Below are 287,405 nucleotides of genomic sequence, written 5' to 3' on the forward strand. Positions count from 1 at the left end.
TCCCTGGATTTTTATCTCCTTTATAAGGAATATAGATGGAACTGTCAGCTGTAATGTTATTGGAGGCCATTTGTTTTGATTAATCAAAGAGCGGTTTAGCTTCAACACTGCTTAGAAATTCAGCTTGGGGAGCTCAATATTCAAGGAATGAAGGTAGTCTCATTTCTCATTTTAGTGACAGCAATATTGTGATAAATGCCTGAGAGCAGAGTGGATTAACTTATGAGACTGAAGAAGGCTGATTGGCATGGAATTATTCATGGAACAGCAGGGTATCTTCTTCTATACCTCGCTGATTTAGTTTAATTTTATTTTAAGCCTATGCCATATAGGTGACTCTGAATCTAATGATAAACGAACAAACCATAATAGGAAAGGTCTTTGAAAGTTGTTTAACATGGCCAATGGTTCTTCTAATTAACAAAGAAAAAACTAAACTGTGTCATGATCTCTAGATTAGACTTTAAACTCTTGAGGTCTAGGCAAGTCCTTCTGGGTGTACCATTTCAACTTTGGAAAACCATGGGCCTTACTTCATGGGAAAGTGTAATGCAACAGCATACAAAGATATTCAGGACTGGATGCTTCTAAGTTTCTGGTAACAGTGTAAGAAGGCCCACATTGTCAGGAATATTTTGACCATTTAGTGTATATCAATAAATTCTCTGATAACGCTTTTCCATTTTGTAACTATGCATTCCTCAATGAAATCATGCAATTATTTGCATCACATGGTCAATAATGTTTTTTATGTCTTGATGTACACACAGCCTGTGGACAGGCAGTGACTAACAGTTTTTTTTTCTAAGCACCTTAAATCCTGAATCTATAAGAGCAATACATGCATAAATTTAAGCTTATTTAATGTCTCAGTAAAGGCAAAAAATAAAATCTTTCATTAGTAATTCACACAGACAACAATGTATATATTTAGTGATTAACACACAAGAACAACATCAACAGGGAACTTGTGTTAGTAATTATAGTATTAGATTACCAAACCCAATGCTCGGCCCAGCAGAGGTTCAGAGCAACGATTTTCTTCATTTGTTTTTTTATCAAGACAGCAAATTTAAGGCTCAGTGGGAATTCAGCCATTAGGTAGTAAACATGTTCAATACATCTACAGAGTGATGGGCTTCATTAACAACAAAGCCACCATTAACCTGCGACAACTAACTCCAGAATTATTGGCACCCTCTGAGAAAATGGGCAAACAATGGATTTTAGATAGAACCTTTAGCAAAACAATGACAAGATAATTAACTTGAATGTCTATTTAAATCAACACCTAAATAGTTCCTGGACACAAAATCAATTTCCAGCAGCTCTTGATTTAAGCCTGAATTTAAACAGTTTGAGCTTAAAAATATAAGTCTCCCCTATCTTGCAAGGCATTAGCAGAAATAAAGCCTAAATCTGACCAGTGTGAAGGGGTTACTGGGCTCTTGTTGTTCATTCTTATTAAAGGAATTCACTTTCAGTGGAATACATCAATCAAAAATTTAAATGAAAAGCTAATGACAATTTATTTTTATTTTATCTAAATAGAAGGACTTAGTTTATTAGTTACTTTTGGTGGAAATGAATGTTTGCATATTCACCTAATTTTAACTACAGTAGGAATGCATACTTATGCATTTCTAAAACAAATCATTAATGAACATTAATAAAGGACCATTTCAAAACATAAAAAATCGTCATCAAGCCAGGTGTACTGTGTGCTGTTCTGCTGCTTCATTAACTGAAGCATCTGGCAATGTTTATTAACATGACATTTTAAAGTACATTTGAAAAACTGTTTAAAACTGCTTTAGTGTGTTCAAGGATTAACGTATGTATTTATTGCTTTGTGGGACAAATAAAGACCCTTAAAAAAGAAAAAGAAAAATTGTTAAATATGTATATTGTAGATAGGAAAATTGTATGATGGCCCAAAAGGGCAAACACAACACACAGAACATATATAAACAAACAAACAAATAAATAAATGAATGAATAAATAAATGAATGAATAAGAAGCATGATGGCATTAACCAAAAAAAAAAAGCTTACAGTACTCAATGGCATCACAGCTGTCTGGATATACAACTACATACTATGAACTATGAGGACAAAAAAACTAATTGGGATATATAGTTATTCTAGTGAAAGATCAATGCAAATGGTTCTTACACTCATATGTATTAACACAAAAAAATTATATTATATCAAAAATAATGTGAATGAATTTGTATCTCATGTATCTCAGATTGGGTTATGCTGTATCCAATCAGCAATGGGTATGTGATGTTCAAAATCCTGCTCATTTCTAGTATTAATTAACAATTGATTGGTAATAATTACCAGTTGGAAAGTTTCTCATGAATGAAGGTATAATATAGCTTCCCATTGAAGACTTAAGGCACAGAGCGGTCATGGGTCTTTTAGCTGCAGTAAAACTTTTAAATGGTCCAACCATTTTACTAGTGATAACACTGGGATAATTGCATTAGTGTAGCAGGGGGTTATATAGAGAAATAAATGTTTGTTTTCCTCTCATAACTGTTATTCTGAAAAATTAAAAGTCCTGGCTCAATTTGAAGACCTGTTGTACAGTAGATTACTATAAAACTCTCAAAAGATGAAGGCCTTATATACATGCACACACAAAAACAAACATAAAACAGTCTGCCACATTCCAAATCCATCATGCCTTCTTTTCAACTTCTTTCCAACTGCAATTTTTTGTCAGATGTGTCATTTTTTTTATATCTTAGGTGGTAAGAAAGGCCAAAAGCTGACAAACAGAGGGCAAATCGGGGTCTTTAAGATTGGCTGTTCTTTCAAAGGCTTCTCAAGAGCTATGACATGTCAAAACAATGTCAGAAATATCATGGGTAAGCTTATGTCTAGTAAACAAACGGGTTAGGAAGTATAAACATTTTCAGCAAAGAATTACCCAAAATGACACTGATAATACAATAATTACCCCTTCAATCAATAGCCTATTTATATTTTACTTGGTATATTTTCACAAATGCAATAAAAAAAATTACAGAAATTTCAGGGCAAAAAATACATTAAAAATGAAAATGACATTTTATTCACAGTGGCGTAATATCAATCATCAACACCCCACTGGGATGAAGGAGAAAGCATGAAACTGGATGGATGGAAGGACTCTAATCCTGTTATGACTGTATGCTGACCAATGCTAATAAGGTTTGGAGTGTATACAGGAGTGGCTTTTTTTCACATATTGAATTAAAACGACTTGTCAGAAGGGTAATAATATGCTGTATCTTTGTGTTGGTTTATTTATACATTGTAATAAATTATTTCTTTAATTAATTCTGAAAACATTCCATTAGGAATTGATAACATTCAACAAAATAGTCCAATATGTTGCTATAATATTTTCATGCTATTTCAAACAGATGGTAGTAGACCTAAAAATTGTTCATAAAACAAAAGACAATTCCATTAGGCAATTTCACAAGACTACAGCATTTTGCAGGAAGGACTGAGGAACCTGATTTGTTAAACAGAGAAAAAAGAGAGATTTTGGTGAACATTTGCAGATAATTACATACTGTAATATCGCAATAAGCATTTCACTGTTATGTCAGATAAAGTAATTAGTTCATTTCAAAGCCAGAGCCTCATTTTCCTATTTACTGAGTACATCACACTCACAGGAACACACATAAAGTCAGTAAGGTATATTTCTATTCAGGCTCCATAAATCATTCAAAATAAAAAAATAAAAATAAATTTGTCCGTAGTTTTTTTTCACATTGTTCACAAATTCACACAGTTATACAAACATATACACACAGACAATAGCCTAACCTTAGCCCAGATAAAAAAAAATAATAATTATTATCATTGAACCCACTAGCAAACCTCAGTACTCTTCTCCACACAAATTCAATGGTACCTGCAGCCTTAGAACACAATAATCCACACAACATTTCATCATTGGAGAAAAAACAGAGGTGTTGTGCCATAAGTACCTCTTCAATGTAGACACAGAAATTTGCTGGGCAAGGTAGAGCAGGTGGCTCTCTAAAGCTATGTGATTTTTGATCAGGGGGTACAATGGAAAAATAACAAGCCCAGGTCTTTTTAACAAATAACTGGGATCTGTTCAATTTGATAGATGAATCTGGAAAGGAACCAACAATAAAGGTTTTTCAAATCATATGAAATATATTTTTTATTGTCTCCATTCTTAACTCAATTGATTTTTCTACACACCTTGTCCACTAGGAGGGTCAATCAATTGCACTACTGACAGTGCAGAGGAAGAACAAAAGCTTAATGAGCATTCCGTATGGAATTACACATTTTCTGTCTGCACTGACATTCCTAACATTTAACAAATGTTAATCTTGTCAGGACTCAACTTCAACAACATGACAACTGCATTTATTTCGAACTCCTGAAATACTACTGAAATACTAATCACCTCTTTTGAGTAACCAATGATTTAAAAAACTATAATTATTTTAGTTATTTGTCAATGTATCTTACGGCACATTGAAATTTTCTTCTTCCTTACCCCCCTCGCATCCCAGTTAGGAATCTGGAGTTAGAGCGCATGGTCAGCCAGTATGGAACACCTTTAGAACAGGTTGGGTTAAGAGCCTTGGTCAAGGGCTCAACAGCAACTTGGCCATGCTGGGGTTTGAACTACCAACCTTTCTAACCAGTATCCCAGTAACCCACAGCCCTAACCATTGAGCCACACTGCCCACCTATCACTAGATTTCTAAATGTTAAATGTTGAACTGCAGGGCAGCGCAGACCTTGACAAGTTATTGCATCTAGTGGTCAAAATAGGAGCTACCTATGCTATCTATGTATTGGTATGTGATTTGTAAAAATGTCATTTAAAACTGTATTTTAATGCTTTTACATTTAGCTGCTAGACTGTGTACTGGATAAGTGTAGGTGGCATGTCTACTACATGTTTATCATATTAATACATATCTTTGTTATTTTGTTGTAATAAAATTTTATATAATTTTGTTTGAGTATTTAGATTTATTAATTCTGACTGGCCCCACCAAATGCCATGGTCATGAACTGCTACTGTAAAATAGTTTGTAATATTCTCTGGAAGGCGACATTTATTTGTAATTTTCGAAAAATAGTATCTGTTGTCAGTTTTTCTAGCAGTCTGTTACTTTATTGATTTATCTGTTTGTTTGTTTGTTTGTTTGTTTATTTGTTTGTTCATTGATACTGCTTTGAGAGAATATTTAGGATGGGGAACTTTGTGCTTTGCATTTTCTCAAAAATAATCAGCAATTTTATTTAATTTTTCGGACTAGCTACCTTTAAAAGATAGAAAAGAGGGTGTTGGTAGGTCCGTGGTACACTTCTTGACTGCCCTGCAGAAAGACCGGATTTGTTTCTTAGTCATTGACATTGCAGGATATCCTTAGTTTAATAAAAATGGACGGGTTGCATCTGCCAAGGGCTGCATCTACATTCATTTGCATGTGCCCAAATCAAAGTTACAACTCCCGATTGACCCGCTGTGGCAATGGCTTAAAAGTTAAAAGATAAACAACAACCTTCAAGAATGAGGAAATTAAGAGGCTGGAGAGCAAGTGAAATTATGTAAGTGATATAGATATATCAGAATTGCTGCACCACTTTGAGAGGAAACAAACATTAACCATTTGTTAATTATTTTCATATAAAAGCACATCATGTTTTATTTCTTACTTATTGTTCTTCAAAAGCATAATAAAATACCGTTCTTCCTTCTTTCCTAAAAATATTAGCCATCGTCTTCAATGACACTGAGACAGTGAGTTTCTAGACAAGAGTAAAATTTAATGGCAGTATTAAATTCTCCTCCCCAGGCTTCTGTGAGTGTTTACCAAACAGTAGGCTGCAAGGCAGGTTGAGAGACTGAATAATAACAATGTTCTGCTGCACTTCAATCATACAAGATTGTTACACAGTCAGTGTTAGCAGCTGCCCATAAACAAAAAATCACTGGCTGAGCTTTTGCTGTCATTAGATGTCATCAGATGACTGCATAAGGAGTTTGGGCATTGAGCCCAGCCTATCCATCTTCACACAGCATAGACAGATGAGAGCCATTACCAGGTCAAAGGAGAACCATTATATCGCAGCTCTCCTGTAGCACTCGTTGTTGAGATGGTATTTATTTCTTTGACTTACTGGTAATACTGTGGTACCTCAATGAACATCACCAGAGTTTTGCCTCATCTATTTTCCTCAACCAGATTAAACAGTGCCCTCTTATGGCACATTAACAGCACAGTACTTTTTCACCTAACTAGGGTCAGGCCTCATTTTCTTCACACTGAAAGAGCATGAACTTGTCTTTTATTTGTGACCCCCTCCACTTCTTAGCTCTTTAATGATTTTCATACAGAAACGCAATTGAATCATTACACTGAATAAAAGACTTTGAGCGTGACCTTAAATAATTTTCCTCAGACCTCAAATCAAAGAGAAACCTGAAATGAATCCTGAGCCCGAGAGACTGAGAAACCCACTAAACAGCAAGTGCCATCAGACATATCTGAAAGGTGAAAGAAAATTGGTCCCAGGCTGACATCGAAGCTGCAGTGCAGTAATCACGACGCAGGAGGTCTAAAGAGCAGGCAAGAATAGACCATTGATCTAAGAGAAAAGTCTTCACACACACAACTGAACACAGCAGGAATATGATTCTGCTACACTCAGCACTGCTGCTTATTATCCTCAAGAACATGAAAAATCCTATGCAAATTAAATAGACTGTGTCATATAGAAGTGTTGGAAGCTATAGGCAGGTCCTATCCATGAACACTTCAAGGAAGAAAAATGCCAACTGCTCTGCTCTCTCAGCTGCCCCTTTCAGGGCATTTTCTAAATCATTTCCATTACCTTTATCAACCCAGATTTTGTAGTGTCCAATAAATAAAATAAAGAACATCCCAAATCCTACAGCTCCCTTTGTAAAGCAAAATGCAGTATTTGAAGTTAACGATAACTATTGTTGTTACATTGCAGAGTTGAACTATATTATGAAAAAACAAAATGATTTATTGCAAGCAATCAAAAACAATCCTGTATTTACTGATGGTAATAATGTTTACTATGTGTCAAATGTAACTGTCAACACTGGTCCAAAAGTAATTTCTCATTTCTGTGTGTACTGTAAAGTCATTAGCAAAAAATGAAATAATAAAGGTAACGTGGAAATCAAATCTGATCATTACCAATGCTTTAAAAATTGCCCCAGGGTTTTTGTGTTGGTGTTGTTGTTTCGAAGTATTGAACATGATATATAATGCATCTGTTTAATGTTAGCTTGAGGGGTGCATAGTGTACAGGCTGGTTTATCGTCATCTGGAATATATTCAGGGAATAGCCCAGTGTTTTCAAAATAAATAGATGGAAAATTAATATTTGTTTGAATCAAGGGTGATTCAGAACTGTCACTTTTGTGAGGGAATGTTTTAATGTTTTAACATATTGCTGGGGATCTAATGACAGGAAAACCTGAGTAGATTGAACTAATGAGGACATTTGATTGATCCCCAAGAGGGGAAAAATGCATTTTTAAGGGGTTAAGATAAACAACATACCTTTAGAATCACCTACTGTATGAGCAGGAATATATTATAGGTTTAAAAAAGTAATAAAACATGTTGCTGTTATAGGAAACCACTGATAGCAAAATATGAATGTTAATGATAGTATCTTCTGCTACAAAAGATATTTTATGCCTGAAAGCAAATAAATAAAATGTTATTTAATCAATAAAGCAACTTGATTTTCTTTCTGAAATTCTTTTGCCTATCCAAGGTATGTCTGTGCTTCAGACCCGAATGATCTGTTGCAGTCCCAACCTGCAAAAAGTATTTACTGAAAAATTATAATTTATGAACGAATTTACACCTTTTGGGAGAATAATAATTTAAAGTTGACAATTTAAAGTTGACAATTAGCCTACAATGCACATGTTTGTATTGGGGAAACACAATGACAAGGTGTCAGGAGGAAACCCACAAAACGCTGGGAGAGCATTCAAACGCCACCTGCCCAGACCTGGGGCAGGATTTGAGCACACAAACCTGTGAAAGTGTGGTGTAAAAGTGATAAATGTTGGTTCATAACACAATTAAGATAAATAACATATTTATTGTGTATATATGCATGGGGCACTAATGTGGAATTAAGAATTCTGGGGCTACTATGTGGATGATGCTCACATGTACCAGACATCTGTTAGTACATTAAACAGCTGAAGCAAAGCATTCACAAGACAGCAGCTTTATTTACCATTTTGCAACCTCTGTAGTCAAGGACGGAATGTATTCTTGCAAGTCTAAATAAATCTATTATTACAAACAAACATTCAGTGATAAATTAAAGCAAATTAACACAATGAGTGCATCATATTCAGTGTCTTGAGCCTTGAGTGTAACACATGCAATCTTGGGTATGTTTTCTACTGTAACTGTAACAGGTTCAGATAAACACTTACTGTAAACTGTGATATAAGGTTGAGAAGTTAGTGTTATCATTCAACGGCAACACATTTTTAAAAAGTCATTAAATACAGTTCAGTTTAGCCAAATTTTTCACTATAGTAGTTCATTTATATGATAAGAAAGGAAGACTTTCTGTCAAAATAATAGCTGTTAAAATATTGCAAAATGTTTTTACTGCACAATGTTAACGATAAGGGTAGAATCTGTGAATCACTTTGATCCCAAGCTTTACAGTTGTAAAAAGTCTGCTTGTGTTTATTTCAAAATCAGTTTGTAATTTACAGTGTCCTATTTTGGCAGATAATTCCAACTACCCTTTCAGCCGGGCCTGAGAAGCAAAAAAAAAATAATCTCTATTTTGTGGGTGATGTATTAAATTGTGTGCACTTTTTTAAGGTCAATTGATGTCATTAAAGGTAATCATAAGTGAACCAAAAGTTGGGCGCATGTCTATTCATTTGAGAAAACAAAAAAAACGTAATGAAGAGCATAATTTACCCTTAATCAGTTAAAGAACTAGAGTACATTCAGTAACCTACAAGTGCCAGTAGCAGTACCACCAGAAAAAAAAACTCATTAATTAAGAGCAACCATATATGGCACAAAAGGCCATGCGAGTGCAGGCTGGCATTCCAAACAAATAGTCTATTGAAACCCAAGGACAACTAATTAAACAGGTGTGGCTTCTGCATTGTTTGAATGAAGGCATGAACCCTTATGACCCTTTCTGGATCCAGTTTGACACTCTTGATATATGGTAACACTGAACTTGATTTGCCACATAAAAATGAGAATAATAAGCATTTTTGAAGAAAAAACAAGTCTTGGGTATGTGTGTGTGTGTGTGTGTGGGGGGGGGGGGGGGGGGGTCTTAAATTGTTCTGAGTTTTTTAATAAGTGTCAAATAAATGGTTAAGTTATAAATGTTTATAAGTCATACAGTTAATTGACCTCTTTTTTCCTCTTATTGACATATAACACTCAGTTATGTACACAATATTCTATATATGCGAAAAAATTATATTTGTTTATTTTCTATAACTTACTTGTTTCAGGGATTTTCTTTTAAGAAAAAGAGGCATAGTACATCGCCGTGACATCCATCTACTGCCATATTTTAAGAATTCTACCAAAATACTAAAAAAACCTAGTGAGAAAGCTAGGCCAAAAAAAAATAATGCCATTTCTAGAATATGTGGTACCATTATCAATATAAACAATAACCGTCAAATATAAAATAACATACTGTAGGTGCCTAAAGAAAAATAAGGTGTGACCAATTACTGGGAATTTTGAGTCAAGCAGTGACGCAATGATTCTTCCCTTTTTTTTTTCTTTAAATAAAATAAATGTTTCAGGCTTCTTACGGAGCAGCGGGTAAGCTTATCACTAAATCTTGTATTCTTGGGTTGTGTTATGTAGATATGTACATTAATTATTAAATTCAACCAAAACTGATGATTTAAACCTTGCTGTCTGTTTCAGAAGCAGTGTGTATGGCTGAGCAGCAGTCAGATAAGGACAATCGTTTAATCTCTGATGGACTATTTAGGATGAAATGCAATAACTTCAGTGTGTGCTGGAGTATGAAGAAAATGTGAAAACTTGGTCATGGTGACTAAATCATTTTATTCCAATACAAACTGGCAGTAGCCTTGGGTTTTAGTGAATGCATCACTACCTCTGGGCTTGTTTGAACCATATATGGGTAAATGCACAACAAATAGGTATGAGTCTACTCTCAGATGAAAACAGCCACACAAAGAGGAGCTTTCACTTAATTTAAATATAATAATATGGTTGGGCATGCAGATATAGTAACACATTTTCTCATTCTTTTGAACAGAGAATGAGAAAATATTTTAGCAAATTTTACAAGCCCAAACCAATTTTGCGCAAAAGTTTGTATACCTTAGGACATCAAATCACAAACTTAAAAATATTGGCAGCTTATCTTAAATGTTTTATCAAACTTACATGGAAGAAATCATTGCACTCATTTCTGCCTCCCAATTATTTTTTTTGTTAGAGGTACTCTACTTTCCAATCACAACCTTGATGTGCAGTATCTACATATTCCGATATTGACAGTTTGGCACCCTTGCGTACAGACTACACACAAAATATATATTTTTTTTATGCAGTAATTTGACTCATGGCTTTTATAACAATATTTTATTAATTTTATGGTTTCAAAATTTACTTAATTCTATCACAGAATACCATCATGGATCAGTGGTATACTGGCATGGGTAAAAAAATTTCATTACATTCTGAGAGTCTGAGTGACAGTGCTTACTTTGACCTTTCTATTTTTGATACAGTGGGGCATTGGGCAAAATGTACTTTGAATATAAACTTAAGTCTGACTAAAGCCCATTATAATTGTTTTAAAAAATTCACCAAAAATGTATGCATAGCTCTGTACTAATATATTGATTAATGTAGTGTGCCATTTACTCCTTTTTTCTTTTTCCTTTTTTTTTTTGGTCCCACAGTAAGTCATAATTTCTTTCATGGAAACATTCAATGCACTGTCTGTCTATTTATTCCATTGAGTGTTATGTAGAGATCATTAGTTGTTGGTAGTTTAGGCATGATGGGGATCTGTGCAGATTCCAAAGTTGGTGTTGACAATGGATCCTCCAATGGACCAGTCACCTTCACATTTAAGTCCATCCTCACAAATGCAGTAGTAGTATGTACCATATAAGCTCTATAGGAAAGGGGAAAAAACACTTTAATTAAGTATTAGAACTTCTGTGTAACATCCACAATACCCAACATATAGTAAATTACACACTTGCACTATGAAAAAGACAGATACCTTAACTAGATCATTAACAGTTTTATGAATTGTAGGGTAGGATAGTATATGCTTTTCTCTCAGTGTGAGGAAAGTCTGCTGCAAAAAGCTTATATAAATGTACAGAAGCCAGAAGGCCCTTCTTCATCAATCTCAAACTTCAGGCCATGGTGTCAATCAGCTAGATCACCTGAACTTTTTTAAATTCAGCTGTAAGCTCCACATTTGCACTATGAAGCTTTACAAAGCACTTTCATCACAGTCACTGTGTGGGCAGTAAACAGGAGAAACCCTATTTAAACTACATTTATGAAAAAAAGCACAGTTTCCTTATATAGAAAATGGGAAAACTGCAGCAAAAGAGATAACCCAGCAAATATTGGTCTGATAGAGACGTTGTGTCCCTGGCCAAAAGCAGTCGCAGTAGGACAGCATTAAATGGTAAAAATATGTAACACAGAACATTTTCTAAAAATGCAATCAGATATGTTTGCACATGTCTACAGTTGTCTAGGGTTGCATGTATAGCTTTTAGCTAAATGTTGTTCAATATGTATACCCTCCCAGCAAAAATTTGGACGAAAATCAGATAAAGTCAAACATGTCCGTTCAACTTTCATTTTGGAACTATTTTTCAACCTTGACGAGACGTCATTTTAACAGTCATCAAACTTCCAAATGTTTGCTGGGAAGTGCCATCGTAAGGCTTTGTGTTTTTTAAGACCAAACTCTGAATTGCTAACAGTCCTAATTAGACCAGCATATCTTAGATTTAATTAAATGAATAAAAGTATTTAAAAGAATTTTACATTATATAAATATTATACATTTGTTACACTAACAAGATATTGCTCCCTACAGGTAGGTGGTCACTCCAAGATTCTATCTTTGTCGTGATCACTGCATTACCTATGGAGGGAGTGTTGTCTTCAGCCAGGGCCAGCCAATGGCGTAGGAAACACAGGATAGCAGTTGGCTAGGGCATCAAATGCCTGTGAGAGGGCTTTTTTCCTGTAAAGTGAATGTTTTAAAGTAGTACTGCTGCACTGCTGTTATGATACCTATTTATTTAGCCGAGCATTTTTGTAAATCGATTTGCCTTAGGTAAAGAAGCAGATCTGGGGGACTCATGGACCTAGAGTATTATGGTGAACTGGTATGTTTAGATGCTGTATTCCCCACTCTCACTGATCAGTCAGGCTTGTTGACGGTGAGGTGATTTTGCTTTCATTTCTATTTTAATCTCAGGGAGCCCTCATGTCTGTGTTTCCTTCTGGCTCTCCCTTTTAGTTATGCTGTTATAGTTAGTCCTGCCAAAGTCCCTGCTTGCACTCTAAATATACATTTAACTCATACATTATGTGACTGTGACCCATACCTAACTGAGTCCCTCTGCCCTCCCAGACCTACCAGACTCCCTCTGCCCTCCAGACCTGTCCGACTCATCCTGGTGCCCCGCTTCTGGTTTGAGATCTCGTCACATGGATGCCTTGTGTGTCTTTTTGGGATGCGTCTGGTGTCTGGACGGTTTCACTCTACCATGACGACAGTTCTGGCCTCGACTGGTGTTGACAGCTGTTTCTCTGAGGACTTGACTTGGCTGCAGTTGCTCGATAGTTCAGGACTGGAATTTCCTACAAGTCTACCTGAGCCTCCAATAACTACCTGGACTCCATATTAACATCAATTAACATTAACTGTTAAGCTGAACTGCCTGCCACAGTATAAATGTAGATAATTTCCTGCTTTCTGTTTCCCCCAGATGAGGATGGGTTCCCTGTTGAGTTTGGTTCCTCTCAAGGTTTCTTCCTATTGCCATCTCAAGGAGTTTTCCTTGCCACTGTTGCCCTCAGCCCATTTGGCCATTTTGATTCATACACATTCACATTCCATACAAACTTAACTAATTCTTTAGATTGTGTAAAGCTGCTTTGCAACAATGACAATCGTTGAAAGCGTTTTACAAATAAAATTTAACTGAATTATGATATACGCCATACGTACTGTGCATGCACAGCATGTGAATGATTTATTTTGGTTATGAATAATATTTAATGATGGGGTTTTTTCATTTTTTTAGATAAAAAAAGATTCTGCAAAGTTTTATCAAACACCCTTTTTAGTGTTGTTCTTTTATCCTAAATGTGTAACATTTTCTGTCTGACGCATGATTTTGCTGAGTTGCTTCACAAATTAAATCAGAAATCAGAAATAAACTAATACTACTGGCATGGCTCAGTCCCGAACTGGATTAAAACTACTTTTAAATTCAGTAGCATTTTTATTATCCTAATTTGATTAATTTGATTTGTTTTTCTTTTGTTCTAAACACAGGACATGATACTGGGCTTTGTAATCATTCTTTAGCATTTCTGTTTAACAAGATATTTTCCTAAAATTAAAATGTACATCATGTCGGCTTATAAAGAGATTCTGCATAGTTTAGGAAAATTATTATTATTTAAAAGGCATAACGTTGTATGAATAAATAGTTTGTATTAAAACCCAGTTCAGTTCAAAAAGCAAGTTCCAGCAGTGATCTACCCCTTTTTTTGCTTGGGTCAGAATTAAGGGGCACCCCATGCGACAACTTGCCTAGGGCACCAACAGATACAAGGATGACCCTATCCACAGCATTTACTGTAAAACATTGTTAGAGTATCGTGCTTAACTTTGCCTTCTTTGTGTACATACAAATAAATAAGTAAGTGACAGTGGATAACACTACTGTATGTTTGGAGTTTGTTTGTTTGTTTGTTCACTTTGAAAATGTTGCTAATAAATATTCAGTGACTTTAAATGACTAAAGAATTTGATATCGTACTTTAGGTTGGCCTAAGTTACTTGTCTTAGCCATGATCTTTACCTTCTTAGAGCATATTTCGTTGTCTGCAGCCCGTGGGGCACAGCGAGGCAGGTAATCATCTGAATGATGGCAGCAGGAGCTCTTACACTGCACGCTGTTAACACACAGCTCTCCATTATTCTACAGAACAGACATTTCAACATGAATTACTTATTGGCAAACACATACATACATTGTAATGTACAAGCTCATTTATTCCAAGTAAGAGAATATAGAACAGTTTATATTTTTATGTTCCATGGAATCCAAAAAACATATTAAAAGACATGATAAGAAACAGACTACATTAATAATCCAGCTAAGCTGCTTGCTCTCAGTTTTCCAGCCTCTTACCAGGTTGAAAAAAAGGCCTTTTTCTTCAGAAGTTTCAGGAGTAGTGGCCAGAGCCAGAGCCACCAGGCACATTGCAATCACTAGCACAGTCCTCATCATGTTGTGGCTAATTTCATTTCACTCAGGTTCTGCATGTTTTCCTATATATCAGACCTCCCTGCTGCACCATGAACAGAGTTAACAAAGGTCATCTTTCTCAAATACAGATAAAGTACATCTGTGACTAAGCTCTAGAATCTTGACAACTGTACAAACACAGCTATTTTCCCATTACACCATGCTAATAACAGAAGGTTTATTCCCAACAAGCTCTATAATCACTCACTCTTACTCATCATCTATACCGCTTAATCCTGTATTCAGGGTCGCCGGGACCTGGAGCCTATCCCAGGAGACTTAGGGCAGGAGGCGGGGTAATCCATCACAGAAGCTCTATAATGAGCTGTGTAATATTTAAGCTATATATTTCTGTTTCAAACAGGCCACTAAATCAGACCTGTGCAAAATAGTTAAAAACAAAACATTCAGTGGAATTTAGTTTATTTAAGAGTGGCTTCCTGCCGGACCCAGTCTTTCTCTCTGGGTTTCCTCTCGGTATGTGATAGTTTCCTAAACATGCTGATAGCTGACTTGGCTACACTAAAGTGCCCCTAGATGTAAGTGTGTGTGTGTGTGTGTGTGAGTTTTTGTGTGTTTTTGTGTGTGTATGGACTGGCATCCCATTCAGGGTGTTTTCCTTTCATAGGTTCACAGGTTCAAGATCTATCACAACCTTGACCAGGATAATGAAAATTAATAAATAAAAAATCATAAATGTGGGGAGTGTTTGGTAATATTGTAAATTAGTATGTACGTTAATCAGCCACAACATTAACACCACTGCCAGGTGAATCGAATAATATTATTAATTATATAACAGTAAACTGGTGAGACGATCATGGGCACCCAAGGCTCATCTATACCTGTGGGGATCAAAGACCAGCTCATCTGGTCCGATCTCTCAGAAAAAGACTATGAAGTACAAATCGCTGAAAAAGACAAATTCTGGCCACAATAGACAGGTATCAGAACACTCTGTGCACCACAGCCTATGGTGTAAGGCGCTTAGCAGGCAAAGAGGTCAATGATGTTGTTCCAGCCTCCCAAATTCCTCAGAACTTATTCTGATTGAGCATCCATGGAATATGAAAGACCAACAGTACCAAAGATAGAGATGAATCCAATTTTTGTGCAGTGTTTCCTCTCTGTCCAGTGGAGTAATGTTTTGGCATGGGCTACAGAGGTTTTAAAAGTGATTGTTTTAAATCTATGGTTTCGAAACACAGTTTAAAGTTTCTAACATCAAACAAATAGCAGAGAAGAAGTGTTTTCATGTCTCTACTCTGCACTTCCCATTTCGATTTTTTTAACCCTGAACCAAAACATCATACCTAAAATGCTAAAGAAAAAACAATAATAATAAAAAAAAATTATATGATAAAATATCTGTGTATCTCCCAAAGTGTTTTTTCCTCTAAGTACGTATACAATTTTTTCAAGCATGTGTAAAATTATGCTGGATTGGGAAGGTTTTCAATCAATTATTAGTTCAACATCTGAAACAGTTTCATCAGTTATGGTACTTTATCTTTTACAGACATCAGCTAATCTCTGATTTTTTAAAAATGTTACACACATCAGAGTGTTCATAAAATATCGAAACTGATGTTAAATATGATTCCAAACAGGAACCCTGTCATGTCCTCTTTATGACATTCAGAAATTAGCTGTACACTTATACCAAGGCTTGTTGCATATCTGGTTACTCTGGTCAACCGTTTCTTCACCTTATTCTGATCACATTACCATTTAAAATTTATACCCCATGACACCTCTGTTGGCTAGGATGTTGTTCCCGACACAAAAGAACATGTATTGATGCTTCATTGGTCACTTTTTGAAGATACAGCACTGTATCAGTGAACTAACTACAGAAGCATAAATCTTCTGAGAGTGATCGACCTGGTACAGTTGGTAGATTATTATTATTATTATTATTATTATTTTTTGGAGAGCAGTTTTGGTAAGATAAAGGATTTGCTAAAGTAATGTTAGCTAGTTAAACCTGTTTTAGGTCTTGCATCTTTTTAAACACCTCTAAATCAGTTTCAAGATGGAGAAAATGCTTCCTGCCACAGAGGCGGTCAAAATCTACCAGACAAATTATGTGAGAAACGTCAGAGCCATTGGTGTCTTGTGGGCAATTTTAACCATTTGCTTTACCATCATCACAATGGTGGTGTTTATTCAGCCCTACTGGATTGGCGACAGTGTGAACACTCCACAGTCTGGGTACTTTGGGCTCTTCTACTACTGCATAGGCAACCCCATCACCTCAGAGCTTGTCTGCAAGGGCAGTGTGCTCGACTTTAACTCCATTCCATCTGGGGCATTTAAGACTGCAATGTTCTTTGTGGGAACCGCAATGCTGCTTAATGTTGGCACCATGGTCTCCTTCAGTCTCTTCTTCTTTTGCAGTGCAGCCAGTGTGTACAAGATATGTGCATGGATGCAAACCGCATCAGGTAAAAACATTGTGATTCAAAGTTAATTTACTTTGTTTATTTTGATATTTTTTTAGATTTAAAGTTAATAGTGAATAGTAAACATCTCTGGTTTGTGAACACAGACTTTTCATTCTTAAAAGAATCAGTTAAATAGTTAATTCTTTTGATAAGTCAATTTTTGCTTCCAGATATCTAGCTTTAAAATATTTGTTTTTTACAGTAAACTGATTATTAATTGTAAATATCTAATGCTACCCAGCGCACGTAACAAAAAAGTGATAATGTCTACCATGTTTGCATTCATTAAAAAAAACTGCAAAGTATTACAAAACGTAGCTGTTGTAGGAAATTAATTGACACCTTCTGACCAATCAATCTCAAGAATTTAACGGCATAAAAATGCTGTAAAAACAAGCTTTGGCTATTTTAATCTTGCCAAGGTTCCATGTTGTCCTGCCAAAATCTACAAGAAAGAATATTTAATCACATTTCAAACAGCATGTGGACAACCACAACATAAAAAAACTGTGCCAAGATTGACCTTGGGTGAAATGTTCCTAACTTATCTGTCCAATGGTGTGTATGGGTAAAAATGCATTAAGACAATATTCCTACACATCTCTACACTTACTTTTCAATATATTGTCTATAATGGTCAGCCTTCTGAAAATTAAAATTCATCATATTTAACAATACTCACTTAGGAAGGTTTGTCTTCTTTATCTAACCTATTGCAATGATTTAAAGTGCACATATAATTAAATTTTTAGTTATGACAGTGCTGTGCTCAGTAAATTAAGTTTTAGACACTGAGCATGGTGACGTTATCCTAATAAAGCTGCTGATTCTAAAGGGATGTCATTTTTATGTCTATTATTTTTATTATCATTTATTACTATTACATTAAAAGGTATATGTGATACTATTGGAGATTCATTACCTATTTAGGATGATTTAAGGAACTGTCTTTATTACCTAATCATTTGCGTTATGTTAGCAAGGAACATTAAGCTAGATAAGAAAATTAATTGTTAGTCTAAATAACTGCAAGAGGTAGAAGTATGATAACCATAGGCTCTAAATACAGCACTTGTGTTGTCCACTAGGATTAGAGCTCACCTTAAAATAATTGTATGCCTTTATTGCCATTTTGCCCTCAAGAAAAATGGAGTCTACTAGCTTACAGTAACTAGTGACATGTGGAACTTTAAAAGAACTAATTTTTGGATGTTAAAAAAAGAATGTGATGTTTACCACTACAAGTTATAAATATCCACTGAGTTCCTTTTTATGTAGAAAGCCTGTGCTTGCCAGATCTTAACCTACCATACCAACTAACATTGCCTACTTCCTGGAAAGAAAGCAGATATGCTGCACCACACACACACGACCTCAGCTTTAGAAGTATTTAATTTCCTGATTTGCTTTTTGCACACCTTTTGTTTTCATGGAAGCCCAAGCACTAAGATGAAGCTTGAAAAAGCAAAAGGATTCATGGCGATAAGTACAATTATTTTATTATTTTTTAATAGGCTTTTGTACCAATAATTTAATATATTATAAGAGATAAGGGGTCAAAATGGGGGGGGGGGGGGTGATGTCATCTTCTCATGACAAAAATAACACAAAAGATTTATGCTATTCAAGTAGCTCTTACTCACTCACTTATCTATACAGTATGTCCCCTACATAAAAACATTCAAGTTATGAACTTTCGAAGATACGCATGTTTAATTGTGGAGGCTAGATCACATGTCCGACATACATGTGTGCAGCATGCATCCTTTGCAACTGCAGTACAAGCCCAGGATGTCTGGAAGCAAGCGTCAAAGCATCAAACAATAAACAATGAGGACAAAAGTAACTGTAATTGAGACAATGGAGCAGGGTGAAAAGACATTGCTCATTCTTTTAACATGAATCGTTAAACAATCAGCATGATTCTAAAGAACACAGTACTGTAATATACTGTGTATAGCCAATTGTATTGGTATCCTAGTACCTGTTTAATGTTTGTTGGACTTAGGAATGAACTCTTGGAATGGAACTTATTCACTTATCCTGTACACAAGGTAACAGGAGGCCTGAGGCCTATCCTAGGGCACTTGGCTTAAACAAGGGCAGGCTAGACCCTGAACAGGGTGGCAATCCAGAATACAGGAAATTTGGGAAAGCCAGCTAGCTTATTCTGCACGTCTTTGGACTGTAGGAGGAAACTAGAGTACCAGGAGGAAACCCACCAAGCACTGGGAGATCATACAAACCTGGGGGGAAGGGGTCACGATGCCACCAATGCTGCAGTTTTATTATTGCTTACCATTTTCCCAATATTTTCTTCTTGCAGTGTCATAAGGTTTGCGATTCAAATAATAGCTAATTTGCGTTAGGTGTTAAGGTTATCATTAGTATTTCTCATTTTATCAAATTTAACAGTGATGATGGACTATACTTGCATTTCCTACATTTTTATTGAGTGAATATATTTTGTCCACGGTACCTAAACTGCAGACAGAGTAAACCATCTTATATTGCATGTCTCATTTGTTATTTATACTGACATGAAATAAGCAAAATTCCAGAGCAAAAACTTTGTATGTAGAGGAGAATCATTATACGTTTTAATTTTATTAAATGTTTGAAAAAAAACTTGTCATTTAACAAACATAAGCTGTTGTTCTGTTATTTTGTCACACTGCTAGATGCTGTACAGAGTGCGCATCTGCCCCTCTTCTAGAGTTCGAAATCTGATCATTACATCTAGTGGTCAAAAATGGAAACTGCAACAAATCCATATGAGCATTTTCTTTTCTGCCCATGCTTGTTCTATGAATATTTTTCAGGGGAGAAGCACAGGCCACTGTGTTCATTGACAAGGTAGTCATATTGGGAAAGAATTAAAACTCTGCATCCCCACTATCATCTAATGGAAGTGCAGTGTCTATAATGTACAGATGTATATTTTAGATCTTGTTTATTGCCTTGATTAGGAGAGGGTTAGTGAGAACACTGTACCGTATATTGTCTATACATCAGAAATACTTGTGAGGCTAAATGAAAGAAGAATTGTTTCTATTTTTCAATGCCCAAATGCTGGGTTACTGATCAGAAGGTCGGGGTTCAAGCCCCAGCACCACCGAGCTCCCACTGTTGAGCAAGACAAGGTCAAAGTCAAGGTCAAGGGTTCAGGCTCAGCACTGCCAAGCTGCCACAGTTAAGCAAGGACCTTTACTCTCTGCTCCAGGCTACCATATGATGGCTGGTCTGTGTGCTAACCATAGCTTCTCAACAAGCTGGGATAAATAAGGAAAAGAATTTCACAGTGCTATAAATGTGTACCAAGTAACGGCTTCTTCTATTTGTTTATGATACAGTATTTGAGACAGTTGGAAATACACCCAAACCTTCTTATAATGCACTGCTACCCTGGATACTGAGTGACTGCTTGTTGTTGGGGCACCTACCTAAATATAATAAAAAACCCTCAAAGGCAGGCTAAAGCATAAATCAATTTAGAGATCTCAAGCTTTCCTGGGATAAAAACTCTCAACACACCAAGGGTTCTAAATAGCCTTACAGGCCCCTGGCTCAGTGCTGACCTTGGGGGAATGAATGTATTCCAGTATGGAATTTGTGTGCAAATTCAGTGCATATTTTCTTATTCTTTTGATTTCTCTCACCTCCTTAAGACATGCCAGTAGGTAGATTGGTTAAGATACATTACTCCTAAATGTGAACATGTGCATGCATGGTGCCCTGGAATGAACAGGCGTTCCATTTGAGGGCATTACTGACAGAGTAGCATTGTAAGCAAAAGCTCAGTGTTTTGTTTCTACTAAACACACAAAAATAAAAAGTCATACTTGGTGAAAGTTTTACTCAATGTGTTCTGCATCCTGTAGCTGTGCTCTTGGTGATGGGCTGTATGATTTACCCTGACGGATGGGACTCCGCTGAGGTAAAGCGAATGTGTGGTGAGCGGACGAGTAAATACACGCTGGGAAACTGCACAGTGCGCTGGGCCTACATTCTGGCTATCATCTGCATCCTGGACGCACTCATGCTCGCACTTGTGGCCTTCACACTGGGAAACCGACAGGAAAATCTGCTACCTGATGAATTTGAAGTAGAGTCAGGGGAAGGTAAATATACAACCATTTAAAAAGAATTTGCGGTGAGCCGAAGCATTTGATTTAAATTGTGTTTCAATGTTAAAGTTAGAGACTAGATTATAAAATTTGAGCCAGAGCATTAGAATTTAAGTGATTAGATTGCATAAGCAATGCTAAAATTCTAAAACACACTAAAACCAAATATGACAAACTTGTATGAACACATTTTGACTTTGAAAGCATAATGACATCATTCTTTGTCACTACAGGAAAATCCTGAATCCAGAAGTTGTTCTGCCAACTGCGAAGAACCATAATGAACCAGAATATTATAAGAAAATTTCACCCATCTCCCAAATATTTTATTAAAACATTACTGTCCAGCTAAATAATCTTAGTTAACAATAGTAGGTTTTCTTTAAAAACTGTACATGGCTGTAATATACAGATCAAGGCAAACTCTTTGGTACACATATATACACAGACAAGACAAACATACACACGCGCACACTTTTCACAACCATCTTCTGGGTGGTGTTTAACAGCAACTCATTTTCTGGAAGCATAGAAAGCGAGAAAGCAACCCTCCAAATGTACTCAGATTTGACCAAAAACACCACATATAAAAAGGAAACAACTGACACTTTTTGAGACAAAAATATTACACAGTGGTATGGCATTTCCTGAAATAAACTACAAATGATTGAATTGCTTTTTCTACAGTTATGATGTAAACCCAATGGTTCATTTTCTATCTCTGATGTGAGTGCTCCCAAAACTAGGAAACATGTAACCCACATTATGTGCCCTTACATCAACTCCATGTTCAGTAAAAGCCTAGCAAAATACAGAAATTTGACCTTTTAGCATGTAGCACACAGCCTGAATAATACAAGAGATGTTCCCTAAAACTGTTGTGCAAATTTAGAGGGAAAAGAAAAGTTTGAGGACAAACACTGCCTCAGGAAATAAGTCATAGGTGATAAAATCACCAGGAAAAAAAATTCCCCAGGAGATTCAAACAGGAAACCACAGACAAACAAAGTACAAGTACTAAAAGGTAAGCACTCAAACTGGAAAGTGATACGTTGCAGTCTTGTGTGGAAGTGGAGGACAATACGTCTGCAGTGGCTTACAGGAGCCACTAGAGGGCAAGCCAGGGGTGGCGCAGACATTCGGCCGCTGTGGCTCGTTTCTCAGGGATGAGTTCAAGCATGGGGAGCAGGAAATCTGCAAAGGTCTCTGCATCCTCGCGGGACCACTCATACTTGTCCAACAACACCTCTAACAGACCCCACGGCTTCAACTTGGTGATGTGCTTCAGTTCACCTGCACAGAGAACGCATTTAGCCCCTGCAAAACACCATCTCCTCACACCTCACACACTCAACACACAATATGGATTAACCTGTAAAGCAGACATGCATGACTGGGGCCTCTATGGTGATCACAAATGATAAAGGGTTGCATATTTTGGAAAAAAAATAAAAATAAATAAACTACCACAAAATACAAACTGGCAAACTGACGATTATGCTACACTTTTACAATTAAATTTTTACCTTCCACAGACTAACCCGAACGACAGTAACTAACATGTAAGGATATCTTTAAAAACATTATTCTCTCATTTACATGCAGGGTTGTCACAGCAAACGTGTGCAGGTTACAAGGATAAAAGAGAAAAATGTTTGCTATTCGATAAACATTTACATTTTTGATACCTCATCATTTACTCTAGTCTAGCATGATGTAAACATGTTAAAACAAGCATCCATTAAATATTTCATTCTTTAGATTTAACAGAACAGTCTTAATTTGTTTTCTATTGTAGATTAGCATTTTTCATTTAAGGAGAAAAAAGTTTTGTTTATAATAGCAATAAGTCACAAATGGGATATTTAAAAGGATTCTTTTAATAATCATTAACACTTATTACTATAGCTGGAACTATTATTTTGCACAGCTTTCTCAACTGTGAAGAAATGGGACCATGTATTTTGTAACATGAAATGCACACATTTCAGAAATAAAGTGAAACTTTCTAAATGAATTACACTGTATTCACAGGTATTGGCTTTAGATTAATCAACACAGATTTGATTGTTAACAGTTTGTTAAATCTAAAATAAATTGTACAGTTTACACACAAAGTTGTTTTTTAGGTAAATTCAGTCGAACAGTTTAGATTAAATATATTCAACTTGGTCTCTTTTTTTTTTTACATCACAAAAAAGTTTAACTAGGGTTAGACTTTCTATATCCGATGTATATGTAGAAACATTACTCACGTAAGTTAGCTGCTCTGCTTATTGCTAATTAAATGACAAGCAAGGTCTTGTGTCCCACTTCTGTCAAATGAAATAATTCCAACCATAGCATTAGCGCTTAGGCTTATATCTTAAATAAACTTGATCCGTTTACCTGACTGTTTAAACCTGGATTAATTCCAAATCTCTGAAGTGAAATGTAAACATTTGAGTCTAAGCTCAAGACTTTTTTTTTCTTTGGTCTATCTAGGAGTGCAATTTTTGAAGAAAGTGTATCACGGTAGATATTTATTTATGTAAAATTGTTTTTCTTTCTATTACTTTCAAATTTTAAACCCCATCAAAGAATGTTTCAGTTTTTAAATATTCACATACAAGAACATGCAAAATTGTAAAAAAAAAAAAAATATGTCTCCAAACACGTACACAATTAATAGTCAGGGGTAGGGGGAGGGCCAGGGGTAGCTCAGTGGTTAAAGCATTGGACTACTGTTCGGAAGATCTCAGGTTCAAACTGTGGGGCCCTTGAGCAAGGCCCTTAACCCTCAACTGCTCAGATGTGTACTAAAATAAAAATGTAAGTCGCTCTGGATAAGAGCGTCTGCCAAATGCCTAAATGCAAATGTAAATAGGTCAGCTTACTTGAATTAAGCCTTACATCAAATGGATTTTCTTACAATAATGATTTTTGTTTGAGATGAACAAATTTAATATGTACCGACCTAGCAGTGTAATGCATACACATACTTGTAGTTTTTTTTAAGTGTGCCTTCCTATGACGAAGCTTATTGAGAAAACAGTGCTGTTATTTGTCCAGTATGACTCCACGAATGCAACATATGTCCTAGAAAAGCTGCAGTAAAATCATTTAGGTGTGTGTGTGTGTGTGTGTGTGTGTGTGTATATATATATATATATATATATATATATATATATATAAATAAAACACACAAATGCACCATGTTCCAAATTATTACGCAAATGATATCTTTCCCTGATTTTCATAATTAGTCATTGCAAATGACAGTCAATATAATTTTCAAGTCATCAACCATATGATAGGGTATGATATGGAACAGGGCATGTTACATCTTAACATAGGACCCCTTCTTTGATATCACCTTCACAATTCTGGCATCCATTGAACTTTTTTGCACAGTTTCTGCTTGAATTTCTTGCAGGATGTTATAATAGCCTCCCAGAGCTGCTGTTTTAATGCGAACCACCTCCCACCCTCAGATCTTTTGCTTGAGGATGCTCCAAAGGTTTAAAATGGGGTTGAGGTCACGGAAGGATGGTGGCCACACCATGAGTTTCTCATCTTTTATTCCCATAGCAGCCAATGACACAGAGGTATACTTTGCAGCATGAGATGGTGCATTGTCGTGCATGAAGATGATTTTGCTATGGAAGGCACGATTCTTTTTTTACCATGGAAGAAAGTGGTCAGTCAATATACTTTGTAGAGGTCATTTTTACACCTTCAGGGACTCTAAAAGGGCCTAAAACATGACTCCGGCACCTCCTTGTTGACGTCGCAGCCTTGTTGGTACATGGTGGCCATCCATCAACCATCCATCCATCTGGACCAGGGTTGCACGACCTCAGTAAACAAGACTGTTTAAAAACTTGTCTTCATGTATGCCAGAGTCCACTGCAACCATTTCTGCTTGTGAGCATTGATTAGGGGTGGCCGAATAGTGGGTTTATGCACAACTGCAATGCACAAGGATCCTACACCTTGAGGTTCGCGGGACTCCAGAGGCACCAGCAGCTTCAAATACCCGTTTGCTGCTTTGTAATGGCATTTCAGCAGCCGCTCTCTTAATACAATGAATTTGTCTTGCAGAAACCTTCCTCATTCTCCCTCTATCTGCAAGAACCTGCCTGTGCTCTGAATCAGCCACAAATGTCTTCACAGTATGGTGATCACGCTTAAGTTTTCATGAAAAATATAATGTTTTTATACCTTGTCCAAGGCATCGCAATATTTGACGCTTTTCGGCAGTAGAGCGAGCCTTTTTCTTTCCCAAATTGCTTGAAACCTATGGCTTGCTTAATAACCTTCTTCAGCACTTTTCCTTTAATTGGGATAATCTGGCAAACTAATTATCACAAATGTCTGAGATTCATTTCAGTGATCCAAAGAGTCCTGAGACACAATACCATCAACAAGTTAAATTTAAAAACTAAACATTTAAAGTTTGAAACTTAAATCAAATTTGCATAATAATTTGGAACGTGGTGTGTGTGTGTGTGTGTGTGTGTGTGTGTGTATATATACACATACATATACATATATAAATACATTTTTTAAAAAAGCAGTCAGGGATGTCTAGCTGTGCACAAGCATGCACAAGTAACTGTGGAACACCAACACAAAACTAACCTAAATGAACAGCGATAGTTTAGTGCATTTTTTTTTTTACTTTATCTGTTTCGGTTCCATCTTATAGTGTTCTGTTATCTCAGTACAGAGCTTATCAAAACTACGGGAGGCTTAATCACTTGGTGTACAAAGATAAGCAAATCCTTAGACATTTATTAAGTACATATCCTTCTTCTCACTATTGACATATTATATAGTTTGTATGTTAAATCATTAGGATTTTTCAAAACAGAGAATTTACAAAACAGTATTACCTTTCTTGGTGAAAAAGTCCTTGGAGTATTTTCCTGCTATTATGAGTTTGCGTGGGACCATCCCCAGCAGCTCAATGATCAAAGCAATATGATCTGCCATTTTGCATGGCAACAAAAATAAGTTGTTGTGAATGTTGAGGGGAGGGGAGGAGGGAGGGGAAAAAAAAGAAAAAAAAAAAAAAAAAACATCGATCAAACATGGTTAATAGTCATTTATCCACACTGGGACAAGGGTGAAGCTGAGAGGAAGCGTGCAGCTCAAATTTGACAGCACAGAGACAGTCGTCAGTATTGTGAATTCTGAATGGTTGCATTACTCTATTTTCTGCTCCGAATCGCTTAACATCAACCTTAAAAGATCATTCTAAAGTAAAGTTTCTGTGATGGCTGTTATTGAGAGCCCTGGATGTCCACATTCCTTTTAAAAGCATTCCATTAATACCCCAGCAGAGTGCAAAGTTCTTTAATTGCACAGATGAATAAATTAACGATTCGCTAAATGCAGTTTGTTTGTTTTATTTTTCTGGAAGCACCACTCAGACAAGCAAGAAGTTCATCAACACAACTTGTATCTTGAAGGAGCTAAAAACTTTTAGAATCTGCTTTAGGGGCCGTATTCATGAAAATTCCTGAAAAAACTTGTTTTTACTGAAAAAATTCCAAGAAAATTCTTTTGGCATTTTCCCAATACTAGTTAAAATTAAAGAGTGTAGATCCTAGGAAAGGCAAAAGTTAATCTTGAAGCATAGTGACCCTTAAACAAGTTTCTAAGGTGACAAAATTACCATGATAAATAAACTGAAAATAAAATAAAGCAAATAAATCGCAAAGGCTTAGGATTGTGTCTCATACCACAAGGACTCCTTGTAGTGATGCGCGAGGCATGCATTTTTATTTTTTTATTTTTACCCGCAACTGTCCCAACAAGAGGGCCAATCCAACCTACCTGACCTGCTCTAAGATGCTCCAATCTAATACCTGATAAATAGGACAGAGAAGCACACTGACGGCAGGCAGTGAGGAAGAACTTAATTCTTTGTCCCCTACTCTTAGAAGAGAAGTATTTTAAAAAAGGAAGAAGGATTAAAAATATATATAATAATGAAAAATTTAAAGAACAAACGAAAGAGTTTTCATGATGGTGGTATAAGCACAGTGTAAACAAAAGCTACGGACATCATTTAGGAGGAAAACTGAGCCACTCACAATAAGTCTACCTGCGTGTGTGATGTATTTGTGTGAAATTACAAAGAAAGTAATATACAAAGGGGAAAAAAATCTAAATGTAATTTTATTTTCTGTATGTTTATTAATAATTTATTCTGACTTGGACGGTGAAACTTGGACTCGCCACAAGCACACCGCAACATTTTGTCTGAGCATAATCCAAACCCTTGTATGTTTGCGGGTCTCGCTTTTTTTTCTTTCTTTTTTTTTTGTGACAACCAATCACAGTCTTCAGGAGCATGCATCATTTCGAGATTGGTCCATCTAAAGAATCTAAACAAAAAAACAGTTTTAAGATAGGACTCCTAGCTAGATGTTTTTAATCCAAGTTTGCTCTCTGAGAGGACTTTGAGAACCTTCATGAATACAGCCCTCTCTGATGTCTGTCTTTAAGGCATTGGACTACGGTTCGAAAGATCCCAGGTTCAAACCCCACAACCACCAAGTTGCCACTGTTGGGCCCTTGAGTAAGGCCCTTAACCCCCAACTGCTCAGATATAATGAGGTAAAAATGTAAGTCGCTCTGGATAAGAGCATCTGCCAAATGCCTAAATGTAAATGTAAATGTAAAATGCACTGTCAAAAGAAGCTGCAAAAACTCGCTCAGACTTGCCCTTGAGGCCCAGTGTGGAAGTCTTACTGTCATGCGTACCTCTCCGACTGAAGTATTCCTGAGAGACTTTCCCACACAGAGCATAGTGTCGGGGAATTCTACCCAACAGTTCAATGATCAAAGCAAGGTGGTCTGGAGGAAAATCAAGAGTAGGACAGGAGAGAGAGAGAGAGAGCGAGAGAAAAAGAAAGAAAATGACAGTAGCAAGGACAAAAGCAAGATGAGCGGTAATAAGCATGATCCGAAAGGAGTTTAATGTTTTACAAGTGTTAACAGCCAGTCACATAGCAATGATGGCACACACAAAGCATGTTACTTGCACATCAAAACAAAGAGGTTATTGTAGATGCAAAAAGTAAATGGCGTCTAGGATTCTTCAACCCAACATTTAGAACCTTGCTGTGCATACGGCCACATTCTTTCAGTCTAAATCAGGAGCAGGTGATACCAGAACATATCAAGTGCATTAAATCTGGTTCAAAAACTGAACTGAATTGTGTCAGTTACATAACATTTAGCTAATGCAAAAAACATGCAGGTGTTTTACAACAGCATTTCCTGTCTTGTAGATTGTAATGCCTATATTTGCATTTTTAATCAATGCTATTCCTATTCTACTATTATTTATATGCCATGTATGGGTAAAAATAAAAAGGACACAAAAATGACTTTTGCTAGTGACATACTAAAACCTGCAGTAACACGTGTGAAGGAACACAAGCACCACTACACCAAAAGCTCTCTGCACTCAATTTACAGACATGCCAAATAAGACAAAAGGTGAAAGAGATCTCTTTTTAGTTTTGATGTGGAATGTAAAAAGCATCACAAAAGCACCAGGTAAAGTGAAAGCATGAGAGACATAAGATGTTGAGGCAATTATAAATTTGGGTAATTTTAAATCCCTTGACTTGAAAATAAGGCTTTGGGCAGGTCATCTACATCCTTTTAAGGGTGTCATTTAAAAAGGCAGCAGGTATTAGTGCAACCATAACGTAGAAAGATGGCAGAAAAAGGAGGCAAGAACTGAATGAGAAGGGAGGGAAAATTAACTAGTAGAGAAGGTAAAGAAATTGGTTCAGATTTTTATAGCTCTGTTAGATGGGGAAAGAGGCACAGGAATACAGTCAGTTATATTATCTTTTGTAACAAGTCACGAGTTGTGCTGGAAACAAAAAAGCTGAATACTCAATACAGTACCTACAGCCTGGCTCACAAGTACAGAGTATGTGACCTGATCACAATTTGTTAGTTTATCTTATTCTATTTATGCCTACAGAAAAATATCAAGCAAAATATAACCTATTTTTAATCTTTGATCATTAATCAATAAAATGAAACAAACAAAAAAAGGGACAGTAAGCACATATGCAGTGGATGTCTAAGGAATGCTACTTTAGTCCCACATGTAAAACGCACTGCCAAAAGTACATGTGACAGTACTGAGACTATGCTTAACCTCTAGGTAAAACTAGCCACTCATAGGACAGCATTATACATTAGCGTGACAGCACTTAGCAAAGTAAAGGCTAAAAAATAACTAGCATCAGCACAGAAGAATTAGCATTATATTTCAACTGGTAAAGAAAGTCAAACGCAAACAAGGTGGAGACAGGAACTAACTGCTTTACCTTCATCTCTGGAGTAATCTTCACCAGAGTGCGGTTCAAACAAGTAGTCCCCAGTGGCCAGTTCAAACGCCTGTAATGAGAGAGATTAGACACAGAGGAAGAGAGATTCTATTTTAAGAAGGAAAACTAAAAACTGCTGCCAATGAATAGTTAGGTAAAAAAAAAAAAAATTTAAATCCTTATTTTGTAACTCCCAAGTTTTTACAAATAATTGGACAATAATAGCACTGGATAACCTTAAGTAATTGTAAAGATATTTGAATAAGGTAATGTTAAAACTACACATTTGTCCAGTATTTGACATTATACTGCATTGTTATCCCTCACCATACAAGCGGTGCTCCATATATCAGCTGGTGTACTGTAACCTGCTCCTATCAGCACCTCCAGGGAGCGATACTGCCTCGTCTGAATGTCCTCGGTGAAGTGTTTGTGCTGCAGGAAAACATCACTTTAATTAATGGGTTCAGTCTCGTCATATGTGCATTTAATTTTAGGTTCCAGAAAAAAGCAGATAAATAATCCAATAACTTGCATTGTTTCTTACAGATCTTAAACATGCATGGATTGGGGGCATGTCCTCAGTACTCTCTCACTGTAAACAGGACCTCATAATTCTTTCTAATACACTCAGCAAAAGCCTGCAACTGCCAAGACAGCTACAGATGATTTCATTTTGTTTGATCAAGTAGATGAAAAATTTGGGATAACGTAATGAGGGAAAAGTTATGGAATAACCTTGCCATTTGCATTTCTAAAACAAACTCTTGCACAAGTCTAAAAATGCAAATTAGTCTGCAGTTTAAAAAGAAAAACTAAAAAATTGTTTTGTTTAAAGAACAAAATAAGTTGTAACCTTGGCTAACTCAAAAGACATGGCCCCAACAACAGAAGCTGTGAATTAAACAAAGTTAAAATAAATAAATGAATCAGATTCTTTAAGTTAGAAACACAAAACAGAGTGTGGCAAAAGATGTTAGTTGTCCACCATCATCTATGACGGCGCAGGTATTAAAGTGAGAAAAATTAGTAAAAGGAAAACACAAGAGTAATCCATCAAAGACATCAAGGTATCAGGACAGAAAAGGCAAAGCAATATGCCTTGCAAATAGTAAAAAAGGCCCCAAAAAAAAGCAGCATTAACCTAAACAGAAAAGTTACAATCAAATAAAGAGAGGCAACCACAGAGTATGGATGATTGGGTGAAACTGACGAGTCACAAATCTGCATTGGCCAAGAAAATGGTGTTGAAACTTTGTATGGAACCATTCTAAAGCAACATTTATAAACAACTAACTAGAGAAAATTCAATTTCCCCACTAATTCCTGATAAGGATTTGAATATCAGGTACAAATTGTTAGGTCGAATATTTATGATTTGCTGCTTTGTTATGAAATAAGAAAAAAAAAACTTGGCTAAAATTCCACACATTTATTAAACTTCCAAACCTCTACAAAAATTCCTGAAAAATAAGACTGACATTACTGAAAATTGTCCCAGAATAGCATAATCAAAGATATTTGTAAATCTTAAGCCACTAATATTGCTTTGTTTATTTATTCTTAATTATTGGTTCTGTTAAGAGCTACAGCATGTGATCTTATAATAATGATTCTCATTTAAAAAAAATGCTGAAACCCAAAAAATAAATAAATAAATAACCAACCAAATAAAAGTAAACTAAATAGATAAATAAAAATTAAGTGATGTTTTTTGCCATTTTCTATTGCATGCGATTCTTCGGTAAAACACATTTGTCATAGGTAGTGGAAGTCATACGGCAAACATCAAACTGAGACTTTTCATTCTGCAAAATTATTAGTCTTATCACCATATTGTGAAGTCTTAAATCTTCCTTAAATGTCAATTGCTCTTATGTCTTCATTCACGAGAGATTTTATCACAAGTCCCGGTTAGAATTGAACCCCTCATATTTCGTATACTTAATTTGTCGTTAGAACAAATGTGTCCCAAATACATTTTTAATATTATGAACTGAATAGCAAACTAATTCCCATTATTTAATTAAAAGTGTGAACGAGTCGTGATTAAAAGAATCATCTCACTCAAAACTTGCTGGTGAGTGCCTTTACCAAAAGCAATTTTTCCACTTACAAATTGCATATCAGCAAAAGAACAAATATTGCGAGACTAATTTATCAACCCATTAATAATGCTGGTTTAAGTTTGATTTTGTGAGAACATGTTTTGATGTTGCTGATGTTGGGATTTTCATATTATTATAGTAAATAAATTTTTGTAACAAACCAGGTAATTTATAGGAAAAAGTTTTTTTTTTCCCCCCTCAATGAGCTACAGCACGTGATCTTACGCCCTCACACCTGGAGAACAAATGCGGCGGCAATTTACAATGAAGATATACAGTCATTCATCTGACACAAACATCTACTAGGAAAAAAAAAAAGAAGAAAAAAAAATGGTTACCATCATGGAGTAACTGATTGATTTATTTCCCATGCCCTCATGTCTGTATTTCCTTATTGCTCTCCCTTTTAGTTATGCTGTCATAGTTAGTACTGCCAGAGTCTCCGCTTGCACTTTACACTAAATATACATTCAACTTATACATTTTGTAACTGTGACAATACCTAACTGTTATCTCTCTCAATCTCTTCTCTCTCTCTACCATAAAGACGATCCTGGGCTCGGCTGATGCAGACAGCTGTTCTCTGAAGCCATGTGACTGCTGTTGCTCAATAGTTCAGGACTGGAATTTTCTACAGTTTTGTACCTAAACCTTTAATAACGAACTGGACTCCATAATAACTTAAGCACATCTTCTGTTATTTAACCTTCCAGCTGCCTAACACACAGTATGGCTGCAAAACAATCCCTTCTACCTGTCATCACCCAAATGAGGATGGGTTTTCTGTTGAGTCTGCTTCCTCTCCAGGATTCTTTCTATTGAGATCTCAGGGAGTTTATTTTTGCCACCGTTGACAATAACCTGCTTATCAGTAACAAGCTGATCATTTTGGTTGATATATTGACATATTTTCTTACATTTGAGCACATTTCCTTAATTTACTTTTGATTCTGTAAAGCTGATTTGTAACAATGACCATTGCTAAGTGATGTACAGAAAACCTTGAATTGAGAGTAACTTGGTTTAAAAGTGTTTTGTAAAACAAAAAATACTATTTTAACTTGATAAACGCAATATGAGCTTGGTCTTGCAATATGAATAGTGTGTTTACGCTGTCTGTCGAGCTTCACGTGATCACAACTGAGCCAATAGTTCTTTCATCTCTCTTGCTGCGGGATTGTGGGTAATCTTCTCCCATGCTTGCTCTCAGTATGCGAACCTCACTTGTATAGTTAACATCCATGCGTATGTATACTGTTTACTATAGCATCGCAACCATGTGTGTGCGCGTGTAAAGCATTTTTTATTGTGTCCAAGTGTAGTGACTGTTCTTTAGTAACTGTACTGCAACAACAGCCACCGTGAAGAGAAAGGTTAAAAGTCTGTGGCAGTGTGAGCGATGAATCTGTTTAACAACATTGTAATGTCACATTTCTACGAAGTCCTCAAAAGGTAGCAAAATCAATTGTCATTGGATAGGTTCCTTGTTAAAGTCACACGAAAAAAAAAAAGATTACAGCAAACCAACAGATAAGAGTAATTTCATTAATGATGGATAAAGTCATCCTACACAATATCATTTTATATCAATAAATTGTGTTGTGAAACAAATCATCAGAGTTTACGTTATTGCTTATGGGGAAATTCTACGATATATGAGTGCTTTGGATTACAAGCACATTTTCAGAACAAATTATGCTTGCAATCCAAGGTTTTACTGTACAAATAAAAATATAATTAATCTGATCTGTTACACAAATACATAAAGAAATTCATAAATATTAATTTTTGTTTCTTGCAAACTTGGCCTAAGCAGCATTGATAAAAGGCATCGTTCCCAAACATGAACAAACACAATTAATGTATGACAAACAAACATTTTAGTAAAATAAATACATTTTAGACAGTGGATCATGTTTGAATTAACTCCAGAATCAAATTCTGGTTATATGATGGTCACTCACTCATCGTCTATACCACTTTATCCTATATTTAGGGTTGCGGGAGACCTTAAGCCTATCCCAAAAAACTTGGGTACACCTTAGATGGGGTGCCAATCCATCAAAGTGCACACAAACGTGTACACACACACACCCACGGACAATTTGGGAACAGCAATTAGTCTATTCTGCATGTCTTTGAGCTGTGGGAGGAAACCCACCAAGCACAGGGAGAAAATGCAAACTCTCTAGGCTAACCACTAATCCACTATGCCATCGTTTATATGATGATTTAAATAATAATTTAATATAAATTATACAAGAGCTCTCTCACAAACAAAAATTAGACTCACAATGACCACAAAAACTCTCGCTCCTCCACCTACTGGCGGAGACATAAAAACAAAGCCGGAATTGGAGATTGTATGTTTTGCGATCCATAAAAGGTCAATAGAATGATAAAGCCTCTTACCACCCAGCATGCATTGCCCAAGTCTGCAATCTTGACCTTGATCTTGTCTGAATTTAGTGGTTCCAAGGGATTGACTAAAAGACACCCTGCTGGGAGTTTGGCTGAAAGTGGATAAGAGAGAGATAGGCAAATAATTACACAATACATGTGGGAGAAAGAAAGATATATATATATATATATATATATATATATATAATTTTTTTTTTACTGTATTCATAAGTTTGGTGATTAAACTAAAATAAGACCAGAAAGAAGCAATTATCATATGTGCAGCTGTCTGACCATTCTCTGGTGTGGACTGCTTTTCTCTGGCAGGCACTGGCCTTCCTTGCAATTTGTCATCTCCCTCCTCCCTCATGTCACGACTATTGTGGCTCTGATCAGGTTCAGAAGAGTACAGCCCATTACAGTACTCATAAGGGCTCTGGGAAATGTCAATTGAAGGTTTTGCATTAACATGGTGCTGGTCCTCCTTCTTTAGCTGCATTTGTTGCTTGACTTCATCTAGTTCTTCCTCGGGTAGGGTTTGGCTGGCAGACAGGTAGCCATTACAGTTGAGCTCATCTGAAGCACCCGAGATCAGACACTCTTTAGGGTTACCTGGTTAAAGAGGGAAAAGGAATAAAAATTTAATCTGAATGGATATAAAATGCTGAGCAAATTCTAATAAAATTCATCTAATTTATATGAAGACAATCAGATATTTTTTTCAAAATATTGTTACTTATTTAAGCTAAATCTGAAATTATTAATTAAAAATAATATAAAATAATAAAAAACATGAAAGCTTGCATCTTTGGTCCTAGTTTGCATTTTTTAGTTTCAACAGTTAGTGGTGAAAAACCTTTGACATGTAATGTAACAGAAATGAATTTGGATAACAAATTAAAAGTTCTGATAACAACAGAAGCTAAATACACATTATATGAAAAATACAATGGAAACATGGATTACGAGCATAATTCGTTTGTGTGCGCAGGCACTGTGCATGTGTGTGCAACTAAAGTAAGCTCCCCTTTCCTTCTTCTCGTGTAGAGCAGAGAGAAAGAGTGTGTGTGTATATACAGTTGTGGCCAAAAGTTTACATAAACTTGTAAAGAACATAATATCATGGCTCTCTTGAGTTCCCCGTTATTTCTACAACTCACAAAAAACATGCATGATGTTTGGTTCTTTTATGACTTTATTATGGGTTAACAGAAAAAAGTGATCACATCTGCTGGGTCAAAAATATACATACAGCAAAATGAATAAGCAATTTTAGTGACTTTAGTGTCAGTGAAATGAGCTTCATAGCATGGCCTCTTAACTTCTTGTGAGTGATTATGAGTGACTTCAGCTGGTGACTACTTTGAGGCCATTTAAATAGGGCTCATTGGATACAAACGCCCGCTAACGCTACAATGGGAAAGTCAAAGGAGTTTAGCATGGATCTAAAAAAAAAGAAACAAATTATTGACTTGAACAAGTCAGGAAAGTCACTTGAAGCCATTTCAAAGCAGCTGCAGGTCCCAAGAGCAACAGTGCAATTGTTTGTAAGTATAAAGTGAATGGCAATGTTTTGTCACTGCCACGATTAGGAAGAAAACGCAAGCTATCACCTGCTGCTGAATGAAAATTGGTCAGGAGGGTGAAGAGTCAACCGAGAACTACCAAAAAGCCTATCTGCCAAGAATTAGAGGCTGCTGGAACACAGGTGTCATTGTCCACAGTAAAGCGTGTTTTGCATCTCCATGGACTGAGAGGCTGCCGTGCAAGAAGGAAGCCCTTGCTCCAAAAGCGGCACCTTAAGGCTCGACTGAATTTTGCTGCTGATCACATGGACAAAAGATAAGAACTTCTGGAGGACGGTTCTGTGGTCAGACGAAACAAAAATCTTTTGCTTTTTGGCCACAATGCCCAGCAATATGTTTGGAGAAGAAAAGGTGAGGCCTTTAACCCTAAGAACGCCATGCCTACCATCAAGCACGGTGGTGGTAGTATTATGCTGTGGGGCTGTTTTGCTGCCCATGGAACTGGTGCTTTACAGAAAGTAAATAGGATAATGAAGAAGGAGGATTACCTTCAAATTCTTCAACATAACCTAAAATCATCAGCCCGAAGGTTGGGTCTTTTGGCACAGTTGGGTGTTCCAACAGGAATGGCTAAATCAGACTAGAATAAGGGTTTTACAATGGCCTTCCCAAAGTCCTGACTTAAACCCCATTTAGAACATGTGGACAATGCTAAAGAAACAAGTCCATGTCAGAAAGCCATCAAATTTAACTGAACTGCACCAATTCTGTCAAAAGGAATGGTCAAAGATTCAACCAGAAGCTTGCCAAAAGCTTGTGGATGGCTACCAAAAGCATCTAATTAAGGTGAAAACGGCTAAGGGACATGTAACCAATTGGCACTGCTGTATGTATATTTTTGACCTAGCAGATGTGATTACTTTTTTCTGTTAACCAATAATAAAGTCATAAAAGAACCAAACTTCATGAAAGTTCTTTGTCACAAAAACAATCTGTTCCAATCACTCTATCAGAGAAAAATCTAAGTTGTGGAAATAACGGGGAACTCAAGAGAGCCATGATATTATGTTTTTTACAAGTGTATGTAAACTTTTGACCACAACTGTATCTGTGGCGAAAGTTGGAGAGGTCTCTCCACGTATGTGTGGGGCGCGGTTTCCAATGGCATGTGTGCACACCGACACAAAGCAGGCTGAGCTTTGAGCAGAGAAAGAAAATGGATTTTTAACCTCTCTAATGAGACTTGCTTTTGCTTTACACGCGCGCACACACGTGTGTTATAATAAACAGTACACGCACGCTGTACACACACATACAGACAAAACACTGTAATGTTTTATGTGCACCTACATAATCACAGTGTTCTAGTAAACAGTACACGCGTGCACGGATGTTGATTATACCAGTAAGAGACGCGCACTAAGACCCAGCAGGGGAGACGATTACCCACAATTCGAAGCGCAAAAGAGAGAAAAACCATTGGCTCAGTTGTGATCATGTGACACTCGGCATCAAAACAAGAAGTGCATGCGTGATACATGATACTCAGTACTTGTAAACCAAGACTTGTTCGTTTTTCCAAGTCAAAATTTATAAAAAAAAATCGGAAAACGCAAACAGCGTTACTCGCAATCTGAGGTTTCACTGTATAATTATTTTGTTCATTCAAATGTATTTTTAGCTATCTAGTTATATTTACAAGTAAGGCTACTACTATTTGACTTGAAAATGCACCAAGCAGCAGGGTAAGCGTGTAAATTTATGATGCAGTCTTAAATAAAATTACAGAAAAGCAAGCCTTTCACCCTCCAACCAGAGCTAATATGCTAGCAAGCAAACAGAGATTTTATTACAAAAATACAGGTGTAGGTCATAATATGTCTAAGACTTTCAATAATTTTATCATATGCACGCTACAGATTTGATTCAGTATGTGGCAAAGCAGCAGACAGATCAACAGGCAAGGTGATCTAAATTCATCTAAAATACATCCAAATGTTTTCAACTTTTGCTCCATGGCCACTTCTGCAGCCTATCTGAATAATGGATCTGTACAGAATTGTAGCCACCTAAGTGGCAAGTGCAAAACATACGAAAACCATATAAAACCACCTTAACCCAATAAAAACTGACCTATTACTTCCTCTTCACCAATATCCTGCATAGAGGCTTGTCTAAGAGGTGCATAAATAGGTGACTTGGGTGATTGTGGGTCGTCATCCTCCTCTTCTGCACCCTCTGGGCCATTTTCCATTTCTTCTAGGTCCTGAATACATTTCTCCAGCAGCTCTGCTTGTCGCTTCTGCTTCTTCTTCAACTTCTTCTTTTTGTTCTTAGACATTTTGGATGCCTAAGTTGATACAAAAAGTGATATATATTAACTAGAGTAATGCTCAGTAGGCTAAAAGGGGCATCATAAGGGAAACTAGGGTGACACTGTACAGATGAGGAAAAGAAACATGTTGAGGGATTTTCTCCAGGTTACGCTCATATATTCTTTATAGTTACAGAACAAATATTATAACAAGTGTATATATTTGTTTTGAGCAGTTTGACCATTTCTGAAACCACATGCATGCTTACTTGTTTAGGTACTGGTGCTGTACTCACTGAAACAGAAAGAGAAACATTACAGAAAAAATAAACAGCTGTGGGTGTTAAAACACATCCTAGTCTTTCATAGTCACACAGCAGCAATGTTGCAGGACTAAAGAAACCAAACCAATCAGACTGGCTGTACAAGTGAGTACAGGAGACCATTCAAACATCAAATAGGATACTGGAAATAAGACGTCAAACAGAATGAGTTCACGGGCAAACAAAAACAAGCAAGTTCATTCATGCCTGTAATATGGCATAAAAACACTTTAAGGAGAGTTTGATACACTGTGGAAATCAATTAACACACTAGCTGTGTGTGAATGTGAAAGTGAATTTAATAATGCATAAAAAAAAGAAAGAAAAAAAAAGGGAGAAATCAGCAAGAGACCTGCTGATCCAGAGGGAGGAGGCGCGCCAGCTTTCTGCCACTCTGTGGCTTCAGCTGCAAGTCTTCTTACATATGACTCATTCACACTCATCAGTATGTTCTCTGGCTTTATGTCTGTGTGGATAATCTTACACTTTGTGTGCAAGTAATCGAGGCCCTGCAAAACCTAAAAAAGCATGAAAAAATGTATTACAATTAAATCCAGCTACACAGCATCAATCATCGTGACATGCAACAGTAAATGCATCAGTGCACTTTCTTGAACATGGGACAAACACCCTTGTTCTTATTTTAATTTACTAATAACAAACCACTGACAATGCGCATAAAGTAAATAAATGTTTGCCTGCTATTAGTGCATTGACGTTTTACTGACAATTATTTATCACATATACTTGGAAAGTATGGGTGTGGTTACCTGCCGAATGATGCTTTTGACGCAAGGGAGGGGTAAACCTTGATAGTTAGACTTGATAATCCACTTGAGTAAATGGTGTCCTAACACCTCAAATACCATGCACACATCTTAGACATGAAGTTAAGAAGTGATTTTTCCAACTAATCAGGACACCAACATCACTACATGAAATTATTGCTGCCAATACATTAACCACATCAGCAATATAGCATCTTTGACTGAACACTTAATACACAGTGCCAATTCTGCTTTAAGTTTTACCATAACAGATTATTCAAAAAGGAACTTCTTGAGCTTTAACAACTGTCTAGATTTTAATTATGAGATCACAATTCACGAAAATGCTGATGTCAGCCAGGTCTGCAGCAACTGTGTATGCATCAGCATTCTTAAACAATAGAAACATCAGGCTACACACATATATCAGGTCCTTTATGGGAAGGATACGAGTTCCATTCACCCCAGAGATTTTAAAATCATCCAACAGCTGAACCGCCATCTCCCTGTTTGGATCATCAGGGTCAGTGTTCCTTACCTAAACATAAAACAGCACGAGTAGCGCATAATAAAACTTGCGCATCTAATCTTTAGGGTGATTTTTTAACAGACCTGTTGTAGATACAGTGTATGAAAGGGGGAGTACTCACAGATCTGAGCAGCTTTATCTCATCCAGGGCTGTCTCTGTATAGTGCTCTGCACTCTTTACCACTTTCATTGCCACAAACCGCTTCCCTCTGAATAGACCGAAAGAAAGCACACAAGGAATGGGTGTTTGTGGCGAGTGAGTGTGTAATTTCTGATATTCCTGTGTAATGAAAGCAGAACTTACTGAATGTCCCAAGCAAGCCACACTGTGGAAAAATGGCCCCAGCCTAGCTTACGAATTACATGATACTTCCCATTATACAGGTCTCCTATTTTTACAGGGTGGTAGCCACCTAGACAAACAAAAGCAGCTGATTTGAAACCTGTTTTTTTCATTGTTTTCCCTTATTGATGCAAGGATTGCTTCTCTCTCTTATAAACAAGTGACAGACAACAGGAGACATTGTACTTAAAGATCACAACTATCATTTAAACATACAATATCATGCAGGTTACCTTTGCAGTAGTCACTGGGATCTTCCTGCTCCTCATCGTCAGAGCCCAGAATCTCCTCTTCAGGCTCCTGCTGCTGAGGTTCTGCAGGGAGCTGCTGCTGCTGCTGTTGTTGCTGCTGCGGTTGCTGCTGCTGAGATGCCCCCCTCGGTTGATGAGCTGGTCTGAAAGAACATGATCAGTTTAGAATGATGCTAGTCCTATGCTCCATGGACTTCTGTCTGGAGCTATCATGGAGTATTATATCTCCTAGTGATAAAACCATAAATTAGGCACGTAAAAAGTATGCTGTGTTGTCTAATTAAGAGTATTTTTTTCAAGCAGAATTCCTAGGACAGGATAGCATTAACTGTGGTTATTTTGACTATTTGTTCAATCTGATTAGCAATTGCAACTTAACTGTTTATATTGATACTGTTCTGATAAGATGTGCATTTACAGGCTCAAAAGCATTTTATCAGATCATATCTTTCTTTTATAAGCACAAAGTGGTTTTACCCTCTGCAAAGCAGTTAACCTATAACAGAAATATAACAGAAGGTGGTTTTCTTCCAATTTCGAGAAACTTTAATTAATTTGACAGAAAATAGATAACCAAAAAGAGGGAACAATATTTGGGTTTCTGCTCTCCAATTAAGCAGCAATCTCAAAAGCAAATACTGCTTCTGCAATGTCTAAATGAGAGTGCAAGAGGACCATTACAGCTTAGCGAGTCCCCATGTATGGAACAAAAATTGCACAAAGAATATATTTATTTCAACAAGTGATAAATTATCAGATTATCAGAAGTGCTTAAATGGCTAATATTTTATCACTGAAAGGATTGTCTTTTTACACCAACTCTCTAATTCTGATCAAAAATTCATTACGAATTCATCATGAATATTGGGGCTTGTGTAAACATTTATTGGCATACTGGCCAAACACCATAAAATGATCACAACCTTTTTTGACCACAGAATTTCAAGAATAAATCATCATGCCAAATCAAAAATAGAGTTTACATCCATGACAAGGCAAGTTAAGCCTTATTTGTCCCAACTGGGAATCAGTTTTGCAAAGTGCACATGGCATGCTAGTGGCCCACAAATTTATCCATAGTGTGTGTATTTATGGCAGTGCAGAGGAGCTGCATGGAATGCATTTGCCAGTAAGGGCCATAAAGAGACCTCCATTTTTAGTGTCCAGACACAAACCACTTCAGACTTCAGCAAGTAATGAGACATTACCCTAAAGCAGCAAATAACCTGCTGTCCTTCAAGTGAATTTACTCAGCACTGTAACCATCATGCTGTCATGTTTATATGCATAACGTCAAGTTCACAAAGCAAAGACAAACCTCTCTTTCCCAGTTGTGCCAAAGACTAAACAAAAACATGTAAATAAAGAGTAAACTTACTTCTTGGTTGTTTTCTTGGCTTTTCCCCTTTTCTTCCTGGCCTGGAGGGCAAGAACTGTTAGGGGGGTAGAGGGGAAAGACTAATTTAGAACACAACAGCTATGTAGTTAGCTCAAACACACCCACCAGCAACACTTCTGCAAACTATAGACTGACACTGCACAACCAGAGTGTGCATCAGACAAAGACGGGCTTTTCCCCTTCGTCTGAATGATGTACTGCTGTTTAATCCCAGAACGTGATAACTACCTAAAAAACAGGAAACTCATCAGTCATTATCGTTAGCCTAAGCTAGCTGTATATTTAAAATTATTTCCTTAAAATGTACATGCTTTTAGAAAAAATAATTTGACCACAGAATCAGGATGCAAAATCTCACAACTCACGCGGCTGTGGCTGTATTAGTAGGCCGGGGGCTAAACCATAAGATTCCTGAAGTTTCCATCAAGACTGTATGAGGTACTTTAGCCTTACACAGAGATTTTTTGCTATACTGCTATACAAACACTGCGCTTCTTCACGGTCGTATATATATTTACAACATGGGGAAATATAACGTTCAGGAACTGTAATGTTATAACATTAAAAGATAAACGAGGGAGCTGTGATAACCCCTGGATGACTACACTAAGGGCTTGATACATCGGCTCGCGACGTTAACGTTAGGTGCCCCACTAAAGCTAAAGCTAACCGCTGTGTGACATTAGCGTCCTATCGACGCGACGTGTCCGCGAAGAAAATGAGATTTCAACGGTTAAATATTACAATAACATGTCGACATTCGACCGCACGTCGTTTAGTATACCAAACACAGCAGTGACACGAAGCAGAGACGTTTAAAACATTAATAGGTAATGCTAAAACACATTACCTTTTCTCTCCATGTTGGCCGGGTAGATGGTGGCTCGAGGCTCCACGCGCCTGCGCAGCTTCTCGAGCGCACGCGGGTGTGTGTGTGTGCGCGCGAGCCTGGAGCCGAAAGCGCATACTACACGTACTACAAGTGTGGAAAAATAATCTGCGAATCATAGGAGTACTCTTACGTACTAATAGGCACGGTTTTGTGGGTTGTGTCTGGTTCTTGAAAACCATCACGACGATTGTGTAGAAACAAAGGAATACATTAACAAGAGCAATATAATTACAATAAAACGCTGGTATGAACATAAAAACACATTTCTTTCACATGACCGAAAATTGAGAGGCACACGTTTGGCGTGCAATAATATTTATAGCACGGTTTATAGTATGTATAGGCTGTGGTATCTGGAATCAGGACGTTAGCAGCATATTCTTTAAATCCTGTAAGCTGTGAGGTGGAACATCCCTGGATCAGACTTGTTTGTACAACACATCCCATAGCTGCTCAGTCGGATCGAGACCTCAAGTCAACCCTAAGCACTGTCATGTTCTATCTTCACCCCATAGTGCATCCTGGTCCCATCTGTTCCGTGGTGAGGTGAGGCGGTAATGCACATGTGCCCAGCTGTCCATTTGAGTAAAATAAAAAACATTATCCAACCAGGGCACCTTCTTCCATTATTCCATGGTCTTACGCTGATGCTCACATGTTCATTGTGGGTGCTTTTGGAGGTGGACACAGATCAGAATGGACACTCTCACCAGTCCACTGCTAAGAAGCAAACTATACTACACGATGTGTTTGGACATTTTTTTATTATTATTATAAAAGATTCATAGTTGCCCATCAACATTTTCAGCAATAGGTTGTAACAGCTCTTCTTTAGGATCAGGCTAGACTTAGCACCTCACAAACACCAGGGAGTTTTGTATGAATATGACCCTTTTGCCAGTTCACTGCTTGTCTTTTCTTGGATCACTTTCAATAACTGCATACTGGCAACAACCCACAATTGGAGATGCACAGTACCAGTCCCTATCAAAGTTGCTCAGATGTTTGCTTGCCCATTTTCCTGCTTTCAAAACATCACCTTCAAGAACTGATTGTTCACTTTGTGCCTTATATATCTCATTCATTGACAGGTTCCATTATCATCAGATAATCAATGTCACTTCATCTGACAGCAGTTTAATTGTTATAGCCAATTAGTGCATGTGACCTTTTTAATACATTTGTGCTGCACGTTGTGCATGGGTTTGTGTTTGACATAATAGTCAATTTCCTTGAATAATTTGTTATAATTACTGTTATGTGACAACTGAAAAAAGGTATCACTTTTACATTATGCAAACCATAAACAACTTAGTAGTAAGACTTGTGTTCCCCCTCCTTAACTATATTTGTCATTTGCACTCAGAAGACACTGATTTTCTGTAAAGGGTACATCTTGCACAATAGCTTCGTTTCCTATGGTCTAAAATGTGTGAAGCATTCCTGTGGGTATAAACCAAATTAAAACAACTATTCAACAGCACCCATCCAACCTCCCCCCCCCCCCCCACACACACACACACAAACATGACAAATTAAATCCCACATCTCTGAAAAATATCTGCCTTTATTTTCTTTAATAAACAATGCTTATTGATTATTTTCTCTACAGTCTGGTGTAGGAAATAAAGCAGACAGAAGCAGTCACTCCAGTTAAGATCACCTCTGCAGTATATAAATATCTCACACTGGTACAATATTGACATTCATTTCAGAATTTCCTAAATGACAGCTCAAAAACACAAGAAAACCCATTCACATCATGCAGTCACATTCTCTCTACCTTTCTCTCTTACAGTCTTGCACACGGACAGCTTAGAAGAGTGAACATATAAAATATATAACAGAAGATGAAATAGATTACAAGAATAAACTCATCACTGGTGCCAATAAAGTCTTCCATATAATGGCAGAGTCACTCAAGCTTCTTTGAATTTATCTAAATGGCACACATCAAAATATTTTTTAGCTAAATTTTGGAAGAATTATACAGGGGTCTCCACTGGATTGCCAAAAAACTCTAACAAAGCCACAGACTGTAAGTTAATGCATATGCACTGAACTGTCCAACAAAACATGAGCTCAGCTACATGTGTCACAGATCTCAGTACCTTGTTATAAAATAAAATCCTAGTAGCAGAGAATTTTTTTTAAATATATTTTATATCTAAAACTACAAGGGGTCAAAATCAGTCGAGGGTCTAGTTTTATTCCCAGCAAGTTATTCAGGAAATGTCAAATAAGACATTGATGGCAGGAGTGTTTGTTCCCTTCTATTTAGGTACTAACACTATAAATAGCAGTAGCAATGAACTAATTAATTAGAAAAATATTGAAGCAGATTTCAATTATATCCTATTATGATACTAATACTGCGTTGTCTTTGGATAAAATTCCATCTTACAAATATGAACAAAATTTTTCCAGTGTTAAAGGGTTTGTAATGGGACATAATGTAATTAAGAATAAATAATTTATTTTCCTTGGTTTCCAGGTGAGATGTTTTTTTGTTGTTTTATCAAAGTGTGTGTGAACATAAAATGTTAGCATGTCCTTCCATTTACCTGACAAATAAATGAAAAAAATGTCAGATTTGTAAGGACAAATGCTCCCAAATTCTATTGAAGGTTTCTTTTACAACTCTCATGAAATGTGCCACTTTTTTTTTTCGCCTTAAATGTGTTTTGCTCCCTAATTCAGTAGATGCCATGTTTTATATACAAAACATTTTTAAAAGACTACAACAAAGAAAATAAAGTGGCAGGCACTTAAAAATCATACTGTCGGTCTGATTAGAGAACAGTACAGTGCTAACAAACATAGCTGAAAGTCTGCTGAAGTTCCCGTCCTGTACGTTCTCATGACTCCATTTCATCCACATCAAAGGCAGGTGGCTCGAAATTGATGACTTCCTCATAAGTCAGACCTGTGCAAGGATGAAGAATCAAGTGTTATAGCCTATTTTCATATGCATTTCTTCATAACCAGCTACACAAATGACACACATTCATAAAAATAATGTTGTAATAAATTTGTTGAACTGTTTCTAACGCACAACAATGTGGAGGCAAAATACCAACTGTAACAGTTTGACTACATTTCAGCACCGAGTTAAATACAGACACACCTACAATTAACCACACATAAATGTAGGCTTCACTTTTTAAAGGTTCTCAAGAAAAGGACTTGTTCTGCAAGTGGTGTGGGAAAAAAAAAATCCTGAGGCAGAGACTTGGTGTGCCATTTTTTTGTGCGTTCTTAAAAGAATTCTATGAACTTAAACAAATCCATATCGTAACACCTTACTCTTTGACTGTTATGTAAAACCCAATATAGGCTAATTTTTTTTCTAAAACGTGCATGTAGGCAAAATTCATTATTGACTGATCATGGCTAGGCACAGGTACACCTAATTCTCAAAGACAAAATAAATAAATACATTTTTTCAATGTGTCTTTCAATGAAGATGCGTGTCACCTGCCCACTAAACATGCTAGATTTGTTTAATGCTGTACAGGGAGAAAGTGATGTTTTCTGTGCTTTCTGTGTTTTGTGAAAGTTGTTCGAATTCCTAATTCCGAGTTGCAATTAAAAGAACAGTATGTCCACGAAGGTCAATGCTGATGCCAAAAACGAGAGACAATGGATAGTGGATCCCTATGTGTCGCCTATGCTTCACAGGCACTTCAAAACTGGTCCCTTAAACCCACTTCCACGATTTTTGCTATGAACTACAACAGCAGACTCCAAAACACTCAAAAATGTCAATAAGGCGGTAAACTGTCATGCTATTTTAAGGCATGGAAAAGTCCAGGATTTTGTACTGTAAGGCCACGATTAATGGTGCTTACTTAAAAATAGTTCTGTGAGGCATTGTGAGTAATACAGTGAAACCTCGGATTGCAAGTAATGCAGTTTGCGAGTGTTCCGCAGGACAAGAAAAGATTTTTAATAAATTTTGCCTTAAAAAAAGAACAAGTCTTGGTTTATGAGTACCGAGTATCATGCATCACGCATGCGCTTCTTGTTTTGACGCTGAGCATGACGTAATACACAACTTGCGCTGCGGAATTTTGGGTAATTGTCTCCCCTCCTGGGTCTTAGTGCGCATCTCTTACTGGTATAATCAACATCCGTGCACGCATGTACTGTTTACTATAACACTGTGACCACGTGCGTGTGCTTAAAAAAACATTTTATTTTGTGTGTATAGCACGCGTGTACTGTTTCTTATAACACACGTGTGTGCACGTGTAAAGCAAAAGAAAGTCTCATTATAGAGGTTAAAAATCCATTTTCTCCCTCTCTGTTTCAGCGTTTCATGTGTGCCCGTGCAAATTTGACCCTTTACACACACACACACACACACACACACACACACACACACACACACACACCCTCTCTGCTAAGTGCAGGTTAATTTGTTTGTTTTACTTTACAGCAGTGATTCCGTTAGTATGCACTCACGCGAGTGTCATTAGCGAGGTTCCATGCAAATTTTTTCTTTCCATTAATGTGTGTGAGAAATTCAAATAAGAGAAGAAAAAGGTTTACTGTGTAAGATGAGAAGGGGGAGACAGGAGGGGCAGAAAGTAAGAATCTCATCTTACCCTAGATTCACACACGCACACAAACACACATACGCACACAAACACACACACAAACACAGCACCTGCACATACTTTAATGCCATTGCGCGCATAAATGGAAACACTTATCTGTCGGGATTGATTTAGACTTTTTTTTTTTTTTTTTTTTAAAGGTAAAGTGCAGGTTAATTTGTTTTATTTTTACTTTATATTTTGTATTAATTATTTTTATGTATTTGTGGGCTGTAGAATGAATAATTAGATTTTCTATATTTCTTATGAGAAAATTTGCTATGATTTATGAGTGTTTTGGAAATCGAGCCAGCTTCCAAAACAAATTATGCTCGTAATCCAAGGTTCCACTGTATATAAATATATTTTACAAAATGCTAATTTAAAATTACTAATCCCACTGTTCGTCAAATTGCAGCTTATACATATGAATGGAACTGATTTTACTGCGCACAACATATTTTTTAGCAATCAACAAACATGACAAAACAAACTGATAACATCCTAGCACTTTAAACTTCTTGCCTTCACTTTAAACAAATCACACTATAGCTGCCTATGACTGACTACAGAAAGCAATGAATGAGGAGAGACAGGCTTGAAAAATATACAGTGGACCTACAAGTCAAAACAGTGGCAGCTTCGCCACTAGTATAGAGATCCATAGGCCCTAGAGCATGTTAGACCTATTTTTAAGCAGGAGTTGATGTTATCGGCCACATTCTTGCTCTCACGATTTGTGAATTAATAGTGGTACATAGCAAAAATCGTGAAAGTGGAAACTGGGTTTTCTCTTAAAGGTATGAAATCCAAAATCCTCCAAATCATTAATACAGTGACTACCAGTCTTTAATGCCATTGTTTGTACTGCTGCGGAGGGAAGCTTTTTAGTTTTGTTCTACTAGTAATATCTTGGCATGTATGCATGCATCTGTGTCAAAGTTTGTATGCTTGCCAAGATATTAAAGACATTGGTAAATTAGCATGCTGATTTAAAAATGAAAGTATACATGTTTTTTTTTTTTTTTGCACATTCATGTTTAGCAGCAGATTCTGTATACATCTTAGCACAAACCTTGCTTAAAACCCTTAGATTAATTACTGCACTTTGCAGTCACGACTTACGTTTCCACTCATCAATCTCTAGTTCCCGACTCTCAAAGCTCTGGTCATAAGGCTCTGCTTCTGGTTCATCATCTGGGTCATGATACTGAGAAAAGTATGTATGAGCCAAAGCTTCAGCTGCAGTTATTCGTTTATCTGTATCCAAAACCAGCATCTTCTCGAGGAGGTCCACAGCTGCGATAGTACAGAGACTCCAATCAACAACCAGTATATAGCATTGTAGGAAATCTGCTCGTCTTTTCAAGTACCACATGAAATAAATAACTTGTGTTGTGCAGTACACACAGCAAGTAATGTGTTCATACAAGCCATTACAAAAACTAAAATATACATACAAAGAATGTGCATTAATCTTATAGGACATGTGTTTTAGCATCACTGTTAAAATTTGTAAAAAATTATGTATTCTGACATAAAAAAAAAGAATACTGTTTAAATAAAATAATGAAGGATATTTTCAAAATTATGTACTTCATAGTGACTAATCCATACTGGCAAGTGGTTTCCCTTACCCAGTGGATTGGCCCCAATAAATACATCAGCAAAATTCCTTTTAGGCATCTGTGGCAGAGAATTAATATAATTCCTGGCCTGGAAAAAAGGAAAGGGGGTTAACTGTTATTTTAGGGTAAGCATTAGAAGCATAATCATATAATCAAGAGGATCCTGTTTAAGCTATTTAAACTTGCAAGTCAAACGTCCTCCATCAATCAGATTAGGGGACAAAAAGCTGTATTAAATGCAAGAAAATCAAAGATGGAAAAAAGCAAGGAAAGGCCTAGGACAGCTAATTTTAGGGCCAACATGCTTCCAAACAATTGACTTATGATTTACATCATCTACTTTAAGACTTTATAAGATGATTTTTATGATCTTAAACAAAATGATTTAAATGCATATTAGAATGCAGTACCTTTTTCATCTCAATCTTCATACAGTATCTTAATAATTTCTTTCCCCAAACAGGAGGGGTGTTCAAGTCAAATCAGGACTTGCAAGCAAATGCATTAAAACTAATTGACATCTACAGAAGACTTCAAGCACAGTGATGAGCCTTTTGGTAACAAAAAACTTTTAGAGAAGCCTAGATGGCTCAGTGCCCACCCCAGTCGTTCCCGTTAACATTTAACGAGTGGAACTAAAAATGGATGGATAACTTGTCCCCAACTTGAGGATGATCATTTTCGAACACTGCTTGTTCTTTACCGGAACTCAGAGCTGGGAGTTATTGCCAGATACCACGTACAGGCCTAACCTCGCTCCAAGCCATTTTCACATTTTTGGGCCATTAATGGAGTTCCTGGTTGGCAAGCATTTCAAACATGAGGTAGTCCCATTATGGCTTTAAAACACTGATAAGTACATTCGTGTAGAAGGGGATTTTTTTATAAAGAATTAAAGGTAATTTTTACTCTCATAAGTGTGTTCTAAATCAAAATTTCCAGTTTGACTTGAATGCCTCTAGTACAATTAAATGCAGGCTGTAAAATTGTATATTAGCATACAAAATTCTGCTTAAAATGCAGCAAGCTTTGGGCTGACACATTCATGGGTTGTTTTTCAATGCACATCCGTTAATACACACTAAAGAACTTAGTCACAACAAGAGTGTGTGAATAAGCACAACACATGCTGTTTGAAATTTATTGGATGGGTTGGGGGAAAAATCAAGAATCATCTAAATGTGGAGTAAACTGATAATGAAATTCAATATACTCCCACTTTCACAGCAAATGACTTTAAGTTTAAATTGAAAGTGATTTTCTCCATCAACAACCACTGCCAATGCAATTACCCTATGAAGAAATAGAAATACAGCCTTATGAGCATGAGCAGGCCTGTGCACCTTAAAAATATGAATTATGAATACATAACGTGTGGGGCAGGGGCCATAGAGCGCTCACCTCATGGCTAGGCATCCTGCTTATTAGAGAGGCAGGGGGAGTTCCTGTCAGTCGCATAATCTGCTGTAGTTGGTTTATATCTATGACAGCCAGGTCAAGGGCTTATAGCAGATATATTTTACAGATTACCTGCTTTTGTTTGTCTCCTGTTATGGAGAGAAGTGTGGAAAGAAAAGAGACAGAGAAAGCAACACAGAAGATTGACATGCACATATTGGACAAAATGATGCGAAGAACCACAATTCAGACTTGATGCATTATGGTCATTCCCAGAGAAAACACAGCCAGCACCAGCAAAGCTAAGATCAAAAATTTGTTAATTAATTCATGAAAGTTACAGTCAAGCCTATAACCCAGTTTAAAAATCACCACAGTCTACACATTACAAATTAGTAAAGCATGTAGCACAATGCAACTGGTATACATTAAGCTCTATACTTAGCCTTCTCTATCTTCCAGATTAAGATACATTAAAACAGCCATTACAAAATGCATTTGCTTTAGTTTTGCACAAGAATTACCATAATCAACAAAAAACTGAAAGACTTTTTTTTTGCATTGGAAAATATGGAAGGCTGTGTGTAGAAGCTCTGCAACAAATTATGCAAGAAATGTCAAAGCATGCTGCAGGAAAAGACCTTGTTGGTGAAGTCCGAAAATCAGTGCACAGTTCAGAAACACACCAAATTAGCTCCATGTGGCAAAAGCACAAACTGTAGCATCCTCCACAAATTACACTCACAGAGTCTGAGGACATTTTCATCAACAGCTCAGGTCCTGGAGTTCCAACGAGCAGCATTATAAGTTTCAGCTGGTCAATGTCTACATTGGAACATAAAGGAAAAACAGAGGCAAAGCAGAGACAATGCTGCCACATAGCCTCATAGCCATGAACATGCAGCTGTCGTTGCTGGCATTTCCATAAACAGGATTTGACAGGCTCTGTAATGTAGCTGCTAGAAAAAAAGAAAAAAAATACAGTTTTGTACCAAACTTTAAACTTTTGGCATAAGTAATGGAAGCAAAAGCCGGAGAACACCCTGGAAAACTCTGGAATTTTAGGAATTGCGCTGTTAAAAGACCATTTTGGCATAATACAATTTAATGCGAGTGCTGTGAATATGGACAGATAACTAAAAACACAAATTTAAATAAACATTAGTGAAAACACTACATTCTGTCATGCAGGTTGTCAAAATTATAGAACTAGTAAAGGCATGCAAAATAGAGTTTTTGTTTATGATCAAAAAACTCATGTATTATGCCAGCCAAACATATAAGGAAAGAGAAAGAGGGAGAGAAAGAGAGAGAGAGAGAGAGAGAGAGAGAGAGAGAGAGCACGAGAGAGAGATAGACAGATAGATAGACAGATAGATAAATGTGTATTTCAGACAGAGCCATATTTGGGGATCGCACTGCATGACATAATCATTAAAAATAGCAAAGGATTGCCCAGAGCAAAAAACAAGCCCAGGTGTGATCAGCCTTCCACAAAGCTAACCTAATAAAAGGTTCGGTCATTGTGGTGTTAAGTAGAACCAAGTAGTCAAGACATGTAAATCTACATTACAAAAAGGTGGTGCTGTAACTGAAAAAAACAAGAGCATAAATCATTACACTGTCACCAAAGAAAGAGAAGAGTATGTGGGGTGGCAGGAGCAGGAGAGAAAGAGAGGCATGGCATTCCTTGCAAGGCTGCTCGTTGCTTTCTTAGAAGTGTGTATCACATTTCCTTATTAGCAATCCTTTCACTGAACAGCCACAAGGCGAGGCTAAAAAAAGAATACAAAGACTGCATAATCACCTGGGGAAAGATTTAAAACTAAGAACTAATCAAACAAGCAAAACCAATTGCTTGTGTTTAGTGTTTAGGTGAAGGATACGGTCGGTGCCAGGGAACAGCGTTCTCCCTGTCAGCAGCTCGGCCATGATGCAGCCAACAGACCAAATATCCACTGGAAAAATAAAGCCAGGCAAAAGCGCATCAGCAAACCATTAAACTTTTGTTCCACTATCCTATTCAGATCTTAAAGCTCTTTTGACATAAAAGATTGATCTGAAACTTCAGAAAATAGTATGGAATTATAATTTTATGGAATTATATTTGCATGGCTTATACTTCTGTGTCTGCATATTAATAGTTATTAAAGAAAAAGTACTTCAGACATTAGATGCTTGCTGTAACTTTAACCCTGTTCAATTCCAAAATATAATAAGTTTACCTTTTGGTTACAATCATGATTTCATATAAAGCAGGACTGTATGTTTTAGGTCCAACCCAGAAATTACAGAAAACACAAAAACTAGCCTCAAAAAGCCACTTATCTTTTCAAGAGCGAGGGAACAGGTGACATAAAAAAGATATAAAAATAGCAGACAAGCACGTTTACAATAACCATAATAATTTTATTGGCCAAAAAGGTTGTACTACACATGTAGGATTGTACGCTCCACCTGTCATGTTGTAGTGCATCCAGTTGAGCATGATTTCCGGAGCACGGTACCACCTGGTGGCCACATATCCGGTCATTTCATCATCAGTATGCCGTGCCAGGCCAAAATCAAGGATCTGCATGAGCAAGACAAAAGGACTATAGAATTATATTTCAGTATTACAGTGGACCACTCCCTGCCATTCTTGTCGCCACCAGAGAATTGGTAAAATAAACCTGGGGCAAAAAATACAAGTACTGCTAATTGGACATTGAAAGGTTATTGGTACAAAAAATATTATTGAAGTGCTCTGGAAAGTCATCTCTGTTGTGTAAAAACCTTTACAATGCATACCTGGGAATAATATAAAAGCTCATGACCTACCTTAAGTTCACAATCTTCATTCACAGCCAAATTACTAGGCTTTAGGTCCTGACGAAAAAAAAATTATATTAACAAAAGAACAATTAATTCTGTTGGTTCTAATTAATTACAAACCATTATAATACGCAATAAGTTTAAAGGTTTGAAGGTGCTATAGTACATAATTTAAACTATACGCCATTAAATAATAGAAAAGCCAGCAAAGCCACATGGAACAAATGAGTCAATATTCTGGAACAGACCTTACACTGCATTTACAGCATTTGGCAGATGCCCTTATGCAGAGTGACATACATTTTATTGTATTATAAATTTTGATTATTTTATTAACCTGAGCAGGTAAGGGCCCTATTCAAGAGCCAAGCAATGGTACCTTGGTGGTGCTGGGAATTGAACCTGTGATCTTTCAAATGGTAGGCCAAGATTTTAACCAATGAGCTACCCCTATATGTACACACTACCAGCCAAACATTTAGACACACCTTCTAACTCCATAGTCTTTCCTGATTTTAATTTCTTTCAACATTTTACAACAATGCTGAAGGTATTTAAAATATGCAATAAACTTTAAACAGGTGGTATAAAGATGTTTATGCTAATTCTTCATAATGGTTCTAAGGTGTTGTAAATTGATGATTTTTTTTTAGGCTGGTAACTCTTAATGCATTTCACCTCTGCAGCAGAGATGAGTTTTGATCTTGCGTTACTAGGGTAGTCTTCATGCGAGTCAGGTTCATCATGGTGCTTAATAGATTTTGCAAATGCATGTGACAATACTGTTCTTGCAAGAATTGTTCCATAACAGCCGACTTTCATGTCTTAAAATAACAAATGTCTGTTGTTGTCACTTAATTACCTAATGCTATACAGTGAAACCTCGGACTGTTCCACAAAAAGAGAAAAGATCTTTAATAAATTTTTACTTGGAAAAAAGAACAAGTCTTGGTTTACTAATACCGAGTATCATGTATCACACATGCGCTTCTTGTTTTGACGCCAAGTGTCACGTGATCACAACTGAGCAAACGGTTTTGCTCTCTTTTGCGCTGCAGAATTGTGGGTTATCGTCTCCCCTGCTGGGTCTTAGTGCGCGTCTCTCACTGGTATAATCAACATCTGTGCACACGTGTACCGTTTACTATAGCACTGTGACCACGTGTGTGCGCGTAAAACATATTTTATTTTGTGTCTATACGCGTGTGTGTACAGTGCACGTGTAAAATAAAAGCAAGTCTCATTAGAGAGGTTAAATATCTATTTTCTCTCTCTTTGTATTAGCCTGCTTTGTGTCTGTGCACGCACGGACTACACACACACATAGAGACCCCTCCTACTTTTGCCTTCACAAACACACACACTCTTTCTCTCTGCTCTACACAGAAACACTGCTGTGTCGAGATTCTTTTCAAAGGTAAAGTGCAGGTTAATTTGTTCTATTTTTACTTTACAGCAGTAATTCCATTAGAGTGTCGCTCAATCAAGTGTCATTAGAGAGATTTCTTGTTTATTTAGTGTTTCCATTGTGTGCGTGCATGTGTGTGTAAAAACAGTGGAGGAAGGGTAACTGTGCAAGACGAGAAGAGGGGAGCTTACCTTAGATTCACACACACACACACAGCCCAACCCCCCCTCCAAGAAATATTTCAATAATTAAATTTGGTTTGTAAGTGTTTTGGAATACAAGCTTGCTTCTGTAATGAATTATGCTCATAATCCAAGGTTCCACTGTATTTGTTATTTCATAGTTTTGAAAAAAATGCAGTATTGGTCTAGAATGTAGAAAATAAATCCAAACTTGTGTCCAAACTTTTGACTGGTACTGTAAATACATACATGTATGCAAGTAAACAGTATGTATTAACATTAGAATATTTATAGAATCACATACTCCATGTCCTTTCCCTGTATGTCTAGAAATAAAAAATACTCACTCTATGAATAATGTCTGCTGAATGAATGTACTGCAGCATAGAAGACAAAAAAAACACATAGCAATACTTATTGATTTTGTTTTAAGTGATTCTAACCCAATAAAAAGAAATTAAATACATTTCAACATGCTATTGAACACAAATTTAAGTGCTCATAACCACAATACCTCACCTTAAGCCCTCGAAGAATCTGGTAGATAAGAAACTGCACATGGTCATCTGTGAGCTTCTGGCATTTTACAATATTGTTTAGGTCCGCACCCATCAGATGAGTCACCAGGTACCTGTCATTCACAGCAGAGCATGCAGTCATCCTTTGGACTTTAGCCAAGTAACTAATAAAAGAAAACTCCCACACATAATGTAACCTCTGATTTTTAAGGTGTGCAAGTTGAAAATTTGGCAAGAAAACTGGAAACAGTCAGATCATAATTATATGCACAGGGGATTAAATAAGATTATTATCAGTCACCAAACTTACGTCTAATACATGCTTGAGAATGGATGAATCAAACAACACTGAAATTCATGGTGATATAATAAAATTATATAAGAAAATAAAACGCAAGTGCTGCAAAAGCATGAGTCAGCAGCTAGTATTGTCATGGCTTTGCCATTAACTCCCACACATGGAGGCCCTACACTGAAGTCAACACTGCCTATGCAGACTTAATTAGGGTGCAGTGCAGAATTAAACGCTTGCTTAAGTAATTGCCTCCTGGTAACTCAACTCTGTTTCCTTTGCTCACTGAGCTAATGCTAACAGAGACACAATCTCCTAACAAATGATTCATAGTGTTCAACAGATAATTTAACCCTAACAGATGACACCCGCAGAGTCACTGGCATTATATGAAATAGAATCTTCCTGGCACTACACAGAAAGGCTTAAAATAAATTGTGCTTAAACCCTCAGAGATATTTTCCACACCCTTTACACACACAGTATCTGCAACAATAAACAAAAAAAACTGCCCTCTGTCACGCAGCAACACAGACACAAAAGCATCTGAGATAAAAATGCACACTCCACCCACAAACACACAAATCTAATCTTTTACAACCACCTTACAAATAATGCATGTACACATGCATCCACAAACACTTTACAGTTTATGCACTTTACTGGTCATGTACAAAAAATTAGTGGAATTAATAAGAAAAGTCACTGCTTTTTTTTAATCCCTGAATTGCAAATCTCGCTTTTTCGCTGGATGAAAAGTGGTGCACGTGTGTGCCCCTCATTCAGTGAGGTAAATCCAGCATTTATATTTATGGTAACAACAGACACCACGGCAAGTCAAGCAGTCCTGTAGCAACACCCTGGTCCTTTCTTGAACTGCCGTCCCCAGGAAACATGCATGGCCCAACTACCTGATCATTTGATTTATTTTTTGTGGCACATCCTCACACCCTATTTTCGGGAACTAATGTCCTAATAAGAACTGGCAGCACTGTTTTGCAAGTTTACTAATTCCGATTTTATATTTAACCCAACCTACAATATTTGTTCTAAACCTTCCAGGCCATGAACTATACTCTATACTTGGTCTTGACATAAAACATATCAAAAACCAAGATCTATGGAAGAGCATACTTGAATGAGCTACTTTGTGTGGCGCTGACTGGTTATTAAGTATGTCGACACTTGACCAGACCCACATGTACAGTTCTTCCCCAAACCATCACTGCAAAGGCAGAAGCGCACAGTTGTCTAGAATCTCTTTGTATGCTGTAGCGTTACAATTTTCCATCACCGGAACTAAGAGTCCCAAACCTACTCCAGCATTACACAGCTGCTGTGCACTAAGCAAACTCCATGAAGCAAATCCATGGAGAGGTTTTTCCAATTTGCTGAGGTTGGAGTAGGAGAACTTGCACAGAATCATGACCTCAACTCCACTGAAAACTGGCCAGGGGTAGCTCAGTGGTTAAGGCATTGGATTACGGTTCGGAAGATCCCAGGTTCAAACCCCACAACCACCAAGTTGCCACTGTTGGGCCCTTGAGCAAGGCCCTTAATCCTCAACTGCTCAGATGTATAATGAGATAAAAATGTAAGTCGCTCTGGATAAGAGCATCTGCCAAATGCCTAAATGTAAATGTAAATGAAATGAACTGGAACACCGACAGCCTCCTCACCAAACACTTTTGCTTCATCTCACTAATGTTCTTGTAGGCATGAAAGAAAGTAGGCTGATACAATCTGGATTTGGGTACTGTACTTTAAAAAGACTCAGTGGTGGATTCTGCAGTACTGGAAAGAGGGGAGACCAGGTGCCTGACAAAACCCACATTTAAAACAAGTCAGAGTAGCACAAGGCTAATGTTATCGTAAAAAACACTTGGTCTCCGTAAGAAATTGCTTTGTACACTACCGTTACTAAGTTTAGGGTCACTTTTTAACGCCATGACCGTTCCTGATTTTTATTTTTAAGGAATGCTGAAGGCGTTCAAAAAATGCAGTACTCTCCCTTGAACAGTTTTTGGTGAGATGTGTCTGCTACTTATGCTCTGTAAAGACTTTATAACGCCTCTAATCTAAGGTGCTGTTATTTGGTCATTTTTCAGGCTGATAACTCTAAATGAACTTCTCGTCTGCGGCAGAGGTAGGTTTTGGTGTCGCCCTCCTGGGATGGCCTTCATAAGAGCCAGTTTCATTATGGTGCTTGACAGATTTCGAAAATGCACTTGACATTACTGTTCTTGCAAGAACTATTACAGAAAGCTGACCTGAGCTCTGTGTCTTAAAATAACAACTAACTGTTGTTTTTGTTGTTGTTACGTAATTACATAATTCCATGTGTGTTATTTTATAATATTGAAATCCCCAGTATTGTTGTAAAATGTAAAAAATAAATCACTAAACAAAAACAAAGAAATTTGCAAGTGACCCCAAACTTTTTAACGGTAGTGTAAGTCGTTCTAAATTGCCTAAGTTAACGCGAGCTACGACACAAACTAGCTTCTAAAGCAAGGCTGAATCCGAAATCCCTCTCTAACACCTGAACCAGTGACCATCCGAATGATATCACAATAACTAGATGCTGATTTAATAAGTATAACGATTATAAGTATCACAATTTTATAAATATCGAAATTCAATATTACATTTATTCCTGATTTTGTTATCATTTTGAAGCTAAACTAAAAAAAGTTTAATGATGGATTAAATGTAGCCCAATTCTTACAACATTACTTTAAAACCAAAGGCCGCCCTTTAAACAAAAACTAACAACAAAAACACTTAACTTCAAATTAAAGTAAGCAAAAAAAGCTACATTTTTACTGAGCAACACACATTTTTGTCATCCACCATAGCTCTTTTCTCAAAAACAAACTTAGCAAACGATTCACTCCAACCACATGAAATTAAAATGCGTAAATAGGTTAGAGTGCACTACCTATAGGATTATATTCTTATATTTAAAATTTACATTTACATTTACATTTGGGCATTTGGCAGACGCTCTTATCCAGAGCGACTTACATTTTTATCTCATTATACTTCTGAGCAATTGAGGGTTAAGGGCCTTGCTCAAGGGCCCAACAGTGGCAACTTGGTGGTTGTGGGGTTTGAACCTGGGACCTTCCGAACCGTAGTCCAATGTCTTAACCACTGAGCTACCCCTGCCTTTGAAAGTCTCAAAACTCAACTTGACAGAGACCACACTGATTGAATGGCTACAAGAATGCTACCACTAACCCACATCATTTTTGATTAATTAGCGCTTACAGTGTTTTAAAACTTACATAAGTTTTTTACCCCCTCACAAAGTTTGAAGAAAAAGACAGATCAGAGCCTTTTAATGCAATTTTTGATAACGCGTTAAAACCCTTCCAGAAGATCAGAGGGTTGTATAATAGAAAACAGGGAACTAAAACTTGAATGGGATATTTAAAAAAAAAAAAACATTTATTTTGGCCATATAGTACATTCTAAAATATTAATTTATTTAATATATCCATAAACACAGAATAAGAAAAGAATCCAAATACTGATGTTTAAAAAATAAATAAAAATTTAAAAAAACATCATAACATCACTTTTGTCCTATGATGTCTTGAAATCTTGTCACGATTATCAACTAGGCTCAAGGAGTGAAAGCATAATCCCTTGTGCTTTGAGACATTAATGTCTTTTTGCACCAAAACCAGTAGTACCATACGCTTTGAGCGGATAACTAATCTTCATTTATACTTTAGCTACATAACTTAAAGTCACCAAGCAACAACCAAAAATGTTTAAGCCATAACATATTTTCTACACTACAAATATATTTTGTCAAATGAATGCAAAAATGTAAATGTTTTATTTTACACAACCATCCTGTAAAGATCACATTAAGTGGAAAACAAACTTGTTTTAAAAAATAAATACATAAAAAAAAAAAAAAAACAGCTGTAGCCTATGAATAAATGTAAAGGTATTTTATGGTCAGATTAAACACTTTATTACACACGTTTTAAAATCCTTGTCATAAGAGAATGCAAAAGAGGATCGTAATTCAGTTCAGAACGATCTGTACTGAAACTCTACCTCACTCAATACCAAACAAGGTCATTCTGTGAACTATTTCTTGATACAGACAAACATTAGTGTCTGCAAACAAAAGTATGCGACATCTATTATTATTCATGGCTAAGAAGAAAGAATTTGAGCGCTACTTACACGTCGTTGAACTCCTCCAAACTGGTGGAAGGTGTGAATACATCCAGCAGGCCTATTACCTGTAAAACATTAGGCATTATTGTGATGCAGTATTGCTCAGTTTCTATGTCCACCAGTTCTCATACAAACACTGCACATTGAAAAATTACATGCTCACACTGCTCGGTTTACACAAAATGATGTGGATGCTCAGAATATTCACAAAAAATGAGCCCCTACAGTAATGCTTATGAGAAAAAAAAATTTCTTCCCTTGCCATTTCATGGATCTGTCAGAGTATATGAGGAGTGTGAGAGAGCATTACACACACTTCTCAGGTTATAAGGACATTGTCCAGCCAACATTTTTGTTCATCATATTAGAGTTGATGAATTATCTCACACACACAGAGTGCAAAAGTGACTTAAAACGTAGTAAATTGAAATTATTCTATAATAATACAAATAATAATGTTCTATAAAACTAATGTTACACAATTAATTACACAAAAAATCTAAATTGAAATATGGACCTGTCCTGTGCAATTATTTAATCTTAAAAGGCTGCGATTTACTACCAGCAATATACGCATAGGCGTATCCCAAGTCTCCTGGGATAGGCTAAAGGCCCCCACGACCCTGTATGCTCACTCAATCATCGTTATAGACAATGAGTGAGTGAGCAAGCGTACAAATAGTTCTCTGCCAGACAAAATATTTATTTAAAATAAAAAGATATGTGCACAATACTCCATGCTGCAGCTCAACCAACAGGGCCTTAATATGTTCTGTGCAAACATTTTCTCGTGTTATTACGGACATGCACAGACCCACAATAATAATTTTATAAATTTAAGGAAAAACAAGTTAAACTGCTCATGCTGCAACACAGCCAAGCAGAACCTCTAGCAGCTTGATAGGGGCATAGACAGTTAATCAAGCATCGCTGACATGTCTATAATGCACATGAAACAATGACTGCAACGGAAATTCAAGCGGATTCTGAAAACCAGAAATAGAAAACTGAAAATTGGGGTGAACTCATATGCTAGTTTTCAGCATAAGGCATGTACAGAACAATATTACAAGCAAAACAGGAAGCATCAAAGGTTCACTTCCCATCCTAAAACTGGTGTGAGTAAAATGCGCGTCACTACTGTATCATCCGCAAAACATTATTTTTTTAAGCTATGACTATTTAAAAATTTAAATGGCTTTTGGTCATTGTTTGCTCTAGCTCAAACCACAACCATGCCTGCTTCCTTAAAAACTTTCACAACATAGAAGCATAATGAAGAAGGAAAGGACATATGGGAACTAGAAACAAAGTGACGGGCTAGCACAAAACTTTCAGAGGAACTCCATGACTAGCAAAATCTAGTAAATCTAGCGGAATGGGGACCGTTTTTTTTTTTTTTTAAATTTAAAAACTTTTACCATGCACGCCTGCACCAACAACATGTTTTCAATTTAAAAAGGGGGGAACTCAGATTACTTTTCACTAGTAGTCTACTGCCAAAAAACATTAAAAAAAAGAATGCCTCTAAATAAACCAATCTTAATAAAATACACTCAGACATCCAATTGTTTGTTACAGTAGTTGTTTAGTCCCACAGTGGAGAAATTTAAATGTTACAGCAGCAAAGAAAAAATGTGCAAATATCAAGTAGGTTACACTTTCAAACAAATTGCATTAGGTAATTTTGCACAGTTTAAAATAGTGTTACTGCAGAGTTGTTATTGCTCAAAAATCTTTAGTTATTGTAATATTAAGTTAGGTGATATTAAAAAGAATTGATTAAATAATTAATAAAATAATTGATAAAATAATTGATTGGATGATTTTTTTTGATTATTAAAAATTATTATTATACTTTTGAAGTATGCAGAAATCATATTCTTTTTTAATCAACACACACTTACATTCTCATGTTTCATGTGCTTGAGAAGCCGCAACTCTCTGTAGGTTCTTTTGGCATGGATAATGGACTGGAATGGCCTTGAGAGTTTTTTCACAGCAACTTTCAATCCTGTCTTCTCATCAACTGCTGAGCTGGAAAAGACAGAACCATAACTTTGACATAATCAACAATAATTGTCTTCCTTTTAATACATTTATGGTAACAAATTGGTGATGGTAATATGACTGTCATGATAATCCTTTAACATTATGTTAAAAGCAATAACCGCTTAAACTGTGAAGTCAGATTCACAAGTGCACAAAAACAGCTGGAAGGTCAACTGCTTCTTTCTAAGGTCATTACTATTCATACCAGTGAGCCTTGAGGTGGTGACAGGAGTCAGAGGTACAAGCAACTACACATTTCAAGTATTACTCCAATCTTTCTCATCTAAAGTTTGACAAGGTGCTGATGTGATACCTAATAGTAACATCTTTATATCTGCTCAAGAAAATGCCTAGTTGATCGGAGAAGAATGGTCATGTACTTATAGTGACAAGAATGCAATGATAGACACTTTTTAAAACCATCATGAACAGAAAAGAATCCCAAGTACATGTCACGTCAAACCTGGAGGCTACAACAACTGGGGACCACACCAGTTCCACTCCTATTAGTCAAGTGCAGAAATCTGACGCTACAACAGGCACTGAATCTTCAGCAGACCTTGATTTGAAAAAAATTATCAGGTGATGTGATTAGTTAATTAAAAACTACACAAATGATCAAGTTTTTATTAAAGTGGCCAGTGAGTAATTGTGTGTGTGTAACCATTAAATAGGGATGTACAGATGAATTAGCCGCCATTCAGAATAAGGTGTAAATCACTTTTTTTTTTACACTGATTGGTGGTCTCTCAACTGGCTGATCACACAAACCGACATGCTGTTGCAGGTCTGCGAATATTACAAATACTCTTACAAAAATCTAAATTTGCACAATGTAATGCTTTTTCTAAAGCAAAACCACCGTGGGGGAACAATGTCAAAAGTAGATGCCCTTAAAAAGGCTAAATACCTTACCACTCCATGCATGCAGGCTGACAGTAAGTGACTATTCAGCGTGGACACATACATTCTGGATGATAAGAGGAATAGACTGTCTTTTAAAAATGCAGACATCCTGAGGTTTCTAAGGAAATGCCTGCCCTCACTGCTTAGTAGACAAAATGACTGATGTCTGCGTTTATTTGAAAATGTTCACCACAGAGTTTCAGAGTGCAGAGTGCATTGGTTTTAATATTTTCAGTTTCTTGTCAAATTCATATATTGTAATATATGCTGCATATCATTTAAAAAATTGTTAGTAATATAACATTTTATTCTGTTAGTGATATAATATTTGTATTAAGTACATTGACTTCTGTGAGGTGCATTACAATTACAATATCGTCCTCAACTTTGCCATCAAAAGGCAAAAAAGGTCTTACCCTGATCATCGTACATGTGGTAATTCTTCAAAGAAACACTTAATTAAATAGTGCTATGTGCACTGTGCTGAATGAAGTGGCACACTTTTATCCAGTTGAATTTCAAACGAGAACTCAATGGGAGATACTCATAAGCAGATGCTAACAGCATGTCTTGCTATACTACATTGGCAGATTGTTAAATGAAAGAAATGCAGTTAATATTATTCACAGATTTATACAGTAAATGTCACTGATTTTTTTTTGTGTACACATTTTTTATTTTTTCCTATATAAAATGAGTTGGTGAGTATGGTGCCCTACACAGCCGCTAGACTTTTTTATTTTTTATGTGCAAACGAATATTTTTATGAGAAAATGCTTAAATAAAAGGTTAAAAGTATAAATGACAGTTGTAGTAACTATTTACTGGCAAGGTAATAAAACCCTTGATCATCAAATCAGAAAATTATTGCTGGATTAACCATGAAAATTAAAAGATTAGATAAAAAAATAATTAATCGATGAGTCAATAAAAAAAATTATAATAATAATAATGTGTTCGGTGGAGCCCTAGTAAACATTAATTTAGTCTATGTTTCTAATAAACAAAACCTCATGGACTATACGTGGAAAAAGCAAGCAACTTTGACCCAACCCTATCTGTTCAGAGCTCCAGTTACATAAGGTTAATGGTGGGTGATGTAAAGGCCCATGAAATATAACCCAGGTGACTCTGTTGCCTAGCAATAAGCTCCCAACCTCCTTCTTTGGCACAGTGAAAACACACTGTCTACCTGGGGAGCAGAGTTATCTAGCAAATGAGTTGCAGTGTTCAAACAAGTACATGTCCTTTTTCATTAAAGACACTTATCAGTAAACAGAAAAGTGATGTCACGGTCAATAAGTAATAATGCAGCATGGTCTTTTTAGCACAAAACCAATGTAATATATACACATATACACACACACACACACACAAAGTCCTATAGTTTTCTATACCAAAACAATGCTGAAGGCACCCATAATATACAATATCCTCTTTTGAACAGTTGATATTGAGATGCACCTCTACTTATGCCTTCATAAAGCCTTCATAATTGCTCTAATCTGAGGTGCTGTTGAGGCTGTTAACTCTAAATAAACAACTTCTCTGCTGCAGAGGTAAGTTTTGGTCTTGCCTTCCTGGAATGGTCTTCATGAGAGCCAGTTTCATCATGGTATTTGATAGATTTTGCAAATGCACAAATTGCAAGAACCATTCCAGGACAGCTGAACTTCATGACTGTTATCTAATTACCCAATGCAATATGTGTTATTTTCATTTTTGAAAAAAATCCAGGATTGCTCTTAAAAGTAGAAAATAAATCCAAACGTTTGATTGGTACTGTACACCAAGTATCAGACAATGTAAATGTTATTTAAATGGTGATCCTGAGACTCTACAACCAAAGAGAAAAAAACATGAGTAAGAATTCAGTTTTCTTCAGTCCCTGCATGGACAATTAGTCATTCAGATATCCAACTTCAGATCAAGGTACAGCCTGTGCAATGTACTCGCAATCATTTCTATTTAAAAAAAATGCTCAAATACAACTAACCCTGGGTGAAAAGAGCAGGTATAAAGCCTAACAGCAATCACAAGACTCAACAGGATGAAATCATTCAAACGGATCAGGTGATGGCGTCAAGATGATACAAGGAAGTGAGATTATAACAGAATTTCGTACATTGGCTACATGTTACTACATGCCATGTTAACCTTACAACATGCATGTTTCCATTGCACTTGGTGGTTGACTAGTTAGTTAGATAGTAATAGGGCAAAACGTGTAGTCAACAAATTAGCCTTCTAAAACAAGAGTCCCAGAACTGAACTCTAGCCTTTGCCAGCACTAAAGCACACTTGTCTGTCCGACTGTTAGCCAAGTTAGCTAGCAAAGCAGCTACACGCGAAGGCCTGCAGGAATGAATGGAGCACTCTTCGTGAGGAGATAATAAAATAAAATACACATTTACCACACAGATCCGTATGCACCCGAGCCAACTGGAGAGAGGTTCTGGTAGCGTGTCGGGACTTCCCAAACGGTTTTATTAACCTCCTGAAGATAAAACTTGGTTCTTTCTTTCTGCGACATTCCTGCAGAGCTGAAGCCGCGGGCAGGCGCAAACTTCTGCTTTAACTCCGCAGCCGCCTCGGTTTCTTGTGCAACCGAAATGGAGCTAGTGTGAAAAAACAAGTGCACGATCAGCCGAGCACGATGTGCTGCAGCAACCTTTCGCCTCCTACACGTTTTTGTTTTCGTACTAACAGCGCCAAAACGTCCCGAAATATAGCAGCCCTTCAGGAGTTAGTCTCCTGTTCCGGGTAACTTTAGGACTCTCCCGTGTGCCTGTCCTGGCACTAGTCACTTCCCTGCTGCTCCCTCCCTTCGCGCGCTAACCCCGCCACAAACTCTGAAATCTCGCGAGAATACAAACTGCAGCAAAACGCTTCCTTCAGCGAGGCATGTAAGAGGACCGCAAAACAGCACGTTTTTCCTTGATTTAATACGTCCTAGACATTCATGGACAGAGTTCGGTGTCTTAAGATCTATATTAATCCATAATATATCACCTCTGCCCTGCTAAAAAATACAATTTAGTCTTACTGACTAGGGCACTGGATGCCAAAGCATCAGGCATAATGGCCTTGCAAGGGGGCTCAACAGGGGCAACTTGGCAGTGCTGGGGCTTGAATCTGGGAATTTCCCATCAACGTAACCACTGAGCTACGCTACTCTTAGTTACTACTGGTTTAAAATGGTCTACTAACCAAACATATCCAGCCATTAGGAGTTCTATTGTGTGGGCACTAACTGAAGACAAGAGTATAATTTGAACAAATGGCATGGTTTTGCCAGCTAAGCAACTGTTCTACAGTTGCTCATTAGCAATGATAGGTGAAAAAGGGATAAACAAATTGTGCACAACAAAAGACCATAATTGTATAACAAACAAAGAGCATCTACATGGTAGATTTACATGATAAATAGAGCAATGGGCATATTGGAGATAAAGAGACAATCCACACTTTTATAATAACTAAAAACACATAATTGGGACAAATACTTTTATAACTCACATTCTGTACAGGCAACCATAAAGACAATTAAAATGGCTTCACATTACAAGCTGGAGATATTGTGGGAAACAATACAGACTTACAAGGTTATACTTAAAAATGAATACAAACAGAAGTAAATGTTTCTCAGGAGAGTCACTGTATCTGCTAACCTTCACTGAACATAAACTAACAGATCTAACATGTTGTAAACTGAACTACTGGGCACTTTTTCCTCAAAGGACTGTCTGTGATTAAAAAAAAATATATATATATATATATATATATATATATATATATAGAATGCCTATGCTTTATGTTCTTTATATTGACATACAAATCCCAAAGACTCGAACAAGATGCTTGTAGTCGATACAAAAAATTAAATAACATTAGTCTAAATCGTGGTGGATCGTTTCTTGTGAGATATGGATCTCTCCTGTCTCTCCTGATGGTTCTTTCCTATTATTTACATATAGGACACCATAAGAAGCAAGCGGTGAGGATTTGCTAGATCAGTTAGCACTGTCCATCGGCAGGGTTTAAAGGTCTAGGTCATCTCCATCTCCATGTCTGTAGGATGATTTCAAAGGAACAGAGTCAAAGCCATCTGATGTTCTCTGAAAAAGAACAAGGCATCTAAATTATCATATACACTATATTATCCAGTAGATTACTTTTACATTTTAACATCTGAGCATTTTCATAGACTATTGTCTATTTGCCAAATGTCAGTTGTGAATTTTTATTTTTTTTAAAAAGTCAAATTCTAATTACCTGACTAAAATGAGTATAATTAGTGTTGTGAGTCTATAACATTAAGTATGACTTACTCATTTAATGCAAATTTTCCTTAAATATCTACAAGGGCCTTATTCAGTCTGTACCACAATGCCTATAGAAGATCAGTTTACCTCTCTGGTGAAGGACTTAATTTTGGTAAAAAAAGATTTTTTGCTTTGGTAGATGAGATCATCTTCTGCATCCTCTCCCTCCATAATAGCACAACTGTCAGCAGCAGGAAGGTCACAGTCTTTCGACTCTGCATTAAGAAGCTTTGAATACTTATATTCCAGCCTGTGAAGTAGATATATATTAGCACATACAGTATATATTAAATTACATATTATATATAATATTACATTTATATTAGCACTATATGCAAAATGCATTAAACGAAATGCTAGTTAGATTCTATTTACATTCAGCATTCAATAAAACCATATATCATTTTGATGTGTTGTGTGCACATAATCTTTTATTTTTGCAATTTAAGAACTGTTGAGTTGAAAGAAAACGAATAGAACTATATTATTCTGCTAACAACCAAATAAATAAATAAATGTACACTATATGGTCAAAAGTATGTGAACATCTAAACATCACACTCATATTATCCATTCCAAAACCATTGACCTTTTCATTCTGCCACTATGGCATTTGGTCAGGAGCATTAGTGGTCAGACACTGATGTCGTGAGAGAAAGCCTGATGACCAGTCAGTGTTCTAGTTCGTCTCAAAGTGTTGTGTCAAAGAGTTTAGTTTGCTGGCCTTTGTGTAATTCTTTTACATGAACTTTGAGAAACTACCAACAAGGTAGCGTCTTTTGTAGCCATTATAGAACAGATCTATGGTGGGTGGAAAACTGACACAATATGAGAAGAAGTTGTGGGATTAAAACATGGTCAGATGCGAGCACTCACTTGCGTGTCCGTTTCCAGAAGTAGCAGCTGATGGTGATGAGCAGTATTGCTGTCACAGTTCCGAGAGAAACCCCAAATTTGAGCCAGAAGTCTAAAGTGACACAAGCACTAATCTGTGGATCTGGCAGAGGTACTCCACCTGTACATCGCAGAGACTGCTGCCACAAATAGGTGGTCCTCTAAACACACACACACACACACACACACACACACACACACACAAATTACATGATTCTCAAACATTTTCAATTCATGGGCACAAAAAAAAGAATAATTAGAATCTATTTTAAATTTTTTTAATGATAAATTTTATCATGTAGCTGTTTAAAACTAAGGCATACTAGACAAATTACAATCTCCATCATTGTCATGTTTTAAATTGCGCCAAACCTGTATATGTCATGATGTTGATTTTATGGATATCTGGATAGTCGATAAAAAATTAGTTCCCATAAAACCTTTTTTGATTTTAAATAAATAACAATAAATTAGTTTGTATAGAATTATTCAGCATGGAAATGAAATGAATAGCAATACAGGCAACGGGTCAATCAATATCCATTGATTGTACGTAGTGTTCTTTCCTACTCAAGCAGAAAAGAACAGACTTAAAGCCCCAGTATGCTGAAGAACAATATACCTTGAATGCAGATGTGCTAAATATGAACCACAATAAAAAGTGTCTACAACAGGCACCGCTGCTTTAAAAACATATAAAAGTACATGAACAATAAAAGTCTTTAGCACAGTTAATATTGCAGCTAACATTGCACCTAACATATAGATTAACATTAGCATTAAATATGCAGACATTAGCTAGCTAATATAAATACACTGTGCCTAATGCATATTGGACATACTAAACTTTCCTGTAATTTCCTGTAAGTGTATTTTTAAATTATGAAGTATTTCACAATGAAAATACAGGGTCAAAACGAAACATCTTCAAATGTAAAAAAAATGATTTCTATTTTGTATCTTAGAGAACACATTGAGAAACTAAACATAGTTTAAAGCATATACTATATGATTATAATGACATTTAAATAGAAACTAAATGTTTGTCCCTGCTGAATTTATTACCCTTCATTAGTTATTTAAGAGATAAAGCAATAGCATAATAAGACATGCTCATATTTAAATCTTACTTCCTTTGTAATTGTCTCATAATTTAAACTTTTCAAATTTAAACTCAATCTCAATTTGGCATTAATTCAGGTGGATATTTTCTCTTTTTGCACCAGCATTAAAGAATCACCTGTTCCATCTATGACTAATAGATAATGCCTTTGACATCTGGATATAAAAACTACATGCCTGCCGTCGAAAGTGTCTTTTGGATTCAGAGTTTAAGCTCAAATTGAAGGCTAAGACTGACATAATCAAAATACATGTCCAACTTAATGTCAATAAGCAGGGAGATTTAGATACCTTTAAAAGAAAACAAGAAGATGATCACGGAGCAAACTGCAGAAGGTCTAAAGCAATTAAGGAATTAAGGAATTGTTATCATCAGGCTGTTGACTCACATCAGGCATTTGTTCTCATTCCGTTCAGAGTTGTTCACAATCTTGATTGTTCCAAAGTTAAAGTGGCTAAATTGAAAAAATTCTGGACCCTTAATGTAAAGGTTATCAGTCACATTATCTCATATGTTTTGGACTTGAAGTTAACTATATTATGGATTTTGTTCTTCAACACAAAATATGGGGGAAATCAGTTGCTTTATCACTGTATATTTCATTGTCTGGTGTCCGCTATTTACTTCTAACATATGGTCACTGGATTAGAGATGTTATGCAGTATATACACTCCCTCATTCACCGTCTATAATTAATTCAATCTGTTTACGGGGCCATGGGGGAGGGGCTCAGGCTGGGGGACACAAGGCGGGGTACACCCTGGACAAGGTGTCATCCATCGAAGGGTACACAGACACAATTTGGCAATTTTGGAACACCAATTAGCCTAATTATTATTATTATTATTATTATTATTATAATATATTATTTGCCAGAGTCAGACATTTTACTGAATATAACTTTATATACTAAAGTATGGAAAAATTGTGATATACAAAATTTTCTAGCTCTGATCCTGGTCTTGTTTATAATAAAATAAAATAAAAAAACATGAAAAATTAAAAAGTAATAAAAATACTATGATTTAAAAAATGTGAGCTGTAATGTCAAGACTTTTTTCTCAAAACAGCTCCTCACTCCTCTTATATTGCTTAACTTGATATGTTGAAAATGCTAAACTTTGATAAATTACCGACCGCTGGAAATTCCTGGACCTCACTCTAAGAGCCATGGGGCATCAAATATTATTGCTATGCCTTATGATCATTAAAATTCTAGGAAATTAAACCTACCTGAATTCCATTGATACAGGCACTCACTATCTCTTTATAGTTCCTCTCAGAACAGAGAGGACAAGCAAACCGAGAACGCCACAGGAAATGGAAGGAGCAGCCATCACATGTTCCTTCTGTACAGTTACTGCAGAAAGAGGGAAATGAAAACAACACTTAAGAAGTATTAGACGCACAGTTCCATGCTTTGACCAGAAGGTGTTGCTATACACCAAAAAACAGCAATGATTACACTACATTTGTGGACTACAGAGAATTGCACACAATGGGATTTCTTTTTTTAGTTCTTGTGCTTGTGGCAGTTGGTCTGTTGACTATTACTGCCTTCATTTTATAGGTCTACAGTGTACCTTCATTTCATAAGTCTACAGTGTACCTTGGTAAGGTAATCTGATCCATTGCTGTCACTTTGGGATCACACCTGAGTCTGATGGAGGTTGATCTCCCATTTTTGCATGCCTGTGTTGTTTCACTTGCCCTAAAGATACAAAATGAATGACAGCTACACGTATAATGTCAACTCTTAAGCACAGTTTCAAACTGTTATTCAACTGGTGCTTATGTTAAATTTATCCCTTATCTTACCGGTAGTAAAATATGACATCAGGGAGATCAGATTGTGTAGGAAAAGTACTCCCAAAAGATGAGATGTGGTCAAGTGTTGAATCAGTGGTTACCCCTATGGTTGAAAATAAACAAAACATGAAATGGAAAGAGCAGGTCACTATATGAAGCTGTTCTGCCTTACCTGTTTGGTTGTAAGATCACTTATAACTCACCAATCAATGTGCTTCCAATACTAAAAGGTTGTGAGGACACAACCCTTTGACCCCTGACATCAGTAGGCACTATGATTGACTGGCAGACATAACCATTCACCTCCTTCCTGCTCTCTGTAACATTGTCAACACAGGATGCCAGAACACGGTCCTAAGAGCATACAGATAATGGTTGAAAATGCTCAGTTGCATCTGGATGGCTGATTCTAATAATAAACATTTTTGTCACATTTCCAAAGGTCATATTTGTCACATTTAAGCATCTTAGCCCTTTGAAAAAAATATTTATGAATGTTTACATTACATCAAGAGTACTTTACTTATATCATACATCCATATAGATATCATCTTACAGTACATAAGAGCTGACAACTGTAACATCACCCATCTTCAGCAAGTTCATCATTTAACATCCTGAATTTACCTCTGTGCCACATAGCCCCACACTAAACTGATGTACATAACGAAGACCTTTGTTGGTAAAGCGAGGGCTGCTCTGAAAGTGAGTGAGATTGGCCAGGGGAGAAAAATCATACTGCAGAGTTTCCTCTTTATATGGCATAGCCAGAGTGCAGTCACTCACGCAGGCTGAGCGGGCCTGAGAATAAAATGAGACATTAGAAGAGTTGAGAATATCAAAATATCAGTAAGTTTGTGAACACTGTGTATAATAATTGTACTACCTTACACATATAGGCGATATATTATGCATTTTCCTTATCAATCATTTTACCCAATTTCGCTACCAAGACCCCTTGTGATACAAAAAGATTATGAAAACAGAAAAAGATTAAGCAGTGCTTACTTTGTTGCTCTTAGTATTAGGTCCACATGAGATGCAGGCTTCTATTCCCAGAGGCTGCTCAGGCCTTATGAAGGTGTTCGATGGACAGCTCCTGCATACTCCAGTGCCATGTAGCATGTAGTGACCAGGAGGACAGGAGACGCAGGCTGAGTTTGTCTGAGAGGAGTCGAGTGCACATTGTCGACACTGAGAGGCCACTCCTCCAATCACATTAGTAATGTGAACAGAGTAGATCTTAGCAAAGTCTGAGCTGTATTGCCTTTCCTGTAAACCCAAGAAACAAATATTTAAATGGCATTTAAATGTTTAAAATGGCATTCCTTTATATTAAGGGTCACATAATTGGCATTATTAGATAAACAAACAATGCACTTCAGCATTATATACTTTGTATGACAATTCTGAATTCGTAAATCTGATAGGTAGAAGATGTTAGCGGATTTATGGACAATTTAGTGATGATATTATAGCGTTGCAAGACGAATCATAGATTTATATTATTGCACTCCAATATGTTAACATTCTGTAGTAACAACCTATTCACAAGAACTTATGTGCACATAATCTACTAATAATATTTGTTGGTGTTGTTGTAGTTGTTTAACAGTAACACAGAGAAGTTAATTTAACATTTATGGAAACAGAAGTTTTCAGGTATGTTAAAGTCTTCAGGGTGAAGGACTTTGAGGTTTCTTTGTAATTTGCATAGTTAGTTGTTTTTTTTTTTTTTTTTTTATTAACTTTTTACCCTGTTTTGTGCCTTGAGGGGACTCAAGATGGGGTATGCCCTGGACAGAGTGCCAATCTATTGCAGGGAACAAGCGCACATACAGACTCACTCGCACACTACGGGGAATTTGGGAACGCCAGTTAGCTTACCCTGCATGTCTTTGGACTGTGGGAGGAGTTCCCGAAAGAAACCAACCAAGATCAGGGAGAACATGCAAACTCCATGCACACAGACCAAAGGCAGGAATCTAATCCTTTACTCGTAAAGTGTGAGGCCACAGTGCTACCCACTATGCCACTGTGCTGCCTGAACATATTTATAAAATTGTAAATAAATAAATAAAATAAATAAAATATGTTTTAAAGCTTATTTCATTGTTTCTTATTTTAAACATTTAGTACATTGCTATTATTCTACTATTAGGTTCTTATGGGAAAATTACCAACTTTAGCATATTAGCATATATTCAACATCATATTAGCTGATTCATTAAAAAAATAGATATAGATATTCTTTTCTTTTAAAGCTCTCTGTTCAATATGAACCATAAGATATACAAGACTATACCAAAAGCAAAGCAAGTGTGGGCATAACTTTTGCCTTAACTGGCATTGGTCACTGAAATTGCACATGTCCTTTATAGTAACAATTCTTCCTGTTCTTCTGTAAGTAAGTTCTTGAAAAAGAAGGGGTGCAGGCTGTCTGACATCGACAAAATGTGCAATGTGCACAGATGGATGCAATTTGAACAACCCATGTCAGATAATAAAACATTTAATTCAGTTTTGTATTACTTTTGGTACAGCTCTTGTATATGAAAACATGTATTTAAATAGAAATTGTACTCTTTTCCTGTTCTTACCATACTGTAGGTGTCAGTGCGCTGAAAGCCCCAGGTAAAGCTCACAGTGTGATTGCTCTTAATAAGGTAAGAATAGGACTGCTTCCCGATGGTGCCTCTCCAGGTTTCCACCACATGATCATTTCTCTCGCTTAAGCCCTGTGACCACACACACACACACACACACACACACACACATCGCAATTCAAGTGGAATGAAACTAGTGCATTTCTATTTACTTTGCTTAACAAGAAAAGTGTGAGCAAATTTGTTATGGTCACTGAATTTCAAAATAGAAAGGATATTAGAGGATAGGTAAGTAAAACATGTTGATATGTGACATATTTTAAAAATCATTATGCATATGTGTTATTACAGTACTTTGTATGTAATGTGTAAAAACTTAAATCCTTACTGTCGTGAAGTAAAGTGCGCAGTTAGCCATACACTTGGTCTCAAAGACAAATGTGATTCTAGAAAGTTCTGGACTCTCTTTATCTTTATCCAAGGAGTAAGGCAAACTGAGCAAGACAAAGATATGAAAAATAAAAAGATAAGAAATTTTCACCTTTAAAGACGGAAAAAACATCAAGCATAGACGGCTAAAACTACTAATATCCATAGATATTAGATATACATGTTTGTTTCCCGCATGTTGAACATTAGCTAAATGTTTGTATTTGTCATTTCTTACCTATAACCAGGTACAGTAAGTGTTAGCAACATGTAGTCTGAGTCCAAATCTCCAGGTGTGGTGTAAACATATTCGCCAGCTACCTCCCATCCTGTAACAAAGCAGGGTTTTCATGGTGAAATACAAAATACATGCTTCCCCAAACTGGAACTCGAGCACACACTGTAATTTTTAATCTTTTTAAGTTTTATTATTCTGAATTAATTATTAGTCTCTAAATAATTAGCTGTCCATTCATTTGTTCACCTTACTATGAACAAATAAATGTTTCAATTTTCAACAAATTTTCAAATTTTCACCCTGCATTGTTTAATATCTGCCTGACTAAAGCTACAAGACTTTGCTAATAAACCTTTATAGTATCCACTTCACAGACAGTGAGGGTCAATGAATTGCAAACAGCATGTGTTTGGTTGAGACGCCCACCATAAGGCGTTGTTTACCTGTGCTCCTCTGAGTACCACTATACTCTCGTCTGTAGACTGAACTATTCATGTTGCTGGGCATCCTATTCCACCACTTGTACTCGAAACCCATTACTGGCTCCGTTCCAGCAGGACACTCGGAACATGCTGTAAACACAACACCAATCTTAATCTGTGTGCTTTCTCTTTAATTTTTTTATTTATTCTAGCAGTTTACAAGTTTAAATTGTATATTATAATAATATATCCACATGGTGTACTGCACCTGTTCCATTGGAGTAAAAGCCTTGTGGACAGGGTTGGCACGCTGACGAGTTGTTAGTGAAGTATCCAGGATTACATGGAGGACAGGTTTGCATCTCCCCTGAGGCTGGAAGTTTCACGGCTCCCTCTGCATTCTCATTACAGATCTTTGGTTCAATCCATTTATACATCAGCTGTGTCTATAATCAAAAAGAAAACAAAAGAAATGTGCATGAAATAAATAAAGGCAACAAGACTATGTGGTACAGGTAATCTAATCTACCTAGAAGGGGTTGCTAATAAAATCTGTAGACAACCTTAGTCAAAGCAAAGTACACTTTGTATTACAAATATTTTCAAATCTTCTGTGGTACATTGCAAATATACTAACAAAAAAGTGTTTCATCAGTTTTATTCAGTATACGGTATATACAATATACAGTATATTTCAATAATGATGCCTGCCTTTGTTCAGACAACAGTTTGTATTTTTGACTGTGTGTTTGTGAGACAAATTTTGAAAAGTTTTGTTGAAGACAAATTAACTATAGAACTGTTTTTTTGTAACCTTGTGCAAATTAAATCTGTTGAATTTAACAGAATATGTTAAAATTAATCTCATGAATAAAATCTGCCTTGTTTATGTATTGCCCTATTTATGTTGTATTACTCTTTGTATTTGTAACACAGTGATAATTGCTGTACTTACAATGCTACTTAAATTTACTTCATTTTACTATTTACTTAACTGTACTTAAATTTCATTAATTACAGTCAGGCATTAGTACATACACAGCCATATACTTTAGGTGTACTAAGTATACTTAAAGTTGTTCCACTTAGCACACAAAAGTATACTTAACACACTTAAAATTGCACTTTTGTAAACATTTAATTACAACTTAGTACAAGATTAGTTGTTCCAAAATAGCAAACCTGAAGTGTACTAGTCATTAGTCTGGCTGCCAGTACACTTAAGTATGCTTTGGCATGCTAGAAGTTAATATACTTAACATACTTTTTTTTCACTTGGGAAGAGCATGAGGAAAAAGACAAAAAAAGTATATTTTATATCATCAGGACATGTAAAATATGATAGATTTGTATGTTTATGTATTAAATTGTCAGTCTGAAAGTTTGTTCCCTGCTTTTGGCAAGTAATCATAAGAGACTCTTTGTGTATCTTTTTCCATTCCTTTTGGTATATTTGGGTGTGATACACTGTGAGACATTAACTGTGAATCAGTCTTAAAATCAGAGAAAGTGAATAATAATAAGGCAGTAGTTTTTCCTCTTGGTCACTTGATTTAGACTGTGGTGTCACTACAAGATGCAATTACTGTTCCTTTTTATTATTTAAACAACATTGTGATGAAAATGTGATGAAAAATGTGATTGATCGAATGTAGATTACTAATTAGCTAATGTAAAAAATACTTAATAATTTAATTTGTTATAAGAATAGTTTATTTTTATGGCTCTCAAAAGTACCTGTCCTTTGGAATCACAAGGAGTGTGAGTGTAAAAGTAGTCACTGGTCATGCAGGGTGGTCTCTGCCGACACGCTCCTGACCCGAGCTCTGTACACATAGAAAAAAGTCATTACACATACGTACACACAAACACACACACATTTAGATCCAGTGATAGCACAGACACAGCAGCAAATGAGCAAACTCTAGAGCTGCTTTGCTTTCAGTACACAACTTTTTTTTCCACACCAATTACACAGGGGTGAGTACATTCAAGTTATCCCGGGTGTCATAATAACACAAAGACATTGTTCTCTGTCTATTCAGAATATGATCGCACAAAAGAAAACAACAAAAGAATTTGTGTTCTTAAATAAAAATTGCTAGTCAGGGTAAAATTACTTGTGTTGAACATATGAACTTACACATACCTGAATATTTGTCTTCCTCACACTGCTGGCATTCAGTAGCTCCCTTATTAGAGTAGGTATTGACCGGACAGGGGGAGCAGTGGGCAGCCCCAGCTTCGGCACTGTAGGTGCCAGGCTTACAATGGAAACATTCAGATGTGTATGCAACCCCTACGGAGGGTGAAACAAGAGTTTTAAAATCTTTTTAAGAGACAAATATGTCATTATCTCTCTCTCTCTCTTGTTTATTTTGATGATGATGACATATAGAACACAAACCTGAGATAGCAATGTTCTTCAGCAAAACCGGTTTAAGCACACTGCCAGACAAAGAGAACCCAGTGGTTCTCCAGTATAGAACATTGTTCCCACTACTTAGTGGCACCTAGTTAAAAACCACAGGACAAAGTTACTATAAGCCTTAAAATAAAAGGCTTTTAAGACATTCCCTGCTCAACAGGCATGCACAAATCATTTCAACGAAAAAACACAAATGAGCCTGTGAACTTGCTTACATAGTGATACTCCCAGTCATTCTTAGAAATCTTCATCCAACGACTCTGAGAATCAGTTGACTGGCACTGGTCATTCTGAACCTGACAACCAAGACAAATAGGAGATGGATAAACAGGGCATTAAACACTACAGTATATGGCTAGAACAGGATATGAGAGCCACAAGTGCATTAGTGAGGTCAAGCACTAATGTTGGACAAGCAGGCCTGGCATGCATTTGGTGCTCCAGTTAATTCCAAAGGTGTTCAGTGGGGTTAAAGTCAGGCCAAGTTCTTCCATACCATTCTAAGTAAACTAAGTCTTTATGGAGATTGCTTTGTACACAGTAGCAATGTTATGTTGGAACAGGTTTTAGCCTCTTATTTCTAGTGAAGGAAAACCTAAACACTAGAACATACAAAGACATTCTAACTAATGCTGTGCTACCAAATTTGTGGCAACAGTTTGGTGAATACACACCAAATGAATGTGAGTCAGGGGTTTACATACTTTTAGCAAAAGAGGAACGATTTTTTATTTTTATTTATTTGTTTATTATTCTAGCAACAATGCCCCTCTCTATTGAAAAAAAAAACTCAAATCTGTTAATTAGCTGCTGCTCTGGTTTCTTTGCTTTGTTTCAATGGTATTTAAAAGCGGAAGGATTTTCAACACAAACATAAAGGAAATCCACAGTCAAAGTAGTACGAGTACTCACATAGAATTCGAAAAAGATGCTGTTATCAGGATAGATGTACTGGAAAGTGACTGAGCCAGGCTGTTTCAAATTCACAGCATACGACAGTGTAGAGCTGCATTCGTCTGTGTTAGAAGATATGTAGTCCCCCTTAGGAGTCCAAGTGGAACTGAATCAAATAAAAACAGAAACACGTACACCCACAAAGGAAAAAAAAAGCATGGATAAGTTTTATTGAAATTTGTCCAGATTTATGGTTACAACACATTAATGTTATTAAGTACTATTTGTTTGCATTTATACCACAACATGACTGTTATTTTTTTTAAGTACATAACAGCTCTGTCTGTAATTCACATTATCAAAATGCATTAAATAAATGCACTCATTGTAATAAGTCATCCTTTACACAGTAAAATCTAATTCACATTGTGGATGCTTCATTTAACAAATTAAAGGACACATGTTATTTAACACAGAAATGAATGTAATTTATTACAATATTATTATTGATGTTTGTTTAATGATAATGGAAGTAGTCGCAGGTGTCTGTGCTTTCTAAAGGTCAGTAAACTATCCACCACTGGAGAGTCCTTGAAAGTGTAGAGAGTATCTTGGTTTCCTTTTGTTTTTCACAAGAAAAAAAAAGCTGGTGATGGAAGGACTGTTTATGGTTTTAAAGTGATAACAGGAACTAACTTGTGTCAAAGATATTCCACAGCATTAACTGTGCTTTGTAAAGCAAGCACAATATATTGTTGTTAATAAAAGAAAAATTACAGTTGTTGAAAATTGCTGTGGCAAAAGAGGAATGAAACACTTCAAGACATGCTGTTACAGAAACATATTGTGCATTGTGAATAACTGCCCTATAACAGGACACACCATAGCAGTGTAATCCATTTTTGTTGACATATGACTCAAAGTTAAAAAAACATACACCCACATATCACACATACACCCAGATACAGTACAATTGAAAACAGCGTACAAATTGAACATACAGTCATAACAGCTATAAATTATTGCACCAAAAAAATAAGTCATTATAAGCCAATAAGAGACACAATTTGATGAAATTTTCAGTTCAGCTACTCACTTAGAACAGTTAGTGTAGCTGTTGCCAATATCCATATTGATGCCATGGCTGATAAAGCCAGCAGGTAGGGTGTCCCACTCATCAAAAGCCACCCCAGTACCCAATGAATAGGTTCCTGCAGCACATTTCTGACACTCCTGTGTCTTCATATCCAGGTATTCACCTTCCTTACAGGAAAATGCTATCAATCATTAAAAACAGTTAGTTCAGCTCTCAATCTTTTTAATAAAGTTCACAGAAAATTCATTTTTTGTTGCATTCTATGTAAAAGGATGCACAGCACAAATATGACATTGTGCAAACATTTTAAAGCCTAACTGTTCATAGATTAGCATAAGGCCTAATGAATTAGATCAATGGAGCCATTTGTCTTCGAAACTTTGTTTTTACATTCTTCAAGCAAGAGACCATTAAGAGTTTTTAGAATAGTTATGCAGCCTTAGTTCCTTTTGGGGCCCTTCATAATTGAAAGCCAATCTCCTTTACGAGGAGGGATAACTAAAGTACCAATAAGGGTGATAATGTAGCATAAGACATGATTTTGTACTTTACATTTTTACATTTGGATCCCTAATACTAAAACATATAGTTGCAGGGTTTTACATAGAACACATAAGACATAAGGGTTCTAGATTAAACTGTATAGATTGTTATCTGCCTCAGGTAAAGCCTTGATACTTACTGCATTGTGTCCCTTTCACCGGGTCAGGGAGGCCTGTGCATGTGTCAGGTTTGTTGGGTATCGCCACTCTCCATCTGGACCCCAGAACATCACAGTCTGTGTACTCAAAGTGGTAATCTGACTGAGATCATAACACAGATATACACACATTTATGTCATTAGAACATGATTTGAAAAGATATATATGCATGCGGTTGAAAAGAAGCAAGGAGGGTTACATTAGTGTAATATATGAAAAGAACCTTTCTATGACACTGTTAAATTTATTTCTTGGTGTGAAAATCTACATATGATTATATACAGATGATAGCTAGTAAACCCATGTCTTTGGCAGTCTGATACATCTCTGTACGTTTAATCATTTAACCTCCTTTTTAAATACAGTGTCAGATCAATATTTACACAAGCATCCACCACACCCTTTAACAACCACCTTCAACTAGGATGTTTAATTCCCAGTCCCCACAAGCTGCTTAACATGAATTATTTACTTTACCTAGGGAGAGACAGATAAAGCAGATTCCTAAACAAACATGCTTCTCTATTCCACATAAACACAAATATTTGCAAACACTATTTACCACCTTTTTTAACTTTTTTTTTTTTCATTTTATTAGAGTGGTTCATTAGATTTTGCATGTTGCCCATTCTTCAAAACATTTACACAAGGTTTTGAGTAACAGTAGGGCAACTAATCAACATGCACCTATCTAGACGTGCCACCTGGGGTAAGATTAGTCCTAAGTATTTAACAAAGTGCACTCAAACACCCAATGTGAAGCAGAACTCGATTAATAGTTAACAAACTAGAATGCCACAGAAAAAAAGGTTCCACCTGGAAACTCTTTCCTATTAGTGAAGCTACATTAGGTCTGTGCATGATGACACAGAAGAAAACATAAGTATTAATGAGAAGATATAAAGAGTATACAGTGAAAATGAGTAATTAATTTTATCAGTCAGGCGTAATGGCAGTGCTAGTACTAATCCAGACATTAATATTATTTTGATAATTCCAAGGCAACAGGACATAGTGACCCATGTTTCTATGGTGTCTCAGCCTACATAGTCATTATTCCGGGGCCAAATGCAAGGTCTTTTAACCTTCGTCAGAGAACAGTGTGAATAGCAAAATAAATGTTGAGATCTACACTGCACCAGACAAAAATAAAAAAGATACAAGCCTAGTATCTCAGAATTTCTCGTAATGACGTCAAATCATGATGTAACTGTTTCTCAATCATCAAATGTCCACTTCACACAGGTTTCAATGAAATATGCATTCTTATCATCTTCTGATAAGATTGTTAGCCTGCAAGTTTTCACACACTACTCAGTTAACTCAGTTTAACTTAATTATGGCTGCTTACATGTATGAGGAAGTTTAAATTGAAATGAGTTTTACATGTCCTTATGAGGTTTTCAGGAGTCACCTGTGCATCTATCTGGGGCTATCTTGGATAACCCATATAGATATAAATGCATAATTGATACAAATTCAGATAAAATTTTGAACATTTATCTCACAACTCTTTAAACCCTATTCTTTATCATTTCTTCCAGCCTTTATAATAGCCACTTTCTCTTCGGTTTAATGTGTGATCATATAATCAACTGAGTTTAAGTAAACACCAGCTGAAGTAACAACAGTAACAAGTAATGATAGAAAAATGAAAAATGACTAATCTGATTCAGTTCCCATGATGACATGTCATTATTATTTTATTCATGTCCAGGTTACACAGTATTTAGGAACAAAATTGTAGTTTAATTATATATACTATGCCTGTACAGTTTTATGTTTATTTTTATGATAAAATGTCATACAGTAAGCACAGAATGCTAAAGGCACATCAGTTTTTGTTTACAAACATATGTGAGTCCACATCCTCAACTCGTAATGTGCTTTACGATCCATAATCATGACTTCTGCCAGAGCAATGATCCTTCAATTATACATGTAATTGGCAAACAAGAAAATGGCATGTTGAATATCTAGTACGGTTGCAGCTGTTGCAAAAGACTAGTGGATTTTTTGAGCGTACATATAATCAGGTTGTCAGAATAAAAGCTTTTGCTACCAAACAGCACTTTAATTGGATGCATAGAACAGATGTGACATTGTTTAGAATTATATTTTTAAGTTCTCCTGACATTCTACAAAAAACATCTACAAGCAGCCAATACATTACCAGGACACCTAATGAATTAAACAGTTAGCACCAAAAAAGGATAGCTAAATAGGGTAAAGTAAAAAAACAGGGATCAAGTATAACTTAGTGGCTAAGGCATTGGACTATGGATTGAAAGGTCCCAGGATCAAACCCCAACACTACTAAGGGCTACTGTTGGGCCCTTGAGCAAGGCCCTTAACTCTCAGTAAATATTGTCAAAAAGAAACTTTGGTTCAGTTACTTACAGAAGTAATATATTAGGTTGTGGGCAATAGCAGTAGTTTAAATAAGGTTTACTCGAGGAAAACTAGTGAGAAAAGTCTTGTGATCTTTAAAGGTTTACCTGTAGGGATCTGTTGTTTTTTCGTAAAAGTGCAAGTTAGACATGCTGTTGTTCATTCAATGCCATACATAGTGAATTCTTGCAACAACAAAAGGCCTTGAAAGACTGCAACATTTCAAGTTTTTTTTTTTTTTTTTAACGTTCAAATTGTGTCAGGAGGAATAAGATGATCCTTAGAGATAGGGGAAGGGAGACAAGTCTTAATCCCAAACCCATCAATGACACAGTTATAATACATCACAATTTCCCTTTAGTTTTATTATTTATAAAATGTAAGGATTGCGAAAATGAGAAGCGGTGCATTTGATCAGGAAAGTTGTTTGCGATTACAAAACTTTAGTTCCTGTAGACTATACAAATTTTAGAATATAACATAAAACTATTATTCACATCAATATTATAATAGCGGATCCTACAGTAGCTTTGTGATTTGAAGCGAAAATCCAGACGAAGGAGCCACACGATAAGGGGTAAGTGTTTAAAAAATAAAAATACCGCGATATTTCGTCTTCTGAGCGATACTCCTGGAACACATGGTCGTCTGTATGCCAAGTTAGTAACTGAGTAGTAGTTCATTAGAAGATAGTTTAAACCTCACTATGTGGCTTTGAGTCGCCCTGTAGCGCTCTTACCTCTTTGCAGCTCGGCAAATCCCTCGCCTTCAGCGCGTCTAATAAAACAAGTGCCAGAAATACTCTCCAAGCGGACCAGCTGCACCAAGAAATAACTGTAACGTGTACACGTTTTAGTAACATCTTTTCGAAAATGTGTATACTTAATAAAGTGTGTGAGAAAGTGAGTAAGTAGGGAGCGTCTTGACTGAGTGACAGCTGGTACTGCTGCCGCGCGCGCGCTTTATTGTGTGACAGGCTGCTACTGCGCTCACTCACTCTACATCCTAAACCCCCAAAACACACACACACACACACCGACTTCATGTTGCAGAACTGAAAAACCTGGAACGTTATCGGATTAGATAGCAAACACGTAGATATTCGGGCAGTTTTTATACTGTATTTGTGTTATCTCGCTTCACGGCTCCTGTTTTCCTGCTAAAGTTAATAAACCTGAACCAAACACAAAGTGTCTGGAAAGTCTTGGAACTGCTTCGTTTTATGAGAAAACGCGTAGGGCTCCATCCTTTTAATGACACACACTTACCGACACTTTAATAGACACCCACGTACCCTTGCTCATTAATGAATGTAATTATCCTATCAGCCAATCATGCGGCAGCAGCTCAATGCAGTCAATCATACAGATACAGGTTCACATTAAGCTTCAGAATAAAGGGAAATGTGATTTCAGTCAGATTGAATGAGTCTTGTTTGAAATACAGGAGTCAGGGAGTTGGTGATGGGCTCCATTATCAGCCAAATAAGGATTGAATCTGGTCCCTCTCAAGGTTTCTTCCCATTGGCATCTCAGGGAGTTTTTCCTACCATCACTTCACACATTTTATACTCACTCACTCATTATCTATACTATACGCTTTATACTGTATACAAGGATGCAGGGAGCCTGGAGCATATGCCAAGTAAACCCTGGACAGGGTCCCAATTCAATGCAGGGCACACACTCACACATTTATTAACACACTATGGGCAATTTGGGAACACCCATTAGCCCACCAAAGCACCAAAGGAAACCTAAGCACCTGCAGGAAACCCACCAAGGAGAACTCCACGCACACAGAGGCAGGAATCGTAGCTGGCAGGAATCGAACCAGGACTCTGGAGGTGCAAGTAGACAGTGCTAACCACTAAGCCACCATGCCGCCATGTTTCATACTAATTTCCCTAATTGTATTTTGATTCTTTAAACCTGCGTGTGACAATGACCATTGCTTAAAGCACTACATGAAAACATTTTAATTAAATTGCTGTGACAAAGCCCCACTATTTACATCATCCATTCAACAATTGTTCATCATATAGTTCTTATTAGGACCCAAGCACTATGACATCGGCACAATGACGACATGACTATGATCTCATGGCCCAAAAAAAAAAAAAAAAAAAACATGGATAAAATTGGCACACATGTTACAAACCACTGCCATTATGACTCCTGCGAGTCTGGGCTACGCTCAGGGCCTTCACAGGAGATTTTGCTGCACAGCTCATAAACACTTGCACATATGCATGTCAATCTCAGTACTATTCATGTCATGCATTCAAAACAACATGAAGTCAGATATTTTGGGTCATTTGAAAAAAATGCACACAAAGGACACACACTACAATACACACACATGCTACACACATACTACACACACATAAATACCACACATACACACACACACACAAACTGCACACACACTATGCATCCTACACAAACATTTGTGTGGTGCACCCAGGTGGCATTGTCTTTTTGGAGGTCTTAACATTAAAGCTTAAAAGACACAGATTGTGTGGTGCGCCTGGGTGGAGATGGCGCAGGCGCTTGAGCCTGCTCATTGTTGCTTGCAAATATATTTTACAACTTAAAGTCCCCTAAAATGCTAGTAACTCTTTTTAAATGACCAGTGATTTTGCAGGTGCTGGTATTCGTTTGATAAGTCGAACTTATCTCCCTGACTTGACCACCTTTAAAGATGTGTAATTGTAGGACAGCATACACAGCACCCTCAGAGCACCTAGTGATGAAATTGTGCTAATAAGCATAATAATGGCAATTCCTTTCATGCTGAGCCAGTGCCACTGTTAAAGCCAACTGAAAGTGATGAGAATGAGACCCACTAAATTTAATTTTATTCCTAAGGAGACTTCAAACTTCCAGGTTCATCATAAAACCAGACACACGTGGCAACCTGGAGCAGAGACAAAGGTTTACCCCACAAGATTAAAAGGTATATTAAAACAGTTTATTATTTGCCGATACAAAGCAACATCTTTAATAAATTTACTACACCTATACTTTTAGCCAAATATACTTCAACTACATTCAGGCATTTGACAGATGCACTTATTCATTTTTTTTCTCATTACACATCTGAGGGTTAAGTGCCTGGGTCAAGAGCCCAACAGGGACAATTTGGTGCTTGAGGGATATGAACCTGGGATCTTCTGAACCAAAGTCCAATACTTGAACCACTGAGCTACCCCTGACCTATACAGTATATGGCGGCACAATGGCTTAGTGGTTAGCACTAGGTTCCCTTGCACCTCCAGGCTCCGGTTTTAATTCCCACCCCAGGGTCCATCTGTGTGCATGGAGTTTTCATGTTCTCGCTGTGCTTGGGTGTTTTTCCGGACATTCCGGTTTCCTTTCACAGTCCAAAGACATGCAGGTTAAGGTAACTGATGTTCCCAAATTGCCCATGGTATTTGATAATGATCGGGTGTCTAGCTGGAAAATTGACCCTGTAAGTAACTGCCTTAAAAATGACGAAATATATTGCCAGGGTGGGGAGTAATTGTTGCCTGATGTGGCAGATAACAAATTTTTACGTTTTTGGGCTGTTGGATCAGGAAAGACATCCATAAATATAATAGAGTGTTTCTCCTGTTTAATCTTGCTTACAAAAACCCCAAAACATTGGGAAGCACCCTGCCCATGCATCCACCACATGGTTTGACATTTTTTGCATTGGGAAAGTAAGTTTGTACAGATGGATTTTATGAATTACATAGCCTTCCTATCAGCTCAATCGATCTTCTGATCCTCTTCTGACATATCACTTCTGCACAGGTGTTTCTGTCCACAGAAGTCCCGCTTGCTGTATATTTCCCAGCCTGTGGGGTCAACAACAATGCCCAGGGCCTAATAAACTTACAATTTGAAACAATAATCAACATTTTATTGCTGTATACTGTACCTCAGGATGTAGTGTTAAAAAATAATGTATATAATGTTCGTTACATAACCTTTCTAGAAAACCACCCTGATTACCCACATTGGTTTTAACAGAGGTAAAGCTCAGATCAGTACAATATAGGTTGAATATTATATCAATACTATATATATATTAAATACTATGAAAATACACAATTATAGACATCTATACAAGTCTATAGCTATTTTTTTTTTTTTTATATTTAGTAACAGCAAAGTAAACCTTAAAAGTGCTTTTAAAACTATGTAATTAAAGCGGTTTACCACAGAGCGGCACTGCTGAGCAGGGTTTTTTAATTATTAGTCTCGCAGCAACAGTTGTCAAGACATCACAAAAGTTGTCAAGACAACAACGCAACAACAGTTGGCAAGACAACGATACGTTGTTGGATGAACCAGTTCAGAACAACTGCAGAAATGACGCGAGATCGAGACCCCTTTCCTTTCCCCAAATATGAGAATGATGACACTTTAACCAGAAGTAAAACATGCCAGGTAACATTTTACTGACGTTGTTTTAGTGAAAATTTATTGCATTTAATACAATTTAACGCAACAAAGTCTCTTTCTGATCATGGACAGAAACAGGTCTTTACAAAACCCACCCACATTGCGCAGACTGAGGATCCGTGGAGACGCTTAAACGACAATTTGACCTTTTCCAGCATGAGGAGAAGTGTTCTGTACCATAAAGAGGTGAGCTGATCTTAGTTCCTCTTCAACAGCAGGCTTTATTTGTAGTAAAAAAAAAAAAAAGAAAAAAAAAAGGCAACCAGTCTTAATTACACTGACGTAAGTAAGAAGCAACTTTTTTTCAGACTCCAAAAGACAGCCTGGACTTCCATCTTAGCGCTGTTTACGATAATCATCTGAATTTTCTTCTGAATAAGAATGAAATCCTGTTCCAGGAAGAGACTTTAACGGGGGACCGAAGGTATGTAAAATATTGTGCAAGAATTGTGCAAACTTGCTTGAAATACACATTTTCTAATACCAGTAATAGTAATAAATATTTTTAAATGAAATTTCAGAGACAACAAGGACGATGCTCCAAAAGATGATGATCATATGAAAATAAGAATGTGGGTGAATCCTCAAAAAGTTTCCATTTACAGCATTAAGGGAGCGATCGGTAAGAAATATTTCCACTTCATCACATTTTCACCCACGAATACCAAGTCCTGCTCAAAGTTTAAAACAAATTATACAGATATATTGTGCAAAATATGGTTTATTTCAAACTATATAAATTTTGTTTATCTAGCATATTATTAAAAATTGTATTAAAAATATTTATGAATATGCAAAGTCATAACAGTTGGTACAAAGAAAGATTGCGCCCTCTTCAGGACAAGTGGCCACACATTTAGAAAGGATTTCGACACACTAGGTCACACGACGTGGAAGATCTCGAAATAAAATAGAATTTTCTACTAGTTACTGGTAAATATGCAAAGTAAAATCATAATGCACCCTCGCTTCCAAGACCGACATTAACAGTAACAATACCGTTTCTAATTGTATTAATCAGTAGGATATTAGTTTACACACGGTCTCTAGCTCGCGCGAGTTGCTGTCGCCGAGTAGCGAATAACCGGCACAAATCCGGAGTCTAGACCCGGAACGCGTTCGAATATTTAACGTCCAAATTCAAGCAAACTTCAGCGCGGTCTGTCTAGCATAGGTTTTGGGATATTGTGGCCACGTCACCAGGGAAGGACCTTTATTCACTCTTTAGATCAATGAACATATAGTAAAATACTCCGCCATCTTGGAATCAATCGCAATGTTTCCTTACAGTAGTTTTTATTGTATGCAGGTTCGTTTCCTACACCTTTGAGCGCATGTGTTTGTCTAAAAACACGACAGCAGTAGTTATGGGATTTTTTTTTTTATTTGCTGTACAAGTTGTTGCCTCATGTAATGTCGCTTGCTGTTATTTGATCTTTTTCTTTCAGAGTCTCACCACAACGCTTCTACAAACCGAGGTTACTCCAGGAAGGTGGATGGCGGGTTTTATTCAATGTAACGCTGACGCTTTGAAAAGTTACGAAAATCCCCACTCGAAAGACAAAAAAAGACAGCATTTTCAGTTGTTTTAAATATATTTTTTTTATTTCGCCCTGAAAGTAAGACACGCACGCAGTACAATCTAGGAAAGCTAGCTAAGGAATTAAAAACAAACGAGTTTAGCCACAGCTAGCTCAGAACACAGGTGATAGTAGGAGTTATGGTGAAGATCAGAATCGCCTCTATACTCACAGACCAGACAGGAAAAACTGGAGGAAAACCTCCAAAAATCCCACCGGCATTAGTATATCTGATCGAATCATCATTTCTAACCACAGTCTCCACTGCAGTGCCCTGAAGCTGCTATCCGGCTAGAAATAGCCCAAACGCGCATCGCCACAACGGGCTAACGTGTCTCTTCTTATCATTTCTGAATCCGTGCAGGGCAAAAACGCGGATCAGATCAAATAAGATCATGGTGTAGATTTTTTTTAATGAGCTGCTAACTAAACAAACACACACTCATCCACAGATTCATTCAAACAACACAAACATTCAAACACGCGCGCGCACACACACACACTCACCCAGCAACGCTCATGCAATGAGATTTCGGTTTCGGGTCAGAGGCATTTTATAGCCCTCGGTGTAACTAACCAAACAAAAAAACGAACAGTGCCTCCGTGTGGCCGGTGCAGGGTATAAACCACGATATCATGATGAATGAGAAGAGAATTTTAAGTTTAGCTTTAATAGTCGGTTCACTCACCTTCTATACCGCTGTATCCTGTATTCAGGGTCGCTGAATATGCTACTGTTCAGGTCCCAAAAAGAAAATAAATTTAAATGTAATTAATGTCGAAACCCATTTAAATGTAAAATAAAATAAAAAATAAATAAAATGGAATAGTTGAGAATTTAAAATAGAATAATGAAAAGGAAACTATATAAATATTTCTTTTTAAAAGCCTTAAATTAAATCTTAAATGCAATAGTGGACAATTAATCCCATAGAGCACCTGATTTGTAAATACATTTTTAAATGAACAGATGAAAATAAATAGATTATGTTTCTCAATGGAGTGTAATGTGTGTATGTAAGCCCTGTGATGGATTGGTGTTTGGTGGTTTACGCCCTGTGATTGGATTGTAAAGCTGCTTTGCAACAATGACCATTGTAAAAACACACAAACACACACAAACACACAATATAAATAAACGTAACTGAATATAGAAAATGAATGAATGAATGTTTCTCAATGCAGCCCTTCTCTTTCTAGTCATGGTCCTAATGCCAAGGCACCACAATGTGAGATTTCTAGAGCTATACTTTATCCTGTAAATTTGCTATTTTTAAAGCTTTATATTTTCCAAATAGAATCAGGAGTTCAGGTATGCATCTTGTTTGTTGTATGACCACACCTAACCGTTGACAGGGATTAGTTAATCTGGGATTGCATTGCAGGTTAATCCTGGGTGGTGCAGTGGAATGGCACAGAGTGGCTGCAACCCATGTTAACAGTCACTAAAAAACATCTTCTGCGTCTTTGGCTTTATAATCAGTAATGGTAAAACAAACAATTACATACATATTGTGGGGGGAATGTTGCTTATAGGGAGGGGGATCTATCAAAAAAGAAAAGTGGTGAAATGTAATGTTCAATCAGCTGTAGAAACAGAGCGTCTAATACGACAGTGATGCTTTTTGTCAATTAGCACTGCACATTTGTCAGTGTTATCACCTCTTATGTTTAAATGTGGAAAAATGTGGCTTGCCATGTTTGTTGGAGGCAATGCTATTGAGACAGATTCTTTGGTGAAGGTCATTCATGTTTGTTTTAAACGATTTTTTGTCCTTAATGTTAACCACACAAAGAAAAAAGTCTTGTTCAGTCTCCAGCTGAACAACAAGTTTCTTCATGTACACAAGTACTCATCTGTAAAATTTTTGAGGACAACAGTTTTTTCACCCCACATTTAATTAATAATATTTAAAGTTTTATCGTTTTTGTTTTTTTGTGTCATTTTGAAGGAAATGTAATGGTAATTGTTAAATAACTAATAGTTAAAATATTAAGATGGGGAATGTTTGTCATGTTGGCATTATAAGATTTGTATTAACAACTTCTATATAAAAATGTTTAAACATTGTATTAAATAAAAAAAATGATTTACAGGGGCCTCTTGTTTTTATTGTTTTATGTTACATTTATTTTATATTTAACAAATTTAGGTGTCAATTTAACTCACTGGTTGGGTCAGATGAACAACCCAGAATTCTGGGTTAAATGGTTTAACCCAGCACTTGTGTCAAAACAACCCAGTCGTGTTCTGTCCAATAGTGACCCAGCGGCTTTTTTAAAAGTGTATATTTAAACGTTAAAACTCTGAAGGGAAATAAAACTTGTACAAATTACTAGTTAACCTCCTAGTCATGTTTAATATTTGTACAAGTGTTAGTTGATTTTAGGGTTTTAACATTGCTAAATATGAAACCATTTTATTTTTATTCTTATATCTCACCCACAATTTACATGTATTTATTTAGCAGAAGCTTCTGTCCAATGTTTCTAGCAACAAGCTAATATCTACTTACTTAAAACTGCAAGTTAAAGTGAATCAACATAAAAGTTATATTTCTACTTAGTATTTTTTTATGTTTTAATCTGTTTCAATTACTGCTTTGACAGCATGATATGTTAGAGATGAAACAGTAAGCGGTTTGAAATTGGGTATAACTTTACATCCCACTCCAAAGCCCATCGTATCATCTTCAATACCACTTTATCCTGTATTTAGTGTCAAGGGGGGCCCAGAGACTATCTATCAGGACAGGAGACTTAGGGCATGAGGCAGGGTATACACTGCACAGGGTGCCAATCCATTAAAGGGCACACACATATACTCATTTACTTGGGAACACCAATTAGCCTAATCTGCAGGCCTTTGGGAAGAAACCAGAGTACCCGGAGGAAACCCACCAAGCACAGGGAGAACATGCAAACTCCATAAACACAAAGACAGGAATCGAGCCAGGCCGGGAATCAAACCCTCAACCTGGAGGTGCAAGGTGCTAACTGGCAAAGTGGTGTAGTGCCACTGTGCCACCCAACTGGAGTTGGTCCCCACCTTTACTGCTATAACACCCTTAAGTGGTCTTCGGTGAAGGCTTTCCACTAGATTTTGGGTGTAAGGAGTTTTGCTCATTCAACCACAAGAGCACAAGAATTTGGGCACTGATGTCAGAAGCGGAGGCCAGGTGTGCTCTCTGAGTTCCAGTTCATTCCACAAGTGTTCAGTGGGTTTTGTGCCTCCATGAACCTCACTTTGTTTACATGGGTCATGCTAAATTATTTTTGGGCTCCTCATTTACAGTGAAAGGAAATCTGTATGGCATTCAAAGACATTTAGAGAAGTCTTGGCAACACATCGTACATTAGTGTACATGTATGATGATTTTATAGTGTACACTATAAAAACTAGTGTTTGTTTTTATCAGTTTAATTGTGGAATTGTAAAGGTATAGAACATACCCTAATGTTTTATGTTTGTTTTTTTTGCGTTGCATGTACAGTAAGAATGTGCAAATTTCTCTCTGGTTATTTTCCCCGTCACGTAAATTCCAGAGGACTGGGGCAAAAGTCAAACATCCACCCCACCCCCACCCTCCCCCAGGGGTGCGAAAGAGGGAGATCTGACACCCCTCTTTCCTGTAATTTAACATACATCAACCAGTATTCAGACTCACGAAACAGCGCTTAAACAGAGTGCATTTGTTTGGAGTTGTGCGTGTGTGTATAGAGTACAAAAAGAATCAAGTAGTCGCAAAAAAATGCTTTCGGTGGGTTTGAGAGAAGTTTATGGACCATTAATGAAACAAACAATATGAACAAAATATTTGCTGACTGTTATGTGTTGCGCTGAAACTCACTAATTACATTTGAATACAATTCATATTATATTTTGAATTAAGCCAAAATAAAAAACACAGTGACAGTGCTGTGATTGTATGGTTAATGTCTGACTAAGTCGTTTGCCCTAGCCTTTCCCATGTTTAATTTCAGCAAACTGATTCATTTGGATCTCAGGACTAAGAATTACAAATATGTAGTCCTGTTCAAATATGTTTTGCCTTGCACCTCCAGGGTTGGGGGATCAAATCTCACCTCCGCTCTTTTGTGGGTGGAGTTTGCTGGTTCTTCCCATGTTTTTTTGTTGGTTTCCTCTACTGAGACTTAGTAGAAAATTTCTTTGGTTGTTCCCCACAGTCCAAAGGCATCCAAAGTAGACCATTTGCTTTTTCAAATTTGCCTTCAAGTGTGCATATATGCCAAACAGTGGGTTGGCATCCTCAATATTAAATCTTAATAATATAGTAAAGTATGTGTTTTATTATTTACATTTACGCATTTGGCAGACGCTCTTATCCAGAGCGACTTACATCTCATTACATATCTGAGCAGTTGAGGGTTAAGGGCCTTGCTCAAGGGCCCAACAGTGGCAACTTAGTGGTTGTGGGGTTTGAACCTGGGATCTTCCGAACTGTAGGCCAATGCCTTAACCAATATAATGCCTTAATGCCAATATAATGCCAATGCCTTAACCTTATTATAATAGTATAGTTATTCATGCATAGATTTAACCTAATAATATGAATAGATGTCATATAACAGCACACAGACATTTAGGCAATTTTTCTTCTGTGTTGCATATTATAGTGGTTTACACATTGTATTCAGTTACATTTAAAAAGGAGAAAACCTTTTGATTCTTCAAACCTCCCTTGTCCATTAATTATATAAGTAATGTAAGAAATATAAGAGTAGTTGTATTTTTTAAGTTCAGCCTTTATTTGTCACATAAAGATTACTGCACAGTGAAATTCTTTATTCCTCACTTATCCCCCCCTTTTTAGTAGGCTGTGGTCGAAGCCAGGATTAGCCAGTATAGGCACCCATGGAGCAGACAGGGTTAAGGGCCTTATTCAAGGGCCCAACAGTGAAAACCCGGCATAACTAGGGCTTGACCCGCCGACCCTTTCATAAACAAAAGAAAATTAAGCAGGGCATTTTCAAGAACATTTAGAAATCTTTAGCAATTCCATTACGAACAAACCTCAAGGCCTTAATTTCCTGTGAGAAGAATCCAGCTGATGTGGGTCTCACCATTACACTTAAGGCACAGTGCCCTCTGACACACACACACACACAGTTGTGACAATGGATTTCCTGTATCACTGTTCTAAACGACACAGCACACTACACACGGTCGGGGGCAGGGGAACTTTTCTTCGTGTTGTTGCAGTGCGTGTGTGATTTTGTCGCAAGCTGCCAATACACTCACAGGTGGGAGACGCTCTGACGCCTTTATCGATAAAGAGCTCCCTGTGGACTCCCTGCTGCTTTTCTCATGGAAATCAAGCCCTGTTTCATTAGCTGATCTTCCAATTCAGACAGAGAGAGAGCTGACCATCTGCCAGCCTGACGAAACCATAAAATTAACAAAAGGAGTAAGAAACTTTAAGCCTACCAAGAATATTATACTGAAGAGAAAGTTTTTTGTTGTTGTTGTTGTTTTTTTTTCTCCTTGGCACAAAATGCTTCAGGTTAACGCGACAATGTTTGAAGAGATGTGCTGGAAGAAGGGGCGAGACAATAAAGTTATTTCATTCTCTCATTGTGCATCCCCTTCATCAGCTCAATAGAGCTATACACCAGCTGTCTGAGGCACTCGCCTCTTGTTCGGCTCTTTTGTCTGCGCTTTCTTCCCGCTTGCTCTATTCAATCTAACAACAGAAAAGCGTGTGTATTCACGGAGAAAGGGACTCGGAGTGTGGATGAGGAGCGGGAGAGGGGACACACAATTCTTTACCCACTATACACACCAACAAATAACGTTTTATTATTTGTTTTTTTTACGTTTTTAGTAATCCAAAACGAACCAGAACTACTTAGGTAGAGTTTTTAATAATGAGGTCGTTTTTGGGTTGTACAGATCCGCGTCTTGTTCATATTAAACCCCCCTCTACCTCGAAACGGAATGGTACGGCCCAGAGGCAGCAGTCTCTTTGAGCAGGTCCAGCATCTCATCAGCATTTACACCGGCGTGCCTGCGTGTGTGTGTGTGTGTGCGCGCGTGTGTATGCGTGTGTATGCGTGTGCAGCCTGCTGAGCGTCTGTGCTAATGGATTAAAAAGTTGACAAGCTCATTTACAGACTCATCTTGAAGTGAAATTTTAAAAGGTATGACTAAAACATATTAAATATCAGTTGTTGTTGTTTTTTTTGTTTTTTTTACATCTTTGGAAACTTGGAGCTACTGTAACAATATCATCTGTCAATATTTCTAATCAGCATCTTTAATCATCTATGTTTTAATTTTTTATTACTAATGTGAACTAACTAAAACAGTTATGTCATTGTGAACTGTATAATAGCAGTAGGCCTTATGCCAGTTTGTTATTATTATTATTATTATTATTATTATAAATGCTGATGGGGTTGGCATCCAAAAACTAAAATGTAATTTACAATATTTTGCTTGGTTGGTCACTGAAACAAATATTTAGAAATGTTAACCTTGTGGATTTTATACAGCATAAAATAAAAATTGATTTTATATTTATGTTATTTTCAATTAAATGAAGAAGCTTTTTTAGTATGTGTTTACATTACACAGATCAATACAGCAGATGTTGCATTCATAAGCATAATTAGGTCCCATGTTTTCACAGCGCCTGTTGAGTTCTGGGATATCAAATTAATAAAATCATAATGACTATATAATGTAAATGACAGTTTAACTTGAACTGTCCTAAACTAATCTTATTACACTGACAATCTAAACAAGATCATTTCTAATATTGTGAATGATTATTATAATTTGTCTTGACGTAAACAAGAAGTATGATGGCTTAGAGCAATATGTAAAACATCCCTGGGTTAAGAACTTCAGTTAAACAAAGGACTTACACTTTGCATTATTTACAGCCTAAATAAGTATCATAGGAGGCTTATTTCTTGCCATATGTATGCATTTTTCTACCAAAACTGTTCTGGGCATGTCATTGGTTTTTAATACTTTAGGGATTTTCACCAGACATTGAATAAGTCATACTGTAAAGTCGTTTTGCCTTTTCCCATAACATTAGTATAGACGCACTTCAGCACCCAGTTAATTACAGGTTACGCATACATGCTGGTTCGGGTTCAAATCTCCTCTCATACTTTCCAACATCTAGCCCACTTTGGGAATTCCAAACCCTAACCACAGTGGTAATGAATATGGCATCGGATGCAATCCAAAAGATGGCAGCTCTACAAGTAAGCATAGTGGAGAAGCCAGAGAAGACAACACAGCCTACATTCCATAAACACCCATTTCCTGTGATGTCTCTTTGTTATGCTTCACTGAGATAAGAGGATGGGTGGGTCAGTACATCACAGCATTTTACTTCAGATGAGCAGATCACTGCTATGTCCTGTTTGTTCATTTAGAGCAATTAGGAGTCTAATTGGACAGACATTAAGTCATATTTTTAGGGTGGAGCGGAGTGTAGTATAAATATAGCAGGCGTTTTTTCAGAAGTTGCAGTGGTCTGAATAGTATGTTGCACTGACGGTATTTATCCCACGGTCCTAACCACATTCTCACACACACAGCTAAAAAGGGAGAATTGAGAAAATTGTGTACTGTGCATTCTTATGTTGAGACATATTCTACCAGCGAATACTGTCTTCTCAGCAAATTGCCCACACTGCTGTGTTGATAAAACAGTTCAGCAAATGCACCACATAAGATAGAAGTTGTTCTCTGCATAAATTCATTTTGTGCAAAACTGCATCTGCCTGTATGAGTTATAGCCAGAATGATCATAAAATCATAAGGGACTTTACAATGAAATGCAAGCCACTGGTGGAAGAGCCTACAATAATTTAACCTTACTTCAATTCTAGTGATTCTAGTTTGTTGCACTATTAGTTTAAACAGGATTTAGACCTTGTTTTTGTGTGACCTAGTTTTAACTGGTCATGAGACAGAGTAAGATAGTTTTCTGGAATCGTTTTTTAATTAAGATATTTTCATTCAAGGTATTAAATATTACTTTAAACTCTGTTTAAATTTTCAGTTTGATCAAAGTAGGTCAATCAAAATCATGCAGCAATAATTATGGTACAAAATTATGCCAAGGGTGTTTCTCTTTATACTTTTGACTATTTAAGGTCCACTGAAGCTTGTTTTAAGAATTATGTTCTGATCCTTGAAATAAGAGAGGCCTTCATGGAAATAATAGCACCCTCTCCCTGAGGCAGAGTCAGGCCTTGGACATTGTTCCACTTTAGAGTTGAAAAAGAAGGTTTTTAGTGTGGGGGGACGACAGGTGCAAGCTCCGAGAGGGGGAGTGCTTCTATAGCCATCTGTTTTCTTTTGGGGTGTTTAGTTTTCCAAACACATTCACCCACACACTTCATCAGCACATCAGCGCGTGCACACACACATATGCCTCCAGTGGGCCAGGTCGCCATGGTGCGGTATATAAGAATGTGCCCCGGCACATGTGCACAGTCAACTATGGGGTGTGTTTCTATTGTGTTCGAGACATTAAAGCAATGGAGGAGGTGTGGGCTTTATGTTCACTAAAGGATGGGTGAATATGCCAAAAGAGACCAGTTGCACTTTCGCTAGCCTCTTGTCAGGTATATTCTTAGGAGTCAGTGCGCTCGGCATTTGCCTAAGAAGGGTAGGCTATGCATATCACATGCCACAAATTTGGTTCACAAATAACAAGTGATTCCTAGGCTGGGAGCAATATGATAGCAAGGTGTGCAAGTTAAAAACAGGAAGTATACTTGGATTACATGCCTTGATTCTTTTTGACAGAGACTACGAAACAACTCATATCTCAAAAACAGGAATTATGGACTGTAAGGAAGAGATCAGTGACTCAGACAGTGGGATCATGCTAAATTCTGGTAAGCACTTAATACTACATTGTAGATTGGAGTAGAATGTGTATAGTAACCTACTATAGGAGGTGTATAGTATGAATAGTGTTGATGGACACAGCTGCATGAGCAGTGTGCATTTAATACTGTAGTACTGTCCACAACAGGTATCAACTAGAAACTGAAACATATGAGTGGAATCCAGATTAAGTTTCTTTGTGGAAATATACAGATATTAACAATCTTTTGGAGGACTGATTCTCCATCCAATGTAGACAGGAGTAAACCTTGTGTATTAAAATGATACTAAAAACAATGAGCGTCTACAATCTCTGCCTGTTTGTTACTTTAGCTTTACTTAGCTTAACCTCAACACAATTTTAGCACCTTACTTTTGCCCAGTTGTACCTCATATGTAAAACCAGTTGTACCATATGCAAGTGTCCATGAAAAAAAAAAGTGTCTTTATGCAATGAAAGCCTTTTGTCCTCCTAAATGCATTGTGGTCATTTTTAAAGGTCCAGACAGTCCTACATCTCCCGTGAAGGACCTCAACACTCACACACGGGCCATGAGGCTTAAGCAACAGGCTCTGGAGGACAGACTGGAGCTGTGTCTTCGGGAGCTGAAGAAACTGTGCATCAGAGAAGCAGTGAGTAATATTAATGAAATCATTCTCAATAATGGATAATGTAATTGCAGTTCATTTGTGATGCTGATGATTCTAAACCATAATAAAAGAATAAACATTTGTTGGGTTACACAATTAGTGTGAGTGAAAAATGGCCTTACAAGTGCAATAATTTAGCTGATGTGATTGATCTCTATAAAGAGTGGCTTCAAAAACATCTTAGACCAATCAAATAGGCAGGGTGTAGCACTGTGCCTATGCTTAGCTTTCTTTTGTTCTTCAATAGAGGCATTAGAGCGAGTCAGCAGTGGGCAGTTGTGAAACAGATGCTCTTTAGCAAGATGAGTGATTTTTATTCACACTGGACCAAGTTACTGTATGATTTAGTAATCATTCCCCCATAAAACCTTTTTGCACAGTGTACACTGTGCAAGTGCTCGATCACTGATAGCCAATAATCCTTAAACCACAGATTGCAGAGTTTGTTCCTTGATGTTTTTTTTTATTATTAAAGGAAAAAAGTAACATTCAATCTGTTGTTGTTGTTTCTTTTTAGGAACTTACTGGAAAGCTGTCATCTGACTATCCTTTGCTGCCGAATGAGAAACCACCACAGATCAGGCGACGCATTGGCGCGTCCTTTAAACTGGATGAAGGGTTGCTTCCCCATGGAGATGGAGAGGTACAGAAACTAAAGCTGATATTTCTCTCATCACTGGATAGATTTTGTAATAAAACAAAACCCTTTTTTTTCATGCTTAGATTTGTATTCAACTTAATTCACTCAGATAAACAGGCTATTTGTGAGAATTTTCATGTGACTACACTTTAACACACTTTTCTTGCCTTTCTTTAGGAATCAGAATTGCATTCACTTGAGGCGGATCTGGCCCTCCAGAGGCAGATATATGAAGCAGCTCGAAGGCTGTCCCTTGAGGAAAACATCAGCAAGCCGGTGAGGAAGAGTCGACTGCAGCAATGTAAGCGTGAGGAAAAGAAAATGAAAGAGCTCCAGGAAACTATGTTAAAACACAGCCTCATCCATGGATCTGTCTTACCAAAGACTTGCTGTTTCTCCAGACAGAGAGGTAAGTCTCTGTTTCTGATTTGTCAGGGCTGTTTTCTTTAACCCGGATTGCATGATTGTGCCAAAAAGTTGCTTTTCCCCCAGTATTTACTATGTCGTTGTGTTGTTGCTTTTGAAACTTCATAACATCAATGTAGATTTTTAAAGATTTTTAGATTTGTACTGAATGGACAAGGCAAGTGTAGCTAACATGTAATGAAAGTGTTTTTCACTCTAATAATTTTCAATAAATGCAAAACAAATTGTATACACATGATTTAAATAACATTGTTAGTTGTCAGTACTATAGTATTGGTAGTATTGGCAGTAACTGTACATAAATTAAGTGTGTGCATACTGACAGAAAATATCAGGTGACTGACTCCCTTCACTTTTAAGCTACTTTAGTTTTTTTAGTACATCTTAGCCTGACTGGTAACCTTTTGGTTAAATCGTAAATGCCACAAAACCATTTATTGTATTCTTTTTTATTGTATTCTATTTATTTATTTATTTATTTATTTATTTTTGAATGCACCAATAGGGAGTTTCAAAGATATTGATTCAGTAAGCTTTTAACTTCAGAATAATGATAAACATGATATAACACTGTAATGCCTAAAGCAATTCAAGTATAGTAAAATATATTTCCAGATGCATATTTTTACATAGTTTAACAACTAAATATTTTTATGATTTTCAGACCTGTGCATATCTGATGACAGCTCTTTGTCTGACGCTGCTGCCCATGATGATGGTGAGAGCCACATTCCTTTTATGCTTCTCATATGCCTAAAATTTTAATGTAAGCATTTTCAATCTAAACAAAGGCATTTTTCTGTAACAGATTTAGAGCCAGGCCCAATGTCCCCGACGGCTCTGAATTCCGTGACTGGTTTCCTGCATGTGCCAGGCCTCTCACATTGCAGTGGACCAAAACATGCAGGTTCCAACTCTAGCCTGGAATACGAGCGAACACCTGTCCAAAACATGCCATGGAGAGAATCCAGTCTAGATCAGCCATATCAGAAGCAAAAGATTCTTCCCTCTGCCAGCAGCAGCAGATCAAGGTAAAACTATATTCGCCTATTTCTTTTACCATATTACAGCTTTTTAAAGTACAGTAAGTTCCAATGTTATACTGTAAGGGTCGATCCCTGTGGCCAAAATGCTGAACACATTCCAAGCGTACATTCTGATCGTTTTAATGAAGCTGTTAAGTGACTGTTGCTCCTGAATTTAAATGGTTGCCAAGCTCAATATGGTTTCATAAAGACAAAAATCAACAGGTTAGTAAGTTTATCTTATATACTGTAGAATAAGAGTGAGAAGAGTGTGTCTGTGTGTGTCTGCAGCAGTCCATCAGGATCGTCACTAGACCAGAGACTCGATGACATCCCTCCTGCTCCCCAGTTTGTGTTCAAAAGCCTGGCAATGCGCAAAAATAACTCCAACAGCGCCCCCTCCACCCCGGAGCTGCCACTGCGCCGCCACATCTCCCAGTCCTTCAGGTAATGAAATCTGAGCAAATCCACATGATACAGATTTAGATTCAAGCACATTTAAGAGCTTTTTTTTTTTTTAACAATAATTTAAAATCAATGTTACTTATGCATTTTGCTATTTAGTTTAATCATGATTAGACGAAACTGTACTTAAACCTTAAATCTTTAGTGTCTGGGACGAACCAATGGTTAAATTGGATGGGGCAAAAAAATAGCTGAGCCCTCAGACCGTCTGCTATGCATAGCTGAGTTTATGTGGTCCAATTTAATTAAAAACACTGGCAAATAAGCAAAATGCAGTTATTTTCGCATTTATTTTGTAAAAGAAAATATTGACTTGAGGTTAGGAGCTAAGAACTGGTTACTCAATCAGTTTGTTTAATTAAGCTCGTAATACGAAATCATAAATTTCTGTATAAAATAAACTGAACATTTGCTGTTTTTAAGCTGGAATGAAATTCAAATATAGAATTCAGTATTTTGGTATTTGCTTTCAGTTCCACATTATTAGGTAGAATAATATTTAGGGAACCTAATATAAGGTATACATTACATACCATACATAAGTTATAAATAATATATTATTATTATTATTATTATATAATTGTAATTGACAGAATTATTTCAACTAAATTCAAATGTTATGATGTTTCCAACAGGTTTCCCAGGCCCAAGCCAGAAGTAAGCAAACCGAGCTTAGATCTGAGCCGTGGGAGGACGAAGCTCCCGCGTCGCCATGTCACTGATTTTGCCTTGGTTTACTCAGTGCAACGTCTGTATCAGTGCAGCTCAGAGGACAGCAGCTCAGAGCACTCCATATCCTCCTACAGCAGCTCCTCCAGCCATGAGCTAACATCTGAGTTGAGCAAAGCCTGCCCACCTCCTTACGGTTTCCAGCGCCCCGCTCAACACAAGTCCCAGGGCCAGCGATCAACCCCCAACAACCTTCCCAAAAACAACCAAACTCTGAACAAACAGTTAAACAAACAAACTGTGACCAGCCCCAGTCAAGTTAATATCCATGACAGGATGCTGCCAGAAAGAGATATAAGAAAGCTGAACCTGTCTTTGACTCCCTTAAGCACAAATAAGCAACAAATAGAATTGACTTCACCTAAGCGTGTACTTAAACCCCCTCCACCGTACCACAGGCTAACCCGCACACCTTCACTGAAGGAGTATCCCAATCATCCTAGCAGGCTGCTTCCCCGAGATGTGGTCACAAATGATCTTAGGACATGGCACTTGATCAACAATGGGGGTGAAATTAAGATTCGGCCACTGGAACGACACGGGTCTACGCGTGCTAAACGCACACCAGATCAAGAGCCGCCACCTTACCACAAGATCCAATTTCAGAGACAGGTAAAGACTTTGATTTCTGTATTTGGGACTTTGCATGTATGGAACAGATAATATAAATAGACCAAAGAATGTAGTAGAATAGTAGTATGAATTAATAAGTAATATTTGTTGATATAAATAATAATAATAAAATGAATGTGCAGAGGTATGTTACATTTTTGCTCTGGATCTCTGCAGACTACTCAGAAAGTGGTCCTACAGCGTGCTCCTGATGGAACTCCTCTGCAGTGGTACGAGGAAGATGAATGTGAGATTGTAAGCCAGGTCTAGACCAGCTGTCAGCTGAAATAAAGAAGCATCCTTTACCCTTTTTTTCTCATTAATATATACCTTTTTTCATATAATTATTGAGCCAATGGACTCTGACGCTGTCTGGTTGTGAAAAGCTGATTTTGAGTAAAAGGTGAAGATAAGCCAAATTAATGTGGTGCAGATTTTCACCAAATGTGGAGCCCTTAAACCCTGACTGAAGTCTGAGAATTACTTAACTGTAAGGCATCATGCCAAATTTTCTGTGATTTATTATTATTAATATTATTATTATTGACATGGTCCATGTCTACACTTACCATTTCTAAAAAAAATTTTTTTTTAAATGTGGTGAAAAGAACATTTTCAAATATATATTGTGTGTCTGGTACACAGTTTTTAATTCCATCTGTTTTGGAGCCCCAATTATTTAATGTTATATATTATGCATTAATATAATATTTATGTTAGATTTATCTCAGCTTTTTTTCTTACACTTTTTACAATTTCTACTTTTAAACATTGTTGTTAGACGCTGCAATACTCTGCTTCTGTTTCATATACTGCCGGCTAGATTTTTATGAATACAGATATTTTCCATATTCAGATGTGCTACAGTAGCAGTTCCTCTCTCTCTCTCTCTCTCTCTCTCTATATATATATATATATATATATATATATTTGTGTACTAACAACTTTATATGTGTTTAATGTGATTTATAATAAAATACATGCTATCAACACTGCTCATAATTTTGGCATCTCCTACCTCACACACAGCTCTTGTTAAAAGAGATGCAGGATTAATGTGACCTGTCAATTTATAGGAAATACCACAAATTAAAAATATATATACACATCTTGATCAGTAGGACATCCCTTACATATGGATAAATATTTAACATTCCCATTTGTTAATATTTAACATTACCAAGTTATATCATGCTATTAAACTGTTTAATTGAGCAAACTAGTAAATATCAGGCTATGCATTTAAATATCATGTAAGAAGTTACTTGTCCTGATATTGTTTTGCACTTGTAAATTGTACCCTATAGTGCCTGGCAATAAAAGGACATTCTGATGTGCCGTCTTTAGCTCTTTAGATTACAGCTTGCATTCACCATGGCATTGATTCGACAACCGTATTTTGTTGCATAAATTTTAGCAGCGATCTTGTATTAATGAGGAGGGAGAAATTTATGGCCGATTTATTAGTAAAAAAGATTTCGTATGCTGTCTTTGGAAAAAAAAAATCAATTAAAAATAATTAGCCCCTTCATAACCTCTCCCCATATTGTAATCTAAATAAAACCCTGCCTTTTAAACTAAAGTGGAATTTTATGTAAATCATATATGAATATAACATTAGGTTTTTTAAAATAGAATTTAGAAATAAAAGAAATAAAAGCAATAGAATAAAAACACTGGATTATTTTTCCTACGCTATGCAGGGCAACTCTTCAAGCAGACATGATGGTGTGTTTTGATTTTTTTTCAACGTACCATTTTGTTATACAGAAATATTAATCTTCTAAAAAATAACTACAAAGCACTGTATTTGGACATGTGCAGCAAACAGAGCTGGATATTGTAATGCTACTGAATGTAAAGGTGATTTCAATCCAGGTCTTGAGGACTTGAGCCATACCTGCAATATTAATTAATCTGTAAGCACATGGCAGTGAGATGAGTTTCTGATTCGCAAATCACCAAAATCAAACATCAAAAGGAAACATACACATTTAGCAAATAACTGAATGACAGTAAAAAGGCTTGTGGTAACAGAGCCAGATCATTTAAAAAGTGAATATGCCATGATGACCTTAAGACTGTTGAGCAGGCATGAATTGAGCAAGTGATACCAGAGTCCTGCAGACGTTTTTTCTGATCAAGCAGCCAGATCAAGCAGATTTTGAAAAATGAAGGACTTCATACTAAATATTGATTATTGTATAGCAACATCATAACATGAAATAACCTAATTATTCTTATCTTGATTGTCATCATTATAAAATTTTAAAATGTCAATAAAACATTAAAGTTCACTTTTGTCAATATGTTTTGTACTCATTAATATAACAGTTAGTTATGACCAAGTAATCTGATTCGACGAGAGGGGATATAGAGCATAACAGTAGTCGGATGTTTGCTACAGGGTGGGTGAAAATGAACTAGACAATATTTAATGGCTATAAAACTTGGATCATTTTGGTCTTACTGGGCGTGTATAGTTAGACAAGCATTTTCCAAGACATTGGCTGAGAAGACATGCACCTTATGAATGGACACTAAAAAGTCCAGATTTTAATCCATGTGATTTTTTCGAATGGAGGAGGTGTACAGGACAAAGACTTGCACACTGGAAGACACACTGGAGGCATGAATTCGGGAGGTTCTTAGCAATATTCCAAACGACTTCCAGAAGTTGTTTCCTCCTGCCATCCCCAGCCGTTTAAGGAAACTGGTTAACGCCACCAGTGCCTATGTTAAAATTTAAAGATTTGCTTTTATTTTCCTATGTAATAAAGTGCATGTACGATTTGTTTCAATAAATTTGTATTAGAAATCTGTACTTTATTACCAATGCCTACTTACTTTTCTCCCACACTGTATATGTATTATTCAGCATCATATCATATCATATCATATCATATCATATCATATCATATCATATCATATCATATCATATCATATCATATCCGCACTTCATCATGAAAGACATACACACAAAAAATCACTGTCACATGATGGCATCAATGATGGTGTGTCTACTGACATCTTCGAAGGAAACATAATACTACAAAAAATAGTAGAGTATATCTTACTATAGGCAGAGTAGTAGTAGTGCGTTGACGCGCTCTTGTTTGCCAGCACCAGTCAGTTGTACTGTATGTACAAGTGAGTTCTTAGCTTAATATCGGCTGTGTATTTTTGTGTAAAAATGTTATTGAAGAACATAAATTTCAAGTAGCTTACAGCTAATCAAAACCTCATCCCCTAAAAATGTAATATTATAACTAAGTTCGATATTGAACATTCATGGTGTCTCACTCTAATTAGCTAATTAACTTAAAATACCTGCAAAGAATGCCTAAACATAAGAGTCTGGTTTAAGAAGCTGGTACACAGAGTGGTGTATCCAAAAACATTGATGAAAAGTTAAATAGAAGAAAAAAGGTGCACAAGCAACATGGATTACTATAGCCTTGGGAGGATTATAAAACAAAACCTTTTCAAAAATTTGGAGGAGATTTACAAGGAGTGGATTGCATCTGGGGTGAGTGCTTCAAAAGCCACCACGCACAGTCGTATCCAGGACATGGGCTACAACTGACACATGCCTGGGCTATGGACAAACAGGACTGGATTGTTGCTCAGTGGGCCGAAGTCCTCTTTTCAGATGAAAGTAAATTTTGCATGTCATTTGGAAATTAGGGTCCCAGATTCTTGAGGATCTAAGTTGTTTGAGGTCCAGTGTAAATTAAGTTTTATTAGGTCCAAGGTCAGTGCAGCCATCTTATAGCACTTCATGCTTCCCTTTGCTGAGCAGCTTTATGAAGGTGCTGATTTCTTTTTCCAGCAGGACTTGGCACCTGTCCACACTGCCAAAAGTACTAATATCTGGTTATAACTGAGGATAAGGACTATGTTATCCCTGTGCTTGATTCCCCAGCAAACTTGCCTGACCTAAACCCCACAGGGAATCTATATCATGAAAAATAAGATGCAGGACATCAGACCCAACTTCGCAGAAGAGCTGAAAGCGGATTCAGAGCAACATGGGCTTCCATAACACCTAAGCACTGCCCCAGATCTCCTTCATGCCTCGCCACATTGCTGGAGTAATTTATGCAAAGGGAGCCCTGACCGAGTATTTTGTGCCATACATGTCCACACTTTTCAATAGTTCAACATTTCTCTGTTTAAAAGGTTTTTACTGGTCTTAAGTTGTTAGTCTTTCAGCTGCTCCTGTCAAGGGGTCCCCACGGCAGAACACTTGATTCGCACAACATCTTGCCACAGGTTTTATGCCCTTCCTGACACAACCCTGCCATTTTATCCAGGTTTGGGAGCGGCACTGTATCTAGTGGCTGGGAATTAGGCATTTGCTTGTAATCGAACCTGGGCCTTCCGCATGGCAGGTAAGAGACCTAACCCTGATTCGTCAATGCCTTTTCACTGGGCTTAAGGAATATTAATTTTTTTAAGATACTGAATTATGGGTTTTCATTAGCTGTAAGCCATAATCAATAAAATTAAAAGAAATAAACACCATAAATAATATGTGCGTCATGTTTGGATTGAATTACTGAAATAAATCAAACTTTCCAGCATTTAATCATTCATCTTTAAAAAAAATAAATAAATAAATTGACCAATTTATTATCTGTCAAGATTGTAGTCAGCTTTACGGTTATTTGTGTGTCATTTAAAGGAGAATGAGAAATAGGACTACTATGTAGAATTTAAGCATGAGCACCTCTGGCTCTGCCTCAGTAAAGTGTTTTATTATTGTGGGTTAATTACACCAAATCTTATACTGAGTCAGTGATTTTAGTTGCATTTTCATAGACATTGTTTCCTACATACACTAAATATTCTACAATATGAGAATAATGTAAAGTGAATTTTACACATTAAATGTGGCAATCCTATTTGGTGTATCCAGACTTGTATAAAAGTATGTATATTTTACTCACCACATAAGGGGATGAGTCACAGTCAAGAGATTGAGTTCTTTGCCAAAATGAAAAATAGACAGTACAGTTTAATGGCCAAAAAAGTTATCCACCTCATTTTGAACCTGAAGTTAGACATAATGAGCTTTTTTCTTATACCTGAAATACTTGTTTATATATATATATATATATATATATATATATATATATATATATATATATATGTGTATACCTGCTTATTTATACACGTATTCGACCAGCCAATTGTATGCCAGAAGCAGTGTATAAATTCAAGCGGATACAATTTAAGAGCGTCACATTAAACATCAGAATGTGGAGAAACTGACTTTTGTGACTTTTGAGTATTTCACAATCTTAAACTTACAACAATCTCTAAAGTTTACTTAGCCTGGTGTAAAAAAAACATCATGTGAGGAAGGGTATGCAGCCTAAAACACCATATTAATGAGAGACTGAAGCAGAATGACCAGACTGATCTGAGCTGGGAGGAAGACTATAGAAACTCCAATAGGCACTCTTAGATTATGTGTGATTATATGAGTTTCTGTATACTTCCAGGCAGCTCTTATAAACAAAGTGTTTCCAACCAGTGTTGCTCATTTTTGATGCCATTGTGTAAACAATGTGTGAAAATCTGCGATCTGCAGGTTTTTAACTACACAGCCTATCTAGAACCAACACCCATGGCATGATTAAAGTCACAGAGATCACATTTACCCCAATTCTTATGTTTGATGTAAAAATAAACTGTGCTCAACTAGCATTTAGCTGATTTTTCCCAACATGTCCCTAATATAGTGGACAGTGAGTTTCCTGGAAGTGTATAGTCATGGCCAAAAGCTATGAGAATGACACAAATATTGGTTTAAAAGTTTGCTTCACAAAGTTTTAAAAGTTTCACAAAGTTTGCTGCTAAATTGCTTTTAGATCTTTGTTTCAGTTGTTTCTGTAATGTACTGAAATATAATTACCAGCACTTCATATGTTTCAAAGGCTTTTATTGACAATTACATGACATTTATGCAAAGAGTCAGTATTTGCAGTGTTGGCCCTTCTTTTTCAGGACCTCTGCAATTCGACTGGGCATGCTCTCAATCAACTTCTGGGCCAAATCCTGACTGATAGCAACCCATTCTTTCATAATCACTTCTTGGAGTTTGTCAGAATTAGTGGGTTTTTGTTTGTCCACCCGCCTCTTGAGGATTGACCACAAGTTCTCAATGGGATTAAGATCTGGTGAGTTTCCCAGGCCATGGACCCAAAATTTCAACGTTTTGGTCCCCAAGCCACTTAGTTATCACTTTTGCCTTATGGCACGGTGCTCCATCGTGCTGGAAAATGCATTGTTCTTCCAACAATTTAACAACAGTTTGGTGAAGAAGTTGCTGTTGGAGGGTGTTTTGGTACCATTCTTTATTCATGGCTGTGTTTTTGGGCAAAATTGTGAGTAAGCCCACTCCCTTGGATGAGAAGCAACACCACACATGAATGGTCTCAGAATGCTTTACTGTTGGCATGATACAGGACTGATGGAAGCGCTCGCCTTTTCTTCTCCGCACAAGCCTTTTTCCAGATGCCCCAAACAATCGGAAAGAGGCTTCATCGAAGAATAGGACTTTGCCCCAGTCCTTAGCAGTCCATACTCCATACTTTCTGCAGAAGATCAATCTGTCCCTGATGGGTTTTTATTGGAGAGAAGTGGCTTCTTTGCTGCCCTTTTTGACACCAGGCCATCTTCCAAAAGTCTTCGCCTCACTGTGCCTGCAGATGCGCTCACACCTGCCTGCTGCCATTCCTGAGCAAGCTCTACACTGGTGGCACTCCGATCCCGCAGCTGAATTCTCTTTAGGAGACGATCCTGGCGCTTGCTGGACTTTATTGGACGCCCTGAAGCCTTCTTAACTAGAATTGAACCTCTTTGCTTGAAGTTCTTGATGATCCTATAAATTGTTGATTTAGGTGCAATCTTAGTAGCCACAATATCCTTGCCTGTGAAGCCATTCTTATGCAACGCAATGATGGCTGCACGCATTTCTTTGCAGATCACCATGGTTAGCAATAGAAGAACAATGATTTCAAGCATCACCCTCCTATTAACATGTCAAGTCTGCCATTCTAACCCAATCAGCCTGACATGATGATCTCCAGCCTTGTGCTCGTCAACATTCTCAAGAGTTAACAAGACGATTCCTGAAATGATTACAGCAGATCCTTTAATGACAGCAATGAAACGAAAGGTTTTTTTGGGATTGAGTTAATTTTCACGGCAAAGAAGGACTATGCAATTCATCTGATCACTCTACATAACATTCTGGAGTATATGCAAATTGCTATTATAAAAACTTAAGCAACAACTTTTTCAATTTCCAATATTTATGTAATTCTCAAAACTTTTGGCCACAACTGTACATAGTTAATTATTGTGCATGTTGTGAAAATTATGCAGATATTCTGATGGCAAAGCAAGGCCCCACTGAAGGTGAGGAGCTGCAGTCCAATATGCACAGGCATGAGTTAACATTTTCTGCTAGTTTAGTTTTGCAATAGCGCTAATCTAGCTCAACCTTTGTGTTGCTTGGCATATCAAGCTAGAATCTGAATAAATGAATGACTGAAGCACACTTGACATGTGTACCAGGTACTATAAGCATAAACTTATAAGCTTGATAAATGCTAATATTTTGATGCTACATAAACAAGTTCTTTTGGTTCGAATGGTTAATTGGAAAGATGACTACTGTACATGTCTAAAGCAAAATCATGAAAAACATGTGTTTACACCACATTTTACAGTGAAATAAAACCGAATAGGACTGCCTGTTTCACAAGTTCTCGAGTGACCTCCATGAGCCAGCTCCCATCTGAGAGATGATTTTCTTCCTCCCCCAGGTTTTTTTTTTTTTTTTTACTGTACGCTGCAGTTTCCCTCCCCAAGCGATGCTAATAGTTACAAAACCATGACTCCACAGTGCAACAAATCAAGACAAAATACAAAAAAAAGTTCTTGGATTTACTCCACATTTATTATAGAAAGGTACAGGACAGAAACTCTAATAGAGACGCTGTGGCTTTCCCATAGTGCTCTTGATGTAAAGAGCTCTGACATTCTGCCAGTTCTTCTTCAGCAGAGACACCAAGAAGTTAACAGAGAGATGAATGTTATAGACCAGCTCATCCTCAGTCATCCTTACATGTCCCACTGCCACAGCCAGACACAGCACCTAGAGTCAAGTTACAAAACTGTTAGTATACTCACATCAATTAGTTCACATTTTAATAACACTACATTTAATATTTTTACAAATAGTGTACCTTTTTCATCTGGAATTTGATTGTGGATTTGACCTCATCCACCTTGGTGTTCAGGTTCTCATTGTGGGTGAGAAGAGATGGGAACTTTCCGGCTTTGTTCAGGCCAGGACCCAGAATACGAGGGATCTGCTTAATCAGGGACTCGGAGGCCAGGAAGGCATCATATTTCTTTGCTGTGGAGTACAGGCCAGGTATAATTACTCTAACCATGAAATCTACATCTTTCTTAAGCTTCTAAAATCTCAGGTGTGCTGAAGCAGTAACACCAGGCATCAGCAGGACACTGACCATTCAATTAAATGATAGTGCAGGACAAGACATCTGTTACACACCCATGTCTTTAACATCAAAGATCAAATTCAGAGAAATTTGTGAAGTTAAATGTGGCTGTGCTGTTGCACTTAACCAATCATGGAAAATCACAATACAGAACAATACATAAAATGGGCCCAACCACATGAGCTGAGAAAGTAAAAAAAAATGCTCGTAAACACAAACTTTACAAATGGACAAATATCTTAAGACATTGCACACCCAAGGAGGTCAATAAATGCTAATGTGTGGCCAAAAAAAAAAAGGCACTGAACTTAACCATTTATTTAAACTACTTAAATATATAATTAGAAAATGTACCCAGTTTCTTGACAAGCTTCTTGTTCTTGTTGAGCTTTTTGAGTGCCTCAATGTCCATGTGTGGGATTTCAGCAGCCTTGGCTTCATCGCAATGCTGCTGGTCACCGAGTACACACACTGAGAACTTGGGACGTGGAGTGGTCTTCAGCCTGTTAAGGACAAAGTCACAAACCCACTGATACCACAAAGAGCAGCAAATACTCACGAGCCAGGTGATTTAGAACTGGAGCCTTACCCATACCATGCTGTCTGGTGTAGGGTCCGAAAGCACAGTCATAATTAAATTGTTGGCTTAGGGATGAAAGCACAAAGTGCCCAACCCAACAGCCTCCCCTCATATTTTAAGACCCAGGGTAGGGGTCCGTCTGCTTTAACAACCCCTGGGGTGTAGGCAGACTACCCAGGGCTCTTCTCCTAGCCTACCACTAAGCCTGCCTAAGTATTTTAGCTCAACTTAAAGGATGAGCATGGCTTTAAAAATGTACACAAATGTGTTCTACAACTTATTAAAGCGCTCAGGCAGGGTAAGGTGCAGGCTGAGACAAGGTTGGGTGAAACAGTAAAGGTCCGAACCTGACAGTGCCTGAGAAACGCTTGTCCTTCTGGGGATCATAGTTCTTCAAGCTGATCTGCAGCTCCACGGTTTCCAGGAACCTGAACCAGTAAGGCTGGTTAATATTCATGTAAAAAGCATAAACTCTTACAAATTATATTTATTGCATTTATAAATGTTTTTTTATTATTATATTTAAGCAATGATGCATTAAAAACATATATTTCAAAACATGCCAACAACGTTAGCATATAGCAACAAGCTAGTTGAATAGTACCAAAAGTATAACCATCAGATTCTTACTTTCTCCTTTTAGAAATGGAGCCAGCCTGGACCTCCCGAACAGCTTCGTACAACGTATCTCTTGAGACCTTGCTGGAATTAAAACAAATCTCTCACGTCAAAAATCTACATCTTGTACCGCAGGGGGGAAAACTATTTGGTTGTTTTGTCATTGGTGACTGCTAAACTACTTCATCAGACCAGTGCATGCTAATCATGCTTAAATAATGTTAAACGTAATTCTCCGCAAATCAATATAAAAACAAAATAATTGTTTAAAGTATGTAATGCAAAACTATCCTATATTGTATTCGTTGATGGTCGGATAGTAACCAGATTTCACTGGATTAAGATTCTGAGCTCAGCATCAGGGTTACGATAAGCCGGTAGTTCGCCACAAGCTTATCCTAAAAACCGAATTTTGACAATTAACTAAAACCTTTTTATCGGTACAAACAACAAAAATCATCAGAATACCATTATTCAGCCTAAACTTTAACGTTTGAAAAGTAAAGAAACCCAAATTAAACCAATTTTAACACAATTCTTACTCTACCTCATTTTAGCTCGTCTTCCCCTGCCACACAGGAACTCGAAAAAGGAAGAAGCGCAGGAAGTGACGATTAATAAAAGCGTCCGACGTTCAAAAAGGGGCTGCCGAAGCGTCCATATTTGTTGTCCAAATAAGGTCATTTATATACATATATATATATATATATATATATATATATATATATATATATATAATGTATTGTACAGATTATTCATATGTGCATTTTTTACCGTTAATAATTGATATTAATAATTAATTAATAGTTAATAATTGAGCATTTTTTAAAATACTTATATTAAATCAATTTAAGAAATCATATTTGTTGTAAATGTACAGCTTTTACCACATAGGTATTCTTTAAATTAAGTGTAAAAAATAACACTTTTTAATCGCTTGAATACACTATTTAATGAATACTGTATTTCATAGACAGAGCACATTTTAACATATAAGTAACACAAAAATTATTCACACATAATATCTTATAATCAAGTTTTACAAAGTTTAATCAAGTCATAAAGTAATTTTTAAAGTTACATTTTTAATTAGCTTTTTTCATTTAAATAAATAAATGCCTTATTTTAAATTTTAAATAATTAATAAATTTTCACATAATTAACTTCAGACATAATAGCTCAGTGCTATTATGGAGCAAAGCTACAAAGGTGGCATAAGGATGCAGTGGTTATGTTTGTCACCTCACTACTCCACGGTCTGGTCTTCTGCCAATCCATACTACTTGCCATTTTATTTATTTATATTTTCATTATTATTATTATTATTATTTGCTACTTAATGGTTTGGCGCATGCAGAGAACAAAAGGCTTGTGAATGAATATGAATATGTACTGGGAGTATAATTTGATGGGGATAATTGCCCTTCAGAATACGCTACCCCTAATTTTAACAATAATATGGCATAATGAAGTATAAAAACATGCTCCACTTAAAGTTATATTACATTTACACCTTATAGCATTTTTGATAATGAAATGCAACTTAATAATACAAAGTATCAATTCTTGCTACAGTAGCATTTAAGATAAGGCAACACAAAATGGCAGAACACTACATTTAATCTTAAGCTTATTTTATTGCCTTTTAAAAGTTTAATTGCATCCTCTCACCTTGTCCATGTGGGATTCTCCACTTGCCATTCACCTCTTTAAAGTACACTAGTAGGTGGATTAGCTAAAACAAATGATCCTTTAACATGAATGAGGCCCTTACAGAAGACTGGTGATCAGGCTCCAGATCCCCACAACCATGACCAAGATAAGGCAGTTACTAAAGGTGATTGATTGACCTACATTACCATGCAGTATATTTATAATGTAGGTACCCATATGGTACATAACTCATTGGTAGAACAGCCCATCTCATCTTTAAATAGTTTGCATATTATTAACCCTTTTCACTTGACCTTATACTGAACTAATGGCTATAGTGGCTTAGTGGTTAGCACGTTTGTGACAAATTGGGTCGGGGTTTGATTCCTGCCTTAGGTCTGTGCATGGTTTCTCCGTGCTTGGTGGGTTTCCACTGGTACTCCGATTTCCTCACACAGTCCAAAAAACTTGCAGGTTAGGCTAATTGGCATTTTTAAATTGCCACACTTCATAATGGCACTGTGGTTCCCCAAATTTTTTTTCGGGCACTTTGGTCTCCTCCTACAGTCCAAAAACAAGCAGATTAGGCTAATTGCCATTCCCAAGTTGCCCATAGTATGTGAATGATAATTGGGCATCAACCCCCTTAAGCAAAATGAATATGAAAATCTCCATGGCGATATCTCCTGATGTGCTGGATAGTGAACACATGGACTGACCAAAATACCAAAAAAAATAAAAAAAAAACTTTAAACTGCACGCATACTTTGGCCAATGCCTCCAAACCAGCCACTCTATTTGGATACATTGTAATGACCAAGCATATAAACACAAAAGTGGCTTTTCAAAACAGTTGTAATCTTTGAACACAGGATGGTCTTTATTGACAAAGAGATGGTTAAATGGTTTTCATCAGATATATAGTGTACAGAAAGAGGTTTTTAAAATCATCTGACCATTCTCATACTTCTTCCCTTATAAGGTCCATGCAATCATTCTTTTACGGATTCCCAGTGCTCACAGTCCTCCCGCACTTGCATTAGAACCTTTTTTAAGTGTTTTTTTTTTTTAATAAATGTCACACCCCACAAATGGTTTGCAAAGAGACATTTTTATAATGTATAAATTATTTCAATTACTTTATCACTTGAAATAAACAGACGTTTAGATGTAGCTAAATATTCACACCACAGTGTCATTATGAAGTATGGCTATATTGTAAAAATTACATATTAAACAAATTACAAATTACAAATTAAATATTAAATTAGACATAAAACTATACAAAAGTACAATTAATGGCAAATGCGCTTTAAAGCTGCTTGGAGGGACTTCTTCAGGAATGTCTCATTAAATGAAATACAGCAAGACAGTGTGTGCTGATATGCAGCATTCACCTAAAAGAAAAAAAAAACAGCAGAAGCAGAGAAACATTAATGTCATAATTTATAATTGTACAAAGTAATATTTCTCAAAAAAAAAAAATTGTAATAACTGAGTAATCATTCATGGTACAAAGTAATATTTCTCAAAAAAAAAAACTAATTACTGAGTAATCATTCATGTCACCATTTCTCATAATTTTTATTTAAATAAATGGAAGCAAAAATACACAGCAACATTTGTTTAACATAAAGAACAAACACAGTAATTAAAATATGTTGGTATATGACATTAAAAACAGCAAAACCTGACACCACATTTTCAGTTTAGAACACCACATTTTTAGTTTAAAGTAAATCGCTTCATTTTTATTTGACTCACATGAGACTGGAACTTTGTTAGGACAGTCAGCATCATTTTGGCAAACTTCATAGACTTGGTGAAGTGTGGAGACTGACTGCTCAGTTGATTAATGAAGAGAGAAAAAATCTCTTCATTCAGCTCAATCTTGAGAAAATGAGAAGTATCAAAGTTGGATTAAACAAATATTAAAAATTGAAAGTACTAGGCAGAAAATAAAAGACACTAACCAATCATAAAATAGTATCCAAAAAGAGTGGCTGGTAGGGAGGCATTGGCCATAGAGAGCGTGCAGTTTTTTTTGGGGGGGTGGGGGTGGGGTATTTTGGTCTGTCCATGTGTTCACTATCCAGCACATCAGGAAATATAACCATGGAGATATTTATTAATTTTACTTAAGGGGGTCAAGTTGCCAACTTGATGCCTAATTATCATTCACATACTATGGGCAACTTTGGAATGGCAATTAGCCTAACCTGCATGTTTTTGAACCGTAGGAGGGAACCAAAGTGCTCCGAATAAAAATTTGGGAACCACAGTGCCATTATGAAATGTGGCAATTTGAGAATGCCAATTAGCCTGACCTGATTGTTTTTGGACTGTGGGAGGAAATCAGAGTACCCGTGGAAACCCACCAAGCACGGAGAGGAATCCAATACCGGCAGTGGTACCATGGTAGTGGATTTAAAGTAGAAAAATCCAACCTGAATATTGGCATATCCCTATCCTTTATAATCTGTATGCATATATCCTAAACAACCATTACAGTATCACATTAGCAATAATCAGTGTTGGGGATGTTACTTTTTAAAGTAAATAATTACATTACAAAATGACTGTCATTAAAAAGTAATCAGTTACATTACAGCGTTACTTTCTGATAAAAGTAACTAGTTAAAGTACGTTTCCATTGCAGAAAATGAAAAGTCCTTTGAGATTCCTTATGCATGTTGTTTTAGTTAAGACCTTTATAACTATTCTACCATCATCAATTAGTGAAGTTTGGCCCATAATCTGTTAATTAACAGCAGGAATAACAGAGAGAGGGTGGGTTATTAGGGGCGGGGCTTGTAGAATGACTTTTACACCCACAGACACACACAAACACGAATGGAATCACTGCTGGCTCACTGATTATATAAATTGTCTAAACAACGGATAACATTTTTGAAGATATAACTAAATAACTGAGTACTTAAATGGCGGACCTAACACGTTAGATTACTCGTTATATCAAAAAAGTAATCCAAGTACACCCAACACTGGCAATAATTATTAAACTGTTAAGTAAACAGCTTGCCATGCATGGGGCCCACCAGGTAAAAAGCCCAATGCTACCCACCAAGCCACCAAACTCAAGAGATCCCAATCTGATTGAGCACTTATGCAATGTGCTTGATAACGACGACTGATTCACAAAGACTCCATTCCGCAACCCACAGCACCCAAGGAACCACAGCCCAAATCCAAGAATACTCCCAGGGGCCCACTCCCAAGGGAACAATAAGACCCTACTGCATACCTAGGTGTTTTTTAAGATTAATCCTCTTAATGTTATAGTGATTGATATATAATTAACATGTGATTTTTAATATGATATGATTTGAGTTCCAAAATAACAAATAAATATAAACATATTTAATGTGCTTCACATTGAAATTGTTCCAAAAGAAAATAAATATAGCGTACCTTTGAATCCAGCAAGTCATGGATGACTGACAACACACCCTCATTCCAGGAAGCTCTAAGTGTCATCCTAGAACGAGGTACCTTGTTATGTTATATGAGCCTATATGAAATGTTATGCAATCATCAAAAGTAAATGTCTTATGAAACCTGTTAACATCCTTGACTCACTGAAATACAAGAAGCCTGTGATGGGGTTCGAGGAAGTCTTTCACCAGCCGAGAGAGCAGTTCTGCCTGGGCACTGCCTGTGAGACAAAACCGTGATAACAAAAAAACATCATAAATTTGTGGATTTCCATCCATCAATCCGTTCGGTCCATTAGCATGAACAATGGATGGCTACAACTGCACATGACTTCATGCCATCTGTCATTATGGTAAGGCAAAGGTACTCTGCTGAGGACCTTAACCTTCTTGCAACTTCAAGCATAAACACATACATACATAAATACTTTCACTATACACTGTGGAGCAATTTGGAAACACCAATCAGGAAACAAAGCATGTTTTTTGAACTGTGAGAGAAACCAGATTACCTGGAGAAAAACCACCAAGCATGGTGAACATGCAAACTCCACACACAGATGGGAGTCAAGATTCAAACTGCAACCTTGGCACTGTGCCATCATTATATGTTTTTGGAATAAATTAAATATCCTTTTCTACAAACCCGTTTGTCCTTCTTTTAGGAGCGGTTCTATTAGAGCCTGACAGGTTGGCCTCGGGTAACGACTGCACAGAGACGTTACAGCAGTGACTAGACAGCGGGAGGGTGACTCAGTGAGGGAAAGAACCTGAGGGAGAGAGAGAGAGCACAGATTATCAAGAGATTTTTTAACATGTGGTACTGACATTATCCCTATTATCCCTAGTAATCAGTTACATTACAGCTGGAGTGACATTCACTTTGGGTCATCCGATCTCAAGTGGACAGCACATTACCAGGGCACAGTTAAAACATCTGTCATTTAAAAACTCTTAAGCAGCTTAATCCTCATTATACAGAATATAATCATATGATCTGTGTAAATCGCTTAGTATTTAAATACATTCACATTCACAGTATTACTGATGAGGTATGCATCATGGTCTTAAATAAAGAAAACCACTACAATGACATAGCATTTTATCATCAATTTTAATGTACAAGATAAATTTTCTATTCATTCTTGGATGGTAAATTGATTTTCAGTTTACCTTCACAAAGGTGATGTGTTCTATCTAAGCAAATCACAAACATCCTATTATTCAATACAAAAGCTCTCTTGGCCTCATGCAAGAGGAGATGTACTGTATAAAAATGTTTTCTTGTTTTGATCATATATACATTTTTATTACATTTTGTTTGTATGATTTATTTGTGAGATTCACCGATCTTATTTTTGCTCTTGTCTTACGAGTGGTTGAGGAAACAGGAAATTCTGCTTGTGGTTTTAAGACTGAGAACCATAAAAATGTGTCATACAGTATAATTAAATTTAAGTAATGGTATGATATAATGGGTGTATCATTTAATTCATGGGCTAAAGAGATACTAATGGTCAATTAATACAAATTAAGTTAATAAAAACCCTTGAATGTAGCAAGTGTTCTGCTTCTAAATAGCTTTAGATTGCTGTTAGATTTTAGGTCATCCAGGATTTAGGCGGAGAGCATGTTTTTAACCATCGTACAGATTTGATGAGATGCATGGATGGCTGCTGAGCTGTTCTGGATTGCCACAAGCACTAAACATAATTATATAAATTATACAGTCCCGATCAAAAGTTTAAGACCACTTGAAAAATGGCAATTTTGCATGGTTAGATCTTTACAAGGTTTCAGGTAGAATTTTTTTTTTTTTGAGCATTTAGCCAGACTGTTTTACAGCTGATCTAAATTTTAGGACCACATGCCTTTAAAAGGCCAAATCTGTGCAAAGATGTGGATTCATTATCATTTTCTGTCAGGTAGTCACACATTCTGATGGCAAAGGCAAAAAAACTCTCCCTTTTTAAACGTGGCCAGGTTGTTGAACTGCATAAGCAGGGTCTCTCACAGCGCGCCATTGCTGCTGAGGTGGGACGCAGTAAGACAGTCAATTGGAATTTCTTAAATGATCCTGAGGGTTATGGAACAAAAAGTTAGGTGGAAGACCCAAAAAAGTTTTACCAGTACTGAGCTGGAGGATCCAATTGGCTGTCCGTCAAGACACTGGACAATCCTCGACCCAAATTAAGGCCGTCACTGGTGCTGACTGCAGCCCCATAACCATCAGACGGCGTCTGAGACTGAAGAGCTTTAAAAACATAAAACGTCTTCAAAGACCTCGTCTCGTTGCACGCCACAGAACTGCTTGTTTGGACTTGCAAGAGAGCACCAAACATGGGACATTCAAAGGTGGAAGAAAGTTTTATTCTCTGATGAGAAAAAAATTTAACCTTGATGGTCCTGATGGTTTCCAACATTACTGGCATGACACCACATTTACTTTGTTAATTTCAAATCAATTTGATTTCGCTATTGCCGTGATCTCTCAAATCCCTGTGCACGATTTGCACATGGCACAACAGCTGCCCTTACATGTTGTTTAGGGGCATTCCCCATGCTAATTTCATGCTGTTGGAATATACACCTCTGATAAATCCCATTTGAGCTTACATTATTCAGCTCACATTGGTAAGAACAGATTGGGATGGTAAAAACGTTTTGTGCATCTGGCACTGACTGTTTTCTTTTAACATAAAATTAATACATAATTTAAGAGAAATTTGCTGGTATAATTATAATAGGGTAAAATTATACACAGTAATGATCTAAAAGCTGTGGTGTGATCTATTTCAAAAGTAGATTTGTTTCTACCTCCAAGTTGCTCAAATAATCACCATGGATACCACTTGTACAAACAGCTATTCAAAATCTTAAAGTAAACAAAGTAATTATGGGAATTGACTTCCTGTCTAACCAAGCACTGAATAGGCCACCTATTTTGGAAAATATGTATGGACATGCCTTCATTCTATATTTAGTATAATTTTTCATGCATGTATGTGATACAGTACATATTACACATATCTTGCTCTTATTGTTATCATATTTGGAAGTTCAAACCAAGTCCAAAGCAAGCATTGTCCAAAAATGGGTAATTATTTTTTTTAGTAAAGATTTTAAAACAAAAGATCTCATTTGTCAAGCTGAATATAAACCGATGTTTGTAAATTGTCTGTAGGAGCTTTTTACACAAAAAAAATTGCTATTCATGAAAATCACAATTTTCATATTCTACTTGCGTACTTGCAAATGTGTGTTAATTTACATATACGAGGCTTTAAATCAGATAAATCGATGATAACGATGATTAGAATGATAAACTGCATTTTTTCACACTATTTATGCTGTCCAGGTTCTGTATTTTTAGTCACACACAAATTTAATAAAACTTATGTAAAGCCCAGGCATTTCACATTAATAATGGAATTAATTTAAGAAATATTACATATGGAAATAAGTAAGAACATAAATTTATAAGTTAAGTAACATTCAGTTAAGCGGGATGGGCTCAGGAAGAGTTTAATTCCAGCCAGAATAAGTGCATAAGCATCAGTATAAGTGATAAATGACTGATAAATGATTGATCTGCTATGTCCCAAATTTATGCACATCTTTACTAAATGCATGATAAATGAGGCTCAGTGTGTATATGATGTGTGTAAAATGCACACCTTGCTGAGTAAAAGGTTCTTGATGATAACTGAGGTAGTGGAGTGGCTGAGATCTGGAGACAAAGCCAGCATGCTGCTGCAGAAATGTGGTAAACTCTGCTCAGCTGCTTCAGGCAAACACAGCATTGCACAAAACACCTCCAGCTGCACAAACACATAACTGCAATGTAATCACTATTCAATGGCACATACATTACCAGTGATTTAATCAACCAAAACCGATGGAGAAGACAGTTTCTAAACAGTTTCTATGTGTTGTGCATGTCCAGCACATCTAATAGCCCATACCTGATTTGAATCACATTCGTTCAGCACTTTAAGTGTGGTCACAGAGCTCTCATCCCACTGCAGGAAAAAAATTTAAACAATTGCCATGTTGGAATCACTAAATGGTAATATTTGACCGTAGAGAGGAATCTTTAATACCTCCATTCCAGAGTCCAACAATTCTTTTATCAAAGGAACAGCTGCCTAGAAAATAAAATCCAGAAAATGTTAATTACTTACAGTACATTACATACAGTACATTAATTACTTACAGTAACACGATATGCTTGTATGATAGTATTTAAGTAAACATAGCTATGTTAATACTAAGTTTGGAATTATAGTCAGAAATCTGTATGACTTAATATTATTGTTTTCAAACATGTCATAAGTAAAGCTACTAGTGTATCTTTTGACAACACTTCACAAGAGAATTGTCTACATTTACTGTGTAAACCAAGGCATTATTTTACATTTATACCAGTATATATAATGCTAACTTGCTGGATTCAAAACGTGGTATTGATGATAAAAAGTGTCTCACCTATGTGTAGTGTCCGTAACCTTTTAGAATTCAAATCTTTTAATAATCTTAATTGTCATTTGAAAGAAACTTGGCCAATTAAGATTTTACATGAAAAGTGTTTTATTCTTAAATGCCAATCTATTAAAAAATTGCAACATGAATTTGACATGGAGAACCACAGATTTTTTTTGGCAGAAAAATTCTTAATTTAAGCAACAATTTTTACAGGCTACAGTATATGCTTCTGAAAGCTTACACCAACTTTAGTATCAATACTAAAATAATAAAAAATATTAATAATTTGCATTTAAAATGTTTATTATTACTGTTTGAAACGAGACAGTATAACGCTGACAAATTTGTTAGGGAAGCAAGATTGGTCACTTACATATTGCATAAACTTCAGAAGTGGCTTCTTTGGCACACAATTTTTTTTATTATATGTATATTATAAAAACAATTAAATCACCACGAATAGTGTGTTTTGGCCGTAACCATTTTCACAAGCAGACAAAAGTTTCATTCCTTTTCCTTGTACTTTTTTCTGTTGAGGCTTGCAGTGGCAACTGGTTATAAAGTTCAACCCTGGCTTCTTCTCTATCCCTGTCTACAGATTCCAGCTACTCCTGGGGGATGGCCAGATGTTGCAGAGTTTAACTGAAGATGTGGCGCTGGGAAAAACTTTAAACTGAGACATTTATTAAAATATAAAATAACAGGAATTAAAAATAGAATTGTGATAAATAGAATCTGCCTTACCCCTTTTGGATCTCCCTTATTTATCTTACCAGGATGGTCACCTGCCAAGCCAGTTTGTCGTACCATATACACCAGCTTCTAACTGTGTAGGGTAAAGTCTAACAGGTGCTTACTCAATTGCTAACAAGACACGTGATGCTAGCCAAGTGCATCTTTTCAAACGGCTGCTCACGCTGCATTACAGTTCAGAATAACACAAAATTATGTCAATTACCTGACCCATATAATAATCAAATACTTTCTTTCACCAATAATCTATAAACAATAGAGATAATATTTCCAGTCCCCCATACTGGACAGCTCAGCTAACATTCTGTGCCTGTTCATGAAAACCACAAACAGGAGTAGAGACAAGACACACACTTAAACTGTGTTGTGTAAGTGAAAAGAGTGACATGCTGATCCAACACAGTAAACCTTCATTATTCCCCTGCACAAGAGGCTCTTGTATAGAATTTAGAGTTTAAACACACCGACTCTTTTACTATATTGTCCATGTTTATCAAAATACTATTTTGAAAAGTAATTTAAAAAAAATTGTTTTCAAGAAACAACTCCTTCATGGACAAAAGTGTGTACACAGTATTGCTTATAACTTTAAAACTTTATCGCTTTAATTGTAATGCTACAGTGTTCAAAACACATTCTACATAAATGTGAGGCTTCAACTTTTGTGGAAGATCCACATATAGGTGTGATGGTCAATACTCCATAAATTTTGGCAGGGTATGTCCTTGAGAAAAGTCTCAAAAGGATGCAGTTGTAAATCTAAAATAGGAAATATTTTTGATTTGCTCATTACGCTTTGCAGTAACTTCATAATTTCATGTGTTTTCTTATTATTTAAAAATAGAAAACAGAAAATAATGGAAAAAGAAAACAGATTTATGCCCAAACCCTTGACTGGTAGTATCATGTTTTCAACATGCCTTAATAATTTTTGCCCATTTCCATTTCACCTTTATATGATCTGGTAAGACACTTGAGCAATCTTCTTCTGGTGCTGGAGGTTTTACTGAAGAATCTACTTCCAGTTCTTTATCAAGCTGCATTACATCCAGGTCCTCCTGACCCACAGCCAGTCCGTCTTCAGTGTCAACTTGGGCTGCAAGGTCAGTCTTACTCCTTTTGCTATTCGGTTCATCCATCTCTCCATCCATGTGAAGGTCTGTGGTTTCACTCTTCCTCTTCTTTTGACTTGTATCTGTCTGATACTCTGTGGACAATTTATCAGTCTGATGTTCATTCAGACATACGTCCCACCCCCCTTTTTCCTGAGAACCTTTGAACCGATTACAGAGGTCTTTCAGGCTCAGTTCACATTCTCGTGTTAGGAGTGTCACTTTTTTTAAATCCTTATCCTCAATGTCTTTATAAAGCTGACTGATTAAGGCACAAACCCATGGATCTTCATCAGTGTCCTGTGACAGGCAGTGGAGCAGTGCCAGTACATGCTCTCGTGGTAAGGTGGGATGAAGATGCAGAAAACACAGCAGGTCTCGCTTGAACGTAGTGGGAAATAGGCAGACCAGTGGTTTACTGCAACATAAAAGTCACAAAGAATTTTATTCCGACAGGCTGAGAGAGAGAGAAGCAGTTTCATTCTATCCACTGACTGGTTGTTTCTACAATACCTCATACATATCACCCTGTCTTAATAGATGTTGTATTTGTTATGTTGCATCATGTTATATTTGTCTCTCATAGATTTTACTTTGATTCTCAAAAATACGGAACAAAGAATGTCCAGTATTGGTTTATACACAACAGAACAGGTCTTTTAGTTTCCAATTACAGGACTATTCCATATTTTACAAGCCTGTAGGCAACCCTAGTACTTATGCATCCACATAAAGTCATGTACCACTTGCTCGACAGTCATACAGTAAGTGATAAACTACAAGCAACACAAATAACTTTCTGCTCAGTTGTATAAACACATGATGCTCAGAAAATCTCTATTCTTTATGTTTTACAATTTGAACATGTAATTATCATACTGCTTAAAGGAATATGCTGTGATGTCATCAAGTGATTTCTGGCAACTTTAGCTACTTTTCCCTTAAACCAACTAGAAACACAGAGTATAATCAGGGGACATCAAAATGTTTTAAGGGTCTGCCCCAGGGGACAAATTCTCAGTGCACGTCGCTGCGCAATGTCGCCGCATTTAGTCGAGCTGCCTCGTCTTTTTTTCAGTCGCAGAGCTGATAGCCTCTCAGGGTCGTACCCATACACCCAAGTTTCATTGCCGGTAATGTTTCTTATTCACGGCACACAGACAGAGTTCTTGGCAGACTTTGACATGATGCTCATTCTGCTCCTGGGTCAGCAGCCTGGGGACGAACTAGGCAACAACACGACACAAGTTCAAATCACACCATGTTCCGTATAACACACCAACAATGGTACTGTAGCAATGTTGCGAATTGTTCTCTAACGAAGGTTAGAAGGTCTTCCACAATCTCTCGTTGTCTTCCAGTGATGTTCTTCCACTCTTTAAGCAGGTGTGCCACTCAAATCACCTTGAACGACTCACTGCAGCATGGCTGCAAACTTGCTCTGTTGCCAAGATATGCAGAATTTCACGTTCGCTCTTTGTGCTGTCCATGAGGAAATGATAACGCACATGGTCAGAATAGCACTAGTTGCACAGCTCCCGGTGTAAACAGGACGATGTCTTTTGGCACACTGACTTATGAAGGTCGGTGCTCCCTGTGTCTGTGTGTGCAGCCTTGTGCTGCCACCTGTAGGCGTGCTACAAAACTAGTCACAACGTTTTTTAATTCCACCTCGTATAGTCATTAATCATTAATATAAATGTTTTTTTTTTTTTTTACTGTTCGGAACTCAAACCTCATGCTGTCAGAAGTAAACGCTTACTTACGTAGTGAGTGCATGAGTGTCGTCATCCACACACGCTTCATCCTGACATAAGGCCTCCAGTAAAGCAGGTAGCGGGGAGTGTGAGTCTGCCGCTCGCTGTTTGAGGAGCGCGTGCTGAGCGCTGTGTGCTCCTCCTGCGAGTAAACACTGGACCAGCAGGCGGGAGCGGCCACCAAAACGCTGCAATAACGAGTTCATTATAAGACATACACTCCGAAGATTCTGCCTTCTTAAATGTCTAGCTCTGTGTTAATCCATTTCTATTCAGCATTCGTGAGGTATATTAGTAAGACGTGTTCAGAGCTTTAACTTTAATCCGATGTGTTACTTTGTACAGTTTTGCTTCTCTTCTTCGTCAGGTTTAGCGAGACAGTTGTAGCCCCACACTCCCCTCTAGTGTACAATATTAACTCACGTTCCACACAGCAGGTGTCAGAAGTCCCTGTCCGCAGACTGCAGATCGGGGCGGGGCTGAATCTAACTTAAACATAGATTCTCATTGGTTGTAGGTAAATTAATGACATCGACGCAACGTTCCTCCCACAACTCCTCTCATTGGTTAGTGAAATGGATTGAAATCGCTGCCACGATAAACAGGTAATGCAGTTGGAAACAATACTTATGAATTATACATTTTATACAAACGCTGAATCTTTTGCTTATTTATCCAGCGTTCAGATGCGTACAAATCTTACTTAATTTTTTTTTTAAATGTACGCTTATGACAGGTTTGTGGTTCAAAGTTACATACATTTACAAGCGAGACTTATCTTTCCGCTGTTTAATTCTCCCATTTCTGGCAATCCGTGACTATAAATCAAAATGTCAACCAATAGAGTTTATTTACAGCTTTTTTTAAAAAAATATTGTTAATAAAAGACATAAATGTGGAATATTCTAAGCAAAATTATCCACTATCCTTATGTTATTAAATTAATAAATAGAAAAGTGTTGTTAAACATCAGAATTTTCATCAGACATTTATGACTCATGAATGAATTATGACGACACATAAATGAATTTCACTGTTATTTATTTAAGATGATTCTGTTCACAGTTATTTCTGATAGAGGAGAAAGCAGGTATTTTTACATCTCTCTGTGGTCAAGCATTAATTCTCCCTCCCAGCAGTCTGGGTCTGAGTCAACAGCAGTCTGGGTCCTCTGTGACATCATGAAATCCTCTAAGGCAACCATGTTTCCCATTTCTGTGATAACCGAAACAGGTCTTAAATAACGTTTTACAAATTTTACATTCTTTCATTTCAAAAGGCACACGTAATTCAGCTCTTGATGTTTCACTTCAATTTTCCCAGTTCACAACACCTGTAGCCAAAAACACACACACAAAGCAGAACTCATCTAGGATTGTTAACTATGATAAGCTTTAAAAATACAATAAGCAAAATTACATTAAAAAAACGGACAGATTCTTACTGTCAAGCCATGCATATGCCTTCTGTTTAAACCCGGTCCTGTTCACAACTGCACTAAAGCAACTGCAAGTAAGCGAAAGATTCATGTAGGCAGCATCTCCATCCTTTAGCACTACTTCCAAGAGTATCATTTCCAAGATCTCCATGGGTAACTGGAAAGTATATGGAAAAGGTCTAACCCTTCATTTGCTTAAAATGAAACAGGACAGTATTCCAGCACTTAAAAGACTTACTGTACATCCAAAAGTTGCAACTCAGGAGTCATGATTGCCTTTTGTGCCTAAAAAGGATAGCAGAGAAGACATGTAATTCTACACATGTTAAGAGAATACGACAAAAAAGGTCATATTAAGTGTAATTAAATTACATTATTTTCAGTTTGCCTCTTAAGTCTCTTTGTTGCACGTCTTTCTTCTTTAGACCTGTAATGAAATGTAGTAAAGGAGAGGTATGTTTATATTATGTAAATAAAAGTTTTCAAAATAATAAGTGCTACGAATTTAAAATAAAAAATTGACTGATTCTTATTAAATGTACAAAAGTTAATCTTTATTAATCGTCTACATAGATTAAAAACTTAAGCGATTGTGCATATCGCAATATGTACAATTACAATACTTTAATTATTTTTATTATATTGCACAGGCCTAGTATGTATAATGTAAAAGTGACACCTTAGCAAAAAGGTGTCTCCTAATACCAGGCATGTCTGTCTGAGGGAAAAAAATACTTTCTAATTACTTTCTATTTATATGGCAAATATACATTAGAGTTTTTACTCACCTCTGTAAAATCAAAGTCCCCTGTGGTTGCAGGAATTACTGGAATTGTAAACATTACAAATACATTTGTTCTATACTGGATCAAAATCTAGTAAAAAAAAAAATCAGCTCTATAAACTTACCATCAAGACGAAGATTCAAGATTCAAAGAACTTTATTAATCCTAGAGGGAAATTGCTAATAAACAACAGACAAGCGACGAAGGTGGGATGCCACAGTTGTTGCTGAAATGTTGTTGTGGAAGGCCCCGTTAATGTAGCCATGAACACAGTTAATCTTCCTTGAAAAACTAATTATTTTAAATGCTTTTACATTTATTTATTCAAATGATGATTGGTACCATATCGTTGACACAGTATTCATACTTAAAAATCAGATATACTTAAAAATCAGACATACACAGACATACTTAAAAACTATGCACAGAGCATTACTGGCTGGTTTGGCACCATAGTAAACAAACTAAAGTGACAAAATCAAAAATGTTAAACTCACCATCATAGTGCAATGCCAACTGGAAATGGTTTTTGATGTGATAGTACACCAACTGTGGCATACTGGTGCAGAAAGGGCAATTGCTGCAGCAGTCTTTTAAATACTGCTCACACTGCCCCATGCTCAACAATGTTTTGTGCATGTTTGCAAGGGAAATGGCTCTTAAAAGAGCCCTTGGGTTATGTGAAGAAAACAAAGAGAGAATTGATGGGTAGCGTAAGGGTTAGAGAATAACAGCAAAACAAAACAAGCTAAACAAAATAGAAAATGTGGTGCACAGGGAATATTAATGGGGATGTCAACATCAAGGATCTGCAAATAGAAGTAATAAATCATTGGTTTTAGTATCAAATGATTCAAATTGTGCTTATATAGAAGTTGCATATATAGTTGTTATAATTAAGTTTTTAGTCACAGAAACAATTACTAACAATTTGCTATTTTAAAGTACAAGTTAAAATCACTACATTAAAAATGAAATCTTTTAATGAAACTTCTTAGTATCATGGCCAATACATCACATCCCCTACATGATTTTCCAGTATGCAACATGACCACCCCAAACCTGACTGAGGTTTTGCTTAAGACAGGACTGATTAGTTCATAGTTCTCCAATTAATCCCATTCAAACTGGCATCCTTAGATCTAAATGGACAAATATTATACCATACAGGATCTATACCATAAAGATGTAATACCTAACTGTATATAAGTGCCAACATTTGTATATGTTTGGAATAAAATTCAATTTTCTTATCAAGCGAGGGGGTGATTTAAGCTTTTTTTTTAAACCGCTGATTGGACGAGACATCTGTCACTCAAGATATACAGAAAGTACTGTAGTAGCGGTAGATTTGTGTGTATGAATGTGCAAACATTATTATGGTTTTAAATATGTTTTTCTTACAGTGGCCCTGAAGTCAGTTTTATTAATTTTTATGCACTTCACGGTCATCATGGTTTAAAGTGAAGCAGAACACACAAGAAACAAAGATAAAGAAACAAGTTTCTACTTTCTGTATATCTTGAGTGACAGATGTCTCGTCCAATCAGCGGTAAGCATTTCATTCGCAAACTATGCCTACCTTTTTTGGTTTGTCTCGGACTGGCAAGACAAATTAACAAAATGGAAAACAAGTTAACAAATTCAATTGAACAAATCCGAAAACAAAATAAAACCAAAAACAAAAAACTCCCCCCCCCTCCAAAAAAAAATAAAAATAAATAGTTTTGGGTTTTATTTGGTTTTTAATTTGTTTTCCGTTTTGTTAATTTGTATTGCACTTCTCAGCCAGTCAGATATATTTTTTTTGTTTTGTTAATTTGGTTTTGAATTTATTTTTTCAGTTTTAATTTGTTTTGCACTTCACAGCCACCGTTGAAAGCACTTCCAAAGAAAAAGCTGATGCTTTTTTTAAAAAAAAAGCTTAAATCACCCCCTCGCTTGATAAGAAAATTGAATTTTATTCCAAACATATACAAATGTTGGCACTTATATACAGTTAGGTATTACATCTTTATGGTATAGATCCTGTATGGTATATTATTTGTCCATTTAGATCTAAGGATGCCAGTTTGAATGGGCTTGATTGAAGAACTATGAACTAATGAGTCCTGTCTTAAGCAAAACCTCAGTCAGGTTTGGGGTGGTCATGGTGCATACTGGAAAATCATTCAAGCAAAGGAGTATGAATTTGCCTTAGAATATCCTAAAACAATTTACTAGTTGATCAGTTAACCAGCTGTCTAGATGTCATCAGCAATTCTCTTCTTTCAAAATGCTCACTAAAGGGCTGCTTTCTGTTCAGCCAGAACATGCTTTACTAGAACTCTGAAACGTTCAAAATTGTGTGGAAGGATGTCTCTTGTATTAACTAGACTGGAGGAAGTAATGTCTCAGAAATTTGTCTGTATGTCTGGCCAGCCAGCATCACAGCATCTAGTGCTTTTATACATTTTTTTTTACAAAAACTAAACCCTGCACTATAAATAAAGTGTCATGAGCCATTCTAGCCAGATTATGAACTGCAAGTTGAAAGTATATTGCACATGCATCTTAAATTGACCACTGGACAGAATTAAATGAAGCTTTTACAGTACTTTAACCTGCATTTAAACAAGACGTAATCTTAAACATAGGAAAAAAAAAAGTGTATCACGTTACAAAGAGAGTTCTGCCATACAGAAAGACATTTACATCAGCTTCCAACAGAAAATCATATTAAAGCCGATCAGCTTATTTAGCTTTAACATTTTTACAAACTATTAGGATCTGCACTTAAGGTAGTTTAAATGAATTAGAATCTAACTTTTTTGGAATTGATAAGAACCAAATCTACAAAGTGTCCTACTAACAGCAGAATCTGAGGAATCAGTAATGTAAATTAAGTGTCAAATTGCGGTCTTTATTGCACAGAATAAACCAGAACAAGCAAGGCAAGCCAAACACTTTATTATCTTATCTTTTTTTTTTTCCCCTTCAAGCAAACACTTAATAAAAAAGACATAAAATGTGATGCCAAGTCTTATACATTGTGTTGACTGGCTTTGGACAATAGGTTACATTTGTGTAATCTTAGGCTAAAGCAATGTTCAAAATAAATCAGTCAGTAGTATTTGGTTTAACAGACATGGCCCAAAAAGCAGATTTCAGGCCAGAGGGCCAACTGATCCTGATGCCCAGCACAGTTTGATTAATTTCTATTCCAATACACACTGGTAATAAGGTAGGCAAATTACCAAATTATACTGGACAAGAAATTCAAGACCAGCGTTCAGCACCCTGGCCTGATGTAAACATAAAACTGAACACTATTAAAATCTATTCAAGTAATCTACAAAAATGTGCAAATTTTACTACAAGAGTCCTTAAGGAGCCAACACCAACATGTAAACAATTAAACTCAAATAGGACAATTCAGACTTTAGAAAGTTACAGAATACTTTTGATCTGGCTTCCAAGAGAAAAGCAGAGCCACTTCGAGAATGCCCCCTTCCAAACACAAAATGTCAGTACCATCTTAAAACTCAAAAGCCAAATGAAGACAGATTTAGACAATCCAATATCTTAAGCAGTGTTTAACAGATTGGAAAGTAAGGGGTCTGAATGCATCATGTCTGAACGTGGAGCACAAAAACCAAATGACCTAGTATCCATGAAGCATTCAAAGCTTTGCCCAAAGTATCAAACCAGCTCAAATTGGATAAAATCAAAGTCCTCGTCATCCAAAAAGGTCAGGGCAATTAGATAGCTCAAAAGTCGTTGGTCCTCACTATCCATTTCCTCCAGCAACTCCAAAGCATTCTGTATGGTTGTGGGGTAGAAACAGTAAGGTTAATATTTAAGCACCTCAAGTAGCAAGCTACCAGACATCAGTAATTGCATGCAACATACTAACAAAGTATTGCAGTCAAGTACAGGTTACTAGAGTCACCTTGGGCCTAAAATATCTACGCTGGGGTCTGTGTCCAGGTGGTAGCTCATGGCTAAAGATGCACTCCGACGCAAAGGGGCAGCATCCATGACGCATGAAGAAATTGCACTTTATTTTACTATAGGATTAAAGTAGCACAGGTTATTTCCTTTAGACTAGGGGTGTTCAAATCTAGCCCTGGAAGGCCAGCACAGTTTGTAATCAATAATAACCATTTAAACATGTCCTTGGTAGCTTTTCCCTAAAGTTGACATGGCCATTTATTTATTTAAAAAAAAAAAAAAAAAAAAAAAAAAAGGCTGAAAACTGAACTTCACATTCTCAAGCTTTGATTTAAAGTTATAACTATATAGTACCTGGAATTATACATTAAGGCTAAGCAACCCTGATCACAAACATGTAGAATTTGGTAATTTGATTACAGAACTTGTTTAGGGGCTCAATCTGGTTAAGCCCCATTCAGGGTAGGCCTACCTATTTGGAACACATAATGAGCCATTAACCCCGCACATTTCTCACCATCAAGGGTACATTTTTGTACTGCAAGCCTTACCTGCTCTTTTCTTTAAATGAAGCAATCAGTGCTTCCTTCGGCTCACCTTCACAAACCCAGTACTTGCTGGGAATGTAAAAAGAGGACTTCACTCTGCACTGTGGACAGGCTCTGAATGACCAGACATTTTATTCATCAGTCCATGAAGAGAAGGGGGCAAAAAAGCCATCAATTATTAGCTCAATGTTTACATGCTTACTTGATGACCTCTTCTTGAAAGTCTTTGGTCTTTCGCCAGGTCATGATGCAGCCAAGACAGAAGGCATGACTGCAGTTAGGCAAGATTCCAAAGCGCCTTTCTCGTACTGTGCTTTTTTCATAAACCTTGTCCATGCAGATGCCACAGGAAACATCCTTGCTTTGATTGTAGGCCTCAGATTGTCCATGATCCACTGAAGCTGCTGCACCACTCTCCTGCAAATTGATTCCCTGAAGAAATTAAAGCCTTAGCCAATATGCATAGCAATCTTGCCTACACTTTAGAGAAAAGCAGCAATTTGTATTTAAAAGAAATAAACACCAGTTTCTGACTAATCACACATTTCCTGTAATAAATTGCAGTCTTCTGCAGGCAAATACTTCCAAAGGTTTAAATAGCATTTTTTATTTCTATAAGATTAATTGTGCAGCTCTATTAAATTGCAAGGCACTTCACAGTTGCTAAATGGGTCTAAAAACCTCAGAGTTGGTATGAATATTAAACATTAACTATCCTTTGTTTGCCAAAAATTTCACACACCTTCTGGTCTGTTTTAGAATTAGTTTTCTGTTGATCAGATGCAACAACCATAGAATTGTCCACACTATTGCCAGTTAAAGGTTTGGGACATGGCTCATTACTCTCCTGTGGCTGGATCCGCTCCTCTGCAGAAGAAAAAAACGAAAATAAATACATGCATTTATTGATCTCAACATTTCCCAGGACTGTCCAAACTGCATACAGATTTTAAATTAAAACTTACTTCGCTGCGGAAGTATAGACTCCGCTTCCAACACTGCATGCTCTTCCTCTTCAGCAATATCTGTAGTTGGACGTTGTGAAGTCTGCTGGAGGCTTAAACTTGTGACCACAGGTTCAGAACCTCTTCGCCTCCAGCTGTATGCACCCAGCTCGGGGAAAAGTGAAGGCTCAGAACCACGTCGAGCAGAAGACACATTACCTGGGATAGCAGAAGCATGAACTACAGGTGCCGAGCCACGCCTTGCACCAGAAGACCCACTGTCAGGACCAGCAATATGAAGATACCTGCAATTCAAGACATAGAAATGTTGCAACTCCGTTATGAAGGTATGCTGTATAAAAACCGATTCACAACTTACCGGCAGTTTTCTCCAAACCAGCAACCTCCTTTCTGGAAGTACCTGCACACTTGAACTGATGGCACAACAGGATATTCATGCAGGTAAGAGCAGTGCTGACCAAACCTGCAGGAGCCGTTTATAAACTGCCTGAAAAAAGAAAAAAAAGTTTCCAGAAAACAAAGATTTAAATAACTGATGCCAGAGAAAAAAAATTACTTTTAGTCAGTTACTTTCCATCGTCATAAGAGTGTTAAATTAAACAAGGGGAATTAGAATAACTTTGAAAAATGGGGAGGAAAATGAGCCATAGTAAATTCCCCATTTAACTAATAGAAAGGTACAGCATGCAAATCATATGACCCCATTCACATATACTACACTTTGAAGGGAAAAATGAGAAACCATGGCACAAATAGTTAATTGCACTTGAATGATAAGGCCCAGTAGTATTGGTAAGTGATGAGGGGAACCAGTAATGTATTAATGTACATTAGTATTAATGTAATATTGCATCATTACAGATCAACATTACCGGTAAACTGGGGAAACAAGTATTATAATCATGTAAAATTGTATTACAGACAGTTACTACTCACCTAGTGCAAACACTACAAAGAGGCCAGATCTGTGCTAGGCATGGAGCTTGACTCTGGATGTAGTAGCGAAGAGGAGGATTTTATCCAAAGTACAATCCATTTTGAACAATCCTTCTCACCCACTATACAGTGTCTTCTGAACAGAGGAGCAGTTTCAGCCAGAGACTGATTATCAAGTGTTCCACAGAGTGCCACAGGAGATCCTTTCTCCCAATGGCCATAAAAGTTTACAACTCTTCTCTGTAACTCGTACACACAGGTATGTGGATTTTTCACTAACTGTTACACAACAGGACATTAACACTTACCGTATTAATATTATAACTGCAATACTACTTCCCAATAAAATATGTAATACAAGATTACATACATATACTAGATTACTGTGCAATACTTACAAGTGGTCGAGTCATTTTCTGATGGTACTTACTGTTTTAGGAACTTTTATTTATACATTTTTTATTTTTTTAAGATTATTAATATTATTTATTACCTTTTCTTAGTTAACTGAGCACCTGTAACCGAGCATTAGCAATTTCCCCTCTGGGATTAATAAAGTTATTTGAATCTTGAAGATTTGTATAGCTGTGACCATTAGTAGAAAAGATCTCCTGTAGCCATCTGTAGAACACTTAGTAGTAAGCTCGCTAAACTGACTCCTCTGGTCAGTGAGCACACTGAATAGCAGGTGAGAAGGATTGTTTGATATGAGAGAATCTGTCCCTTTGCCCCAACCTTAAAGTCAAGCTCCCTGCCTAGCACAGATCCAGCCCTTTTAATAATCATGTCCAGTTTAATTCAGTTTGACACTCTTATGACAGCAAAGTTTATCAGCACATTTAAAAGCAGTTAATTTCCCTCACTTCAATTACAGGGACACATTTTACATCCTTGTGCACCTTTTATGTGAGAATAGCCACAGTCCTTTTTTGTCCCTTGCTTAAACGGTACAATGATTTTTAAGGTGACCAAGTGTTTTTAAAGGTATAGTAAACATTGACTTTACAGATAAAATACATCCTAAATGTATACATGGCTTGACATGTGCTGTACTATACTTTTCAAAGTGATGTTGGCAACGAAGGGGAGAAAATGAAATTTTAAATGTTAGATTAAATTAAATACACACTTTCAAATGTTACATTAAATGAAAAAAGTGCTATAATTTAAGCAACATAGTTTGTCCTTTTTAAAAGTTTAGCCTAAAGGTTATACAAGATCACCTTGTATAGATGTCCAACTCACGTGGCATATGGGGAAGGTAGAGAGAAGACGCAAGACAGTACATGTTTAAGTTAAAAGTGGGGGTGGGCTGTTGCAAGGAGGTAGAGAAGAGAGGAATTTCAATATTTAGGGTCATCTGCCCAAAGCAAAGGGTGATAGAGAAGTGAAGAGAGTTCAGGCGGGGTGGGATAGTTAAAGAAGAGTAGCAGGTGTGATCTGTGTTCAGAGAATGAACGTGAAGGTTTACAGGAGGTAGTGAGACCAGCAATACTGTCCCAATACTGTCCAGCAAGCGTTTACGAGAAACAACGCCCTAAGCGACCGTTAACGGAACTGCAGAGGCAGAAACACGAACAGTGGCTATGTCGCCTTTTAAAGTAAACAAACTGAAATGGACTTTGTTTTTCCACACGATGCAGACAGCTAGTTAACCCAGTCATAACCAGATGTAAATGCAAGATGGTAGCACTTTAAGTCTAAAAATATTAGCCCCTCATACAAAACTTTACTGAATACCTGCAAATCCGGCTTCTCAAGTTAAGCCCACGTTTGCCCGAACGTCTCTGCGACGCCCCACAGACAGCCATTTATATATATATATATATATATATAGCGTTAGCGCTTGTGTGTGTGTGTTTCATTAATAAGGAAAAACCACGGTAGAAGTCTATAAAGTTTATCTCCCAGATCACTCAGGAGCACCTGGTGGCCAGGGGGCGATACGTCAACCAATCGCGTTCGTGAGAAAAGTTTAACCTACTTTCTTACGAGTGGAAACACTAAAAAGCGAGCAATTTCAATAAATAACAGCTGACGAATATCAAAATGTTTACCTGAAGTCGAAATCTTACCTACAAACACCAGTACGTACACGTTGGTCTTCCGCAACCTGTGTCTTCTCCATCTGGCAAACTAATGTTCTCCCTAAACTCTCACTTAATTAATGGCATACGCACGCATATATAACGCTTGAGCGCGGCTTTAGCCAATTAAAATAACTTATAAGCAATTGGTCCAATCAATCAATAATCCCGCCCACATCTATGACGACAGCGAACCCGCCAGCTGCTGCTTCTAGGGCCTAGTACCAATACAGGTAGTGTATAGGTGCGTTCCGATCGGCCTGAAGTTTAGCCATGTTAAGTGTGATTCCAAACCACAGCGAACGAAAATGTTTAGTTCAAAGAGAACTGCGAACATTGTAGGGAACAGCTAAACAACGGGTCTTCACCTCACCTGAAAAGGGAATGGAAAATGTCCCATAAATCATTGCGTCTTTCTGGAGCGTGGAAAAAGTGAAGCTCGAAACAGGATTTATATATTTATTATTATTATAGGACACAATAAGTTACGATAATAATTTTTATTTAATCAAGAAATCTGTAGTATTATATAGGCTAGTAATCTAAATTTTTTTTACACATGTTTAAATATCATATGCCTTATAATGGTATCAGTTTTAAATATTTAAAGGTTTTAGTGTGAAATATCCACAGCAGCAGCGACAGGTATCCGAGGTATTTCTGTTACCATGGTAACGCACGGAGGAAGTGATGTCTGCGCTGCTTGTGACTTTGCAGGGTGTTTTGAATGATGAAGTTCCCTTCACCGACATTCCCTGCAAATAGGAGGGACCACCCTGTAAAGTACACTTCGGAATGGAACGCAGCTTATGACTAATTTCTCTGACATAGCATACTATCTAAGTACATATTACGGTGTGCCATTTGATTTTGAAGTCAATAATATAGAGACAAGTCTAGTAACAGAGTGGGTGTCATGTTAGTGCAGTGGGAATCTTTGCTACCTAATGCCTCCAGTTTCCTCAGTTCTGTTCTAAGATTGTTCTGTCTGTCTATGTGGATCTTCTCTGCATCTTGTACGGGTTTCCTCCCACATCCCAAAAATATGCAGGTAAGTGGATTGGCTGTGACAGTTTTTCCCTAGATGTGATAGTGTGTGCATGGCACCCTGAGCTGAATCAGCATCCCATCCTGGCCATCTTCCCCAATGCTCAGTGTTGCAGAAACAAGTTTTAGATCCACCACATTCCAATTCCAGCTCCTGAAATCAAGGATGTTTCCAGTGGAAATTATGTGCAAAGAGAAGTAATGATTGTCATTTGTTTAACAGTTTATTTTAGATGAATTACAAACAGCTCCAACTTCTCCTCCAAATGGTCAGTACCTGAATTAAAGCTTGATGACACAGTGGCAAATTTTGCTATAGATGACACTGTGAAGTTGCGCCCCCACGGTCACAGGTTAGGTTTTTTGCATGTTTGCAAGTTCTCCTCATGCTAGCTGGGTTTCCTCCGGGCGCTCAAGTTTTCTCCCACAGTCCAAAGACAGATTAGGTTAAGTGACATTCCCAAATTACCCATAGTGTGTGTGTGTGTCCTAAGTGTGCCTCCTGCCTCTTGGTATAAGCTTCAGTGAGCCTGTACACAGTATAAGAGGTATAGAAGACCCATTCATCTGTTTCTAGCACAAGAAACAGATTTATAATACATGAATTAACTAAGCAGTGGCATCTTACTGGCATTCACATCTGTAGACACCAATACTCAAATATAGTAATTTGTACAAAGGGTTATGTACAGAAAATTAGGCCCTTATCTCAGACGGATACTATTCTGAGACACAAAATCATATAATTCAAAAGTTAAGGCTTTGAACTACTGATCAGAATGTTCTTCGGAACCAGAGTTGCCAGGGGTAATGGGAAATCACAGAAATTTTTTTTTTTTTTAATTTAGTGTCAATTGGATATTGCAAATTAATACCAAACAAAATACAGACAGGCTTGAATCACCATGAAAAAACATTTTGTGTGGTGTAAGAAATCATGGCTTGAAGTGAACTACAGTAAAAAGTGTGTGTGCATTCAGCAAAGATATTAAAAAGATTCCACATACCCAGGTAAACACCCCATTGTTCATACAGGTCATTTATATTGTGCTCTTCAGTTTTTACAGCAGCAAGTGTAAATCATTTTAACACATTTAAAGACAAAAATTCAAATGCCAACAAAAAGGACATGGTTAAATTCAGGGAAAAAGATGGAATATCTTATAGACATGAAATCAGTTGTAATGTACAACCAAGTTTCATATTAATAGGGTTAATATCTAAAGGTTCTAAATAATTTTTAGAAATACTATGTTTGGGCCGATACATAAAACTCATGACATGATTAGGATTTGTTAAAAGACTAAATCATATGTGTATGTTAGGGTAACTAGATAAATGAATAAACAAACATGACTTATGCTATTAACTCTCTTAAAAAATATATATAATTGAGAATTGTCTGCTTTGTATTTGTCCATCATCTGCATCGTGTTGTTCTAAATGGGACCAAAAACTAATTATTGATTTTTAGATATGCTGCCATTATAAAAATCACTTGGTGTACTAGGTCTTTCTAAACAGTAAATCTGAAACTGCATTGTGAAAATCTTTGCACTACTAATAGGGGAACAATCAATATTTAGTTTCAAAGTACAACCTATACCTTTAAGAAACCAAATGAATCAAGACAGTTATACAATTTCCAATAAACATGTGAAACAGTACATACGAGGGGTACACAAGTCAAACCGGGATGAAATTTCTCATGAATGAATCAATTGACATTTAAAGAAGACGTCAAGCACAGTATGGTGATGAGATTCATAGCTGATGTAAAATACTTGAATGGTGCAAACGCTGTAAGGGAGTGGAGCGCTTGATCCTTGAAAGTCAACCAATGACTAGTTAGTAACTTGTGGAATAGACGGTTCTGTCTGGGGAATTGTACACCCAATCATGACATCACTGTACACACAATCACGACAACCAGTTGTTTATTACAATAACTTGGCTGCAAGTTATTGCCTCATCTCGCAGTCCTGAACTCACTCCAAGCAGTTTCCAAATGTTTGGACCACTTAAGGAGTTTCTGGGAGGCCAGCGTTTAAGACATAAAGAAGGCGGCCAACCACCAGTAAAACGGATGTGAATTTTTGTAGAGAAATAAAGCTAGTTTTTACTCTCATAGTGTTCTGTTATTCTGCACAATTAAAAGTCCCGGTTTGACTCCAATGCCCCTCATAGTGCCAGACAAATGAAATAACTCATCAAACTGTGTTCTATGTGCATATTGAATTAACTTAAAATTCAAGGTCATTGTAAATTTAACATGGCTATTTCATTTATATTACAAATGTAAAGCAAGTAACTGTAGAACAAAAAAAAGTCAGGCAGTTACTCAACACCTGAGTAAAGTGAAATAATTTCCTTATCTTTCTAAGTACTTCCTAATGCGTTGGATACTTCTGGCCTTTATTTGGCCTTTAGATTTTCTCCCATAATAGTAGCCAATTCCTACCCATCAACTAAGGCACTCTCCGATCAAGACTACAACCACCCACCAATGAGGGCAGAGGATATCACGTGTTTCCTCTGAGACACTTGATGCCAGCCCAACGTAGTTGCTCATGCACTGTAGGGGTGGTGTAACACTCCCAGGAAACAGTTGTACGCACTCCTTACGTTTGCTTGACCTCACAGATGCCCATGATTCGTTTCTGTCGCCATGAATAATGTAAGAGTGCTAGAATGCCACCCATCCCTCCTACTCCTCTGAGAGGCTACAGCATTACCAGGGATTCGAACATGCACAGCAGCTTCGAAATATGTAAAATAATATACTTAACTAATACTTAGTAAAAATTATTTTCAATTAAAGTCTAGTTAATTGGGCACAAATAGAAAAAGTATGTCTATATAACACACAAATCTTATCAAAATACTGTTATATTCTGAGTGAGATTAATGTGTTTATCAATAAAAACAGGTTGACCTTCACAAATATCTTTTGGAAAAAGCCCCGCCCCAATGGGAAAATAAGTCAGTTTTTAAACAAAGCATTTTTAAAACTCTATAATTGCAATATAAAATTCCTTGGTATCTGCAGCACCATGGACGCCTGTGTGCACCATGTCTCTTAATTCAGTTTTAAAGTCCTAGGGCATAAGACTTAATACATGTCTTTATAGATTTCTTGTAGAAGCGGATGGAGTGATGTCTCGGATTCAGTCTTCTTAATCATCTGGACCAATTGAGCGTTCTCTGTGACCAATTGCCTCAGGTCAGCCATTTTTTGTAGCAGTTTGGGAAAGAGGTGGACTGACTCAGGATGCTGAGTCTGGAGGTGCTGGTCCAGAGCTTGGAGGATGCTGTCCTGAATCTGCTCAACCTGCTTCACATTCATGAGTCCGGGGCGGTCTGTAAAAGCAAAGATGGATTATAGAAACACGAGGCTCTACAGTTTTGTGAAGTAGCAAGTACATTTAATAACATAATATTTGGACACACAGGTATACAGTCTCCATTTAAACAATGCTATGGTTAAATTATAAGGTTACAGGATGGCGCAATCAAAGCCCAGATCTAAATCTCATTAAAATGAGTTAATACATAATCTAATCCCAGTAGAGCAGTATGTCTTGTCTAATTTTAGACAAAAAAATGGACTGTATTAAAAAGTAAGCTTATTAAGCTCAATCAATTTCTAACTTTGAAAATAATCTAATACTATTACATTTCAATGAAATTAAGACAACGGATTTTAAAACAGAATAGCACGCAGCCTTAATGAACATTCCAATCTAGATTATATCCATGTGCGAACCTATTACACAATCACAAATCTGTACTGCTGTTTTTTTCAAACTCTTACCTCCACACAGTATAATGGATGCAACAAACAGGGCCAGGTCACTATCGTCCAGCTCCAGGGCATTGAACTTCACAGCAAATTCAAACTTGGGTTCCATAATTTCACTGAAGGGTTTGCGCAGACTACGCAGAAACTCTCTCGTCACAAAGCCCTTTCCATTGGCTACCAGGAGACCGTCTTTATTCATGAGTGACGGTAGCATTGCAAAAATGGCCTCATGGACGCCATATTTTAACAAAGTTACCTAAGAGAGAAGTACAGTCACAAAAAGCTCAAAGAATATATAAAGTGAATCGACATGAGTTTTTACATTAAACCACTGTCTTGAGGCTTTAATAAAAATATTAAAAAGGTTAATGATTATTATTAAATGATTACTATTAATACCTGATCATTGAGGAAGAGTTCTACAAAACCAGGGATATTTTTGGCAAACTCTGTTAGCTCTCGAACAGTTTCCACTGTAGTGCACTGGCAGCGGTAGAAGACATGCACTCCAATTTCTTTGTTTGGGGGGGAACCATTGAGCTGGTTCCATACTAAACCATTCTCTGCTTGCCACAATGAGTCCATATCATGAATCACAAAGGGCTGCAGAAAGAGATGATGTGCAAAAACTGATAAATAAGTAACAATCAGAGGAATCTAAACAATGTATCCATTACCCATTTCAATCAGACGACTTGAGCAAGTATTTTATGTTGGCTGATGAGACAATTGTCTACTTTCCTTAGATGTGATTTTGAAAATGTGTGCAATATTCGCAAAATGCATTCGATGGCCAAAAGTATGTGGACACTTTACCATGTGTAAAAACATGATTTGCAAAGGTTGGTGTGAAAGAACTTGATTGGCCTGCACTTAGCCCTGGACACCTTTGGGATGAACTGGTATACTGGCTGTGCACCAGGCCTTTTTACCCAACATCAGTGCCACAGCTCTTGAAGCTAAATGAACCCCACAACTCCACAAAACCACAAATCCAAAGATGAGACTAAATCTGGAATGGGATGTTCAAAAGGCAAAGATTGTAAACATAATTTTTCTAGGTTTTTGTACACAGCTTTATACAGTATGGGCTTTTTTTTAATAAGAAAAGTTGAAAGTACTGCATTATCAATATTTAAAACAATCTTGAAAAAAGGTTTTGATAATTTTAATAAATCAAACATTTTTGATTATTTGGTTTAGTTTAAGCTTAAAATTAAAGAGCCATATGCAAAATGAAGGAAACGTCTGCGATTAGTTGTATTTCCTTGGTGGTATGCCACAAAATAAATAGTTAGTTAATTTATACTAAATATAAACAAATAAATATAAAATGCAAATATAAAAAGGAAAGGTAAAAAAAACCACAGAAAATATTTTTTCCTTTGAACTTCTGTAGATTTTTTCTTACAATCAATTTTAAATGATTAAGAAATTTTAGAATGCTGGTCAATAATCAATGAATATGGCTAAATATTACTTGGTTATGGATAACCTTTTTTACAATTAGAAGTTTTTGGAGTGAGAATAACGTAACTGTGAAATCTATTGCAATGCGCATCATGTCTATAATTAAGTGATATCTGTGACGTTCTTAAAACAGACTGAACTACTTTCAGACTCGTCAAAAAAAAGGACAAACCGGGGTACAGTTGGTTTTTCCAGTGAGAATGCTTCGTGCTTTCTTCTTGGTCATAATGACGTTTTTCAGGTAGGCAGTGTTGACATGCTTTGCCAAAGTTTTGAGATCAGAGCCTCCAGGGCTCAGCAGACTCTTCTCTCCTGCTAGCAGTCCTGCCACCAGCTTCTTCTTCTCTGCCTCTGGCATACGGCCATATCGAATAGCTGTGGAGTTACAGGGTTTAAATGAAAGCATTGGAAGAACAACAACACACAAAAATAAAAGGCCTTATGTTTAGCTAATAATGTCTTTTACTTTTGCTCACTGTTTTGAGCCTCAGACACAATGACTGTATGTATAAATAATAAAAATAATCACTATGTAACAAAATATGCAAGGGAATTTAGTGTTTCCCACAGGGCAAATAATCATGTTAAATCAGCACTTCTTATAACAACTATTTCCAACAGCTTTAAATTTAAAACCAAAACTACATGTTCGATTTGTTGACCAAATATCCTTGGCTTTTATGATGACTGCACAAATCTCACCATCATGGGACATGCCGAGGGCCAGACACTTTTGGAATCGGCAGTACTGGCATTTATTGCGACTTTTCTTTTGGATCCGACAGGTCCGTTCACACCGCTCATACTCTAGTTTCATACGAATGGTGCGTCTAAAAAAACCCTTGAAATCAAAACAATAAACTTTAAGGAAGGGCAAAGACTAAATGTGTTTAAAAAATACCTAATATTTACACACAAATCAACCTATAAACAAAAATGCAATCTGCAGTATTACGAGGGACGCTAAAGTCAAACCAGGACTTTTGACTGTGCAGAATAACAGAAAATAATTACAGGAGTAAAAACTACCCTTATTTCTCTATATAATTCTTGCTACACTAGTGCACTTCACTAGTGCTGGGACACCATTAAGGTAGAAAGTTTTCTCAGTATTCCAGTGCCATGATTGGACTGAAATGCTGGCCTCCCATGAACTCCTTTAATGGCCCAAACACATGGAAACATCAGGACTGTGTGGGGGATGACGCAATAACTACCAGCTGAGTTCCTGTAATGTGCAAGCAGTGTTCATGAACAATTGTGTGTAGAGTTCCCACAGACAAATGTGTCTCTTGCTCAAGCTGGTGACAAGTTATCCATCAATCCATCGGGTGTTAAACTTTTGGAGTGGGCTCCGAGCCACCTCATCATCATTCACCGACCTACCTCCTTCTTTAAAATGTGTGCCCAATTAAAATGTTTTATTGTGGCTAAGAGTCTCATCACTGCACTGCACTTTAATTTTCTGTAAATTAATGTCAATTTTATGGCTTTATGCACAAGAAATTTCATCACAGTTCCTGGTTTAACTTGAACTCCCCTTCAGCTTTCGTTATATAATAAACTTTTGTTGAAAGCAAAGCAAAGAAAACACATTCAAGGAGTACCTCTAATCCTAAAACTTAAGCAGCAAAGGGACTCAAGCAGGTACCTTGCAGCCCTCGCAGGCATGTACACCATAGTGGAACCCTGAAGCTTTGTCCCCACATATCTTGCACTCCACATTTATTCCCGTACCTTCAGAGTCATCCCGGCCCAACTTTAAATGATCAGACAACGAGAGAGTGGAGCTCTGCAGCGGCTCTGAGTCACACAAGGGGAAAAAAATGTTATACATTTATATATATATATATATATATATATATATATATATATATATATATATATAAGTCTATGAGAAAAGTATTGCTCATATTTAAATATGCTGTTGTAATGTAAGTTAGGTTAACTGGGGTAGTAGTTTCATTTAACACATGAATGCTGACAATTAATTGTGGCATAACATATTTGAAAATGGCTCACCATGATCAACATTGTTTATATTAAGGTTGCTTAGTGCGTCATTTACATGAAAAATGGGCAGTATGTAACCTAAAACAAATGTTTAGAAATACACTGATAAAGTGATGGCTCTGTAATTATTTAAGGGGTTTTAATGAAAAAAGCAAAACTAAATCTTTGATTCACAATGCTATCCCCTGCGAAAAAAGAATGAACAAGCTTTGTAAAACCTAAATTAAGGCCAGATCCTTCAGTTGTAATTCCTAAACACTTTTTGTATAGATTGAAATTTTGAAACTAATTCAATCTTGTCAAAGAAAGGGAGTGTTATTAACTTGTTTGGAAACAAAACAGTTCTTTCTTTAAAACTGTTATGGTTCGCTGTTGGCTATTGGAGTTTATATGTATTTTTACCTGGACATGTGCTTGTTGTTACAGGAGCACTGTTGTTGTTCTGTAGTTCATCCTTTTTAGCTTCCTCTCCATCCTCAACACATCGATTGTCCACAGCCTCTTTAGTTTCCCCTTCCTCTCCCGATACAGAGCCGATCTCCTGCAGCTCAGAGGAGGTCGATTCTCCTTCCTGAACCATTAACCAGGTTGTGTCCTCCGTGATTTGAGGATAAGTGAGGTCAGACTGCAATGACCTTTCATCTTCATTAAGGCCATCCAAAGCTACACTCTGCACGACAGTCAGCTCTGCCAGACTGCCACTCTTCTCCACAGAAGCTTCTCGCTCGACCCCCTCCATGCCTGCCAGCTAATGTTTGCATCACTCCATCATGCAGCTAATATGGCTACACTGCTGTTGAGATAAGAGATGAAAAATAATGCTGCAAATTGGCATGTAATTTAAAAATGGTGTTTGTGGAACAAATCAAGATCTTGCTGTTGTACTGAATATCAGCAAGGCTGCAATATCTTCGCAACTCAGCCTGTGGCCTTCAGCACTGCCCTGCTGGTATTATGTACAACAAAGAGAAAGCGACTAGTTTTGAATGTGGGTTTTGGCAGGCAGCTGCTCTCCCCATTCCAGTACTGTGGACCAGAGCGTTTTCCTTTCACCCATGCTGTGAGATACATTAAACATCCCAGTATTGTTATATACCATATCACCAATCATGTAATGCCTCTCGTCCCAACAGATTACTCAGTCAGACCTGACTATTGTTTAATGTATAATAAAACATACATATTTAAGTAACAATGTTATGAGACAGTCAATGCTGCCAAATTCTTTTGCCCCACAAAATATTAAATAATAATTGCAGGCCCTAGGTTAATATACTACTGTATAAATATTATTCAATTAAACATATTACTCTATAAAACTTCATAAGTAACATATATACAGTGTCTTGCATATGACTTCACTCCCTCAACCTTTTCTACATTTTGTCTTGCTACAACCTGGAATTTAAAAGGTTAGCAAACCTACAGTAAAGACGAAAAGGTTTGAGACCATTTCCAATTTTCCACTATTTGTTTGGTTTCCCACATGCAAAAAGGATATCACTTTCCAGACCAAAAAAATCACATCAATAAAACAGCTAAATATGTGGAATAAATTTAAGAGCAGAAAGTTGCTTTATGTTTGACTGCACAAGGAATAAACCACAGACATCTTCATGTCATCATTTAAGTTTATATAACACTATAAAACTTCCTTCAAAAACTTCACCAGCGGCTTTCCCCTGGCCCGAATTCAATAAGGATGGCAATACGACTGGGAATTTAGCAGGTAGCTATTTAGACTATTTAACTGGTGAATGTAGACACTCTGCTGTTCTGCATTATGGTATATACAACATTGAACATGGACCAGAGAAAGTTAAGGAGAGACCTAAGAGAGGTTCAAGTTGAACTCCAAGGTCAAGGTGCATCCGTGCTGGATCACACCATCTGCCGCTGTTTAAGCAAAAGTGGACTTAAGTAAAACACGACCCAAGGACCCCACTATTAAAAGCAAATCATGGAATTTGCCAATGTGCATACTGACAAGCCACAATGTTTCTGAGAGAATATCCTTTCGACAGATGAGACTAAACTGTAGATTTGTGGCAAGTCACATCAGCTACATGTTCTCAGATGCAAAAATTATGCTTTCGAATGGAAGAATACCGAAACTACCGGTAGGAGGAGGCTTTGTTTTCCTCTGGGGCTCCTCTAATGCATTCGACACAGTTATCTTGAATTTGTGGGAACAGGGGACAATGAAATATACTGCAAAGTATCATAAGGCTCTGTCTTAATTGCACCCAAGAAAAAACACCCAAGAATGACTGAGAACAAAACAGTAGACTATTCTGAAGTGGCCTTTTATAAGCCAAGATCTAAATCCTCTGAAACATTTGTGGAAAATCAGAAACATGCAGTCTGGAAGGCACCTTTTCAACCTAAAAAGCTAGCAATTTGCTCAACACAATTATTATTTATTATAACTTTTTCCAGCTTCAAGTTATTTCAGTGACCATTGTGGATTTTTCATTAATGTGTGTAAGTGATGAGTCTGAATACTTGGAAATGGTTTATTTCAGTGTTTATACATTAACAAATCTCTGTTTTTTTCGGGTTTTAAGATGAGGGTGAAGCATACAGGAAAATGTGAAAAAATTAAGGGTCTGAAAACTTTCGGACTGAACCGTATTTACAGATAAAAATATATTTAAGTTCCTAAGCATTTTTATTGTTAGCAACGGTGACAATGCTTTCATCATGAGACCAAAATTGAATTTTATAATTACAACCATAAATGCTATGTTTACGGTGAAAAGTACACCATCCCCTCTGTAAAGCATGGTGGTGGATCGCTTATGTTTTGGGGCTGTGTCAGCTCCAGTGGCTCAGGGAAGTTAGTCAAAACTGGTGGCAAGATGAATGCAGCATGCTATCAGAAAATACTTGCAGACAACTTGCATTCTAAAACATGAAATCTAGCCATGGGATGCTCTTGGATGTTCCAACATGACAGTGATCCAAAGCACAAGGCTAATGGCTACAGCAAAAAAAAAAGGTGAAAGTTCTAGAGGGGCCATTACAGACTCCTGACCAGAATATTGTGCACTTCAGGCAAGACAACGAAAATATTAACAGGAAATGAAGACATTTTGCTAAGAAGAATGTACAGCTATACCACCTGAGAGAAGCAAGTACCTCATGCACGATTATTACAATTATTGTTTTCTCTTATTATAAAAAAGTACATATCTTGTAAATTCTTCCAATGTATGTAAACTTTTAAACTCAACTGTAGATCAGGATTCAGTATGTGTGATATAACTTTAAACTCATTCACCTGTTTAAAAAAAAAAAAAAAAAAAAGCTTGCCAGACTGGTTTTTCTTTCCACCCTTTCTCAAAAGACTTGTTTCAAGAAACAAACTGGGATGGCCTGACTAATCAAGATAAAGAGGAGCTAAACAATTTTGTCACACGAGAGAGATTTTTGCGCCTGATATTTCACAGGAGGAAGTGATTAGTTGTTCATTCATTCAGCATTTTTTGTGTAAATTATTGTGGCCAATTGTGTGATTCAGGTATAGCTTTAACAATTATACATTTAGTGTATATTCATTTGTTCCACAATTCCAGTTAACTGGTTTTGACCACAGCTTAAAATTTTTCCCACTTATTCTCCCATACACTTTTCCATTTACATTAAAATAAAAAATATTTTATTTGGTAATAAATACTATAAATACATATTTGTCTAAAATGTTGAAGTGTGTTTTTGGGCTGGAGGTGAAAGTGGTCTCGTGTCAAATCTTACTTAGAAAATTCTGAAATACAGTGGAACCTTAGATTGCGAGTACCTTGCCTCAGTGCGCTTGTGTCAACCGTATAGTCAACATCCGTGCGTGCATGTACTGTTTACTATAACATTGTGACCGTGTGCGTGTGTGCAAATCTTTTTCCTTCAGGAAGGAATTATGCTCGCAATCCAAGGTTTGACTGTATTATTGTTTGATTCTGAGCCAATCGCTGAAATACTTTGCTTTTTAAATAAATCAACCTCCTAAAACAGTATTGCTTTCGAGGACTAAGCAGTTAATCTGTATTTTTCTACTAAACCCTAGGAACTACACAGCCCTGCTTGCCATTCCTGTTAAAAAAAATGCACTTATTAAGATTCATGAAAACTCCTGCTCCAAACTATTAACACTTCATGTTTTACCTTAAATCAAACGAATCCAAAAACTATCTATGGAAACTGCTTATTACAATTCAAATAAACTAAAAATGTAATGACTCGCACTTGTGTTATATTATTACAACAAAATGAATTAATTTCGGGCGAAGATATCATTTTACTGTATAACATCACAGTGCCTTAAAAGTGATAAAAAAAAAAAAACAGAGTGTAGTCACGAGAAGAATGGAAGCTGAAACTAGTTTGAGATTCATGATCCACATAATCCATGAAAAATGCCAAAATGCAGATTACCAGCCCGTCATGTAAGGATGTGTGCCCCAGTAAAATAAATAAATAAATAAATAAATAACTGCCAACTTATAACCTGTAGAGCAGTACAGATGGAATGAATGTATAGTAAAAGCTTCTGTACAGACTTGTCAGTAACCTGTCAGGCTAGATCTTGGATTATCTAACTGGTCTGAACTGTGTTAACGCACCACATAATAGGGGCACATCAATCACCATTTGTAAGAGTAAAGAAAATACACTTGTACCCAGTCTTCTTATTGTGTCATTTTTAGGTAGGGCAACAGTTATTCCACCCTCAAGATTAGTATGCTTTCGATTTATTCAACTTAACTAACAATGTCATAATTATAGCAAAACTCAAATGTTGCAATGCAGAAAGTGAAATAAATATAAATATTAGTTTATTTATCAAGTGTAGCTTTTTTTCTGTGAACAAAGAGATACAAACGGCTAATAAGCAGAACATCTCACATCAGGCACAAATACACCTTTTCAACTAACCTATACATAAAAATATCTAAAATTAAGAATCTAGCACTTATTCCAGGAAGAGAGCTTGTATATTAGCGCGGGCGTTAGCTGCTTCTGATGTCATCTCATGCCTGAACATGTGGACAAGCTTTAATTATTCAGAAATATAATATGAGACAGATCCACGCAGAGTTTAGAAGAATTCTGTGTCATTGCATGTGTTATAGCTGTACTTCATCATTACTCGATATATTAGATAACATCAGGGTCCGTACTATAGACTTTATAAGACTTTACAAGTCAGAGGTCAATCTGCTATTATACTGTACAACTCAAAATCATATCGCCTAGTAAATGCATGGGATGTACAAACAGATTTTTGTACAAAATTTTTATAATACACGTTACATTTCCTTTCATCTAACAATTAGGTTGTTATACTGTAAAAATTTCTGTAGCAGATGCAGCTTTAATACTGTGTGTGTGTGTAATATTGTGTGTGTGTGTGTGTGTGTGTGTATGTATATATATATATATATATATATATATATATATATATTACTCCAGGGACTAATGAAGAAGAAGAGGGGGTGAACATAAGCATTATTGAGGCAGGTTTACAGGCTATGGCACAAATGCAAGCTGCAGGTGAACCAACAGATAAAAGCAAGCAGAGTGTAACACTTTTAGAACCTGTATGAGATAAATGGGAATATTGTGGAATCATTTTAAAATTTTAAACTGATGCCATGTTAAAAAAAAAAATTATGTGTGGAAATGAGTTATGCGCACTGTGATGATGAGAAAATTTTACATATCTAAGCGTTTCAAACTGCAGTGTACGCCAACTTTATTATAACCAATATTATAGTCTTACAAAAGTCTTACATTGCATGAAAAATAAATTACCAAATATTTTAGCATGTGTGCAAAAAACCTCTAGCGTACTCCTGCCACTGTGCCCGAAATGTTTTCTAGGGGAGCACACTGAATGACTGTGAGCAGATGAGAGACATGAGCAGATGAGAGACATGAAGAAATGCATGCTGCTTCATGCAATCATCTTAAGCTAAATAATTTATATAACCGAGTGTGACTAGACAAACTGCAGCAGAGGATCTCCTACATAAGCTGGGAAGGTTCAAGTTTTGAAAAGACATGCCGAAAACCTCCCAGATTTTTTTATATAGTGAGGTATATATTTACATATAGTACTGGGGCACTTCTGTTTTTGTTATTTAATATAATGTCTAATTATGCTGTTTGTCTGTTAATTCTACTAAAGAGGATGTATTAGGTATACTAAAAAAGAATTACTAAAAATCAGACAGCACAATCATTTAAACACCACAATTTACCACATAGCACTTGTTGCATTAGCTGGTGTTGGCAATTATAGCTTTAACACATTGACAGTAAGAAGTCATTGATTTATTCCTGCAGTGTGGTTCATATTTGGCCCATTTTTTCAAGCAAATCATCGGAAATTGTCCAAGGTAACAAGGGTCCCTCTAATGGTTAGGATCTAATCACAATTAAAACTCTAGATACAGATACATCCACTGATGATGTTGTGTCTAAATAGCGATCTACTTCCATACTCTGATACGATTAGCTTTCTCCTAATCTCCAGATCTCCTTCGAAATCTGTTGTGTTTAGCACGCAGCAATTTCATCCTTTGACCTACACAGCCTTACCTGATAAAGTAGGAAGACACGTGAGAACAATGCTCTTGAATTTTTTAAGAAATATCAATAATATTAGGCATAGCGCGAACCTTGTGTTTAATGGTGGCTCACAAACTAAGTTAGTGCATACTGCCACCTCCTTTTTTGGAGAAAAATAAACAATCGTAAAAGAGAATGGAGAGCAAACATAAGAATGTTATGTTTGCTCTCCATTCTGGCCAGTGGGGGAGTGGAGAGAGGGAGCAATCATTCCTGGGCAGAGTACAAATCAATCAAATCTAAAGTGAAAAAAAAAGGTAACCGAGTTGAAATTTTAAGTTAAGGGTGTTTTCGGTGGATTTTAATGGTTGGAGGCAGGGACATTCAAGCTGCATATTCGACTCAAAATCAATATAAAATTATCTCTAAAATTTCCCAGTACATCTATCCATTCATGTGTCTTCGGGGACATGTAATGTCTTAAGGACTGTTTGCAGAAAAGCATCTCATGATGCTTTAACCTCTGCACTACGGTTATGGTGTCCTTGAAATCATAGTGCAGCCTTTCTTTCAAAATACATGACAAATTATTGCCAGAGTCCTACAAAAATATTGTGTTAAATGTGTTTGGTTTTTTTACTTGCTGTTTGCTATATAAATGTTGTTCATGCTGCTTTAAGTAATCCTGCAACTCTCTTTTAATAACTGGCTACTTTCTTATCATCCTTTGAAAGCATATGAACTTTTGAATGGCATATCTGTCAAAGGAGGATTAGTTGTGGTTCCATGAACTATCCACCTGCATTTTATCAAAACAATCGTACAGACAGATGTTTGCTGTTGGTTTGTAGCTTTTTCATTTGTTGTTTTTAATAATATTGTCACTGAAAACTTTAGGAAGCTCTTCCATTATCATAACCATTATCTTTTGTGTGTTTGATTATAGTGCTTAAATAAATTTGTAAAGATCTATCAAATTAATTTCTTTTGTTATATACAGTAGTTGTTTTATAAATACATACAAATTAGTTGAGGATTATAAGCACAAATTCAAAAAATATATACCTTGTGTATAACTGGTGGATAAGTGAATACACAAGGTGTGTTTAAGTCAAACCAGGACTTGAGGTGAAATTTCTCGTGAAGAGTGTTAAACTGATTTATATTTACAAAAAACAAGCACAGTACAGTGATGAGACACATAGAGTATAACATTTATAGCTAGTAAATGTAGCGAGTGGAAGGCCTGATCCTTTAAAATCGGTGAATAAAAAGTCAGCTGGAAGTTATTGCCACATCTCCCCTACAGCCATAACCTCAGTCCAAGCACTTTTCACATGTTAGACGTGAAGCAGGCAGCCTCCGGCGTACTTTGAAAACTTTCATTAAAAAATTTTACCTTGATGGTATTTAAGCACTAGTGAAATGCTGGATTAGGTGCATTAGTGTAGCTGGGGAATATTTAGAAAAATAAAGATAGTTTTTAACTCGCAATTGTGTTGTGTTATTCTGGCCAATCAAAAGCTCCTGTTTAACTTAAACACCCCTCATATACAGAAAAGAAAATAACAAAACAACATTGTGAAAATGTGTTTAAATACTCCCCCCACTTACAGAATATTGATCGGCTCTACTAAAGTGTTTTTCTCTCTAAATAACTCCGTTCAGTCTACTGGGATATTTTGATGAGTCTGCGTTTGTTATCTGCCAGGTGATGACCCCTGGATTAGACCAAACATCTGTGTAAGCAATGTTGGCATGATCATACACAGCAGCAAAAAAATAAAAAATAATAATAATAATAATAATAACAATAATATGTACTTAATCCACGTCAGCATAATTAACTGTTTTAACATATACACACTTGGGTTAAACCTGTATTATGTAAACAACAAGAGATAAACTCCATTTTAGCATACAAACATACGTGTCTGTGTGTGTATATATATATATATATATATATATATATACACACACATTCACACACAGTATAGATACTGTACATACACGCGCGCGCACTGTTCTACTGTGTCTCATCCGGATTTAGTGCAAAGCTCTTTATATATACTGAAACCTGAGACATCGACATTGCCACCAACCTTTTCTACGATGTTTAAAAATAAATACTCATTAACAAGACACAAGCCAAATTGCGGCTACTCTTCTTGTTGAGAAGTTCCATTTAAACAGCAGGGTCTATTACAGGGAACAACACTACCAAAAACTAGGTGGATTTATGAGACAAACACGCCAGCTAACTTACCTTCGAACTCGTAAATGTATAACGACCAAAACTGAAAGTCATCAAACCTTAGTATTTAAGCGTGTTAACTAGCAAGCTGAAAGTCTTACTATGTTTATTGGGTAGTTTCACATTTACGTGAACATTTATTTATATAGCTCTGTGAAGAAGCCCTTTAACCCGTTTTGCGGCTATTGAAAAGCACTTAGGCTAATTTGCGCTAAATACAAAGCAGGACACGCGAACAACGCTTGTGTTATAAGGAAAACCGCAAACAAGCACAGAAAAATAACTTGGGTTAACTAGCTAGCAACTCCGCTAAGCGCTGTGTGGTCCCAAACACACTGATAGAAAACTCGAGTGTGTCAGTGATCATCAATAAAAGTATATACCGCTTGAACTAGTGATTACAGAGTCCATATTTAACGTTAGGGGTGTTTTGTGTTGTAAATTGTCAGAACAACACACAAACACACATCCATGTCGTTATTCTTCAGTATAGTCAGTCCCTACCTGCTGTGTTTGGTCTCTTTTAAGGCTCCCAGGACGGAGGATGAGTGACCAGCTCGGGCTTTCTGTAGATATCAGCTATTTCCAAGCAGCTGTCGTGTATACGTAGCGGTCGCATGACCAGAGAATAAGTCATTTAAGTCGTGTTTTCCTGGTCTGGTTAATCGTCACATTGCTCCAGTTCACAACCCCCTGTTTGTCTCTTTACATGGTAGCCTAGTGCTAGCTAGCTAAGCTAAAGCGCTTCGCCCTTTTAGAGGTACAACTGTGTTAACATATGGATAGATAATAACACACTTCCGCTGTTCTTAATTCCTTACGATTTGTTCTTCTGTTTGAGCAAGGGAGCTAAAAACCGTAAAGAAGGTATCCAAGTAAACTTTGGCTAAATCTTGCTTTGATTGCTTACAGGATTGACAGCAAAACCACACACAGTTTGCGTCAAGCGTGGCGTGACGAGACTGGGCGGGGCTTAATGACGCAGTGCCTAATAACCCATTTCTCCTTATTTTAATTATTAATAATTAGAAAACATATAGTTCGGCTCATACAAATATTCATTTATGACTATGTTCATAAAAGTTAACTTTAAAATATTACGCTGTATTTACCCTGCTGATTCACATCCATACAGACATACATACATATAAAAAGAAAAGCATTATTCATATAAATTGTGGTGTGGTACAATCGATTCGGCGGCAACTAGAAAATTATATGTTTTTAATTTTATTCATCTTATATTTTATAAAATCTTATATTTTATATGGGTCCCCTCCAGTGACATTGGGGTGAAATATCCTGTCCATGATTTAGTAATGCGTGGGAACATGATATGTACTTGTGTTGTGGCCATGACTTACTAAGGAACAAAATAGTATAATGTGTGGCTATGAGATACTATGTTGTGGCCACAACTTAGTAACGCGTGAAGACGAGATCGTTTAATGCGTGGTAATGATTTTGTTTATAACTGTTGGTATGGACGAATAGCTTTATTTACTCCCTTTTTCCTTTTATATTACTTATTTACTCACAGCCTAACTCCAAAACAACAATCATCCTGTCACTCTGGGATATGAATGGTTTCATTACCACACGTTCTTAAGTTCAATTAAATTAAATTAAATTGTATTTGTATAGCGCTAACAACTGTCATTGTTTCAAAGCAGCTTTACAAAATAAAAATAAATTATGGACGTTTGTATGAAATGTGATATTAGATAGTCCCTAATGAGCAAACCCAGGACGACAAGAGAAAACTCTGTCTTAAGACTTAAGTCATGACTTGTCGTGTCCACAACATAGTAATCGCACTGCAGTTATTGTTAGAATTATGGGTAATTGCTCTACATATCCTATGTGTGCCCTTTGTACTCATTTGTTATTGGTTATTTGTCATACTGTAATTGCAGTTTTTACCACATATAAGTGTCTGGTCTCGGTATTGACAAGGACTTGTCCGAGTCGGTTTGGGTTAAGGTGCGCTTGCCTAACAGTACACTGTACATCTAAAGTATGTAGATTGGTTGTATTGTCTTTTGCCACCGCCAGGTGTCGCCTTGGCCGTTCTGTATCTGCCATGATTTATGACACCAATTTATGTAATATGCAAAGACAGCAGAGTTGCATAAGACCCGCCTCATAAGCGGCACTTTGCACTAGTTGAATGACGCCATGCACTAGTTGAATGCAAAATTGAAGACGAAATAAAATATTTTAATTGGTTAATTTTGGGTTACCTTGCAAATGAAATGCACAGAAGAATATTATTTAAAGACCATTCCCCCCCACCCCCCCCCCCCCCCCTTCTTTTTCTTCACTTATTTACTATGATAAATCTTCTTTCCAATTGTTAGGGGCATCTAGAAAAAGAAAGTTGGTCCAAACAAAACCACACAAATTCTCTCTTAAAACTCTATGCACTGATTATGCAAGAACAGGCTACCATCAGTCAGGATGTGACAGCAGGCCAGGGCAAACCACAGAGATCTTGAAAAAGAAGAGTCAACACAAGTGTACTTATATGGAATATAAGTATGTAATCCGTTATTCATAAAACCTATGTAATCCGAGAGCCAGACAACAGTAAGTGTGTGTGCGTGTGTGTGTGCGTGTGTGAAAGTCGCCATACAAGATCCACCTCCACGCCCCCAACACCCATATAGGCTATTTTGTTTGTTGTTGGTCTTTCGGCTGCTTCCAGCAGTATAGGCTATTTGGTTTCTAAGTTCTTAAGGTATCTATTTTCAAAGCATATGTGTTTTAAAAACAGAAGTTCTTTTAAAAGCAAGATAGTTCAGTTCTGTGTTTTAAAAGCATGTGCACTGTAGTTTAAATAATTCATATATGTGTTTAAAAAGCCTATAGCTTTCATTTGAAAATGGTGTTTGTGTTTAGGTATGTGATTTAGGCCTCTATACCTGTAGTGCCATAACTTGAAGCCTCTGTGGGAATATGTACTAGGATACCCACTTTTACATTTTCCTTTATATAAGGCTATACAATAAAGGACTGTAGATGGGGCATTGTGTATTCCAGCTGTTAGTGGTTTACAGATTATGGGCCACACTTGGCTGAGTGATGATGGTAGAGTAATAATAAATGTCTTGACTAAAACAACATGCATGAGGAATCACAAAGGAGTTTTCATTTTCTGCAATGGAAATATACTCCAACTAGTTACTTTTATCAGAAGATAATGCTGTAATGTAACTTATTACTTTTTAATGACAGTAATTTTGCAATGTAATTAGTTACTTTAAAAAGTAACACTGATCAACACTGCAAATACTAACTCTTTGCACACCCTTAATGTAATTGTCAATAAAAGACTTTGACACTTATTATTCTTGTAATTATGCTTATGGTATACCATAGTAACATCTGACAAAAAGATCTTTTTAAAAGCAAGACACCTTCCTATTTTGGACAATGACTTGCTTGTTAAGATGAATGTTAAAAAGATCTTAACTTTAGAGAACTCAGCTTGTGAAACTTTTGGTTCTTCATTGCGCACACTTTTAGAAAAAGCGGTTCCTTAAGGACTTCAAACACACACACACACACACACACACACACACACACACACACACACACACACACACACACACACACACACACACACACACAGAGTCAACCATACCATTCAAAAGTTTAATTTTTTTTGTTTATTGATTTATTTTGTACTTTATACAACAATACTGGAATTTTCAAAATGATGAAATAACATTTATTCATGTAAATAGAATTATGTAATTAAGTAACATCAACAACATTTTAAGCTCTTCTGGAATAGTTCCTGCATGCAAGAACAGTATTGTCAAGTGCGTTTTAAGAAGGCTTTACAGAGCATAAGTAGCAAACCCAATTCAACATCAACAGTTGTTTCAAAACAAATTATGGAATATTTTGGATTCCTTGAGCATTGTTTTACAATGTAGAAAACAATAAAAAATTAGGAAGGACCATTGAACTGGATGGTCTGTCCAAACATAATAATATTGTATATGTATGTATATTTTACGCTGGTTTAATTACACGTTTTTATATACTTCGAAAAATATAATTAAATAAATAGGATAGAAGTCAGCACTGTCGCCTTGCACCTCCAGGGTCCAGGGTTCGATTCCCAGCCAGGCTCGATTCCCGTCTTTGTGTGCATGGAGTTTGCATGTTCTCCCTGTGCTTGGTGGGTTTCCTCCGGTTTCCTCCCACAGTCCAAAATTATGCAGGTTAAGCTAATTGGCGTTCCCTAATTGCCCGTAGTGTGTGAAGGAGTGTGTGAGTGTGTGTATGTGTGTGTCCTGTGATGGATTGGCACCCTGTCCAGGGTGTACCCTGCCTCTTGCCCTAAGCCTCCTGGGATAGGCTCCAGGTCCCCGCAACCCTGAATACAGGATAAAGCGTTATAGAAGATGAGTGCGTGATGAGTGAGGATAGAAGTCAATAATGTGGGAAGATAAAAACACAAAATAATAACTACACAAGTGAGAGAAATTAGTCTTGGGACTTTGTAAGAGGGGTAGAGAGGCTTGGCAGAATTTTGAAGTTATGTAGTGAAGAATTTATAGAGGTAAAATAATAAAAAAAACTTAAAAAATTAAGAATTCTATATAATCTATGTAAACTTTCTTGAAAGTGAATATTTGAATGATTTATAGTAAAACTTGAATAGTGGCATCTTACATTTCCTCCCTATTGGTGCGTACAAGATTAAAACCTGTACCTAAATCAAAACAAACATGAACCTTTTCAGCTGACACATCATTGATCTAAAGGTCTAAAGTTCTGAGTGCACAACTTGCCTGGGAGATTTTAAAGCAGCAGTCTAGCAAAACATATACATTAGTATTATTATAATTTTAATCCATGAAGGTTTTAAAATTCTGCATGGTCTATAAAACATGTTTGGATAAACACTACCACAAACAAATATAGTAAATAATACTGATATTAATACAACAAGATATTAAAGTTATATGCTAAAACCACAACAGTAAATAAGGTCACTGTCCGTGTTTCTGTTACGGGAAGAGGGAATCGAAATGATTTTCGGTAAATAACAGTTTCATTGATTTCTTATGCCTACAAACCTGATGCAATCAATTAATCTTTTAGACATTTTAAAAAGAGAAAACATTAATTGATTTATTATATTTTACCCAATCATACACTTTTAAGTTACCGCTCCAATAAAAAAAAAAAAAACTTTCCAAAAAGTTTTTTTCTTTTTGTCAGTATTGTTGTAAAATTTCTGATTGGTCACTGGAAAAGAAGTATTGCGAGATCAGTGATGAGGCAATTGATAAAAACAACAAACAGAGACACGGTATGCACAATAGTTAACAGCATAGGTTAGTAGCTTACCTGAAACCTTTGTGTGTGTAGTTTGAATAATAATGTTATCATTTTGATGGGAGTTATTTTTCTATTTTTACTGTATACAGCAGGTTTTGTAATTAGGATCTCTAGATGGTAAGGCAATAATGAGGACAACATTACATATTCCAGTATTCTTTGTGCTTGTGCTTCATGTCCAACAAACAGGTATGTGTATAATATAATATAATATAATATAATATAATATAATATAATTTAATATAATATAATATAATATAATATAATATAATATAATATAATATAATATAATAAATGTAAGTTGCATTCTAAAATCGAATCCTAAATTTTTTTGTTACCTGACGCAGTCTAAAACTGTATTTTTTGTTTTGTTTTGTTCAGTTGCACAGACGTTATGCCAGTGTTATGCCAATTTCAACTCAGCAGATGGGACATGCAGTAATATTTTGGGTCAAGTGTCAATTGATGACTGTTGTATGAACCCTTCATATGGCTATCAGGAAAACGGCGTTTGCAAGTCTTGCAGGTAAGTTTTGCAGAGCAAATTATGGTCTAATTCTGAAGCTCCTACGATTGTCCTGTCACCAGTTATGGACCCAGTCATTCAGTCTCAGTAATTGTATAACCATTTTTTCAAACCTTACAAGAATGGCATTTATTCTGTTATGATTATTCTATCTATTGCCCTAGGCAAAGGATTAAACTTTAGTTTTGCCAAGATGTCGTTGATGCCAGCTTGCAGCACATAAACTGCTGCTGTGCTTTGCTCTAGGTTTACACACGGTCCTTCAAAATGCTCCACTTGTGGCCTATAAGCATTCTCCCTTAAAGTAGAACTTAAGTATAAAGAATTATATATGTTGTACATTAGGGTATGTCTCCACATGATTGGTAGCTATACTAAGTTACACTATGCTCTCTGTACCTTTTGATAGACCCAAACACATTATGCCTTTGCCCCATGCTCTGTGTTCATTTCTCAGCTTTGAGTCTTAGTGCTGTATGATCAGTCATTCTTCCCTCTCTGTGTAACTACACACACTGTTCAATGTGCACGGATAAAAATAACAATCAAAACATGGTCTATAGCTACTACATTATTCACAATTGTTTTATGGTAAACCAAACTTTAAAGCCAGCTGTAGAAAAGAGCTGTGAATAGGACTATAGTCAGTTTACATTCAAATCCCACATCAGCCAATGAATATTTCTGTAAGGAAGAACAGGCAGAAATAGGAAAATGTTGTTCCCTGGATCACATACTGTATATTATTAAATAGTGGTTCTTTGCAATATACTTGCAATATAATTTACAGATTTGTTTGTGTAATATTAGGAACACTTCATAAATTGAACCAGGTGGTATGATTCATTGTTCGTAACATCATGACTTACACCGAAATTAATATAATTACACATTCTTATATTTTATTCGCAGTTTGTAGTCCTCCATAAGACCAGCAAACTTATTAAAGACGTTAACTAAAAACCCTGTAAATAATCCTGAATAGGTTTGTGTGTGTGTTTGTTTAAAGTTTTTGTTTGTTTACAGGCTTGCTTCATGGAGCACATGGTCCCACTGGGGTCCATGCTCAGTGACTTGTACTGAAGGAGTGAGGCAGAGAAAACGTGCCTGCTATGGCTTTGGGCGGTGCCAAGACTCAAAGTTGCTAGGACAAATACAAACTGAACCTTGTGAAGTCATCAGCTGCTGTCCAGGTTAGAAAATGGACAGAAGAATAAAGTAGAAAACTTTTAAGAGCCTAAGATTTGTGCACACTTTAAGATAAGATTCATATGTGCTTGTTGAAAATCCCATTCCACATTTAGTAGCCCTTTGTGGTTATAAAAACCTCGACTTTTGGGGCATGGCTTGATCACTGGATTTTTGCATTCACCTACAAGGATTTTAATGAGTAAATTTGTAATGCTACATAATAAAAATACATTCTACACAATTATGTGCTTTCTACAAAGTTCAGGAAGAGTCACATGTGGGTGTGATGGTCAGGTGTCCACAATATTTTAAACATATAGTGTATAATTAATTTTTAACAGCAACAATAAATGAGGCAGATTTTAATATCTATCTATCTATCTATCTATCTATCTATCCATCCATCCATCCATCCATCAAATTATTATTATTATTATTATTATTATTATTATTTTCTTTTAGAAAATGGAAACTGGTCAGAGTGGGGCGCATGGCAGCCATGCTCAGTTACATGTGAAGAAGGATCCAAAAGGAGGAAGAGGACCTGTTCTAACCCCTCTGCCAAGTGCGGTGGTTATTGCGAAGGCCCTGATGAGGAAGTCAAAGAATGTGACACAGGGATTACCTGCCCAAGTATAATATATTTTTTTCTCAGTAATGATTGACAAACTTATTAATTATGTAAGGAATAAAGCACAATCTGGCACTTATAGAAAAGTAATCAATGACAGGTTGATATTTTTTTAAATAACAGTATATAGCCAAATGAAATGCTTTATTCCTCCTCTACAACAGCAGTTTTCCAGTGATTGCAATCCTTTATGTAATAACAAATGCTTTAACTTTTGCAGTAAAAAGTTGACCAAAACATTTGATGACTTTTATGATAATATTTTTTTATTATAGAGGTATGTCTGTTCTGCTGAGTTTTATAACAGTATAAAGATTTTAAAAAGATATTTTAAAACAAATATTACCATTTAGTGATGGTGATTACCTAAGTGAAATTACTTTCGTCCAAATTTTAAGGAAAAGTGGAAAAAGAACTTTACACTTTAAAAACTTCAGGTCTTATGAGCTTGTGTCTGCAGATGCAGAGCACTAACACCAAATATGATTTCCGAGAGCATTGCCTTCTCATTTTTAAAACATCATAAAAACTGATATGTGTAATGTATTGCAGAATTACTTTTTTTGTTTTAGATGTATTTTTTGCAATGAGCTTGTCGATATCACATTGAAGACTGTTGGTTGGAAGCAAATTGCATATAAACCTCTGGACGTACTGTTATTGCTGCCATTGCTGTACCAAAATTAAATTAATTCTCTTATTATTATTATTGTGTTTCATCCCTAGCTCATGGAGGCTGGTCTGCATGGGGTAGCTGGGGTGCATGTGCAGGGACATGTGCACCAGAAGACGGGTTTGCACCTGAACAGCAGCGATACAGGACATGTTCAAACCCCCCACCATCTACTGTACCACGTGGCAATGACTGCCCAGGCTCAAACACAGACATTCGACACTGCACAGGACTGCCTTTTTGTGCAGGTGAAACATGTGTCAGGAGATTATCCTAAATTGGTATTATTTCAGCTAATGAAAGATGTGTTATTTTAAACAGTTAAAAAAAAATGCACTTTGGTTGACAGAGGAAATATGTCTTCACAGTTAATGGTAACTGGGGTGCATGGTCAGCGGCCTCTGTTTGCTCGGTGACGTGTGGAGTGGGAAAACAGACACAGCATCGTAGATGTGATAATCCTCCACCCAAATATGGTGGTCAGGACTGTCAAGGAGAAAATACCAAAACACAGCTCTGCATTACTCCAGAAAACTGCCCAGGTAAAATTCCTTTATAGAGAATAAAAATATAATATATAACAATATGCTTCCTACAAACTTCCTGAATTTAAATAAGAAAAAATATTTCCTTTGCCTCAGCTAATGGTCAATGGGCTGAGTGGTCTGAATGGTCTCCTTGTGACCCACCAAGTACAAGACCAATTACATGCAAGAATAAACAAGGACGGAGAAGAAGACTCAGAGACTGCGTAGGAAGGGAATATGAAGGAGCTTTCTGTGAAGGAGAGGGTATAGATTTTGAGCGCTGCTATGATATTGAAGGCTGTAAAGGTGAGTACCTATCCAACTTTGTTGTGAGTAGTCTAGCTATTATGTTTAACAAGATTTGTACTGTTTTTTTTGGTCTTTACAGTATCTCATTTCTAAATCTTATTCACAATTAGTTAAAATTTTAATAAAAGTAGTCTATTACGAACTTCCTGCATAAGGCTAAAATATCTGACAAGTTTTACTTTGGTTACAGTACTGGTCACAGTACTTCCAGTCATGATACTAAAGCTAGTTGAATTATAGAAAAAAAGATGCTCTTAAGGAAATTCAGGGGCCTTTATTTCTTTTATTTATCCGAGTGAATTTTGTGTGATTTGCAATTTGGTATCAAAAACATCTTGCTTGAATTTTACAAAAAAATATAGCAGACTCATGCTTTAAATCTTATTTTTTTTGAGTCAAACAGAAAGTAGTAACAGCAATTTAGAAGAAAAAAATGCTGAGTTTCATTACAAAGATTTTTAAAGATGATGAGAAAGAATACGAAAACAGTTTACAGCATTATCAGCCTCCTCCTCTACCAGGTTTTGTTTTATTTTGGTAGTTGACAACAGCTGCCTGTCATAATACAGGTATTAAGGTTTTCTAAGGTTTATAACATTACAGTAATAGTAAACAGAACCAGACAAAGCACACAAATCGCTTGTTCGACTTTTAAGTGTTATGACTGTATTTCTCTGCTTAATTTTCTCTCAAAATTTTTTTACCATAACTGCATCACGACTTCCAAATGCAGCAAAATGAATGTGAAAGTGAAAAGAGAAGAAAGAGGGAAAAAGATGTATCGATTGGAACTGAAACCAACCAAAGATTGCATTACAAACTACTTTGTCAAAGTGCTTATACTACAGTAGCCCAAAATAGCATTTTTAAATATTTAACATGGTGTTCGCACAACATCCATAATTTTTACAAAACATTTTTCAGACATTAAAGGGATAGTTTTTTTTTTCATGTCTGTCTTAAATCTAATTTTAGGTGCATGTAAGTAGTATATATGCATGGTTATGGTGATTTTAAATTTTCCTGCTCTGCACGCCAAGTGTGAGTTTGAAATCTGTAACCTAAAATGCGAATACGGTGTAAGTACAGTGGAACCTCAGATTGCGAGTAACCTCGTTTGCAAGCGTTCTGCAAGACAAGGAAATTTTTTAAAATTTATTTATGCAAACAATGTTGTGAAAGAGACACAGCATGTTGTCTTTTATTCAATTATGGTGCGACTACTTGTAAATAACTGTATTTTCTTGTCCCTGACTAATTTAAAAATAAACTAGCTGGGGCTGATCAACAAATACCAAAAGCTGAATGGTCACCATGGAGTAAATGGAGCTACTGTAAGCCTGACTGTGGGGACAATTCCGAACAGACAAGGAAGAAGGAGTGTAGACCCGACATCTCAAAGTACACGTAAGCAATATTATTTTTTTTCTTCTTTTTTTTCTTCATTTACTTTTGTTTCATCCATAAATATTCTTGTCACTCTTCATGCTTCAAACATTTGTTCTACTACATCCTGTTTTACACTAAATATGCGGAGATGTGTGAATTGGGGCAAAATGAAAACAAGCCCTGTATTTTATGTTTTAATGTTAGTGTTTTATTAATAAATATAGATTTTTTAAATTTGGATTCCAATGTTATGGTTTTAAGATGACTTTTTTTCTCTCTCCTTCCATATAGTGAGAAGAATTATGAGATTTTCTCAGGAAAAGCAGATATTCAATGCCCAGCCACAGAAAAAACAGAAGAAAGCAAACCCTGTCAAAATGTTCCACCATGCTAGACTAGATTTGTGGTCATCAGTTGCTAAATGAAGTATTCAAAGGAGATTTATCTTTAATGTTTTCTAGCCTTTCTTTCTGTGATGCCTGTTTGTTTAAACTTTCTGATTTTCAGTCTGCCAATGTTTCCCAAAACCAACCTATTACTAAATACATTGCCCTTCAAAGAGGTGTGGTCATTTTACTGCCATATGAAATACAATTGTAACATTTCTAACAATGTGTTTTTGTTTTATTTAACTTCATGGAAAGACTAAAAAAGTTTGTAACTTTGAAAATTATATATTTTATTATACTATGCAACAATCCTGCCATAACCTGACATAATGTCCACATGATAAAAATGAAAACAGGATACATCAAACACAAACACCTTTATGATCACACCATGGTCCAGGTGTGATTCTTATGTACTGCATGAAATGTAGCTGTAATGCATTGAATGTTATGACGCCTTCTATTATAGCCAAAATAAACTTTTTCAGCAATTTGTCCTACAGTAGCTCCTCTGTCAGCTACTGAACTAGCCAGAGTAACCTTTTTTCCCCCATAAACATTAATGAGCCTTGGGCATTCCCGGAACACTCCACAAGACCTGTTGTTTGGACAACATAGATAGATAGTGTAAGTGAATTTCCTTATATAAAGAAAGTTAATTCTACTCTCTTCCTCATCTATCTGATAAACGTGTTAAATCTTCCATGCTCCTACCTTTCTGTCACAGCCAAAATAAAACACACATACAGTACTACACATGTGGGTGATGACCCATGCTTTAACAGAAAGGGCCCATGCTTCTACATAAATGACTAAGAAAAGACAATACAATATAAAAGAGTGAGGTACAGTGATAGAATTAATTAAACAAAACAAAATAAAAATTATATTAATTAATTGGAACCTTATGCTTGTCAATTTTTCCTGCTTTCAACACATCAACTTTGGCAACTTAATTACACTTGCTGCCTAATGCACCCCATGCCATGCCAGAAATGTGCCACTGCAGTAAATTGTCAGTTTTATTCACTTTACTAGTTATATACAGTATATATATATATATATATATTGAACAAAAAGTCTGAATATATTGAATGAAAAATCTGAATATATTGAATAAAAAATCTGAATATATTGAATGGATTCTAAATATATATTAAATTAAACTATATATATTGAATGAAAAGTCTGAATATATTGAATGGATTCTGAATATATTGAATGAAAAGTCTGAATATATTGATTGAAACATGACGTCATCGAAACACAGCGCCATCTTAAGAAAGGATGAGCGAGTCCTCGAGAAACTTGGTTGCTGCGATTCTGAGAAATGAAGAGATGGTCAACACGTTAGCGAGTGCGTGTACGGCCTAAAGTCCATTTCCTCCTCTTTTTCATGTCCGAGTACTTACACTAGTGTTGTATAAAGTAATGTTTGGTAGCTATAGTGAAGACGGTTACACTCACTGATTCGTATTCAAACCAAAAACAAAGGCAATCAAGTCGAAGCAGTTAAGAGTCCAGTTGATGAATAAACAACAGAATTAGGCATAAGGCGAGCTCGTAGCCGAGAACATTCACAGAGGGTGAAATTAATTAGAGCAAACAACAAAGAAACTGACCATAACAGCCTACTTCACGACGAAACTCTGGCCTTAAAAACAACGCAAATTAACTGAGAAAACCAAACGCAGCTGTGACACATTAGGGAGGGAAAAGTAATAACAATCCATGGCGGGTGTAAACGTATTCAATGTGGAAATCTGATATTGAGCGCGGCTTATGGCACCACTTTGGGCCGTATACACACTTACTAACGTGTTGACCATCTCTTCATTTCTCAGATTAGCAGCAACCAAGTTTCTCGCAGACTGAGAAGAAAACATAGATTCTCATTGGTTGTAAGTAAATTAATTACATCGACGCAACGTTCCTCCCACAACTCCTCTCATTGGATAGTGAAATGGATTGAAATCGCTGCCACGATAAACAGGAAATGCAGTTGGAAACAATACTTATGAATTATACATTTTTTACAAACGCTGAATCCTTTGCTTATTTATTTAACTTTCAGATGCGTACAAATCTCAATTATTTTTTTTTATTGTACGCTTATGACAGGTTTGTGGTTCAAGGTTACATACATTTACAAGCGAAACTTATCTTTCCGATGTTTAATTCTCCCATTTCTGGCAATCCGTGACTATAAATCAAAATATCAACCAATAGAGTTTATTTACAGCTTTTTTTTTATATTGTTAATAAAATACATAAATGTTATTCACAATGATAATTTGACTATTGTACAAAAACACGGATACAAATTTAATTCATTTAAAATTCTTTATAGTAACATAAGTGTATTTAACTATATTAGGTCAGCTCAGTCGATCCCGCTAATTGTCATTTACAGACCTCCAGGGCCGTACTCGGAATTTCTTAGTGAATTTGCAGATTTCCTTTCAAACCTAGTTGTTTCTGTAGACAAAGTGTTAATTGCTGGAGATTTTAATATTCATTTTGAAAACCCAGAAGACCCTCTGAGAACAGCATTTATGTCCATACTGGACTCGGTAGGAGTAAATCAGTGTGTAGTAGGACCCACTCATAAAGCAGGTCACACTTTAGATTTAATAATATTATTCGGATTAAGTATAAGAAATTTATTCACAATTCCACTATCTGAAGTTATCTCAGATCACTATCTTGTTTCAATTCAAGTGTGTCACAGTAATAATGTACGCACAGCGCCGCGCTACCGTATGAAACGTACATTCACATCAACTACCAAACAGAGTTTTATCAGTAATCTCCCAGAGTTCCCAACTTCGATTAGATCACCGTCTGACCCCACAGAACTCGATCAGGCGACTGAATATTTAGAGTCAACATTTCGCTATACTATAGATAATGTAGCTCCAGTTAAAAGAAAAATTATTAGAGATAAGAAACTTGCTCCCTGGTATAACGATCACACGCGCACTTTAAAACAGACCGCTCGGAAATTAGAACGTAAATGGCGTCAAACTAAATTACTAGTATTTTAAATAGCATGGAAGGAGAGCATCCTGAACTATAGAAAAGCTTTTAGTGTAGCTAGATCAACATATCTCTCCACTCTTATATAAAATAACAAAAATAATCCTAGATTCTTATTTAATGCTGTAGCCAAATTAACCAGAAATAAGACCACTGCAGAAATCTCCACAACAACATCATGCAATAGTGAGGACTTCATGAACTTTTTTAATAATAAAATTGTAAATATTAGGCATAAAATTGAGGTTTTGAAACCGAACAATGTAATTGATGCAGATGTTAATCTAGCCATGTCAGATCAGAACCTAGAATACTTTACTCCCCTTGAAGAGAATGAACTAATTTCACTCATCTCTTCTTCAAATTCATCAACCTGTATATTAGATCCTGTACCGACACATTTTCTTAAACAGATAGTACCAGCAATAACAGAACCCCTGTTGAGAATAATTAATTCTTCACTCAGCATTGGTTATGTTCCAAAATCTTTTAAATTAGCAGTTATCAAACCAATAATTAAAAAACCTGACCTCGACCCCTGTCAGCTGTCCAGTTACAGGCCGATATCAAACCTCCCCTTTATCTCTAAGATTCTGGAAAAGATAGTAGCGGAGCAGCTATGCTCATATATACATAGAAATGGCATACATGAACTGTATCAGTCAGGATTTAGGCCTCATCACAGTACAGAGACAGCACTCGTTAAAGTAGTAAATGACATTCTATTGGCCTCTGATCAGGGTTGTGTAACTATGCTTGTATTACTTGACCTCAGTGCAGCTTTTGACACCGTTGATCATACTATTCTTCTTCACAGATTAGAAAATGTAGTAGGAATTAAGGGTATAGCCCTCTCCTGGCTCAGATCCTATTTGACCCATCGTTATCAGTATGTAGACTTAAATGGTGATTATTCTGCATGTTCTCTAGTGGAGTTTGGCGTTCCGCAGGGTTCGGTTTTAGGTCCACTGCTTTTTTCCCTTTACATGCTTCCTCTGGGCAACATAATCCGTAAGCATAGTATTAGTTTTCATTGTTATGCTGACGATACACAGTTATATGTCTCAGCAAAGCCTGATGAGAAAAAACAGCTTACTAAAGTTGAGCAATGTGTGCAGGACATAAGAAATTGGATGCTAATTAACTTCCTTCTGCTAAATCCGGATAAGACAGAAGTTCTAGTCATAGGACCGCATACAGCTAGGAGTAAAATTTTAGATCACACCGTAACTTTAGATGGCCTTTCTGTTCCATCAAATGCAACAGTGAAAGACCTTGGTGTGATCATTGATTCCAGCCTTTCATTTGAATCACATGTAGATAATATTACCAGGATAGCATTCTTTCACCTCAGAAATATTGCCAGGATAAGAAATTTATTGTCGCTAAACGACGCAGAAAAACTAGTTCATGCTTTTATCACCTCTAGGTTGGACTATTGTAATGCCTTACTGTCTGGTTGTTCAGCTAGATGCATAAATAAGCTTCAGCTAGTCCAGAATGCAGCAGCGAGAGTCCTCACTAGAACCAGAAGATATGAGCACATCACCCCTATCTTATCTTCACTCCATTGGCTCCCTGTGAAATTTCGCATTGATTTTAAAATACTACTCTTGACATATAAAGCATTAAATGGTCTCGCGCCGCAGTACCTGAGCGAACTGCTAGTGTTTTACGATCCGCCATGCCTACTTTGATCAAAGGATGCAGGCTGCTTGTCAGTACCGCGTATTATGAAAAATACAGCTGGGGGCAGAGCTTTTTCTTACAAAGCCCCAAAATTATGGAATAGTCTTCCAAATAGTGTTCGGGACTCAGACACAGTCTCAGTGTTTAAGTCCAGGCTAAAAACCTATTTATTTAGCCAAGCATTTTTATAAATAGATTTGCCATAGGTAAAGGAGCAGATCTGGGGGACTCATGGACGTAGAGTATTATGGTGAACTGGTATGTTTGGATGCTGTCTTCCTCACTCTCATTGATCACTCAGGTTTGCTGACGGTGAGGTGATTGTTTGCTTTACATGTCAGGAAGCCCTCATGTCTGTGTTTCCTTCTGGCTCTCCCTTTTAGTTATGCTGTCATAGTTAGTCCTGCCGGAGTCTCTGCTTGCACTCTACAGTTAATATACATTCACATTATACATTGTGTGACTGTGACCATACCTAACTGCCATCTCTCCTCTTCTTCTCTTCCCCCTCCCCTCTTTCTCTTTCTTCTCTCCTCCTGTCTCCCCCTTTCACTCTTTCTCTCTCTCTGTCGAGCTACACATGTCGTTCCTGAGCTGCCAGTGATCCAGACTCCCTCTGCCCTCCGGACCTGTCTGACCCATTCTGGTGCCCCGCTTCTGGCTGAAGATCTCGTCACATGGATGCCCCGTGTGTCTCTCTGGGATGCGTCTGGTGTCTGAGGATGGTTCTCTCTACCTAGAAGACGGTTCTGGCCTTGACTGGTGTTGGCAACTGTTTCTCTGGGGACTTGACAGTTCGATAGTTCATGACTGGAACTTCTTACAAGTCTACCTGGGTCTTCAATAACTACCTGGACTCCATATTAACATCAATTAACATCAGCTATTATAGCTGAACTGCCTCCCACCCTACACACTGTATAAATGCAGATCATTTACTGCTTTCTGTTTCACCCAAATGAGGATGGGTTCCCTGTTGAGTCTGGTTCCTCTCAAGGTTTCTTCCTATTACCATCTCAGGGAGTTTTTCCTTGCCACTGTCGCCCTCGGCTTGCTCACCAGGGACAAACTGACCATTTTGATTCATACAAATTCACATTTCATACAAACTTAAATAATTTTTTTGACTGTGTAAAGCTGCTTTGCGGCAATGAAAATTGCTAAAAGCGCTATACAAATAAAATTGAATTGAATATTCTGTATAGCTGTCTCATATTTTTCTATTTTTCCCCATATTTTTTTTAGATTGTATATTTGTTCTGTACAGTTATGTTATTTTAATTTTATATTTTATTTCAATCTTCTTAGTTAAATTTCCCTTCTTTCATTTTTTTATATTTATTTCCTATTCTTTAGTCTTTTATTTTAAGTTTTTTTATCATAAGGTCACGAGCAGTTGTCAAAGCATTTCACTGCATATCGTACTGTGTATGACTGTATGTGACAAATAAAATTTGAATTTGAATTTCACTGTTATTCATTTAAGATGATTCTGTTCACAGTTATTTCTGATAGAGGAGAAAGCAGGTATTTATACATCTCTCTGTGCTCAAGCATTAATTCTCCATCCCAATGTAATAATGGCACATGAAACAGCAGTCTGGGTCGTCTGTGACATCATGAAATCCTCTAAGGCAACCATGTTTCCCATTTCTGTAATAACCGAAGCAGGTCTTGAATAACGTTTTACACAATTTACATTCTTTTATTTCAAAAGGCACTTGTAATTCAGCCCTTGATGTTTCACTCCAATTTATTCATCTCCTTCTCCATGATTCTACAGATCCTTGTACAAAGAAAACTTTGCAGGTCGGTAACCTACTTCCCTGCCATCCCAGGGTAACCCGTGTGTACAAGTCGGCTGTTTGGGATGAAAAGGAAAGATTTAAGTGAAGATTCAGTTTGGGAAAACAATTTGTGGTCCTGGCGCAGGAGGACTTTTGGTTAGACAGCTCTTTCAGGTCCTGATGCCTGTACATTCTCTGGCAGTCGATGTTGTTGGCGGCGTTGCAGCAGCAGCAGCAGGAGCTGATAGAAACATGGAAAAATAAAAATGAAATAAAGACTACATAGGTATGCACATTTCATAATAGGCATACTGATCTGTTTTAATATAAAATACATGTTTACTCACATCTGTGCACAGACGGGTTGGAAAGAGAGATACTCAGTATCGCTCTCTCCAGCTCTTCATCTTCATCCATCACTGTGGTGCTGACAGAAAAAGTTGCAGACAACCCTGAAACATCCCCTCCTCTCTGACTGACCACGGCGAGGGGGCTGCTCCTTCATGGGTGCAGACCTGTCCTGTAGAAATAGGTTATCTTTTATCAGTCGAGCTGCATTGGTCGGATCTTGACAGAGATATCCAAGTGGTCCCTTTCGAAAAACCTGCATTTTACCTGTTACAAAGAAAAAATATTTTGTTTAATTAAGCATCACAGACAAGCATAGTTTTTATAACATATGTTGATAAATGCTCAAAGGGCAACAAGGATTATGAAGATTAAATATCAGCACCGGTATTTTTACTGTCTGCACTATCTAATTCTAACTGTCTAGGTTTCCTTCTACACAAATTAAACAACCACACATTATCTGTATGCTGGCAAAGGCCTGACACTGGCATGAAAATCACTCGGATACATGGGAGCTATCACAAAAACTATACATTTTACACAATAAGGTTTAACTTACTGTGCACAAACAGTACAAACAGAACATTAAAATAGCTAAAAATCCGATTAATAAAGTTAACATAACATCGAATAAAAACACAGCACGTAAGAAAATTTCCATGTAGCATATAATTTTTTGACAGTACCCCAAGTACACACCCTTCTGGGGGAACATGAATGAAGGTACCATAGAAAATATGTTTTTATATTTTAAATATAATTTATTATATATATATATATATATATATATATATATATATATATATATATAATTTATAAAAATTTATTTTTATGTATGATAGTAATAGTAATATTTACACAGTAACTTCTGCAATGCTATTTTACCTGTTATGGTTCCCTTCAAAGGATAATATACAACACTTTGGTCAATACTATGGTACTACTAAAGTTCAGTGGGTATTTAATATGATACTGCCTGTGCTTTTCCATTCCAGTATTAAGTACGAAAATATCTACTGTGGTACAGAATGAACAAAACTACCATATTAGATACCTGCTGAACTTTGGTAACCACTATGGTACCCAATAAGTACCATAGTGGATAAATATACTATAGTTTACAATAATAACATTTGCTATGTGATAAATTTTGCTTTTTTTTAATGAAATTTAGCGATTTTGTCTTGTTGCTTATTCATCTAAATGACCTTTAAATTAAAGAATGAATTATGTGTACAGTGTGTTTAGACGTGAACACAAGCGGTCAGTGAATGATGAAGATTAACGCACACGATAAACTCTGCAAAAACAAAAAGATTACAGCGATCGCGGCGAGAAATCTATAGGAAGAGCTGAGATAACGTATATCTGTATATATCTGTTCGTGTCTTGTTTAAGTTGAAATTAATAATAATAATAAAATCTTACCGATCAGCGGGGTCTGTGTCGCGCAAACGCACGCTGACAGTCTGTCTTCCCTCAGGTTCTGCCTCAACCAATCAGCACGCAGAACGACGCCAGCGGCCGAAAGTATATTAGCCTACATTCGTAGTGCTTTAGCACTGCCATCGAAAATGAATGGGAAACGGATTAGGGCTTTTCTATGGCGGATCGACCAATCAGCGCGCAGAACGAAGCTGGCGGGCCCCACAGCGGCCACCAGCGGCCGGAAATATAATACATCAGTAGTGTTCCAGCACTACCATTGAAAATGAATGGGAAACCCTTTAGGGTTATGGTTGGAAACCGGGCAGAAACAAATTTTGAGGACTTTCGCTGTGTTATGGATTTTATTACTTGGTGTGTGTAAGACAATGGATTGTATACCCTAGAGCGCTAGCCTTCCATTTACCCCAGAACCGAGAGCCTAATGGAGCTGATATGCTAAAGAAAAATAAGTGAAAATATGAATAGAAACTTAGAAGATTTACAGGACTGTCCACCAACTCCATGGCTTGACTACATCCAGCAATGCAGCACTTTACTGGTTTTGTTTACGTGGTTCACCACGAGAGGAATGCAAGAGTATAATTATAATATATATATATATATATATATATATATATATATATATATATATATATATATATATATATATATATTATAATTATACTCTTGCATTCCTCTCTTTGGTTCACCACGTAAACAAAACCAGTAAAGACTGTCTTCAACACTAGAATAGATTATGAACTGGGGATGAAATGTGTTTAGATAAAATCATGAGGAAGATGAGGGAGAGAGCTCATTGGGTGATGTAGGGGAAGGTATCGTAGATGCCAGATTATTCTTAGAGTTACGCTTAAAGGACGCAGCTGTGGTTGGTGAGTCCAAGCTGACCTCATCACCTTCCTTAGAGTCCCACACTTCACTCTGCAGGTAATCAGCAAACAGGGCCTTGGCACGATGAAGAATGCGACCAAGGTCATGGTTTAGGCCATGAATGTGTGGCCTGAAACTTTTCTGAAGATAATGTGGGATCTAATGTTTCAATTTCGGCTTCCTCCTACAGTCTAAATATATGCAGGTTAGGCTCATTGGCGTTCCCAAATTGCCCGTAGTGTGTGAATGTGTGTGTTTGTGTGTGTGTGTGTGTATGTGTGTGGCCTGCGATGGATTGGCACCCTTTTGGGTGTACCCTGCCTCGTGCCCTAAGCCTCTTGGGATAGGCTCCAGGTCCCTGCGACCCTGAATACAGGATAAAGCAGTATAGAAGATGAGGATAGAAGTCAATAATGTGGGCAGAACACTACATAGAAAAATAATCACTACATGAATGGGAGAAATAAGTCTTGGGACTTTGTAAGAGGGGTAGAGAGGCTTGTTTAAATTTTCAGCAGGAATAGATAAGAGTAAGAATTGAAAGAAAAATCTGCTCACATATTCTATATTTGGAAAACTATATTACAGGAAAAACATAGAATTTTCAAGTTATGTAGTGAAGAATCTTTGTAGGTAAAAATAATGATAAAAAAACATTAAGAATTCTACATAATCTATGTAACCTTTCTTGAAAGCAAATATTTGTATGATTTATAGTAAAACTTGAATATTGGCAATGAATATCAGGCAGACATGGCATCTTACATTTTCTCCCTATTGGTGCGGACAAGATTAAAACCTGTACCTGGATCAAAACAAACATGAACCATTTTTAGCTTTGCCTCATGCTCTGTGTTCATTTCTCAGCTTTGAGTTTTAGTGCTGTATGATCAGTCATTCTTCCCTCTCTGTGTAACTACACACACTGTTCAATGTGCACGGATAAAATAAACAATTAAAACATGGTCTATAGCTACTACATAATTCACAATTGTACGTTTTATGGTAAACCAAACTTTAAAGCCAGCTGTAGAAAAGAGCTGTGAATAGAACTATAGTCAGTTTACATTCAAATCCCACATCAGCCAATGAATATTTCTGTAAGGAAGAACAGGTAGAAGTAGAGAAATGTTTCTCAAGTAGAGATTTTAAAGCAGCAGTCTAGCAAAACATATAGTATTATTCTAATTATAATCCATGAATGTTTTAAAATTCTGCATGGTCTATAAAACATGTTTGGATAAACACTACCACAAACAAAGGTAATAATACTAATATTAACAACATATTAAAGTTATATGCCAAAACCACAACAGCAAATAAGGTCACTGTCCGTGTTTCTGTTACGGTAGGAGGGAAGCGAAATGCTTTTCGGTTAAGTAACAGTTTCATTGATTTCTTATGCCTACAAACCTGATGCAATCAATTGAACTTTTAGACATTTTAAACAGGGAAAACATTAACAGATTAATTATATTTTACCCAATCATACACCTTTCAGTTACCGCTTCAATAAAAAAAAAACTTTAAAATAAGTTTTTTTTCGTCAGTAGTGTTGTAAAATTTCTGATTGGTCACTGGAAAAGAAGTATTGCAACTAAAAACAACAAACAGAGACACGGTATGCACAATAGTTAACAGCATAGGTTAGTAGCTTACCTAAAACCTTTGTGTGTGTAGTTTGAATAATAATGTTATCATTTTGATGGGAGTTATTCTTCTATTTTTACTTAATCCTGGTTTTATAATTAAGATCTCTAGATGGTAAGGCAATAATGAGGACAACATTACATATTCCAGTATTCTTTGTGCTTGTGCTTCATATCCAACAAACAGGTATGTGTATAATATAATATAATATAATATAATATAATAGAATATAATATAATATAATGAATTTAAGTTGCATTCTAAAGTTGAATTCTATTTTTTTGTTACCTGACGCAGTCTAAAACTGTATATATATATATATATATATATATATATATATATATATATATATTTTTTTTTTTTTTTTTTTCCCAGTTGCACAGGGGGTGCAGTGTTATGCCAATTTCAACTCAGCAGATGGGACATGTAGTAATATTTTGGGTCAAGTGTCAATTGATGACTGTTGTATGAACCCTTCATATGGCTATCAGGAAAACGGTGTTTGTAAGTCTTGCAGGTAAGTTTTGCAGAGCAAATTATGGTCTAATTCTGAAGCTCCTACGATTGTCCTGTCACCAGTTATGGACCCAGTCATTCAGTCTCAGTAATTGTATAACCATTCTTTCAAACCGTACAAGAATGGCATTTATTCTGTTATGATTATTCTATCTATTGCCCTAGGCAAAGGAATAAACTTTAGTTTTGCCAAGATGACGTTGATGCCAGCTTGCAGCACATAAACTGCTGCTGTGCTTTGCTCTAGGTTTACACACGGTCCTTCAAAATGCTCCACTTGTGGCCTATAAGCATTCTCCCTTAAAGTAGAACTTAAGTATAAAGAATTATATATGTTGTACATTAGGGTATGTCTCCACATGATTGGTAGCTATACTAAGTTACACTATGCTCTCTGTACCTTTTGATAGACCCAAACACATTATGCCTTTGCCCCATGCTCTGTGTTCATTTCTCAGCTTTGAGTCTTAGTGCTGTATGATCAGTCATTCTTCCCTCTCTGTGTAACTACACACACTGTTCAATGTGCACGGATAAAAATAACAATCAAAACATGGTCTATAGCTACTACATTATTCACAATTGTTTTGTGGTAAACCAAACTTTAAAGCCAGCTGTAGAAAAGAGCTGTGAATAGGACTATAGTCAGTTTACATTCAAATCCCACATCAGCCAATTAATATTTCTGTAAGGAAGAACAGGCAGAAATAGGAAAATGTTGTTCCCCGGATCACATACTGTATATTATTAAATAGTGGTTCTTTGCAATATACTTGCAATATAATTTACAGGTTTGTATGTGTAATATTAGGAACACTCATAAATTGAACCAGGTGGTATGATTCATTGTTCGTAACCTGACATCATGACACTGAAATTAGTAGAATTCTACATTCTTTTCATTTTATTTGCAGTTTGTAGTCCTCCATAAGACCAGCAAACTTATTAAAGACGTTAACTAAAAACCCTGTAAATAATCCTGAATAGGTTTGTGTGTGTGTGTGTGTGTGTGTGTGTGTGTGTGTGTGTGTGTGTGTGTGTGTGTGTGTGTTTGTTTAAAGTTTTTGTTTGTTTACAGGCTTGCTTCATGGAGCACATGGTCCCACTGGGGTCCATGCTCAGTGACTTGTACTGAAGGAGTGAGGCAGAGAAAACGTGCCTGCTATGGCCTTGGCCAGTGCCATGACCCAAAGTTTGTAGGACAAACACAAACTGAACCTTGTGAAGACATCAGCTGCTGTCCAGGTTAGAAAATGATCAAAAGCATAAAGTGGAAAACTCCTAAGAGCCTAAGATTTGTGCACACTAAGATTCATATCTGCTTGTTAAAAATCTCATTCCACATTTAGTAGCCCTTTGTGGTTTTAAAAACCTCGACTTTTGGGGCATGGCTTGATCTCTGGATTTTTGCATTCACCTACAAGGATTTTAATAAGTAAATTTGTAATGCTACATAATAAAAATACATTCTACACAATTATGTGCTTTCCAGAAAGTTCAGGAAGAGTCACATGTGTCACCAATATAGGTGTCCACAATATTTTGAATGTATAGTGTATAATTTATTTTTGACGACAACAATTAATGAGGCAGATTTTAATATCTACAGGATCTATCTATCTATCTATCTATCTATCTAATTATTATTGTTTTTCTTTTAGAAAATGGAAACTGGTCAGAGTGGGGTGCATGGCAGCCATGTGAAAAAGGAGTCAAAAGGAGGAAGAGGACCTGTTCTAACCCCCCTGCCAAGTGCGGTGGTCACTGCGAAGGTTCTGATGAGGAAGTTGAAGATTGTGACACAGGGATTACCTGCCCAAGTATAATAACTTTTTTTTCTCAGTAATGATTGACAAACTTATTAATGATGTAAGGAATAAAACACAACTGGGCTCTTGTAGAAAAGTAATTGATGACAGGTTGATTTTTTTTTTAAATAGTAGTATATAGCCTAATGAAATGCTTTATTCCTCCTCTACCACAGCAATTTTCCAGTGATGCAATCCTTTATATAATATCAAAAAACACTTAATGCTTTTAATTGTATATAGTTACATTTAATTTGGTGAAATGCCTGCTAAACAAGGTAATTGCTGTCATCACTTACACCACGGGTGCCCAATGTCCAGCCTCAGGGCCAAATGTGGCCCACGAACAGATTTTAATTGGCCCTTAACTTTTGTATTTGTAACTGTTAAGTGGTTTTAAATTTGTATTAAAATATAAAGAAATATGACAATAAAACTTTGAAATAAGGTAAGATAATATAATAATAAAAAATAAAACCCACATGCTACATATTAATTTTTAAAATGTAAATAATATATTTAGCAAATTGAAGTACTGCAATGATAATCTAAAATCTGAAATCTGAAAATGCTTTAACTTTTGCAGTAAAAAGTTGACCAAAATAAAAGTTGAGGACTTTTATAATAATATTTATTATTATAGAGGTATGTTTGTTCTGCTTAGTTTTATAGCAGTTTAAAGATTTTAAAAAGATATTTTAAAACAATATTACCTAAGTGATGAGGTTGAAATTACTTTCATCAGAATTTTTAGGGAAAATGGGAAAATAAGTTTACAATTTAAAAACTTCATGTCTTATGAACACTAACACCAAATATGATTTCTAACAGCATTGCCTTCATATTTTTTAAAACATCATAAAAACTGATATTGTTTTAGATATGTTTTTTTTTTTTGCAATGAGTTTGTCGAGATCACATTGCAGACAAATTGCATATAAACCTCTGGATGTACTGTTAGTGCTGCAGTTACTGTACAAAATTAAATTCATTCTATTATCTCCAAACAAAAAAAAAGTTTTTATAATTTTAACCTTTCAGTTTTAGTTATTATTGTGTTTTATCTCATGGAGGCTGGTCTGCATGGGGTAGCTGGGGTGCATGTGCAGGGACATGTGCACCAGAAGAGGGGTCTCCACCTGAACAGCAGAGATACAGGATGTGTTTAAGCCCCCCACCATCTACTGTAACACGTTGCAATGACTGCCCAGGCTCAAACACAGACATTCGACAATGCACAGGAGTACCTTTTTGTGCAGGTGAAACGTGTCAGAAGATTATCCTTAATGAGTATTATTTCAGCTAATGAAAGATGTGTTACTTTAAACAGTAAAAAAAATGCACTTTGGTTAACAGAGGAAATATGTCTTCACAGTTAATGGTAACTGGGGTGCATGGTCAGCGGCCTCTGATTGCTCGGTGACGTGTGGAGTGGGAAAACAGACACAGCATCGTAGATGTGATAATCCTCCACCCACATATGGTGGTCAGGACTGTCAAGGAGAAAATACCAAAACACAGCTCTGCATTACTCCAAAAAACTGCCCAGGTAAAATTCCTTTATAGAGAATAAAAATATAATATATAACAATATGCTTCCTACAAACTTCCTAAATTTAAATAAGAAAAAATATTTTCTTTGCCTCAGCTAATGGTCAATGGGCTGAGTGGTCTGAATGGTCTCTTTGTGACCCACCAAGTACAAGACCAATTACATGCAGGAATAAACAAGGACGGAGAAGAAGACTCAGAGACTGCGTAGGAAGGGAATATGAAGGAGCTTTATGTAAAGGAGATGGTGTAGATTTTGAGCGCTGCTATGATATTGAAGGCTGTAAAGGTGAGTACCTATCCAACTTTGTTGTGAGTAGTCTAGCTATTATGTTTAACAAGATTTGTACTGTTTTTTTTGGTCTTTACAGTATCTCATTTCTAAATCTTATTCACAATTAGTTTAAATTTTAATAAAAGTAGTCTATTACGAACTTCCTGCATAAGGCTAAAATATCAATAAGTTTTACTTTGGTTACAGTACTGGTCACAGTACTTCCAGTCATGATACTAAAGCTAGTTGAATAATAGAAAAAAAGATGCTCTTAAGGAAATTCAGGGGCCTTTATTTTTTTTTATTTATGAGAGTGAATTTTGTGTGATTTGCAATTTGGTATGAGAGTAAACATCTTGCTTGAATTTTACAAAAAAATATAGCAAAATTATGCTTTGAATCTTATTTTTAGTGAGTCAAATAGAAAGTAGTAACAGCAATTTATATCAAGGAAAAAAATGCTGAGTTTTATTACACACAAAACCTTGTTAATTACAAAGATTTTTAAAGATGATGAGAAAGAATACGAAAACAGTTTACAGCATTATCAACCTCCTCCTCTACCAGGTTTTGTTTCATTTTGGTAGTTGACAACAGCTGCCTGTCATAATACAGGTATGTACATTACCCGACCGCGTGTCCATCAGTTGTCCTTTAAGGTTTATAACATTACAGTAATAGTAAACAGAACCAGACAAAGCACACACATCGCTTGTTCGACTTTTAAGTGTTATGACGGTATTTCTCTGCTTAATTTTCTCTCAAAATTCTTCTACCACAACTGCATCACGACTCCCAAATGCAGCAAAATGAATGTGAAAGTGAAGAGAAGAAAGAGGGAAAAAGATGTATCGATTGGAACTGAAACCAACCAAAGATTGCATTACAAACTACGTCAAAGTGCTTATACTACAGTAGCCCAAAATAGCCTTTTTAAATATTTAACATGGTGTTCGCACAACATCTATAATTTTTACAGAACATTTTTAAGACGTTAAAGGGATAGTTTTTTTATTCATGTCTGTCTTAAATCTAATTTTAGGTGCATGTAAGTAGTATATATGCATGTTTATGGTGATTTTAAATTTTCCTGCTCTGCACGCCTCTGCAAGTGTGAGCTTGAAATCTGTAACCTAAAATGCGAATACGGTGTAAGTACAGTGGAACCTCGGATTGCGAGTAACCTGGTTTGCAAGCGTTCTGCAAGACAAGGAAATTTTTTAAAATTAATTTATGCAAACAATGTTGTGAAAGAGACACAACATTTTGTCTTTTATTCAATTATGGTGCGACTACTTGTTAATAACTTGTGTATTTTCTTGTCCCTGACTAATTTATAAATGAACTAGCTGGGGATGATCAACAAATACCAAAAGCTGAATGGTCAGCATGGACTAAATGGAGCTACTGTAAGCCTGACTGTGGGGACAATTCCGAACAGACAAGGAAGAGGGAGTGTAGACCCGACATCTCAAAGTACACGTAAGCAATATTATTTTCTTTTCTTTTTTTTTTTTTATTAATTAACTGTTGTTTCATCCATAAATATTTTTGTCATACTTTATGCTTCAAACATTTGTTCTACTACATCCTGTTTTACACTAAATATGGGGAGATGTGTGAATTGGGGCAATATGAAAACAAGCACTGTGTTTTATGTTTTAATGTAATTTTTTATTAATAAATATAGATCTCTTTTATTTGGATTCCAGTGTTATGGTTTTAGATGACTTTTTTCTCTCTCCTTCCATATAGTGAGAAGAATTATGAGATTTTATCAGGAAAAGCAAATATTCAATGCCCAGCCACAGAAAAAACAGAAGAAAGCAAACCCTGTCAAAATGTTCCACCATGCTAGACCAGATTTGTGGTCATCAGTTGCAATGAAATGAAGTGTTCAAAGGAGATTTATCTTTAATGTTTTCTAGCTTTTCTTTCTGTGATGCCTGTTTGTTTAAACTTTCTGATTATCAGTCTGCCAATGTATCCCAAAACCAACCTATTACTAAATACATTGCCCTTCAGGGAGGTGTGGTCATTTTACTGCCATATGAAATACAATTGTAACATTTCTAACAATATTTTTTTTCTTTCATGGAAAGACTACAAATAAAACTTTGTTCAGAAAAGAAAATTATATATACCATTATACTATGCACCAACCTGACATAATCTGAGATAATGTCCACATGATAAAAATGAAAACAGGATACATCAAACCAAAACACCTTTATGATCACACCATGGTCCAGGTGTGATTTTCTTGTACTGCATGAAATGTAGCTGTAATGCATTGGATGTTGTGATTTTATATTATAGCCAAAATAAACGTTTTCAGCAATTTGTTCTACAGTAGCTCCTCTGTGAGACGGAACTAGCCAGGGTAACCTTTTTTCCCCCATAAACATTAATGAGCCTTGGGCATTCCCGGAACACTCCACAAGACCTGTTGTTTGGACAACATAGATAGATAGATAGTGTAAAGGAATTTTCTTATATAAAAGAAGTTAATTCTACTCTCTTCCTCATATATCTGATTAAACGTGTTAAATCTTCCATGCTCCTACCCTCCTGTCACAGCCAAAATAAAACACATATACTAAACATGTGGGTGATGACCCATGCTTTTACAGAAAGGGCCCATGCTTCTACACGAATGACTAAGAAAAGACTAAAATATATAAAAGAGTAAGGTACAGTGATAGAATTAATTAAAAAAAAAATAATAAAATAAATATATATATATATATATATATATATATATATATAAAGTTCTTGGAACCTTATGCTTGCTTATTTTTCCTTCTTTCAAAGGATCAACTTTTTGGACAACATGGATAAATAGATAGTGTAAGGGAATCAACTTGCCCATTTTCCTGCTTTCAACACATCGACTTTGGCAACTGAATGACACTTGCTGCCTAATGTACCCCATTGCAAAAATGTGTCACTGCAGAAAGATGGTCAGTGTTATTCAGTGTTATGTGTTATTTAAAATGCTATATTTGGAAAGCTTGCACAGCGTTTCCGTAGTGTAGTGGTTATCACGTTCGCCTCACACGCGAAAGGTCCCCGGTTCGAAACCGGGCGGAAACATCCTTTTTTTTTTTTTTTTTAAAGTGCTATTTTAATCCTACAGTATCACCGGGAATTAAGAATTAGATTACTTTATTACTTTATTATTATTTAGGTTACATCGTGTGCTAGGCTGTCTAAAAACTTTTTTTATTGTAGCTCAGAGAAGCTACAAGCACTAAACAGCGTCCTCTATGCGTCTCTGAAACCGGATACGACAGACAGAAGTAAACGCTTTAAATATAAAACTTCTTAAAAGATTTCCACTGAATTTGAAATAATGAGTAAAATGCGTAAGAAAGGGAAAAACTAACGGCAATCCGGTCAATGTGTAAAAAGAATGCTTTTTAGTCGTTAATTAAGAGATGCATATTAACCAGATACGGAAGCCTAAATCCTTGGTTCGATCCCATGTTTCTGTAGCTTTTCCACATCAGTCTCGCGGAGATTCGTCTAATCATTTCAGTCTTTAAAAGGGGAGTAACTATTTCCAACTATTCTTGCATATACGTTTCCGTAGTGTAGTGGTTATCACGTTCGCCTCACACGCGAAAGGTCCCCGGTTCGAAACCGGGCGGAAACAGGTTTTGAGGATTTACTGCGTTATTCATTTAATTGGAATGAAACGAGTATTATACAAAGTTAGTTCGTATTGGACGAGAGGAATTCAAGGGCACTACTTGGTGTGTGTGACAATGGATTGTATACCGTAGAGCACTAGCCTTCCATTAAACCCCAGAACCGGGAAGCTAATGTGAAGCTGATATGCTAAAGCAAAATAAGTGGAAATATAACTTAAATGTCATTACGTTAAATGTGATTCAAGTGATTCTAATCAACCCCAAAGAAACATCATGCATTTCTGTAGAATCTCCTTGAGATTTTATTGGTTTCATCTATCTGCTGAAGCTGTGGTCTGCAAGGAGCAGAAAAGAGCAGGTACATTATCTCGTTTGTCAAAATGTAAAATTTCACTAGATAAACTTAAAAAAAAAAAAAAAAAATCCAAAGTATTAGATCAGTCCCTGGTTCAATCATCCCTGGTTTCTTGAGGACCCCTTGTCGCTGTGTACTATTTATTATATTGCACGTGTGCGTAAAGAAAAAGCAAGTGTCATTAGAGACGTTCCTTGTTAAAGATTCCATTTTTTTTCTCTTTCAGACTGCACTGATTCCATTAGTGTGTGCGTGCACACAAGTGTCATTAGAATGTTCGCCTCCTCTCTATGAAAGTATAATGGTGCCAAAATTCCCCAAAGCAAAAAAGCATGTTGAATTCCATGAACTGAAACAAAATTTCAGATTTTCAAATTTGCTTTAGGGAATTTTGGCACTGGTATACTTCCAAAACACAGTAGCCCATCCAGAAGAGCGAGGGCAACTCTGTAAAAGGAGGAAGGGAGGTAGTCATTCCTCCTCTTGTCTTACTTTAACTTCACACACAACCACATACACACAAACACACTAAAGGAAATACTTATCTGTTGGGATTTCTTTTTTACTTTTTTTAACGGTAAAGTGCAGGTTAATTTGTTTCATTTTTACTTCATATTTTGTTTTAATTACACTTTAGTTTTACTTAATATTTTATCATAATTATTTTTATATATTTATTTTTGGGGGTTTATACGAATAATTTGAGTTTCCATTATTTCTTATAGGGGAAATTTGCTTTGATACATGAATGTTTTAATATGCATGCTTGCTTCCGGAATGAATTATGCTCACAATCCAAGGTTCCACTGTAATCAGGTCCAAATTTCACAACCCTCATTCAGTGTAAACTTGCATGTCACAGTTCAGATGGGACTCATATGAAGCTTCTGCAGTCCCACTGGAGCTAAACTGAGTGAGTAACAGTATATCAGCAGTCAAATCAGATCACACTCCTGTTGAATCCAGTCAGATTTTGGCAGCCATTGATTACAATGTACCCACATTCCAGGTGACACATTTGTACAGAGCAGAAAATTTCTAAAGATCAAGACATACTGTAATGTCTTATATGCCGCTCAGTTTTGATTTAAGGCGGACTTGAAAAAAACTGAACTATCACTTTAAGCAACGCAAACCTAACATTCATTACTGCTGATGGGACTGCAATCAAAGACGAACCAAGGTTTTTTTTTTAAACACCAACACCAAGGTGGTTATTTTTTTTTAAACAAAGTGCATATTCTTTGACAAAATATTAATCTAAAATCTTAAAAATACAGAACAATCTTCTTATTTACAGTAATGGAATTTCACCTTAAAAATGGTGCTTATGAGCCTTAGCTACAGCAAATGCTGTCACTATGTCCTCCATATTCAAAGACCTTTATATGTTCCGTTCAATTGAAATTGGTCCATTGTTTACCTGAGGTATGTTTTTATCAGCTTTAAAGCTGAAAAGATTCTCTCACCAGAGGCAACGGTAGTGGGGACTTAAACAATGCTCCTATTTATAGAAATATAAGGTAATCATCTTAATTTATTATTAGTTTATCAGCTGGCTATGTTAACTAGTTTTCTAGAGTTGTAAAGTAAATGTATTGATATAGTAACACTATATCTAACATGCTGAGCTTACCATTTTTACTGTCAGAAGGATGGACTGGGGTATCTCCCTGAGGTGGTGGTGGTGACAGGAACTTAAGCAATGCTCCTGAATGCAGAAATATATGATTAGCATTTCAATTTAATCCTTTTAATTGAATTTACAGTTTATTAACTAATAGTTCATTTTTAGTTGACAACTAACTCTTTAATGTAGAAGAGCTAAATAAAAATGTTAACTAAGTAAATGTAATGATATTTATTTAAATTGTTTTGTGACCTCTCCACTGGCAGGAAAACACAGTACCAAAACTTGCCAAGTGGTGATGTTTACCTCATTAACATCATCACCTATTGCAGCCTATTAATACCTGAATAAAACACACGCTGCTGCTACAGTACGTGTAACACTAGCTAGTAAGCCTTTAAAAAACTAGACAATCGAGAAAATTATTAAACGAAAATATGCTGAAACTACAAAAACACTGGTTTGTCATATAATTATCTTTAAGTCATCAATGTCCATTATCTCCATCACTTAACTTATCGCTGTCATGTTTCCTCTTTTCCTCCTCTTCTTTTTCCGCTTTTGGCTGCCAGATGGATAAGTCCTTTTCCTTTTTTAAAAAAGCTTAGTAATAAGTGCTGCTGTGCAAGTTTGAAAACCGCGGCTGACGCATCACGAAGAAAAAGCAAGCACATCCAGCGTAAAGAGAGAGGGAGCCCTCTAGGGGGGATGCGGATATATTGCTCCATGTTGCGTGTATGTTTTTAATAATGACATTATAGATTGTTCAAATGGTCAGCTGTCGGGGCCTGAAAATGCGGGGCCCCAGGCAATTGCCTGTCTTGCCTGCCTTATTGCTACGCCTCTGACTGCAATGGCAGTAAAAGTGTAACGTCCATTTGTCTTGGCTTCAAGATTTTCTGCAAATCCATTGAATTATTTAATTTACAAATGGCAGCTGCTGTGTAGTTCTGATCATGTGACAGAAAGAGGCAATGCAGACGAAATGCAGACAGGAAAGAGACACAACATGTTGTATTCAATTATGGTGCCACTACTTGTTAATAACTGTATTTTCTTGTCCCTTACTTTAATTTATAAATGAACTAGCTGGGCATGATCAACAAATGCCAATAAATTATTTTTTAAATACTGTTGTAATCTTGCAGTAACACCGGGAATTGAGAATTATATAACTTTATGATTATTTCTAGGTGATGGCAAATGAACAAATGGCAATAAGGTCAAATATGTAAAAACAATGCTTTTTACTCGTTAAATAAGACATGCACATTAACAAGATATGGATTTAATTTAATCATTTTGTTAAGCCAGTCTTTAAAAGGAGAGTAATATTTTCAAGTAAATTTGGACATGATTAGAAATCAGGCATTAAAAAAAAAAAAAAAAAAATTAAGACCATGCTTCGTTTCAGTGCGTCATCCTATTAACAGGAAAGCACACTAAAGGTGTTAATTGGATCAACAACTTTTCTTGTATGCAGGTTTCCGTAGTGTAGTGGTTATCACGTTCGCCTCACACGCGAAAGGTCCCCGGTTCGAAACCGGGCGGAAACAAGTTTTGAGGATTTACTGAGTTATTGATTTAACTAGAATTAAACGAGTATTATACAAAGTTAGTTCCGATCGAACAATATAATTGGACGAGAGGAATTCAAGGGCACTACTTGGTGTGTGTGTGACAATGGATTGTACACCATAGAGCACTAGCCTTCCATTTAACCCCAGATAATGGAGCTTATGTGTTAAAGAAAAAGAAGTGGAAATATGAATAGAAACTTAGAAGATTTACAGGACTGTCCACCAACTTCATGGCTTGCCTACATCCAGCAATGCAGCACTTCCTTAAGTGTGATATAGCACAATTATCTTATTTCTTACAACTTAAATGTCAGTTTTATTTGTGTATAATTAAAATAGTCAGAAAGCAGCATTACACAAATCCAGATGTAATGCTGACCAAGGCCCTTAACCCTCTCTGATCCAGTGGTGCCCATCATGGCTGACCCTGAGGTCTGGCCCCTGCTTCCTAACAAGCTGGGATATGTGAAGAAAAAAATTTCAATATGCTGTAATATGCATGTGACAATTAAAGGCTCCTTCAACACTTATCACAAAATCTCGCTGCTCAAGTTGAGTTAAATTTGATGGTGACCATCTGTGAACTGCAGTATTTAAGTCATTCTACAAATTTTCAATGGGGTTTAAGTCTGGGCTCTTACTAGGCCATGTGGTGCAAGGAAATTTTTCTCCTTCAAACAGTGTGTGGTCAGGTTTGCTATGTGCTTTGGGTCGTTGTCATGATGGAAGGAAAACATTCTCAAAAATTCAACTGGATTTTTGCCCCAAATATTTCCCCTCTCTCCTATCAAGAGCTCCAGTCACAGCAGCAGAGAAACACCCCCCATAACAGGATATTGCCACCTCCATGCTTTACTGGGAATGATGTCATTTTGATGGTGAGCTGTATTGGATTTCTGACAGTCATATCATTTGGTGTTGCAACCATCTAAAATCTGACCACCTCAGTTTTTGCAAAGCTCAATTGTGGCTGCACATGGCCTTTCTTGAGTAGTAGCTTTTTTCTTGCAACCTTCCCATATAAGCCACATTTGTGAAAAATTTGTGATATTGTTGTCACATGTGCACAATGACCACTCATTGTCATAAATTCCCGCAACTGCTTCAGAGTTGCTGTAGGCCTCTTGGTAACCAGTTTCCCCCTGGCTCTTTCCTCCAGTTTGGTGCGATGTCCTGATCCAGAGAGGATCTGCGTTGTACCAAATACCGTCCACTTCTTTATAATTTACTTTCCTGTGCTTCTAGGCAGTAATAAAACCTTTGATATTTTCTGTATACTATCTGAATTGTGCACAAGTTTATCCTGGAAATCTTTTGACAATGCCTTCCCACACATAATTGATTGTTTTTATTTGCACAATCAGGGACTAAAATGCTCCAGCTTTTCAAGCTGAGCTAATTAAAATGACCAAAGCTGATCACAGTTGAAATGTGATCGTTGGTTTTATGTGCCGTTTATCTTTACCTGATTGAGTTGACAAGTCTTAGTCTTTTCCGGACCAGGGTTTCTGTTGTTTTACTTTTTCTAATTTTTACAAATAACTATAACCTAGATAGCTATTACCCAAAAGACGGGTCATTACATAGATTTATTTAGCAAACAAATCTTCCACATTTACTTGCCTCATCTTTTCTATATGAAACTCTCAGACTGTAAGAATCACGAAGATACATCATTGGTCTTGGATGAATTTATTGTATAAATACAGGTATTGCTAGTGTTGTGTTCAGCAAACCTCTCAATGAGAATAATTTAACGTTCAATAAAGATTTTAAAGAAAACACAGAAGGCCCACAATGATTGCATTTCAAATAAAATTCCTTTGGCCCATGTTAATAAAGGATTTTAGCACTCCTAAGAAGAAATGAGAAGAAAAGAACACTTGGTGTTAAGACGTGTGAAAATCCCAAATTCTGCAGGAGGAATGATAACATATGACTAATGTACTTACTTTTACTGCTTTTGGTAAAGTTGTAATCATTTTACATATATCTGTTAAAATGGCAGGTTTGGGAATAAAAAAAAAAAAAGAGTTTAAAATAGGTTATACAGGAAAAAAGTAACAAATAACCTGGTTTCATATATGTACCTACACACCCTTTATAATGTGGCATATGACAATGCTCAGAATTAACCAATTATATCCAAACACGTGTTCAAAAGTTAAAAACTACAACTAGCCAAAACTTTATACTTTATACAGCTGTCATCAATCAAGTGATTCTAATCAACCCCAAATAAACATCATGCATTTTTGTAGAATCTCCTTAAGATTTTATTGGTTTCATCTAACTGCTGAAGCTGTGGTCTGCAAGGAGCAGAAAAGAGCAGGTACATTATCTCGTTTGTCAAAATAGTTCACTAGATAAAAAATATATATATATTAAATCAGTGTTGCCCAATCCTGGTTCTGGAAGACCCCTTGTCCTGCACATACTGCGCTTTATGCTTTCCCACCTTAATTGAGCAGTTAAATCAGGTATGCTGGGAGCTGAAAAAACACTGAAGTGTGCTGGGCAAAAGGGCATCCAGGACCGGGCGCTACCTTAGATGCACCATGGCATCAGCCAGAGGAGGAAAAGGGGGCACATTCTGGGGCATAATGTTAAAAGATACTGGCTGTACAAAACTATAACTAAAGAATTCAACTTCTGATGAGAAGCACATTAGTAGCAGCATCATGCTATGGGGCTGCTTCTTCAGCTGAGGCTGGGGTTCTACCCAAGAAGGAGCTATCATGATTTCCTCTAAGTGCTAATCCTTGCAGGCCTGCATAAGACAGCTAAAGACCTAACCCGTTTTTAAAACTTGTGTAACGTCTTAAAGAGGGAAGGTGATGCAGAGCAGATCCTCTCAAAATCAGACAGTTTATAAGCATTTTTGTAAAGAAGACAGAAATCAAAGGGACAAATGATAACTTTGTACAGTCTTACTCAAAACACTGACCACTGTATTGTTATTAGTAACTCTGTTACTAACTATATTACATTAAATGTAGGGAACAATCTAAAATTACTTATGTTGTTGTTTACTTAAAAAACCTGCAATTTTAACAGGAATTTAAAGACTTTTTATATGCAAAAAAAAAAGTTCCAAGGAAATGAGGCACTTTTAAACAAGAGTGGGCAAAACAGGTTCATCAGACATTTTTGGATAATATTACTACTTTAGCTGTACATTTAGGTCAATAGTGATGATTAATAAATTAGTCTTCTGTTGAGACACCTACCAGCGGTCTTGCTGTATGGAAGAAATTTACATCATATGTAAAATATTCTTAATAATTTACATCCAGTAAATCATTTTAGCCAGACCAGTTTATTGTGAGTTGATGAAAACTGGAGAGAGTTAGCGGCAAAGAAAACATTATGAATTATTAAAAGAAAAAAGAAAATCAAATGGAACTTGAATTAATGGATGCAACAGCGAAGATTATCAATGGTCTATAGGTTTTTAAGTCTCAGTCCAGCATTTCTGTCAAACGTTCATGCTGGTCTTTTCTGGAGTTTTATTTACATTGTTAAAGCAAAAATTGGATAAAGGATAAAGTGCAAGAAGTAACATACAGTACAATAAGTGGCATGCAAAAGTTTTGCAAAGAAAATCTCTCAGGAAAAATAAGCATCCTATGCAAAAAAATAAAATAAATAAATCTAATACCAGCAGAATGATTAAGACACAAAGCTCTTGTCCTGCTTTGGTTCACCACGTAAACAAAACCAGTAAAGCTTGTCATTAACACTGGAATAGATTATGAATTGAAATGAAATGTGTTCAGATAAAAATCATCAGGAAGATGAGGGAGAGAGCTCATTGGGTGATGTAGGGGAAGGTATCGTAGAGGCCAGATTATAGGTAGAGTTTGGGGAGGACGTCGTTGTGGACTGCAGGTTAGAAAAACTGGTTTTGGGGAGTGTTTGTGGTGAGGACGCAGCTGTGGTTGGTGAGTCCAAGCTGACCTCATCACCTTCCTCAGAGTCCCACACCTCACTCTGCAGGTAATCAGCAAACAGGGCCTTGGCACGCTGAAGAATACGACCAAGGTTGTGCTTGCGGACCAAGCGATCAAAATGCATGGCCAGCTCGTTATAATCCAAACTATTTTTAATAATGTGGTCACGATGCTCCAACAGGATGGAGAGGCACAAGAACAGCATGAAAGGATTGCCCTTGCCAAACTCTTGAGGAGGAGGAAGGGAACAGGGTTTAATACTGCTAACGTCAGGTTTGCCTGTAGTTGGAGTGTTTGCACCAGTTCCTGGAAGTTTGCATGGGGATGAAAGGTTGCTGGAGAATGGTTTGGGTAGTGATGGAGATTTAGCAAAGGATAAAATCGGTGAAGACAGCAGTGAGCGATTGTTGCCCAGGGATGGAGAGGAAAGTGCAGACTTTCCAGTGGGGGTTGATGGTGAGTGCATTCCAGTTCCATTAGACACAGCAGCTGAAGACACAAATCTCCCCAAAGCCTTATCAGGAGATGCAGCACTGCTCACAATAAATGAAGATGAGACTGGCTTCGACCCTGGAACATCTGGATACAGTGCTCTCCAGCTGGACATTGAAGGAGATGTTGCAGAGAACTGAGGGACATTTTTCCAGTTCAGTATACTTGGAGGAAAGGGAGAAACTGTTTGTCCATTTTTCTCCTCTGTCTGAGGAGATGAAGGTTTCTCATTTCCACTTATTAAAGGCTGCCTCTCTCCAGGATCATCCTCACTGTCTTCTGTGGACTGACGGACTGTAAGAGGTAATGAATGCGTGGCCTGAAACTTTTCCAAAGATAATGTGGGATCTGATGTTTCAATTTCGTTAGCTTCAAAACTATCCTCATTTCGTGCACTGTAGTACTTAAATTCTCCAAAACTGGACTGCTTCTCAAAAGGAGGTGCTGGTGGGGGGCCTTCAGTGTTCACTGCACAATCCATACCATAAATTCCTTTGTCCACTTCATCCGATGGCTTCTCTTCCTTTCTCTCTGCCTCCAAGCTGAGACTGTGTCCCCCGTCTGCCTCTTCTCTGGACGGCCTTAACATGTGTCGCCGCCGCTGCTCTGTCTGCTCTCTCTCCAGGTTTTCATTCTCCAACTTTGGGCAGCTGCCCTCACGACTAGGGGACTCGCCTTCTTCAAGCGGTAGCCCAAGCAGCTCAACCTCGGTCTCAGGTGGGTCTGGAGGCAGAGAGCTCCACGTCACCTCTAACATCCTCAGTGCATCGTCAAAAGCAAACTCGCGCTTTAGTTCGAGAAGCAGCCAGCGGTAACAAAAAAAGAGGTCGTCAGCACCTTTGGAGACCAGATAGGTATAAAATTCAGGATCTGAGTATTGCAAGAGTAACTTAAGGTGCTGGAACTTAATAGACATTAGTTGGCCGTCAGGGCGGAAGTTGCCTTCTAAGCGCTTCATGATACCACAAAAACAAATAAAGGCGTGCGCTTCATTGTCCATGACAGCAAGGATCGGAGAGGCAATATCACTCATACCTTGACAATAAGACACCTGTAGAACAATTGGAACAATTAAAAATTATTAAAGCAAAGCTGCTGATCGTCATATTTATACTGAAGCCTGCTTTTTTAAAACAGCAATTTACAACTTTTAAATGTAACTCTTTGTATTGTAATATTTTTGTTACTGGGACATTAACGCTGAACGTATTTGGTGTCACAGGAATAGGGTATAGTTTCATCATCCAGGTTTCATGAACTATATCATGAAAATATATATAGCTATATTCATGGCTATATTTTTTTAATGTCTGATGAGATCCTCTTTTTAAAAAGTTTAACTCGTATTTGGACAATTGTCTAGATTAGGACACCAACATATCATTAAGATATTATACCAATGAACTGGAAAATCTATACAGAAATTCAGTGGGGTCCAGAAGTCCAAATGAATAATGGGAAATGCTTTAGTTTGGCATTATTTTTCTATTTAATCCAAATGTTTTATTACAAATGACATCAGCGATAATCTGCTTGAAAAAGAGAATCTTTGAATAATATTATAAAAATAAAAATATTTGAGAAAGTTTCAGAATTTTTTTTTGTGAATTTAGCATTTGATTTGTTCCTTTTATGGTTTAATGACTGTCTGATAGCCGTCAAAAGTGTGTTTAAATTCTGTTATGTTTGAACAAATACAACAAAATGTTGTTTAAACATTTGCAACCAGGGGTGTGGCTGTGAGCTGGAGTTCTACAGTCAGTGCTGGAATCTCAGACCCTTACTGTATATTTATAAAATTGATTTTCATTTTTGTTATTCCCCTCCCTTTTTAAGAAAGACAAAAAAAATAACATTTCAGGAAACAGAATTTTTTTACATTTTAAGACAATTTTTACGCCCACCTGCGGATGCGTGATGGCAAAAGTGGTAAGGAGATCAGTCAAAGCGGTCAAGTGAGGACTGTCCTCCGAGCCGGCATAGTACGGATGGGCTCGGTCCGTTCTAAGCACATCCTTTAAAACATTTCCTCTAATGAACTCCAGATCCTCTGAGCTCACCCTGGATTTCCACTCACTTTTGAGCTGGTCATATTCTCTTGTTTTCCTCTTCATGTAGTCCATCCTTTCCTGCCCCGTCAGGCCATCTGGGTACACATTTAAAAGGTAACGCCACACTACCTATAATCGGAAAAAAGGTTCAATAATAGAACTGATAAAAATGCTTTAAAAATGTTTTAATTAAAACAACAGTGTTATTATTAATGTTTTATATTATTATTATTATTATTATATAACATTATTACATATGTAATGATGAACATATTCTTGAACTGCTATGGTAAATGTTGTCCTAACAATTCAGTACTGCCTCAAAAATTTTGGGTCAAAATTGTCAGGACATTTGTAGCTTCAAACATGAAAGAAGTTCAACTACACACTGACAGACAAGAGTCACTAGTCAGACAGGCGATGGAATAGTACTTTAAAGTTACATAAGAATTAGACAGTGACACTGCAGTCATTTGTTGATTGTCTTAAAAACAATCTTCACCTTGCGGAGGGATGGCTCAACCCCCCCATGATAAATGCGGAGCCGTAGTTCCTCTGGCCGCGTCAGCTGACCCTGGTTGTTCAAGTAACTGTGAAATTCTGCATCACTCAGTGGGGGCTTGAATGGCTTGACCTCCTCCCCGTATGACCAGCTTAATGCCTGCTGCACCTTAGACAACGTCCGACCCATCTAAAAGACAGAAAAAGATGAATATATAGTCAAAATATAGAATAAATCAGAATAAATAGTCAAACCTTAAATGCATTAATTTATTCATTTAGTGCGTTCACGTAATCTAGAAGCTATTTTTTTTTAATGGCACCATGCTGTTTCCCACATGAAAGGTTAACGCCTGCCTAATCCTCAAGCATGCTTCTTTGGGAAACTGCCTTTGGTTAAAGTGCGATTGCATTAGGAGATGAGGAACCTGACTGAACGCAGCAGAGACTGGCTGGTAAAACAGGTGGCTGACAGGGTGAAGAACATCATCAGTAACCTGGGACAGCAGGGACTGGGTAAAGGGAAGAGCCGTGGACGTCAGGGACCTCTTCTCCCCCTGCAGTTGATCTGAGCCAATCACATCCTTAGGACTTATGATGTCCCAGTCCTCTAGCACTGGACCTGGGACAACAAAACGATCACAGAAATGGCTGCTGAGACTAAGTGACAGCTACGTTCTTTAGTTACCAAAACAACATATTTAATTAAAGCTGATTTAATGAACACGTAAACAGATCTCCTCGAAAGAACGTTTTTTTGTTTTTTTTTAGTCTGTAGGCAGTTCTTTTTTTAAATACTCGCATGCTAAGCATGGCATGACAACAATCTATTTACTTACTCTCTTCTGAAGGCTTAATGTCCATCTTAAGCTGGAGGTAAGGCTTAGCTGCACTGACAAACGCTGCATCTAAATCCCAATCAGACAGGAGCGAGAGATAGACTTCTGCACCCATGCGATCCCGGGACAGGTAGCTAATACCAAAATTACGCCTTCTGTGGAGGAAAAGAATATATCTATATAGTATTTTTAAGACTTTTAAATCTTCTCAAGCTTACTTAAAAGAAAAATATAAGCCACTTCTTCTTTGTCTTTCGGCTGTTGCCTTTCAGGGGTCGCCACAGCGAATCATTTGCCTCCATCTAACCCTATCCTCTGCATCCTCTTCTCTCACACCAACTAACTTCATGTCCTCTCTCACTGCATCCATAAATCTCCTCTTTGGTCTTCCTCTAGACCTCCTGCCTGGCAGTTCCATCCTAAGCATCCTTCTACCGATATATTCACAATCTCTCCTCTGAACATGTCCAAACCACCTCAATTTGGCCTCTCTGACTTTATCTCCAAAACATCTAACATGGGTTGTCCCTCTGATGAACTCATTCTTGATCCTATCCATCCTTGCCACTCCCAAAGAGAACCTCAACATCTTCAGCTCTGCTACCTCCGACTCTGCCTCCTGTCTTTTCTTCAGTGCTACTGTCTCTAAGCCGTAGAGCATTGCTGGTCTCACCACAGTCCTGTACACTTTTCCTTTTATTCTCGCTGATACTCTTTTATCGCACAACACACCTGAAACTTTTCTCTACCCATTCCAACCTGCCTGTACCCGCCTCTTCACCTCCTTTCCACACTCTCCGTTGCTCTGGACCATTGACCCTAAGTACTTAAAATCCTGCACCTTCTTTACCTCTGCTCCCTGTAGCCTCACCGATCCTCTTGGGTTCCTCTCTTTTACACACATGTATTTTGTCTTGCTGCGGCTAATCTTTATTCCTCTGCTTTCCAGAGCATACCTCTACCTCTCCAAATTTTCCTTCACCTGATCCCTGCTCTCGCTACAAAGCAAAATGTCATCTGCAAACATCATAGTCCATGGAGACTCCTGTCTTACCTCATCTGTCATCCTGTCCATCACCAGAGCAAACAAAAAGGGGCTTAAAGCCGATCCTTGATGCAGACCCACCTCCACCTTGAACTCTTCTGTCGTACCTATTGCACATCTCACCATTGTCGTACAGCTCTCATACATGTCCTGCACCACTCTAACATACTTCTCTGCCACTCCAGACCTTCTCATACAATACCACAGCTCCTCTCTTGGCATCCTGTCATACGCCTTCTCTAAATCTACAAAGACACAATGCAACTCTCTGTTACCTTCTCTGTACTTCTCCGCCAGCATCCTCAAAGCAAATACTGCATCTGATGTACTCTTTCTAGGCATAAAACCATATTGCTGCTCACAAAAAATACATAAGCCACTGCAATGTAAAATTTAAATAAGCTTTTGGAACAAAATATTTTTTTGTTTACTACAGTATGCAAACAACGAATCTGTCAACAATCTTTGCTCTAAGGTTTACTCAGCTGTTAAGCTTTTTTCCTGAAAAGGGAAATGATTAACTTAACCTAGTTCAGTTTGTGTTTGAGCAAATGTTGTTATCAGACAAAATAACCAGACCACATTTAGGCTTGACTGGTACTCTAATGGTTACAGAATTGAAGTTTTTCCTCTACCTGGGGAATGTGGAAAATTGCTCTAATACAGGGTGGGGGAAAAGAACTATTTATTAAAAATGAGTAATAAAGTCCATATTTCTAACACAAACGTATTAAAACAAATCGTATACGTGTACCTTACTACATAGGAAAATGAAAGCAAATCATTAAATTTCAATGTGGATGGACAGCCATGTCTTCTTGCATCGTTCACTGAGCCTGTAGCATTGCAATCAGCATTGCATGACATTTTTTTTGTCTCCAGATATAGTCTTGCATTCCTCACTTTGTACACCATCTCTGTGCAAGAACAATAGAATTCCACACTTCACAGCATGCTGTGATCTTAGCTCGCTCCCTTTGTTTATGTTGCATGTGTTGCCTCTTGCAGCCGATGCCTGTACTATCGACACAGCAAATATGAAATCCTATTTACCATTGTCTATTTAGAGACTGTTTTCATCATGACTCTACAAGTTCCCTGTAGATAAAATCATGGATGCACACCAATCTAACATATTTCCTATTTAGTACCTCATTTGTCATGGACACACTCACCCATTGAGCTCAAAGGCTCGTATCAGGATGTGCTGCAGCACCTCCAGTGATGTGATCTGTGGATCAACAGCAAAGGAGCGGAATTCCACTGGTTCCAATCCTTCACATTTCTGCATGAGGAAGGGAAGAGGAGGAGAGAAACTAAATAAAAGTCATACATTATGTCCACAGACTAAGCCCAAATTACACTTTACAATGTCAATTTAAGTTTCTCTTTAACATAAGCAGACATTTCAGTTTTGGATCCGGTTTTAGGTTTGTTCTCATTCATTTATTAATAAATGTTACTTCCTTTCCTCTAAATCTAAGACTTTTCGAACTCCTTTGCATCCATGTACAGTATGGGATGCTACACCACATTAGAACAGTGAGAAGAGTGGCTTGTTCACATTTGCCCCCTAGTGTCTGGTTTCAATTAGTCCATCGGTTTCTAAACTAGACCAAATGTTTCGTTTTATACAAGAAAAAAATGCTGGTGTTATCTTCAACATATTAAATGTCATTGTATTAAGTAGTAACATCAGCCTCTGTTTAAAAGGTTTCATATAACATGAATATTCAGATCTACACTTATTTATGCTGCTTTTTCCCCGCTGATGGTTTCAATTCATACCACAAACATAATTAAGTAGAGAAATCTCTAGGGCAAATTATAAAATAATAAACTAAGTATTAAAAAAAATAAATAATAATAATAATAATAATAATAATAAAACACCAGGGGTGTTGGGGAACACTGAATTTAAGGCCTATTAGGAAGATCCTGTGGGTACATTTCACAACACTACATAAATATTCAGTCTATACTCACCTAAAGGATTATTAGGAACATCTGTTCAATTTCTCATTAATGAAATTATCTAATCAACCAATCACATGGCAGTTGATTCAATGCATTTAGGGGTGTGGTCCTGGTCAAGACAATCTCCTGAACTCCAAACTGAATGTCAGAATGGGAAAGAAAGGTGATTTAAGCAATTTTGAGCGTGGCATGGTTGTTGGTGCCAGACGGGCCGGTCTGAGTATTTCACAATCTGCTCAGTTACTTGGATTTTCACGCACAACCATTTCTAGGGTTTACAAAGAATGGTGTGAAAAGAGAAAAACATCCAGTATGCAGCAGTCCTGTGGGCGAAAATGCCTTGTTGATGCTAGAGGTCGGAGGAGAATGGGCCGACTGATTTAAGCTGATAGAAGAGCAACTTTGACTGAAATAACCACTCGTTACAACCGAGGTATGCAGCAAAGCATTTGTGAAGCCACAACACGCACAACCTTGAGGCGGATGGGCTACAACAGCAGAAGACCCCACCGGGTACCACTCATCTCCACTACAAATGGGAAAAAGAGGCTACAATTTGCACAAGCTCACCAAAATTGGACAGTTGAAGACTGAAGAAAAAATGTTGCCTGGTCTGATGAGTCTCGATTTCTGTTGAGACATTCAAATGGTAGAGTCAGAATTTGGTGTAAACAGAATGAGGACATGGATCCATCATGCCTTGTTACCACTGTGCAGGCTGCTGGTGGTGGTGGTGTAATGGTGTGGGGGATGTTTTTCTTGGCACATTTTAGGCTGCTTAGTGCCAATTGGGCATTGTTTAAATGCCACGGGCTACCTGAGCATTGTTTCTGACCATGTCCATCCCTTTATGACCTCCATGTACCCATCCCCTGATGGCTACTTCCAGCAGAATAATGCACCATGTCACAAAGCTCGAATCATTTAAAATTGGTTTCTTGAACATGACAATGAGTTCACTGTACTAAAATGGCCCCACAGTCACAAGATCTTAACCCAATAGAGCATCTTTGGGATGTGGTGAAACAGGAGCTTCGTGCCCTGGATGTGCATCCCACAAATCTCCATCAACTGCAAGATGCTATCCTATCAATATGGGCCAACATTTCTAAAGAATGCTTCCAGCACCTTGTTGAACCAATGCCACGTAGAATTAAGGCAGTTCTGAAGGGGAAAGGGGTCAAACACCGTATTAGTATGGTCTTCCTAATAATCCTTTAGGTGAGTGTATATTGTATATATTCATTATAAATATACTTGTTATCGATCTAGGGGAATAATCTTATACCTTGAGATACTGGTGGTTCAAATGAAATTTAAAAAGTATTCATTTTTTTAAACAAAAATAAGCTTTTTATATTGTGTGTCAGTCAAAGGGTATGTAAAATAGTAAATGAAATAATGAATTTTCTTTTTAGCCTTTCTCATGTTTTAGCAAAAAAAAAAAAAAAAAGGTGTTAACTTAATGTGTTTGAAGAATAAACTATAATCTAGTGTAGCCATTGATCTACATATTGCACTAATAGTGATATATAGTATATATATATATATATATATATATATATATATATAGTATATATATAAATATTATATATTTAGTGTGTACACTTTTGTTTTTTTAATGTGATAAAAAAAATACAAACACTATCTAAAAAACCTGAACCAACATTACACACCAACTACAGTATACACCAGTAAACTGGTGACATGTTTATGGTCACCCAAGCTTCACTCATACCTGGGACCTAATCTGTCTTGTTCAATCCCACAGAAAAGCTAATGCAGCACAAATAGAAGCGTACTCATGAAAAGTTAACTGGAAGGGAAAGGCTTCATATGAGAAGGTGTGCAAGCAAGAAGGGTGACTGCAGTCTTAAGAAGATTTTCAAGCAAAGGTCAGTGCATCAAGAGGCACCACACAGATATGTCTTCAGGAAATGGACTACAACTCTTGCATTCCTAGTATCAAGCCAATGTCAAAAACATCTTTCCTGGACCAATGAGAAAAAGAACTGGACCGTTGCTCAATGGTCCAAAGTCCTCTTTTCATAAAATGGTAAATTTTGCCTTTAATTTGGAAATCAAAGTCCCAGAGTCTGTAGGAAGAGTGGTGAGGCACAGGATTCAAGTTGCTTGAAATACAATGTGAAGTTTCCACAGTCTGTGATGATTTGGGGTGCAACGTCACCTGCTGGTGTTAGTCCACTGTGTTTTATCAAATCCAAAGTCACCACATCTACCAGAAGATTTTAGAGCATGTCATGCCTCTGTCTGTTCAAAAGTTTTGTAGAGATTCTGATTGCTTTTCCAGCTAGACTTAGCACCTGTTCACGGTGCCAAAACCATGGATAACTGGTTTGGTGACCATGATATTACTGTGCTTGATTGACAGGACAACCCGTCTGACCTGATTCTATGAAGTATTGTCAAGAGAAAAATGAGAAACTCCCAAAGCAGCAACACAGATGATTATTTTATTACTTTAGATTTTTGGAAATATTAAATTATTTTATAAAAAGATATATAAAATACTAATGAAACTAAATAAATAACTATGAAAATAAAACAGACCAGAGCAGTGAAATCTTTATATATAATTTTCCCGTTTTCATCAAAAAATGATGGCAAGTAAGTTAATGTGTCAATCTTATTTATGATTAGTATGCAATGTGTATATCCATTCATATTAATATGTAAACTGTAAAGGGCACAAACGTGTCTATTTGTTTTTGGTACACCAATAATTTTATGCTTACCAATAACTGAACAGTGAAAAAGAAGATATTTTCAGTCACCAAGGAATTAACTGTTTAAAATATGTAATGCGGTGGATAATATTTTCTGGTTTGTTTAAACATAAAATAACAATAGTATTTCGAACAAACTTTAGAAAGCCTATGACAGGAAAAAAGATAATATAAGCAATTTATGACCTGCAGTTTTACAATCCTCATGCCACAAACAAAATGACAGCTGTTATGTAAAATGACAAACTCCCTGTGACACCACTACACAGTAACATATTGTACGATACATGACTAGAGCTCTGAAAGCTGTCATTACAATTTTCAAAATAGATATCCTTTAACTGTAGTATATAATAAAAATACATATGTTTAATCAAACCAAAGAGGTAGAACAAAGGCAATGAAAATCCTCATCACAATCACGTTCATACTAGCTGAGTCAGGTGTTCCTCTGGCTTAGTCAGAGATGTCCATGTCAAACCATAACCATATTATGTTTAAATGAATGAACAAGCAAATTAATGTATAAATGAATAAAAAAGTAACACCACAACACGTGCATTTGTTTTTATGTTTGTTCTTACGAACAATGCGCAAGCAACATCCCTTATAAATATACAACCAGAGATCTACTCGAGAAACCATGACGTCTACCTAAAAACCTGACACCTCTTTAATCAAACATGTAAGAGATCCAATCCCTATCCGTTACCAATACCAGCCTTGTACTGTATAGCATACCTTCCAATTACAATTACGAAGACAATACAGTACTTTTATTATTTTAAAATATATTTTTTCACACACTTGATAAAATAGCTTCAACAGCCAGAGCTGCATATTAACACAACATGTACTTAGAGATCCTATTGCAAACACCTGATTTACCAAACAGGCAAGTAACTCTCTTCAAATTCATTTAAAAACACACTGGAAGCCGTTTAAAAAAAAACAATCAGACTTGCACTATAAACTGAAAAAAAAATAGACTGCAAATAAAATTAGCTTTCAGGGCTAAAAACAAAATATTACTACACGTATATACATGTAACTCTGCTTATAACAGTCTCACTGATCACAGATATATTTATATACTCATAATTTACTCTAACCGGCCATGACTTTTATTACATCACTTTTTGCATTGCTCTCATTTTTAACTGCTGAAACTCAGTTGCTTATTTCAATGTGCACTATTACTGTATGTCCACTGAATAGTCTTCATTGTCTAAATTTGCACATATTTATCTAATTCTTTACATATATTTATATATAATTTGATATATTTTTTTCTAGTCAGCTCAGTGGAGGCATGGGTCATCTCCCACATGTGTACTTCCTTTGATTATATGATTGACGGCAGCACGGTAGCTCAGTGGTTAGCACTGTCGCTTTTGCACTTAACAACTATACGACGATCATGGCAAACTAACTGACAACTGTGCCGATGGTTTCGAAAAAAAGCCTATTAATAACTGTCTGCTAATTCTCAAAATTACAGTTTGTGACCAAAGCTTTTAATTTAATCCCTACATACAATTTAAGATGGTTCTACATTAATTTACCGCCGTGTCCGTGTTTCTGGGGCCTGTGCATGTGTGTTCTCGTTGTGCTTGGTGGGTTTCCTCTGGGTACTTTGGTTTCCTCCCACAGTTCAAAGACATGCATATTGGGCTAATTGGCATTCCCAAATTATCCATAGCTACGTGTGTGTCTGTGTGTATGTGTGTGTGCGCCCTTTGTGTCCAAAGTCTCCTGGGATAGGTTCCAGACCCTAAGTGATATGAAGGATCGAATGTATGATTGGTAATTGTAGCTACATGTCTATTGTGTTACTATACTTGTATCAATACAAGTATCAATCTATCTATCTAAAGATAAAACAGTAGCCAAACAATATACTTGAAACATTATGAGACAAAGGTCAATGAACTGTATTTGTGGTTTTATTTTGGTGTAATGTAACTAAAAATCAGTATTAAATGAAAATTTTATTTGAATATCGTGACAAGCCTAGGTTTTCAAAACATTTCTTCTAGCTTAACAAATATGTGCGAAGTCTAAACCGACTGCTATTGACAAAATGATGCCAGCATTACAACAACAACAACAACAACAACAACAGCAGGCACTGCCATAACAATCAATAATAAACCAGAAAGGACTGGAATGTAAATAAATATTTAGGAAATAACAGATGTGTCTAGCATTACTGATTTTATTTAGGATTTTAACAGAAATGACCACACGGACACTAGAAATAAAGCCTCTGTGATGTAACCTGTCTCCTCGTTGAGGTCGACTACGTGGAGCATCAGCTCTGTTATTGTTCGGTGTGTGTGTGTGTGTTTATTTCAGTCTCCCACCCGCTGCTTAGCCACAATTTCTCACCTTGACTTTGACTCGAACTACCCCCCTCTCCTCCTCCTCGGCCGACATGCTGGGGGAGCTCTCTCTGAAAAAAAAAACCCTTCAGGAATCCTGATCCTCCATCTATAAAACAGAAAAATCTAAGTCGGCTTGAATAAGGAGCCCAGACGCTTCGTGGATCGCCGTGTCTCTTTTGACAGATTCAGAAGAAAATCATCAGAGAACTAAGAGAAATGATCAGATTTCAAAATAAAAGCTGACACTCGATAAAAACGACTGTACGATCTCAGCATTTGGCATCATATATGCAAAATCATACCTATGTAACTGTAAACGAATATATAATTCTGTATTTGTTACGAAAGTCCAAGCTTTTAGTAAATAAAACGCTGAGTCGATGTTACATTTCTACACGCCTGGCTCTTTGTTTGTTCCCGCAGCCTCTGGCGTCAGCAGCGCCGCTCCGTATAACAGGATATGACGTCATATGTGTATGACGTAATTTGATCGCTGCGGTCAAAAAAATAACAGTCGAATACTTATGTCAGTTTGAAGCTGTGCTATTTATTGTCACTAGGAGTGAGATTATATATATATATATATATATATATATATATATATATATATATATAAATAAATAAAACGAATGTACAAATGATAAATGTTTATTTAACAAAGTTATTTGTGCGGATATGTTAGATTTTTAAGCGTATAAAACAAACAAAAAAATGCGACAAGAAGTCAAATTATTAAAAACTTTTGTGTAGCATTAACCTAAATGCGAGCCGATAATATTGTGATTTTGCAAAAGAATCGATAGGTAGCACAGTAAATAAAGTGAACGTGGTAGAAGGCAGAAAAAATAACACTGCCGTGACCCGGATTCGAACCGGGGTTGCTGCGGCCACAACGCAGAGTACTAACCACTATACGATCACGGCGAGCTACTTCATATGAGGGAACATCCTGTAGAGTGGGATGAGAAAGGAGGGGGGCGGTGATGAGGCTGTGGTGAGGAAAATAAAGACAATAAGGAGGGGACCGGGAGAGAAAATGTTGAAGATACAAATGATAAATTATAATTTTATTTTATGACACGATTTACATACATACAAAATAATAAAATTCACGGGATAAAAAATGTTTATCAGTACTGCCGTGACCCGGATTCGAACCGGGGTTGCTGCGGCCACAACGCAGAGTACTAACCACTATACGATCACGGCGAGCTAACTGACAACTGTGACGACAGCTTCGCAAAAAATCCATTAAGAATTTCCGATTTTTAACTGACTTAATGGTATTTATTGAAATGTTTGGAAACACGTCATGCACAACTCTTTTTCTTTTCTTTTTAAGATATTATGACACTGCATTTCCATTAATACTTTATATATAAAAAAAAAATCATGCGACAACCATACAAACTAATGATCCAGTGAATGACAGACGGTTTGTTAAATGGATTGTCAATGAGAGGGGTCAGAGAAGAATGGCAAGACGAAGCTCGCATGAAGCTGACAGGAACATGTTTAGTCTTGAGGTGGCTGGAGTGCCATAGCAGATGACCACATCCGGTTTGCTTAACTTCAGGAAAAGGAAGCTGATGTGGGCACAGACTCTCAGAAGAATAAAAGTTTATGTCAAAGATCACTCAGTAAGCTACTGCTACAGTTGGTTTATAGGACCACTTGTTTCTATTAAAGTGTCTATAGAAATAAAATGCATGACAAGAAGTGACAAATTCTCTTTTTTATTTGAAGTTGTAGAGAACAGCTATTAATATATGGGATGTGCTATTTTAATTGGTTAGTTTGACAAACCAATGCTAAGACTTTGTAAAGAATATCAAAACATAAACAAATTAACACTGTTGATAATAGCTAACGGACATGATGTGCCATTCAATCGGTTAGTTTAACAACTAATGCTTATACTTGGTTTGTGGGGAAGAAGCTGAGGACCCTTAGTGGACATTGGGCCCAAAAAGACCATTTAAGAAAATAAAAAAGGTCCAGAATGACAACTGTGCACAGCACCCCTGACGTTAAGTACACCGTGGTTAAAAAAAAAAAAAAAAAAAAAAGTGTTTGAAGAACACTATTATATACACCATTTTGTGCACTTCTCTTACTTTTACCTGAAAAACAAAAAGCAAGCCCAAAGCATGCAATGTTTTTACACTGTACCTTGTAGAACAGATAAAAATAAAACAGGCAGTCAATGCCATTGTAAAGAACTTCCTAAAAAAAACTGAACACAATTGTGCGTCACAAGCCAAACATCAGGATTCCATTTCTGGTCCTTGTAAATGCTGACGATGCAGCGTAACAGATGTTCCAGTAGATGGTGCAGTTATGATCGGAACACTCGCTTAAATAGAAAATGACCCTAAAGATCAGCACTTTAAATTAAACACCATGAGAGGTTGGTTTCTGCCTTACACTTGGGGTTGAAGTACTGACATTCAATGACTGTTGATCAATTTTTATGCTCTGCACTCATCTATAACTTTACCCTGATTTACACGACAATTTGTAACACATGGCAAGTTCGTAAGTCGAGTTAAATTTGTGCGTCACTAGACAGCGCATACAGCAAACTGTTTTAGCGTATGTGGGCCATCTCCTCCAGGAACGGCGTCTTCATGCACCCAGTGCAGAGTTGGTCCATCCAGAGAGGTGCCTCGTGCTGCAGAGGAGTGCGTCGCGGGTAGAAAGTGTACGAAAGATCGTAGTTCAGAAGGCAGCTGATGGAGGCCATGTAGAGGTCAGAAAAACGGCAAAGTCTGCGAGAAAAGTAGGTAGGATTGTGGCATGTACGGAAGATGCTGCCAAACTGCGGGTTGAACAGGTTTTTGGTGACAGCCCTGTTAAAATATCAAAACAAACAAATTAAAAAGGTGTTTGGGAATAAAATATACCCTTTGTTAAAGCACACATATAATCATATCAAACCATAAATACAATTAGAAAATACCATTTGTAATTGTTAAAAAGGGCAATTTTTGTATTAAGGCAGTGGTTTTGGGCGGACAAATGTATGCAGAACAGCAGAACATAAAGGAAGCCTCCTTTATACTTGGGCAAAACTAAAACCACAAAACCATGCATACTTAATGTAATAATTGTGCCAACCATTTATGACAATATGCCTAAACACACCAGGACAAAGTAATGCAATTTTGTTCTGATTTTATGCCAGACTTTTTTACTGGACAACTCTCCCAAACAGCTCTCAGTAGTTAGGAAATTGTACATCTTTAGAAGAAATAACTGCTCAGTGCAAAATAAAATAAAATACAGAAGTGCCGACTGTACAAGTTCCACACTTACCCGCGTAATTAAACCTCTTTTAAGCAAAGAAAGCAGAAGTCATGAGGTTCAACATTTGTCAGTCAAAGAGAAAAATAACAGATTTTTTTTTTACCACAGAATGGGTATCTTGGCAGACTAGACAGATTAATGTATAGATCATCAAACATGTAGTAACTGAACTGATAGTTAACAGCAGTCTGCAGAGATGTGGCTGTCCAATCTGCAGTCTGGTGTTGCATATTGTATATTGCACTGCAGTTCAATTTGTTAAAGACTTGTCATAATTCGGTAATCATTCTTTCTTTACACCTGAAAACAAGGAAAATTGCATCTCTTTTTCAGGCGTCTTTTATATTGCTGTGGAAATAAGCCAAAAATGCTCTGGGTTAAAAAATAAAAAAAATGGAGTGAAAGCAAAAGACTATTCTATTTTGGAATATGACATTGGTGATCGCCATAGCTTTCAAAGTAGGTTTTACAAATAGGATAGAATCATCAGTACAGCAACAGCTTGACAATGTTTATGGAATTTAAGGAAGAGGAGGAGTGCTATAACACTATCATAGAAAGAATCATAACCATATCCTATCTTGCTTCTTTCTCACATGAGCAAGAACTTTAAGTGACTGATACTGCCTAATCAATTTTCTTGGTAGACAGATTTTAGGCCACTCACCGAAACTCTTCCCGCTCTTTCTGCCATTCTTCAAGGACTTTTTTGGACTCTGCATCACGATACATCTAGAATACATGTAAATAATACCAAATCACTATTAACTATACAATCATGGTTCTGCAAAGAAGAAAAAAAAGAGAAGGTAGTTTAAAAGCAGAATTGTCTTTAAAATTATGTAAAAAAAATTAAATCTTTTAACGTGTAGCTCAGCCATGACTGAGTGTGTGCCAGTAATTTTTTTTGTTTGTATTTTTAAGAGCTTCTAAACAACCAATAATGATGGGGGAAAAAAAAAAAATCAAGTGCTCATCAATTTGTTCTAAAGAAAACTTAAATTCAAAAATTAATATTTAAAACCAATCACTTTCTGCTACTGCAATGTATTACACTGCTAACCTGATATGGAGTTGGATATGGTTAGTGTTTTACATCATGAATTATAACAGCATCAAGAACATGTTTTGATTGTAGTGCAGTTTGTACCTGCATACGCTCCAGAAGGCCGGTGAGAGCCTGAAGCCAGGTAAGACTCTGTGCATACTGCTCAGTGTTCACCACCTTTGTCTCCACCTCCAGCTCAGGAACAATTGCACCAGTCCGCCAGCCATGGCGCAGCATTAAGTCCTACACGCAGGTCATTTAATATTACCACAGATAAAAAAAAAATTCAGACCTTACTAAATGATGGTGGAGCATCTACAGTTGAAGTCAGAAGTTTGCATACATTTAGGTTTAAGTCAATAAATAAGATTTTTACAACCACTCCACAGATTTAATGCTTAAGTTCTGGCACATAAATTAGGACAACTTTATGCATAACAAGTAAACCAACAAATCAATACAAACAATACTACAATTATCTATATCACAATTTGCGTCGTTAAAAAAATGTACATGCATCTAGCTAAATGTGCCTTTAAACAGCTTGGACAGTTCCAGAAAATTATGTCATGATTTTAGAAGCTTCTAAAGAAGATGACAGGCTAATTGACATCATTCGATTTAACAGATTCCTCATTTATTCATATCCACTCATTCTCTTGGACTCTCAGATCCTCTTTAGCTATTCAACTCAACACATCCACTGCCCATCTAAGTTCCATGGGGTCTGGAGCCTTCAGCCATCCTGTTCCCTGCCTCTGAAACTCCCTGCCTCAGTACATCTGAAATATTGACATTCTTTCCAGTTTTAAATCCTGGCTTAAAATAGACTTTTTAATATTGAATTTAATTTAAATCTTATCCTATTGGTTTCTTAATGTGGTATTTAAGGAATGCCTTTTTTTTCTACTGTATTTTATAGATGCACACACACACACACACACACAAGGACAAAAAAATATATATAAAATGTAATATTATATATATCACACACACACGCGTACTGTAAACACACGCTTTTTGTCAGCATGGGTAAAACCAAAGAAATCAGCCAAGCACCAAAAGGGGAAAAAGAAGAAAATGTGGACCTCCACAAATCTGAAGCAATTTTCAAATGCCTGAAGGTACCACTTTCAGCTGTACAAACAATACTACGCAAGTATAAACACCACAAGACCACACAACCATCATCGCTCAGGAAGGAGACACATTCTGTCTCCTAGTGATAATTGCACTTTGATATGAAAAGTACAAATCAATCCCAGAACAGAAGGGAATGGTGCATTTCACAAAGTAGACGGCGTCATGAGGAAGGAAGATTATGTGAAGCAACATCATTGGACAGCCAGGAAGATAAAGGTTGGTCAAAAATGTGTTTTCCTAATGAACAATGACTCCAGCCATATTTCTAAAGTTGTGGCATTATGACTTAAGGACAACAAAGTTGAAGTACTGGAGTGGCCTAATAATAATCCAAAAAAAAAAAATTTAGTCTTGACTAAAAAAAGCATGTGCGAGCAAGGAGGGCTACAAACCTAAGTCTGTTACACCAATTCTGTGAGAAGAAATGGGATAAAAGTCCAGCAATTTATTGTAAGAAACTTGTGAAAGACTCCCCTAATGCTACCCAAAATGTTTGACCCAATTTAAATAACCGAAAAAAAGCTATTTTTACCAAATATTAACTAAGTGTATGTTAAGTTCTGTGACACTGGGAATGTGAAGAAAGAACTAAAAGCTTAAATGAATCTGTCTACAATTATTCTGAGATTTTAACCTAACTAATTAAGAAAAAACATGTTTACTAGGATTAAATATTGGAAATTGTGGAAAATTAAGTTAAATTTAGATTTAGATAAGGTGTATGAATTCACCTGACTTCAACTGTATAAATCAGGTCAGATAGTAATGACCAGCAGTTAGATAAAAAAAGTAAACTGTGTCATGGAACACTAAACACATGCACACTTGCTATGCAGTCGAAGCAAATACAAGTCACAATGACTCACTGCCAAGTCGCTGTAAAGATGGTCCCCAAAATAGAGCACTCTGGATCCACGCCACCCTGTCAGTTTCAGAAAATCAACAAGGTTTCCCTGAAAAAAAGAGGCAAAACAAATATTTAAGTGTTCTAGACAGTGGACTGCAAATAATGAGTCTGGCTTTGAGAGACTGATTTATTGAGGGGTTGATACATTGATTTATTTTACTGCATAATTAGGAATTAGAACTGGTGTAGTAACTACTCTACCAGACCACTCTGCTGATGACATAGCAAGCCGCTGTTTACTGGCTCTGACCAAGACACCAATAAAAGCTCACAGTTCAAAGGGTGCTGGGCTCTAGTGTCAGGCAAGTCTATTAAATCCCACCCATAAAAGGAATTCTGATATTCTCCTTAAAGAGCTTAGAAGAAGGATGACAGTGTGCCCTGGCTTGTAAAAACATTAACTAATTGCACCTAATATGCATTTATATTCACTTGGTATCAGAATGTTCTAATAGGCCTTTGATAACTGTTAGCTGAAGAATCTGGCAAGACATAGCAGTTTACAACAAAGCAAGACCTACTAGCAGGGAGCAAGAAAAGGTCATTCTCACAGCAAGTCATCAAAGGGCAGTATTTTGGATCACCAGCCCCCAAAGGCCTTTTAATTCAGATTAGTCAAAAGACTATGTGCACAACTGAGACACAAGTAACTCTGCTAAAGTGGATTTACACTATAACCAGAGTTGAAAGTAGGATTTTTTTCCAAATCAGATTCATTAGTAAAGCTTATGTTTAAACCTAATAAGTATGGAACAATAAACTAGATTTCACAACATCTTGACTTGCTTTGCATGAATAAATTCTGGTTTCAATTAGTCACAGATGACGAACTCTCAACGGCACAGGCCTACGTGATTTGGCAGTTTAACACACTGTGAACTGCCAGGAATTGGCTAATACCATGTTTGATGAATAACACCAAGTCAACAAAAGGCTGGTTCACACAAACTGCATGGCTTTAAAACATGTTCCAACAAAAATATTTTTACCAGTAATATTTTTACCTGTTTGTAAATCTGCCCTTTGTCCAAACGCTTGATCTTGTCCCATTGGAGGACACCATTACTGTCCAGTCTTCTGAAAGGTCTTACAGATAGAGAACAAAGCAATTGGTCAAATTACACAGCACATGTTCACAATGACATTTCACACATTGGTCACTAGTCATCTCTCAGTCTGTTAACTTACTTCACACAGTCATTGAAAAAGTGTGGCTTCTCAGCTTGAACAATAACAACATCGAAGAAATCCCTCCAGTCTTTTCCCACCATGTGCTTCATGCCCTTGTCTCTGAAATGGTTTAAGCAAAATAGGAATAAGCAAATACCTCAGCACTATCAACTGTGGCTGCTCGATATTGCTTGGAGACACACCGTCTTGTCTGCGCATGCTGCATCACAAACACAGTAGACTACAAAAGAAGCACAGTCATAATCTCGAAAGAAAACTTACACAAAGCTGAAGGGGCTATTGGTAATAAGGAAAAGCTTTTTCCCGTGGCTGGCAAGTCGATGCAGCACTGCATAGGTCTCATCTCCTCTGAGGATATATTTCTCTGCATAGAGAAAAACAAAGGGAAATAAATCTTAGTAATGGAAAATTGTGCTTGTCCAAACAGTAGCCATTCCAAATTATGATTCAGGAGCATTAGTCAGTGAATGTTTGTAAATGCTGAAAGATAAGAATGGCTACATGGTGTGCTCGGTACACAAAAAGACAAAACCCATTAGCACAGGAAGGGCACTCTGTGATACAGATCGCGACAGCAAAGCTATATTTTATGTCTGGAAACACTAATACATTATTATCAGCTAAATAATTAAATAAATAAAAAATTATAGCATTTACTAACATGGAGAAGAAAAAAAAACACTTTTGTGTTAAGATTGCTCCCTCCCTGTGTATTTATTTCTGTGTAGCTAGCTATGAGCTTAATCTGATATTTATTGCTCTAATGCCAGCTAGGTAACATCAGCAAACTTGCATGTCACAACCTAATGCTTCAGGAAAGATTTTTAAAAGACACATGCATAGTTTAATACCATATACTCTAATAATATATATCATACTAAAATTATTAATACTGTTTTGTAAAAGATACTGAATAAAAGACAGTAGTAAACACATAAGCTGCTACATTGAATATTTCCAAAACAGGTTAGTTTTCCCACCAGCTTCCCTTTTTTCTCTTTCTACTAAAATTAAGACTAAAAACCTTGCATAATTAAAAAACCCCAAAGCACAAACTCCCCTATCCAGAAGACTTTCCCCTACAGCGGAAATGATACTGCTTTAGTTCACTGCTCTGCAACTAACCGTCTAAAAATGTTAAAGTGTCTTCCAACAGAAAGCTGTGTTTTTTCATTGCTCAAGAACAATAAACCCACATACTGTTAGCCTTCATTATTGTGAGCAACCACCGAGTAAATAAGTGTATTTAATATTGCGTCTAATATTGAGAATGACAGCCAATCAGAATTAGAACAATTCATCATGTAAACACTAACAAAGACCGTCTGACCCGATCAGGCCCAATTGTAATGAATTTTCCTTGAGAATGAGAGGGGTTGTGTTAAACCTTTGATAATCTATTCAATAGATAATTTTTCTCTTGTTGGAATATATAAAATCTTCCTTAACCAGTTTGCCCCATGTGGTGATGGTAACATTAGGTGATGAGGCGAACTTCCAGGAAGGAAATTTTGCCTCTAAATATAGAGCTACCAACAGAGAATAGGAATCAGCTTTGGTTCAAAATTTTGTTAATGCTACTTATATAAGCATGTTGTTTTTTGGGTTTTTTTGCACACTACTTGCACTTTTTGCCCTGAAGACTTGCCCTGCTGCACGCACTGGACTGTGATCTAAAAGCAGGGCTTTCCCTGTGCATCTGTTTGTAATAGTTTCAATAAAAAATTTCCCCTCTTCTGTTAGTACAATACATGAAGGAATAAATGTTGTATTTTCAGCATTTTGAGTAACATTTTGTGCTGACTTCCGTTTCCATGGGGTTGAACTAATGGCTGCACTACATAGAGAGTACAATGCCATTTTGTATTTGGTTAACAGGAAATTATTTGGGATTCGGCCCAACTGCTTGTTGGTGGGGTTTAGGAAACAACACTATATCTCCATAAAGACAGTTAATAATGTGTCTAAATGTTATTTTTGTTTGTCAAAATAGCTTATTTGTTATCTGCTTTAAAAATACAAAATATAACTTCTGACCTTAAAAAAATAAAGCAACATTCATTCATTTTAAGATTCTGTAAGACATAATTTCCTGTTTATTCTTTTATTGAACACATCTACATAAAAGAAACTGATTGTACCATACTGATCTACCAACATGGTAGAGCCTAGTTTTAAAAAGCAAACACTGGGTGCAACACAGGAAATTCTGAGTCTGCTTAAGCCACAATCTGTTTATATTTCACATACATCAGTATGACGTAAGTAGAAGTATGAACGCACAAAGCCATGTGTTAAAAAACATGAATCAGCAATTACTGAAAACACTGAACTCTTACCTAAATCTTGCATGACCCACTTGTACATGTACCCCTTGATATGCACCATACCAACAGCTTCCTGAGAAATAAAACAAAACAAAAAAAAAAAAAAAACAGTTATGACAAAATGCTTCAGATAGTAACAGTTGGACAATCAAACTGCCACAGTCTTGGGTCCTGAGTAAACAACATGGATTAAACAGCATTTTCCCCATCTCTGCAATCCTCAATATGTTTACCCCAAAACCAAAAAGTGCTTTAGACCAACTTCTGACGCACAGCCAGTTAGGCGTGGACAGAACAGTGTGTTCCAGACTTGTGTGTGTATAGTGCAAACATGCCATGGTTGAAAACTTCTTTTCAACATGTGCTGATCTAGAGATAGCAACATACTTTTTGTCTGTAACTGCTGAAAATTTAGATTTTATGGTTACTATAGCTAACTGGAGTGGTGTATCTGAGTCATATGACATGCAAACCATCAAAATAGACAAGTACGATAAAATGAAAAAAAATAATAATAATTTGCAGCTGGCATGACTATTATTTGTTTCCTTCTTCCAGTTATTAAGCACGCCTAGACATGAAAATGACAAAAGTTTATGACTGCCAAGACCCCCAATAGACCTGGCTGAGCTGGTCAAAAAGACATGGGTTTACAGTAAATAATTTGGTGTCTATTTATTTTTTTATGTCTGTGAATAAACAGGATGAGGGTGAGGATAATTCAGCACAACTTGTTTCTGCTCGCGGCTGCTCAGTGGGAGCATAGGCAAGCCCTTCAGAAAGTCAGGGGGGATGGGAAAAGTACAAAGAAAAGACTTCATCAAGCTCTAGCTGAGAACTGAGCAGCAACAAAACAATCACCCTGGAACCAAATTCTGCACGAGGTGTGGTTTCACATGACGGAACAAATGGGGGTTTCGTCAGAAAGTCGTCCAGAAATTACAGACATTCCAAAAACATTAAAAAAATATACTTAACAAAACTACCAAAATAAATAACATACACAATTTAAAAAGGTGTAAATCTTAATCTAACTGTAAAGAAAAAGCTTTAAAGTTATATGCTTTTAATAGATATTTAATCTTTTTATTGAATAAATATTTACATTTTACTGCATATGTCCAAAGACGACAACACTTAAATGTTGCACATAAACGAATTGGACCCAAACTTTTTGATTTTAAAATCCCACAACTGCCAAATATACTTTATAAACAGTATAGATAGTTTGCTAACTTTTGTTGTGCACACTTACAGACACATCTTTGTAGAGGTGCTCGGGGTCATATTCTATGTCATTGGAGATAAAATAGTCATTAACAGAAGCCAAAAGTGTCATCTCTGGGATGGAAAACACGTCCATGAACTGCTTCATCCTGGGTCCCTGAAAAACGCACACAAAACAATTGCATTACAAAGAAACTGGGGCCAAATCATACTGTGTGAACAACAAAGACCACCCTATTTTTTTCAGAGTAGCAGGATTTATTACAATTGTTTAACTACTACCATTGAATGAAAACAAATAGAAAAAAAGACAATGCTTTGCATTACATGAATTGATGAAAAGTGTAAACACCAAATGTTCTTAACTGAGTGGGATGTGTAAATATCCTCAATAAATACCTCATGAACCACAATATCTTTTTTAATTTGGTAACAGACGAAAAAGAACAGTAACCTTTCCATAGAAGCCGCTGACTTGGTGGAGAGGGATGTGATTAGAGCCTCCATACAACTGCATGACCTCATCATCTGGAACAGGCTTCAGACCCCTTTGAGGAAAAGGTCTCAATTAGGGATCTGAATTTTATTTAAACTTGCGTTTAAATGGTTAAAGTCAAAAAAAAAAAAAAAAAATATATATATATATATATATATATATATATATATATATATATATATATACACACATATATATATACACATATATATACACATATATATATATATATATATATATATATATATATGTGTGTGTATATATATATATATATATATATATATATATAAAGAACAATTAAGTGCATGGTATCATGGACATGTTGTGCCTTTCAAAAAAAAAATCCTTTTGGCTCATTCTTTTGCAGTGGCCAGTGATTTCTACACTGTACATGGTGTAGAAATAATATGGTGTAAAAAGGGCATTTAAAAATGAATAAGCATGCTAATTTAAAATAGTTCAGTGCCAATCAGCAAAAGCAATTTGTTGAAATATTGTTATTGGAGGTCAGACAGTTGGTAGGCAATCCAACAAAATGAACACCTAACACATCCCCCATTTCACTGAGCTAATAAAATATTATAGAAATATAGCAAGACGACTTACCTATACACAGTGCCTAGCTGAATGTAATGGAAAGCATCTATTTTCATCAGCAGTCCCTATGGTGGGGAAAAAAAAAAACTTATTAGTGTAAAACTATTAGTGACTGGTACATATGTATAGACATGTTTAATTTACTGTGCGTGTGCATATACCTTCTGGATATCATAATGAAGGCCTCGAATTGCGAAGTTGGGGATATATCTGTATTTGCTGATACCTTGAGGATACTGTTCAGGGAAAAAAGTTTATGTCATTATGCTATGATTTGTTAAAATTACTAAAGTTACTAAAATTACCCTGACGGCAACTGTAAAGAACTTATACATGGAACTGTAAGAGTTCAGAAACTCCTTTACTTTTTATAAGAGATAGAAATTTACAATCTTGAAACCTGTTATTTTAAGACAAATATAAAATGTAAAGCCAGGGTTTTTTTTTTTTCCATAAAATTGATAACCATAAGATCTGTTCAGAGGACTTTTTTTTTCTTAACCTTTTTTTAAAGACTTGACTGCATTCACTTTTTGACATTTCTATAATCATGGTTTTACAGAAAACAGACCACACACCTTGTAGTGCTCTATAAGAAACTCTCTGGCTTTGTTGTAGATCATCTCATCAAGAGTATTTGAGTAGAGTGCCAGGGTGTAATCATAATCAAAACCATAGATGTCCACCTCATCCAAGTTCACTTCGTTGTTGGCATAGATAGTGGAGGGGTTAAGAAGGCTACACACTCCAGGAGGAATCAAATCTGAAGTAAAAAAACAAAACAAAACAAACAAAAAAAAAAACACATGAGCATGTTAGCCATAAACATATCAGGCAATCACACATGGCAGCACTTCTCCAATTCTCATGAGCAGGATAAGACCAAGTTCTCCTGTGGTCAAACATGCATCTGTGTTTTGTTCTTATCATAAATAAACTACGCTGTATGGAAGTGGGATATGTTTCACACATGTAAATAAACTAAACTTGATAAGATATTCTCTGATATTGGCAGGTTACGCCCCTGACCTCAAGTTTACTTTTTAGTAATAAACAAAGTAAGGCCGTTTCTGGTAGCTTATTTGTTTGCAGAGCGCTTTTACAGGTTGGGAAATATTTAGTCTGGAAAGGCAAAGGCCTGTCATGTATATAACAATGACTGACAATAACAATGTTGTTTTAAAACCCAACACGCCCCATGGTTCAGCCTTGGATAATAACAGTAATTATCAGTAAAGCGGAATGAGAAAGTCGGCACACAGACTCTTTAATACCGCTTTGCCCTAAACATGCGCTAGCAAAAAACAGCATTAAAGGACTTTTCTCTCAGACTTACCGTGCACCAGGCGCTTCATTTCGTTGTATCTCGCCCATAAGTAAGTTTTCTGGTCGATCTGTGGGGCGGTCGAAGAAAACGATCTCCCAGATTTAGGGAAAGATTCCTCGGTCTTCGCTTTCCCACTGCCATGGTGGTGTCTGTGCTGCGCGGTCACTGTGTTTGTTGCACACTTTTGTCCATCTTTGCAGCATTTCTGTTCGTTTTGGGTCGAACTCGTTGCAAAGCTTGCGCAGAAAGCGACTGGGTTTTTTAATCTAGCACTACTGGCTTTCTGCCACAAATCGTAGCTGATATTTAACAGCCTTCTTCGAGACATTTTCGTGACGAACTGTGGTGCTCCCCTCGACTGCTTGACTTGTTTACCACGCTGCTCTGTGCTGCTCTGTTTTTTGTACAGTACACTGTGTACACCCAGGCAGCAGCTGCGCCCGAAAAGATAAAAAGAGGCGTTACCTTGGAGTTACTAGCCAATCCCGTGAAGGCCTAACGATTATTGACATTGTACTCGGCCACTGGCTGTGGAGAATGCTTTTTCGATAAGTAAGGGCTTGTTTCCCGGAGGAAAACGTGTTTGTGTGCCAGTTCAACCAATACGTGGCAGATGTAGTAACTTGAGCCACATTTCACGCGAGACGATTGGTCAGGCCTCGGCATGAGTGACAGTTGCTCCAGCCTACATGTGCTACGTGACGAGCACGTACGCTTTTGTGTGTTTTGTTATCGGGGGGTTCTTGCTGTTCCTGTTTAGTTCCTAGGGCAGATTCGGTGCAAGATAGAAACGCAGTCACGCTGCGAAATATGTGAAATAAGGAAAAAGTCGTGTCAGTTGAGTTGTTGGGGCAGGATGACCCTAATAACGACATAGCCTCGGGCAAAAATTCGATCAAAAGCACTTTTTTTTTTAAACAAAGGCAGTTAAGAGTCGACAAAACCTGAATCAACGTGTTCACCAATTTTCAGAGGAAACGATGGTTTGAGAGCCAGCGCCCCAGCTAATCTATTATTTTAAACTAATAGATTAACAAAGTCAAACAAATCAAACAAATCTCGCTTAACCAATCAAACTGATCATCTCTGGCAAAGTGCACAACACTGACACCTCATTGATTAGTTTGCAAAAGAAACTGATCTGATCTATTTTTACATCCACATTTTTGATCAAGCGTTTATGTTGCAAACAAATGTAATTTAATAATCAATGCGTGCAATTACAATGATTGCATCCCTCAAATACATTTACGACCTTTCTAGTCTTTTTAATAACATCCTTTATAATCAGGAAAATGGAATGCAACATTAGTGACATGTCGACAGTGTGTCACACTCAAAAGCAAAGCATGCATTACATTCCTTTTACAACTGCAGTGAAAAGCAGCCAGTCTTAAAGATATATTGAGCTTATTTTATCGAAGATTTTGTCCCCATAAAATTTTCACGTGTGCATAAATTGGAAGAAACTAAATTCTACAAGGGACTGTAAATGTAGGAAATAAATTCCATGCATACATCTAAAAGCTTAATTTTTAGTTTTTATACATAAACCCATAGAGGTATACCCATTGATTTATGCAAAAGTATGCGGCGTGGGTACAAAGCATGTAACTGCTATTTAAAATAATAATAATAATAATAATATAAAAACTGACAAAAAAAAAGTGTTTGGTGATAACCGTGCAAAAAAATCATATAAAAAAAACTTCCAGCTTTATTTTTATTTTAACAGAAGTATTTTGGGGGAATATGTTATACTATACAAATTGTTGTTATTAAATATAGATTTCAATTATATTTTAATACATACAAATATACATTGTGATTGTGAGGTTAATACAAGCCAAATACATATTTAAATGTTGAATGCATTGTTTTTAAATAGTATCCATCTTAAAAAAAAAATGCATGCTGCTGCAATACATTTTACTATGCCTTTTTGTTTTTGATTAATAATAAAACAGGGGAAAAGCAAGAAATGCAATCTGAATACGGTATCTCGTATTCAAGATGCAAATGCAAATCATGTCTTGCACTTCTCTTTAGTAAAAAAGCAATCATTGGGTTTGAATGAAATGCTGAAGGCATATCACACATAAATGTAGTTTACTTTGCTGCAGTACCATCCTAATATTATTCCAGGCCCCTAGGTAATAACCAAAAAAAACAACAATTGGTGGACCACAGTCTCAGCAAAGTTTGTTAGTCTGCTAAACAGAGTACTTTAATGTAGCAGAGCTAATCGGTATATTAAAATAACTTGCTATAAATCAGTGATTCCAGTTATTAAAACATCATTGTTGCTTCTGTAACAGCTTGTCTCTTGTGGCTCATCCAAACACATGTATTTTTGTTCATTATTAAGGCAGCTCATCAGATCAGTGATTACTTCCTGGATAAAATATATTTGTTTATAAAATGATGAAATTCGTGTTTATTCTCTGTCTCTCATCTGTTTAGGGCCCAAAGTATTAATTAAAAGTGGCATAGTTAGTTGCCATTAACAAAATCTAACCATTTTAGACTTATCCATGTCTTATTTGTCTAACAGTTAAGCATGAAAAGATAACTGTTGTCAACATTTAGGCATGTTAGTTGCTTATCAGGACCTTTTTAAGCAAGGAATTTAATGTACCTGCAACTTTTTTTTTGTTGTGCAAATTGTTAATCACTGATGAAAGAGGGAAAATGTAAAAGGAAGGTACACTTAAGTAAACTTAAAAATTACAAAATATAAAAATGCATGGCAAATGAGTTCATAATACTGTATGAAATAGCCTTAATGTAAAAGACAAAGAGATTACACGTTATGTCCCTTACACTTCGTCAAAAAAGACAAACAATAACCTGTGTTGACTAATTTGTATTAAAAAAAAGAAAGAAAACCTGTTTTAAAAATTAGATTCATCTAGACTGTCAAAAACTGTGTCAACGTGAGAAATTCTAGTCAAACACCTACACCTACAAAGTTAGCTGATTTTGGAATTTGCTCTCCCTGGCAAACATATCACCTTTGGATGAAGACATGTTTTTATTCAAGAGTTGAAACTTTGACACAAACTATTTGAGCAACAGATGTTCATTATTTCTCTGAAGCAGACACTTTAAAATTTCTATTTACATACTATCTTGTTTTCTGTGTCCAAAGCTTCTAAATGTAACTTCAACACAATGAAGTGTAGCTGGAGCAATAGACTGTGATAAAGACAAATTGTGACTAAATTGTGACTGTGACAAATTATACAAAGCTTTGTAAAAAAAAACTTTTTAAAATTGAATTATTCATCTGGAATCATGTGCGATGTAAAACTCTTTTATGAGATTTGTTATAGTTTCAGATTTCTTTTTTGCTGTCTTAAGAAAAATCTACCTGTCTAACTAGAATTCATGTCCATATGTACATCAGGGCTATCTGTCAGTGCTGAGCTTATTAATGTCTTCCTCTTGTGCATAGGTGCTTTAGTCTCTCTGGGGCATATTTGTGTGTTTGTGTTTAATTCAATACAGTTAAGAGATTCAATCTAAAATTTAGAGCTCAATATTGATTGCCTGTTCTTCAGACCCAAATTGATTGCTACATTCCTTTGGACTTCTTAACTCACCAGAGCTTTCAAGTGAGATGAGAATCAGCCTTTTTTTAGCTGAAGGCAGAATACCAACATTCTATCTGAATATTTTCTGTAAATGGAATATGTGATACAGCAAGTTTAAAAAAAAAAACAAAGAAAAAAAGTGGTTTTCTGTGTATCTTTGATTTACCTTTATTATTTTATTTCAGTTCTTATTTGCATAAAAACACTCTTGTCAGTAATTGTGGACTGTCCTCATTTAGGTTTCCAGAAATGATTGACTGGAAGTGGCAGTAAAAAAAACAATTTACTGATGTACATAAGATGTACATTGTACATTTTTTTACTTATTTCATGCAAATCATAACAGTACACTAATTTTTCCTAATTTTTTTAGTACACTAAACTTTTATACATGCTGGGTGATATGCTACAGTAGGTTAATGAGAACATGAGAAAGTGAGTTAAATGTGAAGAAAATAAAAACAAGATTGTACGTCTTTGTCAGTTATACAAAGTAATATCAGTGTGTGTGGTCATTAAAATTACTGAAAGCTTCCATGAGCTGAATGCAAACAGATATTTACAAGCGTGGAGTAATGAATCAATTCAGAAACTGCTACCCATGAAATTTCTGTACTTCTGCAAGCAATGAAGCATGCAAGCTTCCTTTTTTCCCCTCACACACAACCATCTGATATTTGCTTAAGAGTTAAGCTAAATGAGCCATGATCTAAAGTGGGGCTAAATTTAAAAGTAAATGAGCTATAATAAGACAAAGATAAGACAAAGATAAAAAGGCAAAAATAGTTTGCTTTATGCGTATTCTGAAAATGCATTTTGAATAAAAAGTAATTGAAAGGTGATCAAAAATATTCTGTTAGTATCACAGGCCCAACTGTGATTATATTCCTGCATTAATAGTTGAACTTGCATTTAATGTCCACAAACTTGTATGAATTGGTAATATTTAGTAATGCTTTTAAGTGAAATGATCATAATCGTTTGTGTGTGCTGGGAGGTAAGAACTTACTGGTGCTTCATGGAAATCTAAATATGAATAAATCTGTTGAATTTGACAATTATTTCAATTTAACAAAAATGGCTAAATGGTGTATAGAAAATTATTTTATGAATATGAAAAATTTAGTATACAATATATAATCGTAACAGACTTTGAATAAAAAATAGATGCACAGCAATTCAAAATAATTGTCTCGAGGTTATATAAACTTAATTATTTTAAAAGATTTTTTTGTCCCAAACAACAAACATACAGTATGAATTTAATAATTTAAAAAACGAACTCATCTGGGTTAATGCTTGGTAACAAATATATATATATTTCTTTTTTTTTTTTACTTTTTCAAACTTCACCATGTAAATAAAAAACAACTAATACATATATACAGATACAACAAGTAAAAATAAAGAACAAAAGACCACAGTACAATAAAGGAAATTTAAATGACAATTGAAAGTTAGTGATATGGGCATCTGTGTAGAAGTTCATCTAATATGCTATAATGTAGTAAAACATTATGACATTGAAATTAGATTCTTATTTTTCAGCTAATATGTAACTTTCTCTAGTTGATTTTTGTAAGCTTAACTGCACTACTGCCACAACTAATGTTCATATTGGTAAAGTTGCCCAGTAGGCATATTTGAGTCTCTATCAGAAAACTGATTCTGTGGATTTGTGCTAGGATCTTATATACCTTCTGGCAAAAATCGTGTACTTTGTGGTAGACCACGTAGAATAAAAGAATGTCCGTTCTGCTAAGCCACATCTGAAGCAGATAAGTGAGATTTTAGTTATACTTCTGTAATTTAAAGGGGGTAATGTGAAGCTGATGTGAAAAGTTAAAAAGAATTAGTCTGTACCTTGAATTCTGAGTAAATGTAAGTCCATCACAGCTCGGTTCATAGTTTTTCATCCAGCTCTGCTCCCAAATCTCTCTCCGCCAATTGTCTTTTTTGATTAATTCACAGGGTTGGCACAACTGCATTTGAAGATCTTCCCTAAACCTCCATGCAGAACTGTTGTAGGAACTTACACCACTTATACTGATGGACCAAAACCTTCAAGCCATTTCATAGATTTTTAGTTGGGTTTTAGGTTAAGGCTTTGACTAGACCACCCCAGACTGTTTACCATGTTCCTAGCAATTTATTCTATCATAGTTCTAGTTATGTGTTTGGTGTTATGGTCCTGTTGGAATATGAATTTTTAAAACTTTTTACAAATTTCTTTGGGCTCTGTCCCGGAATCCTCTTGTACTTGACGTATACTTCCTTGACCCTACTTCATAATTGGATTGTGTTCCTCTGATTATGAGCAAAAAAATGGCAGGATATTTTAGGCCTCTTTTTGCCGAATTTGCATGCTTTTCTTCTGTTCATTTTTGCAATAACTGTTGCCATTTTCCTGTTGGCCAGAATATACTGTAGTTCTTTCCAAATTCTTATTTTGATCCTTGTGGCCTTTTTCGCCAGTTGAAATTTCTTTTGGTCATGTTATTTAATAAACAGACGGATTATACCAGACTGTATTTGGTGCAATGCACGACAGTACTTTGGGGTATCTTTGAAGGCTTGAAAATCAGTTTACTAATCTTTTTAATGTTGCTGTGTAGATTGTGAATAAAGGGCTATAGGAAACACTTTTTTTTTTAATTCAGGCTATCAGCTCCAAACAAGTGATAAAAAATGTAAATGACCATGTGACCTTAAAGGCAATTGGTTATTTCAGAAATTGTTTAAGGGATGTTATCACAAATGCGACCAATCACTTTGGTATTGTTAAATGTTGTGTGTAGATTAGCCAGAGAAAAAATATTTATTGTATATAATATGGACATAGCCTAACTTACCTCAAAATCCAAAACTGATGTCATCCGTTCGAAGGAGAAAAAATCTTCAAGAGAAATGCCTGTTCTCTCTCTTTTATTAGCCATCTCTAAAGACTGACTCTGGGTCTATACTATAGCTTCCACTCACAACATTGTGAGCAGATATCTATGTAATTGTGATAAAATAAAAATTATTTTAACCAATTTAACCTTTATAGCCTCCTTACAGAATGTAAACTGGACCAAAAAATATTAATAAAAAAGGTAGAATCTCTCAACAAATATGAGTAAAACAAAAATGGGTATCAAATTGGTTGCAATGTAGCAAGGAAGAATTTTTTTTTTCTATGACAAACTATGTACGTTTTTTTTTTTTTTTTTTTTCTTTAAACATAAGTTTAAAGAAACGATTAAGAAATGCTTCCTGTCTGTGTCCTTATCTCTGGTTATCTGTCTCTCATCGATTATTAGTCCAGCTGATGAACGTGTCCCCATGCACAATGTCTACACACTAGTCCTGGACTAAAAGGGTCAATATTTTTTTCAATATTTGTCAGAGATACAAAAACCTTATACGATAAATATGTTGAGAATAAATACAAAACACTTATAATCCATTAATGTATGTATTATTATATCAGTATGCAAAAAGTACAGAAAAAAATTAAATACATTTTAATAATATTTCTGCCCTGTGATGGAGTATACCCTGCCTTGTTCCCCAAGTCTCCTGGGATAGGTTCCAGGCCCCCCCGTGACCCTGAATACAGGATTAAGTGGTAATGACGATGAGTGAGTCAGTAAGTAATATTTCTTTTTGTATTCTTTTTAATCAAATCACTTGTAAGAATCCTACAATAGCATAAAAAAGTTGTATTTTCTAACCATTCCATTGTGAAAAAAAATTACATTTACTAAATTTTTGCACATTATTTGGAACTTTCAGCAGGGCCAGATTATTTATTTTTACGGTCTCATATAATGCAGGAAATTTGCAGTACAAGAAACATGGACATTTATTGGTTTGACTCAACTAAGTAATGTATCAGTAGACACATTGATTAAAATAAAATTCCAACCATGGGTTGTTTGTGGTATCTCTAAAATCAAACAAATTACAGACTGGCTTTATCTACATGGAACATTTTAAGATAATACTTGATTGATTACTTAATTTTCTATCTCATTTTTGAGATGTATTAAATAATCAGTGTTCTGGGTTCTTAACAGTTAAAGACAATGATACACTATTCAACCATATGACTCGAATGATTGCTGTAGATTAGAGACAAACACGCTAATTTTAGGTCACTTTTTGCAAATTCCTATGGTATGGGCAAGACACTACATAGAAGTTATGGAAGACCTTATATAGCATAAATGCTACATAAGATGCACCCCCCTGAAAATCTTTTTTTTTTTATTAATCCATAATTTCCAAAGTTGAACCATATCTCTTTAATATTCCAGTGCTCTTATTGGCAATTTTGAATAGTACAAAATCAGGGGTCACAGTTAATAAAGTCGTCATTTTGTATTTACAGGCAAAGGATATGTACCGATACTCCTTGAACCGCTGCAACCAAGGTCAAATGAGGGGAAAAGCAGAAGATTAGAATACATTCAAATGGTGCCAACATTTTCACAACAAACTAAATTTCTGTCGTTTTGATACAAAAGAGTATTGTGTCCACATCTCCAGCCGAAAGCGGCTTTGTAGGCGCTTGGGTTGGAATTAATCGAGATCACAGATGGCTCATGAGCTTGGAGATGGAGTGACACTAGCTTTACCGTTAGAGCCGATCATAGTGTCTGTATTGTTGAAGTAAATACTTCTCCATTTGAGTTAGCCTTCTCTTATCTTAGCAGCTAGGGCAGAGTTTTCTTGTCGAATAGCCCTGTAGTCTTCCAGAATCTTCTCCAGGTTGCTGACGGTCTTTTTACCATTTTCAGTCTCAATCTAAAGAAAGGAGGAACAGGAGGCCACAGTTTATACAATTCTTATAAACCATTATTTTTTTCCTTGTTTTGACTACATATTAAAAAGAATGATACCAATAAATGCAAACTAAATATCTCTAATCAATTTATTTCTAGTGAATCATATAACTACATTTGAGTTGCAGATTCAGCAAAGTATTCCTATAATCAAAGCAAGCACTTGATTAAAGATGAAGCAGTGTTGATCAGTTTATGGGGAAAAGGTGTTGTGATCAATGACTCTTAGAAGGTGGTCCTCTTTTCCTGCCTGTCATGCATTTATCTAAATTACTTTTTGCCAAGCAGTTCATTGGGAACAAGAATAGTTTTTTACAAAATTTCATCACATTATAGTGGTGCCTCTCGAGGTATAGTATATGGTCAGTTGAAATATAAGTTTTGAAGCAGGAAAATTGGGCAAGCATAAGGATCTGAGTAACTTTGTCAAGGGCCAAATTGTTATGGCTAGATGACCAGGCCAGAAAGCTGTCAGATCTTGTGGGGTGTTCGTAGTATGCAGTGGTTAGTACCTGCCAAAATGTGGTCCAAGGAAGAGCAACAGGTAAACCACTGACAGGGTAATGGACGCCCAAGGCTCACTGTTGAGTGTAGAGAGTGCATACCTTGGTACGAAAGTACCATAACGATACTTTACCATGATGCACAATTACAGTAAAAGAAGGGAAGCTGGGAGAGGTAGTGTGATGCTCTGGGCAATGATCTGATAGGAAACCTTAGGTTTTGGCATTCATGGTTATGACACGTACCACCTACCTATACTTTTTTTGCAGATCAAGTAAACCACTTTAGAGCAATTGTATCCCCTATGGCAGTGGCCTCTTTCAGAAACATAATATGCCGTGCCACAAGTCAAAAACGGTTCAGGAATGGTTTGTACCAGAGTTCAAAATGTTGACTTCAAATTTCCCAGCTCTCAACCACTCAAGCATATGTGAGAAGTGCATGGAAGTTCCACCTTGCAATTTACACAACATCTGCAGCTAATGTTTTGGTGCCAGATACAGCGGCACACTTTCAGAGGTGTTGTGAAATATTCTAAGGCTGTTTTGGTGGCATAATGGGGATGATCACTGTAAAGAAGTATAGGTATTTCTAACAGCTATTTTGTAGCTAAAGTCATGAACTAATTGCTAATGGCCTGGAGAGAAAACTATTTTCACCATTTGTTCAGTCATAAATGTTCCTGGTGTAGAGGATAGCGTAATTCTAATCATATTTGATTTACTTAATGACAAAAAAATGGCCAGTTTACAGAAGGATTAAAGACGTGACTGGGTAATAAACGCAAAACACTCCTTCTAAAAAGTAAAAGTTTACAAACCTGTTCCTCCAGATCTCTAATCTCTCTCATGATGCTGCCTGTATCTTCAATAGTCTGGATAAGCTGGGTGCAGTTCTGAGAGCAATTAAAAAAACAAAACAAAAAAAAAAACTTAAGTATATACTGTAATTACTGGACAATAGTAACCGTAAGCAGTCTCTTATTTTCAGTTCTGATTCCAAAACCATTCATTACACTTTGATATGCTGGATAATGATTACAGTGATTATATACATGCACCATCCAGGGGGCACTGGTGGCTCAGTGGTAGGTGTTTCACCTGCCATGCGGAAGGCCCCAACCCCAGCCACTGGATGCAGTGCCGGTCCCAAGCCCCGATAAAATGGAAGGGGTTGCGTCAGGAAGGGCATCCGGTGTAAAACCTGTGCCGTGTTGTAGTGCGGACTGGGTATTCCGCTGTGTCGACCCCTTGTCGAAAGCAGCCGAAAGACCAACAACAACATATATTGTATCCACCATCCACTTTCTTGGGAACACTAGTACTCATGGTCACTGACACAATTATCCAACCAGCCAGTGAGGTGGCAGCCAAATGAATTACGTTTTGTAAATATAGGTTAAAAAAAATCAGAATAGGGTAAAATGTGTTCTTAGTGACTTTGTCCATGAAACTTCCAGGATTTTTACATGCAACAGTTTATTTATAATTTGCAAAAAAAAAAAAATGGAATAAGCAGTTATGCAGAAGAAGCACCTTTGGATGAAACAGGGCAGTGGAGAATGGCTAAACTTGTGTGAGCTGATAAAGAGGCTATAGTAACTAAAATACCAGTCTTTACACAAGGGTGAAAAGAAAAACATCTAAGAAGGTACAACACATCAAAATGTGTTGGAAACAGAAGGAATCTGAGGTTACAGTGAGGAAGCAAACTGCAATTCCGTTGTGTTTGCACAATGACAAAGTTGTGAAAAAAGTTTGAAAAATAACTTTGCCTTTTTAGGATCATTGGCTGTGTGCTGCCACATGATTGGGTAATTAGATAATTAAGTTAATTGAGTTAAATAGCCAGTTGTTTTAATCTACTGACCAGTAAATATATAATCAACATCATGTAGCTACTGTTTAGTTTTAGTTTTTTCTTTTTTTGTTACTGTGTTTCATTCTTGTGTTGATGACCATAGGCTTTCAGTGTGCCTTTACCTCATGAAGGGCAGCCAGGTATTTATAAGATTTACGAACAGATTCATCTTTCCTGGCATCCTATAGTATAAAAACAGAAACACAAATTAAATGAGCTTCCTTCCACCTGAAATATTTCGGTTACTCAGTCACTGAGCACTTACCTTAAAAACTAGCTCATCGGTTACTGCAAACGTTCTGTCAAGTTTTCCTGTAAGTCCGTTAATCTCTTTCTGCAGGTCCTTAGTGTCTGACAAAATCTGCCATGCACAAGCAAGACCACAGTTCAAACACCAGCATTTTAACAGTATTACACAGGGACTGAATAATTAATAAATAAAAACCTTTGTTATTTCCTCCTTTTGTTTCTTAATGTTGCCGACTATTTCCAAGATCCTCATAGTGTAGGCTGAGCGGGCAACATCTTTAGGCAAAGTCTCATACTCCGTTATCTGTATTAGTAGTGCAGGAAAAATAATGTAAAAGACAGGTAAAAACAGGAAGACAAATTAGACAGTTTTTCTTTACCTTACAACAACACTTCGTCTCTCTTACCAGCTGCTTATATAGGCTCTCCTTCTTTTTAGCTTCTTCAGCAGACTGTCGGATTTTATCATGAAGGTCCTTGATTTCAGATAACTTTCTCGAAGACTCCATCTAATAACAGATTTAAATAATAGTAATTATGCAACAGCCAGTTCCGACTAAGCAATCTGATCGAAGAAGCGTTCCAGGAGTGGTGATAATGGATAGCAACAGCACAGAGACATTTACCTATATGTCCCAGGTGTTCTACAATCGTTAATTACAGGCATTTGGTGCATGGTTAAAGTAGGTCTGAATGGAACACAGTACTGAGGAGAAAGCAGTTACCTGGCAAGATGCATATTCAAAACCAGTCTCTGCCACATTTTAGAAAGAAAACACATCTGATAATGGCATATAATTTTAAACAACACATTGTCTACTTAATAATTGCTTTAAAGACAATCAGAAATGCTTATGTGTTGTGTTGTTTTACGGTTAAGCAGAGCTAAAAAGCTAACTAGCTTCTAACACAAGGCTTTATTTTACTTTTACTTATTCCCTAAACAATTACTTGGTAGGGCTGCTTGATTATGGCAAAAATTATAATCACGATTATTTTGATCAATACTGAGATCACAATTATTAAAAAAATTATTTATTGACTGTAGAACATGCATTAGCTGATGTCATGCATATATAAAAGCATAGATAGATTGATATACAGACATAGGCACATTCCATAAATGCGGCATAATAATCATTTAATCTGGATTATCCTGTTTTCATAATTGTTGAGAGCCAATGATCATAATCGAAATTTAATTAATTATACAGCCCCACTACTTGATGTGTTGAACAAGTGATTGTACACCCTAGCGCACTAGCTTTCCACTTAACGCTTTTGAAATTTGACTCAGGAACCTGGAAGTTAACAGAGATGATATTTTAAAGCAGAATAAGTGGAAATGTTAAGAGAAACGTGTCCACCACCTACATGCTTTATTCTTCTCACCTTTTGGCTTCATATTCCGGTAGGAATTTAAAACTACTTTCTCCCCTTTTAATTAAAATGTCAATCACTGTCTGTTGCCAGCTCCACCAGTTGCAGTTAGTTAGTTCCACCAGTCGGAAAAGGGTATGTGTTGGTGAGCCAAATAAGTAGTTAAATAAACAAGCAAATAATAGTGGTTATCATCACTGCTTTGATGCCTCTGGCACTCTTTGACTGCGCACTTGTGCCTATGACCACATCATATCCGTGCTGTAACCAGCACAACAGCACTCCCTCTCATGTGAGATTGCTTAATGTTAAACACACGTTTCTTCAAAATATTTGCAGTATTTGAAGAAACAGTAAATTATTTGAGTTGAGTTGCAGGAACTGAAATTGATAATTATACTCAGTATGATCCATGTCTAGAGAAGATGAGTAAGTAAGCAAAAATGAAAAAGAAAAGCTGCCCCTGCATTATTTTGGTTAAAGAGGTTAAAGAGGTAAATCAGAACTGAAAAATCTCGGCTAATTTTTACTCTCAGGGAGGCAGGAGCAGAAAGTCCGATATGAAGCTTGTGGATATGGGATGAGAAAACAATTCCAATAATGTTAGTCCTTAAATCTGAGGCAGGTTACGAATTGGGACAGAGCATGAGCTGCTGTAGTATGGTGACATGTTTAATTATTAAGCTGGCACCATCCAGTAAAGCTTTTCCTGTGCTTTTAATATTTATGTAAAAAACTGACACAAAAAAAGAGCTAAAATTACCTGCAGTAAAACCACGATTCATTACAACATTTTAAATATGTATTTGATGTTGTCTGGTTTTAACTAATACCGTAAGAATTTAAGTAATATGTTCTTAACACTATGGGAAAGGATGACAAGGATTATATATAAAGTGGCTGCACCTCTCGGTTACTGCAGAGCTCTTTGAGCCGGCGGTGTTCATCAATAAGTGGTGCTCTGTGTTTCTCCCACTGTGAAGCCAAATGAACCACTCGCTTTGAGCTTGCCTCGACAAGGCTCTGAAACACACATTGAGAATGCAGGATATTTTCACTATTGTTAGGACTAGAGAGCATGGTTTATAAGGATGGTCCGCATACCTGTAATTTAATCAGGTTGTTCTCAGCATCTGGTAGGAGGTCGATGGTTTGTTTTTTAACCCTGGCGGTGTTCTCCTTTTCTGTATTACGTACCTCTCTCTGTTTCAGCTCATCTGATACCTACAAACCAAATTCATAAACATATGACTTTCAGTACTCCTTGCAAAAAATGCATTTTTGAGATTTGAATGCACAGTGCTCATGTTCTACTCTTCTTATAAAAAGGTCTTTATATAGTTTTATTATTCTTTTATTAATAAAACACTGATATGTGCAAGGCATTCAAGTCAAACTGGGACTTTTGATTGTGCAAAAAAACAGAACAAAGTTATGAAAGTAAAAACTACATTTATTTCTCTATATAATCACCTGCTACACTAATGCACATATCCCAGCGTGTCACTAGTCCTTGGATACCATTCAAGGCATAAAGTTTTCTCAGTATGCCAGAGTCAAGATTGGACTGCTTCACATCTGAAACACAACCCTCACAGGATGAAATCACTTGGAGTGAAGTCAGGACTGTACAGGGGATGTGGCATAACTCCCAGAGGAGTTCCTGTAATGTGTAAGTGGTGTTTGTGAATGATTGTGTGCACAGTTGCCACAGAAAGATGAGTCTCTCCCACAAGTTGGTGACCAGTTGTCCATCTATTTTCAAGGATCAGGTGTTTCACCCGCTGAATGTTCAAAGGAACGACTGTGGTCATCTCCGAGCCACCTCGTCTGGGATTGTCATTTGCGCCATTCAATAGTTTTCCTGTGGCTAAGAGTCTCATCACTGCACTGAGCTTCAAATCTTCTATAAGTGTTTACATATATGTTTCATGTCTTTATTCACAAGAACTTTTATCACAAGCCCGGGTTTGACTTGATTTGTGAATTTTATTAAGCCAATTATTTATAATGTGTTAAAAAGTGATACCAATCTTGCTAATATTTTTTAAGAATTAAAATGAAAAAACAACAACAACAAAAAAAGCATCCACACACAAATTCTTACACAGAAAGCACAAAGCTCAGTTGGACAACTTTAGCTGGAGTACACTGCATATAATTGCAGGACTGTTTTTCCATTTGGAGATGTTATTCCGAACAAGCAGCAGTCATTACCTGGTGAATAGACACTGTGAGCTGCCTTATGTCCCCGCCCACCTCCTCCATTTGGACAGAAAGCTGCTGTAGTTGCTGCTGGAGAGTGGAGAGTTCTGCCTCCTGCTGGGCCTTTAGGTCCTCCTCTGACTGGTGGGAACTAGGAAGTGCACTTGCTGCTGCTGCCATCTGCTGAGCGGCTTTCTCAGGTTCCTGAAAATAATAACACCCCGTGTGTAATCTTGTATAACCACTAGGTGGAGAAAAGGCAGTGTGGCATGATAAGGAAATGGTCCACCGTTACCATTTGTTACATTAATGTTAATTATGCATTTCTATAGGCAATATTTAAAATGTTTTGTCACATTAAAGGCAACTATGTCACTTAACCCAGCTCTGTTGTCAAAATAAAATGAAAAAAAGGGGAAAAAAACATTGTTAGTGCATTGTGCAACTATGTTGGACTCATGTGGCATTTAATGATGACCAATTAGATCAATTTGGATTCTTACTGTTTTACTTACACTTTTCTAAATGCTGAATATAGTGAGCAATATAGTTAGCCTGTCATGTGTCCACTCCATGATTGATTCTGCGGTGAATAAATTACATCCTCGCTAACTTGCTAATATTCTCAGACTAGGCCTTTGCTAGCCCTAAGAACCTACAGTCGTGGCCAAAAAGTTGTTTTGAAAATTACATAAATATTGGAAATTGGAAAAGTTGCTGCTAAAGTTTTTATAATAGCAATTTGCATATACTCCAGAATGCTATGAAGAGTGATCAGATGAATTGCATAGTCCTTCTTTACCATGAAAATTAATTTAATCCCAAAAAAACCTTTCCCCTGCAATTTATTGCTGTTATTAAAGGACCTGCTGAGATCATTTCAGTGATCGTCTTGTGAGAATGTTGACGAGCACAAGGCTGGAGATAATTATGTCAGGCTGATTGGGTTAGAAAGGCAGACTTGACATGTTAAAAGGAGGGTGATGCTTGAAATCATTGTTCTTCCATTGTTAACCATGGTGACCTGCATAGAAATGCGTGCAGCCATCATTGCGTTGCATAAGAATGGCTTCACAGGCAAGGATATTGTGGCTACTAAGACTGCACCTAAATCAACAATTTATAGGATCATCAAGAACTTCAAGCAAAGAGGTTCAATTCTAGTTAAGAAGGCTTTAGGGCATCCAAGAAAGTCCAGCAAGCGCCAGGATCGTCTCCTAAAGAGGATTCAGCTGCGGGATCGGAGTGCCACCAGTGCAGAGCTTGCTCAGGAATGGCAGCAGGCAGGTGTGAGCCTGGTGTCAAGAAGGGCAGCAAAGATGCCACTTCTCTTCAAAAAAAACATCAGGGACAGATTGATCTTCTGCAGAAAGTATGGTGAATGGACTGCTGAGGACTGCGGCAAAGTCCTATTCTTCGATGAAGCTTCTTTCTGATTGTTTGGGGCATCTGGAAAAAGGCTTGTCCGGAGAAGAAAAGGCGAGCGCTACCATCAGTCCCGTGTCATGCCAACAGTAAAGCATCCTGAGACCATTCATGTGTGAGGTTGCTTCTCATCCAAGGGAGTGGGCTCACTCACAATTTTGCCCAAAAACACAGCCATGAATAAAGAATGGTACCAAAACACCCTCCAACAGCAACTTCTTCCAACAGTTTGGTGAAGAACAATGCATTTTCCAGCACGATGGAGCACCGTGCCATAAGGCAAAAGTGATAACTAAGTGGCTTGGGGACCAAAACGTTGAAATTTTGGGTCCATGGCCTGGAAACTCCCCAGATCTTAATTCCATTGAGAACTTGTGGTCAATCCTCAAGAGGTGGGTGGACAAACAAAAACCCACTAATTCTGACAAACTCCAAAAAGTGATTATGAAAGAATGGGTTGCTATCAGTCAGGATTTGGTCCAGAAGTTGATTGAGAGCATGACCAGTCGAATTGCAGAGGTCCTGAAAAAGAAGGGCCAACACTGCAAATACAGACTCTTTGCATAAATGTCATGTAATTGTCGATAAAGGCCTTTGAAATGTATGAAGTGCTTGTAATTATATTTCAGTACATCACAGAAACAATTGAAACAAAGATCTAAAAGCAATTTAGCAGCAAACTTTGTGAAAACTAATATTTGTGTCATTCTCAAAACTTTTGGCCACGACTGTAAAGACTATGTCTAATTTAAATGCTTTCCTACAGTGCACTGAAAATATATATTTAACGCACTTGCGATTTGGCTTAAAATTACTGAGGTAAATCCTTTGGCTAGTGTTAAAACTCTTAAAAATCAAGTTGAACAGAAAATACTGAAGGTAAGCTGTTATCAGCTTTCGTTTTTAAAACAACATTAAAGTTTTAATTTCCAAGATCACTAAAACCCACAGGTAAATGGTTATTTTCAAACAAATGTAGTTTGCTAACATTATCACATCTGTATATACTGCATATATGTAATAAAAAATTACAGCATACAGCCAAAGCAAACTCACCAGACACCAGAATATTGTTTTTTTTTTTTTAAGAGGTTGTAGATAGAATTTTAAACACTGAGATACAAAAAAATGTCTTGAAGGGTACTTCAGACATGAATTACTTTCCATCAATCTTACTGCAATATAAATGGTCGGCTGTGGGTCTGAATGCATGCAGTCGAATTTATGCACAGACATGCACCAGCATACATTCTGTTGACATAGTACATATTGTGGGCCAACCAGATGTCTCGACAGGCTAGGTAATAATGCTGTAAAAGCTGTGAGTTGTGTTGCCAGATTAAGTAAATTTCTGCCCAATTCTGTTACTTTTCATAATCTTGGGACGGAAAATGGTACAATAAAAGAATTAGGCTGGTTAGAAGTAGTGCAATGCTGAAATTAGGTATCCTCTAAATGGTCATAAAACGCATTAGCATTCACATTACCAGCCTGAAGTGACACAGATTTGTTTTTTCTACGGCTGTCTGAACACTCAAATCTCATGTTTTTTAGATTGGACCTGAGCCACTTTCATATGTGCTCATAGATCGGATATATAGCTGATATGTGACTTGAATGACCTTTTGCCTCCGTGCATGCATATCATACTTCACTTAATAGTCACTGTCGAATATCATAATAATAAGAAATATGATGTGCATTCTATGGTTCTGTGTCACAGGCTTGGGTATGCCTGAATGAAGTTGTGAGGCACATTTACAAAAAAGTATCCTGTCTAAAAAAAAAAGTCTTTGCTTTAACAGATAGATAAAGCCAGCAATAATATATATTCTATGTTTAATAAGGGATTATGGGAATTTACTGACTAGGAAGGTTTTTGTTGAATATCAGCTGCACAAGCAGACATGTACCTGTGTAAAGGTGAATTTCTCAGAGTGAGTAAAGCGTGTGCCTTTGGTCAAGACATCGCCTCCTGTTGTAGCCCCAGCGAAGGAGCTTAACAGTTCAGAAAGATCAGAGGTTGAACGTGTGGTGTTGTGTGTGTCGGGCCGAGGTTGGGCAGCTGCCCTCAGCTGTTCCTCTATTCGCTTCTGAAGCCGCATTCTTTTCCTCGAGCGATACTCCTGTAGAAATGAGAAAAAAGGCACTCTGTCCTTTATGTGACTTCCATATTAAATGATCTAAGATAATTGCAAACTTTAAATACTGTATGACAAAACTGTCTGATGACCACTGCGAAATGTTGTATTTTCATTCCTTACTACCCAATTCTGTCAGTTTTTTTTAGATTAATGGCATTTAAAAGAAGCACAAATGGCTTCTAAATATCAGCTATGATTATAACTTGTTGATTTTTCAGGTACAGAAATAGCTGCTATAGCACAGACAAGTGGGTTTATTTGTAGGCTGAAAACAGGCTGGAAACCAACAAGAATTGTGAAATGTCAGCAGAGAGGTGGGTTAGCAGACAAGCCCAAGAAGACCTGAATGCTGAATCTAACATTAATGTGAGGGAAAGAGCACTGTGAATCTCCTAAACATGTTTATCTCTGTTTTTACCACTATGCCATAAGTGGAGGGGGCAGGAACAAGAACAAATTTAACACTATTCCCAGAAATGAACCAAAGTTCAAGGTTTTTTTAAGCTGCTCAGGATAAGAACCATTAAGCACAGAATAAGTATATAAGCATTTTAAAGATGTCAAAGTTGTAACAAAACTTAAAAAATACTTTTGACTGAAAGAGCAGCAATTATAAATGTATAAAGAATTAATTGAATTGGCATTTTTTTTTTTTAAAAAGTAAAAAAAAAAAAACATAAAAAAACACAATCATATTTGTTCTCAAGCAAAAGTAATTTTTTGATATATATATTTTTAAAGTATTTTATTCTTTATATACAGTGCATCCGGAAAGTATTTACAGCGCATCACTTTTTCCACATTTTATGTAATGTCACAGCCTTATTCTAAAATAGATTAAATTAATTTTTTTTGTCAGAATACTACACAACACCCCATAATGACAACATGAAAAAAGTTTACTTGAGATTTTTGCAAATTTATTAAAAATAAAAAAATGGAGAAAGCACATGTGCATAAGTATTTACAGTCTTTGCCATGAAGCTCAAAATTGAGCTCAGGCGCATCCTGTTTGATCATCCTTGAAATGTTTCTGCAGCTTACTTAGAGTGACCATCGGGTTCTTGGTCACCTCCCTGACTAAGGCCCTTCTCTCCCGATCGCTTAGTTAAGATGGCTGGCCAGCTCTAGGAAGAGTCCTAGTCGTTTTGAACGTCTTCCACTTACGGATGGTGGAAGCCACTGTGCTCATTGGGCTCTTAAAGCAGCAGAAGTTTTTCTGTAACCTTCCCCAGATTTGTGTCTACAGACAATTTCTTTGACTTTATGCTTGGTTTGTTCTCTGACATGAACTGTGGGACCTTTTATAGACAGGTGTGTTCCTTTTCAAATCATGTCCAATCAACTGAATTTACCACAGGTGGACTCCAATTAAGCTGCAGAAACATCTTAAGGATGATCAAGGGAAACAGGATGCGCCTGAGCTCAACTTTGAAATTCATGGCAAAGGTTGTGAATACTTATGTACATGTGCTTTCTCTTTTTAAAATTTTTTTAATGAAAAGCTGTGAACACTTCCTGGATGCACTATATATATCTTATCAGTCTTATGCAAAAGTGTGGGTACCCCTTGATAAATAACAGATTTTTGTGATTTTTTTTATTTTTATTAAAAAGATGTTAACACATTCTTTCTTGGAAGTGGAAAAATGCACAAAATTTTTCAGCAAACATTGATGCATAGTTACTTCTTATGCCATAAACTAAAAAATAAAAAAATAAAAACATTATTATGGCACTGTGCAAAGTTTGGCACCTTAAGAGTCCCAATTCTTTCAGTTTCTTAAACCTTAATAAGCTTATTAGGTCTAATGCATGCCATCATCTGTCATTAGTAAATGCCAAATTCAAAGCTTTACAAATACTCTGACCCTTCAAACCTTGTGCATACACTTGTGGACAATCAATAGCCATGAGTTCCTTTAAGCACCTGTGTAAGACTCTGAAAATGAAAGTTATTGATGCCCACGATGCAGGAGAAGGCTACAAGAAGATAGCAAAGCATTGTCAGCTTGCAGTTTCCAGTGAGAAATGTAATTAAGAGATGGCAGTTCAGGGGAAATATGGAGGTCAAAATGAGATCTGTAAGACCAAGAAAACTCTCAGAGAGAACTGCTCGTATGCCAGTCAGAAAGACAAATTAAAACCCCGATTTGACTGCAAAAAAATCTGCAGGAAGATTTAGCAGACTCAGGAGTGGTGGTCCACCGTCCCACAAGACCTTCATGAAAGAGTCCACAGAAGAAAACCTTACCTGCATCCCCAGCATAAAATCCAACATCAGAAGTATGCAATAGAACATCTACAGAGCATGATGCATTTTGGAAACAAGTGCTGTGGACTGATGAAGTTAAAATAGAACTATTTGGCCACAATCAGCAAAGGCATGTTTGAAAAAAAAAAAGGAGCAGCATTTTATGAAAATCTGAAGTTGAAACGAGGATGGCTTCTACAACAGGACAATGATCCTGAAAATGACCCCGACATACATACCCACTATGTAATACCTCAAGCGACGCAAGTTGAAGGTTTTGGAATGGCCATCACAGTCCCCTGATTTAAACATTATTGAAAATTTGTAGATATTAAAAGAGTTGTGCATGCAAGACGACCAAAGAATATTACAGGAATTAAAGCCTTTTGCAAGGAAGAATTGAAGAAAATCCCAAGTACAAGAATTGAAAGACTTCTGACTATAAAAGCGTTTGCAAACTGTGATATCTGCCAGAGGTGTTACTAAGTACTGATTATGTAGGGTGCACAGTGCCATAATAATGTTTTATTTATTTCAATCAGTTATTTAACTAAGGGGTGCCCAAACTGCCCTAACATAAGACTCTACGTATCTATCTATTTATCTATCTATATCTATATATATATATATATATATATATATATATACACACACACAGTATACACACACACACACACACACATATATATATATATATATTTTTTTTCTATACTTATAAGAGACTTGTATTCAACTTCTGCTAATAAAAAAGTTAAATGTTCTTTGGTCTATATGACATCACAGACTTGGCGTGCAGCTCTGGTATGTCCCGGTGTCTATTGTGATTTACGAGTGTACCTCAGGAGTGAGCCTGGAGAGAAGGCCTTGGCTGTTCCACTCGTTCTCCCACTCCTGTGCTGCACTGAGCTCTGAAACATGGTTCTCCAGCAGAGAGGCAGGCACTGAGGCAGCTTGAGAGGGCTGAGAGGTCACAGGCAGCAAATACTCTCTCCAATACTCTTTCATCTCTGAGAGACATTTATATTATTTTTAGAGCAGAGGTATTCCATTAAAATTTGTAAAGAACTAGTTATATAAAATCCTGAGCCCATATTTGTCATATCGCTATTGATTGAACAAATGACAACTGACAAAATATGATTAAAATAAATTTTTTCGCAGACCAAAATACAGTTTAAATTAATTTTCAAAAGAAACTAGACTGTCTTTAACAGTTGCCCTTCTAAATCTTTTACCCTGTTATCGTAAGCATGTGGCCCAAGAACATTTAGTCCACTGAATAAAAGCTGGCTGTTTCTAATTTGGCCTGGATCGAGCGGTGAGCGTCTGTGTGCTTTTCATCAAATTATTTATGTGACAGCCCAGAGTATTCCAAGACATTATTAATGCAGTAGTTTTGTTTGAATCGATTGGTCAATCATTGTTTAAATTAAGCTTTGTGCCTCTACATATCAGGGCCCTAATTGTACATCACAAGGGTTCATGGACAGTTATTGTACACATTGATAGTTTCGATAATCCAGTGTACACATTTTTGATGTACAGTACTTTGCAAAAGTCTTGAGCCAGGACTTATTTCTTCATCTTTTGCTTTCAAAAAGCCAGACTCGTGTTTTTAATATATTTTTTTATGTTTTCTTGAGGAATAGTTCTCAAGGCTTCCTAAACAGACTTGGCGTTTAAATAAATAGAATGGCTCTCATTTTTGGCAAGTTTTCCTCTTTTTTTGCCTCTTATTTTCAGTCCAGTCCCAGAAAAAATTATATTTTTTGTTAACTTATACAGTGTTCTACGACTCATTTAAGGCTAAAAAAACCCATCTATCTTAAAGCATGAACCATTGAGAAACAGGTGCAGATGATGACAGATGATCAGGCCGGTGATTAGTACACTGGTGATCCTGAATGCTGAGTGGTTGAAGCACTTGACAAGGGAAATTAGGTTTTTGCTTAGTTTGTTACAGAAACAACAAATTTTTAAATCATTTGGCACTTTTCAGTGTGTCACAGTAAAACATTTATTCCCATTTCTTAAATTTTATTCACATAATAAAATTTATATACTCAGCAAAAAAAGAAATGTCCCTTTTTCAGGACTGTGTATTTTAACAATAATGTTGTAATAATCCAAATAACTTTACAGATCTTCATTGTATAGGGTTTAAACAATGTTTTCCATGCATGTTCAATCAACCATAATTAATTAATTAACAGGCACCTGTGGAATGGTCGTTAAGACCCTAACAGCTTACAGAAAGTAGGCATTTAAGGTCACAGTTCTAAAAACGCAGGACACTAAAGATGCTCATCTGCGTGAAAGTGCATTAGGCATGCTGCAGGGAGGCATGAGGACTGCTGATGTGGCTAGGGCAATAAATTGCCATGTCCGCACTGTGAGACGCCTAAGACAGCGCTACAGGGAGACAGGAAGGACGCTGATCATCCTCGCAGTGGAAGACCACGTGTAACAACACACCTACGTGACAGGTACAGGATGGCCACAACAACTCCCCGAGTCAAACCAGGAACACACAATCCCTCCATCAGTGCTCAGACTGTCCGCAATAGGCAGTCCATGAGGAGGAGATTCACTGTAGTACTTCAAGCAGCTGGTGGCCACACCAGAAACTGACTGGTACTTTTGATTTTAAACCTCCCTTTATTCAGGGACACATTGTGAAACATTTTTGGTTTATGTCTTATGGTGTTGACTCTTTTAGTGTTCATACAAATATTTACACAAAGTTTACTGAAAGTAAAAACAGTTGAAAGTCAGAGGACGTTTCTTTTTTTGCTGAGTATATAAAGAAATGTCTCAGGACATTTGCACAGTTTGCCAAATGTGTGTGAATATCTGACCTTCACAGCCCATATGCTCTTTTAAACACCCCATTGTAGATTTAGGTTGTTTGCTCTTCTAAGAAGATTCAATATATCTGCTACAGTGGCCACGCTTACAAAACTAGATTCAGTTATATACAAAGGTCATTGAGTTTTTCTACAGTATATTTTTGTCTGCCTGATGAAACATTTCGGTCATTCCTCACACAGAGGGCGTTCCACCTGTGCTTGAATTAAAGAAGCACTTTCCCAGTGAATATAGTCTAGAAACTTATAAGCACAGAAAAAAGGGGATGAGCTTACCTTTAGACTGTTTCTTGGCAGGAACTTTCAGTGAGTATGGGAGACTTAGTGGCTGGGCATGGAAACTGTGACATGGACCAGGACTCTGAGGACCCATCATTAAAATTGTTATACTAAAGCAAGTTAGATGAATGTCTGTCAACATAGTTAAGACACATCTTTATTTCAAGGACAGTCTAAAAAGGACTGATTTAAAAAATAATGCATTTATTAAGCATTCAAAACAGTAATATAAATGTGAACACTGCAGCCAACCCACAGTGGTCATGTTGTACCTGGGTTTTGTGGTGCAGGGGAAGTCTGAGGGATGGTGGGAGCCAAGGCAATGCCAGCTGAGATTTAATCTGGGCTGCAATGGCTTTCTGCAGAAGAGCCGACTTGCCTACGAGACAAGCAATGTGTCAAAAAACAAAGGAAGCATGAAGCAGGTGGATGTTTCTATTTAGTCACTCCAGGAAAGCAAGTCGTCCTAAAACCCAAACGCAGCATGCATTAAATGGTCAGGAAAAATCTGGTAACTCCCACCACTGTGCCTGTGATGATGGGCTTTGAAGCTATAGCTATAAATTGTACAGCTTTACAAAACCGTTGTATTTGGGTTTAGTGCAAAATAATAAACCAAAATGAATTCTCTTTGAATTGTGGACATAACTCAAACAATAGGGTATTATTAAACTAAAAACAGCATCAAAACCACCGTTATACAAAGCATATGACCTTGATGAATGGAGTTGATTTTGGACATTTTCCAAAAGACACAAATTTGAGTGCAAAGGTTTGTATATTCTTTAGGACAAAGGAACTTAACATACAGAAGCACTTCATTTATTTAGTGATAATTGGGCAAAAAGCTGTTAATTTGGTCCTTAAACATGGTGTTTTATACTTCCTGAGAGCTTGGTTCAAATGCTAGCAGGTCATACACTGCTTTTTTTGTTGGTTCGGATTCATGTTGTACACTGAAAAAATTTGCATGCAGAAAGTATGGGTTCACAAACCTTTGCGCTAAACTGAAAACCCTAACCCTTCCTAACATAATGTACAAAACGCCAGAATTACTGGCAGCGTTCAAGAGAAACTGCAAAAAAAAAGTCTGTATAAAATACATTTTATATACAGCAGAACTCTTTTATTAGTCTTTTACTAAACCTGTGTGTTAATGTTGGCATAACCCAAATTGAACCAAAACACTTTCTTAAATGTTGATAGTCATGATCTGGCAGGTCTCATAGTGGCTTAATAGTAAGCACTGTTGCCTTAAACGTTCAAGGGTTGGGATTTGAATCTTGCACCTGTTTTGTGTGCATAGGTTTGCATCTTCTCCCCGTACTTGCAGGATTTCCTTCAGGTACTCTGGTTTCCATCATCATGGTCAAATACATATATTGTAGGCTTATTGGTGTTATATATACTTTTTTGTTTCACAAGCCCTTGTTATTCTCTATAGCAGAGGCCTCACAGAGGCCAGTTGTGAGGATGGCAAAAATGCTTAAAGCTTGGTTTTGCAGAAAAAGTTGCACTACTTATGAAAACATTCTGAATTAATATTCTATTACTAAAATAAGGTGTCATTTTGTAACTTCTGCTGATCGTGGTCACTCTTGCCTGTACGATATTCTGCACAATGATAACCCACTTCGGTTTGTACCTGCTGGTTGGTCAGACACCTCTGCGCTTTCTCTGGGCAGCTTCTCCACCAGGAACATGAGTAATGAGCGGATCTCTGGCTCATTACTGTATAGGAACGTCTGGTAGCCAATCTCCCCCTTATAGCCCAAGTCCTACAGACAGACAGCCAGCAGAAATATTTTTTTTTTATCTGAAGCTTTTCAATAAGATTTAAGTGTGTAATATACACTGTATATTGTAACTTCAGATACCAAAATACTAAAGTTTATTCTGCTTTTATTTATAAATGCTATGCATTTGGACCCCCCCCCCCCATTTACTGCAAAATATGTTACATTTAGACACATTTATATATATAAAAAAATATATACTGTTTACATTTACTTAGATGGATATTCAATTAGATGTTTACAAGATACTTTTAAAAATCTATTTATTACAAGTACACTGCTCTTACCTTCATACAAAATCTATTTTGCACTGACTGCTGATATTTTGTTTTACAAACTTCTATATTGCATTGACAAGGTAAACACTTAAGAGAACAAACTGTATTGTGATTTCTCTGTATGTCTGCATGTATGGTGGCATTGACAAATAAAAACCTTGAATCTCCAATTTACCCTCTCAAGAAACATTAATTGTATGGACATGATCATGATGGACATCTATTTATTAAAATATTTGACCTATTATTTAAATGTGTTTACTAAATCATTAAAAAGCTTATCACTGTCATAAACCTGTGCAGTTATTAATTCTAAATACACATCAACCTATGTCTATGCCTCAAGAAATCTGGTTTTGAGGACATGGTTGGAATCTATCCTGTATGAGCCCAGTTATCACTGCACAAACCCACAGAATATATTGCTTAAAATGGTCTAATGATTTAAATAAATAAATATATTTAAAAAAATACACAATATGGCCAAAAGTATGTAACCACCAAGTGTGATTTTTGAATATCCTAGTTCAGATTATTTCTCACCTTGCTGTTACTATAATCACCACTTTTATGGAAATATTTTCATCATATTTTAGCTGTGGGGATTTCTGTGTTCATTTAGTGACAAAAGAATTGGTGAAATCTGGCACTAATGTCTTGTGAGGAGGCCTGGTGCACAGTCAGCATTCCAGTTCATCCCAAAGTGAGGTGAAGGTCAAGACTCTGCAAGAATCAGGACTCCGCACTCAAGTTCTTCCCCTTCAACCTTGGCAAACCAGGTCTTTGTGGAACTGTCTTTAGACACAGGAGCTGCTATGCTGGAATATGCTTTGCTCTCTTGGTTCCAGTAAAATGGAATAGTAAGGTAACTGTACAACATACAATAACATTCTATACAGTTGCTGTGCTTCCAACTTTCTGGCAAGGTTCAGGACAGTTCCAGGTGTCCACAAACCTTTGGCCATATAGTGTATGTTAATTAAAAAATAATGCATCTGTCCCAAGTGTATTTTTATGTCCTATTCAATCGGATTTTCTAATAAATTATAGAAAAAGAAAACACTATAATATGTTTGCCCATATCATGTAAACCTTTACCTTTAAACAAGAGTAAGACAGAAATGTTACCCTTTTTTTTTTACCTGGCAGGCTTGAGCCAAGCACATGCCGACCCTGAAACGGGCAGACATGCCAGGGGGGAGCGTAGGAGAGAGTCCACTGCCCACAGCCGGGTCAATTACACGCAAACATCTCACCACCGCCTGCACTATGAGCTCACTGGAGAACTGCTTAATACTCTGCACATCTTCATCTATCTCACTACAGGACAGAGAAAAGACAAACAGGATTTACCAGGTATTATTAAGCCATTTAGAAAGACAGAGATACTGAAAGTAAGAAGAAGTGTTCAAGGGTAAAAGTTCTGCACACATGCATGCTCAGACATGAAAGCAGACTGACAGATACCTAGATTACCCAATCATTTCAAGCAATTTACACTAAAGAAGGGGGGGGGGGGGGGTTGCTTCCTCCTTGTATAAAGCAATAGGAGTTGACTCACAAGACAAGTGATAAAATCTACACAAGAAACTTACAATCAGCACTTCCGATCAGCACATCAAACATGCAGTTCTAACTCATTTCAAGAAATAAGTTAAAGATTTAATGGATTACGAGACTAAACTTAAATGGTGTGTGTAGCTGCAGGTCAGTGATCACGGATTGGAAAACAAATCACAGTTCATATCTTCAGAACTTACGTGCCAGCCCGTCTCAGAGAATGGATTAAAATCCTGTCAACTTCTTCCATCACTGAAATCTATTAAAATAAAGCTGCAAAATCAGTACCAGAACCCCCAACACCTTCAACCAGATGACTATCATAAGGCTGTGTGTTCTCGCTCAGACTTAACAAGCATTAGCATCGCGACTCATTGGTAGCACGGCTGCTAACTTAAGATAAATGACGCGCAATAGCAACCCACAACCACTGAATTCCCATCATCAGTTTGCAAAATATAAATTTTTGAGATGTTTAATGCGACGCTCGATACTCTAGAAGAAAATGACAGGACAAAAAAAATACAAGCTTTAGCGCTCAGGTTTCTTTTTTTTTTTTGCTGAAAGAGAGGAGGAAGTCATATGCAAGGAGTGCCCGCCCAAATGCACTATGGGAAATGAAGTTTTGTCGTGACAGCAAAAGTTTGGTCTTTATTTTGAAAAATACGCTAGCGAAACACGCCTACCCACAATGCCTAGGGGTTCAAATCTCATGACTCAAAATGACGCTTAAGCACGTGCGCGGTTATTTATTTATTTATTTACTTTTATATTTAAATAGCTAAAGTCATGTTTAATTCTAAGTAAACAATACGCGGAAAGCGAGTAAAAGAGATTGCGGACTAAAATAATATTACACTAATTAAATAAGTTAGCATACATACATCTTATTTATTATTAATAATATTAATTAGGTTATACGTTTATAAACTTTTTTACAACCTTTTACATTATTGCATTATACTTAAACTAATTCTCCCATTAACGGCTTATCAACACATTAGTTATCTAAAAAACCTTTACTTTTATTATTTCATACTGTGAAATCCTGAATATTCAAAAAGAACTTCATGCATATATAATATGCAAAAACTTCATTATGTCTAAGTTTAGCTGAAATAAGATGCTTCTGTATTTATCATACAGGCCTATAAAGGAAATCGTATACGATCGAACAGTTAGTGAACATTATGCAAATGATACAAACTTGCTTAAATGTTGTCTTTTCTTGATATATTACAATCTAAATACATTACTACAACTCACATACATACTCAACTCACCCCAAAAAATAGGTTTATATTGTTTAAAACATGTGTAATGCACATGACACATAACACTTAACATGTTTCTTACATGTGTAGGTGGATGGGCGAGGAAAAATGAACTGCACCCAAGATTCCAGCCAGAGATTATCTGTATTTAGCACTATGTTTTAAAATGCCATGGGAAGTACTCAACATTAACAGACTGCTCCAATTTTAGAAGGAGGACAAACAAACAAATATCAAAAAATATGTAACGATATGTTTGTTTTCATTTAATGTGTTAAATAATCTGTGCCACAAATTAAGAATTCTGTCAATATGTCTTTGTTTTGTCTTTAACAGCACTATAAGATATTGTTTAGCAACAGGAAAGAAACATTAGTATATATAGTATATAATTCAAGTAAATGATACATTATAAAAAAGAAAGGAAGAAACCCTAAGATTGGATACAACTGATGCAAAGGTTTCATTTTCTAATTTAATATATATATATATATATCATCTTTATCGAAATGCAACTTATTTTAACATGATTTAGTATTGTGAAAACAGTATGGTGAGTACAGACATGCTGAAAAGAAAAAAGTGTCCTGTTTAAACTTGCTCTAGAAGTGACTTCAGTAGTATGTGTGACATCACATGAAATTTGAGCCTGTAGTTGTGAACAGCCCTGCCTTTCAGCTCTTTTCCTCCTCCACACGTGTGCTTTCTCCCTCTACTCACTTGCTCCCTTCACTGGAACTGTAGTGTCTTTTCTTTTTGTTTCTTCCCAACCAGACTTGTAACAACAAAGATTCCAACCAAGAAAACCTTTGAGAAAAACCTTAACTGCAACTTTAAAAGGTAATAAGAAAGGTAAGAGGCTTTGATTTTATAACTAATTTGCCAGGGTGCATGTGCCATAAAACAAACTGCTGTTCTTGAAAGGAAGGGCTTGGAATTTTACGTGCACATGTATACCATTTAAAATTGTTATCTGTCAGCAGACTTTTTTTCTCATGATCTCTTGACTGTCTAATATCTCTGATATAATAGTAGAAACTAGAAGTAGAAAGAGACAGCCACAACACCCTCCTTTCCTGATTGTTAAAATGAGCAGGGAAAAAAAAAAAAAATACAAATTACAGAATATATAGAAAGTGCTGGATATTTTTGATAATGCATTTTACTTTACGCAGATCACTGAGATATCTTGGTGTTAAAAACTCTAGATGAGAACACAAGATTAAATCAGTCATTTTCAAAAAAAAGTGGAGTACATTATAATATAAATGTCTGTCTAATTTAATAACATTCTTGTTTCCTCCTGCAATCTTGAAAGTCGAAAAGTAAAAAATCCTGCGAACTACATTCTGATTGGTTGCGTTTGTCACATTTGCTAATGTGTTTTGCAGGCAAGGGAGAAGAAAGCTTAAGAGACCTACAACACAGTAAAGGACAAAACGTTTTTGTTTTTTTTTGTCCCGTCAGACAGTCCTCCATAGCTTTATGTGGTCCTTAAATATTCATGTCAAGAGCAATAACTTCCTTCTTGTGCTGTTTACCTCACATATATTCACTGCACTTTTAAAACTATTTTGAATAACTTCAGGAATAACGAACACACTTAGTACCTCGAATGTAAAGGAGTCTTTAAAAGATCCTGAACAAGGGCTAAAATCGAATGCAGATTTTAATGCAGAGTATTTTATTTACTGTTGCCGTATATGGATGAACTGAATAACCTTTAGTTAGGTTTATATATCGCTGTGAAAAGTCATAAGGCGTTGTTGTCAGTAACAGATATTTAAATGTGACGATGTGAATAATTTGATGGAATGAAACAGTGAATTCTAATTTTCATTTTGGGGTATAACCACAAGCCTCAAACAAAAACACTGTACTGTTACACACTGGTAGCACCCACATTTGCAGAGCCCATGTGGAAAAACCATAAACAGAGCTTCATGTTGTTTTAGCAAACCAAAACATCACTGAGGTGTGTGTCATGCTTAATGAATTTACTATGTGTTTTATGTATTAAGAACATAGCATACATCCTCAAAGTTGTCTTAGAAAGCCCCTCTTATCAGGGGAAATCACTATCAAGTGGAAACTGAAAAGAAATGTGGCTAATTTATTTTGTTGCCTCTGAGGGAATAAAGCTCACCCTAAAGATGTAGCCTGCACAATTGATTCACATCAAGTGGCTTCCTCAGTTACACAGAGCGGATGTCCTGGTCAAATCCAACCTCCTAGGTTGTGTCTGAGGAAGTTCAAGAAATGGAAAAGGAATATGAGGTGCCGACAAGTCGTCATGCGATCAGTAATAATGTCTTGAATGCCCTTAGTACAACTCGTGCTGATCAGTCACATGATTAGACCAAATGAAAAGGACTTATTTGTTTGTTTGCTTTTTTTTTAAAAAATCCAGTTAACTACAAGCCATTCATTATGGTTTCATGGAAACATGACCACGTACGCTAATTTTAGAGGCCACGTTCATGAGTTCTTTAAAGCATATATATATATATATATATATATATGTCTGGAGCTGTTTGATTTAGACAAGAGAAAAATTTTTGTATCGCTTGGGTACAGTTTTTCAAGTACAGGCACGCCCAATACGTTTGGATCCTGACATGACAAAAAAAAAAACGTGTAGAATTAAAGACCTTTGGATTGCCATTCATTAGAGTGTTCCTGTGAAGCTTGTGTTTGCGTGACAAAGGAAGCATGAGATTCTAAGAAGAACTAGTGAGATGAGGGGAAAAAAAGACTAAGGAATGTTAGTGAAATGGGTGGAGAGCACAGAGTTGTTTAACTTGAGCAGCAAGTGTGGAGCGTGGAGCATATCATACACAAAGTAAGCACCTCCCCTTTCGACTTAAAGAGCTGGCAAAAGTAATGTCTGCTCAAGTCAACAAAGCTGAACATAAACATTGTGGCTCTTAACAACAGTTACATATGCATAGAGCTTTGAGCACATGGAAGGCGGTTTGTGGTGATTATGTAATTATCTCTTATCAGTGTTACCGCACCCCCATTCTTCCATCAAGTCTAACGCCCCAGTGTGTCTATCAAAGCCCTAAACATTTAAACAAAGTGTTAAGAAGGTTAAGTAAATAGCATGCTGATTTCAGTCAGACATTGTTGCAGCTCATTGTTAACTTATTTGTGGGGCTGCAAGGTCCTGTGATGCCCAGTGACTTACAGGCTGTGAAGAGAAAACGGAGTAAGTTGCCTCAAGGGATCATGGGTCTGGACTGCTTTTTTTTTGTCTTGATCTATGAGGCACTGGGAGGAGGGGTGAGAAAACAAGGATAGTCTTGCATCAGAAAGTTTTTTTTTTTTTTTTTTCCTTTTACTCCTCCTTCCACTTTGCTCCTCCTCTTAGTGAACGGAAGAGACATTTTGTGGTTGGCATATGTTGAGATTAATGACAGATATTTCCATGAGATTTTGAGTGATTTTCTTTCTTTCTTTCTTTCTTTTTTTTTTGGTTCAGATGCAGTTTAAGTTTCAATGGTCCCTTGTTCTGTAAATACAATCCAACTTGCAGAACTAATATATATTCCAGATATTTTGGATTTTGGCCAACTACCAAGCATACTCTGTAGGTAACTTTTTTTTTTTACCTCAGCTCAGTTGAATTTGAAATACAGCTTCGCTCAAAAGACATAGGTGGTCCATATACTGTAGAACACAGCCTTTTTCAAAACACTCCAGGGGGCCAAGACAGGGGGCCAAATGGCTGCTTAGTTGTTTTTTTTGCCCCATTGTGCATTTCTGCTTTGTTATTTTAAATGTGTAACATTTTTGTAGCTGTATATTTTATATTTATCGAGAATCTGTTGCTATTGTCTCTAAAAATAAACATCAATTACATGCCAATAACAATAAAGCAAGACAAGTAAGAGTTGTGATCTAGATTAAACTGTTTTAGTGTGAAGAAATGAGAAAAATGTGCTAAAACAAACTCACTGCACCTGTTTGGCATGTGCATATATGGCCACCACTAGTTTCAAAACCCCTCTGCTTATGTTTCAACAGACCATTGACCTGAAACACTTTTACCATAACGATGATATATTTCAAGGAGCAAAAGTTAAGTGTCCATTATCAGCCAAGTTAATAACACACTTTGGGAGAACTGAGAACTTACATTGACAAGATTAGGCTAAAGGTAAGGGAAACCAACAGAAACTGGAAAATGCTGCAAAACAAGCCCGGTACAGCATTACAATAGAATATAACTCAACATGACTCAACATGACATTTGTAACCATTATATTAGTTTATAATATATTAGATATTATATTAGAATATATTATATATTAGAATTTTATTATATTCAAGCATTATATTAAGGATCTAATAATATTAAGTAGCTAAAATAGGTAGACACAATGCATGCAGAATTGATATTGTCATTACATTAAATTTAAAGCTAGCTACAGCATGTATAATTTTGAAAGTGATCTGGTGATTTTGCTTCACTTCTGTGTACACACACTTCTATGTATCCGTTTTTATAGCTTTTGACACAACAGCTTTTAAACATGATGACACAATAAATGTTCGGAAATTGGATCTAGTGTCCATAGTTGAGAGGTGTTACAGAGAGAGTTTTAGGTTTGTAGGTGTAAAATGAATAAATGATACTCGATGAGCATGCCATGGGTTGAAATGCTTATCTAACTCGATATTTTCGATAGTAACAATGAACAAGAGGTCTATAAAAGGATTGTGTGCTTTTTGTAGTCACTCTATTTGTTTACCCCCCCTAGATTGAGTCATATTGTTGATCATGGCATCTACAATATAAATATGGTCATGGGTTAGTGTAGGCTTGTACAATCCAGAACTGTATACCACTAAAAGATTCAGTCTCTTTGTGCCATACCTTAAGGTGTGGAGAGCAGCTGTCTTCCAAAACCAGTCACAGTAACATAGCATTCACTACTGCTTGTTAACATGATGGCAAGCTTCCATCAAAGCGCTGTAGCTGACTAATATCTAGTACTGTGAGTTTTTGGAAGGCAGACGTTTTTTGCCAGAATAAGTTGTGATGATTTATTAAATTCTGTATGATTCCAAAAACATAGACAGTGGCTAAGACAAGCTATGTGTGAGATGACAAACACGGTTTGTAGCCTATATAAATACTATGAGGCTGAGCATGTGCATCCTTCTTTTTATGTCCTAGATAATAATAATAATAATAATAACAATAATAATAATAATGATTATACTAACAAAAACGGTTATAAGCAAGTTTTGGAAATTTTCATATAAGCATGTTAAAGTTTGTGCCTTAAATATAAAAACTAATCTTTCGCAATACACAATGTAAAATGTTTTTCAAATGTTCTTTTTAATTTTTTTCTACTCGGTACAGGTATTAATATATTGAAACAGTTTGAAATGAAGAAGTGAACAATATGAAATGATGAAGGCTGTAGTACTAGTACAGACAAGAATTTAAAACTAATTTTACCCCTGGCGATCGTGCAAAATATGTCTCATCGTTTGAACAGATTCTCGTCTTGGTCAGGTTATGTTTTACCTGTTTTTACAATGACTGCCTCTGCTAAAAGGATAAACCCTACATACAGTAATCCATAAAAGTTTAATGAATTAGCAAATTTACCATATTATAATAAATAATAGAATTAATATAGTTAACAAAAACTATTACTTATTTAACTATCTTAAATTATTAGTGAATATCTAAAAAATTGATCAAAAAGCCTATGATTGAGGTCTAATGGCTATCTGCTGGTAACAAATGATATAATTCTAGTCATAACTCTTTCTTGCAAGAGAATATAACCTGATAGTCAATGCATAGTGACGTTTGTTTGTGCTTTCATCACAGAATGTTCATAAATTGGTAAGGGAAATCCTTTTTCTTCAGAGTGAATTCTTGCTAGACACAATATTTAGTTTGCAGTGCTGAGTTGTTGTTTATGCCCAGTAAATGTAAAGCTGTGAAATCCTGATATTTCAGGGCAATGAGTGCATGAGTACTGATTTTACACCTTTGTGTGTGACAGGGTAACAGAATACATGGCTCGATACAGCAAGGATTTTCTAACAGTTCCAAGAGCTGGCTGTATCATGTGTCACTAAGTAGGGACATACAAAAATAGTCTGATCTACACTCATGGGGGTCAGGAGTAAAGCCTTTTTTGTGTGTAGTAGATTTTCAGCTTTTGATTATTATGGTGGATATGTGTAGCCTGTCTGTGAATGTTTATGTAATGCAATCAATCAGATTAGAATGACCTAATTTCCAGTGATTTACAATTTTATACCCAGTTATGCTGGGTAGCTGAGAGCATAAGGTGCATTAAGGGCCAAACAAGGACAGGTTCAGATTTGTCTGTCTTTTGTTGCTTATATTATTTTGGTCTGTCCGAGACATCGATTCACTGATGTTTACTTTTCTTTCATATATTCATCTGCACCCTGTAATTAAAATAGCTGAGAAAATGTATAGTAAGCTAATTAATTTGGCAGCAAGGACTTGTTAAGGGGTAGAAATTGGGAATATATGTGGGTAGGTCCCTAATAAATATCACAAACTTGTGCAGCCAGATAAACTGACCAAGGTGTTTCTTTTAAGAATTTTATAGCAGCATTTCAAATGATCATTTTACTCATTTGTAAACACTTATCATGGTGTTATATGGCCTTTAAGGTAGGTTTTTCTCATAGTGCTTTATCTAGAGTTGTAACAAAATCTTTGTCCATGTAACCTACATAATAAGGAAAGACAAGTAAAACCCAAGCCTAGTGTCAATCTCAGTCGAATCCGAGGCAAAGCTAACTGAAAAAAGATTAAAACAAAGAGAGAAAAACCAATGCCTAACCAACGATAATAGGAAACCCAAACACACATACAAGGGCATGTCATACGATTGTTAATGAGTAAATAAAATCACATAGAAAAAAGTGAACATGCTGTTGCGTGGTAATACATGTAATACACACTAAAACATTACTAAAGCTTTATTTCTGCACATCCAGGGTCCAGGTTCGATTCCTGCCACGGGTCTGTGTGAGTGGAGTGCATATTCTCGAGGTGCTTGGTGGGTTTCCTTCGGGTACTCTGGTTTTCTCCCACAAACCAAAGGCATGCAGATTAGGCTAATTGGTGTTCCCACATTGCCCGTAGTGCCTGTGTGTGTGTGTGTGTGTGTGTGCATATGTGAGTACCCTACAATGGATTGGTACCTTTATCTACCTATTTATTTATTTATCTATCAATATATATATATATATATATATATATATATATATATATATATATATATATTCTGAACCGGTTCCTAACCTTGCAATTGGAATTCTCATGATATATTTACCTTCATTAAACACATGCTAGATTTGTAATCCAACTTGCATAAACTTTATTAATATTTTGACTCTTTGCTGTTGAATGTTCTAGGCATTCTAGGCATAATGTTATCTCCTTCCCTCGTTGATATGTTGGAAATAGTAACATGAAGCTCATACAGAAAGCTAAAAAAAAAAATAGCAGCAAAAATCTCTGTGTTGCTGTGAAGGCATTTTGCTGGCATGTTTTTGTCCACTTGTCTATATAGAGGAAAGGGTTACTGTAAACTAGTACAAAGTTATTCTGGTTGATGATTTAATCCTAAACATTTCTAGCCTAATGACAGTGGTGCCGTAGCATGATATATATCTTTTTCATGCACAGAACACAAGAGCTCATTGAGGGGTTTAATTAGTAAACAATGGAAGCAAACCATTTGCTATTAGTTTCATGTTTACTCCCAAACCAAAATACTTATAGTATATTTCTATATGAAAAATGGAAGATGTGAGACAGCAGTCTTTAACCAAAATATTTACCAATCACTAACTGGGTCAATCTTTTTGAAGAAAAGTTTTAATTCGTCTTATATTGTTCTAGAGACTTGTAGAATCTGAGTCAATGCATGTTGATTTGTTCCGAGCTGTTCTAGTGTCTTAGGGCGACTTTATTATTAACATTAACACACTTCATGTTATTTTTCATTAATTTGTCAACTATTTGTATGTTTACATGTACGTGTGTATATGGAAAGACCAGCATGGGAATGGTCAAGTGTGGAAAGGCAATGAAGCAAAACTTATTAAATGTACTAGACATCAGTCTACTAGGCAGAGCTCAGAAAAGTGTGTGGGAGTTACAGCTGGCAGGCTTGTCTGGCCAAACTCCAAACTTTTGGCTTCTGAGCCACGTAGCCAATTCGAGCACAGGGAAAAAAACAGTAGGTTGAGTCTAAGTATGAATTTCATATTGAACAGTGATGTGCTGTGTTGAGTTTTCCCATAGCTTTTCACAACATCTGACCACCACAGAGAGAAAACAAATATTACTTTATTCAGCACAGGTTTTTATCACCTTCACTAAAAATGAAACTTTTTTATGGTCATCCTGGAAAAGATGCATGTTTCCCTGCAAAACATTAAGCCTGGCAAGTGTAAGGAAATTATTAGGAATGAAAAATTGTCTGTAACCCAGGCTCAGGTCCTCTCCTGAAACATGAGCTCTGATCAACCAATCAAATTGTGGAGAGTGGGAATGAAGCCACATGGAGCTCATGTTTTTACTCCAACTGCCTCCAGCTTGAGAACTCATCCAGTCCTTTGCGTTTAACTCGGTAGACAGACACAATAAAAATAAAAAGAATGTCATTAATCAACTATGTAAATTTTTTAAAAATGGTACTTTTAATTATGTTTAATGCATTTTTGTAGATGTTAAAAATAACTTTGGTAAAAGAAAAGAAAGAAAAGCTAAATGTTCCCTGTATTGCTTTTTTGTCTTTCAGATAAACACTAAAGACTTTTTTTTCAAACCAGCTTTAGTTAGGCTTACTGTATTTCATTTCTCTTTAATAATAAACGGAAGCTTATTAAAAAATGGAACTTCAGAAACTATCAAATGGACACCATCAGCCTCTGGAGGATTTTCAGCCTCTGGAAGATGGGTATGTGTACTAATTATTTGATCATAGCCTGCTTGTTGGAAAACTTCAAATAATACAACATTTACTGTAAGTAGAACTGTGGCAGTGTTGAAATAATCACATAACGATCAACACCAGAAAAGTAACGCAGTGCTACTGTCTGTATCCTTTTATAAAAAGGAATAAAAAGAAATGATTCCAGAATAAATAACATTTAAATAAATCCTTTCTGCAAAAAAAAGAAGGATTTAGTAGATTGGCAGCAAACTATTTAGCATTTTACCTTGATGATTAAATAATGCATATGGTGTATCTTCTCATTAAGATTTATTTTTCTTCTTTCTAAATATGCAGGATCACACCAGAGCAGGAAACATTTTTACCACACAAGAGTGACGGGGAAAAAAAACCTCAGTTTACAGACGTAAGTAAAAGAGAGAGAGGGCGAGAGAGCTATCCTCAGTATATTAATATGCATTTATCTGCTATAAAAATGTAACCTGCCTGTTTTAAATTGTAAGTGTATTGTCTTTGCAGTTTCATGGGAAGACCTCGTTTGGAATGTCTGTGTTTAACCTCAGCAACGCCATCATGGGCAGTGGAATCCTGGGACTGTCATATGCCATGTCCAACACGGGCATAATCCTGTTCCTGTAAGTATGCACACTGCACCACCAGTGCACTCTTGCTTCAGCACTGTATCACTACATGTCGCAAAATACTGTTAAATTCCTTAAAATTTCACATAGATTACTAAAGTCCGATACTGAACACACATCTACAGTATGTGTGCTGTCTAACCAGCTTTTAGAAACAGCATTTGTATATTTTCCCCAAGATAATTTCGTAATGAGGGACATAAAGTGTTCAAAGATATAAAATATTACAGGAGGCTAGAACTTTTCAATAGCACCTTGTAATGCACGCTCAATCCATAACACATATTTTCTAGACAAGTCTACTACTAATAGCAGGAACCTGCTGTGTTCTCATTTTTTGGAAAATAAACAGCTCACTGTAAAATAGAAGGTTTGTGTGTTTAACTGGTGAGCAGTGATAATGAAGAAATCCAAGGTTCTCAAATCAAATTGCAACATTAAATATAGCTGCATAGTTGGCAAGGTTTATAGGACTGCCTATTGGAAAAAGTGCTGTCATCTCTCTTTCTCTCTCTCTCTCTCTCTCTCACACACACACACACACACACACACACACACACACACACACTAGAGTCATGTGCCAAATTTTGGCCTAACGGGAAGCATATCCGAATACACACACTACAGTACAGTGCACTAATTTGTATTCTGTCCCAAACATTTTTACAGGTTCCTGTTGATATGCATTGCTATTCTTTCTTCTTATTCTATTCATCTCCTTCTGACAAGTGCTGGAGTTGTGGGTAAGTTAAGGCAATAATATTATGAAACTCCACTCAAAGAATTTTTTGTCATGTGTTAAACCTTGCTTTGCCTCAAGCTTTGTAAGTTAGCTGACTATTTCTGTCTGCACACAGGTATTCGTGCTTACGAACAGCTTGGCAAGAGAGCATTCGGTCACCTGGGAAAAATACTGGCAGCTGTTGTCATAACAATGCACAACATCGGGGGTAAGTTAGAAAACCAGAGTTCAGATGCTAAGCCAGGTCCACGGATTAAGCCATGAAATGCTTCATAGATGCCCAAGCCATAAAAAAAGCACAGCCAAAATGATGACTAAGAAAATATTTTTCAACCACACCATATCAAAATAAACTTGACAACCCCTGCAACATAAATCAACTTTATGTTTCCTTCGCTAGATCTTACCATGGTTACTTTTGTACCCTGCTTTAGACTCTTCCAGACGCTTGCCTTCAGTATGCTTGAAACATGAGGCATGTTAAAAGCACACACACCACTTCTCATGTGGAATGCTGTTGTGATTTGTCATATTGCATTACGTCCTTCCCTATACCTATTCCAGTTCTGGCATAGAAGAATTTAGACATCTAAAAACCTAGACATCAAAAATGAATGTTTAGATTTTTAATGTTTTGTTAAGTTAATGACAAGCTTTTGTAGCAAACTAAATCAATTTGCTCCGTAGTGAAGGTGTACACTATAAAGCGTTCTGGTGCAGTGTTTCTGTCTATGTCAAAAATATTGACAAACTGGGCAGGACAGTGGCATACAGTACCCAGGTGGGGATGTTATGCAAAAGGATTAATCATATATTTTATAATATTTTTTTTAAACTTACCTTCATCTACAAATCTTTTTAGGTTTCTATTTAGGTAAATCATATATACTTTTTTGTGAGTTTTTGAGATTTTGTGAAATGGAACCAACTCAATACATCAGAATAATCATACAAAATATAATAACTTTGATGATGGTTACAAACATTTAGGACTCTTGGCTGTGCTTTGAGGCCCCACTATGAGATCCATAGCTCACAGTGATCCAGACCGATATTATAAATAATGTTCACATTTTCTAAATCCTATAATTATGTGCATTAAAGCAGATGGCTTATTTATATATTTATTTATTTTTTACAGTTACTGTATTTTTAATCTCTCCTTATCTGCCTATGTTTTTCTATTTTGAAGCAATGTCAAGCTATCTCTTTATTGTGAAATATGAGTTACCTTTGGTCATTCAAACCTTCTTGGGTCTTCATCAGAACACTGGGTAAGATGCAAAACTGACTTATTATGGCTCATAATCAAAATGTTTGCAAGATAAATGATTGTAGCTAATGATGCTGAGGTGCTGGTCGTGCCTATGATCTTGATATTTATTGGTTGTTGACATCACAACAGTGGTACAAATGTGTTTCATTTATCACATTGTATTTACAATAAACACATAACAGATTATATAATTTTGCAAATCTAACTGTGCTAATGGCCCTGAAAAAAATGTGTCTAGTTTTTACAATTGGGTTATAAGATTCATTCAGATGTACACTATGTTACATAAAAATGGGGCTATCAATTTTCTAGTACTTTTACTAATTAGTTTATTTTGATCACATAAAATGAACATGTAATATTTTGTGTAACATTAGTTGTAAATAACCTGTTGTTTTTATCCAGAGAATGGTACCTGAATGGCAACTATTTGATCATCATTGTTTCAATCTGTATTATTCTTCCACTGGCTCTGATGAGACAGCTTGGTAAGTCTTCTGTTACACACACACACACACACACACACACCAAACATCAAGACATTAAGCACTAAATCACATCCTGCCCTGCGACATACTTCCTCAGATAATCTAGCACTGCTCAGTTATAAAATTATATTAAAAAAATAAAAAATAAAAAATCCTTGTCTTGTACATTGTATTAACCTCCCCACGATGGTTTTTAGAATGAGAGTAACCTAAGTCCCTCACCACAAAGCACTTCTTTATAAATACCGTAAATGAAAATGTAAACACATGTAAATGTAAAATGTCATAGGTAAAATTGATATGATTGACATGGTACAGAACAACATACAGTGCATCCGAAAGTATTCACAGCGCACATTTCCCACATTTTATTATGTCACAGTCTCATTATAATATAAATTAAATTACATTTTTTTCTCAGAATTCTACACACAACACCCCATAATGACAACATGAAAAAGTTTAATTGAGAAAGCACATGTAAGCTCAGGCGTATCCTGTTTTCACTGACCATCCTTGAGATGTTTCTGCAGCTTAATCGGAGTCCACCTGTGGTAAATTCAGTTGATTGGACATGATTTGGAAAGGCACACACCTGTCTATAAAAGGTCCCACAGTTGACAGTTCATGTCAGAACACAAACCAAGCATGATGTCAAAGAAATTGTCTGTAGACCTCCGAACCAGGATTTTCTCGAAGCACAAATCTGGGGCAGGTTACAGAAAGATTTCTGCTGCTTTGAAGGTCCCAATGAGAACAGTGGCCTCCATCATCCGTAAGTGGAAGAAGTTCGAAACCACCAGGACTCTTCCTAGAGCTGGCCAGCCATCTACTGTAAACTGAGCGATCGGGGGAGAAGGGTCTCAGAAGGGTCAGGGAGGTGACCAAGAACCCGATGGTCACTCTGTCAGAGCTCCAGAGGTCCTCTGTGGATAGAGGATAACCTTCTCTGCATCAATCCACCAATCAGGCCTGTATGGTAGAGGTTCCAGAGAGTCTCATCAGACCTGAGAATTTTGTTTCTGTTTGAGAGTCCTTCAGGTGCCTTTTAGCAACTCCAGGCGGGCTGTCATGTGCCTTTTACTAAGGAGTGGCTTCTACCCTATAGGCTTCTTCCACTTACTTCCAGTTTCTTCCACTGTGCCTTTCCTAATCATGTCCAATCAACTGAATTTACCACAAGTGGACTCCAAGTTAGTGATGGGTCGTTCATGAACGATTTGTTCTTTCGTTCAGATAAACGAGTCGTCTCGGAGAGTAATTCGTTCATTTTCAATTGGGCGTGCATGCGCAAAGCATGGCAAAACCTCCGTATGTAATATACAGGAAGAATTGAATGATTCTCAGCAATGAGTCTACGGATGCACTGTATATGTAAATTGTTCTTCACTAATGTAATGTTATACATTCCATCGTTATTCAAATGCTTTCAAATTCGAATTGTTACCATTTTGCTGTCTTTCATTCCACTGGGTTGTTATTAAAATATCTTTGTTGTACGAGAGCCCAAGCAGAACAAATGCAAATACAAATACAGGAGACTTAAGGGAGAGAACTTGTTTGAAGTACAGTTACACCAAGACAGAAAAACATTAACCCCTTCACTGCATATCTGTCATGAATATTGCATATCCTGTTTATGGTGTATATTTTTTCTGATTTGCTTTTGATGGTGAAATACATCACTCTCAGTTTTTTTTGACACAGTTTTTTGATGTTCAGTTTCCATGATACACATAACGTGCCTTAAGTCTCTGTGGTGCAGCTGAAGTATTACACCACACTGCTCACAGTGTATGGTTTGCAGTAACATATGCTTTACCCCCTGTATTACATCCAAAATTACCATCAGATGGTGCAACTGGCTGTGGAACAGTAAATTGTTTGCTTGGTAATTATGGTAAACCATGCATGGTAAAACTCTGAATGTTACCTTTGTTCAATAAGTCTGGGTCTTTTGAGAGGGGAAAAAAACCCAAATTAAACATTAAGATGAGAAATAGAAAAGTAGAGAAATAATAATAAATTCATAATAGTCCTTTGAAAGGTCTCTAGCAGAATAAAAAAAAAATGTCAGCATTGTAATAGAAATATATAAGCATACAGTAGAGTGAAGTTCAGTACAGTTAATGTGAAGTTGTTGCATGTGTGTCTATAGGGTACTTGGGCTACACCAGTGGCTTCTCATTGACATGCATGGTTTTCTTCCTTATCTCTGTAAGTATTAAATGGGACACAAACATCATGTTTTTTTCACAGAAATAATTTATACCTATATACTGTACCTCATCATATTTATAACTGAAGCATAATGCTGCAGAAATTGATTAAATGGTTAGCCACAATTTAACTACAACAAGAATTTTGAATGATCTGATTAGAGAGTTTACCTTACTTTAGTTTCACTGTTACTCAGGTTTTCTGTAACCAATCATTCTTCTGCTTTCTTTTTTTCTTCCTTATTTGTGTCATCCTGATCTAGGTCATCTATAAGAAGTTCAATATCCCCTGTCCTCTGGGTGATATCAACAATAACACCACAATCAACAACAGTTATATTTTATTAGAAGAAAATTGTAAGGCCAAGTTCTTTACTGTCAACCAGCAGGTCAGTGAAACAGAGCTCCTTTACATCTGTTAGGGGAGGATATAATCATGTTACATCTATCCAAGGTCAGAGGCTATCTAGTAGGGTTGAAACGGTGTGAAAAGTTGCGGCTTGGTATGTGCTTTGGATTTGAAGGCAGGCTTTAAACCTTTTTTTAGGACAGTAAAAAAATAAGTATAAAATTTTAAACATAATTATGAACTAGCCATAATTTCCTGAACTCATAATACAGTCATGCTTCTCTGAGCATTTTCTTATTGAAAACACATACACTACAGGCAATTTGGGAACACCAGGTGGGAGGAAAAAGGAAACCCACCAAGTACCTGGAGAACATGTAAACTCCATGCACACAGACCCCAAGGTGGGAATTGAACCTGAACCCTGGAGGTATAAGGAAATAGTGCTAACCATTACGCCACTGTGCTGCAATTATGCAAATAATGGGTCTTTAAAATAAGGGACATTTAAAGATAAAAAAAAAAAAAAAATTGCACTAATTACTACTGATGATGGTGCTTTTACTATTTTTGGGACAAGTCAGTGAACTATGCTTTTTATACACTGTAAATGGGAAGCATTTCATAAGAAAATGAAAAACATGCGTCACAAAGTGATGTCAAATCAACATAGCTGCACACGAAGCCAGAAATAGAAGAAGTACAACTTTTTTATTTTTAAAGGAGTTATATATACAGTCATGTTAAGCAAAAAAAAACAAAAAAAAAAACATGTGGCAATACTAAGTAGACCATGATTAAATAACTTGTAGTTCCATCTTTAGCAGCAATAACTGAAAGGAATTGTTTCCTTGACTTTACATTTGACTTCATCAGTCTTTCACATAGAAATTTTACCCAAATCTGCTTTACAGCATTGCTTCATTTGAGGTATTTCAATTGGGTTGGCTATTCCAAAACCTTTTATTTTTCAACCATTCTGATGTAGGTTCATTAGTCTGCTTTTGCTCAACAGACTATTGTCCTGTTGCTGCAAAGACTCTTTACCCCTCCACTGCCTTGTTTGACAGTATTTCTGCTGGAATGCTGTTTGGTTTCTCCAAACATGATACTAAGGCCAAAGTATGACAGTTATTAAGGTTATTAGGGTCAAACAACCACTCTTTAGGCTCATCTGTCCATAGAACATTGTTCCAGAAGTCTTGAGTTTTTTTCAGGTGTAGTTTATAGTGATCCTTTGTTGTGCTTTCATGTTTGTTTTTAGACAGAAGAGGCTTTCTTCTGTTCAGTCTTCTTCTAATGGTACTGAGATGTATTAGAACATGTAACATGCTCAGTGTGGCCTGTAGGGTCTGAGATGTAGTTCTTGTGTTTTTTGTATTTCTACGCATTTCACAGTCTTTTGCACGGTCTGAATTTGGGTGAATGTGCTAGTACTGTATGTCCTCTCCTGGGAAGATTGCCAACTGTCTTGAAAGCTTTTCATTTGGGAATAATCTTTCTCACTGTAGATTGATGAGATCCAAATTGTTTGGAAATGTTTTTTATTACCCAGTATGACATGAACTTGTGTACCATTACATCCCTACTATCTAAAGTATTTTCCAGTCATCAAAGTCAAACCACTATGTTGCTGGTGTCTTGACCATAGTTACTGGTGACAGTATGGAAGTTGTTTAATGTTTTCAGATAAATTCTCTTGGACTACTCTACTTTAATTTTACTCCCTGCTTTCACCTAACTTTTTTTCTCTATATGTTTTGCAGACGGCCTATACAGTTCCAATTTTGGCCTTTGCATTTGTCTGCCACCCTGAAGTGCTGCCTATCTACACAGAATTGCGCAAGTATGTTTAGAAGTACACAGTGCAAATAAGTATATATAAATGTAGAATTTCAAATATTAACCATGTAAGTCAAGTTGAAGATTAGTTGCAGGAATATGATAACGGTTTCATAAAGAAGTTATTCACATTGACTATTTTGGATATAAATTTGAATTTCTTCTGTTTCTTTAACAGCCCCACTAAGCGACGCATGCAAGCCATCGCCAATGTTTCAATCCTAAGCATGTTCGTAATGTACCTGCTGACCGCCATCTTTGGATACCTCACCTTTTATGGTAAGACTTTTATATCTGAACTCGGCAGACCTTATATTTATTTGTGCAGTGCATTATATATTAAAAAAATGTTCAGCCATTTTGTTAATTGTGTGCTGGCCAGGGAAAATGTGTTTTGGAGAACCCATACATATATTTTAGTGTAACACCCTTGAAATAATATGATAAAAACAGCCTAAAACTTTGCTATCTTAGTTTTATTCCCTCACACAGTCAATTTAATGCTTTGGTTAAAATAAAAGTATCGCTAAATGCCAGTTTTCTCTGGCGTCAGACTTAACCCTAGCATTACTTGAGGTTGACACAGGCAGAAGGGGAACATATTTCAGTTTAAGGAAACCTGTAATTTTGTATTTATTTCACCATATGAAAAGATTTCCCAGGATGTTGCACATTTTTCCAGTATGTTTTGGTCTAAATTTTTTTATGTGAATTACTTTTCACAGAACTTGTCACTTACTTGTTTACTTACTTGTAAGTAAACTTTTTTTTTAATCTGTTTGTTTCGAACAGCAAGTACAGAGACAGAGCTGCTGCACACCTACAGTAAAGTCGACCCCCTGGATATACTGATCCTGTGTGTGAGACTCGCTGTACTGGTGGCTGTTACACTGACTGTGCCTGTGGTGCTCTTTCCAGTAAGAATACTCTATTTATAAAAGATTTATTGCTATTTGCACACTGTTATTCACTTTACTTGCAATAAATCAACAACAGTCTGCAGATGGTAAAAACAAGTTTAGGATCACTGTGCAATAAAGCACTGTTTGATACAAAGCTTCAGCACAAGTGTTTGTTTAGTGTTGCGGAAGGTTGCCTGTAGAAAGTAGTCTAAGACCCGAGTGCCTTAATATAAACCTTGTCACCAGTATTATTGTCAGAGCTCTGCTGTTGCAACACCTTTGTAACCATGATCCAGAATTGAGCTACAGCGCTCAATTACAGTACAGGACAGTATAAGGCATAATAAATGTAATTTTTTTTTAATGTCTGTGCCTATTTTTTTTATCATTTCAAATTTCTGTTTCAGTGTGTAAGTTCAGTGATTAACTCTTAAAGAATATTAACAATGAACAGTGATGCTAAAATAAGTGTAATTTTCATGCAGATTCGGCGAGCTTTACTGCAGCTGATTTTCCCCGAGAAGCCTTTTCACTGGGCTCGTCACATCTCCATTGCCATTTGCCTCCTTATTGCTGTCAATTTGCTTGTTATCTTTGTACCCAACATTCGAGACATCTTTGGCATCATTGGTATGTAGAAATTTCCCCTTGGAGAGCAATAAACTAAAATTTTAAATGAAAATTTAGGCTCTGTCAAAAAAATTTAGGCTCTGTCAAAAAGATTATTTGTAGGCTATATATGATTATCCTTTTTTAGCTTTGAATAAAATTAAATCAGTGAAAAATATTTTGCCATGAATGTTAAAAATGCTGTGTTTCTTCATCTTCAGGCGCCACCTCTGCACCAAGCTTGATCTTTATCCTCCCGGGTTTATTCTATATACGCATTATCCCAACAGACCAGGAGCCATTGTGTTCAAGACCAAAAATTCAGGTAAACTAAATTATTAAAAAATAAGAACAAACCTTTTAAAATGGATTTTACTGACAAGTTTTTGAGAACTGTCCATATGCCATCTTTTTCCCCCTTCAGGCTATTTGCTTCACAGCCCTGGGTTTCATCTTCATGACAATGAGTTTAACCTTCATAGCCCTGGACTGGATCAGTGGAGAGAACCGCAGTGGTGGGGGACACTAACTCCCAACCACAAACACAAGGGGTCCAGTATGCCTGCTCAGCAGAACACCACTGAGCTGTCCTCTTCTCTTAAATCTGGTTTTGAAGCCTTAGAGAAGAGCAAGAACCAGCAAACAAACAACAAAACAAAACAAACAAAAATCACTGATAGGCTGGGCCCATCTCATCTCTGGTCCCTTCCCTTACAGAGTGAGGGTTGGACCTGCTTCCCACCATATTTCAAATTAAATAAGGGAGTGTTTGTGGTGGAGGATCTTGGCCGAACATGATGACATCACGCCCCTCTGAGGCAGCGTCCTTCAAGATCCTGAATGCAGTCATTTGCTTTGACAATCAAATGACAAATGGCATAAGTGATAGATGTCAGTTAGGTTACTGCTTACAGATGCAACATCTGTATGAGAGAATCCCAAAAAGCAGATGTCTTGGTATGTTTTCTCCCTACAATGTAAACAGGAAAGATATCCATGTTTTATACCGCAATACCTTTGGAACTTTTGTTGATTCTTGGTTTTAGGGCAAATAGACTTATGCCATGCATGTCGTTCATTCTGTTGATCTGCTACATTTCACTTTTAGGAGAAAACTTTATACAAATTTCTCCATCATAGTCTGGTTTTTGTAAAAGGTTAAACTTTTTTTTTTTTAAAGTCACAAACCATAAAAGCTAAATATTGAAACTGTCAAAACACACATTAAGTACATTGTGTAATATTTTTAAAAACAGTTTTAGCAAAAAAATAGGCAAACTGGCAATTTTTACTCAAAAAAGTATTCAAAGTGGCAAGTACAACTGGCTTTACCTCAAAGATATAACTAAAGCAAACCACCCCCAAACCCCCCCTCCCCTTCTTTTTTATTTTTTATTCACAACAACAAAAAACATTATGTTCCGGTATTAAAACATGATGTAAACCTTGTTTCCAGAATAATGAGAAAGTAACATTGAAATATTGATTTCAAACTGATTTCTTGACTTTTCAAAACAGCTTTTTGTTTATGTAGGATGACACTTTATCGGAATAACAAAGGTAAAGCAGATTAGAATCTCTGTAATGGAATTCGATGCTGAAAGAAAACATCATCTCATCAGTAGAATTACAGCAAAGGCTCCATCTCTATTTTTCCCAGAACGAACAAGTGAAACCTATTAATTCAGAGCTATTGTATGGGAATGTATTTATTAGCACTTCTACTGTGGCCTTTTATTGTAGGCTGATTTCTTTTCTGGGCCACAGGTAAAATCTCCACAAAATTTTTAAAGAAAAATAATAAGCAGGAAACAACAACGGCATTTTTTTCCTTCACTTTTTATTAAAAATTCCTAACCTATGCATTTAGACCATTTATGCCGGTGGCTGAATTGAGTGTTGAATGTTTTTTCCTCTAAGTCTAGAGGTCACTGTGAAACAGTGTTTGCAAAATATGGCTTTAAAAACAGACTATTACACATGTCACATATATCCACATATATAGTTTTGAATATTTACTTTTAAGATGAAACAAAGCTGCAAACTATGAAATGGATTCAATGCCCTTATATGTCTTCAGGATAACGTTTAGGGAAAATTTCCCCTTTATAAATGATCTTTTGGAAACCTCACTTGGCATTTTAAGCTGATAAAACATTGACCTAATATCTCCTACAATTAGCACACCCGTACCTCTGTCAGTAGTAAAGTGGGTAAGACTATTTTATACTCGGTTTACAGTTGAGCTTTGGCGTAGCTGGCGTGTTAGCTGTGCAGGCCAATGTCAATGTGAACTTGACAGTTTACAACCTGTGAACTTGACAATTTTACCTTTATCATGCAGACTAGCTTACCTTGTTAGTCTTGGCAGCATTTGTGTGGAATGAAATTCCTCATACAGTCATGTAACTCAAAACTGTTTCTTGTTTTGTACTCCAAATGCAAACCATCGCTGAGTTAATTCTGCTATCCATGGCTAGTACTGTTGTTCTTCATGTTCTTTAAGCAGCTCTGCATCCTCTCTGCAAGTTTAAAGAAGATGGTGCTAATGTGTAACGAAGTGACAAAGCCGTTTGTCAGAATATCCAGTGATACCAAAGATACTTTACTGCTGATGAAGTTACTTCATCAACTGTTTTTTTGTTTTTGTTTACCTTATTCGCTGTTGACTTGCTTACAGTTTTCAATAAAGATGAACTCTGTATGAATTGAATTTTGTGTGTGTGTTTGTTTGCTTTGGAAAAGTTATGCCATGATCATTTAGTAAAATTAACTTAGTTGAGCTTATCAAAAAGCCAATTATAATTGGCTTATAAGTGTGAAAAATCAAGAAGTCATTTACATGTAAGGAATAACAAAGTTTGTGATTGCAGGCCTTTTCCCCCCATAGCTGTGAAACATATAAATTCATCCGATGTAAAAATTTTACATCTGAAATACCATAATTTAGAAGTCAAAAGTTTAATTAAAATGTTATATGATCCCAGTGTAAAAACACCTCTCTCTAGACGGCATCAGAGTTTGTACCGAAACAAACAGGCCAAGAAAAAAGTCTTTCTGAATCGATCAGCCAAGGTGTATAAGGCATCAGATAAGTTGTGTTAAGACTTCCTGAGGAGGGCAGTGAACACAAAACTCCTCAAAGCACACAGGAACTAAGCAGGTCTGCAGAAAAGTGCGACAAAGTTTCTGGGGCCTAAATGCCCGAACAGTCACCAGTCACAGTTTCCCACCAAAGTGCCTTTACAAGTTTGGCATTGTGGGAAAAACATGCACAATGTTGCCATTGTGGATTTTATATAGCAATCTAGCTAAGATAGACATAAACATGATTCACTTTGGAGATTACTTGAGCTTATGTGTAGTTCCTTGTTTCAGCTAAAGCTTGAGACCATGCACACTGTGGTTGCTCTTCCTGTTAACTGAGACTGACATCATATCACAGAACGCGGAAGTCCCAGTTCCCCAACCTCTCGCCCATGTCAAGCAAATAAAAAAGTTTTATTACGGCCAACGTGAACCAAGTCAGGGCATTACTCTACGGTCTGATTTTGTTCCCACAGTGAGAAGAGATGAGCAAAGGGAAGTCTAAGGGGCAGGAGAATGTGCCCAGCTCCCTCCTCAGCATCCAGGAGAATGAGCGTCTGGTGGACCTTCTGGGCCGGAGATGTGTGGTGAGTGACACGGTTAACAAATATGTCAATCTAACCTTAGGGTAGATAGAGGTAGCTAAGAATTAAGATAAAAACTAAGGTGAATGTAAATAATCTAAATTAATAGTGTGCCTGGGTGCACCTAGATACCTGGAAAAGTACTCAATGGTTTTTGTTATATACAGAAAGACAGTACATGCTACTGCTAACGATTATAAAATGTAACTACAGCTCTTAAAGTCTTAAAGCTTCACCTGTTCATTTTCTTAGTAGGTATTCTGTTACCATGTTGTATATAACACATCAAACTGATTAAACTACAGATTACAGGCCCTACCGTAGGTTGTAAAACCTGATCATTTTCATGAACTGATCTTTTTCCTTATGATGTGTTCTACATGAAAGGGTAAAACAGGACTCTTAGCTGGACATCGTTAGAATATATCACTGATATGTGGGTAAAATATTCCAAGCTTGTTTGTATACCTGTGAATATAAGAAAAAAGTACTGAATCGAATGGCAGGAAGTGCTGCTTGAGGCCACTTCCTGTTGTGGCAGAAAGAATCCGTTAACAAGCATTAGTTTCTTTCATATTTGTGAGTAGTTTATGTGTTTAGCAATGCTTTATCTTTCTACATTTGTATTCTTCTGTATGTGTATGTAGGCTCTGGCCACTGCTGTTGTGCAACTCTATATGGCCCTTCCCCACAGTCCAGCCCACTGGAGTTTACAGCATACTGGAGTGGTCTGTTTTGTCAAGGACAACCCACGACGTTCATACTTCATCCGCCTTTATGATATCAAGGTCTCATCTTCAAATGTCTACCATATATTTCAGTTTAAATAATTCTTACCTACAGGGGATATTGACAGCTTTTAAGGATAATGTTGTAATAATAAGAATATTAAATGTGATGAATGTTTAAACATGGTTATGTGTGTTTATATATGTTTGCATATTTTAGGAGGGGAAAATGATATGGGAGCAAGAGTTATATAATCAGATGACATATTCCAGTCCAAAGCAGTTTTTCCACAGTTTCCCAGCAGATGTAAGAATTCATTAATTACTTTATAAATACACCATACTTAAATTTTTTTTTAAAGTTACTTTAAAAGAAGCAAACATATGATTGTTTTTCTTTACTATCAGTGTTTACTTTCCATCATCAATGGTCTCCAGCCTTCACAGCATTAAAAATGACAAAATGATATATAAATGAAATGATGTATTTAAAAACTAAACAATAAATGCAATGAGTGAGATGTTGAGCCTAAGCATACAGTAAGTTTAATTTAAACATGTTTTTTCTGTTTATATAAAATATAAGTAAATATTATATATACAGTATATATTGAATGTATGTATATTAATAACATGATAGCACGGTTGTATAATGGTTTACACTGCAGCAGCTCCAGAGTCAAGGGTTTGATGCTCATCTCGGGTCTGGGAGAGTCCTCCATGTGCTCCAGGTTCTTCCCCCAGTCCAAAGTCACAAAGATTAGGTTAATAGCCATTCCCAAACTGCTCATTGTGTGTGTGTGTGTGTGTGTGTGTGTGTGTGTGTGTGTGTGTGTGTGTGTGTGTGTGTGTGTGTGTGTGTGCGGGCCCTGTGATGGAATGACATCTTGTCCAGGGTGTACCCTGCCTCATGTCCAAAGTCTCCTGGGATAGGCTCCAGGCCCCCAACGACCCTGTACAGAATAAGCCATATAGAACATGAATACATAGATGTTAATAAAACTATGTATCAGTGTTGATTACTGGATATTAAGTGTATTTTTTGCAGTGAAGTTTAAAAGAAATCTATACTTCCTCAAAACTACATTTGTGACCATGACATTTATTTAAATTTATTTTCAATGGGAAATGGCTACATTTGCATCTGTTCCATTACATAAAGCCAGAACAAAAAAACAACAACCAATAAATCAGAATTTACCTGTATTTATACTACAGTTAAAAACCTTTTATATATTATTATATGGCATACCATTTAGAAGTGGCTTTTTAAATTTATGATATTTGATATATGAATATTCTTACTCAATCATGTTTATGTCCTAATTCCTGCTCTTCTGAGAACACACTTATGTTTTCTTTTTGAATTGATGAATATAAGTATCAAGAACCCATGTGACAAGTTTTAACCATCTCCCCATAGGTTTCAGTTTTGTTACTGCCCATAAAACCCAAACCTTTGTGACATCTTTTCGGCACCTTTGTGGCACCTTTTAGGGGTCCACCAATGGTTCACACTTGACGCTGTTCCCCATGGCAAACTCGGTCAGCTGTGGCCAGTCTTACCTTATGGTAGTGCGCCTTGCTGTCCTTGTTGTTTCAAACATAATGACAGCAGGAAAACTTGGCAAAATGCCATTGGAAACCCATCAGGAATGCAACCATTGTGAACCATTTGATCCTCATTATATTCAAGGCATCTAACAATTATCAAAAAAAAATTTCCTCTTCAGCAATATAGCCTCCTTTAAATGAATGGTGCAAAGATGCAAATTTGTCCATTTTCCCAAAGAAAAGAGGTATAATTCAAAATACCATTGTCCTGCTGAAGGAAGCAATAATAGGCATTTTCTCAATTAGAAATAACACTTAATATGGAGGAACAAAAATGTTTAATAGTGTAATTATGTATTTTTCCACCTGAAAATGCACACAATCGTTTAATCCAATTTTGAAACAACCTGAAAGAATACTCATTCATTCATCTTAAAGGAACAATATATATCTGTATGTTTCAGGATTGCCAAGTGGGTCTAAACTTTGCAAATGATAAGGAATCGGAGCTGTTCAGAATCACATTAGAGGAAAAGATCAACCAGAGATCCAGTCGCCAAGGTCAAACAGCAACACTATTACATACACTATTCATCAGTTACATACTCTATCTATTCTGATAGGTAATTCTGGGAAATTTCAGTAGATGGTGTAGGTGAAGTCAGCTAAACTGTAGTATTTAATTTTGTTTTCGTGTGGTTTGCACCTGTCTGTAGTATACAGTATACACAGTTTACAGTGTTCCTCAGTTGTACTTTTGCAATATACAGTAAGCATTAAATATGAGTACTTATGTACAACATATACAGTATATATTGTACTGATCAATCAGATTCTTCATTGTAAGCTTTGGCCATACTTGAACAGGTAGCGTGTGTTGTATACAAATATATAAAATAAAAAAAAATGGCACAGTGTCCCAATGGTCCCAATGTACAAATCAAAGTTAGCCTGTGTAAAATACCACATTTGCCCCAACCACAGAAAGAAATAACAAATTGTAGTATTTATTATTGCTACAGTATGCGTTTTGTTGCCATCCCGTGTATAGTCACATGCTGCTCGAAAGTATATCTGAAACTGAGTAAAACAGATTGTCGATTGTTTTAGTGTGGCTAGATCATAGTAATAAATGAAGTAAGTCACACACTCACTTGGGGAACATTTAAAGTTAGTGGATAAGCAAACATTAAACTGTTGGGCATTAAAATAATGTAACTGAGCTTACTGTCCTGGATATACTGTATATACAAGGGCCCCCAAAAATGTATACACACATTTTATATAGTCATCTACTGTATGCCTTTTTTTTAAACACAAATTGAATTATGTCAAATTCCACTACATGACTGGTGCACACGCCACATTTATAGCCATCACAGTTTGTAAACATCAGCAGAGAAATAAAGAGTGCACCCCGCACGTCTACAAAAAAGCTGGGGATCAGGTTTGCTTCAATAGACTTCCGGTCAGTGTGGCTGAAATCATGTGATCAGAATCTGTGCAACATGAACAGAACATGAAATAGTGGTTTCTCTTTCAAAAATACACAGTTTTGTTGCTGCACAAATGAAAGTTGGTTACAGGAACTGAGAATATGCCACCTTCATAGCTGAGATTGTTCTTTTAAAGCAAGGCATTGGTTTTAGACTCCAAAATGAAGGCAAAATCTCAACCAAATGTAGAAACTTTTTGGAAATCAGTGAATTCCTTGCCAAACAAGATGCATCTTTTTGCAGGGTTATATATATTAAAACCAGATGTCATGTAATCTCACTAGTCATGACATTAAAAACCTCTTAAATATAGCTCCTGTAACTGTGCATGGTGAGCTAGCATTTTTACTGTTATGATTGATGAAGTACCCCATTTAAGTCAGAACTAGAGACAGTTTGTGTTTGTTACACTTGAAACTTTCGAAGTGAACAATCAGAATCTGGGTTTTTGCTTGGCTTGGATGTAACTGATCATAATTGCAACGAAGTGACACAAATGCTGTTATAATTAGAGAAAGCCTGACATAAAAAACCTTTACAAGAAAATATATTTGTACGGATGCCTTTTGGATGATGCCAGGCTGTTGATGAGTATGGGACACAAAACCCTTTGACAGAACGTCTCCCCATTTGGGGATATTTATACAAAAAAATTAGAACTGGTCTTTAATTTAAGTTAGCCAATCTTTTGCTTCTCCAGAAAGTAAATAAAGTGAGCAGTAAGTACATCTCCTAAATATAGTAAACTCTTAGACGCTTAGATTGAGTATTTGTCAATACTACATCAACATGATGTTATCTCAGATTTAAAAGGTCATTATGTAATGCACATATTATATATATATGGCCATTCATGCTTTCATTACAACCCGCCTTGACTATTGTAACTCTCTCTATTATGGTATCTCTAAATCTCAAATCGCCCGTCTTCAACTGGTCCAGAACGCCGCTGCTAAATTTCTCTTGAAAAAGAAAAAAAGGGATCATGTGACTCCGCTTTTGAAAGCCCTTCATTGGCTGCCTGTTCACTTCCGAATTCATTTTAAAATTTTACTATTTGTGTTTAAATCGTTACACCAGCAAGCACCCATTTACTTATTTGAATTGCTGCACCACCATACCCCCCTGAGAAGTTTGAGATCCTGTGACCAGAACCTCCTCTTAATCCCACACTCCAGACTTAAGCTTAGAGGTGACCGTGCTTTTTCGGTTATTGGGCCTCGTCTTTGGAATGACTTGCCAATTGATATCCGAATGGCTCCGAGTTTACCTATTTTTAAATCCCTTTTAAAAACCTATTTGTTTTCCATGGCCTACTAGGCGCTACTGTGCCTACTAGTTTTATTAGTTTTGTGTGTATCGTGTATTTTTAGCCTTTTTATGATGTGGATGTACAGCACTTTGGTCAGTCTAGCGGCTGTTTTAAATGTGCTATATAAATAAACTAAACCTAAACCTAAACCTAAAACTAACATATGTCTATTGTGTAAGTCTTATTTTTTATGAAAACTATTACAGTATATTATTTCACAGAAACTCTTCAGTACTGCTTAACTATTTATGTAATCGGTACATATTATGAATACCCAGTGTAGAAACTCTTTCTTTAGTGAATTATGAAAAAATGTAAACCAGTGCCTTCATTACATCTGCACCTCACCAGCTTTCATCTATGTTTTTTCTTAATAGAAAAAAGACAGTTTCCTTCAAGTGACGGTAAGTGCCCATTAACAATCACTTTTGTCAAAGCAAATGCCACTTCTCAATTTTCATGTTTGGAAGAACAGAAGTTCACTTTCTTTTATTTTTTTTTGTCCTCAGAAAAACGAGCACTGCCACCCACACCACCAACAAATGGTCAGTACTATTTATATAACTTGTCTTTAAATTTGTTGCTTCATGTAAAGATTTTTCTGTTGAATAATGCTAAAGATGCTATGTGTGTCACTGTGTTAAACCACAACTACATTCTGGTTTAAGATATTGGTTTATTCCATTTTCAGGTCCAGGGATGCAATCAGGTGGCATGGCCACAATAGATATCCAAAACCCAGACATTTCGGCCTCTCGATATCGATCTCCTAGTATCCCTGTCCCTGCACCTGCTTCCTTAGGCAACCTACTAAAAAAGGACAAGAAGGGCAAGAAGAAGGGCCCTCGACTTACCAAGGCAGATATTGGAGCACCCAGTGGTTTTAAGTAAGTTTGCACAACTAAGTGGTGCAATAACTTTCATAATTTTATTAACTAACGTTTGCTTTTGCCTTAATTCCAGGCATGTCACACATGTAGGATGGGATCCAAACAGCGGTTTTGATGTAAGAAACAACTATTTTCACTTTAAACTCCTAACTACAGTATGTTATATCAGACAGTTTGAGGATCTTTATTAATTTAGCTGCTAATCAAAGAAACAAGGTTAATAACAAAGATATTTTGTGCTAGTTTTAGTCAGCATTACTGGAGTTCTCAGAAAGATACATTTATGGCATCTGTCAGACACCCTTATTCAGTATGACTTACATTTATCTAATTAATTTCATTAAACAGTAGAGAGTTAAGAGGCCTTGCTCAAGGGCCGAGATAATAGGATTTGAAATCATAACCACTTCTATCTGTAGTCCAGTACTTTAAAAACCTGTACAAAAAAAGTGCAATTAGGATGGACTGTACAGTGATTCATGTGTAACATATCTGTTTATTTTCTGTTATTTTAGACAAATAATCTGGATCCAGACCTGAAAAAACTGTTTTCTTGTGCTGGTATTAGTGAAGACCAGCTGACAGACAAAGAGACATCCAAACTTATCTATGACTTTATTGAGCAGTCTGGTGGTCTCGATGCTGTCAAAGAGGAGATGAGGAAGCAAGGTAAGCAATGGCTTCATGGATACTAATAGAACTATTTCTTAAATTACATATTCCTGCAACAAAGTATTATTTTTAGATGAATCTAAATCAGTTTTTATAAATAGAACTTCCGTTACATTAGCGAAGATGTCAAAAGTTCTACTGTCCGCACAGATGCAATGGGTCCTCCATCTAGGAGTGCCCCCCCAGTCCCAGGTGGTCCACCTGCAGCCCCTCCACCCCGTGGTGATCGGGGCCCTCCGCCTATCCCTGGCCAACCTCCACGAGTTCCTCCTCCATCCCGTAATGCGAGAGGTCCTATTCGCGGATCCCTTCCACCTCCTCCTCCCTCTGGAAGAAGTGGACCACCACCTCCTCCACCTGGTCACTCAGCTCCCCCACCACCTCCCCCCAGTGCTGCAAAGGGAGGAGGAGGAGCACCTCCACCCCCACCTCCACCTCCACCCCCTCCAGCTCCAGCTCCTGCCTTTAGTTCCAACAACAGCAGCCCAGTCAGTCCTACTTCAAGCTCAGGAGGCGGTAGAGGTGCTTTGTTGGACCAGATACGACTGGGAACCAAGCTAAAGACTGTAAGACAGAGTGTTATTCTAAAACGTAGGGCTATATTCAGAGTTGGCAACTAAAGGTAAAAAAAAAATTTCAATCAAAATTTGCATGAAGAAAGTTATAAAGGCAGTGCATGTACTCATCTGAGACTGGACAACTTTTTTGAGGTGCCGTTTTTCTATAATATTTAAACCATCAGCTTGGTTTAAATATCGGGACAGCTTTTAAAATAGCTCTTTATTTAGCACGCTCTGACACTTAATCATACACACAACAAACCACACCACAAGACACAGTTGAGGTCATGCAAACTTAAACTGTTCACAGGAAGTGGTTTACATTATGTGTTTAATGTAATTCACTGTTGAGTCAAGGAAAGGGCTCAAAGGGGTTACGGGTAACTTTAAGTTAATACCTACATTTATTAACATAATTATTAACATGATTATGACGCTGTCTCCTTTCATAGTCTTTAAATGAAGTTCTTCAATACATAATACAAAAACTTCATAGTGACCTACTGTGAATACATCAAATTATCAGAAAGAGGTGCTGGATACTGGGCGTGTGTAACTCTTACATAAGTGCTGAATAGCGCTTATGTATGTAGTAACGTCTGAGGTCTGAATACTGGTCTGAAATATCAATTTCAGTATGAGCCCTTTAGTATTTGTGCGTAACTCAACTCTGAATATGGCCCATAATGAGGTTCCTTACATCAGAATGTATATGCAATGTTGTGTAAAAGTCTTAAACCATGCCTCATTTCTTCATATTTTGCTTCCAAAGAGCCAGACTTTCTCATAAGTTTAATCTAGTATTAATCTTAGTTCTAAAGGCTTTCTGAAGGACTTTTTTGACTCTCATTTTTGGCAAGTTTTTTGACTCTCATTTTCAGTCCAGTCCCTGTGTCTGACCAGTTTCAGATGAATGTTCTTTGTTTGTTAAGCCACAGTGAGAAATCAGGCCGGTGATTAGTATACTGCTGATGATGAATCCGGTGTTTGGAACAGATGAGAGGGGAAATGAGGTTGCTGCTGAGGTTGTTACATAAACAACCCATATCTTTTCATTGTATCTTAAGGCACTTTACAGTCTGTCACAGTAAAATATTTGAAAATAAAATATTTAAATCTACATCATTTAATTAAACTTAATATAAAGACATGAGGGGTGGCTCAAGACTTTTGCACAGTACAGTATTTTTTTTGTCTGATATTTTTGCTCTTCTTTAATGCACCTGCTCTTATTAGAAAATGTAATATTGCTGAGTTCACTGTCTGTTATTATCAGGTATCAGAGAGTGCTGATCCTCATCCTCAATCACAAGATGAGGGTAGTGAGGGTATTGTTGGAGCTCTGATGATGGTGATGCAGAAAAGAAGCAAAGTTATTCATTCCTCAGGTAAATATGAAAACATTATAAATATAGAAGTATTTGTGTATGGGTTTGTGTTTTCTCCATAAACTACATCATAACTATGTCCAATCTCAACGAAACTTTTTTAGATGATGAAGAAGATGATGGCGTTGATGATGAGGATGATGATGAATGGGATGACTAATGCCAATATCGATCTCTGGTACACACACATACTCTTGTGTATGCACATGGACACAAGGATACCTGCACACGGGCACACACACACAAATACACATGGGTACATGGGTACTGTACATGTAGGTTAAGTTAGTATTATTTTATGATCAAGGTGAGCAGCGGAGAAGTAGAACGATGTTAGTGTATATTATTAAAGCTGAATGAAGCGGATGTTAAACGTAAATAATTTTAACCCTTTAATATGTGAGTGTCTCAGTAATTGTTCGTAGGTACCTCGTGAATGGTTCCCTACAAGATTTTATAGAACCTGTTATGATCATGATCATAAAACTGTGTAAAGCAGTACTAGCTAAATATATTTTGTTTGTCACAAAATATGAAAACCAAAGGGTCTAGAATTTAGGCATTACATAATGAAGTTTACATTTGTCAATCATATTTCTTAGATAATTTTCAATCTATTTACTGTATTACCATTTTGTCACTGGGGTGAGGAACGATGTCATGGGTCACAAGCAATTTGAAGTAATACATTTAGGGGTTTAGGTAATAGCAAATATACACATTATTCAACTTAAATAAAAGCAAACACATTGTGCAAGCTGTGAGAATAGCATCATGTTTGAATATTTTCTCTTTTTTAACAGCAATTTACTATTTTTATTTTAAAATAAAGGTTTCTATCCTAATGAAAACTTTCTCCTCCAGAATGACAAAGTCCACATCCACAGCGCATAAAAGCTCACTAAATAGTTTGAGTATAAGATTTATATAAATTATATGATATTCCTTTCACAATTTCAACCCAGCACTATGGGAGAGAAGTGAAGATTCAGAGACATTTACATTTACAGAGACTTGTAGAATTAATTCCAATGCACAACAAAGCTGTTTTGATGTCTACAAAACCTTACTTCATGTTGTTTTGTACTTTATTTGGTCATATCTATATTTGCTCAAATATTTATTAAAAGCATTTAACGAAGAATCAAACTCACTCTTTTTTAAATGGATGATTTGTGAGTTTAAAAACAAACCTTGTACACTAGTACTTTTAATTTCATGTTTTTTATCTTTCTAGTTTCTTGATATTTCATAATAGCTTTATAAAAACTAAATGCTCAACAACAACCACAGGTTAAATAAGAACAAATACAGCAGTTTATTGTTATGATTATAAAACATCTATGAGTATTTTCAACCTCACAATATAATCATAATAAAATATTATTTATTACAAATGATCACGTTAACTTAAACTAACAAAAACACAGTGAATACATAAGAGAATTATTGTAATATGCAGCCACTTGAGCAAAGTTACAGAAGAACAAACATCATCTGTGTTGCAGACCACATTTCCCCTAAAAGCCCATATCTCTCACCAAAATAACATTTAAATGACTGGAAACTATTACGACTTGGACTTTCGTGCCAGCCTTCAGACAATCTCTGCACTTTCCAGTCTAAATATACATACATACATGAGGTGTTTTGAATTTTGTCTATGTCCATAAACTTTTCATATAAAAAAATTATTTTAACAGTGTGTCAATTGAAGTTTACAATTTTTTTTACTCATCATTCTTATTAGTTTAATCTGTATTTAACTTTATATAAATGTTTTTTTTTTATTTTTTTTTTTTACTGATTTCATCATCCTGAAAGAAAAACATGCTTGCAGAACAGACTATACCACCAATTATCAGGGAAAAAAACTTGCACCTTTTTCCTACAAACATATTTGCTTGCTTATATATTCTGGTCCTGTTAGTGAGCACACAATAAAATCTGCTTTTCTCAGTCATATTCCACCACCAAAGAGCACAACGGCCATAATTATGTACACTCTCAAAATAAATATGTTGTGTGTGTGTGGAGGAAAGGGGAGAGAGAGAGAGAGAAAGAGACCGAGAAGTAGATTAGAGTTAGAGTAAAACTTGACCAACACTCAAATACCTATCACTATGTACATGTGTAGTAATCATACACATAGTCAAACACAAGGACTGCCTTTATACACAAGCACAAGACCACAGCTGACCACAGAAAACATCTACCACTGATATGCAAAAAGGTGCAAAAAGTTAAAGAGCTACTATTTCTCGTAACAAAATTCAAATACGCTGATCTGGAAGATGCAACAATAATAAGTTACAGAAATTCCCACCAAAATATGACCTGATTATGCAAGCAACATCTCTTACACGCTTGTCCTGCATTACTTTCCCGGTATACAACATTGTTTCACAGGAGAAAAAAAAATTGTTATCAATTCTTAGCAGACTGTTATCTGCCCTTAGAAATATGTGCTCATATTCAAATAAAAAAAATGTACTGCAGCCATAAAATTAACCATATCTTAGTCTTTTTTTGTGTATGTGAGCTAGTGCTTTATTTTTAAAGCATTATCAGCTTTTCTACATTATTTTACATTTCCTTGTAAATCCCTATTATTATTATGATTATGATGATTATTATTAATATGACTGGAGGCTGGAGCAGATTTTGGTCCATACACATATCTTGCTGAAATGTATCCCATCCTTCCTGTTGAAAAATGGTGAACCTACAACCACCTCCAAATCCTAGTAGTTTTCCTTATGGTCTCCTAGTTTGGAGTAGAAGTTATCTTTTGGAGTAATAATTACTTAAATGATTTGGTGATGATGCCACTTAGGACTTTTGCTTTCGCTATAAATGGTTATAAACACTGATTGTTATTCATTGTTAAAAATAAACACATCATGACACTTGAGTCTCAAAATTTGCAGCTGTGATTTGTCTGATGCAGACTAGCTCAAGAGTACGTACTAGCAAAGTTGGAAAAGGAACGCTGCCATATCTACTATTACACATCCTGATTACCCTTGGTCTTTATAACGTAAACATGGTCAGCATAATTCATGTCATAATTACATCCCAGTACAGGACCCAAAGGCTACTTTTTTAGATGACTCAGCAGATGGCTGTGCCGTAAGAAGGGTGGAATCATATAGAAGTCCTGCACAGCATTTTTTCCACTGCTGTTTTCCACACACTGAGGACTAACAATCATCTGACTTAACACAACAAACTTTAAATACAAGCATTGCAAAGTAGCAAATGTACACAATTACAATGTTTATGGAACACTGATTTTTCTTTAACTTGTCAATGGTAAACAAAACTGGTTAATCTTTATATATTTAATGCTGGTGTGAATCATGTTTTTTCTTTCTTTTTTTTTTTTTTTTTTACTCCAGGCAGATCAAAGTGCGTAGATACAATGTAGGTGTAAATTATTTTAAAATGCACTGCACTCAATAATGTAGCTTTAGAAAGTCAAAGAAAAACTGAACTAAAGGTACAGCACCATGCGTCTTACCCAACATCCAACATGCAGTGTAAAATTCCAAATTTATAAAATAAGTCTATTGGTTTTTGATATTGTGCATGGCCCCAGGGGATGAACATGACATTAAGCGTATGAACAGGTTTTTTTTTTTTGTGATTCTGCCTGCTCACACAATGCACAGAACACAACCAAAAAGAGGCTTTATGAGTATTTCCCCTCAACATCATCACTCCAATTGCAGCTCCTCGTGCTCTTGTTTCTCTGTATGCCTACGGTTAGTGCGCTTGGGCTTGTGAGGCTGCTTCCAGTACGACTGGCAGTATTGGTTGATAAGCGTCACCTCAGGCTGTGGGTGCATCTGGGGGGGAGGGGGCAGGGTTTGAGGAGGAGGTGGAGGAGGAGGTGGGTGCTGTTGCATGTCGTGCTGATGATGGCGTTCGGGATCTGAGGGGCCGTCTGGAGCTGTCAGGGCCTCCACGATCTCACGGTCGAGAATACGCAGGGCCACACGGGCCATCGTGTGCTTGAAGTTGTTCTCTGTGGCCTGGCAGTGATAGAGTCCGGCATCTGATTGGCTAAGAGATTTCAGCAGGATGCCGTGAGCCGTCTTCAGAACATCTTTTTCACGAGTTAACTGTGAAATGACCGAGTTTTAAAGGATAATATATTATTTAAATTAGTTAATCAATTATTTATTTTTTTAAAAACAATATTCTCAGTGTATAAAAGTTGAACATATAAGTGATAAGGCTTGCATGATCATATCCTTCATACAGTATATAAGATTTTATTACAACCTTTACTTGCAAGATTTTCCAGCTCATGCTGCATTACAAACCTGTACTTGCCCTTATTTAAAATATATATACAAAAGTCAACGACTTGTAAATGTTTCAGTGGTACAGTAGATAGGAGGGAGATAGGGTATTTTATCCCTTCAACCCAAGAACATGCAGAATTTTAAATTTCTTTCACCCACAGCTGTATACAGTAGTAGTACATGGCTGTGGAATCTTCAGGTTACAAACTTGCAATATCCCAAAGACTGCACAACATTGTGAATGTTAGTGTGTGAATTGTGAATGTCTAATCTGAAGCATCTGACCCACACATCCCTGTGCATTAACTCTAACTCTATAAACAATAACAGCTTTGGTTCAGTAGTTACTCACACATCCAGGGTCCACCCACAGTCTAATGACACATGTGTGTGTGTGTTTGTGTACCCTGCCTTGCACCCTGAGTTCCCTGGGAGTGGATTCAGGCCCCCGTGACCTTATACCAAATAAGAAGCATAGAAAATGGATGGATGGATTATAACATTATACTACAAAATATTATTATGGTATACTGTAAATTATTTCATCTATTTTCTTAAGGAATTCCATTTTTATGTTAATCATAAAAAACCTTGTAATGTATGTTTTCCTGTTTTAATTAGTACTGTACATCAAACTCTTTTAGCTTGTGCAGTATCTGCGGCAGTGCCATCTGTAAGCAGCAGAATACAAACTGTTGCACTTTATGCCTGCTTTTCCTGACTAAAAACCCTCCCAGAGTTGTCTGTGAGTGCTGATTTGAAATCTTACCGCTTTACGCTTGCCATCTTTCTGATAGAACCATTTCAACGTAGCCTGAGGAGACCTGGGCTGGCACTCCAGAAACGCGCTGCTGCCCTCGACCCCAAACTGAACCGTCTCCCTAAGGCGCTTCTCTACTGAGAAATAAAAATTATGCTTAAGGAGCTGATGTTACTCCTGGCTGTATTTCTGCAGATATACAAAGCAAATTTAAGGCTAAATAATCACCTCTGTTAAACATTGTATGCATTTTTTTAGTTACTTGCTCTACAAAATATGTAAAAAGCATGAAGCAAAGTGTAAGCTGTTACTTTCTGTAAAAAAAAAGTCAGAATAAATGTATAAAGGGCTTTTTTTACTTTTCTTAATGTATTTATAATCACATAGACAGACCTTTAGAGTTAAAGCCCCTGCACTGGCGTAACGGGTCGCCATGTTTGATATCCTGCCTCCTGCTTCTCCTAAAGAATTATCCACAGACAATACCATAACTCACACATTTATACACATACATATTGAAAATACAAAATTTCTGTGCTTTTTATGTGTTAAAAAAAGGAAACAAAATTTTGAAACAGTAAAGGTAGAGAGCTGTTATGATTACAGCATGTGCATGTACACAGGAAGGGACAGACCTCTTGGTAGCAGGGGTGAAAGCAGAGCAGCTCTCACCATCCCAGGCGCAGTAGGGGTCTCTGGCAAGACAGCAGTCTGAGCAGGCTTTACCGTAAGCAGGGCACCGGTGCAAAGACACCTGAGTAAGTCCTCGTGCCGAAGACACATACAGCTGTTGCTGTGAACCATAACAGAACAAAAGCTTATAGTCGCATTAAATTCTGCTATAGTCAGTTTTGCTCATCCAAGCCAGTAACTTTGATCTTGTGAGACCTCTGACTTCCTTTTAAATTTTTTTGCTACTTGTTTTGTCTTGACCCTTTTCCCCTTCGAGATATTCATCAATGATTATTTTTTACCCTACTTTAAACAAATTTCACAATCAAGATTCCATCATTTACCATAAAACATTCAATGTATTGAGAATAGATAATTTTACAGTACGAAATACTGTAAAGTCAATGATGCGTGTTGCAACAGTGTGGTCACTAATAGCGAGTAATAATTAACATGTACATATGCCCTAAACGTATATACTTAACATAAAAGTTATAATAATAATAAATAATAATAATAATAAATAAACAATAACTAAAGGATAAATAATATATTATTAAAATATCTAAAAATGTTTGAAAAAAAATGGAATAGAAATAAGTGAAAATTATTAATTCATTAAATTATTAATTATTAATTGGTGATGAATGAAATTAAGGTTTAGGACTACTAGACCCAAATCTGTAGTCTAAGAACTGTATATGTATATTTATCTACTATATGAAGAACTGTATGTATATTTATCTACTATAGTATTAAAAAAAAAATCTTACCCTTTTAGAGGAAATTTTCAGTGTTTTCACTGGTGCTGGTGTCTGGAACGCATGAAAAGTGATACATATTCAGCTGTCTTTTCACACTTAACATTTTTATTAAAAAAGCATTCCTTATAATTACCTTAAAAATTTCCACCTCTTCAAGAATGAGTTCTTCTGTCGTGCTCATATCCTTTGGCAGTACAATCACTTTTTGGACTGTTCCCCTATCTGTCAAGTAATGAGTTAAAAACATCACTTTAGAAATTTTGAAAAACAAATAAAACTAAGGGGAGACTGAGAGTTCATCCTTAAATTATTAATAAAAAAATCATCAGCATCATGAAAGGACACATTTGGTTAGAAATGTTCCTGTTAGAAATACCTGTTCCCAAGAAAAGCACCTCATATCTTCCATCCACAGCATCCACCATGTCCACTGCAATAGTGGTGAAGCGGTAGTCCACGCCGGTCCGGACCACCAGGGGGCGCTTGTGTGTAGGATATATGGGATGGTACATAAGAGGGTGCGCGCGCACAAAGTTGACAGCTTCATCAGAGAAGGCTTTGGTGCTGTGGACTCCAGGAGTAAATGTTCCTCCAGGGCACTGAGGAACATCATTAGAGTGGAAAAAGAGCACACTTTAACAATGTATTCCAAAAAAACTGCAAAAACCTCTCCCAGCATGAGGAAAACTTTAAAAATGGGATAAAATATTATATCAAAGATGGGAAAAAATTCAGTGACGCATCCTGATTTTTTCTGTGTTGCAATTCATGTATAAATCCAAAATCAATAATAATAATAATAATAATTATTATTATTATATGCTTGACATGATAAAATGTTGCCATTCCTCTATAATCCTACAGGTGGCTCTAACCTATTCACACAATGTCAGACACCACAGCATCATGTGTGGTAAAAGAAAGTTTTTTTAGAATTGTAACAAAATCTAAAATAATAATAATAATAATAATAATAATAATATTTAATCTGTATATTTATAAAATTGGGATACTTGTAGAATCTCAGTGCAGATCGAATTGCCACCTACGTATCATGATAATATTGCATTGGGTGGTCCCTGGTGATTCCCATCCCTATACTGTATAATACTGCAGTACCATTATCATCCAATATTTTGTGGTTAAATAAGCTCCTGTCAGGCTTATAATCAATCTGCTATTCATGATCACTTTGTATGATTATTCTCTGTGTTTTCACTCACCGTCCCAGGGCGAGGGTAAGGAATTTTTCCAGTGTATGGTGTCCACTGGTAATTGTGACCATGTTTATGAGAAAAGGGTCCATTAAAGACATTTCGGATGTCTGACATGGAGTACACGCACACTGCTGAACCCTTAAACACAGACCTAGAAGACAGGTGGGAGAAAGCAGACAGACCCTTGTCACCATTTTTCTCTAGTCTTACATATGGACGTCTAAAACATTTACATGACCACTTAAAAGGGTTAATAAACTCCCACTCAGTTCTTACCCAGCAGTGGAGAACAGCGCATACACCATGGGATTGCGTTCATCATTAGTTCGCTGAATGAAGACATCCCCTGAACATAAACCATTAATCTGTCACTCCAGTAGATCCAGAAAAAGCATCACATCTCATTTAACAAAGAGAGAAAAAAAGCTAAATCTAAAAAAAATCTTGCTTACTTAGTTCATCAAAATATGTCTCAACTCCATCTGTTCCAATCACAGAACAGACTAGGCGTGCCTTCAGGAAAGTTGTCCACTTATTTACCAGTGATCTTTGACCCCCATCATCATTCTAAGGGAAAAAAAAGATTGTAATATATATTGTAACAATTGTAATATAATGCATAATCTAATGTTATTTTCTCAGCTATTAATGTGAACCAAATGCATTTAATTAATTGTGGACCAAATGCATACATTAAAGCAATTCTCTCTAAAACAATGTGAAACCTTTATTATTATTATAAACATTATGACATTCTGTAATAATACATTTCCATGAACATTACAATATTGAAGCTTCAATTGTTCTTCATGTAACTCAAAAGTGGGGGAACTCTGATTTCTTCAGGGTTTTTTTCTTCTTCTAAAAAGAAGTATCGAATAATGATCTATTATCCTTTTAGAATCAAAGCTGTAAAGAACATTTTGGTTATAACTGTTTTAATCATTAGGGTATGTATGATTTTTTTTTAACGCCTTGGACTTCCAGAGGGTTTAAATCTCAACTGTCTTTCCCCGAGTGTGTCCTCCTCCCCGTGCCAAATTGTGTGTAGTGTGTGATTGGGTATGTAAATGTGTGTACTTGTGTCTTGAGATAGGATATTACCCCATCCAGGTACGAACTTATAGAGTATTTAATCAATAAGTTATATGACGAACACATACATGCAAGAATTTAATGGACACCCAGACACCCATAGTTTTATGATAAAACATATGCATTAAAATTTGTTGCCATTATTGGTTATGTTTTCTTTTTTAGATTGAAATAGACCAATCTTTAATCCTGTAACATCATGAGTCAAACTGGGCCTTCTGAAAGATGTTCTTGTGCTGCTAAAAGATGTGTTGAGACAATACATACAGTATATATCTAATACTTTATGCTTAGACAAGTTGTTTCCCTTAAAGCCACTAAATAAAGTCATTATCATGTATGTACTAATAATGTTGTAATATGCTCAAAGCATATTCATGGAAAGTTACAGCAGACCCATTACAGATGAGCTGATGGCTGCTATTAAAGCAAGCTGGTTTTCAAAAACAACTCAGTGGTCACAGGATGATCACCTCCATGATGCATTAATCCAATAATTGTTACTCAAGGATTCCAATAAAGTATAAATTGCAGAAATTAACATATTTTTTAGAAGTTGGACGTTTCTGTACTGTATTTTTTTATATTTAACTTTTAATGTGAAGCCATTATCAACAAAATAAAAACAAAAAAAGTTGAATATATTTTACTTTATGTGCAATTAATATTAAATAAAAATGTTTTAAAGTGAATTATGAAAAAAACGAAGATTTCTTAAGATGCACTGTATATGTTGGGCGCTTACTGTACATCTTGTGTATGTTAAACTTGTTACAGTTTTAAATCAGGTGAATGTTGAGTGATTAGGTGCTTCATTCATGTATGTTATAGCCATTTGTAGGAAGCCTAAAATAAAATAAACTTTAATTTTACACTTTAATTGTTTAAGAGAATTATGATTATATATCAGAATTAAAATAAAAGGTGATAGCCTTTGGGTTTTAGTTCTCACCAGACAAACTCTGCCCACTCTGGCCAAAACACTTGGAGTGCTGCCTCCTGCTGCATCCAAACTCTTTTCCCGAAAGAAAAAATACAATTTGTCGTCGTTCTTCTCTGTACTATCAGGGATTTTCTGAATTTTTACAAACACTGGCTCTATAAGAAGAAATATAATAAAAGGTTAGCTGCAGATATATAAACTTAGTATCACTTCTACACATTTACACAAAACCTAAATGTTTGTTTTTGCTCTCTAACTACATTTTTTTTTACATCCTACCATTAAGCCACCGTGAATCATACTGTTCTGTCCTGACAGCAGGTCTGTCTCCTAGAGTCCTGAATATGGCTGGGTCTGTGCCCATAAAGTCTACATGCACTCCAGCATACAGGTTCCCATCTGGCAAAGACGGAGAATGATACAGAGACAAAAATTCAATGTTAATGAAGCATGACTCTGCCATAGCAGCTATTTTTTTTCTAAAATACAGAAAAAGTGAGGAGAGAGGGGGAGAGAGAAAAGACTCACTGATTAAAGCGGCCGCATTTTCTTGGCGGGGATCATAAGGGCATTTTCCCTTTCCAGAGTCCATATAGCCAGGCACCAGTCGAAAGAGGTATTCCTGACCACAAACACATAGACAGGATGATCACCAGGCTTTTACTGTGACAATACAATGAGTTTTAAAAACTTAAATGTGGCTGTATTTATGCCTCATGGGCATGTGTGTGTTTGCGTTTATGTGCACACCTCAGCCCTCCACCCTCTGTTGACAAAAGTGCAGATGGGCTTGTAAGCTCCAGTGCCACATGTGTACAGATGAGTCCTGTTCCATGGCTCGATCAGACGGATAAAGTTAGCACACTCTCCCTGCAGCAAGAGAAAGAATAAATGAGTATCTTTTCATGCCTCATTTCATTTTTCACCCACATATGGAAAGGTAATCAAAAACCCAAAATCAGTCAGTGAGCTATAATTAGTCATGAACTTATGTCTACAGCTGGGTATTCATTCATAACAAAAAGTTGCAGAATGAATGTAGACCTACTTGTCCTCCTTTTCCTGCCATCTTGCACTCTGCTTTTCTTTGGGCAGTAGCAGGCCAGTGGATCTAGAATCAAAAGCTGAGTTTAACACTACACTGCATTGTATATTTTGTATATATACAGTACCAGCCAAAGTATAGATAAAAAAAAATCTACATTCTATAACCATACTGAATATTTTAAAACCAAAAAAAAAAAAAAAAACATTATGAAATTAGTTAATTAAGTAACAACAACAGCCACAACAACAGTAGGTTGTTATTTTAAGACACGAAGGTCGGCTGTTCTGGAACAGCTCTTGCAATATTTTGTAACAGTTCTTGCAACTGTTTCGTCAAGTGCATTTGCGAACCCCATCAGGCACCACTATTAATCTGGTTCTCATAAAGACCAGGAAAGCAAGACCAAAAATTTATTTCCGATGCAAAGGAGAAGTTCATTTAAAGTTACCAGCCTCAATAGTCACCAATTTACAGCACCACAGATTAGAGGCGTTACGAAGGCTTTACGTACAGAGCATAAGTAACAGACACATCTCGAAACTGATTGAAGAATATTATTGCATAATATGTATGTCCTAAAAAGAAATAAAAAATCAGGAAAACCATGGAATTAGAAGATGTGTCCAAACTTTTGATTGGTACTGTACCAAAGATTAGCACAGTACTAAAATCCCCAACATGGTCTCACACTAGCAAAATTGCAATACTTTGTATAAGAAGTTACAAAGATAAAAGTTACGGAGTAGGGTTACTATTCTTTTTTGACGTTTTCTTTTGACCACATTTAAATAAAATGAAATCATTAAAAGTTATTTCACAAGAAGAGATTACAACATTCATAGCAAACATTGACGCATCACTAGGGGGTTAATCTTGACAGTATTTAAAAGTTCCTCAATGAACGTCTCTGGAGGCAGTCATGTGGCAAAACTGAGCAAGCTAATAGTGAGAAAATATTTATACTTTTTAAATGTTGAATGTTGCAAAAGTATATTACAATCAGTGGCTCCTTGTTGATGTTCTGCATGTCCAGAGAGACTATATATTCACAACTGCCCAGGTAAAGTCGGCCCTGGTCCTGGTCCATGTGAAGAATTCGGTAGTCACTGGTGTTGAAGGAGAAGCTGAATGGCCGGATGGTCCTCGTTTCCAGTAGCTCTGTGGAGGAGAGGTCAGTTTTGAGTGTTTCAATTAAAATGGTCTTATAACATAATAAGGCAGTTTCTCCTTTTGTAAAAATGAATCATAACAGTAACAACAATGGATAAAAATACAAAGGAAGCACAAATGGTATTTTCAGACATCCTGCCAGTGATGGTCATGTTAGATGATTATCCAGAGTGAAACAATCCTAGATCTTAATTTGGTCTTATTTTGTCTCATACATTACACGTCATCAGCAGTGATTGAGTAAGTGTCCATAAAATAGAGATGTGGTTATAATGAGCACGGTGGATATAATATAGCAGATTATTTACAATATCTTCCCTTTCCAACAAAGAGCCTTTAAAGGAGAAACTAATAGTCGATATAATGACTCCCCAAACAATTTACAAATAACACGTAAGGACTGATAACAAAGATATTAAACATTTCCACTACCAATTTTGCACTACAAATTTACACACCAGTCAAAAGTCTAGACACATCTGCTAATTCCATGGTCTTTCCTGACTTTTATTTCTTTCTTGAATATAAAACAATGTTAAAAGCATCTTAAATATGCAATAATCTCCTCGAAACAGCTGATATTATGATGTGTCTGCTACTTATTCTCTGTAAAGCCTTTATAATTACTCTAATTTGAGGTGCTGTTAATGGATGATTTTTAAGGCTGGTAACGCTAGAGGAACTGAAGTTTTGGTCTTGCTTTCCTGGGAAGGTCTTCATGATTTCATCAAAGTGCTTGATGAGTTCTGCAAATGCACTTGACAATACTGTTCTTGCATGAACTGTTCCAGAACAGCTGACCATCATGCATTAAAATAAGTGACTAGTTGTTGTTATTTAATTACCCAATGCCATATGTGTTACTTCATAACTATGAAATCTCCAGTATTGTTCTAGAATGTAGAGAATAAATCAAAACTTTTGACTGATGTGTCCAAACTTTTGACTAATATTTTTTTGAATTAATCAAAAGTGATACGGTGGTAAAGTGCTCTCCCTATCATCTGGAGATCGCAAGTTTGATTCCCGGGTGATGCAGTAACCTCTCCGGAGGGCTAGAGAGAGCTGATTGGCCAAGCTCTCTCAGAGGTACTGAGTGGGATAAGAGGAACTTGGTGCTCCTACATAATCACGGCTCTACAGTCTGTGAGCTCATGCAAGCAGAAGGAGCGGATAGCCGCACCCAACAGCGCGTGAGTGAGCAGTTTAAAAAGATCCGGTTGGTTGGTGTCAAGTGGTTCGGAGGAAACATGTGATAGGTATTCGACCCTCCCGACTGAGTGGTAGTAGTAGCCTTAACTAGAGAGCCCCCTAGTGACGGGGAGGAATTGGATACTACTAAATTAGGCTGAAAAAAAAGAAAAAGTGATACAGTTTGGTACTTGGAGAAGACACTCTATTAAATCTGGCAGTCATTATGGGTTTGCAATACTTTACAAAAATCCAGAAATCATGAAAATGCATAGTGATATAATGGACTGCCCAACCTTAACAGACACACTGTTAAACTCTTGTCCGGTATTAGCTTTTAGCCCTCAGCTCTAATATCACTGCCACTGCTACTTCCTTTTTGATTTTATGTACAAAAAATATAAAAATACTTAAGGAACTCGGTTTCTATTGAAATTCTTCTATAATGAGCCATTTTAGATTAAACTGATCGTAATAAAACATAAGAGGTGCAAATCATGAAAAGTAAAACAGGTAATCCTTTCTCACAAAGCCTTTCTGATTCTGGGATTAGTAAGACTGGGATTATTTTCAACACATCAAGAATCTGTTCCTATGTCAGCATGCTTAG

The 287,405-nt window shown here is 36.5% G+C and overlaps 19 protein-coding genes, 1 long non-coding RNA gene and 6 other non-coding genes across 39 annotated transcripts in view; 10 read left to right on the plus strand and 16 right to left on the minus strand.

Moving 5' to 3' along the window:
• Nucleotides 1–10,122: 10,122 nt before the first annotated feature.
• Nucleotides 10,123–14,677, minus strand: LOC128529791 (colipase-like). The gene is made up of 3 exons (XM_053503313.1): nucleotides 14,519–14,677; nucleotides 14,186–14,305; nucleotides 10,123–11,229 (listed from the first exon to the last, which is right to left on the minus strand). The coding sequence occupies exons 1-3, from the start codon at nucleotides 14,615–14,617 to the stop codon at nucleotides 11,104–11,106; spliced, it is 345 nt and encodes a 114-aa protein (XP_053359288.1). The 5' UTR covers nucleotides 14,618–14,677; the 3' UTR covers nucleotides 10,123–11,103.
• A 1,993-nt stretch (nucleotides 14,678–16,670) lies between these two features.
• On the plus strand, nucleotides 16,671–21,531 carry lhfpl5b (LHFPL tetraspan subfamily member 5b). 2 transcript variants are annotated; one of them, XM_053503815.1, is made up of 3 exons: nucleotides 16,671–17,082; nucleotides 20,964–21,203; nucleotides 21,443–21,531. In XM_053503815.1, the coding sequence occupies exons 1-3, from the start codon at nucleotides 16,671–16,673 to the stop codon at nucleotides 21,451–21,453; spliced, it is 663 nt and encodes a 220-aa protein (XP_053359790.1). In that variant the 3' UTR covers nucleotides 21,454–21,531. The 2 variants fall into 2 exon arrangements, with proteins under 2 accessions (XP_053359790.1, XP_053359789.1); XM_053503814.1 differs by lacking the exon at nucleotides 21,443–21,531 and having other exon boundaries at nucleotides 20,964–21,223.
• srpk1a (SRSF protein kinase 1a) lies at nucleotides 21,514–42,468 on the minus strand. 2 transcript variants are annotated; one of them, XM_053503812.1, is made up of 16 exons: nucleotides 42,368–42,468; nucleotides 41,497–41,551; nucleotides 40,101–40,261; nucleotides 39,829–39,937; nucleotides 39,646–39,733; nucleotides 39,446–39,533; nucleotides 38,999–39,105; nucleotides 38,581–38,746; nucleotides 38,175–38,200; nucleotides 37,725–37,941; nucleotides 34,360–34,677; nucleotides 34,078–34,178; nucleotides 29,885–29,992; nucleotides 29,558–29,627; nucleotides 26,087–26,179; nucleotides 21,514–22,502 (listed from the first exon to the last, which is right to left on the minus strand). In XM_053503812.1, the coding sequence occupies exons 1-16, from the start codon at nucleotides 42,378–42,380 to the stop codon at nucleotides 22,318–22,320; spliced, it is 1,905 nt and encodes a 634-aa protein (XP_053359787.1). In that variant the 5' UTR covers nucleotides 42,381–42,468; the 3' UTR covers nucleotides 21,514–22,317. The 2 variants fall into 2 exon arrangements, with proteins under 2 accessions (XP_053359787.1, XP_053359788.1); XM_053503813.1 differs by lacking the exon at nucleotides 26,087–26,179.
• Nucleotides 42,469–43,956: 1,488 nt separating this feature from the next.
• On the minus strand, nucleotides 43,957–65,253 carry mapk14a (mitogen-activated protein kinase 14a). 2 transcript variants are annotated; one of them, XM_053503455.1, is made up of 12 exons: nucleotides 64,826–65,253; nucleotides 61,361–61,490; nucleotides 59,460–59,518; nucleotides 54,960–55,071; nucleotides 54,788–54,817; nucleotides 52,857–52,904; nucleotides 52,494–52,608; nucleotides 51,923–51,994; nucleotides 50,040–50,119; nucleotides 48,648–48,726; nucleotides 48,136–48,309; nucleotides 43,957–45,335 (listed from the first exon to the last, which is right to left on the minus strand). In XM_053503455.1, exons 1-12 carry the CDS (start codon nucleotides 64,942–64,944, stop codon nucleotides 45,268–45,270), a joined length of 1,086 nt encoding a protein of 361 aa, XP_053359430.1. In that variant the 5' UTR covers nucleotides 64,945–65,253; the 3' UTR covers nucleotides 43,957–45,267. The 2 variants fall into 2 exon arrangements, with proteins under 2 accessions (XP_053359430.1, XP_053359429.1); XM_053503454.1 differs by lacking the exon at nucleotides 50,040–50,119 and adding an exon at nucleotides 50,782–50,861 and having other exon boundaries at nucleotides 64,826–65,250.
• A 651-nt stretch (nucleotides 65,254–65,904) lies between these two features.
• elapor1 (endosome-lysosome associated apoptosis and autophagy regulator 1) lies at nucleotides 65,905–82,719 on the minus strand. The gene is given in 23 exon segments (XM_053504951.1): nucleotides 65,905–66,486; nucleotides 66,488–66,529; nucleotides 66,824–66,986; nucleotides 67,613–67,791; nucleotides 69,987–70,113; nucleotides 70,363–70,464; nucleotides 70,572–70,665; nucleotides 70,766–70,916; nucleotides 71,190–71,363; nucleotides 71,571–71,834; nucleotides 73,163–73,300; nucleotides 73,557–73,662; nucleotides 73,836–73,926; nucleotides 74,279–74,407; nucleotides 74,526–74,703; nucleotides 75,995–76,083; nucleotides 76,407–76,556; nucleotides 76,665–76,770; nucleotides 76,901–76,981; nucleotides 77,598–77,745; nucleotides 78,676–78,856; nucleotides 79,358–79,478; nucleotides 82,507–82,719. Coding segments are annotated over 23 exon segments (2,964 nt in total). The 5' UTR covers nucleotides 82,630–82,719; the 3' UTR covers nucleotides 65,905–66,459.
• A 3,284-nt stretch (nucleotides 82,720–86,003) lies between these two features.
• On the plus strand, nucleotides 86,004–88,058 carry cfap276 (cilia and flagella associated protein 276). The gene is made up of 5 exons (XM_053504568.1): nucleotides 86,004–86,206; nucleotides 86,294–86,407; nucleotides 86,530–86,645; nucleotides 86,743–86,843; nucleotides 87,670–88,058. The coding sequence occupies exons 1-5, from the start codon at nucleotides 86,102–86,104 to the stop codon at nucleotides 87,738–87,740; spliced, it is 507 nt and encodes a 168-aa protein (XP_053360543.1). The 5' UTR covers nucleotides 86,004–86,101; the 3' UTR covers nucleotides 87,741–88,058.
• LOC128530849 (small Cajal body-specific RNA 2) lies at nucleotides 87,947–88,332 on the minus strand. Its single transcript, XR_008361168.1, has one exon. It is a non-coding gene; the product is annotated as a small Cajal body-specific RNA 2 (non-coding RNA).
• Nucleotides 88,333–93,871: 5,539 nt separating this feature from the next.
• inavaa (innate immunity activator a) lies at nucleotides 93,872–101,917 on the plus strand. The gene is made up of 10 exons (XM_053504589.1): nucleotides 93,872–93,963; nucleotides 96,602–96,693; nucleotides 97,185–97,318; nucleotides 97,854–97,979; nucleotides 98,154–98,385; nucleotides 99,067–99,120; nucleotides 99,211–99,433; nucleotides 99,719–99,874; nucleotides 100,528–101,233; nucleotides 101,411–101,917. The coding sequence occupies exons 2-10, from the start codon at nucleotides 96,639–96,641 to the stop codon at nucleotides 101,501–101,503; spliced, it is 1,779 nt and encodes a 592-aa protein (XP_053360564.1). The 5' UTR covers nucleotides 93,872–93,963; nucleotides 96,602–96,638; the 3' UTR covers nucleotides 101,504–101,917.
• A 7,269-nt stretch (nucleotides 101,918–109,186) lies between these two features.
• Nucleotides 109,187–111,590, minus strand: rpl10a (ribosomal protein L10a). Its single transcript, XM_053503132.1, has 6 exons — nucleotides 111,522–111,590; nucleotides 110,987–111,058; nucleotides 110,704–110,784; nucleotides 110,131–110,279; nucleotides 109,498–109,670; nucleotides 109,187–109,406 (listed from the first exon to the last, which is right to left on the minus strand). The coding sequence occupies exons 1-6, from the start codon at nucleotides 111,524–111,526 to the stop codon at nucleotides 109,236–109,238; spliced, it is 651 nt and encodes a 216-aa protein (XP_053359107.1). The 5' UTR covers nucleotides 111,527–111,590; the 3' UTR covers nucleotides 109,187–109,235.
• A 1,876-nt stretch (nucleotides 111,591–113,466) lies between these two features.
• fance (FA complementation group E) lies at nucleotides 113,467–124,545 on the minus strand. Its single transcript, XM_053503299.1, has 10 exons — nucleotides 124,199–124,545; nucleotides 122,271–122,850; nucleotides 120,186–120,230; nucleotides 120,048–120,104; nucleotides 119,760–119,903; nucleotides 116,729–116,852; nucleotides 116,228–116,303; nucleotides 116,060–116,126; nucleotides 114,392–114,517; nucleotides 113,467–114,024 (listed from the first exon to the last, which is right to left on the minus strand). Exons 1-10 carry the CDS (start codon nucleotides 124,393–124,395, stop codon nucleotides 113,923–113,925), a joined length of 1,518 nt encoding a protein of 505 aa, XP_053359274.1. The 5' UTR covers nucleotides 124,396–124,545; the 3' UTR covers nucleotides 113,467–113,922.
• Nucleotides 124,546–129,305: 4,760 nt separating this feature from the next.
• On the minus strand, nucleotides 129,306–134,948 carry mkrn4 (makorin, ring finger protein, 4). Of its 3 annotated transcripts, none has more exons than XM_053504601.1 (8): nucleotides 134,870–134,948; nucleotides 132,217–132,345; nucleotides 131,859–132,142; nucleotides 131,636–131,760; nucleotides 131,096–131,310; nucleotides 130,897–131,007; nucleotides 130,344–130,461; nucleotides 129,306–130,213 (listed from the first exon to the last, which is right to left on the minus strand). In XM_053504601.1, the coding sequence occupies exons 1-8, from the start codon at nucleotides 134,920–134,922 to the stop codon at nucleotides 130,094–130,096; spliced, it is 1,155 nt and encodes a 384-aa protein (XP_053360576.1). In that variant the 5' UTR covers nucleotides 134,923–134,948; the 3' UTR covers nucleotides 129,306–130,093. The 3 variants fall into 3 exon arrangements, with proteins under 3 accessions (XP_053360576.1, XP_053360575.1, XP_053360574.1); XM_053504600.1 differs by having other exon boundaries at nucleotides 131,096–131,325; XM_053504599.1 differs by lacking the exon at nucleotides 134,870–134,948 and adding an exon at nucleotides 134,535–134,605 and having other exon boundaries at nucleotides 131,096–131,325.
• A 2,003-nt stretch (nucleotides 134,949–136,951) lies between these two features.
• On the minus strand, nucleotides 136,952–152,982 carry ppardb (peroxisome proliferator-activated receptor delta b). 2 transcript variants are annotated; one of them, XM_053503474.1, is made up of 8 exons: nucleotides 152,542–152,982; nucleotides 143,616–144,003; nucleotides 142,852–143,003; nucleotides 141,903–142,041; nucleotides 141,373–141,575; nucleotides 140,130–140,333; nucleotides 139,743–139,986; nucleotides 136,952–139,288 (listed from the first exon to the last, which is right to left on the minus strand). In XM_053503474.1, exons 2-8 carry the CDS (start codon nucleotides 143,950–143,952, stop codon nucleotides 139,041–139,043), a joined length of 1,527 nt encoding a protein of 508 aa, XP_053359449.1. In that variant the 5' UTR covers nucleotides 143,953–144,003; nucleotides 152,542–152,982; the 3' UTR covers nucleotides 136,952–139,040. The 2 variants fall into 2 exon arrangements, with proteins under 2 accessions (XP_053359449.1, XP_053359448.1); XM_053503473.1 differs by having other exon boundaries at nucleotides 143,616–144,006.
• Nucleotides 152,983–157,326: 4,344 nt separating this feature from the next.
• LOC128529683 (properdin-like) lies at nucleotides 157,327–163,535 on the plus strand. 2 transcript variants are annotated; one of them, XM_053503153.1, is made up of 10 exons: nucleotides 157,327–157,394; nucleotides 157,488–157,587; nucleotides 157,780–157,924; nucleotides 158,951–159,117; nucleotides 159,578–159,748; nucleotides 160,473–160,667; nucleotides 160,788–160,961; nucleotides 161,061–161,252; nucleotides 162,530–162,662; nucleotides 162,936–163,535. In XM_053503153.1, the coding sequence occupies exons 2-10, from the start codon at nucleotides 157,527–157,529 to the stop codon at nucleotides 163,036–163,038; spliced, it is 1,341 nt and encodes a 446-aa protein (XP_053359128.1). In that variant the 5' UTR covers nucleotides 157,327–157,394; nucleotides 157,488–157,526; the 3' UTR covers nucleotides 163,039–163,535. The 2 variants fall into 2 exon arrangements, with proteins under 2 accessions (XP_053359128.1, XP_053359126.1); XM_053503151.1 differs by lacking the exon at nucleotides 157,327–157,394 and having other exon boundaries at nucleotides 157,401–157,587.
• Nucleotides 163,536–169,488: 5,953 nt separating this feature from the next.
• On the minus strand, nucleotides 169,489–171,424 carry LOC128529685 (uncharacterized). Its single transcript, XR_008361070.1, has 3 exons — nucleotides 171,328–171,424; nucleotides 169,896–170,163; nucleotides 169,489–169,789 (listed from the first exon to the last, which is right to left on the minus strand). It is a non-coding gene; the product is annotated as an uncharacterized LOC128529685 (long non-coding RNA).
• A 2,526-nt stretch (nucleotides 171,425–173,950) lies between these two features.
• LOC128529684 (properdin-like) lies at nucleotides 173,951–180,068 on the plus strand. The gene is made up of 9 exons (XM_053503154.1): nucleotides 173,951–174,054; nucleotides 174,244–174,385; nucleotides 175,463–175,629; nucleotides 176,046–176,204; nucleotides 177,266–177,451; nucleotides 177,568–177,741; nucleotides 177,841–178,032; nucleotides 179,367–179,499; nucleotides 179,773–180,068. Exons 1-9 carry the CDS (start codon nucleotides 173,994–173,996, stop codon nucleotides 179,873–179,875), a joined length of 1,317 nt encoding a protein of 438 aa, XP_053359129.1. The 5' UTR covers nucleotides 173,951–173,993; the 3' UTR covers nucleotides 179,876–180,068.
• Nucleotides 180,069–181,040: 972 nt separating this feature from the next.
• On the plus strand, nucleotides 181,041–181,113 carry trnav-cac (transfer RNA valine (anticodon CAC)). Its single transcript has one exon. It is a non-coding gene; the product is annotated as a tRNA-Val (tRNA).
• A 489-nt stretch (nucleotides 181,114–181,602) lies between these two features.
• On the plus strand, nucleotides 181,603–181,675 carry trnav-cac (transfer RNA valine (anticodon CAC)). Its single transcript has one exon. It is a non-coding gene; the product is annotated as a tRNA-Val (tRNA).
• A 3,466-nt stretch (nucleotides 181,676–185,141) lies between these two features.
• trnav-cac (transfer RNA valine (anticodon CAC)) lies at nucleotides 185,142–185,214 on the plus strand. The gene has a single exon. It is a non-coding gene; the product is annotated as a tRNA-Val (tRNA).
• A 1,700-nt stretch (nucleotides 185,215–186,914) lies between these two features.
• On the minus strand, nucleotides 186,915–201,665 carry tbc1d25 (TBC1 domain family, member 25). Of its 3 annotated transcripts, XM_053504574.1 has the most exons (8): nucleotides 201,533–201,649; nucleotides 201,235–201,298; nucleotides 195,295–195,404; nucleotides 193,075–193,229; nucleotides 192,664–192,857; nucleotides 192,237–192,425; nucleotides 191,588–191,863; nucleotides 186,915–190,734 (listed from the first exon to the last, which is right to left on the minus strand). In XM_053504574.1, the coding sequence occupies exons 2-8, from the start codon at nucleotides 201,280–201,282 to the stop codon at nucleotides 189,028–189,030; spliced, it is 2,679 nt and encodes an 892-aa protein (XP_053360549.1). In that variant the 5' UTR covers nucleotides 201,283–201,298; nucleotides 201,533–201,649; the 3' UTR covers nucleotides 186,915–189,027. The 3 variants fall into 3 exon arrangements, with proteins under 3 accessions (XP_053360549.1, XP_053360550.1, XP_053360551.1); XM_053504575.1 differs by having other exon boundaries at nucleotides 192,733–192,857; nucleotides 201,235–201,665; XM_053504576.1 differs by lacking the exons at nucleotides 192,664–192,857; nucleotides 193,075–193,229; nucleotides 201,235–201,298; nucleotides 201,533–201,649 and having other exon boundaries at nucleotides 195,295–195,403.
• A 417-nt stretch (nucleotides 201,666–202,082) lies between these two features.
• On the minus strand, nucleotides 202,083–202,154 carry trnah-gug (transfer RNA histidin (anticodon GUG)). Its single transcript has one exon. It is a non-coding gene; the product is annotated as a tRNA-His (tRNA).
• Nucleotides 202,155–202,367: 213 nt separating this feature from the next.
• Nucleotides 202,368–202,439, minus strand: trnah-gug (transfer RNA histidin (anticodon GUG)). Its single transcript has one exon. It is a non-coding gene; the product is annotated as a tRNA-His (tRNA).
• Nucleotides 202,440–202,950: 511 nt separating this feature from the next.
• On the minus strand, nucleotides 202,951–215,215 carry nt5dc2 (5'-nucleotidase domain containing 2). The gene is made up of 14 exons (XM_053503826.1): nucleotides 214,812–215,215; nucleotides 214,054–214,238; nucleotides 213,637–213,711; nucleotides 213,485–213,540; nucleotides 212,837–212,930; nucleotides 212,411–212,539; nucleotides 211,168–211,228; nucleotides 209,090–209,192; nucleotides 208,826–208,927; nucleotides 208,642–208,723; nucleotides 207,597–207,683; nucleotides 205,690–205,830; nucleotides 205,207–205,271; nucleotides 202,951–204,082 (listed from the first exon to the last, which is right to left on the minus strand). The coding sequence occupies exons 1-14, from the start codon at nucleotides 215,128–215,130 to the stop codon at nucleotides 203,821–203,823; spliced, it is 1,761 nt and encodes a 586-aa protein (XP_053359801.1). The 5' UTR covers nucleotides 215,131–215,215; the 3' UTR covers nucleotides 202,951–203,820.
• Nucleotides 215,216–221,842: 6,627 nt separating this feature from the next.
• Nucleotides 221,843–242,591, minus strand: ccdc22 (coiled-coil domain containing 22). Its single transcript, XM_053504030.1, has 16 exons — nucleotides 242,229–242,591; nucleotides 241,611–241,788; nucleotides 240,040–240,172; nucleotides 238,667–238,773; nucleotides 238,392–238,476; nucleotides 236,086–236,255; nucleotides 232,764–232,976; nucleotides 229,438–229,629; nucleotides 228,325–228,444; nucleotides 228,127–228,243; nucleotides 226,248–226,349; nucleotides 226,037–226,144; nucleotides 225,857–225,952; nucleotides 225,714–225,773; nucleotides 224,552–224,626; nucleotides 221,843–223,189 (listed from the first exon to the last, which is right to left on the minus strand). The coding sequence occupies exons 1-16, from the start codon at nucleotides 242,276–242,278 to the stop codon at nucleotides 223,076–223,078; spliced, it is 1,920 nt and encodes a 639-aa protein (XP_053360005.1). The 5' UTR covers nucleotides 242,279–242,591; the 3' UTR covers nucleotides 221,843–223,075.
• Nucleotides 242,592–243,986: 1,395 nt separating this feature from the next.
• On the plus strand, nucleotides 243,987–264,064 carry slc38a5b (solute carrier family 38 member 5b). Of its 2 annotated transcripts, none has more exons than XM_053503925.1 (16): nucleotides 243,987–244,142; nucleotides 252,128–252,286; nucleotides 252,620–252,689; nucleotides 252,803–252,918; nucleotides 253,594–253,667; nucleotides 253,782–253,874; nucleotides 254,859–254,940; nucleotides 255,348–255,430; nucleotides 257,589–257,647; nucleotides 257,913–258,038; nucleotides 259,765–259,844; nucleotides 260,019–260,119; nucleotides 260,633–260,757; nucleotides 261,228–261,372; nucleotides 261,573–261,676; nucleotides 261,776–264,064. In XM_053503925.1, the coding sequence occupies exons 2-16, from the start codon at nucleotides 252,219–252,221 to the stop codon at nucleotides 261,878–261,880; spliced, it is 1,431 nt and encodes a 476-aa protein (XP_053359900.1). In that variant the 5' UTR covers nucleotides 243,987–244,142; nucleotides 252,128–252,218; the 3' UTR covers nucleotides 261,881–264,064. The 2 variants fall into 2 exon arrangements, with proteins under 2 accessions (XP_053359900.1, XP_053359899.1); XM_053503924.1 differs by having other exon boundaries at nucleotides 243,993–244,154.
• A 740-nt stretch (nucleotides 264,065–264,804) lies between these two features.
• wasb (WASP actin nucleation promoting factor b) lies at nucleotides 264,805–274,569 on the plus strand. Its single transcript, XM_053503185.1, has 12 exons — nucleotides 264,805–265,025; nucleotides 265,670–265,810; nucleotides 265,971–266,057; nucleotides 267,769–267,865; nucleotides 270,490–270,516; nucleotides 270,622–270,657; nucleotides 270,804–270,999; nucleotides 271,076–271,118; nucleotides 271,518–271,671; nucleotides 271,825–272,240; nucleotides 273,511–273,622; nucleotides 273,727–274,569. The coding sequence occupies exons 1-12, from the start codon at nucleotides 264,924–264,926 to the stop codon at nucleotides 273,780–273,782; spliced, it is 1,467 nt and encodes a 488-aa protein (XP_053359160.1). The 5' UTR covers nucleotides 264,805–264,923; the 3' UTR covers nucleotides 273,783–274,569.
• Nucleotides 274,570–275,429: 860 nt separating this feature from the next.
• The window catches only part of sema3gb (sema domain, immunoglobulin domain (Ig), short basic domain, secreted, (semaphorin) 3Gb), a 43,528-nt gene continuing 31,552 nt past the window's right edge, over nucleotides 275,430–287,405 (minus strand). For 3 of the 4 annotated variants that reach the window (XM_053503181.1, XM_053503183.1, XM_053503184.1), the window contains exons 3-18: nucleotides 285,432–285,592; nucleotides 284,435–284,497; nucleotides 284,137–284,256; nucleotides 283,915–284,008; nucleotides 283,666–283,785; nucleotides 283,396–283,541; nucleotides 281,801–281,915; nucleotides 281,625–281,694; nucleotides 281,355–281,499; nucleotides 280,508–280,730; nucleotides 280,265–280,353; nucleotides 280,141–280,182; nucleotides 279,331–279,488; nucleotides 279,089–279,156; nucleotides 278,705–278,832; nucleotides 275,430–277,749 (exon numbers count right to left, since the gene is read on the minus strand). In XM_053503181.1, coding sequence (XP_053359156.1) covers nucleotides 277,342–277,749; nucleotides 278,705–278,832; nucleotides 279,089–279,156; nucleotides 279,331–279,488; nucleotides 280,141–280,182; nucleotides 280,265–280,353; nucleotides 280,508–280,730; nucleotides 281,355–281,499; nucleotides 281,625–281,694; nucleotides 281,801–281,915; nucleotides 283,396–283,541; nucleotides 283,666–283,785; nucleotides 283,915–284,008; nucleotides 284,137–284,256; nucleotides 284,435–284,497; nucleotides 285,432–285,592 — 2,150 coding nt within the window. In that variant the 3' untranslated portion in view covers nucleotides 275,430–277,341. The remainder of the gene's footprint in view (nucleotides 277,750–278,704; nucleotides 278,833–279,088; nucleotides 279,157–279,330; nucleotides 279,489–280,140; nucleotides 280,183–280,264; nucleotides 280,354–280,507; nucleotides 280,731–281,354; nucleotides 281,500–281,624; nucleotides 281,695–281,800; nucleotides 281,916–283,395; nucleotides 283,542–283,665; nucleotides 283,786–283,914; nucleotides 284,009–284,136; nucleotides 284,257–284,434; nucleotides 284,498–285,431; nucleotides 285,593–287,405) is intronic. The other variant, XM_053503182.1, reaches the window with a different exon arrangement.

The sequence above is a fragment of the Clarias gariepinus genome, chromosome 9, assembly GCF_024256425.1.
Source record: "Clarias gariepinus isolate MV-2021 ecotype Netherlands chromosome 9, CGAR_prim_01v2, whole genome shotgun sequence".
NCBI classification, from domain to species: domain Eukaryota; kingdom Metazoa; phylum Chordata; class Actinopteri; order Siluriformes; family Clariidae; genus Clarias; species Clarias gariepinus.

Coding starts and splice junctions, on each gene's coding strand:
- nt5dc2 (XM_053503826.1), bottom strand. CDS start 215,130: ATGTCTCGAAGAAGGCTGTTAAATATCAGCTACGATTTGTGGCAGAAA. Junction 214,239..214,811: donor AATGAAGCGCCTGGTGCACG/GTAAGTCTGAGA, acceptor TTTTTACTTCAG/ATTTGATTCCTCCTGGAGTG. Junction 205,831..207,596: donor ATCTTTACAGCGACTTGGCA/GTGAGTCATTGT, acceptor ACCTGCGTGTAG/GACTTAATGCTGCGCCATGG.
- tbc1d25 (XM_053504574.1), bottom strand. CDS start 201,282: ATGTCGGCCGAGGAGGAGGAGAGGGGGGTAGTTCGAGTCAAAGTCAAG. Junction 192,858..193,074: donor CATTAAGCCTTCAGAAGAGA/GTAAGTAAATAG, acceptor TTGTTGTCCCAG/GTCCAGTGCTAGAGGACTGG. Junction 191,864..192,236: donor TTGAGCCATCCCTCCGCAAG/GTGAAGATTGTT, acceptor TTCCGATTATAG/GTAGTGTGGCGTTACCTTTT.
- mapk14a (XM_053503455.1), bottom strand. CDS start 64,944: ATGTCGCAGAAAGAAAGAACCAAGTTTTATCTTCAGGAGGTTAATAAA. Junction 59,519..61,360: donor AGCACATGAAACATGAGAAT/GTAAGTGTGTGT, acceptor AATGTTTTACAG/GTAATAGGCCTGCTGGATGT. Junction 54,818..54,959: donor AGATTCTTCGAGGGCTTAAG/GTGAGGTATTGT, acceptor TCTATGCTGCAG/TACATTCATTCAGCAGACAT.
- lhfpl5b (XM_053503814.1), top strand. CDS start 16,671: ATGGAGAAAATGCTTCCTGCCACAGAGGCGGTCAAAATCTACCAGACA. Junction 17,083..20,963: donor ATGGATGCAAACCGCATCAG/GTAAAAACATTG, acceptor TGCATCCTGTAG/CTGTGCTCTTGGTGATGGGC.
- rpl10a (XM_053503132.1), bottom strand. Junction 109,671..110,130: donor GAAGCTTGTCAAGAAACTGG/GTACATTTTCTA, acceptor TGTACTCCACAG/CAAAGAAATATGATGCCTTC. Junction 109,407..109,497: donor TCAAATTCCAGATGAAAAAG/GTACACTATTTG, acceptor ACTTGACTCTAG/GTGCTGTGTCTGGCTGTGGC.
- fance (XM_053503299.1), bottom strand. CDS start 124,395: ATGAACTCGTTATTGCAGCGTTTTGGTGGCCGCTCCCGCCTGCTGGTC. Junction 122,851..124,198: donor GACACTCATGCACTCACTAC/GTAAGTAAGCGT, acceptor TTTATGTTGCAG/TAAACCACTGGTCTGCCTAT. Junction 120,231..122,270: donor TCTTACCAGATCATATAAAG/GTGAAATGGAAA, acceptor TTTATTTTCTAG/GCAGCTGTTCCTTTGATAAA.
- ccdc22 (XM_053504030.1), bottom strand. CDS start 242,278: ATGGAAGAAGTTGACAGGATTTTAATCCATTCTCTGAGACGGGCTGGC. Junction 232,977..236,085: donor TCTCCAGGCTCACTCCTGAG/GTACACTCGTAA, acceptor TCATTTCTACAG/GAGTATCGCTCGAGGAAAAG. Junction 224,627..225,713: donor ACCTGGCTGCCCTTCATGAG/GTAAAGGCACAC, acceptor AATTGCTCTCAG/AACTGCACCCAGCTTATCCA.
- ppardb (XM_053503474.1), bottom strand. CDS start 143,952: ATGGAGGGGGTCGAGCGAGAAGCTTCTGTGGAGAAGAGTGGCAGTCTG. Junction 143,004..143,615: donor AACAACAAGCACATGTCCAG/GTAAAAATACAT, acceptor TGTGTGACTCAG/AGCCGCTGCAGAGCTCCACT. Junction 141,576..141,902: donor CCTCGGCATGTCCCATGATG/GTGAGATTTGTG, acceptor GTAACTCCACAG/CTATTCGATATGGCCGTATG.
- srpk1a (XM_053503812.1), bottom strand. Junction 40,262..41,496: donor GCCAAGAAAACAACCAAGAA/GTAAGTTTACTC, acceptor ATGTTCTTTCAG/ACCAGCTCATCAACCGAGGG. Junction 39,106..39,445: donor CTCTGGGGTGAATGGAACTC/GTATCCTTCCCA, acceptor TTCATGTCTAAG/ATGTGTGCATGGTATTTGAG.
- inavaa (XM_053504589.1), top strand. CDS start 96,639: ATGGACTGTAAGGAAGAGATCAGTGACTCAGACAGTGGGATCATGCTA. Junction 96,694..97,184: donor TGGGATCATGCTAAATTCTG/GTAAGCACTTAA, acceptor TCATTTTTAAAG/GTCCAGACAGTCCTACATCT. Junction 99,121..99,210: donor CGCTGCTGCCCATGATGATG/GTGAGAGCCACA, acceptor TTTCTGTAACAG/ATTTAGAGCCAGGCCCAATG.
- LOC128529683 (XM_053503153.1), top strand. CDS start 157,527: ATGAGGACAACATTACATATTCCAGTATTCTTTGTGCTTGTGCTTCAT. Junction 157,588..157,779: donor GCTTCATGTCCAACAAACAG/GTATGTGTATAA, acceptor TGTTTTGTTCAG/TTGCACAGACGTTATGCCAG. Junction 157,925..158,950: donor GGCGTTTGCAAGTCTTGCAG/GTAAGTTTTGCA, acceptor GTTTGTTTACAG/GCTTGCTTCATGGAGCACAT.
- LOC128529684 (XM_053503154.1), top strand. CDS start 173,994: ATGAGGACAACATTACATATTCCAGTATTCTTTGTGCTTGTGCTTCAT. Junction 174,055..174,243: donor GCTTCATATCCAACAAACAG/GTATGTGTATAA, acceptor TTTTTTTCCCAG/TTGCACAGGGGGTGCAGTGT. Junction 179,500..179,772: donor CCCGACATCTCAAAGTACAC/GTAAGCAATATT, acceptor CCTTCCATATAG/TGAGAAGAATTATGAGATTT.
- mkrn4 (XM_053504599.1), bottom strand. CDS start 134,605: ATGGCTGTCTGTGGGGCGTCGCAGAGACGTTCGGGCAAACGTGGGCTT. Junction 131,326..131,635: donor ATTCTAAAACAGACCAGAAG/GTGTGTGAAATT, acceptor TAATTTCTTCAG/GGAATCAATTTGCAGGAGAG. Junction 131,008..131,095: donor TTTCAAGAAGAGGTCATCAA/GTAAGCATGTAA, acceptor CTGGTCATTCAG/AGCCTGTCCACAGTGCAGAG.
- cfap276 (XM_053504568.1), top strand. CDS start 86,102: ATGAACCAGTTCAGAACAACTGCAGAAATGACGCGAGATCGAGACCCC. Junction 86,207..86,293: donor CCAGAAGTAAAACATGCCAG/GTAACATTTTAC, acceptor GATCATGGACAG/AAACAGGTCTTTACAAAACC. Junction 86,844..87,669: donor CAGCATTAAGGGAGCGATCG/GTAAGAAATATT, acceptor TTTTTCTTTCAG/AGTCTCACCACAACGCTTCT.
- wasb (XM_053503185.1), top strand. CDS start 264,924: ATGAGCAAAGGGAAGTCTAAGGGGCAGGAGAATGTGCCCAGCTCCCTC. Junction 271,000..271,075: donor GGAGCACCCAGTGGTTTTAA/GTAAGTTTGCAC, acceptor CCTTAATTCCAG/GCATGTCACACATGTAGGAT. Junction 271,672..271,824: donor AGAGGAGATGAGGAAGCAAG/GTAAGCAATGGC, acceptor CTGTCCGCACAG/ATGCAATGGGTCCTCCATCT.
- LOC128529791 (XM_053503313.1), bottom strand. CDS start 14,617: ATGATGAGGACTGTGCTAGTGATTGCAATGTGCCTGGTGGCTCTGGCT. Junction 14,306..14,518: donor AAGGCCTTTTTTTCAACCTG/GTAAGAGGCTGG, acceptor TCTGTTCTGTAG/AATAATGGAGAGCTGTGTGT. Junction 11,230..14,185: donor ACGAAATATGCTCTAAGAAG/GTAAAGATCATG, acceptor CCTTTCCTATAG/AGCTTATATGGTACATACTA.
- slc38a5b (XM_053503925.1), top strand. CDS start 252,219: ATGGAACTTCAGAAACTATCAAATGGACACCATCAGCCTCTGGAGGAT. Junction 253,668..253,781: donor GACAAGTGCTGGAGTTGTGG/GTAAGTTAAGGC, acceptor GTCTGCACACAG/GTATTCGTGCTTACGAACAG. Junction 257,648..257,912: donor TGGTTTTCTTCCTTATCTCT/GTAAGTATTAAA, acceptor ATCCTGATCTAG/GTCATCTATAAGAAGTTCAA.